Genomic DNA, 255,464 nt, shown 5'->3' on the forward strand with positions numbered 1-255,464 from the left:
TGCGGGTTGCTTGCCAGGATTATCTGGATAGATCTCACTTCATTTCCCTGCCGTGGCGGAGGTCTCAGGCACTGGTGCACCTCGGTCCCTCCCATGCTGTCTGCCTGCAGCACAGAATCGTCCTGTTTCCTGGGGGCTGTGCTACTTTGGTCTCATTTCGGTTGTTGGGTTAGTGTGCAGAGGCTGGGGAGGTTGGTGGCCTCTGCTATGCAGGAGGTCAGACTGGATGAGCAGTGGTCCCTTCTGGTCTTAAACTCTATGACTATCACATGACTGGAAACACCCGATCACGTGTCTGCAAAACAGCCTAGTTACAATGGTGGAGGAAGTGAGTTCTAGCACAGAAAAAAGGCTCTCCGACAAGGAAAGGTGTTAACAGTGTTTTACATGGGATTGTTATGGCAGGTGACACTTACGGTTGCCAGGAGTCCATTTTGACCGGAACACCCAGGACCCTGGCAGCTCTGGTCAGTACCCCAGACTGGGCCATTTAATGTCCGGTTGGCGGTGCAGCGGGGCTGGCAGGCTCCCTACCCAGCGCTGTGCGACTCCCAGAAGTGGCCGGCAGGTCTCTCCGGCTCCTAGGTGGAGGTGTGGCCATGCGCTGCCTCCCGCCCTGAGCACTGGCTCCGCAGCTCTCATTGGCCGGGAACCGCGGCCAATGGGAGCTGTGGGGGCGGCGTGTGCGAGTGGAGGAAGCACACAGAGTCCCCTGACTGCACCTCCACCTAGGAGCTGGAGAGACATGCCAGCCGCTTCCAGGAGCCACCTGAGGTAAGCGGTGCCTGGAGCCCGTGCCCCAACCCCCTGCCCCAGCCCCAGCCCTGAGCCCCCTCTCACACCAAACTCCCTCTGGGAGCCCACACCCACTGCTGCACCCCAACCCCCTGAGCTCCCTCCTGTACCCCAAACTCCTCATCCCTAGCTGCACCCCAGAGCCTGCACCCCCCGCCGCAACCCTCCTCCCCTCTCGCACCCCAATCCCTTGCCCCAGCCTGGATCCTCCTACCACACTCTGAACCCCTCATCCCCAGCTCCCATTGCCCGGGTACCAGGGCGGAGCCGGTGCTCGGGACGGGAGCACTGTGCAGAGCCCTGTGGCCCCCCCTGCCTAGAAGCCAGACCCGCTGCTGGCCGCTTCCGGGGCACAGCGCAGTGTCGGAGCAGGTAGGCACTAGCCTGCCTCAGCCAGGCAGCACCGCCGACGGGACTTTTAACATCCCAGTCAGCGGTGCTGACCTGAACCGCTAGGGTCCCTGGGTGCCGAGCAAGGCGTCCCAGGGCCTTATATGCCGTGACCCAGTACTGGGTCACAACCCGAACTTTGAAAAACGCTGTTCTAAGGAAACCTGTTACACAGAGGCTGTCTCGCCACTACAGCCCATGTAAGCGCCGGGGTGGAGGAGAGCTCTCTCCCGTCGGCTTTCAGCAGCTACGTTAGACATCTTACAGCAGCGCAGCTGCATTGGTGCAGTTGTGGTGCTGTAATCCCTCTACTGTAGCTGTGCCTAGACTGCATGGCTGTATGTAAATAAAACAAGTTACACAGAGACTATACCTAGCCTCTCCCATGGGGACGCTGACCAGCAAGCCCCCACAACTCACTAGGCGACCTAGGCGGTTGCCTAGGGCACTAACATTTGGGGGGCAGCGACCGCAGCAGTGGGACCTTCCGCCGCCTCTGTCGGGAGCTGCATTTCGGGGGCGGGACCTTCCGCCGCCTCTGTCGGGGGCTGCATTTCGGGGGCGGGACCTTCCACCGCCTCTGTTGGGGGCTGCATTTTGGGGGCGGGACCTTCCACTGCCTCTGTTGGGGGTGGCATTTTGGGGGCGGTACCTTCCGCCGCCTAGGGTGGCAAAAAAGCTGGCAGCGCTCCTGCCCAGAATATGGGCAGACATGTAGGGCCTGCACTAAGCCAAATCACTTTATAAACAGGTGCCTACGAAGCCGGGAAACACATGGCCTGAGGTGGCTTTTCCCAAAGGGGGCATGCAGGCTAGGTGGAAGTTTCTCCCATACCAGGCTAACAGCAGGGTTAACATGGGGAGGGCTGATGGTTTTCATTTCCCCGCGGGGGGGGGTCTCAGCTTGCTGAAGATTTTTCACCAGCTGTTCTCTGGGTACAGTGAGAAGAGATGATCAGAAAGCAAGAAAAGAAAGAAGCCACAAACTGCAATAAATAGTTAATAAAATGATGCCCAGATGAGCTGCAGGTGCCATACAGAACAGACCTCTGAGCACAAGCCCATCTGTAACAAGCGACTCGAAGTCGGGTGGCTCAGAGGAAGCAGACGGCTTGGACGTGAGCTGCGACTGAAATCTATTGAGGCGCAAACCCCAGGACTGGGGGAGGAAGCCGTCGCCGGGCCATGACGGCAAAACAAGGGTTTGCAGCAGTGCCCACAGGAAAGTCTCTGGCCAGCGTGTGTTCTGCGTGCACGGCCTTCTCGCGCCAAAGGGTTTGAATAGCAAATTCTGGTCAGAAACCCGACCCAGATGCAAATGGGTTAAATCACGTCCGAGGGAACTGCCTTTACAGGAAAGGGACATCGCCCAGAACACTGAGATGGTGTCACAGGAGCGCACGGGGTCTCTTACGTGCCTCAGCCGGGTGGGTCTACACATGTAGGAAGAGATTGGAGAAAGCGAGGGGCAGAAGATGGCAGTGGCGGATGTCGTATGGGTGGGACCGGCCCATGCCATAACTGGGAGAAGCAAGACTCGGACTTTGCCTGGCCTCCTGTGAGATGAACAAAAGACTTTTCCACTGACTCACGGGGAATGAAAACATTGGGGGCAGCCTCACGTACTCCACAGGGCACCGTGTCCTCTTTTAGGGCTGGTGAGGTCACTGAGCCTGCTACAGCCTTGGCTATGAGAGGCTCTTGCTTTTAGATGCAGGGGGGCCAGGTTCAGTTCCCCACCAAGAGGTTTGCCAAGGAGGCAAGAGCTAAAATCTTCAGCATCCGTCACTGAGGTTTGGCAGGTCCCGCAGGGTGTGGACTCAAAACTCAAAGGAAAAGACCCCAGAGAACACTGCTTTTCAGATCTCATGATTCCGGGGGGACCGACTCATGATTGAGTCGCCAGCAAGATGAGGGCCCCTTAAACGTATTGCGGTGACCTCACTCCTTGCCAAGGTGACCTCAAGCTACATGAAAATACAGCCCCACCGCTGCGTGGTGACATCACACCATGGCATCATGCACCGTCACTCTCCCAGACACGGGGACATCACTGGTGTGCAGTGAGGCAAGATGTAAGCACAAGAGCGCAGCGGGACATACATCAATGTGCTGGAGCAGCCTGAGGGCAGGGTGGACACATATAGAAGGAAGGCTTGGACGTGAGCTGCAACTGAAATCTTCTATTGAGGCGCAAACCCCAGGACTGGGGGAGGAAGCCTGTCTAGTGGCTAGAGCACTGGACTGAGACTCAGGAGACGATGGGTTCTGTCCCCAGGTGCTACTAATCTGCTGAGCGACCTCAGACAAGTTACTTCCCGCTCGGTGCCTCAGTTTCCCCATCTGTAAAACGGGGATGATGGGTATGTAAAGCACTATGAGAGCAATGGATGAAAAGTGCTAGATAAGAGCTCAGGATGATTATCACCACTGATTCAATAATGTTGCATCACAGCCCCTTTTACCCCCCACCCTCCACAACATCACCGTGATCTGCAGGCCCTGGAGAGGGGGCACACGCCAAGGCTGTCCAGCTCTTGAATTCATGGGGAGCCCAGAAACAGCAGAACAAAGCACTGGTGCCAGATCTGCAACACGCTGCGCCCCTGCCAGGGAAGACATTCCATTTGTAGATTTCAAGGTCAGACGGGACCATTGTGATCTTCCAGTGTGACCTGCACAGAGCAGGGAAACCCATCGGTGATTCCTGCATTGAGCCCATATCTTGTGGCCAAGCTCGAGCACAGCTTTCGGAAAGCCAGCCAGGCTCCCTTTAAAGACTCCAAGCAAAGCAGTTGCCCCCGTGCTGCCGGAATCCGTTCCAGTGGCTAATTCGCTTCATAGTTAAAAAGTCTCCACTTATTTCTAGTTCAACCTTTGGATTTTTCATTAGGCTGTTCAAGCCCCTCTTTCTGCAAACATCTGCTTTGCCTCAGGCCGTGGTGATGATCGTATAACATTGATACTGCGCACACAACCAGGACGGGCCCAGACTGGGAGTGCTTCGGGCTCTTTGTTCTGTGTCTGTGTAGCACCAAGAGGCCCCGAGCCAGGACTGGGGCATCTAGAGGCTACTGCAGTACAGATAATTAATAATAAATTTAAAACAGGTTTAAAACAAATACAAGGGAGTTCTTCACGCAGCGCACAGTCAACTTGTGGAACTCCTTGCCTGAGGAGGTTGTGAAGGCTGGGACTATAACAGGGTTTAAAAGAGAACTGGATAAATTCATGGAGGTTAAGTCTATTAGCCAGGATGGGTAAGGAACGGCGTCCCTAGACTCTGTCAGAGGGTGGAGATGGATGGCAGGAGAGAGATCACTTGATCAGTACCTGTTAGGTTCACTCCCTCTGGGGCACCTGGCATTGGCCACTGTCGATAGACAGGATATTGGGCTGGATGGACCTTTGGTCTGACCCAGTGTGGCCATTCTTATGTTCTTAATAATAAAGGTGACCTCTCTCTAGACAAAGACAGTCTAGCAATTACAGCAGAGGCCTGGAAGTTCTGGCCCTGGAACAGCCATACTAGGTCAGACCAATGGTCCATCTTGCCCAGTATCCTGTTTTCCAACAGTGGCCAGTGCCAGGTGCCCCAGAGGGAGTGAACAGAACAGGGCTATTATCGAGTGATCCACCCCAACGTCCAGTCTCAGCATCAGGCAGTCAGAGGTTAGGGACACCCACAACATGGGGTTACTTCCATGACCATCTTGGCTAATAGCCATTGATGGACCTACCCCCCATGAACTCATCTAATTCTTTTTTGATTCCACTTATACTTTTGGCCTTCACAACATCCCCTGGCAACGAATTCCACAGGCTGACCTGTGTGTTGTGTGCAGAAGTACTTCCTTTGGGTTGCTTTAAACCTGCTGCCTGTTAATTTCATCAGGTGACCCCGGGCTCTTGTGTTATGCAACGAGATAACACGTCCCCATTCACTTTCTCCGCACCACATATGATTTTATAGACCCCTATCCTAGCCCTCCTCAGTTGTCTCTCTTCTCAGCTGACCAGTCCCACTCTTCTTACGTAAGTTATTCCAGCCCCTAATCACGTTATTACCCTGCTGTGTCCTTTTTCCAATTCTAATAGATCTTTTTGGAGATGGGGCGGCCAGCGGTGCCCACAGTACGCCAGACAGGGGCGTACCACAGATTTATACAGTGGCATGACCCTGCCCTTTCTATATACTAGGGAGAATAAGTCTTTCCTGCCTCTGCCTTGGGCAGAGGGATGCTAGCCTGGTGAGACATAGGAGCTAGATCCAGGATCCCCAGGCTGCTTGCAAATTCCTCCTTCCCAACCAGCCCGGCTGAGGGCTCCAGTGACCCCCTCCCCAGCTCTATTTTCCACCCAAGGGGCCGAGGCCAATTTTATCTCCCAGGGCCCGGAGCTGTTCAGTGCCCAGCCTTTAATTAGAACTCGCCTTCAGCTCAATATCACCGAACAATCTTCCCTTTATGCTGCCTCGAAAGCAGCCGAGCACAGCGCCGGCCCCTTCTCTAAAGCCGAGTGGGCTCTCACAGGAGCCCAGCATGACACAGCACATCCCAGCACACAGGGGCCTGTTTGTGTCCCGGCCCTGCCTTTTGCCAGCAGGGGCCCAGCCAGCTTATCAGTGATCAGGTTTCCTTTGAAAGGCCCTTTTCCCAGGAGCTAGGAATGTGGAATCTGAGCAGGTCGGCTGAAAGCAGAGCTGGCCTGTGCTTGGGGTACTTGTGGGGGTGAGGCTGGAACCAATCTGCCCTGGCAAGGGGACTGCCCTCCCTCCATCGTTAACCACCCGAGCTGAGAAAGCCTGGTGAGCGTAGGGACGGTGGAGAGTTCTGCCCCCCTTTAAGTAAGGTGACCCCCTCCCACCCCCTGAAATAACGAGATCTTCTCCCAGAATTTCAGGTCCTTCCAGGACCCAGTAAGCCACCCAGACAGGGACAGAGCTACAGTAAGAGCACAGCAGTCCCTCCAGCCGTCTCCTCCACATGCAACATTGCCAAACCCCCAATGTTCAAAAATCCCGAGTCAGGCTCACCAAAAATCCCAAGATTATGCACAAATAATAGATGTAGGGTTCTTTGTATTTGCCTTCTGCTTTGGGGGCCTTTAGGGTGCACCGGGGGTCACATGTTGAAGCTTTCTCCACAGCCTCGAGGGCCAGAAAGTGACTTTTTCTTTAAGAATGAAGGCTGAAATCATCACGTCTCCACATGACTCCAGGAGCTGGGGCTTTAAGGAAGAATCATCATGAGATTCATGACAAAATCAAGAGAGTTGGCCACACTGCAAACGCAACAGCAGCAGCAAAGTTGAGGGTAAGCAAAGAACCTGCGGGTTTTCTCTAGCACCCATGGCTGGAGCATCCGGGCGCTCTGCCCCTCGGCTTCCCCTCTGTATCACAGTGATGCTGTCTCTCACTCTGGGCTCCTTGCATGACGTGCTGCCGTTCATTGATAGAGCGGAGGAGGGGCACAGTCGCGCTCTAACTTTGCTGTAGGCCCAGCAGAGTCACGGCCCAGCCAAGTGCTACAAAGGAGGATGCAACACACCAATTTTCTAGCGCACCTTCCAAGCCAGCTGCAGCGCGAGGACACTTCACGGAGTCGACAGGCAGCCGACGGAGAGGGAGCGAGGCGTCTGAAGAGAGCTGGCAGATCCAGGAGTTTACTGCCAGTGAAAGACTCCACAACGTCCCCTAGGCCGCCTGCGATTGTCCATTCCTAGCAGGGTGTTAGTCACCATCAGAGACCCCCCAGTTCTGGTGGTAGGCAGGGCTGGCACGTCAGCTTTGAGCCCAGCCAGCAGGGAGAAGAGGGAGTTATTTTGCTCCAATTCAGAAGCCAATTGTAGGATTCCAGATTTAGACCTGGCCTCAAAAGCTTTGTAGATGCAAGCTCCGAGTTCTGGGCTGCTCCCCGTCACACAGGGCTGAGCTCCATGGGAAAGATGCACAGGGCAAACCTCAAATGTGAATTTCAAAGGTTGGGGGCGGGGCCTCTTTCTGCATACGAGGGGCTTTATGTGGTTTAGCGGAATTCAGCTAGAAACAGGACTAGCTAAACTGATGTCCACGCAGCCCCTAGCACCAGGTACTAGATGGATTTGAAAGCATGTTCCCATTTATGCCCAGGCAGCTTCCTCCGACAGCCACACCCGTGGTCGTGTTAAAAAAGCGCCGGCTCGGATTTAGGGAGAAAAATCAGCCATTGGGGTTGGTGGGGTGTTTTATTTTAAAGCCACAGACGTGGGTGCTGGTTACGGGGTGGGGCTGGGACATTAGCTTGGGACGTCGGCGACCGGCGTTCAGTTCAGTTAACGCCACACAAAATGGCAGAGGAGGAGGGAGACCCCTGTTCAGATCCCCTCTCTTCTTCAGGCAGAGGGGGGAACTGAACTGCGCTCTGCCACATCCCAGGGGCGTCCCCTAACCCCTGGGCTAAAGCTTGTCAGGGAGCCGCTCCTCTTGCTCCATGGCGTGGTGTTAAGCAGGCACCTAACGCACGCTCGCAAGGAACAGCTCGGGGTGTTCTCGAGTGGGCGCATTCAGGAGTCACTTCGAGAGGGGCGGTTCTAGACCTTTAGTGAAACCCCTCAGGCTCCGGCAGATCCCTCTGGGCACAGGGCCTGGCCTGGGGGGTTGTTTAAGGCACAAGCTGGGCCACTCTTTTCCCCTGGCACAACATGTTCCAGAAGCAGAACATGAGCTAAGGGAGGGGGGAGGGTTCTTGCAGCCCCCCTCCCCCCATCCTGCCCTGCGAGGTTCCGATCACGGCTGCAGACAGAAACCGCTTCGGGCTGCGCTCGGGGCTATTGTGGGGGACGCAGGCAGAATAGGACAAAGAGGTAACTCAGGCTGCAGGAAGTGGGGGGGGGCAGGTGCACAGCTGGGAGGCTCCGCTATAGGCCTCAATCCCATTGGACAGGCACAGCCCAAGTAAGGCCGCCCCCCAGCTTTGCAGCCCCTATAAGACACCCGGAGCTCTGGCGCCGCTGGCTGAGTGCAAGAAGGGGTCTAGATCGCCTGGTTCCCCGGTGCTCCTGGGGAATGTCTGCTGAAGAGAAGAGCCCTGATTCCTGGCCAGCTGGACTGCAGCTGAAGAGCCCCCCATACGTAAGTGACGGATCAGGCGCTGGAGCGGGGGGTGACAAACTGATCCTTGGGGAGAGGAGTTTGGGGAGCACGGGGGCTCAATCCAACTCCTGGGATATGGCATCCAACTCACTAATGCACCTGTGGGGTGGTAGCTGCAGCTGGAAGGCGAGGCCAGGGACCGAGTGGGCCATGGAGCACGAACGGCCCTGTCCCAGAGACGGTCCCTCCAGGGCAGGAGAAGGCGCTTCTCCTCCTCCTGCTGCCAAAACAGAGCCAGGCTGGGCTACCACTGCAGCTGCATTTGGTCCTGGGAAGCCTGGTCCCTCCCATGCCCCAGCACCAACGTGCCCTCAGCTGGGTGGGGAAGAGGAGCAGAAAACAGGTGCCAGCCCCCTCCCGGGGGGCAGAGAAATATGAGGGGGATGGGAGATGCCCATGCACTGCGGGGGAGCATCAGCCGGGGGAGAAGTCAGGAGAAAGGGGTCAGGACCAGGGAGGGTAAAAGGTTAGAGCGGCTGGAGAAGGGACATACAGGGGGTGATGGGAAACCGGGAGAGGAGGGGGACGACCTCTGAACCTCCTTCCAAGCACCAGAGCCCACAGACTCGGAGCAAGAGGCAGGCTTGTTCCCCAGCCCCGCACGGAGGGGCCTATGCTGGGTGCCCGGCTCCATCCAGCCCAGGCTGCGGCTCCTTCGCCCCTTGGTTAGCGCAGAGAGGCGCCCAGCCAGCTTGCAGTTAAGCTGATGGCAGAGACGCCCAGAACGGCTTCACTCTCCTCTCCCTTTGCCACAGCAGCCCCTGGGTTCCTTCAGCATCCTCCTCCCAACAAAGGCCTGTGCCTTACGGAGGAGCTGGGTTACTCTGGGTGGGGCTGCTGTCCAGCACTCAGAACAGGGTGCTAGGACTCCTGGGTTCAATTCCTAGCCCGAGGAAAGGAGTATGGTCCAGTGGTTTGAGCAGAGAACTAGGCCTCAAGAAGCTTGGCTTCTGCTCCTGGCTCAAGGAGATGGTGCTCCAGGGATGAGCGCAGGGGCTTGGAGGCAGGACTCCTGGGTTCTCTTCGTAGCCTGAGGAGAGCAAGATGTAGTGGTTAGAGCAGGGACCGGAGATCTTGGCTTCTGTCCCTGGCTCTGCTGAAGTTTTGCTGAGAAGTGCTCTCAAAGTTCAGACTCCCTCTCCGGGGCGCAGTTGCCCCACCTCTCAGCAGCTCGGCAGCCCAGCGGGACCACTCTGGTTCCAGAGGAAATCAGATTAGTCTCAAGTGCCATGTTTAGGTTCCTTTAAACATCCTACGAAGCTCAGCCGACAAGAGCCGGCTGCAAGGGAAACAGGAGCCATGGCCTCACGCAGGAGAGAGAAATTGTCTGGAAACAAAGGGACAGTGAATTTCCACAGCAATTTGCATCCAGGCGGCTCCTGGCACTTTACCACCACCCCTTCTCTTAGCCTCACACTCGCCAGCAGGCAGGATTATCAGCCCCCATTCATAGGTGTTGAGGCGAGCAGAGCATGAATGGGGCAGAGACCATCTCTTTGTTCTGTTTGTACAGCACCTAGCACAGCGGGGGCCAGGGCCGCGGCTCTAGGCACCTCACAACAGGCAGAAGTAGGTTTGACATTAAAGACCCCTGCCCCCTTCCAACAGCCAGCTGGGAAGGGAGCTGTCATGGCCCCTCCAGTCCCCCAGCCCCTCTGCCTAGACGGGGTAATTGCCTGGGGTGGTTCCACACTGGGCTGAGACTTGCCACGTTCACTTCACACATGGGCCTCCGAGTGGCAGCAGCTTCCTGGGGCCATCACGCTAGGCCGGATGTTGAACTGGTGCCATGGCAGCAATGGGCTCTTCAGCCCAGGAAAGAGCGAAGTCCGGCCTCTGCCGAGGTTGGCTGGCAGCAGCAGGGAATCCGGCCTGCTGCAGAGTGAGCCTTTTGGACAAGATCGCTCCGGCCACGGGATCCTTCCAGCCTGCTCCCCAACACTCTCCCTCTTCCTCAGACCTTCCACTCCAGCCTGGAGATGCAGGGGCCTCCTCCCTCCAGCTGCAAGCTGGTGATCCTGACTGTGGGGGCGGTCGCGGTCCTCACCGTCAGCATCGTAGGGGTCCTCGTGGCGACGTATCTGGGGCGAGCTACCTGCATCCAGGTACAGCGAGGGGATAAGGGGGAGGGATGTGTTGGGCCTGGTTCCCTGTGCAGGAAGGAAGGGAAATCTGAAAGGAGAGGGAGGGCCAGGGGGTTCCTAGCTGATCAGATCAGCTTGCTCCAGGCTAGCAGGGGAGAACATGGAGGGGAGGGCGACTGGGAGGAATGGTGGCTAATGGGGATTTCTCGTGGTGACCAGTCAGTGGGGGCTGGCACATCCCCCTGTTCCCCCTAATCCAGTTTCCTTCCCTTTCCCTCCCTCTTCGCCCTGCTCAAGCGAGATGCCTACGGCTACCTGCCTACGCAGGTGAACGTCCAGAACGAAGCGTCGCTGCTCCTGGCTCTCAGCGAGCTGGGAGAACAGGGGGTCGCGCCAGGGATAACCTGCGACCTGAGAAACGTGAGTACAGTGGGTTTGGGGTGCTGGGGAAGATGTGGACGTCCAGCATGCATTGCAGGGGCCCCTTCCACACCAAGGCCCCTCTGCTTCGCTGACGGCCTACACAGGACTACCGCTGAGAGGCAGCCACCTCTGGGGTGGGACGCAGTGGAGGGCAAACAGCCCGCAACAATGCTACTTGAGAGCTGAGAACCAGGTGCGAGAGAAAGTCCCAGCTCTGATCGGGCTGCAGAATAGAATGATCCCAGCTAGGACTGGCTGCCTCCCACCCAGAATGCCAGGGGGGTCTAATGAACACAGTCCTTGCTCAGTGGTAAGTCTCCACAGCAGCCGCGGACAATGGGCGCAGCGGAGGCCAGCAGGACAGGCTCCATCGCCATCTCCTCCCCAATGCTTACGCTTCTCAGCTGCATCAGGGCCAGGCTAACGCCTGCCACGAGCACAGATCAGCAGGGCAAGTCCCATGTGCTCTGGCTCAGGGAGGAAGCACACAGGATACCAGCCTGTCTCCAGCTTGATCCAGCGCTGTGGGATTAAACACTTAACCTCCCCCGCTGCGCCACCCTAGCAGCACCCCAGCCGCGAAGCCCTGCCCAGAGGCTACCACGACAGGCTTTCACGGTGGGGTGCTCTCGCTTTCCCCCCTCCCAGCACCTGATGGTGTATCACGGGCAGCCAGAAGGGTGCGTGGCCCGGAAGATGGAACCCTCCGACCAGCTGCCATCCTGCCAGGAGCTGGAAAGCTACTTCCAGGCTGTATTGGTAAATAACTGCCCAAGAGATGCTGCAGCTCCCCACTACCACCCTCCCCCCCACCCGTCAGAGAGGACCCCTCAAATCCATCCGGCCTCTGAGGGGGGGTGCGGTGGGGGGACACTCCTACTCAGCGGGGCTCTGTAGGCCTCCACTGAGCCCGAGGCTGGAGCTCCAATGCAGCCATCATTCCCCTTCTCCTCTCCAGTGAGGAATGGCCAGGCTGGATCAGACCCAAGGTCCATCTAGCCCCCTATCCTGCCTCCCCCCAGGGACTCCAGGAGAAAAGCGAGACCCCTGCAGCAGGCAGCAGTGGGCTGGCCCCCATTAAGGGCTCACCCTGATCTCTACCAGAGCCTCACGAGTTCTAAAGCTTCAGGTTCTCTCCCACACACCCACCCTTTCCACGGTTCTAATGCTAACAGTCATCCAGATCCCACTCTCCAGCCAGCCGAGCAGGACAGGGCTGGAGTCCGGGATCTGGAGCCCTCCCCGAGTAGGAATGAGAGCACATGGGCCCCTTGGCTCAGGGAAAGGAGCCCAGTGGCCCAAACCTGGGTAGCTCTGCTCTCGGGCACAGGGGCCCATTGCAATTCCACTTACATGTGGCGGGAGGCGGCGCAGCTGGAGCCACTGCCTGCCAGAACCAGGAGTGATGCCAAAGCGGCCCAGGAATTGCTCCACAGATCGGCCATGAGGCAGTCAGGTGCTGAGGCTTAGACATGTCAGCCCTGCGGCACAGGCTAGAAAAATACCCCACTGGGCCGGAACGGGGCTGAACGGTGGCAATACTAGGCCCGGGTAGCCCCACCCCTACAGGCCTGCCGAGCATGCTCCAGTGCAGGTTAAAGGCGCTCAGAAGGGGGACACAGGCTGAAGGAAAGATGACTCCTTCTCCAGGAAGCCGGGCAGAAGGTTGAGCCCGAGAGGGGACCACAGCATGGATAAGGCTCCCAGGCAGAGCCTTTCCCTCATAAGAACCAGCAGATCCTACTCGTCTGGACTTTTCTTAAGCAATTGAGTGTTGGGATAGTGGCCATGCCCCCAAACTGAACGGAAGTGGCCCAGGGCAGCAGACTTAGATGCTCTGCAGGGAGGGCCTTGCTGGTATTGCTTCCCACAGGGCGCTGGGCTGGGACCTGATGAAGAGGGAGGGACCAGGTCCCTCTAGCACTGCCCCCCTCAAAGGGCTGTCACCCACATGCAGCTGGAAGCCAGAAGATTCCAAGCTAAGGGTCAGGAACTAGGTACCTCTACGGCCCGACAGACAGGCAAAGGGCTGGTCAGGTGCACTAACCACTAGACTGCCCAGCCCTCCAAATCCCCTCTCACACCCTTCCAAGGCGAGATTCTTTGGCTGATGTAGCAAAGCCTCCCACTCAACTGTCTGTGATCTCACTGCAGAGAAACGCCACCCTGGGGATTACCTCGGATGTTCAGAGCATGGGGACCGGCTCCCTGGGCAGCCTGACCACCCTGCTGTGCAGCAACAAACCCACGTATTTGATCACAGCCTTTGCACGTAAGTAGCACGATCTCAGGCTCAACGGGCCCCAGGGAAATGGCTGTGCACGTTAACCAGCGTGGGGTGGATGGGAAAGCCAAGTCTGCAGCCAGGACATTGACCCAGTTTTTCAAGACCAGACTATGCATGAGCAGCCTCTGAAGACTGATCCTGGCCCTGCTAGCCACAGGCTCCATCTTCCCTAAAAGGGGAGTTGCCAGAGCTATTTGGCCGGCTAGACCCAAAAAACGTTAATATAGGAGTCGCATCACAGCGAGCTGCAGCGTTTGCCTGACCAAGTCCTGGGCCCCTAGTTACACTGAAATATCCTGTAAGGGGGATCCTGGCCAGAGATGCAGAACTAGGTGTAGGCATAACGAGTTCTCATTACCGTGTTGTACACGCACGTCTACAAGTGCTGATTTGACAGCAGCAAAAGAATGGCAACCAATGCAAGCTCTGCTGGCATCAGCCGAAGGCTGTTATTGCGTGGTCCGGCTCAGACCTGCCCCATTTAATGCCTCTCTGCACAGTCCTACGCAGCAGCTCGGGGTTAGGAGAGGATTCCCAGCTCAATCACTTATTAGGACACATGAAAGGGGTGGTGGAACCCCCGTCTCTTGGACACTCTAGAACTAGGCTGGTCAGAGCTGTAGCGGGGCGACCGGGCACCGGCCGTGTTCCATCTCTTGTTTCTTTGCTAATCACTATGCAAACACCAAAACCCCTGTGACAGCAGCCTCTAAATGAAACCGGCCTATCACATTATGATGAGTGACACCCCCCCTTTGGTGGCAGAACAATCTGGGACATGCCCACTGGCTATTCAGGCATATCTAAGGGCAGAGGTAGCCGGAGCTGATCAGCCATTTATGGCCCATCAGGGCAGAGGGGGGCTATTGCTTACTAAAGCTCTCGATTTTGTGTCCACGCAGCTTCCCCCAGGCATCACATAAGCATGGCTGCTTAGCAAGCCCACAGCTCATGCAGGGAACACCAGACTGCAAATCCAGCTGTCCCGACTTACTGTATTAATTCCAGCTGCATCCATCTGGGATGGCCACGCACACGTCTAGGAGTTTCTAGCCTTGGGTTCTATATTTCGGGGGAGAACCGACAACTAACGAGCGTGGGATTCTGTATCACTGCTTTGCCCGAGATAATCAGTAGCAATAAAATACAGAGATGTGACAAGTTGCCGAGTTACCCGTAGCATCACCATGTATCGAACTAATCAACTCAGAAGCAAAAGCCAGTCTGCAGAGATTCTTCATTACGTTGTCATTCACATGGGTTTGGTGCCTCCTTAGCACCTTCTGTACAACAAGAAGCCCTCGGTGGGGATACGAGGAAGATATATTAATGACTGACACAGTGATCAATAAAGAGCACCACAAAACAGCCTGTGTCTCCGTGTGGATAATTTCCTGTGCTGATAATACTTCCTAGCAAGCACTCTGCTGCGCAGGAGCGAAGAGTTCCTGAGCAGAGCCTTTGGCTTTTAAATCTTTGAGACAAGGAGAGTCATCACTTGGGTATGTTCTCAGCAGCTGCGGAAACGGGGGTTCTGTTGTAGCGCACGGATTTTGGATGGGTGGGTTGAGGAGATTAAAGGGCTGTAGGGCCCAGTGTACTTTAAGACTACAGGTCAGGGCACTGGTGTCCTCACTGCTCCACAGCCGCAGCGAGGGAGGCCCCATGTATTCTGCACTGCTTCCCAGAGGCTGCCTGGTCTGAAAGCAGAGCTCAGATAAGGCCATAGAAACAAGATGGTGCCAGGCTGCCTCTTGGAACTGCTAACTTGGAAGTGCAGCCGTCCATTTGCACTTCAGGGATGGGTTTAAAGCCCCAGAACATCACAGCTGCAGAGACAGTCCAAGCTGTTTAGGCCTGTATATAACAACGAGCACCTACCTGGTACGGCTCAGCCGGACGACATTTTTGGTGGGCAAGTTCACATGGCTGGATGAAGTCCGACCAGGGAATTTCCAACACAGTTCTCATCCTGACCTGCAGGGCCATCTGCTGGTGCAGCCTTAGGCTTCCTTCCGAGCTCTGTTAACATACCCAACTCCCACCCTGCTATTCCATGGGAGGGGATTCCCGAGAAGGCTTGTAGGATTCTTACGTGCTGAGGTGCTTCTGGGCCTTGCTGAAAGCTAGGGAACTGCCTCCTGCTAGAAGGGTGATGGCTTTTAATAAAGAGACAATTACAGTTAAAATAAGGCCTCTCCTTCTGCCCCTTCCCCAATGCACAGACGAGAACAGCTCCAGGAGAAGCACACTAGCATCACTCCTGCCAGCAAACACTTACGTATGTACAGCAGCATTCTGGTCATTTAGTCTGAGCTCCCGCATAACACAGGGCAGAAAATTTAATCCAGTGATTCCTACAGGAAGCCCAATGACCTGAGCTGAAGGACCTGCTCAAGACAGACATCCCAGTCTTGATTGAAGGACTCTGAGAATTTACTCCATCCTAGTGATTCCGTTCTGTTGGGCAGTTTCTCTCACTGATAACAATTTGCGTCCCCCCCTCGTCTGAACCTTGCCAACTTCCACTTCCCACCACTGGCTCTTGTTAAGCCTTCGCTAGACTTAGGAGCACCAAGGTATCAGATTGATGCATAACTTTTCCATAGGCAGATAATCCTGTTTGCATCAATGGGGTTACTCCTGTGAGTAAAGTTACACACCTGATTAAGTGTTGCAGGATCTGGGCATAGTGGGGAAGGCTCTCAGGGGTTTATTTCCTTTACCCCAAAGGTCCCTATGTACCACAAAGCTGAGAAGGGAATATATTTAAGATCAGCAAGCCGGGGATGTTACTTGTAAGGTTGGATTTGGATTCAGTTCAGTTTAAGGCGGCTTAGGATACCATGGCCTCCTGCTCTAAGTTAGGGGACCTGCATGCTAGAGGGGCTGCAAACTATGCAACGCAGCTTTCCATGGCAGAAGCCCTGTCTACACACAAGTTGTACTGGTATAGTTAAAGCAGCACAACACCCCCACCATGACCCTGGGTACAGTTATATCTCCGTACAAAGGGTGCATCATACAAACACAGCTATTCCCACACAGGAAGGGGATGCACTACCCCAGTATAAGGCTCCTCTATCCCAGTATAACCAACTCCAGACATGGGGCTGTTCTGGTAGATCAGTAAAAAGAGAAGCATTCCCCTAACTGACAGCTGTATCAGTACAAAAGCTCTCTCTAAACCAGGCCTAAGAGATGCAAGGCATTCACTTGGACCCAACTAATCTGGTTTAAGTGAAGCCCTCTCCCACTCTGTAACCTCATGGGCCTAAGGGGGGCAGCTTTCCCTGGAGGTGGGTCACCCCACCACTGCAAGGATTCTTGCACCCTGCTCTGAAGCAGCTTGTTCTAGCCTGGAGTCAGGGCAAGGTGCACCCCTGCCAATATTCCTATGTGCCTCTAAAAAAAACCCATTAGCAGGTTCTATAGTTACTTTAGAAGGGAGATGGAAAAAAATTTAACGTTTTTATTAACTGTTACATCAAGAAAAAAAAATTCCTACCCTCGCCCTGTGATCGCTCCGCTGCTACCTGGAGAACAGTGATTAAGTAAATTGAAGTTATTAGGTTACATGGAACGGAACATGCAGGGCTGAGATTATCCCAATCGCTTGTCAGTGGCAGGGAGGCCAGTACCCCAGTGCCATCACTTCTTCTCCTCTTCCTTTTTGTCCTTGTTCTCCTTGGAGGCCTGCGAGGCCAAGGAACCCATGGCGTTGCGGATGGCCTCGTTGTTGGGGTCGACGCCAGGCAGGTTTTCAAGCACGCTCTGTAGGAACTCCGGATCCTGCATCACGTCGTAATCATCTTCTTCCTGCACATCCATGAAGAGAGAGTCACTCCCCATGGAGGAAGATATGCTAGGATCTAACAGGCTAGCACTGCTTACTTGAAACACTCCACTCCGTAAGCAGGTGCTGAGCATACTAGGGAAGGTTTAAGTAGATTCCAGGAACTCATTGAGCCTGGCAGCTCTTGATAAGGGAGATGGGAGTGGCTCTGTGGGGAAAGGGGGACCTAGGGTGCGAGCTGAGCAGTCCTGAGGGAAGAACCCCAGTAGCAGCCAATCCTACTGACAAGGCTTGAACTGAACTGTTATGTTAACCAAGTCTAAGGAGAGGGGGAGTTTGGACTCTGCATAGAGTGGATGTGAGAGACTGGGAAAAGGGTGGCTGGGAAGACCATCACCTTGGTAGGTTCTGATGTGTCCATGGCTGCACTGCTATCAACTTCTCCCGATTCAGCTTGGGCGAACTCTGAAGAGAGGAAAGAAATGTCTTGGCTACTGAATATTTGCCACCACCTTTACTGCAATAGTATTTATGCTGGGTTGTCAGCAGGGTGTGTACGTAAAGATATTGAAGGCGACCTGCCTGTGGCAGTTAGTGGGCCAGGAGTTTCACAGACCAGACATCCACAATTGCAGGCCTTCAGGTCAGGAGTCTGTCAGCATTTGATCCCATCCTCGCCTTACCCAGCACATGGCAAATCATTCCCACCCCACTGATCTGCTGCTCCCTGCTACAGACACCATATCAGTCAAGAGGTGCCTGGGATAATACTGATGGATGCAGCAGGAAGCCTCAAGGCAGAATAGTGAGGGTTGAGAAAGGAGATTCAGGCTTGAGGGCCTGACATGAAGGTTCTGACACCCCTCGCCCCCAGACAGGTAAGACATTCATGGGATTCAGGTCCACTCAGACAAGCACTCACTCATTTTGTGCATCTCAATTTCTGGGTGCCCAACCTCTGTCAGACGTTCACAGGTGTCGAGAACCAGCTGCTGTCACTGGGACAGCTCACTCAGCACAGGATTTGGCTTCAGGGATTAGCTGTGCTAAATTCTAGCCACTCACCTGGCCCTTGCAGAGACATCTGCATGGCATAAGCAATCTGCTCCTCTTCTGTCATGCTGCTAAGGTCGGGCAGGCCAGCTCTACCAAACTCCTGCTGGGTGATCGTCATCTTCAATAAGGCATCGTCCGAATCTAGCACAGGGATAAACACAGAACACGTTCCTAGAGCAATTCCCCAACAAATTCTATATTCAGAGAAGAATTCCTCCTCACCACTGAAGAGCAGCCACTTCTGGGGTGGGATGAGACAGCTGCACAAAGCGCACAGCAACAATGAGCAACAGTTCAGGACAGGAAAAAATACTGCATCCAACTGTAAGTGCAAGGACAGTTTTAGGGAAGGCAGACTGTAGCTACCCGAGTTGGCACTGGGCTGAGATCCTGGGGCTAACAGTATTCTTGTGGAAAGTGCCAGGGGATCTCTAGCCAGTGCATGTGATCAGGGATCTCAGATGAAGGGGAACACCACACTGGGGGGATGGAAGGAATTAACATGTTGAAAGGAAGTGCACCCCTCCCTAATGAATCCCCTGCAGCGCATAGGTGTCCATCCCATCCAAATGCAACCCGGGCCTGGCTTAGCACTGGAGGCTAGACACGATCTCAGTACAAATGATCTGGCTGCATCAGCAGACTCCCTCTCCCTGTTGCATCAGACTCGCTGCTTTACTCTGCTCATTCCTGCCCCTCCAACTGAAGAGGGATTAGATCCCCCATCTGGTTTCTTACCATCCCCACCAGTGGCTGTAATTCCTGCCTCAGCAGCAGAAGCAGCTGCAGCTCTCCTGGCCTCTTCCTCCTGCCGCTGCCTCTGCTCCTCCATGGACACACGCAGCGCCTGTGGAGCAGACAATGGGGTAAACTCAAAGCAACAGCATGTTCCTGAACAGTTCGGCTCCTTCAAAGCGATTCTTGGTTCCATCATCTCTTACCAGAGCCAGTTCTGGGTCCGCACTGGGATCCACTCCAAACTCAAAGTCGCTAGCGCCAAGGCCAAGCATGGCCCCGCCCTCCCCAGCCAAAATGGGGGAACTGATGAGGGCATCGGCAAGGCTAGGGCCAGGGGGCACAGTCACCAGGTGGGAACCAGTCCCATCCTTGCCGTTTAAGGTGTTAATGAAGGCAGTCAGCTTGTCTGTGTTGGCTTCCTAGGGGAGGGGAAGAGAGAGAGAAAGAGAGAGAGCTTAGAACCCAGGCTGACTTCCTCCCGTTGGCTTGGCTCAAAGGAGACGATCCTGGGCTGCCTTATGAGCTGTAATAACCCTGAAGTCCTCTTACCAACTGGTGTTCAGGAAGGGAACTCGTCTATAAATACAGAAGTACAGAAAACGGTGACCAGTAATGCACCAGGGGTATGGTTAGGGTATCACCCTGGCATCACTGATGCCACCCACACACTAACGATCAGGAAAGAACAGTCACAGAATCCTGTGAAGGCTGCTCCCTCCAAGCAAGTATGTCCCTGGAGATCTAGAAGTGGAGTAGGGATTACTGGGGAAGAGAAGGGTGACTAAAGCATGGAGAAACTAAGTTAAAAAAATATTAAAAGAAAGGATGTTCTTCAATACCTTCATTTATGGAAACAAAGAATTTTTAAAAATCCAAATTGGTTTCTTTTTGCCCTTCACTGACGGTGAGTCTAGACCAGTCAATTTCACTTTTAGTTAGAGTCAGTTTCACTGAAGCACTAGCAGAAGTGTGAAATGTTTGGGTAGGAAACACACCAGGGGAATATTTGAGAAGAGAGTCTCCTTTGGAATCTGCAAAACATTCATGGAAGGATTTCTGTTGTCTGAATAGATCAGCCTTAAAATCCCTGCTGAAGAGATTAAGATGGGGGAACTGCGATAGTATTCTTCACTGGTGTACCCAGATAGATAGGAGCCAAGTGTTTGAAAATGAGATGTAAACCCCTGGGTGGAGTTTGTATTTCAAAGACTCTTGGGAGATCAGTTTAAAAGCCTCACCTCTTCTCCAAAGTTGATAATGTCAACATTTACTTTCTCCTTTTTAAGGCGCTTTGCCAGTTTCACCAGCTGCAATAAAGAGAAAGGAGTGTTAGCCTTTCATCACTCCTCTTCAGCTCCTACATCTCCTCCACACAACAGAAAGCAGACAAAAGTGTGTGGGATTCGTTCATCAAAGCCAGATATAAAAGCATCTAATTTACAGGTGCCACAGTCTATACAAGCTTCAGAGTAAGAGATTATTTCTGTACAGTAAAATGTTCAAGAGGTTTCATTGTATGTACTTTGATTTAATTAAAAAGGCATCTATCTAAAATTCTTAATTTTTTTTAATAAAAAACCATCCAGACAAATACAATTAAGAGTTCAGATTTCTGACTGTTTGATGCTTGAAGGCTTTTTTAATACTGCAACCAGACATTAAGCATGATCTGATGCATGATCTGATTTAAATTCCCTCACCTACTGGGGGCAGATTTAAATTTTCACAGTTCAAGGGAAATTATGGGGCAGTGAGACAATTATTTAATCACAACAGACGTTGAGATTCAAAAAGTTAGAGATTTATAACTGTTAAAACACAAATTGTCAACATCACATCAAAATATACAAAGTAAATACCCTTAAATTAAACTCTAGGAAGTTCTCAAGCAGCGTTTTTAAATGGAAATATTTTTTCATAGGTTTGTATGTGTACAGTGAAATCAATGTTTACTGACATTTACCTACAGAAATCAAATCCTTCCAAGCCTATTTATAAAATAGGTTAAATGAGGCTCTATTTTGATAGAAACTTGTATTGCCTGAGAGAGGATCTGTTACACTAAGGCACTAGGCCTTCTCTGAGAGAGCCGAGTGAGTTTATTTGCATCATTCCTTCTTTTCCGTTTTCACCCCCACCCACTCCCTCCCTTTCAATAACTCACATTCTAGTAGCAGGGTTTAGCAGCTAAACAGTTGTCTCACTGGGACATAGGCTTTGAGCCTTACAGTTCCTGAGATTGCTGTAATATCAATGCTCATTAAGATTTCTTAGAACCGTGTTTTCTGGATATAAAGGCCTGGTCTACACTAGGGGGCGGGGTCGATGTAAGATACACAACTTCCGCTACGGGAATAGCGTAGCTGAAGTCGACGCATCTTATTTCCACTTACCTCCCATCCTCACTGCGCGGGATCGATGGCCGCGGCTCCCCGTGTCGACTCCGCTACCACCACTTGCCCTGGTGGAGTTCCGGAGTCGACGGGAGCGTGTTCAGGGATTGATATATTGCGTCTAGATGAGACGTGATACATCGATCCCCGATAAATCGATCGTGTAGACATACCCAAAGACTGACCAACATAGTCAGTTCAGAAAAACATTGAACAGTTCCAGTTTCAAGAAAGCAACAATTATTAGGTACTTGATATCAGGGTGATGAGAGCAGTATAAACACCTAGATAAAGAAATTGCTGTGAAAACTAAGGGCACGTCCACATTTAAAAGGCTGCACTGGCTCTCCCGTCAACACAGCGCTATCTACATGGGGGTTAGGTTGGTGTAACTACGTCGCTCAGAGGCGTGGATTTTTCACACCGAGTGAGAGTGACAGTTATACAATATAGGTCTGTAGTGTAAACCAGGCCTGAGGGTTCACCATCACAGATTAAATATACCCATGAACTTGCATCTAAGTGGTCATGCTTTACTCACATCTTTCTCATTATCTTCCACAGGGCTCCCAACAAAGGCAATGATGCGCATCTTGTGATTCTTGCCTTGACGATGTTTCAAAGCCAACTGGAAAATAAGAGTTGTCATCCAAGGTGAACATAAGAACGGCCATACTGGGTAAGACCAGTGGTCCATCTAGCCCAGTATCCTGTCTTCCAACAGTGGCCAGTGCCAGCTGCTTCAGAGGGAATGAATAGAACAGGGCCATTATTGAGTGATCCACCCCAACGTCCAGTCTCAGCATCAGGCAGTCAGAGGTTAGGGACACCCAGAGCATGGGGTTGCATCCATGACCATCTTGGCTAATAGCCATTGATGGACCTATCCTCCATGAATGTATCCAATTCTTTTTTGAGCCTACTTATACTTTTGGCCTTAACAACATCCCCGGCAACGAATTCCACAGGTTGACTGTGCATTGGGTGAAAAAGTACTTCCTTTAGTTTGTTTTAAACCTTCTGCCTATTCATTTCCCTGGGTGACCCCTAGTTCTTGTGTTATGTGAAGGGGTAAGTAACACTTCCCTATTCACTTTGTCCACCCTGTTCTTGATTTTATAGACCTCTATCATATTTGCCCACAGTCATCTCTTTTCCAAGCTGAACAATCACAGTCTTTTTAATCCTCAAAAGGAAGCTGATGCTGACTGATGTATCAAGAAAATGTAAATGCCCAGGAGGGAGAGGAGTTGCGTGGGATGGAAAAAATGGGATATTATACACACACTTTGGAACAACAGGCTGAACCTAAGCTAGATACCAGGAGGCACTTTTATGAAGCAAGATTAGCACTGGAATGGGTTCCCTAGGGAGGTGGTGGAATCTCCCTCCTTAGATGTTTTTAAGGTCAGGCTTGACAAAGCCCTGGCTGGGATGATTTAGTTGGGGACTGGTCCTGCTTTGAGCAGGGGGTTGGACTAGATGACCTCCTGAGGTCCCTTCCAACCCTGATATTCTATGATAAAATTCATTAGACAGAGGAGTATTTTCAAGATGATATAAGCTGTATTGTAATAAGCTGCTTTTAAGTGTCTGCTGCTTCCACAACATGCTTTAAAAGGAACTAGCACTAATAATGCCACTTCTCTATCAAAGGATCCCAGCACAACAAACATTAGTTTAGCTGCATTTGTGAGGCAGGTATTACGATCCCTATTTCGCACCCAAGGAAACTGAGGCAAAAGAGCACCATTAAGTGACTTACTCAGTGTCTACATGGCAACTCCACACTCGCGGCTAGCCCGTGCCAGGCGACTCAGCCTCGCGGGGCTCAGGCTGCGGGACTGTTTCACTGCTATGTTGATGTCTGGGGTCAGGCTCGAGCCCAGGCTCTAGGACACTGTGATACGGGAGGGTCCCGGAGCTGGGCCTGAGCCCAGAAATCTACACAGCAATGAACTAGCCCTGCAGCCCTAGCCAACTGGCATGGGCCAACGGTGGGTTTTTCTTTGCTGTGCAGACATAAGTAAATCTGTGGCAGAGCTGGCAATAGACCAGAAGGTCGGCCTCCAAGTCCTTTTCCTTAACTACAAGACCATCCTTCCCCCTCTAAACAGATATGAGTAATGGCTTTCCAGATGTACGCAGCAGAGGATGAGATGAGAAGCACATATACCAGTACAGAGCGAAAGAACAGGACAGAAGAGAGTGACTAAACCTTGAGACCTATTCCAGATGTTTAAGGGTAACAAAGGCACCTCTCCTTTGTGGGTGTGAATTGCCGGAATTTGGCCCCCTTAAGTTGGCTGCACATACATGAGATATATTGCAACTGTAACCCCGCAATTTGGTAGCAAATCAAAAGCTATTGCCACAGACTGAGATTCTCTCTAGTTTATAGTTCTCTTTCTTCCCCTTCACCAAACAGCCTCATTGATTTCCCCACACTCAACTTCTCAATAGAATTATTCACACGGTAGCAGACTGGATTACATTAAATCCCATGACCTGACTCAGTTCCAACACAGGTAGTTACAGGCCACTTGCCTAAATTCACCTCGCACTTTCAAATGAAGGTATTTAGTATCCTAAACTACGATGAGACGTTAGTACGATACCAAGCCCATATCTAGCACTTTTCATCCATAGATCTCAAAGCGCTTTACGAAAGAGGCCAGTATCACCATCCCTATTTTACAGATGGGGAAACTGAGGCACAGAGGTGGCATGAATTTCTCAAGGTCACCCAGCAGGGCAATGGCAGAACCAGAAATAGAAGCTAGGTCCCCTGAGACACAGTCCAGTGCTGTGCCTAGGAGGCCACACTAGCAATTAGCAGAATGCTTCAGGGTGAGCGGGGTTATAGAAATGCAAGACGACGACTCCTTTAAGAAAAGTCACGAACAAGGTGTCACTTACATGAGCAACTCGGATTCCTGTACAGAAGGTAATTTTCCCTTTGGGTTGCACCGTGTGTAATTTGGAAAGGATCCGTCCCGTGTCTGGGGTAAGCGTGGTCAACACTTCACAGTTACTAGAACAATATACATGGTTGCATTGTTATACAAAGTCCTTTCAAACCATTAATCAACCCTCCCAATACCCCTTGTAAGGTCGTATCCTTCTACAGGTGGGGAAACTGAGGCACGGGGTCTCCCACAGTCACATGGGGAAAACAGCAAGAGCCAGTTATTCCTAGATCTGTGCTCGATACACTAAATCAGTGTTTCTCAGCCTTTTCAGGTTGGCAACCCCTCATGCGAGGTCAAAAATGTTTCTAACTCCCTTACATTTACTATAAAAGAGTCAGAACTGCATCATTGATAAGCCTATGTAATTTGGGTTTTTTGAGAGGCTGGCAGAATACTTAACCTTGCAGGATCAAAGCGTGCAGGGAGCGGGATCTCTGTTGTAGATTGTATTATAATCCCCTCCCCTTATCCCCCACACTGCCTTTCATGACCCCTTTACCCACATGGGGGTTGCAACTCACGGGCTGGGAAATACTACATACTAGACCATGCCCATCACCTGGGTGGGAGAGCAGGAGACATTTTGATTTCTAGGAGGGGGAAACTCTACAGACGTACTTAGCTAAGGTAATGAGCCCCACGTTGTTCTCTGGGTTGCTACGGGTTTTCGAGTGGCACACAATGTTGACAGCATCTTGCTGGGCTTGCAGGCGAGTAGGTAAAAAGTCTCCATTTCTCATGTACTCACTGTTGTCGACACTGAAATACAAAATCAGATAAGGTCAGAACTATAAAACAGGCTTGTCTGGTTTTCACCCTAAGCTGGTTCATGAAAATGAAGCCTCAGGATCCTAGATCTGTGGTCAGCCAGCTAACAGCATACACGTCTCCTATCCTCGTCCTTGTCACTTCTTAAGGCAGAGAGAGAGAAAGAGAGAGAGAGAGAGAATCTTGAAATCAGATGCAAGAACCAATCCATTTTAAAGCCCTGGTTATAGTAGAACAATGCGGAGGCCTGTCCTTTGGGCCTATGGGACAGACTCAGAGCCCACAGTCCAGTCCATGAGTCCTAAACCTGGGCACACAGCACCCCCTCCCTGTAACTGCAAGCTGAAGAGCATTCAACATCAGCTGCATGTTCTAAGATTTGCAGGTGAACACAAAGAACAAGCAATTTCTCTTCATCCATCAGCAGTATTAGCCACGGCTGGAGACAGGATAAAGAATAGCTGGACCAATCTGATGGGGCAATACCCGTGTTCCTATCAGTATATATACGCAAGCATCTCTTAGGGTTATGAGCATTTATTTGACATTTTAAGAAGTAGCCTACAGCTTTTTGATATTATAGCAACTTAGCACCGCTATAGTGGTAGCTTCCGAAGTGCTTTGGAACAACTATCCATGCCCTCATTTTACAGAGAGGGAAACTGAGGCACAGACAGGGGAGACTTCCCCAAGGTCACACAGAGTCAATGAGAGCTGGGACTAGAACTGTTGTCTGGTGTGTCTCAGCCCCAGGCGCTAATGAACCATTTTGATACAGGCCAGGCTCCTGGCAAGCTGTCACCGGGGCTGTGTCCCAGAGTTCAAGCACCCCCGTTATACAGATTTGACTGTTTGGGATACTGTGATGTCTCGTGGTTAAAAGCGGAGACGGGGGAGCAGGGCTTCTGAGCTCTATTCTGGCCACTGCCACTAACTCACCGGGCGAGCTATGGGTGAGCCACCCCCTGCGCTTCAATTCCCGCGCCCTGTGTAAAATGGAGCTAATTCTCACTTGCTCTTTGCAAAGTGCATGCAGCTCCTTGGGTGAAAGGTGCTAAACATGTGCCTGGTATTATCAAGCAGGGAATTACCAGCTTTGTGGTTTCACTTCTGTTCCCAACAGAGAGAGATTAACATCCCAGCTCCCCCTCAGTTAACAGGAGCGGTTACATTGCAGTTGTGACCTGTTAGCTACACTGACCGGGTAAGTCGGATTCACACTCCACCCACTAGCCGGCTGACCCATTCCATGCAAGCTAGCACATCATCGACACTGATGGCTTGCTACGATAGTGCTTTCATTAATACTGCGATTGGCTGAACAAAGAGAGGCTCTCTGCCAGTGGTCTCCAACCTTTTTACGCACAAGATCACTTTTTGAATTTAAATGCAACCCAGGATCTACCGAGCCCCTTCCCCGAGCACCCCCCCCCACTCCATTCCCCCCGTCCCTCCCACCCTCACCCATTCTCATTCACTTTCACCGGACTGGGGCAGGTGGTTGGGGCTGAGGGGTTCGGAGTGTGGGAGGGGGTTCCGGGCTGAGCCTGGAGCAGGGGTGCAGGAGGGGTTATGGGGTGAAAGCTCTGTGAGGGAGTTTGGGCACAGGAGGGGGCTCTGGGCTGGGGCAGTGTTGGGGTGCAGGAGGAAGTACGGGGTGCAAGCTCTGTGAAGGAGTTTGGGTGCAGGAGGGGGCACAGGGCTGGGGTGTGGGCTCCTGCCAGTGGCGCTTACCTCAGGTGGCTCCCGGTCTGCGGCACAGCAGGGCTAAGGCAGGCTCCCTGCCTGCTCCAGCCCCACACAGCTCCTGGAAGCTGCCATCCCTACAGCCTGGCGGAGCGGGGAGGCACTTCCCCTGCAGCTCCCATTGGCCACAGTTCCCTGTTCCCAAACAAAGGGAGCTGCAGGTAGGAGCAGTGTGTGGAGACCCCCTGATCCTGCTCCCCTTCCAGGACTCAGCAGCGCGGGATCAGGGCAGGCAGCGAGCCTGCCTTAGCCCTGCTGTCCGCCAGACTATTAGCAGACGGAGATCACGAGGCTCCGGGATCTACCAGTTGGTGACCACTGCTCCACACTCAACTTGATGGCATGTCTGTCAATAACATGATAACTTTGGAATGCCAGAGCCGATCCATTCTAAAAATGTCAGCTAATGTTCAGTCTAGGCATTAATGCGCAGAACCCTATGGAATCTGGTGAAAAACAAAACTGGGAAGGGGGAGTCCCAGGCATCTAGTTAGCAGAGTTACCAGCTTCAACCAGTCTGTAGATCAAAGAACTAGTTGATGGGGCCACTGATGCTTTCCATGCCACCCACATCTCAGCTCTTCCCTTCTTCCCAACAGAGTTTAAAATGCTGAGCCCCTGGACGACATAACTCCCAGACAGAAGAAATAATGGAGGGCACATAGAGCCCCTGCCATGGGGCAATGAGGGGTTGCAGAGAGTTCCTGAAATAAGGCACACAAACAGCTTGTGGGGCAAACGGAGGGAGGCAAGGAGCCCCTGGTGTGTGCAATGAGCTCAGCAGACAGAAGCAACTACGCAGTAGTTTTGTGCCTGGGCAATTTTAAACCTTTCACATACAGAATGTCACAGCCCAGGAGCCAGTTTTAATCCTTGCTCTCCTGGCTGTAGCACCCAAAGCCACTTTCTCATGCCAGGAGGCATCAGTTTGTATTAAAATGCAAAACCCTGTCACACTGTGCGCTGCTGAACACAAATATTCTTTACTACAAAAAGCAGCCATCCATTGACACACAATGAACGGAAGTGGATGCGTGGCATATGGATTTTGAAGTGCTTTGCTAACATTAATTCTCACAACAACCCTGAGAAGCAAGTTAATAATTTTACGAGACACAGACGTCATGACTCCTCAAGGTGACACAGTACCAGTGGCATAACGTGGGCCAGAAACCAGGACTCATGAATCCCAGTGCCCTGGTCTAACCCACTACACGCACACCCATGGCCCAGCACTTCTTACCCTGCACCTTGTGGGGGAGGGATAGCTCAGTGCTTTGAGCACTGGCCAACTAAACCCAGGGTTGTGAGTTCAATCCTTGAGGGGGCCATTTGAAGGATCTGGGGCAAAAATCGATCCTGCTTTGAGCAGGGGGTTGGACTAGATGAACTTCTGAGGTCCCTTCCAACCCTGATATTCTATGATTGTCACCATGTGAACCTAGAATGAGGGTAAATATACTGCCAGACTAGAACGGTAGCCCATTCTACACTGGTGAAAGTGACCGTACAATGGACTGGGCTCACTAGATCTGGGATTTTGTACTCCAATTTCAGAACTCACTCCCCCAAAGTCATGACATCAACAGCTGCAAGAGAACAATAATTAAGCTGACACTGTCTCTTATTTGAATCTGACACAGTTACTTAGCAAATCAAGCTACTGTGATGTCTCTATCCAACTAACTGAAGAGCTATTTAGTTACCGATACAACCCACAATGGAAGTTTTGTGCAACTTATGAATCTCTGCTATTGTTACATTTGGTAATTAGACTACAGCAACTAACGGGTCTGAGGTATTGTAGTAGCCAGGATCTTTATTGTGCACCGAACAATAGTATGTTAATAGTAAGTTTAGTGATTTTTTTTGTGCATCTCTGAAGTATAAACTTATTTTCTATGCCTGGTTTTAGCTCTAGCTATCAGCTTGGTAATGCAGAAGCCAAAACTGACACCACCATTTTACTTTGCATCTGGTATTAAGCAACAGTGCAACACTAATACAGTAGGATTGCAGCTGCCCAGGATTTCATGCCAGCCCTGCATTAACCCACCTATACACACCAGTCACTGAAAGCATGGGGAGGGAGGAAGGGTGCGTGAGCTGGGGGGCTAAAAGGTTATTTATACTCTCCAGCTCTTGCAGGGGAGGTGAAAGGGGGCGGGGGGGAGAGAGGTCAGACACTGTAAAACGTGAACAGTCTCTATTGTCTGCTCTTGTAACAAGTTACTCTGGGCCACATCAAACTCTAACCAGCCTTGCTTGTGCTATGAGATAACATGTGGGGGGTGGACAGGGAGGAAGGTTGGGGGTTGAATCCACACCGGGCTAGAGGCGAGTTAACACAGAGAAGGCCCTCGATAGCTTTGTTGATGCAGTGTGAAGTGGATTTGAGTCCAGCTATGTCATATGCTCCCACTTCTCAGTCCCAACTGATCCTCCCAGAGTCCACCCCTCCCCATCCCCCAGAGTCTGCCCACCACACACTGCCCACTCTGCCCTGCAGCTTCTCCACAGGATCAAACCCTCCCCCACCAATGTCAAATATTTGCCTTATCCCACCTGACCCTAAAGTCACCACATCCCAGCACAGCCTGCCTCTGAATCTCCTGTCCCAGACTATCACCAACTGCCCACTAGACTAAAGCTCTCCATAGCCAAGGAGAAGCTCCAATCCAAACAACAGCCATCTCCATAGCCCACCCAGCCCAGCCCTCCATCCAAGCTAACAACTCTCCCTGCCCTTACCTCAGCTCCAAACCACCTTCCAGCCTGGAAGGGACAGCCAGCCCAGCCCCTCATCAACCCAGAAAAGGACAGCGATTCCCACCACCTTGTGATCACGCCCTGATCCCCTCACTCAATTACTGTGCCCCTCCTCACAGGGCAGTAATTGTGCCCCCCAGTGCAACCTAGAACTCAGTCACCCAACAGATCCCACTTCCCCCCACAACCTTGTACTGATGCTCCCCGTTCACCTTCTCCTACCCCATCCCCGGCCCAGAACTGGGATGGCCTCTACCTCTTCCATATCCCTGCTCCCAACCTGCCACTCATCTCCCACTCCCAGAAATCTCCCCAGCTGGGTCCTTCTTCACTCACCCCCTGCATGACTTTAACCCAGCCCTGCTCCAGACCCCATTTCCGCCATCAGCCCTCCCCAACTCCCTCTCACCTCAGCATTTTCCCCCCACTGAAATCTCCCCAGCTTGGGATTATTCCACACACACCCGCCCCCGCCTGATCCTAATCCAGCCCCCCTACCTGTCCTCCCCTCTCCTAGTTCTCCCCAACCCCATGAAGTCAGCCCTACGCCTCTTCCCTATCTCCTGAACCAGATTCCCATCCCTGATCCTGCTCCCACTTCCCCCACGAAGCCTCTCCAGCCTGACCCTGCACCACATCCCTCACAACTCAACCCCAACCCTTTCCTTGACACCTCCCATCCCTGCTCCTCTTCCCCACCCAGGCCTCACCCTCCCCTCAGCCTCACCCTGGCCCTGCCTCCAGAGTCACCCCAGCCTAGGGATATTCCACTTCCCCGGCACAGACTCTCACCTGCCCTCCTCCAGCCCCCCAGCTAGCCCTCCACCCCTCCGCCCAGGACCCTAAACGTATGTGACCCCTACTTAGTCCTGCCCCACCCCCCAGAGTCTCTCCAGCCTGACTCAGTGCCACATACCCCACTGCTCAACCCTATCTACTCCGACAGCCCTGCACTCACTGCAGTTCTCCTCACCCCAGCCTGGCCCTGCCTGCCGGAGTCTCCCCACCTGGGCATATTCCACCCCCTCACCTGCCCACTGCCCTCCCCCATCCCCCCATAGCCAGCGCTGAACCAGCCCCCAACTCCACATCTCCTCCAGGCCTGCTCCGCTCCACCCCAGGTGAGCCCCCCTGCCTGATCCTGTTCCCCCTCAGCCCAGCCCCCCCCCGACAGCCCCACTTTCCCCAACCCCGCCTGATCCTGCTCCCCTCAACCCTGCCCCACCCGCTCCCCCAGCCCTGATCCTCTCTACCCCAGTGAGTCCCCAGCCTGACCCTGCTCCCCTCAGCCCAGCCCCACCCTGACAGCCCCACTCCCCAACCCCCAGCCTGATCCTGTTCCCCTCAGCCCAGCCCCTGACAGCCCCACTCCCAACCCCCTGCCTGACCCTGTTCCCCTCAGCCCAGCCCCACCCTGACAGCCCCAACACCCCCAGCCTCCTTGCCTGACCCTGCTCCCCATAGCCCCCAACCCCCGCCTGACCCTGCTCCCCTCAGTCCCGCCCCTGACAGCCCCAACCCCGGCCTGACCCTGCTCCCCTCAGCCCAGCCCCACCCCGACAGCGCCCCCGGCCGGGCCTGGACAGCGGAGCAGGAGCCGGGATGACTCAGGGAAACCCCGCGGGGGCCCGGTCCCAAGTCCCCGGGCCCTGGCCCGGCCTATCCTCGGCTCCTCACCGGGGTCGCGGCCCGACCTCGCCCGTCTCGGCCCCCGCCCCAGCGTCCCGCGCCGCCCCGGCCCGGCCCCCGCCGCTCACCAGACCATAGTGCTCTCCAGCACCATCTTGCCTCCCTCCGAGACACCGGCCGGGCTAGGCCCAGCCAACAAGCCACCCTCGCACTGGCCCAGCCTCCAGCCAATCACCGGCGCCCATCTTAAAAGGTCGGCCGCAAGGGCCGCTGGGAGTTGTAGTTTCATCGCGCCTTCCCAAGGGACTACAGAAGGACAACTTCGTCCCCGGCCAGGGGGCGGGAGGCCTCTCGTTGGAGCTGGAACTCCCTCCCCCCGCCCTTGCAAGAAAAATGGGCGCAGGCAAATCCTCTCACGCAGGGAGATTAGTTGCGTTTTATTCCCTCAGCAGGAAAAGTTACTTGGCCCAGATGAATGGGCTTTTGCCCTGGAGCAATTGCCAGGTTTTTGCAAACAAAATTGCTTTGTAAATTTACTGGCCCTGATGCAGAATTCACTTGCCAGCCCTTTGTTGTGATAACAACGGGGGGAAAGAGAAATGAGTGAAATACAATTTAATGGGACTTATGGTGCTGGGAGGGAGGGCACTTGTACACTGTAGGTTTCAGGCATTATTTTGAGAAAGTTCTCTGGCCTGTGCTAGACAGGAGGTCAGCCTAGAGGGTCACAGTTGTCCATCCCTTCTGGCAGTTTAAAACTGGCCTTGCAGGAATGTGCAAGCACTTTATTTCCAATAAAAGCTTTGTAGATGTGCCATTGCTACAACAATTCCTAGTGTGGCTGCTGTCCACCACCGAGTGAGCGATTTGGAATGCGTGTACCCACAAGCCAAGTACATGGAAGAGTGCTGCAGCATCTGTTAATTGTTTGGGAGTGGTGCTGGGATGGTTTAAGGACATAAGAACGGCCAAACTGGGTCAGACCAAAGGCCCATCTAGCCCAGTATCCTGTCTTCTGACAGCAGCCAATGCCAGGTGCCCCAGAGGGAATGGACAGAACAGGGAATCATCGAGTGATCCATCCCCTGTCACCCATTCCCAGCTTCTGGCAAACAGAGGCTAGGGACACCATCTCTGCCCATCCTGGCTAATAGCCATTGATGGACTTTTCCTCCATGAATTTTTCTAGTTCTTTTTTGAGCCCTGTTATAGTCTTGGCCTTCACAACATCCCCTGGCAAGGAGTTCCACAGGGCCCCTGCACATTTCCTTGATCAGTATCACATTTAGCTTCAATCCACCCCATCCCTGCCCGTTAAAATTACCCAGGGGATGGTAGTCTTGGATTACTCGACTTGTGGTAACTGAAAACTCCCACATGTGCACCTATAGATCTTACAGTGTAAACAAAGATACCAGATTCTTTTGTTAATTGTTTTAAAAGCAGCTGGCGCAAGAGAAATGTCCTGACCACATTTGGCCATTGGGGGTCACTGTACTACCAGCTCAAGAGGACTGAACAGGTACTTGTGTTTCTCTGGAAGAAACATTTTTAAAGGTGGACTTGAGGTTTAGATGGTGAAATTCAAAGCTGGGACCATTATGCATTTTGATTCCTTCTGCATGAGTGGCTTGTGATGATCTCTCTGCCCCATGTTTAAAGTCAGCCCCAGTAACAAAACAATGAGCTTTGTTATTGTAACTTGCTTCATCCAGCTATAGTAAGGGAGTCAATGTGATCTAGTGGGTAGGGCACTAGATCAGGATTCTTCTATTCCTGGCTGTGAGGATGGGTGAATCACAGAATGTCAGGGTTGGAAAGGACCTGGGGGGATATCTAGTCCAACTCCCTGCTTAAAGCAGGGCCAATCCCCAGACAGATTTTTGTCCCAGATCCCTAAATACCCCCCTCAAGGACTGAACTCACAGCCCTGGGTTTAGTAGGCCAAAGCTCAAACCACTGAGTTATTCCCCCTATGAGTCAATGCTCCCTCTCTATTTCCTCTCCCATCCTTTGTCTGCCTTGTCTATTTAGTTTGCCTATGCTCCTTAGGGCAGGGACTGGCTCTTACTATGTCTAAGTCTACACTACAGAATTACTTCAGTATAACTACATCACTCAAATCCACACCCAAGTGAAGTAGTTATACCGATCTAAGCGCCGATGGAGACAGTGCTAGGTTGACAGGAGATATTTGCCCGCTGACGTAGCTACGACCTCTCTCCCGTCGGCATAGCATGTCTTCATGAAAGCACTGCAGCGGCGCAACTGCATTGGTTCAGCGTTTTAAGTGTAGACCCACTCTTAGTGTACGTACAGCACCTAGCGCAATGGGGCCCTGATGTCACGTAGGGCCTCTAGCCGCTATTGTAATATTAATAGTAAAATAATAGTGAGAGCTTTTTAATCAGGAGAGCTCCGAACGCTTTACCACGGAGGTCAGTATCCTTATCCCCATTTTACATGGGGAAACTGAGGCACAGAGAAGGGATGGGACTTGCCCAAGGTCACCCCACAGGCTAGAAGCAGAGCTAGAACTAGAACCCAGGTCTCCCAAGGCCCAGTTTAATGCTTTATCCACTCTGAGGCAACTGTGTACATGGTTATGAAATTGTATGTTATCTCATCACCATCCGCTGTCACATGTCTCAGGCTCTGGTCCTGCAGCGGGGGCTCTGCACAGACCCAGTTTCAGGATCTGGGCCTTGGTTTGTGAGCTGTTCAATGCAGCGAGCATGGCTTTGTCCAGCATGCAGCACAGTGGGGTCCTGACCCTGCTTGAGGCCTCTGGCTGTTACAGCAATATAAACAGTATAAGCCGGCTGGGTCACACACGTCAGAAGCCCCTCCCCCACCAATTTAAAAATGGTTCCCTGGCGGATGATTGTTGGTACATTCTGAAGGCACATGGGGGGAGCACAGAAACACCTTGATTTCATCAGGTACCCCCTTCCCAGGACCAGCTCTCTAATTCAGTAGGACATAGGCGGGACTGCCCGCAACCCTGAAAGCAAGAGAGCCAGTCCAGTCGGGCCCCCTCCTGGGTCTCTTTAGCTAATAAGCCAGCCAGGGCTTCTCTTAACGGAGTTGTGTGTCCCACTGGGGGTACAGGCGCTTGATACTCCATTCACGTCACAGCATATTTTTAAGAGGGTGGTATGTGAACCAAGGAAGGCTGGGAGCCGCTCTGCCAGACCGATAAAAAAATAATAGCTGGAGGGGAAATGTGAGCCAAACAGCCTGCATTCTGCTACCCTCAGCAGACAGCACAGCAAAGCAGGCACAGAGCATATCAAAACACAGCATGTTCTAGCTCGGCCAATTTGTTGTTCAGCAGAGTTCAGCTAAAGTTTGACCTCTCTTTTTCTCCTTCCTTACAGCTAAGCTTGGGCTTGACTCTTTCATCAAAGGTTTGCAATATGCCCTTGGCTGCAGAGGGGGGTGATTTTCCGAGGAGGGCACCGCTGTCTGTCTAGTTCTTAGCACAGAGCCCTGGGGTTGCATTCTGTCACCAGTTTGGCCACGGATTTTTGCATTGTGACCAAGAGCAGGTAACTCCAGCTCTCTAGGCGTCCATTTCTCCATCTGTAAAATAGACTTATGCTCAAGAACCAGCGCTAGGCACTGTACAAACGCCGAACAAAGAATCCCTGCCCCAAAAAGCTTCTAATCTAGGCACAAGACAAGAGAGAACAGCAGGATACAGAACAGCTGGAGGAGCACAAGGAAACAGGGAGGCCATATGCTCAGCAAGACAGGCTTTGCACACCAGCAGCCTAACTGTTGTCAATGTTTTTGTAGGCCTCACAGCAAAGGAGAGTTTTAAGGAGGATTAAAAATATAAGAATGGCCACACTGGGCCAGACCAATGGTCCATCTAGCCCAGTATCCCGTCTTATCACAGTGGGTGGTGCCAGATGTTTCAGTGGGAATGAACAGACCAGCGCAGTTATCGAGTGATCCATCCCGTCGTCCAGGCCCATCTTCTGGCAGTTGGCGAATTAGGGACACCCAGAGCGTGGGGTTGCATCCCTGACCATCTTGACTAATAGCCATTGATGGACCTATCCTCCAGGAAATACTCTAATTTGTGACCCAGGTATACTTTTGGCCTTCGCAACATCCCCTGACAAGTTCCCCAAGTTGAGTGCATTGCGTGAAGAAGTGCTTCTTATGTTTGATTTAAACCTGCTGCCTGTTACTTTCATTGGGTGACCCCTGGTTTGCATGTTATGTGAAGACTTCCCTATTCCCATTCTCCACACCATTCATGAATGTATAGACCTCTAGCCTCTCCCCCCTTAGTCATCTCTTTTCAAAGCTGAACAGGCCCCGTCTTTTTTTAATCTCGGCTCGTACGGAAGCTCGTCCACTCCCCCAATCATTTTGTTGTCCTGTCTGGAACATTTCCAATTCAAACAGATCTTTCTGAAGGAGGAGACTATTGTAGCTTTGCAACTGTTCACACGGTGCTTGGCCCAGGCGTGAGGGGCCGAGGGGAGAAGCACAAAGGTGTTTGAAAACGTAAGAAGTGGGTGATAGAAAGGTCGACTCCCATCTCCCATACAGAACGAGACATGATGGGGATAGACTGTGAAGGGCCTTGACTGTAAGCAACCTGCATCTCAGTGGGCTGTATAAACAGGGAAATCTCGAGTAGGAGCAGGGAGATTATTTTACTCCTGGATTTGGCGCTGGTGCAACTGCTGCTGGAATCCTGTGTCCAGTTCTGGTGCCCACAATTCACAAGAAGGATGCTGAAAAACTGGAGAGGGCCAGGAGAATGACTAAAGAATTAGAAAACATACCTTAGAGTAAGAGACTCAAAGACTCTATTAAGCTTAAAGAGAAGGTGAAGGGAAGACTTGATTACAGCCTATAATTATATACATGGGGAACAATATTTAATAATGGGCTCTTCAGTCTAGCAGAGAAAGGTCAAATACGATCTAATGTCTGGAAGTAGAAGCTAGACCATTTCAGACTGAAAATATTAACCATTGGAACAATTTACCAACCGTCATAATGGATTCTCCATCACTGAAGTTTTAAATAAAGATTGGATGTTTTTCTAAAAGACCTGCTCTTGGAATTACTTGGGTCAGGTCTCTGGCCTGTGTTGGACAGGTCAGACTAGGGGTACGTCTACACTAGGGATCCATCTATCAGGGAACAATTTATCACATCTAGTGTAGATGCGATAAATCGATCCCCGATCGCTCTGCCATCGACTCCTGTACTCCACCGTACTCATCAAGAGGTGGAAGTGGAGTTGGCGGGGATGCGGTGGCAGTCAACCCCGTGCCGTGAAGATGTGAGGTAAGTCGACCTAAGATACGTTGACTTCAGCGACGCTATTCTCATAGCTGAAGTTGCGTATCTTAGGTCGATCCCCCCCACTAGTGTAGACCAGGCCTTGATGAACACAGTGGTCCCTTGTGGTCTTGTAATCCAGGCACTTGCTTTGTTTGTGAACCTGCAGACAATAGTTTTGAGAGGTGTGAACTACGTAATCATGTAAATGGAATGTTGATTCTGAAACCTAATGACAACCGCGTGCAAATACTGTCCTCTGCATGGATGAAAGCATGAGTTCCATGTCGTATGTAAGGCACAGGAAGAAACTGTCTCACTGCACTCAGCTCTGGTGAGGCTTATGCTGAAGTAACAGATCTGGTCTGGGGCACCAGGCTTTAAGAAACATGCGGACAAACTGGAGAGTGCGCAAAGGAGAGCAACAAAAATGCTAAAATGTTTAGCAAACCTGACTTATGAAGATTGGGCATATTTAGTCTGGGGACCTGATAATCTTCAAACATGTTAAGGGCTGTTATAAGGATCAACTGTTCTCCCTGTCTGTTGTTGCCATTTAGATGGAATAGAGGGGCCCAAAGAGGCCTGCTTATACCATGGCAAACACACCATTCAAAATCACCAACTCTGCACTAAAACCATACAGACGGAAAATGTAAAGCTTTAAGTAAGGCTGTCATGTTAACACCCCTCGCTCCCTTTCCTGTGAGCTGGAGAGTTTTTTAAAGGACCCTCCTCCCAGCTCAGTTGAAGTGGCATTAAAGATGGTCAAAACTGTCCTTTTGGGAAAAAGGGACGCTAGTCGAAACGGGCTGGAGCTGGCGTTGTTGCTGTTAGTATTCGAGTCCAATCCTGCTTTCCAGAAAACCAAACAAGAGGAGCACTCGAGGGGAAAGGAAAGAACAGCAAAAGAGGGACAATGCAGCTGGCTCTCCCATGCAACCTAGCTGCTGAACAAACACACAGTCACCCACTGTGCTTATCAGCCACTCTGACACCTGGCAAACTTGTGCCAGCAGCGGGCATTTTAGAGCCCTTGCAATCGCAGGCTTACAGCATGGTTGCAAAATATGCAGTCTTGGCCAACCAAGCCAGCCTCTTCTTAGACCGAAGGAAAAGGGGACAGGGAGGCAGGGAAGAGAAGAAATAAGGTAGGGAAGGGAAAGGACGTACTGGGAGAAAGACTCCCATCCCAGGTGGTGTTTGGGATTTAGCTGGAGCTGGCAGAGGTGGTGCTGTCATCTGGGTCCCTCTCTCTGGCCTGGTCCCGTCAGGACCTTTCTCAGGATTAAGACAAAGAAGGTTCCAGATCCTGGGAAATAATGGGGTGGCAGCTGCAATAGTGAAACCTGTTCCTTTCCCTAAGCTTTTAGCCAGTGGTTGTATTCCCTCCTTTCAGTAGCCAGCTTCCCCCCGCCCACTTGTCTTTTTGAGGACCCCAAGGAGGAGTGATGGGTGGAATGGCTCCTCTCCCTCATTTTGTCCACCAATTATCCTTAATTTCTGACACCAATCTGAGTTAATTGATTTTCAGTCCCACACTCCTCTCGTTTCCTAGGCATGATCTTAACTTGGCCCTGGGATTGTATCAGTAGGACTTGGGCTTTGCACTAATTCAGTCTGTCTCCATTTTTATCTTCTCCCACCAACGCTTGTAAGAGGTTATCGTGACACTTTTAGGAACATTCAGTCGCTTTTCAGAATTGAGCTGACAATTAGGGCAAGGGTGTAGGCCCAATTATCACTGCACAGCCACTGAAAGTAGGACAAGTAGGAATGGGCTTCATCTGCAGCAAGGGAGCTTTAGGTTAGAGATTAGTAAAAACTTTTTAACTTATGGGTAGTAAACTAGGTTTCCAAGGGAGGTTATGGGATCCCTGTTGTTGGAGGTTTTTAAGAGTAGGTTGGACAAACCCGTCAGGGATGGTCTCGGTTTATTGGTCCTGCCACAGGGCAGGGGTCTGGACTTAATGACTTCTCGAGGTCCAGTAGTAACCCTGAGGAGGAGAAAATAGGTTGGAAAGAACCCAGGGAAACAGCAATAGTGTCGGAACTTAAGCAGACTGGTTGATGGGCACGGTCCCTGGTCTGGAATCTGGAGTAATGGACGACGGGGCCAGGTTCCCCTACCAGCCACAAGGGAAGTGGTATAGTCTTGGAGGTGAAGCAGAAGACCACCTGCGACTGCAGATAGTCAGTTTGTCCAGGGAGAGTTTGATACCCTAACAGGGCAGGGCTACAGTGACCTGTCTGGAGGCTGTCACAAAGAGCACGCCATGTCCAGAGCGTGTCTACAGGGCAAGCAACCGAATGTGGCTGCAAGGAAAAACCACACTGGCAAGGGAACCCCCGTCACAAGGACAAAACTAAGCACTCAGTGGGACACCTCTCAGGCCACGTCTACGCTACAAGCACAGCTGCAGCACTGTCACTGTAGTGTAGACACTTCCTCCACTGATGGAAGGAGTTTCTCTGGAGTTAACCCATCTCTCCAAGATGTGGTTAGCTAGGTCAGCAGAAGAATTATTGTTGACCTGGCTGCATCTACACTAGGGTTAGGTCAACTTAACCATGGCACTCACGGTGCAACGTTCTTCACAGCCCTGAGCAACTCTTAGGTTTATTTAACTTTTCATCTGTAGACTAGTGAACAGAGTGTTGCTAGAGCCACTGGAGACAACTCGCTCCAAGCCAACAAGCACCCCTCAGCACTCCACACTTCAACAGCAGTTCCCTGAACTTAGTCCTTACCATTGCAGACCCTTCCCAGCTCTCCTTGTCTCTCACATCTACCATCTCCATTGCTGCGTGCCGGGAGACAGTTGTATGAACGTTATGAAATGGATGAAGTATAGTTTTCAAGTTCCCTCAAGCAACCCCTCACCACCAAGAGGAAAAAAAAAAAATACACACCTTTCTGGGTTTGGTAACACACTGTGTATTGTAACGTCCCCTCACAGCAATATTATCCCCTGTGTAGGACAGGCTGCTAAGAGACAGCTTTTGTTTTTAATATTCAAATTAACAGCCAATGATGGCAAAAGTGTTACAAGGTTAAAATGACACTATTCACAACACGGCACAAGTTGTTTCATAAGGATGTATGCTCGACAGGTCAGCTCCTCCCTGCTGGACTGACGAAGAAGTAACAGATCCTGCCGTGTGGAATCAAAGCTGTCGGCGTAGACCGAGCAGGAAAGAGGTCCAGCCATCAGCAGCTCTTGATGCTTCTCCACGCATTCCAGTCCAACAATGGAGGGGTAAGGGTGGGGACGAGACGCTTAAACAGGGAGCCAGGATCAAGGGGGTTGAGCCCCCCTTCGCGGACCCAACTCTCTGAGCCGTTAGCCAGGTAACCAAACCCCGCGTGATGGAAATAACCGATCAAGTTTTAACACCTTAAACCAGTTACTCTGCCCCTTTTAGAATGCAAGAAGCCTTTGCTGTTATACCATTGCAAAGCAGAGGTCGATAATTATGATATATAAATGTCAACGCCCTCCCTCCCTCCCCCTTTGAGCTCCCTGCATACTGAGTAACTATTCCCAGAATAAAACATTTAAATACAAACTTTATAAATATTGAATCATGAAAAAAACCCAACTGAATTGGTTTCTTTCCTCCTGGTTAAAAAAAAAAAAGAATTTGAGTCAGGAGGGAAGATCAGAAAGAATGTGTGTCTAATATAGACTGTTCATCAGGGTGTGAAAAATAACCTGCTGAGTAGAAGGGAGAAAGAGGGAAATTGTACTCGAGCCATTTCTTGTTGTCACTACATTGATCTTCAAGGTACAGATCTCATCAGGACATCACTTGACGTTTAAAATCTAGATAAAGAGGTTCCAGAGCCCTTAGGAACCAGACAGACATCAATCAGAGACCATCGCTTTCCTGCTTGACTAAACTCCTTTGCGTTTGGACACCTGGCTGGCTCTCCGTGAGGAAGGCGGTTCTGCCTCATCTGCCTTTCAAAGATTTGTTTGTTTTTTTAAACTAACATCTTGAACTATATTCACTTTAAATGTGATTGGAAAAAAAAACAACCCAAACACTCAGCCCTGATACATCAACTAAAAAAACCCTTCTAAGCCGCTACATTTTTCGGCTTTATTAGCCACGACTGCTAATAGGCATACAAAACCCTTGCATGTGCAGGAGCAACAATTTCTTTATGTTTTAACCTATAAAAAGGAGGTGGGGGAGGGTCACTGCTTTTTGGGGAAAAAAGACTAAGATTCATTTAATTTTTAAAAAAAACTTTAGTGAAAATAAAAATCAGTACAACATATGCTCAGGTTTCTAGCCTTGTGTCTGCAGCTGGTAACTTGGTAAGGACTGCCACAGTCTTATGTACGGCAAATGGCGAAGATAAATACAGCAATGTGTCTTTTCAGCTGATTCTAATAAGCCGCAGCTTGGAATCAGAGTGCAACACACTTTTGTTGAGGCAAAAAACCCCAAAATCTGTTGCTCTGCAGAGACCCGGCAGTCATTTATATGGCGTGGCATTATAGGAATCTATTTGGATGCGGTCAGAGCACCGTGCACAAAAGGTAACCCTGATGCCAAGGGGTAAGACAGAAGCATAGCTATCAAAAGGGAATTTAGCTATTTAAAAAAAAAAAAATGCAGATTTTACAAGTTGTGTCCCAAGAAGGACACATAATACTGGGGAAAAAAAACCAAGCAGGATTGGTTTGGTCCATTTGCTTAAGAAACACTGAAGGCATAAAAATGCACCAGGCACCAAGATCTCCCAAAATCTCTGTTGCTTCTCATTCTGTGTGAGGATGAGAGACTAAAGGAGTAGTTTAAAACAGGACAAAGCAATGCAAAAACCTCTCTGACATCTTAAAAGTGTGGCCCATTCCAAATCCTTCAAGCACCAAGCCATGATAAAGCACCAAGTCTTGTGAGAGGGTCTGTTCCAGGTCACCGTCTCAGGATGATGATGATGCAATGTCATAAATGCATTAGACTGCTGCACTCAAAATTAGTTTATAGAAAAGACATCCATGATCAATACCTTTCATGTGTGACCAAAAAAAACAGTCGCTCCCCCTTCTGCGGGACATTTTTGGTGAAACACTGATGAAACTATTTTTAAAAAGAACAGATAATTGTTGCAGCCTAAAAGAAACAATATGACTGAATTCAAGAAACTTAAATTAATATAAAAACCAAACACCATGTTGAGCTGTTGCAAAAACTGTTCCAACAAGGCTCCAATGTCCATTACCCCCGGTGCTCTTCAGAGTTGACCATTGTTCTTGCAAGGTTTGTGAGGTCCTCAATCCTAGGTAACCAACTCCCCCAAAGCCAGCTCCTTTTCTCCAGAGGACTCTGGCCTGCATGGAGCAGCTCCTGCTCCTCCTTGGAGATGAGCAGCCTTGCTCCTGCCAGTCTTCGAAGAGAGGACAGCAGCAGAAAACAAACTAGATGCAACCAGCCACAGCTTGAGGGCTGTTTTTCAGAAGAGGAGGTTGCTCTGGGCTCAGCCACTGTTAATACTATGACACTAAGTATGTCCCAAGCCTTCCAGCTTCTATGGATTCTGTCCGGATAAGATTTCTAAGATCAGCCGCAGGGGCTGAATGTTTGTCAGACTCTACGGCCCACGCAGAGTAGAGAGAAATCTTCTGCTCACATCACAACTGTCCCTCTGTTATTTCACTGTAAAGAGAAAAATCAATAGGTAGACTATTCAGGAAGGTTTTCCAAGCAGTTTGAGTGAGTTTCTTCCTTGGTGAAAGGTGCTGGATTGCTAAATGGTTGTGGTGAGTAAGAGACAAGTCCAGTAGCAATGCAAAGCCTCACTGACATTTCAAAAGCTAGTCTCGGAACAGGCACAACTACTCTGTGCTAATGTGAGTGTCGTAAAGTGCTTCCTTCCTGTCCTTGAGTAGTCAGGGCAGTGGTTCTCAACCTACTTACCATTGTGGGCTGCATGCAATACTACCGCTGTGGCCCTGGGGATGTCACATGGGCCGCAGCTCTGTGCTGCAAGTTGAGAACCACTGATCTCGGGCTGAGCAATTCTTGGCCTCTCTGAGGCAGACACTGTATTAGAAGATGCTGTCTAGACAGGTCACAGGTTTGGTTTACACTTGATTGTGGTTTTATAGGTCCCAAATTATGCTGATGGGTCACTTTCAGCTTGGACAGTGAGATGAGCCTGGATAATTACACTTTGTGGCCCAGTGGCTCTGGCACTGAACTGGGACCCAGGAGCCCTGGTTCTATTCTCAACTTTTCCATAGACCTGCTTTGGACATGTTTGCTCTGTGCCTCAATTTCCCCTTCCACTCTATGTGATCTCTGGTGCAGAGTCTCACTAGATGTCTGTGTCGCATGCAGCACAATCAGGGGCCATTGGTATCAAAGAAACGAAGTAATCCATTGAGTTAGTCTGTTGCATTTTGTGATTCTCACACCCCAAGCACAGCATGCCTGCATTTGAATTAAAAGCCCAATTAAAATTTTTTTTTTTTTAAACTGCGACTAAAAGTGCCCGACAGAGCCCTCCTCAGACCTATGGAAATGCAGGTACTTACAAAGCTTATCTCGGTCTCTTGCACGTCTTCAAAATGTTCTGTCAGTTCTGAGGAGCGTTCTGTTACGGAAGGCCCTGCGGAGCCACTGGGGAAACAGAAAAGGGGCACCTATGAAGCTACTACTTCTAAATAAACCTTCAAAATTCGTGTCCCTTTGGGTTTCCTAATCTGCCCACAGTAATATCCAAGCAATGTATAAAGCATCTCTTAGCCACACGTGAGAGGTTCCTGACTCATTAGCCACCTTGGCACGTGTACTTGAAAAAATTGCACCAGGAAAAAAAATAAACCCCACCCCAAAGTGACTGTGCCAGTCTGGAATCCAGGTTTCTCCTCCCTGCCCCACAAGAGTGCTGTGATGTGTTACTGTCTCTCCGGAGCAGAATGCTCCTTTCCCACATTCCACATGGGTCCTGCAGAGATTTTTTTATTCAAACAAGAACTGCCCTCATCACAGACTCGAACTGAGGGGAGTTTCAGGCAAGCAGGTGGGGCCCACCGCTGGTGTTGACTCATTTAGGGAAACGCAAAGAGAGGCCAATTTCCGTCACATGTTTCCATTCTACAAAACATTCCATCCCTAGTGTTTACTCAGTTGGAGCAGTCACCTTCCCTTCCCTGGTTTTAATTGCTCTGTTTATTGTGTGAACGTGTATCTTAAACACTAGATGAGAATGCTTATGGTTCAGATAAACCAATGGATCCTCTTTACAAGCACAGTGGTTTTCAACCTTCTTTCATTTGTGGACCCCTAAAAAAAAAATTCAGAGGCACAAGCCCCTTTGGAAATCTTAGTCTGCAGATCCCTGGGGGTCTGCAGAGCACAGGTTGAAAAACCCTGCCCTAGCGCACTGCTGGTACATAAATAAATACTCCTAGCTGGAAGGCATTTCAAAGAGACGATAAAGTGACATAATGGGCTAGAGCAGTGTTTCTCGACCTTTTCAAAATGGAAATCCCTTATTCAAAAGGGAAAAATTTTCGTGATCCCCTAACATTTACAATAAAATAAGCAGTTGCACCAATGGTAGAGCTCTGATTTGCATGTGTGTTTTAAGAGGCTGACAAGACTGGACCTTGAAAAGGGTCAGGGTGCATGGGGAGAGGGGGAGGCGATGCACTGGTTTCCAAACTGGGCCTCCCCACGCCTCCCACCTAGCAATACAGGACAGGCAGTGTGGGCATGAGGTCCTGACTCCATTTCACGACCCAAAGGTTGAGAATCCATGAAGCAGATAAAGAGAAAGTTCAACCTGGTGAACAGAGATTTTACACAGTACTGTGTGTTACACAGGCCAGGAGACGCTAGTCACATTGCAGTCACTGTCTTAAAGAAAGAGTTGTGATTGCGTAAGGAAAGCCACATGCTTCTGAAATTGAAGGCACTTTGGTTTATGCTGCTAACGCACCCAGGGCTTGTTGTTTGCTTCCAGCAGGCTACACCATGTCATCTGGTGCTGCACGCATCATCGGCAGGGTACAAAATGCATCGAGCTGTCAAACCGCGCGGTGGAGGACAACGTTCGGTACATGAAAAGTGGTCACCGGGCAAAGCTAGGACCTCTTCTGTTCACTCCCATTCAGCAGACTGGAGACACTGGAGTCCTTGTGTTTGGACACAGAGGGTACCACACATCTTTCCTGCCTAGATTAAAAGCCTCACCTATTTGAGTGGTTACTCAGGGCTGAACTAGCTACATCCTCTGCTGAGCTTTCTGAGCTGTGAACTTCCAGTCCCACTGACCTACACAGAGATTAAAAGGAGAGAACCTCAGCTGGTGAATACAATGCCCCAGACACTGATTTTACAAAGCGGGGAAAGTCTGGTGATAATTTTAAAATGCAAATTTTATGTGGGTTAAGAAATGATATCCTAATTTTAAGGTCATTTATTTACTGCCACAGAATCCAGCAAAGGGATGACGAGAAATCCCCCACCTAAAGCCATGAGGAAGGTCAACCTATGGAACTCATTGCCACAGGATGCCAATGAAACACTACGGCTGAATAATGTATACTTTATTTAGCAGCACTGTTCGGGGATCTCAAAGTGCTTCACAAACAATATGAGAGTCAATGGCAGTGATGGGTCTAGAGACACAGGGGAGTCCTAACTCCCAGCCCCATTCTCTTCTGGACTGACCCCTCTTTTCATCTGAGGTTATACAGCATATAAACTGACCTCCACATCTCTCAGGGAGTCAGTCTCCTTCCCACCTGCACAGCACTACAGCTTGCTTTGAAGCATCAGGTATTGGTTACAGCAAAAGGCAGGACACCAGATTTAATGGCTCAGTGGCTTGATCCAGTGTGGCAAGCCTACTCTGTCATGAGTGTTGGCCCAGGGGCACTCCACACACAGAAGGCTGTGCAGGGACAGCCACACGTCAGTGGCAGGCACCCGGGTCTGGCTTTACCCCTCACAAAGGCAGGCAGGATTTGCTGCAAGCACACACCAACAGCGCGGTATTGCTTACGTTGCTCTGAGGGGTGCATCGTCCTCAGTGCAGACTGTGCACAGTTAGAGGCATATAGCAACACTCCACAGGAGGGGAAGTGGCTGTGCTGCAAGCCAGAGACTGGCGTAGTTCTTTCAACCTGATATTGCAAATTAGGGGGCCCATCCCCTTGTGTTTAGAACTTAAGTACAGAGCAAATTAGTGCCTGTCCGGTCTTGGTCTTCACCCTCACCTATTGGAGCGGAAGCTGAGAATTGTTCTAATTGTAGCGTTTTCAGACTTGTGAACTTGAACTCCCACTGACCTACACAGAGATTACAAAGGTGAAACGCCACACTGAGTAGTAAATACAAAGTCACAGGCTTGCTGACGCTATAGAGAAGGAGAAACTCTGGTTTAATTCCATGTAAACAATTACTGTAGTTACGAAACTACCTCAGTGCTAGTCCATTAATACAGTGCCGTGGGATCTGAACACAAGATCAAGACCCTTGCTCTAGCAATCTGTCCTCACTTGTATCTATGGGAGGTTACAGAAAAGTAATTGCATCTCATGATTGCTTGCAGAGGTCAGGAAGGAATTGCTTTATCCATGTGTAGTGTTGCCCCACTGGGCAAGCGTATTAATGGATGGGTGCGGGAGGGAAAGGTGTTTTCTTCCCTTAAAAATCAATAAATGTTCACAGGATTCCAGATTTGATGGACCAGTGGGATTAATCCAGCAAGGAAAATCCTATGGATGCTGGGAATATTATGTCATGCAAGGATGACACCATACCTTGAAGGCACTTATCGTTCCGCCTTCTGGTTTACAGCAACCTTGGGGCATTTGTAGCTTGGTGCAAGCACCCCCTGTGTTCCATGGTATTATATTACATATGATGAATTCCCTAGATGCAGACCACTTATAGCCTTTGAACAGTAAAGGGGCATATGGCAAGTTGGACAAGTGGTCCTACTGAAAACAGGCTACGAAGTACTTCATCTACAGACAGGAGAAGTCAAAATTCTGTTTAGAACTGAAGAGGTTTCAGGCAAAGCATGATCCTCGCCCTCACCTATTTGAGCAGATGGCAGGAGCTGTTCTAGCCAAATCCTTTGGAGAGGTTTCAGATTTGTGAACTTGCACTCCCACTGACCTAAGCAGAAATTAAAGGAGAGAGACCCTCAGTGGTGAGACAAGAAAAAGCCTCAGACATGCTGACTTGATTGAAAAGGAGAAGATCTGGTTTCAGATCCCTATAAAGAAGCATGTGGGAGAGGGGCAAATTATACATTTATAATCTTGTTCAAGACAGAACAAAAATCAGATGTTGGGCTGGGTTTGTGACATTCTGCAGTCAGACTATGATTAATGAGGACAGAATGTTTCTGATCATTTGTGATATGAGAAATTAGCATCAGAGCAGCTGTGCGCTTCCACGATCCAGACTGCCCCCCCTCTTACAGCCCCTTCTATTCTCTACCAATTTTACCCCTTTTGCAACAAACAAAAGATTCAAGGGGGTCCTTTCATTGCTGTGTCTGCACATTCATCTCCTAGCAGATGCACTTTTAAAACTCATTTTCAGAGGGGTTAGGCACCTATAATTCTACTGGAATCCATGAGAGCTGCAAGAGCTCAACACCTCTGGCGGCAGAAGAAAAAAAAATGAAGTAAATTCTGTCAACGCTGCTTGCTACTATGCTCATGTTCTCCTGCGTGTCTTCTTTTTCTAAGAGACATTTCACCAAAATCACCTACTGTAAAAGATTTCAAATGATGAAGTAAAAAAAAAAAAAAAAAAAAATCAAAGCTGCTACACAGTTCAAGCAAGGAGCTAGAAGGCCAACAAGACTCACCACCTTACAAAGCAGAGGATGCAACACTGCCTTGTCTGCAAACACAACACTGCATGTTAATGGTGTTACCATGACCCTTTGCGCTGATGGTACTGAACCTGTCTGGCATGGGACTCCTCCTCAAAAGACATGTAGTTTGACAAGCATGCCAAAAAATACACACTCCATGAAAGCAGCAGGCATCTGCCCTGTGACGGATGTGTTTGAAAGCAGAGTATCCCAGCCTGCAGGCAGCAGTGCCCTCCCATGCACTGTTGTGATTAATGGAGACGTACCTGTTGGCTGGAGAGTTAAGGCCTCCACTGCCCAACGAAGAAGTGGACAAGGTTGTTGCTATGGAATCACTGTTAGCTTCGTCTACTGGAGGAGTTCTGGGAAGGAGATCGGGGCGACCAAGATGAGAACCTGCGGGAAGAGCAGAACAGATAGCTTGGTCATCAACATAATGAATAGCATCCCCTGGCATGAGCAGCAATAACTAATCATTTGCCAAGATCTTGTGAAGCCAATGCTGCAACTACACAACAGGATGGTCCAGACCAGCATGTTTGGTATCCATTCTTAGTGAATCCAGCTCTTTGTGATACAGTCTCTGTACTAACATTTCCACTAACACACTGGCAGGGCATGATCCACAGGGAAGGAGATCAAAGCTCAAGACATCACTTAGGCCAATTACACAGGACTTACCATACTGGATCGGACCAGAGGTCCGATCAGTCCAGCGTCCTGTCTTTATACAGGCCAGTACTAGATGCTTCAGAGGATGGGGTAACAACGTTGCTGACATGGGATAATCCACCCCTGACCAGATGAGGTCTCCTCCTGACCTCTAAGAGTTAAAGATAGTCTGAAGCCTGAGGTTTAAAATCCCTTCCAGAATTTGTTAACGATAACAAGAATATCCAGTTGTAATTCATATAGATGTCCAATCCCTTTTTGCTTCTTGCTAAATTAAGTTCTTGATCTCATTCACTTCCTGTAGCAGTGAGTGCCACGGGCTAAATATACATCATGTGGAAAAAAAGGTCTCTTTACTGTTCCACCATTAATGCACCACAGTGTTGGCAGGTCCCCAGTGGGCTGAGAAACACATTTCATGAAAGTCTGACAACTCCTCTAAGCCTGCTGAAGACACCTCAGAATGCCACACCCCTTGAGCTACGCAATATATTAATGGCTGCATCTGAGTCCTGGTAGCTGTGATTAGATCTGTGATCCCAGGATAGTGCCCTAGCAAGCTTGCAGACTCAGACAGCGTGTACTGAATGTCCCCACAGTCTCATCAGTGGAGGTCTTTGATCACAAAAATCTGGGCTGAACCAAGCTTCTTTTGCTGTTCTTTTTTTAAAAGGAAAGCAATTCCTGTCATCTGGGTTTTCTAGCATTGGCACCAACCTTGCTCCACATCTGCTTCTGCCGTTACTTGCGCTTTAGTTTCACATGATGAATGCGATTGGTAAGGGGCTCCACCCTGACCCGGCCTCCGAGGAACAGTTGTGCCAGACCGGCTCTTTTTAGAAGGAGAAAGTTTTACTTGAAGACAAAAGCAAAGAAAGATCTTACTTAATATCACCTTTTTCAGAAGAGGAAACGGAGTCTTACATAGCAACATCCGTAACCTTCCCCATTATTTAATGGGGAAGTGTTGCACTCCGAAGAAAGCCGATGGATGAAAGACCCTCCCCTATGAGTTGTCAGTCACATTCTGCAGGGCAGGAAGATGTACCAGTAACCCTGACACAGCACAAGTTTCCTACTGATCAGACGCACCTCCATTCATTCTCTCCCCTGACTACAGCAGGAACCCACCTGTGAAGAGATACTTACACGGTATTTTCTTGAATGCAGTGTTGCACATGAATCGTTGAAACCTTTCTGCATAGAAGCTGGGCCTATGCACAGACACAGTGTCCTAAAAACATCCAAGGGGCAAAAGTTACACATGTAACTAGGGATAAGCAGAATTCTAAGACAACATGGGTTTCTTTTAGAGTAGGTTTACATTTGGAACAAGTATGGTCACATGATATTAAAGGCATCTTTATAAATGGTGTATAAAACTATTAATAAAGTGTTTAATAGCTGTTGAAATCATGAATAGTATGTGTTATAAACACATCAATAGAAGGCGTTATAGATGGTTATAAGCAAGCTATTAACTTGGACTAACCATCGACTATGCATTTATTAATCATTTGTTGATCTTTATAAAATGTACCTTTAATAAGGTGTGACCATAGATACTACTTTAATATATAGCTACACAAACAACTATCTGTTTGATGGGACACCTGGTTTTTAAATACTGCTATCAGGTAATTTAAGACCCCCAGGATGACATTCTTGCCACTTACCCCGTCATGTACCAATGCTTTCCATGAGTGCTCCAACTTCTTAACGAATCTGAGAAGTGAGATTTGAAAGCAATGAACAGACCACAGTAATTTTCAAATTTAGGCTTTGCAATCACTATTAGTAAATTACGTTCATTGCTGCAGTTTGGCTTATCATTGACAGATACAACAGAAATGCACCCTTTTCCTAAAGCCAAAGTAAATGTATAGATCTAGTTAAAATAATCTAAACATTCAGTAGCAGTTTTATTCTTCTGGGGGGAGATTTTAAGAGGCACTGATGGCAGTGAGATAACGCTCATTGACTTCCAATGATAAATGTTAAAAAGCTCTCCTTAATTTTTTATTTTTTATTTTAAAGTTAGCTAGAATTCCCAGCTAGCTGAAACTAGGGGTGTGGCAGCACCTCTGGGCTTGAAGTGGTTTCCATCATATTCAGGGTTTACAGTTTGGTTCAATGGCTCTTAGCACCCCCGCACCCTCCATCCCTCCCCCCCTCCCCCCACACACACTGTACAAACTGTCCCAGCACCCCAGGCTATGCACCAACTCGACACCAACGCTACAAACATCTAAGCAAAGTCGTAAAACTATTTTTCATTGCAGAGGGAAGAGGCGCGATGGTAATTTTAACCTACCACCTATTTTTCTCTGCCACTTCCTGCACACTCCCTTCAGCATAATCACCAAGTCTAAGAAAAACCTAGCCTCTAAGAGCAAGCCTGTACTCTGACACCGAATAAACGAGGGATGCAAGGTCCAGAGGAGCATGTGGGGATTTCAGCCTATGAAAAATGTCAAGGAAATGGGGCCATAAAACTAAAAACTGCTTGTAGTCGTCAGTAAACAAGCCATAGAGTCTCAGACTATTGCAACCAAACAGGGCCAATTTTATTACTGGAGGTTTATTTTATCCACTGTTGACAACATACAGGGGTCATGTAAAAAGCTCTTACCTGTAGGACTGTAGCACATCGATGATACCAATATATAAAAGCAGCCTTTCTCCCTTTGAATTCCGGGCTGGAATGCCTCCCATTCTAGAAAACAAAAACAGGAAGCATGAGATTTGCAGGCTTTACCCTGATCAAAACGCTTTCACTCTACACAACTCAGCCTTGCATGGGTTAAACGTTAAGTGGATTAACGAGTGGCAACATGCAGAGAACACCTACTGCTGAGCTGACAAACTCTAGTGAAGACAAATCAGAGCTAAATGCTAAGTCAGTAAGTTACCAAAACATAAGAGCTTATCCCTGTTTTCTGTACATTTGTCTATTTTACTGAAACTGGGGGCTGGTTAATTGATAACTGACCACTTTGGGAAGAATCCAAGAAACCCTGGAGTATCTGGTGCTGGCCACTGTTAGAGACAGAAGTTCAGGTCTGATCCGCTATAGCAATTCCTATGATCCGGAGGCGATACTTAATGTTTAGGTGTTTGAGTACAGCTTCCAGGTGTGGTACAGACACATTAATCCTCAAATATCCGTGTGAGGCTGGCAAGCATCCTGCTTTCACAGGTCAAGGAAGCAGAGGCACAAAGGACTTAAGTGACGTGCTCACAATAAGGAACTGAAAGCAGAACTCAGGAGTCCTGAATCCCAAGCCTCAGGCTCAGCCCTACATCATACTCCTGCCACAATGCTTTGGCTCTGTGATCCATATTTGGTACCTAAAAATCACACCTTCCTTATCAATTCTTGAATTTTACGCCATCTGCTCTAAGTATGACTTGGCCATGTTAATTTGAATGATCAAAGCAGACGTACTGGTCGTCAGTCTCTATGGTGCCGCCTCGCCGGGCCTCTCCTCGGATAGACTCCATAGCAGTGGAGTAGAGAGCTTTCTGGGTAGCTGGCCTCCGCGTGTCCGACTGGGACGTCCCATCCATTATCGCACGCTCTCTCAGTGCCTGATCAATGTTATGGACAGCCACAAGCAAACTATAATCCATGATTTTAAAACTCTGCAGAACCTGGACGGAAACAAAGTCAATATGGCATCATTTACGTTTTGCAAGCTACATGAATGGTTAAACTATTCCAGTTTTATGCATGCACGGACTATTTTTGCTTAGTGTTCTGAAAATACCAAGGGGACGGCCTCTATATAAACACTCAGTGATCTTCACCCACCGAGAACAATGAGCAGCTTTACAAAGAAAAGTAAAATATCAGTATCTTTCTTCTACAGACAGGGCAACTGGGAAAATGATTTGTGCAGGGCTGCACACCAGATCAGTTGCAGGCACAAAACTCAGGTCCTCTGACTCTCCATCCGGTGTCCTATCTGCTGGACCACACAACTGCTCTAAAATTAGGACTCCTCCTACTGTAAGGGTACGTCTATACTACCCGCCAGGTCGGCGGGTAGTGTTCGATGTATCGGGGATCCATTTATCACGTCTCGATCCCTGAATCGACGTCTGTTCTCCACCTCGGCAGGAGGAGTAAGCAGAGTCGATGGGGGAGCCGCAGCAGTCGACACCTGGCCGTCCTCACGGCAGCGAAAGTCAAACTAAGATATTTTGACTTTAGCTACGCAACTTTAGCTACACTATTTGCGTATCTTAGTTCCAACCCCACCCGCAATGTAGCCCAGGCCTTAAAGTAGTAAGACATTATTGGGTGGGGAGCATAAATCTGACTGCTCAGGGGGATGGGGGAGGGAAGACTGGCCCTTATCCCTCTAGATTACTGATTTGAATTTGAGGTGCCAAAGACTGAATGGATCACGATAGCGGAGTTCCCTGGGTCAGAATTGAGTTGTATGGGGAGGGCAATGTTTGGAGGGGGTGACTGCACTGCAGCTGCCTGGGCTGTGCCTTTCTGGGGGACAGAGGACTCAATTCTAGCACCTTTCACTTAAAAACTTCACTGCAGAATTATCCACCTGTAGACACACAAGGAAAAAAACAGGGCAAATGCCAGGCCTAAGCAGCTTTACAATGACCCTGGGGTACACGCATTTCAAAAAGGCATGAAGCTAATCCACAAAGAAGGGGGAAATCGGTCTCAGTTCAGCTCGTCTCACCCGTCACTCACCAAACAATCTCTCTGTAGTGTTTTGCATAAGGCATTGTACATATCAGAGTCTAGGAACAGGCCATCGGGGATGTCCTGCATAAAATCCAGGTCTTTGTATGTCGGGAAGACCTTCTCCCGCTCCTTCTGGGATGCTCGACGTTTATAGGTGGAGCCTTTCAAGTCATACTTGAGGTGCATTTTCACAGAGCGGGGCAGCAGGTTGTTCATCACTACGATGCGGATGTTCTTCCCTCCAGCCTGCACGCAGTACAGGCCATAGAACTTAGGCAGCAGTGTCCGAGGATTCTGATTCAAGTTCTAAATGCCCAAAGACAGAAGACATCACTTCAGAGTCCGGGTGACTCCCTACATTCAGAGTGGTTAGCTATTTGCTCTTTACCGGTGTATCTGAATCAAAACAACCCTATCTTGGATCCAAAGTGATGATCAGCAAAGCAACAAATCAGGGATGGATGAACCTGGGGCATAGATAGGTAACTCTAGGGTAAGAAATGTTTTCTCTCCAAAACTGAACGCATCCGATGCACCTTTTGCATCTTCATCCACACAATTATTTGCCAGAGCCCATCTGTGACAGCCAGCAGGGAAAAGGGGGATTTTTGTGCTTAGTCTTTTAGTTTGCCACTCCCTCTTCAAGCTAGGCTCTTGCCAGATCTAATGCTAAGCAGGATAGGGGTGGGTGCATACTGCAGTAAGAGACCCCTATAACTCTGGTGGTTGCAGAAACTAGCATTGGGCCAGTTTCCCAGCCTAGTAATATGGGCAAAGTGCTGGTGGAGTCATGGGTAGGTAAGCAGAGGTCTTAACCAATGCATGCATTAAGAATCCCATGGCACTTTTCTAAGCCAGGGACAAACTCCATTATCCTGGCCAAATTCCCACTCAGGGAGGCAGTTAGTAAAGCGCTCTGGGACCATCTGCCATCTCTAGTGGGATTATATATTGTATGTTAGGGCTGGATCTGATTTTGTTCTAGGACTAGCAGGGCCCATTGATCTATTTATAATCACATTTTTAGTCTCTTTAGACAGACACTCAGAGGCCCTGGAACACGGGCATGTTACATTTAAATAACAAAGTAGTGTTTGTTGGGCAGCACTGATGAAACAAAGAGAATGGTCCAGAAGGGGGGAAAAGGAAATAAGGAACTTTGCTAGTCTTTGCATATCATGAGTAGGAGCTTCTCGCACAAACACTGACTGAGCAGAGACACACTCAGCTATTCAACCACCAAGAATCTAGCAGTGCAAGCCTGAACGCTGGGTGGGTCCCTTTAAGGGACATAGGCACTCTTCAAAACAATCCAGACGGGAAGGTCTGGTGCAAACCTCCCGGTGCAGGCCCAAAGAGCTCCAACAGTCTCTCTCTGTCACATGCAGGAGGGTGTATCAGTATTAGCCAGCAGAGGCAAAATGGAGTTGACCCACCCAAAGGGCTCAGGTCCAGATTTTCAGAGGTGCTGAGCATCTGCCCCTGCAGCTAATCGGAGTGGAGTGTGCTCAACATCTCTGAAAATACGACCTTGAGACCAGATGTTAACCGGCCACACAGCCTGTGACCTGCCAGCTACGACGATATTCTCAAGTTTATGCCATCAGAGAAACATCAGTACAACCCACGCAGAAAGGTCACTTACCATATAGTAACCTGGCAGCAGCTTTTGCAAGAACTCTGCTTCTTTGTGCTGAACTGTTTTAATGATGAACTCGTCATCACTGGATACGTAGAAGAGGGAACCACTGGCCCCGGAGTTGGAGAGCTCAATGAGCGGCTCACTGCAGAGCGAGTACTGAAGGGGGGTAAATTAAAAAGCAAAGGCATAAGATAAAGTAACAAAGCACAGGCATCTTTATTGAAGTTACAGATAAAGGGCCAACTCGAGGGTCTGAGAACGTAGAGGGGGAGTCGTTACACATCCGCATACGTGCCCTTGCAAAGCACTTGGAGCCACCCCAGTGAACAGCAGCATCATATATTGCAATTCAGTATACAGATGGGTTACTAGCTCATTAAGTTAGATAAACTAGAGATGTTTTATGAGCACAGCAAGTCATGGCACAGCTTTTAGAGTTGGGGAAGCATCCAGCAGGACTGTGTCTCTGGAATCTGTGGCCCTCAGGTTAGTGCTTTTTCATGTCCATAACTTTGTGCTAGAACTTGTCTCGTTTGGAGAGATTACAGGTAGGCATGGAGATGTAGTTATAAACCTGTGATGTCTCAGCAGCTTTGCTCCCTCCCTCCCTTTGGGTTGTTCACCATTAGTAATTATTTGTATTAGCATAGCACCTAGGAGCTCTAGTCAAAGACCAGGACACCCCCTCCCCCCTCAAGTTAGTGCAGTTGCTTGCTATGTAAAGGAACAGTTTGGTTCCTTCCTGAAACTACTGACCCATTGACTGGCTACGGGCAACATATTCTGGCCAACCACGGGGCCCTATAAGCAAGGATCACACCTAATTTGTATAAAATAGAGTAAAACCTGCTGCATCCTGCTCTAATACAGTGGCTTAATTGCAGAGATCACTGGCCCAGTGAGCACAACTCCATTTTGATTCTAGTAGCCTGATCTCTGCATCAAAGATGGGAGCTGCACAATAGAATTCTGTGGGCTGCATGTGCCGCTTTGGCCACCCCTGGGTTAAAGCAGTGGTTTCAAGGGAGCCTACAGTGGGTCCAGGCTAGGAGAGTTTCATGTGACAGTGTCTGAGAAGCACAATCAGGACGGAATCAGTACTGGACTCTATATGGACATTCAGAATACGCTGCTGTGAATCTGACAGTCAGACCAGGCAGGTCTCATTAGCTCCACTCCAGAACATAAGCCAACAATCATCAGAAGGGTCAAGAGATCCCAACAAGGATAAATACTGATCTGCCCACACTGGGGAATTGGGGATCAGGCTGTTGGCTGTAAGTGAAGTCCTGGCCAAGGGCTTTTTCTTGGTAAACTTTAATAAATAAAGGCAAACCCCAAGAAGGGGGCGAAGCTGAGACAACATCCATTGGTGCGCACGGTGTTAAGAGTGGGACCGGATAGAGGCAAATTTACACTGGGGAAGAAGGGAAAAATCAAGTATGACAAATAACACTGGCTTCCCCAGTGACTTACCAGATAGTCATCTGGCCGTATTCCAAACAGTTCACGGAAGTAGCGAAATGCTACAGGAGCATAGGTTTTAAACCGGAAGTCATTGTAGTGATGGGCTGGGGTCAGGTTACTCCCTTCACTGTGGGGGTGGGGAACGGGTAGTTAGAAATACACACAGTACTTTTAAAGGCCTCTTTTAAAAATAAAGAAGGACCACCCCAAGGCAATTTTCTACAACCCCAAAAAGACAAAAACAGATGGCAAATTTCACACCTTGAATCAGTGATTCTCGACCTATTTACCATTGTGGGCCGCATCCAATACTACCTGTATGGCCCTGAGGATGTCACATAGGCCGCAGCTCTGTGCTGATTGGGCTGCAAGCGGTGGGCTGCAGGTTGAGAACAGCTGCCTTAAATTCTCTTTCATTAACCCCTCGCATGCCTCAGAGCTCCAGCAGGTATTTTTCTATCATATATAATGCAAGAACAGTAATTGTTGAATGCTTGCTCTAATGGAAAAGTTGAGGAATATCTAAAATTAGGGGCTGAGTTACATTCTGTTGTGTGGTTGCCATAACAACAAGTGCAGAACTAGCCACTATACTATTGAGTGCTTTAGAGACGCCTGTACATGTCTTAGGGAGCTTATTTGGAATCAGGGTTGCTTTCTTAACACCCTAACCTACAAGTAAAGTAACAGTACTAGCTCATAACCCACAGGAAGACTCATCTCAGAGTGGATAACTCTAAGTAAAAGCGTTTCACAGAGCAGCAAGAAAGCTCTCACCTTGGGAAGAAGATACTTTCTACTACATAGAAGTCTTGCATGAGAACATCTCGCTCCGGTTTGGTGCTCAAGCTTCCAACTGTGTGGGTGATGCCCAGCTGAATGGCACCTTTCAAGGCCGATGACGTAGTCTGGAGGGGAGAAGGAAACAGGAAGTCAAACATCTCTGACATGGAGCAGCAGATTCCGAATTGGAACAGAAGGGGTTAAATGGATGACTGTCTTCAAGCAAAAAAAGTCGGCTCCAATTTAAACTAGCACCCTTCCAGCAGGCACTGACTAGATAGTATTTTGTACCCAAAAATCCCAGTTTCCTTTTTTGCTTCTCTCTAGCTGGCTAATTTAGTCTTTGGCTGCTTTCTTTCATGTCAATCTGCTCTCTGGGAAAGATTCTCAACCTATTTACAACTTATCACCGAGCAGCAAGATCATCACATGGATCCTGTTTCCAGAATATTTAAGCTGCTGCCAGACTAAGGTGACAAGGGCTCCATATTCCACTCATCTGAAGCGCAGAGCATACAAGACTAGCTTCTGCCATATATTAGGGATGGGAATACCTCTACATCCCCAACAAAGCCCTAACAATCCTTCATCTCATTTTATCCCCATTCTGCAGCATTGCTACCCCAGAGGGCTTGCACTGTAGCTACCATCCACCTGGCCTTATGAAGCCTGGATTTTACCTCCTTCCAGGGTGTTCATTTCCACTCCTCACAATGACCAGAGTGGTGGCTATTGAACAGCAAAGTATTCTCTTTCCTCTGGGAAGCAGACAAGCACAGTATCTGTGCATCATCTCAATCTCCCGAGACTTAGGTTTGCATGATCAGAAGGCCGCGGCATAGACTCTGGTCTTCCTCAAGGCAATGCAGAGTCCCACCACGGAGCTAGCCCTCAGAATAACCTAACCCCACAGAATGCACACTTGTGGGTTGCAACCCTCTATTCTCACCCTCTTGCTAGGCTTGTGGCTCATAAGCAATAATAAGAGGCTTGGCAGAATTCATTGATGATTTTTTTCTTTAAACACAATATTGACTGTAATAACAATGTTTATTTTTAAGCATTTGTTAAGACTTGTATCTATTTAAAAATGGATAAAAATAGGGGGAAAGTGCTTAAAACCATCATTTTGCACAACTGCGAAAATTTAATGTTCACAGTTGCGGGAAATTGAGGGGATTATTTAATGACCGTAGATGTTGCGATTCAAAAAAGTTTAAGCTTTGCCAGTGTCAAAACACAAACTGTCACCATAGAGAAAGTGAATATCCTTAAAAACTCTAAGAAGTTCTCAAGCGGCATTTTTCTTTGCCTAGCTGGACTTTTGACCAGTGATGGAAATGTGTGTGTCAGTGTGTGCGTGTGTGTGTGCAGGGTGAAACTGAGGTTTGCCGATAAAAATCTGATCCTTCCAAGCCTAACTAACAGCTGGTCATTACAGTTTTAAAAACAAACTGTAGCTTTGCTGCTGTGGCCTCTGCATAAATTGTCCAAGAACAATGCAGTATTATATTCCTGTGGCAGCTATTTACAAACATCAAGAATCTGCTAGTCTGCTCATGTCTACAGAACACACAATTTTGTCTTAGGCCGTTAACACTTGCTTATATCCAGCTTGTTCTATGCGGTCATGAATCTTCAAGGATGACAGAGATAAGATCAAGGATGACACAGTAGACAACTACTGAAGTTACATGCTCTGTGTCAATTCCCTGTCTATACGACATAAGCCCACTGCAAAGGTTGTTAAAACTATGGCGGAACAGGTGCAAGTTGTTTACATACAAGGCAACTGAACCTAAAACAAAATCCTGAGCAGGTGACTCAGTAGGTGGTGTTCTTCTGACAGTCAGTATTGAACCAATACCCCAGCTAGGTGCCAAGGGACACTGTGCATCTAATAAGACGTCCTGATGACTTGGTCATTTAAGATCAAGGTACGTTGTGAAAGATAGAATTTAACCTTGATGACTAGGCCAGAGTCCAATTTGCACAAGTACATTTTGGCTTCCCTAGATTTCCCCTCCATTGCTTCTAAAACGAATGCTCTGGCTTTCATTTGAGTATCTACAAAATCTTTCAAAGATGAATAAACATATTCCTCATTTATTATTAATCATGTTTATTACAGTACCTAAGGGCCGACCAAGAATGAGGCCCCATTGCGCTAGGCACTGTACAAACTCAGAAATAAAGAGCTTATTATCTAAATAGACAAGACAGATGCAAGGTGGGGAAGTAGAAGCACACACCAGCAGAGTGGACAGCGTGATGGCAGCAAGCGGGTTAGTTCCATTATTATTATTTTTGGGAGTGGGTTTGGTTAGGAGAAGATCAGCTAATGGAAAGAAAAGGGAAGGGGGGTGAGCAGGACGGAGCAGAAGGTAAATGGAGATGGAGTAAGAGATCTGTCCAAGGTCACACAGTAAGTGACAGAACTGAGAACAGAATTTAGGTTTTTCTTGATTCCATCAGGTTTTAGACCACTTCATGGCATCCCTTCACTGGGATGTGCCCATGTGAGATTTATCACACGATCTGTCTAGGACGTTGGAACAGAGTTCTCCTAAATACCTTTCCTTCTTGCCTTTTAAAATTAGTATCACTGAAAAATCCATGCAAGCTCAGCACACCGTTCATACCGAAAAGGTAATTTCACTTTAAAGATAAAGAAACTATGAACACCAGCTTGGCATTGCTGCATTATCTGTGGGTGCAAAGAGCCACAATGAGGTTGCCATTAAGCTGTGTGCATTTTTCCCCCCCCTCATCATAAACTGAGCAGTCAGCTGCCTGTTTACAATTGTTTTAACAAAGGGCAGAGAGAGAATAAATTAATCAACATACTGCCTCAAGGAAAGGCGGGAGAGACCTAGCCACAGCAACAACTTAAGTGAGGAGAGCCTGTCAGTCATTTCCAGGTAATCCCATTAGTTGTTCCCCCCCGCACCCCCGGTTACTAGTTTCTGGGGTCCCTGCAAACATATTTAAGTGTCTCATCTAATTCCACTTTGGTTGCTGCCTTCTCCCAGCCAGTACTGCTACCTCCTCCTCCTCCCCCACTCAGCATTCTGGGATACTGGAGATCTGAACTGAGAACCCCCAAGCTTAAACATAGTCAATTATAGTAAATTAGAGAGACTAGATTCAACAGAAGTGCTGTTTAAGTTCTCTCCCACACATTCAATTCCCTTATTTTCCAGGTGATCTCTAGAAGTGAGCCCTGTCACCAAACAGTATGTGGATATTAAAGCATGGCTGGATTAGAGATTTCAAATGAGAAGCTTCCACTTACATGAAGCGAGAGCTGCTGAAACGCCTCGATCATGCCATTATCCATTTAATCCAGACACAGGAAACCACTCTTGTTGTAAAGCAAGTTGGCACATACTGATGAAGTCCAACGAAAGTTAGTAGCAGTGTCCAAAAATCCCCACATCCATAGGCTGGTTTAAGAAACCAACACACAATCTGCCCTTTGTAAAGCAAATTCCAGCAAAATCACAATCTGTAGCTGCTATTGTGTCCAGACAGCATAGAGCGCACTCAGTAAACGAGAAGGGTCCTAGGAAGTGTTACTAATGGGGTAAGGTTTAAAAAATAATCCTGTCTTTAAGAGGCAATGGCAGAGAAGCATAAATCCCCAAAGCATAAATTCAGCCCTTCAGCCTGACAGTCTTTGCTCCCACTAAGATGTTCTTTAATGTTTGTCACGCAAGTTACTCAACCTTTTATGCTAAATAGAATGAGTCAGAAAGCCTAATGCTCTGGGCAGCATTAATTTAGCGAATAGGGGAATGAAAACAAGCAGATTAATTAGGTGAGAGGCACCTACCTTTTTATATGTAGTCTCACCAGTGGAATCTACTCCTCTATGACCTTTCTTTATTGTCTGTGAGCCAGGCTGTCCAGAAGAACCAGACATCTAGGAGTATGGGCGAGGACAAGAACGAAGAAGTTTTAAAAACAAATATCTTAGGTGTATCTCCCCACCCAGAATCAAAACGCATAACTATAGAGGGCTACAGGGGCTCTCTCAAGGGTAAGCCTATGGAGCTGTATAATACATTTCTTTTCAACTTCTATCTTTAATACAAAGATGCAGCTTGCAGAAAATTACAGGTCCCAGCATGCAATGCCAGAAGCTGTTTGGATCAAGATGGAGCACCACACGCTGGGACCAGTAGTCTTCATGGGCTGCTTCTGCATATTAATGTGGAGGGGGACATTATATGGCCTAACTTCATCTTCAAAATAGCAGAGTGACATTAAAGAACCTTGGAGAGATACTAGCTTCCTGGGAGCTTCCTGTGTGATGCAGACTTGGAATCTAAATAAAGGGGTGGAGGGGACTGTCTTCGCAAAATGCAAGCTAGGGGAGGAATTTTGGTTCCTGTACAAGGAGAGTTTTCTCAGGTTGCTCTTAGAAGCCTTAATTTCCAGCAGACCTCAGGCTGCAATCAGTGTTCGCTTTCCTTTACTAGTACAACTCGTGCCCATGAAGGGTATGGCTATACTGCAATCGTGCAATAGGACTGCTGCTTGAGCAGACATATTCTAGCTAGCACGGGTATTGGGCTTGTACATCTCATGCTCAAGTGCACACGGCCACAACTTCACTGCTCCAGTATCCGAGCTAGCTAGATCAAAGCTAGTATGTGTGCTCAAGCTACAATTATATCCTGTGATTGCAGTACACACATACACTTCGAAGACTTGAGTCCTTTGAGGAAGTGAGCTAGGTTGGTGGTACAAGTTAATCTAGTTTCTCAGGCAGAGGTGGCAATTTTGGCTGCATCTTGTCTGCACTACTCTATGACCCCTTGGAAACTTGCCTGGGTCATTGTCTTCTGTGTAAACGGCCATTCTGTTGCTCTATAAACTTGAGCTCAGGCTCTGTGGCTTGACATTTATATAGTGTTTTGGTGGCATGGAATCACTTGAAATTCCAGGGCCATTAGGATATAAAAATGGACCCGATTCTCTTATGAGGAACAAAGGCCCACTGATTTCACAAGTGAATACACCAGCTCATTGCAGCCTTATAATTGCTTGTTCGGCTGTCGCCCGCTTTCCCTTCCAGATTCAAGCCATATACAGAGCTCAAAATGCCTAGTTTCACAGAAAGCACCCATTTATGACAGTGCTCAGGGAACAAAGCACACCAATTTCTCAAGAAGTAACTTACCTCTGAAGTGAATGATTTTTTGAAGGTTGCTGATCCTGTCAAGACAGAAATTTAAGAGATATTTAGCAAAGAAACAGGTTATTATATATTGTAGAAAAAGCCTGACATTCTGCTGTGATTTGAATGTTTTAGTGCATCTGAAAAAGCACTGACTCATGTTTGATTTTTTCTCAACTTCTCCTCTTGCTCACAGCACAGGGAAATTTTTCTCAGGCCACAAGGAAATGTCATTCTGCTTACCACACAGCCATCCCAACTTAACTTTGTTTATCTCTCATAGTGTAGCTATTTGCTAGTCTGATCTCTCCTGCTGAGCCAGATTCCAAGAATTTTTTAGCTGTGTATAGAAACTCAGGGCCAAATTCAGAAATGGTGTAAGATGATGCAACTTTATCAAATTCAGTTGAGTTACACCAAGACTTAATAAGGCTCTAACCAACCATTAATTAAAATCACTACATCAAAGACCCAATTTTCATAGTTCAAGCTTTGTGATGCTGCAGTGTCAGCACTTCCATTATAAACTTATTTCCAGGGGTTTTTACAATCACAACATAAATCCTTTGAGTCAAATGTCAAGGTTCAGACAATACTAGGGCTAAATGACAGTGAGGTGATTTACTACTTTTTCCACCTTTTGAGGCCAGGATTCCAGTCCTGTTTCTTGGATACGGGAACAGAAACTGACTCTGTGATCCTGCTCTTTTGTGGATGCTTGTCTAAGCCACAAAACCACCACACAGATCTGCAATAATACTTAGAAACAGCCCAGAACTGCAAAAGCAGAGATGCTGCCCGCACATGAAGTGAAGTCATGGGAAAAACTTGCATTTCTTCCTCTCGGATGGACGGACGCACACACCTACCTCCAGGGGGGTTGAGATAGCTCAGGGGTTTGAGCATTGGCCTGCTAAACCCAGGGTTGTGAGTTCAATCCTTGAGGGGGCCCACTTAGGGATCTGGGGCAAAATCAGTACTTGGTCCTGCTAGTGAAGGCAGGGGGCTGGACTCAATGCCCTTTCGGGGTCACTTCCAGCTCTATGAGATAGCACCATGGCAGCACATCCTCCCCAGGTGAGAGCCACAAATACAGTCTGATTAAGCTTATTTTTCAACCATGGCAACCTCAGTCATTCAAAACGGGGGCAAAGAAGAACTAAAGTGGTAAGAAAACTGCATTTTAGCAAAGGATACAAAGGCACTTAACAGTGAAACTGACCATCCTTCCAATCCATTTATCAAACAATCAAAGCTCCCATTTCAAGACAGACGAAACAGTGAGCAAAAATAATTCTGTGCCAAAAGCTTTTTACTAACCGAAGTGAGAGGACAGCGGCTGGCTTTTCCAACTTGTTTTCCACCCCCTCTGTTCTCCCCTTAAGGCAAGAAAGGTGTCATGACAAGTTCTAATTTTTATGCATAAAGTTCCACACATTCAGGAGCTAGTCCCTCCTCCTCCCAGTACATTCTGTGCTCTTCATAAAAGTGAGTAATGCACAGCTGTATTCATATGCACTGACTTGCAACTAGCTGTGCTATGCCAGGCCACAGACCAGTGGCTTACAACCTGTAGTCTGCGGACCCATGGACCATGTCTAAGATGTCTAAGATTTCCAAAGGGGTCTGTACTTCCATTCAAAAAATTGTAGGGGTCCTCAGAAAAGGCTGAAAACCATTGCCATGGACCAAAGGCGGTCAGGCTAGCAGGGCAGCCAATTCTGCACATCAGTTGGAGCCATTTGTCCTCGGACATAGATCCAAGGGCTCAAGCTTCTGCTGCCACTATTCAATTTGGCCAGCTGAACCGCTGTGGAGTCAAGGAGGCTCTCCGAGTTTCCATGGGCTTGAAGCCGGAGGAGCCTGCTAGGGTATCACTGTCTGACAGTCCAAGTTAACAGCTTTTGTTCTCCATCCCTGCCCCCAAGCAGGAAGTTCTGTCACTACAGAACAGAATGGATCTGAAACCAAACATATTCCCAGCTGGAAGCTTGTTTCTCTACACTTCAGTCCTGCTAACAGAAGCCACGCAGCCCTAACCCTGTTTTCCAGTATGCTGTTTTAATGAGAAAGAAAAAAACAAAAAAACAACCTGACAGCGCTCCACTCTGTCACCTTGCAGTACAGGTGACTGCTTTGAACAAGGCTTTCCAAACTGTCAATGTCTGGGACACAGTGGTGGAGGAAGCAACTCAGTCATTACAATGCAGCACCTGCGCAGCACCAATTGAGCCTGATTGCCTTTTCAAGTGAGCATTCTGTAAGCATGTAAATCAGATACTCTCTCTAAAGTCACACTGAACCAGCAGCACAGCTAGCCCCACCACCTTAGAGATTATTAACATAGCTAATCATCCATTCCAACCCTTACATTCTATGAGGATTTACCTAAAACTATTTATTCACAAGGGACAACAAATGAGCCTTTTTAATACCTTTTCAATTGCATCCAGGAAACATTAAGCAAAGGACCCCCACCCCCAAAACAAGAACTTTTCACTTGTGTAGCACTTCTCAACTGAAGATTTCAAAGTATTTCATATTCACTTGGCCTCTATACCAAGGGCGGCCAAGCTTACTGACCCAGCAAGCCGCATACAACAATCTTCAGAAGTTCGAGAACCGGGGCGCACCTGCTGGGGTTTCAGTTCTGCTCCTGCTGAAGCCCCGAGCCCTGGCAGGTGTGCCTCATGGGGCTGAAGCCCTGACACCCCTCTACCCGCTGAGCAGAAGTCCCTACCACACCACCCTGCTGCAAAGCAGAGGTCCTCACACACACCCCGAGTTTGGTAGGTGGAGAATGGGGAGGGGGCGCGCACCTGGGGGTGGCGGGGCTCCACCAGCAACAGTAACTGTAAAAGAGCCACATGCAGCTTGCGAGCCACGGTTTGACCACCCCTGCGCTATACCAGTGTGAGACAGGCACTCTCAATTTACAGAGCTTTAGAGTAATGTACAGTGATTTGCCTGAAGTCACACAGCAAATCAGCATCAGGACTGAGAAGAGAAACCAAGAAACTGGCTCTACATGGCACTGGTGAAGCCTCAGATGAATACTGTGTCCAGTTCCAGAGCCACACTTTAGGAAAGATGTGGACAAATTGGAGGAGTCCAGAAGAGAGCAACAAAAATGATGAAAGGTTTAGAAAATCTGATCTATGATGAAAGTTTAAAAAAACTGGGCAAGTTTAGTCTTGAGAAAAGACAATTGAGGGGGAGACCTGATGAGTCACCCAATACATTAAGGGCTGTTATAAAAGGGACAGTGATCAATTGTTCCTTATGTCCACTGAAGGCAGGACAAGCAGTAATTGAGTTAATCTGAAGCGAGAGGGATTTAGATTAGACATTAGGAAAAAACATCATAACTGTAAGGAAAGTTAAGCTCCGGAACAAGCTTTCAAGAGCGGTTGTAGAGTCCCCATCATGGAACTTTTAAAGAACAGTTCGACACACACCTGTCAGGGATGGTCTAGGTTTACTTGGTCGTGCACAGGAGGCTGGACTAGATGACCTCTCAAGGTCCCTTCCAGCCCTACATTTCTATGCATTCCTACTTCCCTGGTCTAACTGCTAGAGAGAACATAGTTTCCCATCATGTAATTCTAGTGAATGAGATCTGGAAATCAGATATACACATTATCTTCAAATCAAGCACCACTGTTTACAAAGAAAGATCACTAGTCAGCATAGGAAAGTTACCGTATGCTGTAACAAGGATCGGTAACCAACACACACACACACACCCTACCATGTGCAAGACGGGAAGCACTCCCTCCCTTTCTCTAGTTCCTTCATTTCCAAACAAATGTGCAATATCCGTTGATTGCGATATCTCCAACCGTCCCAGATGGGGAGGGTTCTGAGTTACTACAGAGATTCTTTCCCAGGTGTCTGGCTAGAGGGGCTCTCTCTCATGCTCAGGGTCTAACTGAACACCCTATTTGGGGTTGAGAAGGAATTTCCCCCCCCCAGGACAGATTGGCAGAGACCCTGGTGGTTTTTTGCTTCTCTGCAGTGTGGTATGGGGTCACTTGCTGGTTTGAACTAGAGTAAATGGTGGATTGTTTGTAACTTGAAGTTTTTAAATCAAGATTTGAGGACTTTAGTAACTCGGCCAGAGGTTACAGGCCTATTGCAGGAGTAGGTAGGTGAGGTTCTGTGTGCTGCGATGTGCAGGTGGTCAGACCAGATGATCATGATGGTCCCTTCTGGCCTTAAAGTCTATGAGATTGGGCAATAGGTTATTTCCCTTTGTCCACAATAAAGATAGTTAATTACACTTGAGAACTAGAATGAACATGCCGCAGGAGTCTGGTCTCCTAGGTAAAGGGGAGATGAATGTAAACAGGTGTGTGCAATTCCTGTAAATGTTGGGAGATGCCTGCAAACGCATAAGCTTCTGACAGAGCCAGAAGATTACCCAGAAGCCACCTACTACAGGACAGGTCCAACAAAGAAAACAACAGAATGCCACTAGCCATCACCTACAGCCCCCAACTAAAACCTCTCCAGCGCATCATCAAAGATCTACAACCTATCCTGAAAGATGATCCCTCACTCTCACAGATCTTGGGAGACAGGCCAGTCCTCGCTTACAAACAGCCTCCCAACCTGAAGCAAATACGCACCAGCAACCGCACACCATACAACATAAACACTAACTCAGGAACCTATCCTTGCAACAAAGCCCGATGCCAGCTCTGTCCACATATCTATTCAAGTGACACCATCATAGGACCTAATCACATCAGCCACGCCATCAGGGGCTCGTTCACCTGCACATCTACCAACGTGATATATGCCATCATGTGCCAGCAATGCCCCTCTGCCATGTACATTGGCCAAACTGGACAGTCTATGAAAAGAATTAAATGGACACAAATCTGACATCAGGAATCATAACATTCAAAAACCAGTGGGAGAACACTTCAACCTCTCTAACCACTCAGTGACAGACTTGAAGGTGGCAATTTTGCAACAAAAAAACCTTCAAAAACAGACTCCAAAGAAAGACTGCTGAACTCGACTTAATATGCAGATTAGATACAATTAACTTAGGTTTAAACAGAGACCGGGAATGGTTGGGTCATTACACTAATTGAATCTATTTCCCTATGTTAAGTTCTCCTAACACCTTCTATGGGTCATCTCGATTATCACTTCAAAGGGTTTTTTTCCTCCTGCTGATGATAGCTCATCTCAGTTGATTGGACTCTTACAGTTGGTATGGGTACTTCCACCTTTTCATGTTCTCTGTATGTATAAATATCTTCTGTCTGTGTGTTCCATTCTATGCATCCAAAGAAGTGAGCTGTAGCCCATGAAAGCTTATGCTGAAATAAATTTGTTAGTCTCTAAGGCCTGGTCTACACTGGGGGGGGGGGGGGGGCGGGGTCGAACTAAGGTATGCAACTTCAGCTACGCGAATAGCGTAGCTGAAGTCGAACTACCTTAGTTCGAGTTACTTACCCGTCCTCACGGCGCGGGATCGACGACCGTGGCTCCCCCGTCGACTCCACCACCGCCGTTCGTGGTGGTGGAGTTCCAGAGTCGACGGGAGTGCATTCGGAGTTCGATATATCGCGTCTAGATGAGATGCGATATATCGAACTCCGAGAATTCGATTGCTACCCGCCAATCCGGCGGGTAGTGAAGACGTACCCTTAGGTGCCATAAGTACTCCTGTTCTTTCTGCGGATACAGACTAACACGGCTGCTACTCTGAAATCAGTTAAAAGCGTTACTGGTTTTGGCCAGAGGGAGGCATCATACACAGAGCCAGGAAATAGTTAAAACTAAAAGACTTCCCATGCGAGGAAGTTAGAGGAGTTATTCTTTTTTTTAAAAATGACCATTTCTTCTGCGGTATGTGGAGAAACGAAGGAAGGGAAGCAGTGTTAGCCAACTCAATGAGCACATTTTCTACAAAACTGAACTGTTAGATAAAGCTTCGCTTGTGCCTGGGTGTTTCTGAAAATGTGTTATTTTTAAACCTATGTACCTCTTTTTTTCAAAAAACACTCATGAATTGAAGCAGATCTATCTCAAGTTTTAACTAAAATCAAGCAGGTGACTGACTAAACAGTTATGGTAACTATTTTGATATTCTTTGTGGTTTAACTTCCATGCCTGGCCTCTCTTTTGAGGGGATTACATAACTTAGACATTACCTATGCCCCCACCTCCTCCTCAAAAAAAAATTAACAAAAATAAAAATAAAAAAAAAAAGGAAAAAGGATGGATCATCATATATTTGTATCTTTTAACATCACACAACCAATCCCCAAGGAGAATTCAGATGGTCCATGGAGTTATTTATTGGAAGCTGAATCAGGAGAAGCAAACAGAAGTTGGCTGAAAACAGTACAAGCCCACCACAAGTAGTATACTTCTTACAGCACATCAAATAAATATCAGATTAAAAGCCATACTGAAGCTACTGCGGTGCTGAAAGGAGTATGCAACACAGAAATTCAGGTCAAATTCTCACCTCACTCATTCGTCCAATGCTAATTTGGGGTGGGCAGGATTCATAGCCACCAGTGTCTATATTTATGGAGCTGTTCTGACAAATTTCAGTTGCATCTCACGTTTTAGATAAAAATAAAAGTGAAAACATTACCACATCCAAACATATCATCAAGAGCTACACTCTTCAGGCTATGAAGCATCTTACAAGCTAAGCACCAGGGCCACATCAAACAAGCATGCATTGAAGCTGCTAGGAGCTCTTGTGAGGAAAGAGGACATCTCCATTTCCTCTCCCAATTTCAGGTTTCATCTCAACCCTGCCAGTAGGCAACTGGAGAAGGACATTAAAAAAAACAAACCAACAACCTCTTTTCTATTTAGGATGGCTTTCAAAGGTTCCTGCAGATGGAAGACAGCTGAGATGTTTTCAGAAAGGCATGTCAGGCAGGTATGAAAGCATAAAATGAACCTAACTAGAATAATCCTGGCACACACACAGCATAGATGTCAGGCAGTAGCTCATACTTTCATATAACATGCATTTAAAAAAAAAAAGCCATTTAAATTAAAATAGCAGCTTCCACTGAGCAAAGTTATAGCACCCATCTACTAAGCCTACAAAAGGCTTGATTCTGTATCACTTCTTAAAAGCCAAGACAGTTATGTAAGGTGGGCTGTTTGCTGCTAGTTATTGGACAGGAAGAAAACCCATGCTTCTGAAGCAGATATGCAACTTGTCTACCTCTTTGAGATGATACTGAGCAGCACAAAAAGCTGAAATCTATATGAGGAAAAACAAAGCAAAAGAATGCAAATTGAAACTTCAACCCTTAAAGAAATGGGAAACTTTTTTGTGGCTAAAGATACAGGAACAAATTTTATCAAGACCGAATACAATTTCTGTAAGGGAGGAAAGAGGACACCTCTCAAACTGTGTAAAAAAATAAAAAAAAATGTTGAGTTCTTAACAAGACACCCTCACCCTGTTGAGTTCACTCACAACAAAACTCTTTTGCAGCTCTAGAAGACGAGAATCTAAATATTTCATTTGCTTTTGGCAGAAGGCTCTTATGGACACTCCAGGAGCCTGGCTTGAACAAAAAGTCAAAACAACATTGATCATAGTAGTTGGAGATGGAAGAGATCCGTTAGATCATTCAGCCCACCCTCCGCCAGGGCAGAATACAGTCCTCTGAAAGAGGATATATAAACACTTGATTTTGGCTGGAAGGCCAAGCAGTGGGTGGCATTTTGAAGTTCTCTGCACCATGTCTCCCGCTTCTTCTACGCCCTGGAGAAAGAGAAGAGGAGCTAAGAAGCATGTCACCTGCCTTCTGGCAGAGGATGGCACCCCACCCTCATGGATCCAGAGGAGATATGCGGGACGGCTTGGGCCTTCTACGCAAGCCTGTTCTCCCTGGATCTGACCAATCCCGATGCTTGCAGAGTGCTCTGGGACGGACTCCTGATGGTCAGCGCTGGCGACCGGGGTGCTAGAGCTGCCTCTCACTCTGGCCGAGCTCTCAGAAGCCCTCCACCACATGCCCACGAATAAACCAATAGATCTATCCGACAACTTATGTTAAGAGCATTCCTAAATGTTTTTTATTTAAATTTGCTGTTAAAGAACCTCTGGATTAAGACTTGCTAAATTTCTTCACAAACTACTCATTCTTGCTACCACAATTCCATAGAATATTAGGGTTGGAAGGGATCTCAGGAGGTAATCTAGTCCAACCCCCTGCTCAAAGCAGGACCAATCTGCAGACAGATTTTTACCCCAGTTCCCTAAATGGCCCCCTCAGGGATTGAACTCACAACCCTGGGTTTAGCAGGCCAATGCTCAAACCACTGAGCTAATTTGCTAGCAGTCAGCAGAATTAACACATGCATGAATGACTTTTTGTTGCCCTGGATTAGTGCACAGCTGCTTCTCTCACTATTTCACTTGTACTATGAACTAATGGAGCAGAGCATGAGACAGGATATTTCTGAAGTTACTAGGATGCTGCTGACAATGATTAGGCTCACGGTGAGACCATAAAGTTTCCTGGGGAATAGCCCACAGGAAAACGCTAAACATTTTGCACCATGTTTTCATAGCAAGCGCCTCTTGTTCCTTTACAGGACAGGAATAAACTATTCCTCAGGGCTTAGATACTACAGCAACAGGCACTTTATAAATACCTAATACAGAGAGTTGAGCTCAGACATCAAGAAATAGAAGGAAACATAGTAAGCTCTGTGGACATTTACTCCATTATTGCACAGAGATTTGGCAAGTTGGGGTGGGGGGGGGGAAAACCCAACAGGTTTTCAAACTTCTCTCCCCATCTCCTTAAGGTTTGTGGGTGAAGTTCTGTGCTCATGTTAGTAAGTGAGCATTGTAAACCTACTGGAACACGGGAATTATAAACACGCTGTTGGAGATAGTTACAATAGCAAACCCAGGAACAGAGAGACTTAACGGCAACTAACTATTTTGGGTCCTGAACCAAAACTCACTAAGGTCAGTGGGAGTCTTTGCACTGATCTGATTGGGTTTAGGATCAGGCCCAGAGCTGTAACTAGGCATTTTTGCACATGGGGCAAACAAGCATATTTGCACCCACTAAAGGCAACGTGGCCGCGGCAGAGGGATAAGGGACACAGGATCACATTTCCCCCCCCCCCACCCCGCCCCGATTTCTGCCTTCAAATTAGCACCAAGTTTTCCAAAAGGCACACTCCAGTTTGAAAACTGTCACCTGCTGGCAGATCAGACGCTGATGGGAGCTGCCCAGCTCACCTCTCCGCCTTGCCCTGCTCCTCTAGCTGCACCACCTCTGCATGGCTGGGTACTCCCCAGCCAGGGCACACGGCACAGCTCCAAGATGCGCCCTGATGGGCTCTTGCCTCTCCCTCAAGAGTCCGGTGCCGGTTGGCGACGCCTCTTGCCCACTGAGCCTGCCCTGCCTGGGGAGCACCTGGCCATGCAGAGAGGGAGGGAGGGCTGCTGGGCAGCCAGTCAGTGCCCTGGCTTCTACAGTGCGAAGAGCTGGGGCCCGAGCAGCTTCCACCAGCTTCCAATCTGCTGGCTCCTGGCAGGAGGCTACGGTTTTCAAACTGTAGGACAAGCCCCACTAGGGAGGTGCACCCGACAGTTTGAAAACCACTACGCTAAATGGAAGGCAGAAATCTGGGGGGGATGTGACCCCACATGACCTCCCTCACTTTTCCACCCCCGCGGCTTTGCGCCCTGGGAAGCTGCCCCACCTTGGTTACGGCCCTGATCAGGCCTTTTGGGGGGGGGGGGGTGTTCTATAGAAACCTAACAGACTTTTCTTTTTTCTGATCACTGGCCCAGGAGCAATGCTTAGGGGAAAAAAAAAATCATTGTCCTCAAGTGCATTTATAGTGGCAAATAAAACTGTTTCTAGTTCCATGAGAACATTGCCCATTAAAAAGGACTTTCTGATGGACAGCTTGCTGTTTCCCTCAACACCACAAGCCCTTGCCCCGTTGCTGGTTTTAGCAGCTACGGTTTCATGAACAGCTAGAGTGGATGATTAATGTTTTCTACCACCAGTAAACCGGCACTGCAAACTTTGCTGAAATAAATTTGTTAGTTCCTAAGGTGCCACAAGTACCCCTGTTCTTTTTGTGGGGTTGTACAATGCATTTGTTGCTGGCTTTGGCTGTGCTCAAGATAGAAGTTAAGATCATTCTGCAGTGAAGTGGGAAAATCGGATGTTAATCAGAATTATGCAACTCCAACATCCCGTATCATGACTTGCCAAATAAATACAAGATTTATGCACGTGGCATTGTGGGGAGCACGCGAAGGACAGACAAGAGATATCAATGAATGGGTCACAGATGTGGAGCAGACAGCCTTTGTGCCTGAAGAAAGACAAAGGCGAGAGGACTGTCCCAAAGGACAAGGAGCTAAAAGCCACTGACTTCTGATCCTGGCTGATGCTGCGAAGGCCAAGACTATAACAGGGTTCAAAAAAGAACAAGATAAATTAATGGAGGATAGGTCCATCAGTGGCTATTAGTCAGGATGGAGTCCCTAGGCTCTGTTTGCCAGAAACTGGGAATGGGCGGCAGGATGATTGCCTGTTCTGTTCATTCCCTCTGGGTTACCTGGCATTGGCCACTGTTGGAAGACAAGATACTGGACTACCTTTGGTTTGACCCAGTGTGGCCGTTCTTTTGACTCTTACACACACTCCCCTGTAGTGAAGTGATTCGCCAATACCTCTCTGCCTCAGTTTCCCCACCTGCAAAGCAGGGATACCACCAAGCAGGCAGGAGGCTGGGTTTGGAGATTGTTTGGTAACAAGGATTATAATGTTTTGAAGATGAAGAGCATTATGTAAGTATGAAACAGTACAATTAAATCCTGGTAAGAGTCAACCTGAAAGTGCTGCAACAAAATGCTATTTAATTACAAAGGCTAGATGTGAAAGTAATGTAAATGTGTTGTTTCTAAAAGGAGAAAACAACCTTTCCATGGGAGATGGAATGTGATCTTGAGTTTCTTGGCTCCTCGAGACACAGTTGCAGACTTCAGTATCTGCAGAAGACAGTTCAGCCCTTCTGAAAGCACGAGCACTCCGACAGGAATGCTTTCTGGACTATTTTATGGGCTAAACATTAACTAATCCTCACAACACTTGCACATTTACTTCACAGAGCTGTTATTTCTATTCTACAGAAAAGGAATTTAGGCTGACAGGTTAAGTGACTCAACCAAGGCCATGGAGGGAGTTGGGATTAGAAATCAGCGGGTAGTCACTGGTCCCTTGTCATGTGTTCAGGCCATGTTTCCCCCCCCCACACACACACACACACTTTGGAGAGGCAAATTGTCATTTTTCAGCAGAATAGAATTTAGGCTACATCTAAAATGCCATTCTGTCTCCTGAGAGCTATGGCTTTTAGAACAAGGGAGAGTGAGTGGGGATTATAAAACACCGTAACAACATATTTAATGGTGTTATAATTGTGATATTACAAAGTAATCAACAAAAATCAAAGAACTACCTACAATGTCTGTGTCACATTTTCTGGTTTTCATTGGATCTAGTCTTTGTCAAAAATGAAACTGACAGCCCTAGAATGAAGCTCTGCATCACCAAAGAGATACTGCACAAGCAGCAGTGTCAATGTGCTTTGGTCCTGAGCTAGAGGGGCCCACATGAAAGGGCTCATCTACCCAGGGAGCTACTCCTGATTCATTCCACTCAGGCTCATCTACCCTATGAAATTAGGTCAGTATAACTGTGTTGCTCGGGAGTGTGAAAAATCCACAGCCCTGAGCGACACAGTTAAATTGACCTAACCCTGATGTAGACAGCGCTACATGAATGGGAGAATTCTTCTGTCAACCTAGCTACTGCCTCTTAGGGAGGTGGATTACACCTACGCCAGCAGGAGAACCCTTCTCGTTGGCATAGGTAACGTCTTCACTGAAGCGCTACACAGCACAGCTGTGTCACTGTCGCGGTTTATGTGCAGACAAGCCTTTATTCCAAAATAAGTGTGCCTTATTCCAAATTAGCTTAGTCCACATGATTAGACTAATTCAGAGAAGGCATGCTTATTCTGGAATAAGAGTGTTCAGATACAGGGTTAATCAGAAACAGATAATAATCCATTTTAAATTCCCACCCTACTTTATTCTGGATTTTCATGTGGCAAGAACACTAAGGGTAAGAGGAAAAAGCTTAGTTCTTGGCCTCTATTGCTGAAATTGTCAACGGTAGTGGGTAGATGCCTGTCTAGTGTGATCTGGACAAAGACAACCATACAGACAAAGCAGTAACAACTTTCAGTCCCTACTAACCTGAGTTGTAATTGAACCAGTCACCTAGAAATAAAAGGCTTAAGAGCCCATTATTTTCCAGGGGTGTGTGCAAGTGAGGGACTAGCTGGAGTGGCATGAAAGATGAAGAAGTTAAGATGGGTTGCCCTTTAACAACACATGCCAGCATTAAAGGCTGTGTTTTCCAAAAGGGGGCTTCAAGTTTAAGAAACTCAGGAAATGGTGCTATTGTTTATCACCAACCCCCACAAACCATCGTACAGTAAAAGCTGTGTTATCCAGCACTTTACCAACTGTAAAGCTCTAGAAACCAACATTTCTGATATCTCCATTAAAAGGCCGGTTGGCACAGGACTGGCAGGCTCCCTACCTGGCTCCACGTGGCTCCTCAGAAGTGGCGACATGTCCCTCCTGCTCCTAGGCGGAGGAACGGCCATGGGGGCTGCATGCACTGCCCCCGCCCTGCATGCTGGCTGCGCAGCTCCCATTGGCTGGGAACCACGGCCAATGGGGGCTGCGGGGACAGTTCCTGTGGACAGAGACAGCACACAGAGCCTCCTGGCCACACCTCCACCTAGGAGCAGCAGGGACATGTCGCTGTTTGCGGGGAGTTACCCTAGGTGAGCACTGCCCAGATCCAGCACCCTGAAACCTCTCCTGCACCCCAACGCCCTGCCACGAGCCCCCTCCCACACCCATACTCCCTCCCAGAGTCCATGCCCTGCACCCCACCTCCCCCGAACCCAAACTCCCTCCCTGGGTAAGTATAAAAACTCTTAGTTAACTGGAATTTTTGACTAACCGGCACCCCCCATTCCCCTACCATGCCAGATGATAAAACTTTTCCTGTATTTTCATGCTCTTCTTTCTAAAGAATCTTCCAAAGAAGAAACTTCCAGCTTGACAGACCTGTTTGTATTTTGCTTAGAAAAGCAAACACACTACTTTGTTCTTTTAAATCACCTGGTACCATCTCTCCTCTCTATCTTAAAGGACAAGGCAATTTGGCCAATGCCAGCACGTGTATTGCAAACATAAGCTCATTAAGTTTTTCTGCACTAGGTTTTTCTTCAGTTTCCCATCATTGTAGCTCCATTAATGGTAGCAAAAGTGAAAGTGCAAGTTTAGACCAGGGTGAGACAACAGTGTGCAGTTTACAAGAGCATTCAGAAGCTGGGAATGGGCGACAGGGGATGGATCACTGGATGATTCCCTGTTCTGTTCATTCCCTCTGGGGCACCTGGCACTGGCCACTGTCGGAAGACAGGATACTGGGCTAGATGGACCATTGGTCTGACCCAGTATGGCCGTTCTTATGTTCACATTGTTGACTACCCACTACAGATCATTTGATTTTGACAGGGTGGATACAAATCAATTTTGGGGGGGACAAAAAATAAAAGAACAAAAAAAACCCCACCAGATTATATAATTTAGATAAAATTAACAGTGTTTTTCTTTTTAAATATGAATCTGAATTTAATACATGTTAAGGTGAAAACCTATAATCTCTTAAAACATTTATCTAAAAAAAATATATGTTGAATCCATGAGCCCCTATCAAAACTTTTGAGTTAAAGACTCTTTATATAAAAAAAGCAATCAGGGCAAAAACATCTAACTTTGGAGGTCAAACTTTACAAATATGGCACAACAGATCATGTGCTGTGTTAAGGGCTTGTTTAAATAAAAATAAATTTGATATGTTGTTTTGTGTGTTTAATTAAATTCCAATTACCATCCTAATGCTGCTTGACACAAACCACAAGCAAAAAGTTAATTATCTAGAGCAATGTTTCCCAAACTTGGGACGCCACTCGTGTAGGGAAAGCCCCTGCTGGGCCAGGCTGGTTTGTTTAACTGCCACATCCGCAGGTGGATCGCAGCTCCCACTGGCTGCAGTTCGCTGCTCCATGCTAATGGGGGAGGCGGGAAGCGACAGCCAGCACATCCCTCGGCCTGCGCTGCTTCCAGCAGCTCCCATTGGCCTGGAGCAGCGAACTGCGGCAGCCAGTGGGAGCCACGATCGGCCGAACCTGTGGACGCAGCAGGTATGCAAACCGGCCCGGCCCGCCAGGGGCTTTCCTTACACAAGCGGCGTCCCAAGTTTGGGAAACACCGATCTAGTAAATAAGCAGTATGTCATTCACCTTCTCCTAAAAAGTTAAAAATGTAAAATTAATAAAAATCGTAAATATCAAACTATATATGACTGCTTAAATAAATGCATATATTTATAGCGTCCCTTCCTAGGTAGCAAAAAGATGTACCAAATCTAGTGTAAAGACTCTACTTAGTTGCAAAGCAACATGTTTTAGTTGTTACCTTTCTTAAGAAAATAACCAAAGTACAAATGGAAAAAGTTCCTTAACATTTATAAGTTAAATTGAGCTTTTCCACTTGGTGATTTAAATCAATCCACCCTGGGTTTTGAAGTTTAGCTCTGTGAGGAAAAGGGCAAGAGACTTTTTAAAATTGAGGCTTAGGACTCCAATAGTTAGGGTCCTCTCAAATTCATGGTCCACTTTGGTCAATTTCATGGCCACTGGTTCTTAAAAAAAAAAAAAAAAGGTCAATTTCATGATTTCAGATGTTTATATCTGAAATTTCATGGTGTTGTAACCCTGCGGGGTCCCGACCCAAATGTGGATCATGGGGGGATCCCAAAGCTGTTGTGTGGGGGGAGGGAGAGGTGGGGGTTGCAAGATTGCCATACTTCTGTTCTGCCTTGAGAGCCCAGCTCTGAAGGCAGCAGCTGTGGCGTTTACCATAATTCAGAACCCCCTTGTGCAATTAACTTCAAATCTGTCAGAAAAATTCTACCTCCACTCTCAAAATTAGGTTAGATTTGAAGCTATATTTCTTTGTTTGGGCCCAAACTCAAGGTTACAATGAAAACCAAGCATCTGAAGTCTCACACTGCTACTTTTGGCACTGTTCTCACACTTCAAAGTGAAAGCAACAAGATGTGATCCTCTTGGGTGTTTCCATACACAGTTAAAAAACAAACAAGGAGGGAACATCTCCATGTCCTGCAGAGAGGGTGGAGGAAACTCCGCATGACTGGATTTTAAGGAGGAAAGGGTGGTACAAGTTTCAGAAACAGTCATCCCCTTTATGTATGCAGAGAGAAGCCAGAGGGTAAATAGCAGCATTGCCACTCTGGAATGTGGATAGCCCCCTAATAACCATGCCAAGTCTTTAAGTGGTTTTAGTTGTATTGTGGGGAGGAAGGGAGGGAGCGCACTCTCCCACGTCCAAGTTAACAAACCATGTTTAACATCCAACTACTATGCTCATTCTGCCTAAGGAATGCTGTACTCTGCTTCCTCTGGAACCTAACAATGCTGCTCCTGAGGTGCCTGCAGGTGTTTATTGGAGAGAGAACCAAGATACCCTTAAACCCTTGAGGCGAGGCTTGCTGAATTCAGGACCATTTTGCATCCTTCTGTGGCACAGCAATAAGATCAAGAGATAAAGCAATTGTCATTTGAAACAGAGGGGACAATTACTGGTCTAAGCCAGCGTTTGCTAATTAGTCAAAGAATAGAAAATCTTAAAATCCACACTACAGGACAGTCAAAGGCTTAATGGCCATCACTTGTCCCAAAGGCTTTCTTGCTCAGGGGGGTGAAATAACACCCCCCTCAGCGCTGCAAGTTTCAGAGATGTAAAGTGGCAGTGTAGACTGTGCCACAGCACTGTAATAAAACCACCCCCATGAGGGGAGTAGCGATTACAGCGCTGGTGCAGCTCTTTCCCAGTGCTGGTGCCGCGACTACGCAGCCACGTTAAAGCACTGCCACGGCACCACTTTAACGTTGCTAGTGAAGACATTACCCAAAAAAAGTCTAATTTAGGGTAAAGTGGCAGCAACAGTAGGAGCACTAGTGTAGACAGCATTTTTACTGCTTTGTTAATGCTGCTTAGAACAGCTCTAGAGGACATTGTGACAAAGATGTTAGTGCCCTGTTTACACTAGAGCTTCCACCATTGCTTCCACTCTGGGAGATTTCCTAAAGTAGTTTAGTGAAGACAAATCCATAAGCGATGGGGAAGAGGAGAAGGTGGAAAGGTTATAAAGCCTGTGCAGTAAATGCTAAACAAAGGATACATCCGTCAACAGATCACAAAGGTTTGAGTGATTGTTTGGAATGTAAACTAAAGGCCTTTTAAAAAAGTTAACTTGCACTACAGCCACAGGCTATAGAGAGGTGTTTGGTTTGGCCTGTTATTAGGAGACCCAACCCAATTCCTGCAAAAAAGAGGATGGTGTTCAGTAACACCCCACCCAGTGATACTGCAAGAATTAGTGTCTGTGAAGTGCTCTGAAGATGCAACATGGAGAAGTGCTAAGTATCTGCCCCGTTGTCTCCCAGGGGTGACTAGCTGTCACAATCCCATTTTTGTAAAAGCAGCAAAGAATCCTGTGGCACCTTATAGACTAACATATAAGGTGCCACAGGATTCTTTGCTGCTTTTACAGAACCAGACTAACACGGCTACCTCTCTGATACTTAATCCCATTTTTGTTATTACTCACCTCCATCACCAGGTTTAGCAATGGCATTCAGAGCTCCTTCCAGCTCCTGTCAACACCATTTCTGGTTCAGCTCGAGTTAATGAGCAGAAGAGACCAGGACTGCCAGGGTGGGAAGGTGTTTCTCACTGCTGTTTGAACAGTGACAAACACCTTCACACCCTGGTAAACTGAGGCAGGACACGGGAATCTTTGCCTTGGCTTCCCAGGGGATGGAGCCTCTTCCTAAAACAAGCCTGATGATAATGTACACTCCGCCTGCAGGGTCCCAGAGCACCCCGACGAGCGGTCTGTGCACAGAGCCAGGCTACCCGCCCCCCCAGCACAGCACAGCGCAGCGCGGGGGACGCTGGAAGCATCACCCAGCACCTGCCCTCAGCACCAGAGCCCTGGGCATCCCCAGCCTGAGCCCCACAAGCGTTCGCAAACCCCCAGCCCCCGTTACAGAGGCGGCGGGTCACACCTCGGCCCCCCGGCTCTGGGAGCAGAGCCACGCGGGAGGGGGCGACTCGGCTCCCGCCCAGCTGCCGCGGCCCCCCAGCACCGCCCAGGTCTCCACACAGCGGGTCCCTCCTCCCTTCCCCCGCCCCTTTGGGGAGGTTACAGGCCCCCCCCGCCGGGCTCCCCCTTACCCGCGATGCCGGCGCTGCTGCTGCTGCTGCCCCCAGACTCGGGGCCGGCCGACGCCATCTTGGAGTTTCTCCCTGCTCCGCTGGCCGCCGGCAGCTCCTCCCTCCCCCCCGGGGGCCCCTCACTTGGTGCCGCCCGCCCCGCCCGCGGCTCAGGACCGCACCATTCGGGCTTAGACAGGTTGGGTCGCTCCCTCCGACTTGGACTCGCCCGGCCGGCCGGCTCCGGACCGAACCACTCCGCGCGGATGGGAGGGGGCGGTGAGGAGGTGCCGGGCTGCGGCCACCGCCTGTTATTGCTAAACTCGGGGAGCTGAGCGCCTCTTGGGCTGGCTGCAGCGCATGCGCACGGAGGGGGGGGCGATGAAGCCATAGTGGAGGCCGCCATGGGTCACATGACAGTGGAGGAGGCCACAAAAACAACGATAACCCCCTCCAGTATGATGTCAAGGGGTGGGCCTGGCACAGCATGGTGATACTGGGATGTTGCCATGGTAACATAACATGGCTTGTCATGACTTCATCTGTGTTGCCACGGTGCTTCGACCTCACCCCGTTGTCATGGCATCTTATGTCCTGACCTCATCCTCACATCATGTCCCTGTACCACCTCATCAGGTCATGGCACCACATGTCCTGACCTCATTGTGGCACCTCACTTCTCACCTCCCCGCGTTGCCACAACATATCATGCCCCACCTTTTCCATATCATCCCGGCCCCATACATCCTGACCTTATCCCGCTGTCACTGAGTGATGTGCTGACCTCACTGCATCATCATATCATGCCATGACCTCACCACCACATTGCCATGATGTCACGTTGCCTTGCGTGTTACATCCTAACCTCACCGTGTCACTTGCTGAGTTAAGAGATCTGGGATTTGCGGTTTATAAGAATGAATTTTCTACTTGGTAAGAGTCTAATCCTTATTTCATAGTGGGAGATACTAAATTCCCATGATTGGTGTATAATTTTTGGACCAAATTGTATGTTAAGTCAAGTTAAACAACAACAGTTTAATGGTTATTGCTATAGCCTGCCATTGGCCCTCCAAGTACAGCAAGTCAAAGGGAGGAGATTTCATATATTGTACTGCTCTAGATACAGAGTTGACCAAGAGTAATCAGAGACCCAGTAACCCCGACCAGTTTAAAACAAAGAGAGTAAATACCATTTAACCTAAAACCCTTCCTCTATTACATCCTCATCTATCACATTGCCATGGTAGGTCAAATCACCACATCACATCTAAACCTCTCCATGTTGCTGTGTCATGTCGTGTCTTTGCAACGTGTCACCAAATCATGTGCTGACCTCACTGGATCACATCATGACTAAGGGTAAGATTTTGTCATGGGGATTTTTAGTAAATGTCATGGACAGGACACGGATAATAAACAATAAATCATGGAAGGCCCAACCCTGCAGAGTGGAACTGGAGCCGAAGCCCAGCAGTGCGTGGCTGACAGCCGAAGCCCTGCCACGCGCGGGGCTGAAGCTGAAGTCAAAAAAGTCACAGAGCTCTGTTAATGTCACGGATACCCAGGGCTGGCGCTTCCATTTAGGCGCCCTAGGTGGTCGCCAGGATTTGGGGGGGCGGCATTTTGCCGCCCTCGGCAGCAATTCGGTGGCGGGGGGTCCTTCCGGGCTCCGGGTCTTCGGCGGCAATTCTGTGGCGGGTCCTTCACTTGCTCCAGGACCAGCCGCCAAAGTGCCCCGAAGACTGGGAGCGCAGAAGGACCCCCCCGCCGCAGAATTGCCGCCAACAACTGAGAGCACAGAAGGACCCCCGCCTAGGGCGCCAAAAACCCTGGCGCCGCTCCTGCGGATACCATGACCTCCGTGACCAAGTCAAATCCTTGTGATTGCAGCACCATTTTGCCACGAGAAACGTAACCATGTTGCATCTCTAGGCAAGCGCTTAACACATCTTGACACCACAACAGTACACCATGGATGTTTGGTTGATGCTGTCACGTGCTGACAAGAAACCACATCATGTTACATTGATAGGCAATGGCCCTTTGTCACATCAGGATAGCCTGATACCTAACCGTGGTCTTTTGGCCATGTCGCAACAAGGAATGACATCATATTGCATCACTGGCCAGTCTGACATGTTGTCATGCCAAGACAAGAGTGTTTATGCAGGGTATCATGCCATCTGCGTGACCACACCAGCTTGTCACAATACTACATGACAGCCCCTGTGGGTCAGTGCTGCTATGATGCAACACAGCAAGACATTGTAATGTTTGCAACACTAACTGCTTGTGTTTTAACACAAAATTGTCATGTCATATTATGGCAAGTCATCATGCCAGGATGCCATGTTAGTGTATTTTGGCCCAGTTTCATCATGGACCACAACTAGGAGATGGCCTCTAGAGTTCAATGTGGTTATGTTGCATTGTGGCCTGTCATCTTGCCGTGCAATTGTGGCATGTCACCGTTTGGTGCAAAGTTCTTCTTGGTGCATCATGCTGTCTCAGTGACTTGATGGTGTCTTGGTGCAATGTCAAGACCCTCAGGTTGCAGTGTCATCTCGCAATGCCAAGTGAAAGCATGCATGCAATGTCTGGATAGCATTGAAAATCTCTTGACTCAGAAGTAAGGGGGTCCTCCTGAGTAACTCTGAATGATTAAATTCTGCCTTCCTAAATCCTCACTGCAGTTTCACTTGGTTATGACATTCTTCTTCACTTCCTGTCATGTAGCATTGCTGTGAGCTGTTAAACAGCTGCTGCATTCCACCCCAGAGCTGGTTGCATTTAAATGATGATGGCAGTAATTCAAGATTGCAAAGAATTTGGGGATGAAAGATGCCTTGTAGGTGCAATAGATTATACAACACTATCTTTGACAGAGAGGCATACCTTAGTTATCTGAGCACAGAAGTAGCGGAACAGGAACTCCTGAGTTCTAGTTTCAGCTGTGACATTGATTCCATCTCTGGCCTTGGGCAAGTCACTTAACCTCTCTGCCTTACTCTCACTTATTGTAAAGTGTGGATAATAACACATACCTAACCCCTATACAGCATGGGCAGGAGGGAACTGTTAATTAGTGGACATTCATGAAGCACTATGGAGGTCAGAAATGCCATGCATTATTTGTAACTGAGTCAGTGTTATAAGGGAAACCCCATGTTCACATCGATAAGACCCTCTGCTGTGAAAATAGAATGAGACCTTTGCAGCTGCTAGGAGAGTCCTTGTTTTGAAAGCTCCCTGTCAAATGAAGCATCGCTTTATTTTAATGGGTGACTCAGATAGGCTACCAGCCTTGAAACAAAGCGTTGCGTTACACCCCTGTCCTTTCCAATCTGTCAGCTCCGTTAACCGATACGATCATTTCCCACATCAGGGTAATAATAGGTCTGTTTGGGATGACTCTGTGGGCAGGCATTAGAAAGCTTCTGCCACCTACAGGCAAAACATGAGAGCCGGCTCTCAGGGCTCCGCATCACAGAAGGAATGACAGCTGCTGTGGGGATTTCAGACAGATCCAATCTTCTCGTCTTTAGCAACAATCACAAAAGAAAGGGTAGCTTGGCCCAGTGTATTAAGGAGCATTTCTACTAATCTTGATTCCGTAAGAAGACTGCTTCGATGCGACGTAACAAGAATATAATCAGACTGTCGACGGGCCAGTCCTGTAACAGGTGATAATCAAACCATGGGGCATGTCAGTGATATTTCTATACTACAAAATCCAGACTCTGGGATGTTTTTCTGGTTGTTCCTTTCCACCTCTTCATCACTAATTTAAACCTGGTAAATCTCAGTTCATAGTAATTATGAGAAAATCAAATTCCACCTGCTGCCCGCAAGCAAATCAGGAGAAAACTCCTAGCTTGGACTACAATCTGCATTAGGGTGACCAGGTAGCAAGTGTGAAAAATCAGGACAGGGGGTGAGGGGTAAAGGACAAAGCCTATAAAGGACAAAGCCCTGAATACCAGGACTGTCCCTATAAATTTGGGACATCTGGTCACCCTAATCTGCATCCTGCAGGCAGCTCTATGCAGACAGGCTCCTGAGCTCTCAGGGAGCCCTTTGTCGTCAAGAGGCCCTGTGTAGGGGGCTTGCAGGCCTCGCACTGTCCTGACTGATGGCTGTTATTTTAAAATCAAGTTCATTTCCCCTTGTGAGCTGGTCATTCTAGCTGCCCTGTACACAGGTGGTGATGCCAGCTTCCCATTGGGGCTTTGCCTATGATATCAGGTCTATCTGGGAGGAGACTTCTCAGAAAGTAATAATTGTACTTTGACTTGATATGGACCAAGTACCGTGCAGACATTACTTCATTCACCTGGTTCATCCCCCTGGGAGGTGGAGCCTTACCATTATCCCCACATTGCCCATGTGAGTTCTAGTCCCATCTCTACCACAGACTCGCAGTGTAACTTTGGGCAAGTCATGGCTCCTGCTCTGGGCCTCAGTTTCCCTAGCTGTAAAATGCGGGGAATAATACTTACCTGACATTGGGGGCTGTCAGGGTTAATTCGAGATCATAAAATAATAGGAATTTGGGGCTGGAAGGGACCTTAAGACGCTATCTAACCCATCGCCCCCACCCTCTGCTGAGGCAGAGTTAAGTATACCTAGACCACCCTGAGAGGTGTTTGTCTAACCTGTTCTTAAAATCCTCCAATGACGGGGATTCCACAACCTCCCTTGGAAGCTAATTCCAGTGCTTAACTATCCTTAGAGTTCGAAAGTTTCCTGATATCTAACCTGAATCTCCCTTGTGCAAACTAAGAGGATTATTTCTCGTCCTACCCTCAGGGGACACGGCAAATGGCTGGAAGGTGGTATAGACATGCTAATGATCCTATTTATCTGACCTGGATTTCCAGGTAGGCTTCTGTTTACAGGCCTAGTGACCACCAAACGTCACCAAACTCCTTCTAATGAGGCAAACTCTCACTGCTACAACTGCACAGTGAACCACTCGATTTCCTGTTTTTGTCAAAGCATGTTTCATCCCATGGACTCTTGCTCTTAGTCACGTTAGTATTAAAAGGACCCTGACATTCTTTCCTGGTTTTTATTGTGTTCTTTAGATAGCCAAATATTGGCTTGTGAAATTTAAGAGGGGTCAGGATTTCACTGTTTCTGGAAACTGACTCATTCCCATGGTATCAAGCCTGACCTCCTTTACAAAATTACACCTGACACCAGTTATTTACCCATGAAAAGTCCCCTGATAATGCTATGTCTAGAACCCTCTCCCTGATGCGGTTAGCCATACTTCAATCCTTTCCTGAAATGTACATCTCCCAGACATGGGAACCGGTAACAGGAGGGCCAAAGATCGATTGCCTCATACTTTTTAAACAGGGGGGCCATGCCACTCACTTTTGAGAACCTGAACTTAGCAGCAGGGGTACATTGAGAGGGGTGAGCAGGCCCCCCCTTGACTTCTGACCAGAACTGGGTGGCATAAAGGCAGAATCCCTTCCCTTGGCCCAGACCAGCCATTCCGTCAGCATGACGGAGGGGTGGCTGGGACAAATGTGAGTGGCATTGAGACCCTGTGCCCTAGGTCACAACGCCACTCTCTCATATTTGGCTGTCCCTCCCTTCAACTTCTGCTGTCTTTCTGGTGCCATTGCTCTCAGCAGACCTATACCTCGAGTCTCCCCTGCAGATGGGCTAATGGATTCAGTGACTGAAACTTCAGCTACAAATAATACAAATTAAAAAATCCAGGCAGAAACCATGCAACCACCATGACTGGTGCTAAACATTTCCATTCCATAGGAACATAGGGATTCGTCAAATTGGATCAGACTTGAAGCCCACCTGTCCAGTAATGCCCAGCACCAGCTACTTCAGAGGAAGATGTAAGAACCCCACAGCAGCAGATGTGGGATAATGTGCCCCTCACAGTAGGTCTCATCCTGGTCTCTGTGGGTATGTCTACACTGCAAAAAAACAAAAACCAAACCCCAGAACCCAACCCTGGCAGTAAGTGGGTTTCAAATCCCAAGCAGGAAAATCCACAGAGCTGTTTTCAGCCCTGTAGACCAGGGCTCTGGGACTTGCTGCTGTGGGGTGGTTTTTGTTGTTTTTTTTCAGTGTATGCGTGCCCTGTTACTCAGAGATCAGCTTAAACACTGAAGCATGAGATGTAATATCCCTTCCAGAATTGTTGTTAGCAATAACTATGCCAATCCCTCTTTGAATCTTGCTAAGTTCTTGGCCTTAATGACTCCATGTAGCAGTGGGTTCCACTGTCTGCCTACGCACTGTGTGAAGAAGTATCTCCTTTGATCAGGTTTTAACTTGCCACCTATTCATTTAATTGACTATTCATTCCAGATCATGCTGCTTTTCGTCGTGTAGTTTCCTCTATTCTCCATTTGTACATTGTGTATTTAGATAGCAAATTCTTCAGGGCAAGGACTGAGTCTTCTTACAAGTTTTCACTATTGGTTTTGAAAATTTTATTAAAGTGAATGTTTGAAATGAAAGATACACAAGTTGAGAGGGAAGGTACTGTACATCTGGGGTCGGGCTTGGGTTATGGGGGGTTACAAATATTGTTTGCAAGGATGAAAAGATACATACATATCGCATAACCGGCATAGACCCATATTGGGGTGCAAGGGTTTTTAAAGGTGGATAAGTGGGCTTGGGTACGCCACCCATGGGATGAATAAGGAGTCCGAGTCGGTATCGGTGTAGCGGATAAGTACATGGGTGGGATGCATCCCTTGGTCCGTCAGGGAAGGAAGTGGGTTATTTCCCTGGTCGGCGGTCTCGGTTACTCGGTGTGGTATTGGTGGTGTCCGGTGATGTGTTCGGTATAAATGTCTCTGGACCACCTGATGGTGTCGGACACCATGAGCTGTCTCATGAGCCGGGCGTAGCGTCAACCCACTCCGCATGCTCTCAGAACCGGCTCGTTGCGTGGGTCCCACTACAGTGGTGAGTGCTCCAGAACACAAACTCTGATGATCCCAACTCCAATTATCTGAAATTTGGATTATCTGAGGTCTTGCCTACACTGCCACTTACACTGCTGAAACTTTCTTTGCTTAGGGGTGTGAAGAAACTCCCCCCCTCAGCGATGCAAGTTTCAGTGCTGTAAAGTGGCAGTGTAGACAGTGCTACATTGCTGGGAGCTGCGCTCCCAGTGCTGGTAGCTGTTCCCCTCACGGAGGGGAGCCCTCTCTCCCAGCGCTGGAGCTGTGACTCCACAGCCATGTTAGCTGTGTAGACATACTCTGAACTTTGGAAATGTTGTCCAAACCAGAATTTTCTTTTTTGAGAAGTGTGATTGAAATTGATTTGCTGAAATTACAGTTCTCGTTTGGATAGTCCAGGTTTCCCTGTAAATGATAGATAATGATTTTAGATTGCTATAGTTTTGTTCATTCAGAAGAGTCCCAAAGCCCTTTACAAATTACAGCAAGACTGTACAGGAGTCGCTTCTTCCACCATTCATATGCAGCCACCTCTGGGGTGGAACACAGCAGCTGTTTAACAGCACACAGCAACAGTGTGCACCAATTTAGAACAGGAAGCGATGATGTTATGGCTTAAATTGGAATTTGGCCAGGACACTTGGATTATGACCCCTGCTATTGTAGTGGGAGCATCAATGACCATAGAGTGTGCTGTACCTGTTCTGGAGATAGATGGTTTACAAACATTACAAACATCAATAACTTCTTGGATTGCATGGGGGACTTTTAAAACTAGACTAGACAAAGTATTTGAAAATGTACCATAGAGAACAAAGTTTCCCTGGTCTCAGGGAGATGGACTGGATAAACTAATAGGTCTTTTCCACCTCTGCTTCTGATGATTCAGATTCCCATTGACTTCAGTGGGCTTTGGATTAAGCTCCTAGAGGCAAGGGAGAAGAGACAGTTCCAGAGAGGGCTATATTTTTTGCAAACCTCATTGTGTTAAAAAAGCTTCATCTGGTAACAATCCAGAATTATGGCTAATCCATCACCGAGCCCCCAGCACATACCAAAAAGCTTACTGTTTAAGCCCTTAATGTGTTAGGACACTTTGTAAGCATTGTTACTGGACGGAGTCGCAATGCTAGAACATAATTTGGACCACATCCTCAGCTGCTGTAAATCAGCAGAGCTCCAGCCACTTGGTTTGTAAGAAGAGGGCCATACATCCTGGCTGGGACAAGCTGGTGATTTGAACAACGTAGAACAAGTCATTATCCTGCTCAGACCGCCCTGCTGATTTCAACAAGCCAGATCCTGAGACGTGCTGCACCTCCCATGAAACTAACATGAATTGTAGGGGCACAGCAGGATGCGTCCCATTCCTCAGGCACCCAGATACCATGATGACGGGCACCACCAGTATAAGATCCTACGCTACATGGACAGATATGTCTGTATGGAGTTACCTAGATAATTCTTGTGATTTATTTATTTTACATTCATCATCATCTTCGTTGAGAATCCCTTGAGGTTGAGGATGATTGTCTTTCATGGATTGTCTATTTCAAATTATCTGTAGGTCCGCTGATGGCTCATAAGGCCTATTCTGGAGCTGCACTCTCTGCCATGTAGCAGACGTGTTTCCGAGCAGGGCAGGTGAGCCTGGGATATTAGTTAGGGCCATAGCACGCCCTCTCTGTTGCTTCTGTTTTTCTGTTATATGTCGCCGCATCTGACTCTCAAAGTGCTGAATTCTCTGCCTCAAGCAGTTCCTCCATTGCTGTCTCTACTGGGTTATACATTCCCATGAATGCAACCAACCAAACACATGCACGCTCTGCACATAAGCTGCCTTGTGTCGACCTAGCTGTGGAAGTGTCTTCATTTAAATTCATGCTCTCTATGCCGATTTAGTAACACCACCTCCCTGAGCAGCGTCACGGTCGATGTAATTAGGTTGATGCAATGTTAGTGTAGACCAGGGGTAGGCAACCTATGGCACGTGTGCCGAAGGCGGCACGTAAGCTGATTTTCAGTGGCACTCACGCTGCCCGGGTCCTGGACACTGGTCCGGGGGGCTCTGCGTTTTAATTTAATTTTAAATTAAGCTTCTTAAACACTTTAAAAACCATATTTACTTTACATACAATAGTTTAGTTATATATTATAGACTTATAGAAGGAGACCTTCTAAAAACGTTAAAATGTATGACCGGCACGCAAAACCTTAAATTAGAGTGAATAAATGAAGACTCGGCACACCGCTTCTGAAAGGTTGCCGACCCCTGGTGTAGACACTGCGATACTTATGTCAACTGTTACTGGCTTTCACAATGCCCCACACTGGCAATACAATTGATACAAGCGCTCCTGGCAATGACGCACAGCACTGACACAAGGAGCCAAGTGCGCACACACACAAGCGCTTCAACAACTGCAGTGGCTGTATGCTAACATTAGGTCATCATAATTGTGTAGTGTAGACATGGCCACAGATGCCAAAGTTTTCTCTGCTTAACAGACCTTTAAAATGACCTTTTAGCAAAATGCCATGGAACTTCCGATGGTGTGAAAAAAACTGTAGGTTCCAAATTAAACTAAGCAGAAGGAGTTAGATTCTCAGTACATATTTTAGCAACAAAGCTGATCAGCTGATAATTTGTTAATCATCCATTTTCAGCTCAGTATTGTTAGTTTCTTCCAGGTATATTATAAATCTAGATTTATAACAAAGATGAGTTAATGATGTTAGGAGATGAGAAATGAATGCACCATAATAAAGTCATGCCTTGTGGAAAATTTTGAAAAACTTCCTCAGCAGAGACAATTCTGCTGAGATCTGAGATTTGGTTTATTTTTCTTTGTGGACCAAATTAATCTCTTGTGTTAGTGGATGCAACTGCTATTGACTTCAGTGGGATTGTGTATATTTACACCCAGGGTGAATTTGGCCTGTGGGTCTTAGTTCCTTAAATTGGGATACATCTGCCTGTTGGTCTTATTTCCCACAGGTGATCAGAAACCTGTTTGTGCCATCACAGTTGGGCTGCAGGGGAATTTTGATATCAGGAGAAGAAGATTGGTTTTGACATCACTTAAAATTTACCAAGGGTCATAGTGGATTTCCCATCACTGGCAACTTTTTAATCAAGATTGGATGTTTTTCTAAAAGATCTGCTCTAGGAATTATGTTGGGGAAGTTCTCGGGCTGTGTAATCCAGGATGATCACAAAGGTCCCCTCTGGCCTTGAAATATGAAGATGTGAAACCTGTTTTTGTGCCAAACATCAGACTCAAATCAGCTTCCTTGAAAGTTTCCCACAACCTTTTAGCAAGACTGAACTCAGATTAAAACAGCAACAACAACAAAAACAGAGGCTGATTCATGGTCCTGCATCCAAACTCAGTGGTTTGGGCTGAGGTTTGCTTTATTGGTTGGGTCCCCACAGCTGAGTTATCTCCTGGGAGTGGGGGGCTGAGATAATGAATTAATGTTTGTACAGTGTTTTGAGATCTTTAGATGGAAGGCACCATGGCAGGGCAAAGAATTCTCATGAATGATCCTGTTTCAATGCAAACAGCTTTAGCAACATTAAAACAAGAAAAAGGGAAAACGGGAAATATCAATCAGTGGAGCTGGTTCTAAACAGCTACTGTTTTGATTTCAGTCTTTATCCCCAAGATACAGTTTCAAAGCAAAAACCAGGAGCACCTCAGGGAAATCTAGTGAGGCAGGTCTAAACAATCAGTAACACTAACTGGTATCAGGTCACAACTGCTCTCAGAATAATTAGGCAACTTGCCAGATTGCTTCAACAGACCCTTTGAGATGATCTCTATGTCCTCTTGGCCCAGGTCTGAAGCAGAAGGCCAGGTTTGGTCAGTGGAGTTACACCTGCTCATTCCAGCTACCTGATTGTCTCAAGCTTTGCACCACATGTCACCATTGACACCTGTGCCAAGTGAGTGTGAAGTGCAATCAGATTGGGACAGCAGTGTTTTACGCTTACTTTGTACAGGTGTAACCGATGAGGCACAGTACGAGAGGGGGAGTTTTTGCTGTGTCTCTTTGTGCTCTGTTAATGATTTGTTGGATCATGAGGGGCCCTTATTTTGTATCATCCCACCAGCAGTGTTTCCAACTCTTGCCTTTATCTTTCTTGCTGCTGCACTGAGCTCAATGGTATTTTATGTCAAGCCTTGCAGCATCTGGGGTTTTTCTGAAAGCCCCACTGGCTGGAGTTATGTGATTACATAACAGAGAATCTCAGCTTTCTTTTTTTTTTAAAAAGGCCAGGGTTGCTCCTTTTGACCAAACTTGCTAGTCACCGCTTGGGGCCCTACGGGTGTTCCGGTAGGGAGTAGAAATTGGAGCTAGGTATTTCTGTGATGTTTATTTACAAGGAATGTACAAAGTCCTATGCCCCTGAATGCAGAGGGAATCAAACAGCAAGAAACAACTTCTGTTGCTCACAGCACCAAGCACATGCTTTTCAGCCTGCACACCTGACCCAAAAAACCTCTCCCCAGGTTTCTTCTGGGGTCAGCCATATGCTTTCAGCTGCTAGGAATTCAGATGTCCCAATTTTATAGGGACAGTCCCAATTTTTGGGTCCTTTTCTTATATAGGTTTCTATTACCCCCACCCCCCTGTTATGATTTTTCACACTTGCTGTCTGGTCACCCTATCAGCTGCTCATTCCTTCAGGTTAGCTTCTATTTCTCTTCTCTGTCTGGTCTCAGTTTCTGTGTGTTCTCTTCCCCCCAATACCCAGTTGAATTCAATAGGTGCTGCTAGTCTCTAGGCAGACTTTATTAGGCTTTGTTTTAAGCGTGTCCCCTTAACTGTCTCTTACAACTGGCTTAAATGGGCAACTTCTTCATCCTTTTGACTCCTCCCATAACAAAGTTTCACCTGCCCTAGCTCATTGCAGTAGGTTTCTAGCCCTCACGGCTGCAGAGAAAAGCTGGAAATCACAATGTCTTAAGTCTCAAAAACCAGACAGCCGATAATTGATCATTTTTATATTATCATGATTTTTAAGCTAGTCTTATGGTGTGTTTTGGGGGTGGAGCTGACCATGACTGTTGAGTGCTGGGGGCTGGCAATAGTGCCCCAGGTCTCCAGTCATTGTGGTGGCAGGAAGTCACTTGTCTCTGTGGTGAGAATTGCTAATGGCAGGGGACTGGTTTCCAGTGGGATTTCTTGCAGGGGCAAAAGTTGCTGCCCCCCCCCCCATGGGGGGCCTTGGGCTGGGTGCCTGGGTAACTCTCACAAGCTAAGTAGGGCTGCTCTGGGTCAGCATGTGGAGGGGAGACCCCCCCCCTCCCATAGAACCCTGTTGTAGGGGAGCTCAGGAGTAGCTGGGGTGGGGGGGTATTGTGACTGGGTGGGAAGGCTGGGACAGCCCTGATATAGGAAAGACAGGTGAGCAGCCCCTCCACAAGCCCCGCCCAGCTTCCATCGATCTCTCAGGGCTCGATCGTTCTTCCCTGGCCGCTTCTCTCGGCGCTCCCAGCCGGGAGGGGGGTGATTGCTCTCGGCGTGCGCTCGCTCTCCCCTGGGCCAGGCCGGAGCAGTCGCTCGCTGGCTCGGCGGCGGCGGAGCGGGATGAGCCTGGCGGGGGGCAGGGCGCCGCGCCGCACGGCGGGGAACCGGCTGGCGGGGCTGCTGACCGCCGAGGAGGATGAGTTCTACCAGACCACCTACGGGGGCTTCACGGAGGTGGGGGGGCAGTGACTGGGGATGGGAGCAGTGGGCGTGGGGGCTGTGAGGACCCTAAGAGGATAGTGGGGGCTTTGTGGGGAAATGGGCCTTGGGGGCAGAGTTGGGGCAGGGAGTGTGTAGCAAGGCCCTGTGGAGGCTGAGTTGGGGGATGGGCCACTTGGGGGACAACTGTGGTGGGGCCAGGGTGTGTTGGGGTGGGGGCGGCGGGGCCCATGGGGGGGAGCAAGCCTGGGGGAGCGGGACTCCCAAAGGGGCAGTGGGATCAGCTCAGCCGTGACTGTTGTTTGCCCCCCCTGCTCCCGGGCAGGAGTCGGGAGATGACGAGTACAAAGGCGACCAGTCGGACAGCGACGACGAAGTGGACTCGGACTTCGACATCGATGAGGGCGACGAGCCGGCCAGTGACCAGGACGATGACGAGCCCAAGAGGAAACGCAGGGTGGTCACCAAGGCTTACAAGGTGAGGACAAAGCAGCTGGTTGTGGTGGTGGGTTTGGGTCTGTATTGGGGTAGCACCTAAGAGCATCCACCAGTCATGGACCAGGACTCCAGTGTGCTGGGTGCTGTATGGACAGCGAAGAAAAAGATGGTCTCTGCCTCAAAGGGCATCCAGTTGAAGTACAAGACAGGAGACACCAGGTGGACACAGACGGAGGCGCACAAGGAAACAACAAGACAACCACAGTCAGCATGACGGGCAGTGGTCTTAACTCACCAGCTGTCTAACTGCTGTTTCCGATATAGTCGTGTTGGGCTGAGCGAGGGACCCACATGAAAGCTGCTCCCAAAACTCTCAGTACAACCAGATTGTAATCTAGTTTAGGGGGTAGCCGGGGAGTTGGCAGAAATTCCATTTATAGGGTTTTTCGTTTATGATCAACAGCAGAACCTTGAAAACATCTTCAATTACTGCCTTTCAGGAGTGGGAGTGCAGACTCCTGGGCAGGACTCCTGGGTTCTATTCCTGGCTCTTGGAGGGAATGATGTCTAGTGGTTAGAAACTGACCATACTAAACAGACTGCAGCAATGGTCAATGTAAATCAGAGGTTGAAAATGTTCTTTCTGTAATCAAAGGTGTAACTAGTAATATGGGCAAAGCACTTTTCTTTTTAAAGGTGTTTATGTTGTCAGGGGCCCTTCTCTCAAAAACAAGCTGCAAAATCCCTTGTGGCTCTTTATTTAAATAGGGTTGACATCTCCACAGCAGCATTTGGAGGAGAGATAGCTCAGTGGTTTGAGCATTGGCCTGCTAAACCCACAGTTGTGAGTTCAATCCTTGAGGAGGCCACTTAAGGATCTGGGGCAAAAATTGGTCCTGCTAGTGAAGGCAGGGGGCTGGACTCAGTGACCTTTCAAGGTCCCTTCCAGTTCTAGGAGATTGGTATATCTCCAATTATTACCTTTATTAAATAGCAAGCCCTCAGGAGGTTCTATCTTTCCTTGCATCACTTCTTTTCTGAACCCACTAGGAACCCATCAAAAGCCTGAGACCCAAGAAGCCCGATACAGCTGCTAGCAGCTCCCAGAAGACGCGAGAGGAGAAGTCTGCACCCCTGGAACTCCAGGATGAAGTGGGAGACAGTAAGTGTGTCTGACGCTCATTAGGATCAAATGTATTGCCTTTAGGTGAGCAGAAACCAGTTGTTTGTAAGGCTTTCTTGAAGCTGCTGCATCCATTTGCAGGGCAGAGGTTTGATTCAAGGTTATTCAAGTACAGCTGCTGGGCTGAGCTGTGATCCGCAGACAGGGAGGAATCATTGTGGGGCTGCTTTGCTGGTTTCTATGCTGTCTCTGCCTGCCTCACCCAATGTCCTGACTTTCCCTCCCACTCCTTGGGCCTACAGGCCGCAAGTACATGCGCCAGTCGACTACGGAGCACACGCGCCAGACCTTCCTGCGTGTCCAGGAGCGTCAGGTGCAGTCGAAGCGCAAGAAGGGGGGGCCGAACTGTGACAGGCCGCTGACGCAGGAGGAGCTGCTGGAGGAGGCCAAGATCACAGAGGAGATTAACCTGCGGTCTCTGGGTGAGTGAGATGGGTAGGAGGGCAAGAGGCTTGTGAGGTCTTCAGGCAGTAACCCTCCCCCCAGTGCAGTGGCAGAATTGAGCCAGACAAAGAAGAGACATGAGCGGTGTGGGGTCAGGGAGTGAAATGACTGGGGTTAGGGGCTTATGTAAGAATGGGGCTTAGAGCAGCTGAATGAGAGGCCCTGGGAAGCGCACAGGCTGGCAGCAGGACCCTGGCGCACCAGTCAGGGCTGTACTAGTCCACTGGAGACCACATGATCTGATAGAGCACAAGGTTGGGAATCGGAACGCCCAGGTTCGAGTGCCAGCTCTGGAAGGGTGTATTATCTAGTAGTAGAACAGGGGACCTGGAGTTAGGACTCCGGGGTACTGTTCCCAGTTCTTGAAGGAGAATGGAGTCTAGTGGTTAGAGCGGTGTGGGGGTGGAATCTGGACTCCAGGTTTTATTTCCATCTCTGCCATGGGCCATTCATTTCACCACTCTGTGCCTCGGTTTCCCCAACTGTAAGCGTGGATAATGCTACCCAAGCATTAGTTCTGTGGATGATATATAGATGTGCACCTCCACTCACCATCATGAATGGTTCAGAATTATAGGCATAATACAGGAGTTCTCTGGCTCATTCAGATACCAGCCACCCCTTATGGGAGCCCGTGTCCCCCTCCTTGGTTCTCAGACCGCAGGAAGGAGTTTGCAGACCGTTGGTGACCTGCAGCGTGAGAGCTGCTGATGTGGCACAAATCCTTCTGAAATGCTGGAGTCACACTCACAGTTAATGGCTCTTGCAGTGCTTCCATGTGGTACCTCCCAGTGTGAAGCAAAGAGCCCAGAGCTCTGAGGGCAGTCGAGAGGGCTCAGTAGCCGGATCGATGACTGGTGGTGTTTTCCAAGCTGCCCCATTGTTCTGAGCTCTGCTCCGTTCACCCTTGGTTCAATCGCCCTTGCAGAGACCTATGAGCGGCTGGAAGCTGACAAGAGGAAGCATGTGCAGAAGAAGCGGAAGTGCGTGGGGCCGGTGATCCGCTACTACTCGGGGACCATGCCGCTGATCACTGACCTCGGGGTGAAGGAGGAGAACGTGGATGTGGAAGGGTAGGTGTTGGGGATTGTATTCACTCCTCCCATCCCGCTAGCCCCTCGGGATGGGCTGCCAACTCCCTCCGAGGTCTCACTGTCCCTGCTGACTCCTGCACTCTGGCTGGCAGGTGCCAACCCCACTTCCTAGGGGATTCCCCTGAGCCAGCTTGTGGGAGACGTCAGCCCCGTCTTGCAGACCCCAGCCATTCAGTCAGTCCTGTTTGGCATCCCAGCCGTCAGCTGCTTCTCTGAACTGGATCCTGAGTCCCAACAGCCACCGATTTCTTTGTTGTTAGCAGCATGAGTGTGATCTGGATCCCCCCAGGCAACAGGTGTTTGGGCCCTGGTTAGTCTCTGGCTGAGGACGGGGGCCAGTTGTGGAATTCCCACCTGGACCTAGCTTGAGTTTCAAACACAGCTCAGGCCCATGCTGATCCCTAGCACCTCCCGTACTCCAAGGGTATCCCAGCTGGGGATGGTAGGATTAGAACTCAGGCTTGGATGAGGCAGGGCCATGCCTCCTTTTGCTAGAACCTGCTGCCTCAAGCTGGGATTTGTGTGGGGTTCGCACCCTGCCTTGTGCAGAGGTTGCCTGGAGAGCTTTACTGAGCACAAGTGCCTGGTACATCCTTTGTACCCCCTGCAACCTATCCAAAAGCCCTGTGTGTCCTTGTGCCCTCTCATCCCCAGAGCCCTGGATGTTCTTACTCCCGCTGTTGCATTTGAAGCTCAAGCTGATTCCTGTGTTTTCTCCCCACCCCCAGGTTGGATCAAGACATGCAGCAAACAGCAGAGGCTCCCCAGGCTGCTGCCTCCCCGGCTGGCAAATGCTCTCGCACCTTCATCACCTTCAGCGATGATGAGACCTTTGAGCGCTTCTTCCCTAAAGCCAAGCAGCCCAAGCTGCCCGTGAAGGAGATCTGCCCCGTCACCCACAAGCCGGCCGTTTACAGGGACCCCATCACCGACATCCCCTACTCCAACATCCGGGCCTTCAAAATCATCCGTGAGGCCTACAAGAAATACATCACTGCCCATGGGCTGCCCAACGCGGCGGCTTCTGCGGCCCTGGGGGCGGGGCCGCCCGCAATGGACCCAAATGTCCGGGCAACCAGGCAGAAAATCATCATCAAACAAACCGTCCCGGCCACATAAAGCCCAGGAGTGTCTGTTCCCTTTCCAGGAGGAAACTTCTTAAACGGACACAGGCACCTTTGGGAGGCTCAATATTGACCCACCCCTCCTCCGCCTTCCCTACGTATCTTTGTTTTTCAAACTCAAACGGGTGGTGATTCATTGCTCTTTATTTATTTCATTTTTTAATGAAAAAAGCAATGCCTGCAGCGGTCCTACCAGAACAAACCAGCCTGCACAGCCTCTCCCTCCTGGGAGACCCTATGGAAAACAAACCAGCCTGCACAGCCCGTCCCTCCTGGGAGACCCTACGAAAAACAAACCAGCGTGCACAGCCCGTTCCTCCTGGGAGACCCTATGAAAAACAAACCAGCCTGCACAGCCCGTCCCTCCTGGGAGACCCTACGAAAAACAAACCAGCGTGCACAGCCTATCCCTCCTGGGAGACCCTACGAAAAACAAACCAGCGTGCACAGCCCATCCCTCCTGGGAGACCCTACGAAAAACAAAACAGCGTGCACAGCCCATTCCTCCTGGGAGACCCTACGAAAAACAAACCAGTGTGCATAGCTCGTCCCTCCTGGGAGACCCTACGAAAAACAAACCAGCGTGCACAGCCTATCCCTCCTGGGAGACACTTCAAAAGACAAACCAGGGTGCACCAGCAGAGGCATGCAGTGGGTGAGATCACTTATTCTGTAAGGAGCAGGATGGTTTTTAAGCTCAGAAATGGTGCCTGTTGTTTATCCGTTTAGAAAGATAATAAAATGACAGGACAGACGCTGTCTGCGCTGTGTGGCTCATTGCAGGGAGGGGAGGAGCCGGTGAACGAGGCCGGATTCGGCTGCAGCCTAACATCCCCTTCTCACTGATCAGCTACAGCAGGGGCAGTGCCAGTGTACGACTGCCCTGCCCTGGAGAGCGTCAGGCACCAGGTGACATTCAGTTGGTTCTAGCTGAGACTGCAGGCAGCGTAAAACGCCCACTGCAGAAGCCAGAGGCGCAAGGAGCCGTTTGCGCTGAAACCCTGACGCGTGGCGCTGACGAGCCTGGGCAGGGCTTTAAGGTCCAGGCAGTTCCGGGTCTCAGACAGGTTAGTTGGTGTCTGCCTCCTGCTAGTGGGGCTTGGCCGGCCTGCAGGGCTCTGATAAGTGTCAGTTACGCCCCCGGGAGGTTCAGAGCGGCGTGTTATTCCTAGGGGTTGTCAGGCAGCATCGCCAGCCCGGCTGCTTCAGTAAGGAAAGAAGGGAAATAAAAGAACCCCCCATTCCAAAGGCGATTTCCTCAGTCGCCCTCCCTGCCCTGGCCCAGCCGATTTCCTGCCTATATCCACTGCCAGCTTGATCCCTGTCCCCTCTCTACCCCACTCTGGTTTTAAATGTCTCGGGCACTGGGGATTCTGCGCCTTGGGGGATGAGTCTGCTGCACTGGAGAGCTTGTTACGAAGCCATTCCTGAGCTTCAGCTTAAAATTCTCTCTCTCTCGCTCTTAGTTACTCCCCAAGCAATTCTTCCTCCTTGCAGCTGGCTATCATCGTCGTCCCCCCGCCCCATCCCCTGCCCACAGGGTACAGCTTAGTTCTGCCTGTCTAGCATCTTATCCAGCCCTGTCCCCAAAGTAGCTTAATGCTTTGCCCATGGTTGTGTATTGATCCTCCCAGGGATTTAGCATTATCCCCATTTTACAGATAGGGAAACTGAGGCACAAGGTCTCACACTAACACGGGGAGTCAGAGCTGGGAATTGAATCCAGATCTCTAGAGTCGCAGTCCAGGGCCTTAACTGCAAGCTCATCCTTTCCTTACCCCACACCTCCATTAAGCTGTCCTCATAAATCAGCCCCCCACCCCCTCACCTCCCTTCTGTTTCTCTTCTCTAATTCAGTTTAATAGATTACAGGCCAGAAGGGACCTTTATTAGGTGTATTATGGTAGCAGCTGGGACCCCCAGTCACGGACCAGCAGTCCACTGTGCTCGGTGCGGTACGAGCACATCAAAGAGATGATCCCTGCCTCACAGAGCTCTGTCTCATCCGCTCATCTGATCCAGGCCGTGTTTGATCCTGAGCTAAAGCCAGGATTCCCAGTGCGGTCACATGGGATCTGGAGTGAGAGGGGTCCTCTCTTCTCAGCTCTGCCAGGATGCCTGTGTGGCTGGCTCTGATCGGCGAGAGCCCTTCCTGCTGCTAAGGCCTCATCTCATGCCCACTCCACCTGCAAAGCAAAACGGGCAACCGAGAGCTGCCCCCTTCAAGTGGCAATTCTGACATTTGACCACTGGGGGTCTGCAGGGCTCTGGGAAAACCAGCTGGGCAGTTGGAGTGATTGATAACCAGCCTGTCTATGTGATCTCGCTCCCCCACCCTCCCCTTTGCCCAGCTGGAGCTAAAATAATAAAATGCTGATCTCACACACTTCGCTGGCGGTATCCCTTGCCTCAGCACTGCGCTGCTGCTACTTTCGCCCAGCCTGGAAAGGCAGCGTCCTGGACTGCCAGGGGAAGGTAAGCTGGAAGCCCTGCTCCCGGGCGGTAGATTTCTCCATGGGGCACGAGGCTGATCTAACCACAAAGGTAATATTCTAAGCGGCTCGCTGAAGGGGCACGGGGCTGGCTTGCCCTCTTCGGCCATTGCTCGTTGGGCTCTGGATTCTCACCTCCGGCTTGCGTTGGAGGGGCCGGGCTGCCCATGTGGGATCAGTGCCTGCTTTTCTGGGCTGTAGGGCAGGTGTTCCTCTTGTAGGTAGGTGAAGGCACCCTTCCCTGGTGCGGTGAGAGGCCTTCTCTGCCTGGGACATCTGCTGCTTGTACTTGACCCTTGGGGTAAACAGCTTTGTCTCCTATCATGGCTCCATGCACGATCCTGATGGAGGATGGGTTCCGGCTACTAGGCCTGCTTTTCCCCCACCAAAAGAATATAAAAAGCACGACAGGCTACAACATGGCTGCTCCTACAGTGCTTTGCAGCCCAGAGTGCTGTGTAAATGTTACAGACTCATACGGGTCGGTTCAACTAGTGCTCAAATGTGGCCACCTCTGGGGAGGGCTGCAGCAGCTGTTATAATCGTTCAGGACAGGGCCCGAGTACCGTAACTGCAGGAGGAATATTAGGTAGGCAACATCGCGATTCCCAGGCTGGAATTTGGCTGGGACTCGGGGGCTAACAAGCACTAGGGGATCTTTAGTGACGGGGGCTTGTGTGTGTTACACCTGCCACGCAGCCCTCCCTAGTGCCCCGTGCTGACCCTGTAAGGAGAGCGCCACCTATCGAATCCTCCAGCGCTGCTTCCTGCAGATCTGGGTGGAGGCCTCCAATCCAGCTTCCCAACCCAGCCTGCCCCTGCTCAGCCTCTGAAACCTGGCTGGACCCCAGCGACTGGTGGCACAACCGCAGACTGAATTGCTTGGAATAAAACAAGAGGACAGTCAGGTTTTGCCCTGGGGAAAGGCCAGAGGGCTATTGCCAGATTCCCAGAGCCCTCCAGGACATTGTGCCCTTGCTTTGTAGTCGGAAGCCAGCTTAACCCCGGTACGGCTGCGGCTACACGTGAGCACCTGGCCGCTGTGATCTCAGCAGAGCAAGGTCAGGCAGAGTCGGGAGCAGCATGGCCGCAGGGGCTGTTAGAAAGGCTTTTTCGACTGGAGCTGGTGTCTGGCTGCTGCTTTAGCGTGCTCCCGGGTACTAATATAAATAATTCCCTCTGCGGCAGGTACCCCTGGGTGGCTGGCTCTGGCCTGGGTTAGACAGGAGCTCAGACTAACCGATCAGAGCAACTCCGTCGGGCCTTAGGCTTGATTCTGAGGGCCCGTATGCTGGTAAATCGAGAGTAACTGCACTGAACACTATGGTGTGAGATCCGAATCCTTCCTTGTGGCTCTGTGGCCCTTTCTAACTCAACGTTATCCCTGTGCCCTGGCCGGTCCTGTTTGCTTATGTAGTCAGAGTGCCCATCACCGTGGGGGCTGGGCCCTGGGCCAATGAGCGTACAAGCAACAGGCGGCAGCGCGCGCGGCTTGAAGGGGGTGACGGTTCTGTAGACGCTCTCCTGACGCTGCCAGAGCTGGGTAAAAGGGCTGAGGGGTTGACTTTCCCAGTTCCCAGAGGGTGCTCGACCCCCCACTCTACCCCAGGCCCTGCCCTCACTCCACCCCTTCCCCACATCCCCCGCCTGACCTCTTCCCCCAAACCTCACCCCCCGCCTCTTCCTGCCCCCCCTTTCCCTCCCCCCCCGCACCTCCTGAATGTTGCTGAACAGCTGATCATGGTGGGCGGCAGGCACTGGGAGGGAGGGGGAGGAGCTGATTGGTGTGGCCACTGGCGGGTGGCAAGGATGGGCGGGGGAGGAGCTGATCCACGGGGCTGCCGGTGGGTGCTCAACACCGACTATTTTTTTCCCATGGGTGCTCCAGCCCCAGAGCACCCACAGAGTCGGCGCCGATGACTGAGGGTAAATGCGACTCAGGCCCATTCTTTAAGATGCTCCCCAGCTGAGGATCTCCAAGCACCTCCCATTGTACTGATGGGGGAAACTCTGAGGCTGTCTGCCCTTGGAGTTCATAGATTCCTAGATTCCAAGGCCAGAAGGGACCATGGTGATCATCTAGCATAGACCGCCTCTGTAACAGGCCAGACACCTGCCCCAAAGGAATTCCTAGAGCAGAGCTGTTAGAAAAACATCCAGCCTTGATTAAAAACTGGTGTCTGATGGAGAATCCACCATGACCCTTGGGAAATTGTTCCCAGTAGCTAATTACTCTCCTGGTTCAAAACGTGCACCTTATTTCCAGTCTGAATGTGGCTAGCTTCAATTGCCAGCCATTGGATCGTGTTCGGCCTTTCTCTGCTTGTGTAAGGAGCCTTTTATTCAATACTTGTTCCCCACGCCATGTGGGTACCCACAGACTGGGATCAAAACCCACCTTAGCCTCCTCTTGGTTAAGCTACATAGATTGAGCTCCTGGAGTCTCTCGCTGTAAAGCAGGTTTTCGAATCCTTTAATCCTCCTCACAGCTCTTCTCTGACTCAGCCCTGTGGGAGCCCCGAGAGAGCCTCGGAAAACCCACCGCACCGTGTAGCACTTTGCTCGGTGACTTTATTTAAGGCCCGTTTCTTTGCCCTGTTTCAGACCCCGCTCCAGCGGGGAGGGGCGTCTGTCCCACCTGTTCTACAGCTGCCAGCTGGCACCGCGCTCCGAACGAGCATCACGGGACTTGACACTGGGCGCCAGGCTGACCTGTGTCCAGCCAGGTTGGCAGATTCCTGGAGCAGCTGCCTTGGCAGTTTTGATCAGTCGAAGGGCGGATGGCGCTGGCTGTGTCACCCCTCCATCTGCCCTTTAGGTTCTGCCCCCAGTGCCCCTTCTGTGCCCAACACCCCCCTTCAATCCCTGGCCTACCCCCCTCACGCCTGGTGCCTCCTCCACCCCCAGCATGACACCCTCCATCCCCATTGTGCCCCGTCTGTCCGTCCGTCCCCAGGGCGTCCATTCCCTCTCCAGCTCCATCCTTATCTCAGGGCAGGTGCCATCCCTCTGTCACCCTTAGTCCAACACCACCTCCATCACCCTCCCTTCCAGCATGGACCGATGGCACCCAATGGACTCTCTGGTCCCCTCCAGGGGCACCCTCTGCATCCTCCCACCCTGCTCAGCGCGTCTGCTTCAGACTTGTTCCCTTATCGGCCGGTGCCGATGGCTGCGGGGCTGGGACGGGCCCTGGGTGGGACCGTGGGTCTCTGATAAGGACACTGAGCTACTGCAGCTGTTTGAAGACAGGGAGGGGCAGGATTAGGGGCTGATTTAACCATTCCTGTCACAGGGCCCTTGTGCTGAGGCTTTGGGGAGGGGATGGGAGATGAGGGCAGTTAATGCACCATCCCCTCGGGAGGGGCAGGAGGTTGGCTGGGCCTGGCTGCTGGATTCCTGCCCACTGCTACTCTGGACCCTACAGTGTCTTCAGACTGCCAGGGAATTCAATAATATCCACTGGCAGTGAGTTCCACAGGCTAACCTCACTAATACCCAGTGGCAAGGAGTCCCACAGGCTAACTTAATAAGCATCCAGTAGCTGGGAGTTCCATGGAGCAATCTCACTAACATCCAGTGGCAGGCAGTCCCGTGGGCTAACCTGATTAATATCCAATGACAGAGAGTTGCACTGTCCAGTCTCACTAACATTCAGTGGCAGGGAGTCCCGTGGGCTAATCTCACTAAAATCGAGTGGCAGGGAATTACACAGACTAACCTCACCAATACCCGGTAGCAGGGAGTTCCATGGGCTAACCTTGCTAATATCCCACATCAGGGAGTCCCACGGGCTGATCTCACTGATATCTTGTAGCAGGCAGTTCCAGAGGTCAACGTCAGTCCTGTCCCTCGGCAGTGACCCAGAGGTCTTGTGTGGCAGCATGGGGTCCCATGAGTGAACCGTATGAATGCCCCACTGCAGGGAGAGCCCACATCTGTTTGTATCCCCACCCAGGCTAAGTCTCTGCTCGGTTGTTGAGGAGGGGTTCCCTCCAACGCCGCTGAACCATGACGTCCTACCGGATGGAGCTGGAGAAGTACCGGGACATCGACGAGGAGAAGCTCCTGAGGGAACTTTCCCCCGAGGAGCTGGACCAGCTCGACCTAGAGCTGCAGGAAATGGATCCAGAGGTGAGGCCGCCCCCGGGCTGGCACAGGAAGGGGGTGACGCTGCGGCTTGGGGGCAGTTGCTGACCTCTGCGCTCCAGGCTTCGAAGCCTCAATCCCGTCCCCACCCCACCCCTGACCCTCACCTATAGCCATGACGGTCATAAAACTCTTCGGAGCTCAGACCAGTGTGGGTGGGAGGGGAGTGCAATTCAATGGTTAGAGCAGGGGGCTGGGAGCCAGGACTCCTGGGTTCTATTCCCAGCTCTGGCCCTAGCTCCCTGAGTAAACCACTCCCCTGCTGTGTGCCTCAGTTTCCCCACTGTAACATGGGGCATAGGCACCAGGCTTCATTCATTGCCACTTGCAAAGGGCTTCGTGCCCCTCCTCAGGGGCAGGGGGCATGTGATCTCTATGGGGGGCTTGTGCCGCCAGTGACCCCTTCCCGCCTCCCTCTTCCAGAACATGCTGCTCCCAGCTGGGCTGCGCCAGCGAGACCAGACCAAGAAGAGCCCGACGGGGCCGCTGGACCGGGACGCCCTCATGCAGCACCTGGAGAAGCAGGCGCTGGAGGCGAAGGAGCGTGAGGACCTGGTGCCATTCACCGGCGAGAAGAGAGGTACCACGGCAGCGTGTGTGCGGGGGTGTGCACGGGGGCTGGGCTCAGCCTGACCTGGCACTGGCACAAATGGTACAGTCTCTTGCACTGGCCTGATCGCCCCCCTGACTGGGGGAGACGGGCTCCCGGCCCCAGCTGCCAGGAGGTCCCTGGCCATGACATGGGGTCAGTGCCAGAGGATACGTGCCCCCCACCCCTGGGGCAGGGCTAGGTCTGAGTGGGGGTATGTGCCCTTGGCAGCTGCGGGGGTTCATTCCCCTTGGGGCCATGCTAGGGGGTACCCAGCCCCCATGCAGGGACAGTGCCGGGGGGGGGGGCAGGTGCAGCACCAGAGCAGGGGCAGCACCTGGAGACACCCCCCCTCCTGTGTCTCTGGGTGGCCAAGCCGTGGTGGGTCAGGCAGACCAGGCCAGGGAGAATGGCCCAGAGCCTATTGGGGGCACTGCCTTGGTCTTTGGGGGGTGGGCAGGGCCGTCCCTGGGTGCTGCTGGCCGAGTGTCTGCCGAGGTGCTGGGCTGCAGGGCCAGGACGGAAGGGATTCTACGTAGCTCAGCCCAGGAGCTGCGGCTGCTCCAAAATATCTTGGTGAGCAGCTCGGCTGCCCCGTCTGATCCAAGCTGGAGTCCCACCAGCCCAGGCACAGCAGCTCCTGGCCCTGGAACCCACACCTTGGCCTGGTCACTCCTCTCCCCATAACCCCGGGGAGCCAGCAGCGACTGGGGCAGGGGCAAGGGCAAAGCTGCTGAGGTTCTGTGGAGGCAGCAAGGGCTAGTGGGCACCGGGCTGGGCCTCAGGATACCTGGGTTCTATTCCCACTGGCCTATGGGGGGATCTTGGGGCAAGTCCCTGCCCTTCTCGGTGCCTCAGTTTCCCTTGTCTCCCAAGTCTGTCTGGTCTATTGAGACTGGGATCTTCAGGGCAGGGAGCGCCTCCCACTCTGGGTCTGTGCAGGGCCCCAATCTCAGCTGGGGCCTCTGGATGCCACCCTAAAGGGCCAATGCTCTATTCTCTGATCGGGAACCCCTCCTGTGAGGCTCCTCCCCCTGAGCCACCACCCACCGTGCTGCGCACTTCAGGGTCCATTCCCTGGCGTCACCACGGCCCCAGCCCAACGGCCTCCTGCCGCAACTGGCTTCCATTTCGGCTCGAAGGGCGGCCGGGGCCGGAAGTGACTCCCCTGCCCCATCCGCGGGGCCTGGGGTCCACCTGGTGACCCCAACACACCTGGGAGACTCGCCAGGGAGGCCCAGGAGGGAATGGGCCATGGAGGCTGAGCTGCTCTCTGGCCCCAGAGAGGTCCCCACGGGGGGCAGCATAGGAGAAAGCTGAGCCCAGGCTGCAATCAGGGGACAAATTATACCGAAAATCCTCCCGACCCCATGGAGATCGTGGCGCTAAAAGATCCGCCTGGGGCCCTGGACCAGCAAGGCGGGGCCCTGGGGCAGAGACAGAGTCTGTGGGAGATGCCGGGTCACCTGCCTGGCTCCTGAGCACCATTGAGCTTTAAATCTGCCTCTGGCTGCTAGGGAGCTGGAGTCGCTGGGAGCGTCAGGCTGGGCTGGGGGGCGTCTGGGAAGCAGGGCTCTGCGACGGCAGCCCGTGGGGAGGGGATCCTCCCGCCTCGCTCGGCTGGCAGGACAGGAGCCGCTCACCGGGGAACCCCCGTGACGCAGGTGGAGGCAGCAGGCCTGGTTCTGGTGCGTTCATGCCCCTCTTAGGGGTTTAGAGAGGGTCCCATATGAGGAAAGATTAAAGAGGCTAGGACTCTTCAGTTTGGAAAAAAGGAGACTAAGGGGGGACATGATAGAGGTATATAAAATCATGAGTGATGTTGAGAAAGTGGATAAGGAAAAGTTATTTACTTATTCCCATAATACAAGAACTAGGGGTCACCAAATGAAATTAATAGGCAGCAGGTTTAAAACAAATAAGAGGAAGTTCTTCTTCACGCAGCGCACAGTCAACTTGTGGAACTCCTTACCTGAGGAGGTTGTGAAGGCTAGGACTATAACAATGTTTAAAAGGGGACTGGATAAATTCATGGTGGCTAAGTCCATAAATGGCTATTAGCCAGGATGGGTAAGAATGGTGTCCCTAGCCTCTGTTCGTCAGAGCATGGAGATGGATGGCAGGAGAGAGATCACTTGATCATTGCCTGTTAGGTTCACTCCCTCAGGGGCACCTGGCATTGGCCACTGTCGGTAGACAGATACTGGGCTAGATGGACCTTTGGTCTGACCCGGTACGGCCTTTCTTATGTTCTTATGTTCTCTGTGCTGCTCTGGCCTGGATTTGGTTGGAAACGGTGCCCCTGAAAATCCTCCCTGTGCCGGGACCTCCCCAGCCAGTGTGCAGCTGGCACGAGGGCCCTGTGCCCACCTTGCTCCCAGCCCCGCTGCGGGGGGGTGTGGCTGTAGCACCCTGTGCTGCGGCCATTCTCGGCTCCCAAGGGTCCATACAGGGTGGGGCGGGTGTGCGGCCATGCTGCACTGTGCCTCTTCTTTTCTCCCTACGGCCCACTGGGACCCTGGGCCGCTCCACCTTACCCTGGGTGCCAGGCAGGGCCCTGCACCAACCCAGAATCCAGGGAGAGCAAAGGCGACTGAGCCACCCCGCCCCCCAATCCTGCTCCAAGCGCAGGCGCAGAGTGACTGGGATCAGCCCAGTGCATGGGCGCCACATGTCCTGTCCATAGCCCCTGGCCACCTGATGGCCCATGAACTCCCCGCTTCCCCCTCCGGAGCATGATCACAAGCAGGTGCTGGCAGGGACGTGCGGCATCAGAACATCGTGCTCCGGGAGATGGGCCCACCACGATGCACCCGTGAAATGAAACCCAGGCCAGGGTGACACTGCCCCCAGTGCCCCAGCTGGGCAGGAGGTGCCTGGAGCGGTTGCTGCTGCAGCATCCTGAAAATCAGGTGTCTGACAGTGGCTGGTTTCCCCTGAGGCTAAGAGCCCCGGGGCGCTTCCAGGCTGGTCACATCAGAAAAGCACTTTGCTCTGCTCCATCTCCCCCAACCTTCCTCTGGTCCCCGTCCAGTGCAGGACCTCCTAGTCTATGCAGTTTCCTGTCCCACCCTGTGACCATGGCCCGTGGGCACCTTCCAGGCGTGCATTAAGCCGCGTGACTGACCCTGCCATGTGTGGCTTGTTCTCTCGCCGGGGCGGGTGTTTTGGTGGTGTTGGAGAAGGGCCAGGCAGGGAAGCAGACCAGGGGGCGGGAGGGGTGGAAGGCTGGGAAGATCCAGTCCTGGGGGAATTCATGCCCCAGTCTGGGACCAGCCCCCGAGGAAGCCCTTTCTGCTGCACACATGGTAGAAAGCTCCCCTGGGCCTGAGGAGCTGGCAACCATGGGCCTCAGATTTTGGGTTTTCCAGAGCTGCTGGGCCACTGAGCTCTTTGCGGGTGAGGCCCGAGGCTCTTCCATGGGAAGGCAGCATCTGAGAGCGGCGTATCTGATCTAACTGATGTGGGATCTCACGCCGCTGCCGGCACCCATCCCAGCCCTCCCGGGTTCAATCCAGGGGGCTACCTTCTCTCCACCTCTGCGCTGATCAGGACCATCTGGCCCCTGGTGCTCCCCTGTCTGTCTTTCTGCACATGTTGTCTCTCGATTTAGACTGTCAGCTCCTTGGGGCAGGGGCCCTCGCCTTGCTGTGTGTGTGTGTAGTGGGGCTGGGACTCGGTGATACACACCCTGATAATCTCTAGCCCTGGGGGCTGGTATGTGCACCCGGCCGTGAAGGGGCTGGAGCGAATGAGTCACAGGAATTTTACAGAGCTGAGGCCAGAACTCCCTGTGGGGCTGTCAAAAAGATCGGCCGCACTCCTACATTCTGTCACTCAGCGCTGCCCCGGCCTTCAGTTGGATTCTCCTTTGCTTCCTGTCATGACCTCATGTGGCTGTTAAACAGCTACAGTGTTCTGCCCCAGAGGTGGCTGCATTTGTGTACCCCCCATCTGATCTGGGACGGCAATTCTTGCTCCGGTGCTGGGGGAAGCAGGCGTTCCAGGGCAGAAGGCACTGTGGGAATCGAAGATGCCGTCACCAGTCGATGGCTACCTGGCATCAACAGGCTGCTACTTATAACCTCGTGGAGGCAGGGGGGAATAGAAACCACATCTTCCTACTCCAAAAGTCCAGGCTCCTGCCACATAAGCGGCAGGAGAATCTTCACTAGTTGCTGGCAGTATAGGGCATATGACACACATGCCTGATTCCATGCAGCAGAGGGCAGCTGAGCGCATACACCACTATGTTTCGATTCAAACCTTCACTGCTCTCCAGCCCAGACGCTAACCCCAGTCTGTCTCTCTGCAGGGAAACCCTTTATCCCAAAGAACCCTCAGCGGGAGATCCCCAAGGAGGAGCAGATCACTCTGGAACCTGAGCTGGAGGAAGCCCTGGCCAATGCCACCGATGCAGAGATGTGCGACATTGCAGGTGAAGGGCATGGGGCCCTCAGGGCAGCAAACCCCGTCTGCTTTGGGGCCACGGCGGTGCGGGAGGCAGCAGTACCTTGCCTGCATGCTAGTGGTGAATGCCCGGGGCCCTGGCTCTGGCTTGACGTCGCTGCAGCTGGGCGACTGGCATTTCCGGGGTGGGTGTGTTGTGACTGGGGCTGAGCTAAGGTTGGCCGGGTCCTGGCTCTGGGGTGGGGGGATTCAGATGGAGCTAGTGAGATGCTGAGTCCCCCGGGTTGGGTCATAGGTTTAATCCCCACGGCCCAGAGACCTCTGGAGCATGAAGCACCAGCTCTGCGGCGGGAGCTGAAAGGTGAGGCTGTTGGCCAAGGCTGTAGCAGGCTCATCATCCGCCATGTGTGACTGCTCGAGGGGGTGGGAGACGCTGAGAGCAGGGAACAGGTGCCCGCCTACCCCACAGGGGGCCTGGACATCATCCTGGGGAGCCGGGGTGGGTACCAGGGCTTAGAGCTGGGGACGCAGGGTGTGGGATCGGTCAGGGGGAGCAAACGACAGGCCCGCGGGCACAGCCCCCGCTGAAATCAACGGGCATCTTGCCACCTTGACCCCTCAGAGTTCCTGTAATTAGCGAGTGTGTCATGTAACTGCGGTGGGGCTCGTGGTAGGGGAATGTGCTGCGGTTTGGGGTCTGCGGTGTGTGAAAATGCCTGCGCAGACGGGGCAGTCCTGTGCAGACCGAGCATGCCCGGGGAGCTTGGTGCACCAGGACAAACCACGCTGCCGTGTGCGTGCAGGCAGAGGTGGGTTTGTGCCTGTTGTGTGCACGTCCCTGTGTGACTGCACGCGTGGGAGTGTATGCATGCGTGTGTGGCTAGGCCCCGGTGTGTGCGTGCCCCCGTGGGAGTCCGTGCGTTGTGTGACTGCCTTTCCCAGTGCAGATGTCCGTATACATACCCGTGTGTCTGCATGGTTGTATGCCCCTGTGCGAATACATGCACCTATGTGACGCCACGTAGGTGTGAGCACATGTGCACGTGTGGCCTGGCGTGTGCATATACTCCTGGGTGTTTGTGCGCTCGCCTTCCTTCAGGGGCTCCCTGCAGCTCCTAGTACATTCCTGGCACGGATACATGGCAGCCCTCGTAGCTCCCCGGGTGGGGATGGGAGGGCGTAGGAGGACCAGGGGGTAAAGCGAGACCCAGGCTCAGCAGCACAAAGCTCGGCCTGCTCGAGCTCCGGGACCCAGCTTTGGTTCCCTGCCCCCACGCCGCCTCAGGGATGTTCCTGCTCCTGCCCATACAAGCCACGATGAGCTCCGATTCCCAGAGCTCAGCAGCGAGCGAGCTGGCCGGGAGCCAGCGGGTGGCTAAAACGAGCAAGGCAGGCTCCAGGGCTATCCGCTTACACCCGCCGGGGAGCTGCTAGGCCAATAAAAATACGTGGGGCATGTGGTGAGAGATGACATTTAGGGGCTTTTCCTATGGCCTCCCGCAGCCAGCCGCGGGCGGGTTGTGAGCGCGGCCGCAGGGCTGCTCCGTGGCCTGCCACAGTGATAGAGAAGTGCCCTCAATCCCCAGTGTCATGGGGCACCTTGGGAGCCCTGTGTGTACGGGAATTCCTTGCCCACCCACTGACATGCAGCCACCTCTGGGGTGGAACCTGGCAGCTTTTTATAAAAGGCATCGTCACCCGCTATGTGCATACCGCCATCTCTGGGGTGGAGGATTTTAGAGAGGGGGCACTCTCTCAGTGGTGAGACACAGCAGCTTCTGGCGTGGAATGTGGAAGCTGCTCGTACAGGGATCATCCCTTCCCCTGTGCTGAGATGCAGCCACCTCTGGGGTGCAAGGTGGTAACTGTTTAACAGCAAACAGCAACACTCCGACTGTCACTTTACTGCAGCTTAGTGAAACTGGGCAGTTCCCTTCTGCCAGGCAGGTGCAGGGTGAGCCCAGGAAAGCAGAGAGCTGCAGCGACTCCCATCCCCTACCTCTGCAGCTCAGACTCTCGCTGTTTGCTGTTCCCTCCCCAACAGCCATTCTGGGGATGTACACCCTGATGAGCAACAAGCAGTACTACGAAGCCCTCTGCAGCGGCAACATCACCAGCACCGAAGGCATCAACAGTGAGTGAGCTCCACCGGCCTGCGGGGCCGGAGGGTGGGGTTTGCGCTCATCCCACGCACCAGCTGACTCTGCTTAGTCTGTGGGAGAGCACAAGGCCTGGGTCCCTAGGTCTGGACTGTTCCCCCTGCGGGGCTGTGAACCCGCTCTCAGGAAACCAGCAGATCTGGGCTGAGAACGAAATGGGGTTTATAAATTCCTCTCTGTTTGGATCGTTATGAGTAACGCAGGGCAGGAGATGTCAGGAAACAGAGGGGGCCAAATTCTCCCAGCATTTACCCTGGCGTAAATCAGGAGTAGCCACAGCGAAGCATCTTTGGCTGATCGGCGGCATTGCTCTGGCTCCGAGGCCGGGTGATGCCAGCTGAGGTTTGGGCCCAGTGGAGCGGGAGAGGATCGGGTGGGTGAATCTCCCCCTGCCGACCTGGTGGTGCGCGTGTGTTTCCCACCAGGCGTGGTAAAGCCGGATAGGTACAAACCCGTCCCAGACGAGCCGCCGAACCCCACCAACGTGGAGGAGACCCTGAAAAAAATCCAGAGCAACGACAAGGACCTGGAGGAGGTCAACCTCAACAATATCAAGGTGAGCTTCCCCCAGGGCAGCCAGGGGCATGGGAGAGGGTGGGAGCCCCGAGCCGTGGGGGCATCTGACTGGGCAAAATCCTGGGGTGAAATACTGGTCCCACTAATGTCAATCATAGTGGGGCCATTGATTCATTGGGGTCAGGACCTCAGCCCCTTGGGGAATAGATATCCACCTCCCTCCATCTATCTACCCCTTCAATCCACCCACCCGATATCCACCTCCCTCCATCTATCCACCCCTTCGATCCACCCCTGATATCCACCTCCCTCCATCTATCTACCCCTTCGATCCACCCCTGATATCCATCTCCCTCCATCTATCTACCCCTTCGATCCACCCACCCGATATCCACCTCCCTCCATCTACCTACCCCTTCCATCCGCCCCTGATATCCACCTCCCTCCATCTATCTACCCCTTCGATCCACCCACCCGATATCCACCTCCCTCCATCTATCTACCCCTTCGATCCACCCACCCGATATCCACCTCCCTCCATCTATCTACCCCTTCCATCCACCCCTGATATCCACCTCCCTTCATCTATCTACCCCTTCCATCCACCCACCCGATATCCACCTCCCTCCATCTATCTACCCCTTCGATCCACCCCTGATATCCACCTCCCTCCATCTATCTACCCCTTCGATCCACCCACCCGATATCACCTCCCTCCATCTATCTACCCCTTTGATCCACCCACCTGATATCCACCTCCCTCCATCTATCTACCCCTTCCATCCACCCCTGATATCCACCTCCCTCCATCTATCTACCCCTTCGATCCACCCCTGATATCCACCTCCCTCCATCTATCTACCCCTTCGATCCACCCACCCGATATCCACCTCCCTCCATCTATCTACCCCTTCCATCCACCCACCCGATATCCACCTCCCTCCATCTATCTACCCCTTCCATCCACCCACCCGATATCCATCTCCCTCCATCTATCCACCGCTTCGATACACCCACCCGATATCCATTTACCTCCATCTGTTTAGCCCTTCCTTCCATCCATTCCTCGATCCATCTACATCCATCTACATGTTTACTACTTTGATCCACCCATCTACTCCATCACCTATCTACCCCTTTGTGACCCAGGGTGCCTGGGGCCGCCCTCACTGGAAATGCCAAGGTCAGGGCAGGCTGCAAACGGCAGAGCAGATACTCCCAGGACTGGTGGGTAACACTGAAGTTAAACTCCCCGACCAGTCACAGACTGTGCTTCGGATCCCCCACCACTGGTTATCAAGAAGCAACAAAAGACATCACCCAGCCCCCTTCATTGCATTCCCGTTCTCTGGCTCCCAGCCAGCCCCTGGGTCCAGCCAGGGAGAAGTGATTTAAAACCTCTGCTCACCTATAGAAAATGTTCTTCTGAGCCCAAGGGGTCAGCCAGCCACATTACCAGGTCAGTAGAGGTTTGGGTCTTACCCGGCACACCAAGCTGCCAGCCCGTGCTTTAGTACCTAACACTAAAGCCTTATTAAAGACAAAGAAAGAAGAAGAAGAGAGCTGCTAAATGGTAAAACAGTCACATACTTACAAAGACTTCAAAGTCCATTTATCACAGTGGTTCTCAAACGTTTGTCCTGGTGACCCCTTTCCCACAGCAAGCCTCTGAGTGCGACCCCCCCTTATACATTAAAACACTTCTTAGATATTTAACACCGTTAGAAATGCTGGAGGCAAAGCGGGGCTTGGGGTGGAAGATGACAGCTTGTGGCCCCTCCCCCCTGTTGTGGAAAATTAACCACAAATTCCCTATCACCCCCGAAATAACCTCATGACCCCCTGAGGGGTCCCGACCCCCAGCTTGAGAACCCCTGATATATTGGGTTCCTAGCAGTATTGGTGAGTTTGCTGGCTTGAAAGTTCCTCTGCTTGGATGGGTCATTCAGTCCATTGTCAGAGCTTCCTTTGTAGAAAGGTTCCTCCAGAGGTGAGAAGCAGGACTGAAGACAAAATGGAGAAGATGCAGCTGCCTTTTCTAGTCTTTTGCCATGTGGCCTGTGCTTCCTTCGTTTCCAACACAAGGTGCCCAACACAGAAGCCTTTTCTGTCCATGAGCCTGCCCCCGAATGCCTTGCTGAGTGATAAGGTGCATCCTCTGCCTTCTCTCAATGGGTCACTTGTGTAGCTCATGGTCCTGAATGGACCATCAAGCAGGCTAGCCAGTGCTGATGCCAAACTGCCTGGGGGTGTCACCCGGAGGAAGCAGAGCACAAGTTTGATATACAGACATACCTACATAGCTATAACTCATAATACAAGGGTGATCCAAACACAGAAATGAGATGATCACATTTGGCAACTTATACCTGACATATCTGCATATCTGGCATAACTCGTTACGATTTTACAATATTGATATTCCTAATATCCTAAAGTGTCCCCCCCAGATTCCATACAGCATCACATCCTTGGATCCATCCATCTACTTCATCATCTGTCTACCCCTTTGATCCATCCATCCATCTATTCCTTCATCCCCTCATCCATCTACCCCATTGATCCATCTCTCTACCTTATCCACCCCACCCTATCCCTCCCTCCATCCGCCCACCCATCTACCTCATCCACCTCATCCCTCCGTCCCCCATCCCATCAACCCACCCATCTACCTCATCCCTCTGGCCATCCCTCCGTTGTGATGCGGGACAAACCCAGGAAGACTCCCGTTTTCTCACTCTCTCCTCCGGCAGGACATTCCCATCCCGAAGCTGAAGGAAATCTGCGAAGCCATGAAAACCAACACCCACGTGAAGAAGCTGAGCTTGGTGGCAACTCGGAGCAATGACCCCGTGGCCAAGGTAAGCCCTGCAGCTCCCGACAGACGGAGCCGCTTGGAGTGTCTCCGTTTGCTGGTCCCCCCAAAGCTTTGACAAGCCATAGCTGGCACCGGAATCGCCGGGGAGTCTGACTCGCCCAGAGGGAAACAGCTTCCCCGAGGGGGAGAATTTTCCCTGGCTGGAGACCTAAGCCCCAGCTGGATTCAGCCAAGCACCGGGGTAGGTCCGGTTGAGCTCAGTAGGTACGTCTATACGGCAGTCTGGAGGTGTGACTTCAGCACGTGTAGACGTGCCCCAGCCGGTTGATCTAGCGAGCTCGAGTAACATAGTGGTGACGCTCCAGCAACCCAGGCAGGGGCAGGGGCTTGCTGCTTGGGCACATCCCTAGAGGCCTGGGTGGGCAGGTCTAGCCCAGGCAGCTTCTCTGCTGTTTTGACTTGCGCCGGCTTTGATCTAGCGAGAGCTCAGCTCCGTCGCCTCCCTGTCGCAGCGTAGACACAAGCAGGGGGGGCTTACGCTTGGGCTTCGGTGCCAGGGGCGGCTCTATGTTTTTGGCCGCCCCAAGCAGTCATGCGCGGGAGGCGCCCCGGAGCCGCGGGAGCAGCGGACCTCCCGCGGGCATGACTGCAGAGGGTCCGCTGGTCCCGCGTGGCTCGGCTGGACCTCCCGCGGCTGCGGACGGTTCGCGGGTCCGGCGGCTCCGCTTGAGCTGCCGCAGTCATGCCTGTGGGAGGTCCAGCCGAGCCGCGGGACGAGCGCCCCCTCCGCAGTCCTGCCTGCGGCAGGTCCGGTCCTCCCGGGGCTCCGGTGGACCTCCCGCAGGCATGACTGCGGCAGGTCCGCCGGCCCAGCCTGCCGCCCCCCCTGGCGGCAGGGAACGCCCCCTACATTTTGCCGCCCTAGGCACCAGCTTGTTTTGCTGGTGCCTAGAGCCGCCCCTGTTCGGTGCTCTGCTGAATGGGGTCTTCAGTCACAGCCCCTCAGCTTGTCAAGCAAAGAACCGCTCGGGACAGGACTGAGGCACGACGCTCTCTGGAGGGAGCCCAGGTGACCAGGCTGTGTAAGAACCAGACTAGAATACAAGCTACAGCTGAGGAGCAATTACCATTAGCTACCACTAGCGATCCCAGTGTGGTCCAGTGCGTAGGGCCCTGGCCTTGGAGTCCGGGGTTCTGTTGCCACTGGGTGATCTTGGCCATGTCACTTCACCGCCTTGCGACTCAGTTTCCCCATCTGTAAAATGAGGGCGATGATGCCTCCCTTTGGGGAGCGCTTTGAGATCCGTGGATGCAGCGCAATAGGGAAGAGCTCAGGGTTGTTATTACTGTGGGTTATTCCAAGGGCTCTGGTTTGCAGGTGAGGGTAATTAACGATTTGGAACAATTTCCCGAGGGTCTCAGTGGATTTCAAAGCCGATGGGGTGTTTCTCTCACAGATCTCTCAAGGCCTTGTTTTGGGGAGGTTCTCTGGGCTGTGTGAAGCCGGCCGGGCCAGATGGTCACAGTGGCGGCTGTGCTGACAGGCCCTGGGTAGACTTTTAGCTCAGAACCGAACCTCCCTTCTGCAATCTCAGCCTGGGGCTCCGGGACCATCCCGCGAACCTGGCTTGGCTGGAGCTCCGTGTACACGCGCGGTCCCTTAGCCAGCGAGAGCTGGGAGGGCGGCTGTGTCTCACGTCACTCAACAGCGACCCCGGTAACTACCAGCCTTGACTTCCATCCATCCACCTTGGAGGCCTTGATGTGGGGGCCAGTGACCTTTTAGCTTCGTGTTCTGTGCGGGGGGCACCTGGGGAGGGTATCACCACAGCAAACCCTGCTTGCAGGCTGAGAGAGGTCAATGCGACTGACTCTGGTCTGGGACTCCCACAGGCCGTGGCTGAGATGCTGAAGGAGAACAAGACTCTTCAGAGCCTCAACATCGAATCCAATTTCATCACCAATGCCGGGATGATGGCCGTCATCAAGGGCGTGCAGCAGAACACCTCGCTGGCTGAGCTCAAGGTGGACAACCAGGTACGGCCGTGCCCAGCCGCTAGGGAACACCGGGGCGGGGTGCGATACGCGGCCTGGTGGGGGCGTAGCACCGGAAGGGCAAGCGAGTCCAGGCGTCATCTGGCGGGTGGGCGGGAAGCGAGAGGTGGGGCGAATGGACCTTGGATGTCGTCGGTGGCTGGGATACAGACCTGTGTGCTGGGAACCCCTCAGTATTAGTCCCAGCTCAGCTTCTGTGGGCACATGGGGTTTCAAATCCTGGCCCCATTGACGTCAGCGGGAATTTGGCAATTGATTCTAATAGGAGTGTGACAGGGTGGGTACCTCTGCGTGCCCCCTTGTGGCCTGGGATGGCTCTGTAGCATCCCTGCCTCAGTTTCCCTTCACCCGAGTTTTTATGAGGTCCAGGTGTTTAGTTAGTTCTGCCCCCTCAGGCTAGGAGGCTGCTAATTATGACACGGGCAGGGCTGGCTCCATTTCTCCTTAAAGGATCCAGTCACCCTGTGACAAGGAAGCTGGCCATTCTGTGCCTCAGTTTCCCCCAGGTAAAACAGGCATCATGCAACCTGGATTTGTAAGGGGCATTGACCACCTTCCCTAGCCAAGGGCCAGGTATTGTTATAACACTCCCTTATCTTTCGGGGGGTTACGAGGGGTCACATTTGTAGACAGAGGTTAATTATTAATGATGATCTCTGCTGGCTGCATGTTGCTAATCGAGGGCCTGCTCCGGGGAGGGGCAGAGCTCGCCCTGCACCCCGTGGGTACATGGAGCAGAGGGGCGCAGCGCCTTGCAGCCACGGGCTGTGGGTGGGGTAAGGAGAGGCCCCCATGAAGTGAATGGAAAGGCTCTGGGTGACTCCAATAGGCCTCGGTTACTCAGGACAGCCAGATGCTTGGGCCGGGTATCTGCATCCAGAGCGAGGGATCGGTGGAGGGTGCAATTGGGACCAACCCGCCATCTGCCCAGAGCTGTCGGGCCTGGGGTGGGCCCCACGCTGGGCCACAGGCCCTGGAGAACCCCGACCCCGTTAGATCCCAGCGGCAGGGAGCTCGACAGGATGGACGGATGTTCTGTTCGCCTCGCCTGCCCCGGCATCGTGCTGCCCTGCGAACGCTGCCCTGGCCTGCCCAAAGCTGCTCCTGGCTCTGAACCCCACGGGCCTGATGACTGCTCAGCCTTCCCTGCACACACAGCGAGAGAAACAATGGCGGGATCCTTTTGCTCCAAGCTACCATCCTCGGGCCCCCTCTGCGAGAGACCAGGGAGCCAGTCCAGGCCCGGATCCCGGGCTAGCGCAGGTGCCAAGGCTGGGACGTGCCCTGGAGGCCTGGGCGCCTGGCGGGACCCTAAGCACCGCCTGTGCCCGAAATGCAGCCTCCACTTTCCTGACAAGGTCTCCTGGAGGCCGGTGTCCGTGCACAACAATCCCCGGTTTCCCGGGGGTGAGTAACAGGAGCCGAGGCCTCTCACCCTTGGGGCCGGCTCCGCTTTGTAGCCACCCCCCAGCAGCTGGTGTGAGATGAGTCTGGCGGCTGTCAGGCCAGCTCCCAGCCGCCTGGCAGTCTCTGCAGGAAGACCAAGGGTCGGCTGGGCCCTGGGGGCTATGGGTGGGGGGGTTGTTTCCAAGGCTACCCAGGCCTGCAGTCAGGTTCCCTGGCCCACACCAGGGCTGATGCAGCCCGTGTGGGGCTGGGCTGGAGGGGAGGTCGGTGCGCAGCCTGGGGGAAGGTGGGAGCAGAGCTCCCTGCCTCTGGGGCTAAGCTCAGCCGGGCGGTGGTATCCACCGAGGCTGCCGTTCCTCCCCCCACAGTCTCAGCGGCTGGGGGACTCGGTGGAGATGGAGATGGCCGCCATGCTGGAGAAGTGCCCCTCCATCATCCGCTTCGGGTACCACTTCACGCAGCAGGGACCAAGGGCCAGAGCCTCCATTGCCATCAGCAAGAACAACGAGCTCCGTAAGTAGCAGGCCGGCGAAGGGTGGGGAGGGGACAGACCGACTGCTCGACCTCCCTCCCTGGCCCCACTGCAGCGGCTCTGTGAGCCCGAGCCCCCTTGGATTTACAATAGGTCCCCTCGCCCCAGATTTACCCCCACTGATGCGGCTCTGTGGACGGCCTGAGGTCTGGTGCGCTCTGCTCTGGGGTGGAGCGCCTGGTTGACTGTACGATGCTGCTCCCCTCTAGCGGCTAGATCGGACAGAGCTGGTCCGAGGGTGGCGCTAATGGTGCCGGTTCTTTAGCTTAAGCAGCCCAGACCTGTGCATTTGGATGTGGAGGGTTATGGTTCAATTCCCCGCCCCCGGTGTCATTCCATGTGCTGCTGGTTAGGACAGGAAGTGAAGGCTCCTCCAGCCGGCTGAACCTGCAGTGGGGGTGTGAGAGGTCAGAATGGACTTCACCCAGGACAGGGGGATTAAGACCCCAGGAGCGGTAACACCCCCACGGACCATCCCACTGGGTGACCCGTTCCTGATGGATGTCAGCCTCTTCACTTCCTGTCCGAAACCGCCCAGCGGCATTTTCTTCCCTGCTCGTCTCCGGGATGGGCCGGAGCAGATCTGGGGAGTGGGGAGAAGGTTCAGGGAGGCTGGCACTGGCTGATTGACAGAGGGTGGGGTGGGGGCCTCTAGGCTCACTCTGCCCCATCGACCCCCTTGCTGTGTCTGCCCCACAGGTCGCAAGCAGAGGAAGACATAATGCCAGGGGCCGCCGCAAGCCAGCCTGTGTCGTTACCTTTCTCCGGGCCTCGAAGCCACGGTGCCCCGCGGCCAGGGCTCTGCCTCCAGCGCAAAGCAAAGCGGAGCTTTTTGTTCTTTTTGTAGGTTTCCTGGAGCCGGCGCTCAGCTGTCGGCCCCCCGCCCCTCTCCCGCCCCATCTAGCACTCGGAGTCCTCAGCTCAGGTTACTCGTTCCTAGGAAGAGAACTGAAGCGAGTATTTTGGTTCTCACTGTAAATAAAGAGCTCACCATGCGGACAGAGGGCCCAGGCTCGGGCACTGGGGTGGGGACCAGACGCCATAGGGCCGGGAGCCTCCTCCTCCCAGGGGCCAGTCCCAGCTGTGTCAGGCTGCAGCAGGGCCACCCCGTGCCCCGCGGGGCCAGCAGAGCTGAGCTCGCCAAGCCGCAGATCAGTCCATTTGCCCACTAGTCTCCCAGCTCCCCACTCCGGAGAGGGGCACCCTGCTCCTGGATTCACCCCCACCGCCTGCGCCTCCCTCCTTTGCCCCTGGAGCCCCCCCTCCCCTCTCTCCCCCCCACAGCCTCCGGCCATTACAGTCCTTATGGTGGTGCCTAGAGGCTGCCCGGGAGCCCTGGAACTGGCCAAGGGATGGGAGGGGAAACTGAGGTGCAGAGCCGGGAAGGGACTTACCCAAGTTCATCCCCAACTGGAACGGGGCTGAGACCTTGTGGTGCTAGTGGTGGGGCCCTACCCCTGGTGCGCTCTGCCTCAAGTGTGCCACTAACCTGACCCCCCCCCCCCGTTTCCTGCCGGGCTCCCCAGCGCTGCTTGTCCAGGGCCTAGTGCAACCTCAGCTCCAGCCGCCCCAGCTCGTGCCAGACCCTGTGGCTGGAAGGTCATTTCAAGGATGCCACCCCCCCGCCCTCCCCCCCCCGGTTCCTGCTGGCCTGTGCACACACCCTCCTCATCCTCCCCCCAGGCCCCGGCCCCCTCACACACCTGCCGCCTAGGGCAGCTCCTGGAGCAATGGAGGGGCCGAGACTCCAGAGGCACCTTGGTGGGTGGGGGGGGGGTCCCCCATGGGCACTCAGCCCTCCAACCTCACTCCTGCTGGTGCCCCTCAGGCCCTGGCTTCCCAGCCAGCCTAGCTCCTTACGGCCCCCTCCCCACTGCCCCACAGGGGCTGCCCCCTACTATAATGGCAGGGGGGAGGGGCATGGCCCTACACAGCCATTGTCACTCTGACTCCAGACGTGGGGAGCCCTGGGCACAGACACCCCTGGGGCAAAGGAGTTCGGAGGCAGGCTCCACAGCGGGGCCATCGCGGGGAGGGCCGATGTGCCCAGGCTGGCAGGGGGGAAGGCCCCAAGCCGGGCGCCGGCTGATGGGCTTATATGGTAACGGCGGCGCGCTGGCTCCCTCCCTGTCCCCGCAGCCGTCACGCCCCCGGGCTGATGGGGGCAGGTGGCATTAGTCAGCAAGCACGTTTGGGGCCATGCTAAGCCCTGCCTGGCCTGGGGCTGCCAGGCTCGTAAACAAGCGGCGCTGCTCCCACTCGGGCGTCGTACTCAGCATCAAAGGGCTGCGGCCCCGGGCCGCGAGGAGCAGGGATGACTGATGGGGTGGGGGGGGGGCTGGGCCTGGGCAGCTGGCAGGGCTCGCTCCAGGACACTCACGGGGCTGGGTCCCTGCCCAGGTGACCACAGGCAATTCCCTGCCAGCACCACCAGGGGGCAGCACTGCAGGGGGCTATGGAGCTGGGCTGGCTCCTGGCCCCTTTCTGGGTGGTGGCCACACCTGACCGCTGCCGAGCCCCAGCGGGAGGAGGGGGCTTTCAGCACAGGACGCCTGGGTTCCATTTGCGGGTCCCAGGAGTCCTGCCCCATGTAAGGGGCAAATCAGGGCGGAGGCTCAAAAGAGCTTTATAAATGGGAGGCAGCGTTGTCCAGTGGTTAGCTCAGAGGTGGGGGAGGAGTCAGGATGCCTGTGTTCTATTCCCCACTTTGCCACTGACTCCTTGTGTGACCCTGGGGCAAGGCCCCTCTGTGCCTCAGTTTCCCCCTCTGTAGTATGGGGCTGCTGAGCCTGCCCTGCCTCTATAACTTGCTTTGAGATTCTCGGAGGCAGGTCCTCTGAAAGCACAGTATCCCGTGGGCCGCTGGGGATCCAGCTCCACCCGGCCCTCTGGAGCAGTGACCCTGATGCAGCTGGCCCCCAGGGCAGGCTAAGTGGGGGTAGGTGGAGCAGGGGCCGTTGTGTCACAGCAGAGAGGAGGCGGGACGCCATCGGCTTTCGCTTTTGCTCGCGATCTGGTGGATGCTGGAGACAGAAGTGTGGGGACTTTGCAGCTGAACTCCGGGCTGTCCCCAAAGGCGCTGGGCACGGACTGAAGCCTGCAGCGTCCAGGGCTGGCATAGCTGCAAAGTGGCACTGCCCTGTGGCACCACCCTCCCCACTGAGCCCACCACTGCACGGACCCGGGCTGGCACCTGCCGGGGACCCAGTGGCTGAGCTCTGGCATGATAGGCTCCCGGAGCTGCCGCTGGGGGAATGGTCGCAGGCAGGCAGCGCCGCAGCCAAGCGCCCCGTGCCCTGGTGTATTTATACCCCTGGGATCAGGCCGTGAAACGGAGCGAGGGCGATCGGGTTACGGGACAGCGCGGACGTCACCCTCAAGGAGAGGAATGAGGCCAGCACAGTCCCCCATACCCAGTAATCGGGGTTGGACCCTATCTCCGCCAGTGGCACCCCCCTCCCACCACCTTCTCCTCTTCCTCAGCTACACGAAGGCTCCTGCGATCCTACCCACAATGCTCCCTTCCCTGCCAGGTGTCCCCTGGGCTGCCATCAGTCAAGTGTGTCGTGCTACCCCTCCCCCAAAGCCGGAAAGGTTTATAAGCTCTAAAATTTACACGTCTAGCAACTGGAAACAACTGATTAAAGCCAGCGGCTCAGCTGTCCTTGGGGACCCGAGCAGGGGGTGGGCGGCTGGGGGGTGTCTCACGTGGGATTAGCCAGATCATGCCAGCCTCACGCAGGGAGCGCCTGCTCCATAGCCGGGACGGCGGCCGCCTGCTCTCTCTGGGCAGTGACTCCCCCTGCCCGCAATCAGCTCCATTAAGCCCAGCAGGCCCCAAGCTCCCCAGCTCCGGCCGCACCCAGGGCCGGCCCCTCTCCCTGCACCTGGGCCCCTTTCACGCCCCATTGGCACCAGCACCTGGCCCCATGATCCTCCCCGGTCCTGGCTGCCAGAGCCCTTCGGTGCGATTCATCCCGGGAGCTCGCCCTCCCCCCGCTGGGACCCGGCGGGCACGGCAGCCCAACACCAACTGCCTATTTATAGGTAGGAGCCTGAACTACGGGCAGCCACAGCTGAGACCAGACTGGCCTGGCTCAGCTCAGCCTCCCCCCGAGCCCGGGAAATGGGGCAGAGCAGTGCCCACAAGGTGCCTGCAGGGGCAGAGCTGCTCCTGAACTGCCTCCAGGCAGACTAGAGGCAGGACCCCTCACCCCCCACCCAGCTTTGGCATCATGCCAAGCATCCCCCTCCCCTCCCAAGGGGCTCAGGGGCCACAGCCCCCTCGCCCTCACCGCTGAGGTTCACAGCATGAAGTTCTCCTCTAGGCCTATTCCACCCCCAAAGCCAAGGGCCACAGGGGCTGGGGATTCCCCTCCATGGCGTTGGACCCCCCCTGGGCAGGCCCCCCCCGCTCTGCCTGTATTCTGGGAGGGTGCATGTGGCCCATTCGTTCTCAGCAAGGCCATTTGGAGCTCAAATCAGCTGCTCCAAACTTGGGCCCTGCCGGTTGGGAGGAGGATCCAGCCAGTCAGCCCATGCCCGCTCACCAGGCTGGAGGCAGAGCGCCCAGGGGAGCAGCTCAGAAGCAGCACGTGCAGTGGAGCGGACGCTGCCAGGGAGGAAGTATTCAGATTTATCACTGTCCGACAGTGGTGGCTAGACTGGGGCTCGTTGCGCCAGGCACTGCAGACCCAGCCTTACAGAGCTCAAAGGCTGAATAGAGCAGACACACACAGGGAAACTGAGGCACAGGGAAGGCACGGGACTTGCCCATGGTCATGGAGCAGGTCAGTAGCAGAGCCAGGAAGAGAGCCCGGCTGTCCCGTGGCCCAGGCCTGCCCCGTCAGACCTCACTAGGAGTAGCAGTGGAGGGGGGAGCCGGCAGGCCGCCAGGCTGCTGCTGTGCCTCCCATTAACTAAGCTTACGGCGCCCTCTGGGAGGCTCTGAGAGCTGCACGGAAGAATACCTGGGCCAGGAGCTTCACAATCCTTTTTCCAAGCCAGGGGCCCTGCGGTGCCGATCCAGAGGCCCTACACCCGGTGCCAATCCGCACCCCCCTTCCCCAGCTGCCGTTCTCAGTAGCTCCTGGAAGCAGGAGGTGAACCAACTAGGTGTGCCTGAGGGGCCGCGAAAGGGCCTCATATGCCTCCCTCCTTGTTGAACTGACCAGCAGACCCGTCACAGGTGGGTCGAGGCCTTGGACTCCCACCCTTGACGAGGTCGCTTTAACGACCTGAGCCGACCCTCCACCTGCAAGTTCTGGGCCCCCAGCAGAAAGGCGGCTGGCCAGCTAGCCCCCCTGTGCTCATGCCTGGCAGCGTTCAAGCTGTATTAACGAGCGCTGGAAACTCAGCACAAGCACTGTAGCTGGGAACTTCCAGGATTCGAACAGCTGCGGTGGCCTGGGGCGAGCAGCTCCAGTGCCCTGAAGGCCCACGAGGCTCTGAGATCTGCCAGCACGCGCGGCAGCTAGAAAACTGAACAGGAGCCAGACATCTGGAGGGGCCAACCCCAAGGCGTTGCTGGGGCCTGAGAAGGGAGGATCCTGGGTCAGGGAGCAGGGAATGGGGATAGGAACGGGCCAGGGCGCAAACTGAGGGCTGACTGGACCCGGAAAGCTCAGCTGGGTCAGTGGGAACCTCTCACTCCCCCGGTGCAAATCAGGCGTGAAGTCAGTGGGGTTACCCCAGTCTGACCGCGGACTAGGAAGGAAGATGATCCGGCCTCTGCGTTTCTATCACTGGGTCTAAGGACGCACGAGGGCTACAGGAAAAAACCAGCTGGGAGACTGGGAGCTCTGGGCGGCAGGGACATCGGTCTGGTGTGTGTCTGTGCAGTGCCTAGCGCCATGGGGTCCTGGCCCATAGAGGGCACCTGAGCGCTACTGTAATACACCTAATACATAACTTCCAACACCTAGCGCCATTGGTTCCTGGTTCATGGCTAGGGCACCTGAGTGCTACTGTAATATACCTAATATGGGTTCCCGGTCATGGCTAGGGCTCCTGAGCACTACTGTAATACACCTAATACATAACATACAGCGCCTAGCACAAGAGGGTCCTGGTCCATTACCGAGGCTTTAAGGTGCTACTGTATTACACCTAATATGGGTACCTGATTCATGGCTAGGGTGCCTGAGCACTACCGGAATACATCTAATATATAACTTCCAACACCTAGCGCCATTGGTTCCTGGTTCATGGCTAGGGCACCTGAGCACTACCGTAATACACCTAATACATAACATACAGCGCCTAGCACAAGAGGGTCCTGGTCCATGACTGAGGCTTTAAGGTGCTACCGTAATACACCTAATAAATAATAGTATCAGGGGGTAGCCATGTTAGTCTGGATCTGTAAAAAGCAACAAAGAGTCCTGTGGCACCTTATAGACTAACAGACGTTTTGGAGCACATGCGTCTGATGAAGTGGGTATTCAGCCACGAAAGCTCATGCTCCAATACGTCTGTTAGTCTATAAGGTGCCACAGGACTCTTTGTTGATTTTTACTAGTAAATAATAATAATTTCAGCCCTCTGATCCAGCAAAGCACTTAAGCCTGTGCTTAACTTTAAGCCCTGATTTCAAATGGGACTGGTCCCATATTTACAATTAAGCACGTGCTCAGGCCCCAGAATGCCTCACAGAGACTGCCACCCTTCTCCTTGTTACTATGTGTGTCATTAACATACATATATTTTAAATGACACGTCAAATGTAATGCAAATAGGAAGGAGCCACCTCACCAGTGGGCTGCTGCAGAATAGGCCCCAGGAAGCAGTAGAACAGAAGACGTCTGTGGTGCTTTTTAATGGATCAAGCCACCCCCGCAGCACAGGGAGAAGCCAATTCGATTCTAAGATCAACTTTTTAAAAACAAACAAACCACAGGGGAAAAAATGGCCAGAGAATTGCCTGTTAGGCGAGAGCATTGTCCAGTGAGCTCGGGGGGGCAGGGAGCGTCTCTTTGTTCTGTATCTGTGCAGCACCCAGCACAATGGGGTCCCGATCCACGGCTGGGGTGCCTAGGTGCTACCGTAATACACCTAATAAAAGTGATCAGAACATAAGAGGGAGTCAGGACTCCTGAGTTCTAGCCTGACTTTTCCCACTAACTCATGTGGACGTTGCTGCCAGTCTGTGCCTCAGTTTCCTCACATGAAAGGGGCATGATACTTGCCTCCCTGCTTTATGATCCTGGGTTGAAAGATGCTAGATGAGCCCGAAGCACTGACTTCCTCCGGCACATCCCGCTTTTCTCTGTGTCCTGCCGAGACCCGCATCCCACCGTTGTGCTCATCCCCAGAGACAGAGCGGACCTCATGCTGGGAACCTGTGGCGGTGGCGACATGGCAGCTCCCACTGTGAGTGACCCCAGCAGTGTCCGTGGATACAGTGATGCAGCGATGGGGGTTTCTAGGAACTGTTTGGAAACATCCTTCTTCCCTGGTGATTTACATCCAAAATCAAAGCCATGGGGGCTGGATAGGAAGATGCAAACAGGCCATTCCTGCCCCTCTGCCAGCCCCATCCCAAGAGATGGTCAGCAAAGCTCAGTACCAGGCCCAGTTCCTGGAAGTATCCCACTAGCTGGAGAGGCTGAGACATCAGGATGGTGGCAGGATGGTGGCTCGTCCTCATCAGAGTCAAATTCTACATTCTCGTCTTTCACCCACTTGCCGGAAGGGTCCTGGATCCAGCCTGAGCTGAGGGAAGGACAGACAGACAGAGAGATACAAACACCAGGGCAGATGGATGCCAATTTCAGAAGACTGAAGGATGGTGCTAAGGAGATGGTTTCTCTACTGGCAAGGCACAGGACTCCTGGGTTCTATAACCAATTCTGTCAGTGCCAGTCACTCCATCCCACTCCCTGTGCCTCAGTTTCCCTCCACCTGTGAAGCCATCCCTTTGTAAAGCATTTGGAGATGGATGGGCGGGGAGCGCTGTGTGGGACTGCATGCATGAGAGCCCCAGAACCAGATGGGCAGAGCCATGGAGGAGAGATGGTAGGTTAAACCCCCGGGCTGGCCCCTCAGCAAGGGGCTGCATGGGACTTAGGGGGCTTTTCCCTTTGCTGAGTGTTGAGATGAGCTCCTACCACTCAGCCCCAGGGATCGGACCCCTCCAATGCACCCTGCTGCTCTGCGGGGAACAGGCAGAAGCCAGCTCACCTCCTGAGCAGGAGATAGTGCTCCAGGGCTTGGCGCTTCTCAGGGCTGATGGCTCCAGGCTGGGCAGACAAGGAGGATTTTCTTTTGCTGCTTCTCTTGATCCTCGCAGCAGGTTCCTTCTGCGAATCTAGAATGAGAAGAAAGGGACGAGATGAGGCCGTGAGGCCTTGGAAGGTCGGGATGGAGCATCGCTGCCCACTGGCACCTCCGCGGAGAGCTCATCACCTCTGTGGACACGTTTAGTTCCGAGCCAAACTGGCAGCTCATGGGAGGCTGAGATCAGGAAGCTCATGTGACGGGGTAATGGCGCTTTGCATTTCTACAGTGATCTGTAACGCCGCTCACAAACCTGAGTGACAATGACAAATGCCCCTCCTGCCCCCCAGGGAAACCAAGGCCTGGGGATTTGCTCCAACGCAACATAGCAAATCAATGGTAGGGAAAGTAAGAGAACCCAGGAGTCTGGACTCCCAGTTCCTCCCCACTGCCCACTCTAACCACTAGACCCTACTCCCCTCCCAGAGCTGGAAATAGAACCCAGGAGTCCTGACTCCCATCCCCATCCCCCACTCTAATGACCCCCTGGGATAGAACCCAGGAGCCCTGCCTCCCAGCCCCCCCACTCTAAGCAGCAGACAACAGCAATGAGATTTCCTAAAGATGGCAGAAACATACGAGCCGCTGCAGTGAGACAGGCGAACGGTCGATTTAATTGTCCCCAGGTGCCTCAGTGGAAGGGGAAGACCCCAGAGCCTCTCAGGCTGGTACCTGCTCGAGGGCTGGCGGGTCCAGGGAGCCGTGTGGAGTGGGGGGTGTCCGCAGTAGCACATCCCTCTTCATCTCTCGCCACGGAGCTTCCCGGATCTGCTGGCTGCTTCCCAATGGCACTCCCGAAGGCAGCGGGGGCAGCAGGCTCCGGCCTAGAAGAACTAATGCTCGAGCCGCTGCCATCGGGCCTAAAACAGACAGCAGGTCTCCTGAGACTACTGGCGACCACAGTGATTTCTGGACAGGGAGTAACCTGCACAACTCCCCACGTAAGGAAAGTAAATATTATCCTTGTGTTACAGATGGGGAAACTGAGGTACAGAGGGGAAATGACCAAGTCAGTGGCACAGCTGGGCACAGAACCCAGGAGTCCTGACCCCCAGTTCCCTGTTCTAACCACCAGACCCGCTCCCCTCCCAGATCTGGGAACAGAACCCAGGAGGCCTGACTGCCAGCCCCCCTGCTCTAACCAGCAGACTTCACTCCCCTCCCAGATTTGGGAAGAGAACCCACGCATCATCTCTCCTAGGCCTCTGCCCTAATCACCTAGGGCTGGGAACAGAACTCAGGTCCCCTGCTCTGACCATTAGACCACACTCTCTTCTCAAAGCTGCTGCCTTTACATGATATGCGTTTCACTGCTGAAGGCACAGAAGAGAATCACAATCCCCTGCTCTGAAACCATTCCCACTACACTCAGCGCCTGGCCCACCAGGAAAATGATCAGCTTAAGGATTCACGGCCAGATCCTCAGCTGGGGTAAATCAGCACCGTACCATGGACATCCACAAAGCTATGCTAACTGACACCCACTGGGCCAATGGCCCTTACAGAGGAACGGAGCAGAAAAGCCTGCTGCGGGCAGATGTCCAGCAGATGGTGGCGCTACCCTGCAACAAAGACCTTGCCAAGGCTGTGCCTGGCTCTCGTACCATCCTCCGACGCCATGGCGAACCCTCAACCCACGCTGGCAGGGAACGCATAGGTATTACCTGTTTCTTCGGCAGCAGCTGTTATAAGGAGAGGCTTTCAGCAAAGCATTCTGGGCAATCTTCCTGGTCTGAGCCAGCAAGGGTGCAGGGCACGCAAGATCCTAAGGAAAACACAGACAAGCTCAGCCGGGTAAAGGTCGTGGGAGGGGCTCCCATAGGGCGCACGTGCCAACCTGCGTGCCCGCCTCCTCTGCCCGCAGGAACTCCTGCTGCCGCCGCTTCTGCACCTCATTCTCGTGCGACCGCTTCTTTCCATAGAACGTCTGCAGGCCTGGGACACAGAGAGAGACAGACACAGGTAATCCAGGCAGCGAGAGTCTCGCCAGGCAGTCTGCCACCCAGCCGAGGTTACATTGCCAATGGGCTGCCCAAGTGGCTGTGGGTTTGGGGTGGCACGGACTGCTGTGTCTCAGGAGGGTGGATGGATGGCTTTGAGCAATCCAAGCAGTGTGAAGGTCCAAACCTCGCTGGGTCATCTCAGTCTGTCCTTTTCCCAAGACAGACAGACAACTCCAGGCACCTCTCTAAATGGCATCATGGGGCTCATGTCTATTGTCTGATGCTCCAGAGCGTAGGTTCTGGAGGGGATCAAGCCGGGCTTCAGCTGATCTCTAACTATTAGACACCAGGAAGAGACCTATGTGAGAGGCAGATTATCCCACAGCTGCTACTCACACCTGCCCCTGAAGCACCTGGCGCTGGCCACTGTCAGACTGAGGATACTGGCCGAGAAGGACCTTGGGTCTGATCCAGCCTAACAGTCCTGTTGGTGATAAGACAGTTCTTCTACCTCCCGGCATCATCAACTGCCCCTGAGCTTTGGGAGTGAAGCTGGACTCTTCCTTCCTCCTGCACCTGCTCCACTACCCAGGGTCTGCAGCTCCCTGAGCAACTGAGCCCTTAGGGCTGACTTACTAGCTACGTGTTTCTTGCCGGCCCTATGGACCGTCAGCATGTCAAGCGTGTCGAAGACCGGACGGTGGAAACATACTGTGCAGGCGTATCTGAGAGAGAGAGGAAAGACAGTCACATCAAGCCAGGAGCATCTCCCCCTCACGCACACCTACTAGGACAGATGGGCTCTGCCCCCAGCCATTCTTATCAGCGGCAAGAGACACAGCACACTTGTAACACTGACGGGGAAGAGACACTAGTTACATCCACTAGAATAAAGGACCATGATTCTCAGATTCGCCCAGCGCAGTGGGACCTCTATGAATGTCACTGGCCGAGGCTCTCAAAGCACAGGCAGCCAGGTTAAGAGTTACTATCCTCATCTTACCCATGGGGCAACTGAGTGATTTGCCCAATGAGTCAATGACAGAGCTGGGAAGAGAACCCAGTTGTCCTGACTCCCACTCCAGTGCTCTGGATGCTGGACCACACACCCTCTGTTCTGTTGTTCCCAGTTTGCAGTTTAGGAAACAGGTCAGGACAACTTAAGTGACAACCAAGGAGAGTCGAGAACTGAACCCAAAATTCCTGGCTCCGTGGCCACTGGACTGTGCCCATTCTCTGACAAACATCCGAAAGTCTGAATGCCGAGCCAACCGGTCTCAGTCTGTAATATTAGCTAGAGGGAGCGTGTGGGTCTTTTACATCTGAAGGGAAGTGGGAACTGCAAAGCCAAAATGAGAACTACAATAAAAAAAACCCAGATCAGCCTCAATATACAGCCCAGATCCCAGATCCTGGATCTGGGTCTAACTTTTATAGATTGTCCCTATTTTTATAATGGGCCTGAGCAAAACATTCCTGAATCCTGGGGTCTTGGAAATCCAGATCTTAATTTAATAACAAATAACAACCCCTAGCTAGCTCTTATCTAGTGCTTGTCATATGTAGAGCTTGATAAAGGAAGAGCAGTATTGTTATCCCCATTTTACAGATGGGAAAACTGAGGCACAGAGCGATGAAGGGATTTGCCCAAGGACACCTAGCAGGCCCGTAGCAGATCAGGGAAGAGAACCCAGGTGTCCTGATTCCCACTCCAATACTCTGGGCATTAGGCCACCCTGCCAATTTTGCAGCTTCAGTCCCCAGAATAAATAAATACACTAATTAATGAATTGAACTGATTCAAAGAATCATAGTTCAATGTGGGCTTTAGGCTGAGGTTGGATTTTATTTGACCTGATCCTTATGGCATACAGTCTTCTCAGAACCACGTCGCTTGCTGTTGAATGGATCTAACACACCTGCCGTTCCTTAGCAGCAGCGCCTCGTCCTCCGGGATGTAGTTTGCCAGCAGATCTGCAACTCTTCTTTTCTGAATAAACGACCAGGCCACGTTACAGAGGAATCAATCTCTCTGGTGTAGGCAGCAGAACAACTGGCATCAGTGTGGCCATAGATGAATAATAACAACAATCTCTAGCTCTTAACTAGCGCTTTTCATCCGTGGGTCTCTGAGCACGTTACAAAGGAGGCTAGTAGCATTATCACCATTTTACAGATGTGGAAACTGAGGCGCAGGGCAGTGACTTGCCCAAGGTCATCCAGCAGGCCAGTGGCAATGCTGGGAATAGAGCCCAGAGCAACAAGGATGAGGAGCAGGGGGGCAGGAGCCAGAGGCCGAGAAGTGTTGGGGTGGTTGGAGAGTGAGAGCATCAGGGGCTGAGGGGTGTTAGGAGATCACCCTGGGAATTGGGGAGTGGCAGGGTGTGTGTGTTGGGGGGAAGAGGGGAGTGACTTGGGGGTTGAGAGGGAAGCTTGGGGACTGCTCTGGGGCTGGGGGGCAGTGAAAGGGTTGGAAGCACCAGGGGGCAGGGAGTTGAGAGGATCGCTCTGGGGATGGGGGTTTGGGGAGAGCTGGGGAGAGGTTGCGGGAGCTGGGAGGATTGGGGGTCACTCTGGGGCTGCGGGGAGCAGGGGGCTGAGGAGTCGGGGTCACTCTGGGAATGGGGTTTGGGGAGAGCTGGGGAGGTGTCGCAGGAGCTGGGAGGATTGGGGGTCACTCTGGGGCTGTGGGGACTGAGGAGTCGGGGGTCACTCTGGGAATGGGGGTGTGGGGAGAGCTGGGGAGGTGTCGCGGGAGCTGGGAGGATTGGGGGGTCCCTCTGGGGCTGTGGGGGGACTGAGGAGTCGGGGGTCACTCTGGGAATGGGGGGCTGGGGTGACAGGCGGGATCGCTCTGGGGATGTGAGGATCCGGGGAGGGCGGGGAGCAGAGGGACTGTGGGGGGACTGAGTAGGAGCCGGGAGTCGGGGTCGCTCTGGGGATATGGGGAGTCGGGGGAGGAGACGTCGCTCTGGGCACCGGAAGCGCCCCGGGCCCAGGGCAGCCCTGCGGAGCCGGGGTGTCCGGCCCCGCTGCCCGGCCCGGCCCGGCCCGGCCGCTCACCTGCAGCACGTTCAGCTGGCCCGAATCATCCCCCTCCCGCTTGAAGGACATGGCAGCGCTCCGCGACCCCCGGCCGCGGTAACCATGGGAACTGGGGCCACCCAGCACTTCCGGTTTGGTTCTCTTACCGGACTACCCTTCCCAGCATGCCTCCGGGCGCTCCGCGCGGATAGGCTCCTTGGGCTAAAACTCCCATGATGCATTGCGAGGGTTAGCGGAGGCGGGGCATGCTGGGAAATGTAGTCCCGGACCCTGGCCCCTCTCCGCTTAGGCGAGGCTTGTGGCTGGGCTGGGCGGAATCTTCCCCGCTGTGCCACCTCTTTGGCTCCAGAGGGGCAGAGCATGATTATGGGGTTGGGGGAGCTGCCAGGGATCCTGCGGGGCAGGCAATAAGCCAGGGAGAGACTACATGTCCCAGAGGCCTTTGCGTGGGGCGGGACGGAAGGGGGCTGGCACCGCTCCGCTCAGCTGTTGGGGGCCAGCTGAGCGACGGAACCGGCTGCGGGCTGCGGACACTGGCTGCTCTGCAGGGGAGGGGCTGCTGGGGGGTGGCTGGGTCCGTGTGTGTGTGTGTGGGGGAATTTCCCCTTCCCCCAGTAAAGAAGGAGCTGGGGAGGGGGCAGAGAAGATGGAGGAGACCCCCCTGTATCCCTCTCTGGCGTAAGGGGTGGCAGGAAATTGGGGGACCCCCCTTTCATCCCCTCCCCCACCTGTGCAGAGTGGGTTTTGCTGTGTGGGGCGGAAATTGCCCCCCCCCCCGGCTGTGCCCTGGAGTAAAGGCTGAGGGGAGGGGAGAACAAGCAGGAAAGCAGAGAGACCTTTGTGGGGGGGCTCAGAGTGGGGGAGCCCCCTGGTCTGGCTGGGAGGCGCATTGTTTACTTTGCCCAAGGGGGGTCCTGCCATGAGCACCCCTCAGGAAAGCCCCTCCAGTGCCCAGGCTCCTCTGCTGCCCGCACTGGTGCCCCACTGACTGGGGGGGAGGGATGGCCTCCCCCTCCAGGCAGGGGTCCCCTGGAGGGGCTGGGCTTCTCTGCGGCAGCAAGACCCGGTCCTACGGCAGCCTCGTCAAGTCAATGTGCTCCCCGGTGAGGGAGAGGAGGGTGGAACATCGCCTGGAGCCGGGAGACACCTTGCAGGGGCTGGCGCTCAAGTATGGGGTCACGGTAGGTCTGCTCGGCAGCTTTCTATTGCAATCGGGGGGTGTAGGTAACCTGGCAGGAGGGACCCAGTGAGGTCCCACGGTTAGTGCAGGGGACAGCGTGCCAGGCTCCTGGCTTCTCTTCCTAGCTCTGCCAGGGGACTGGGATCTTGTGGATGGAGCAGGGAACTGGAAGCCAGGTCTCCTGGGTTCAGGGTGGATTTGATTTACATTAAATTGATTTAGATCATGATTTAAATTACTAGCCAGGAAGACTTGATTTAATCATGGATTTCTACCTAAAAGTGCATTCTTGTTGGTTGTTATAACCTTAATACATATTCTTCACAACTCCAAGGTAGATGTAGGTTTCATTTTGAGAAGGTGCACACTATACATTTTTAAAGTGATTTATTTTTAAAAAAAATTAGTTTTACAGCTGTGTCAGAGAATGAATGATTGTTTGGGTATTTCATTTACCAAAGGTAACTGAAGCAGATATTTATGAAGTCACTGGGAGGTGAACTATCTCCAGTTCAACAGGTTAATCATTAATATTTGGAGGATTTTCTTGCCATGCTGCATGAGGAGAAGAATATCACCAGACAGACATTTAAATTATTTTATTTAACTAAAACAATAATGTTATGTATTCTGGATTTTTTTCTTCAATAGCAAACATAATATTTTAACAAAACATATGAATTTTTGAATTTAGTTAAACATTCAAGTTTTTTTTTAATTAGGTTTATTTTTGTTAAAGTAGTTTTGAACTAAAATAGATAAATGAAATATTTAAAACAAACCAACCCAAAAATTAAATTGACTGTGTCAGCCAGGTCATTAGAAACTTAAAGTTTTGGCTTCTGCAGTTAACTCAGTTGTCTTCACCTTCATTTTCCTGTTTGTTCATAATCTGGAAAAGAGAAACAAGCTTTCCTGCTTTTTCAGGTACCAAACAATTTCTCAATTTGGAATGAATTAGTCCAAAGGAAGAAAATATTCTTTCTACACCAGCAGTCTCTGAATCCAAGTGCTTAAGTGACTTCCACCTGTTCACTGGTGTGACTTTCTTTAAAACATCAGCAGCAAACATATTTCCTGAATGGTTCTTATTCCCAAACTGGGTTTCTTTTACAGCCTGCTGCCATTATTGGTTTCCCTTCTAGTGAGCGAATGGTACGGTAGATCTCAAATCAATGAAGGCTACACACTCAGAAAGACCTCAAGACTTCTGGAATATGCTGCTCAAACAGTTTCACTTTTATTTATGCTCCCTGTTCCTCCCTTCTCACATTTATCTCCAAACTTCTCCTTGTCCAGATCTAGTCCGCCCCCAACAATCTTCTATTCATTGAACTTTTTTGAAACGTTGCACTTTGAGAGAGAGGTAAGGGATTGATACTGTGTACACACATTTGCAGAGGGACAATAGGGTTGAGGTCCGTTATTTCTCACCTCTCTATTTATTTATTTATTTATTTAAAAATATTTTTTGCTGTTAACAAGCATGTTATCTCTGGAGACACAAATCCACAGTTTGAAAACCGCAAAACTAAGCATCTCTGATGGTATCTTCTAGACTGAGCACTGAGTGCCATTGGGTAGATAGAAAGATTAACCTAAATAATCTATACAGAAGCCCCTGGAACCCCATAAAATTGGGTTCCTAATCCATGAACTATTGGAACTCATTTAAGAAAAGTTTTGTAAACATTACATGAATATAGCAGCAAAGAGTCCTGTGGCACCTTATAGACTAACAGACGTATTGGAGCACAGGGCTGCCCGGGGCGGGAAGTGGGGCAATTTGCCCCGGGCCCCGCAGGGGCCCCCATGAGAGTTTTTTGGGGCCCCTGGAGTGGGGTCCTTCACTTGCTCCAGGGACCCTGGAAAACTGTCGCTGGGCCCAGGCCCCCGGAGCTTCTTCCGCTCCAGGTCTTCGGCAGCAATTCGGTGGCGGGGGTTCCTTCCGCCCCGGGACCCGCCGCCGAAGTGCCAGGTCTTTGGCGGCAATTCAGCAGTGGCCCCCCCCACTGCCGAAGACCCCAGGCCCCCTGAATCCTCTGGGTGGCCCTGTTGGACCATGATCTTTCGTCGGATACATGCTTTTACAGATCCAGACTAACGCGGCTACCCCTCTGATGCTTGACTACATGACTGTATTGTCTCATACTGTCGAATTAGAATGTATAATCCCTATTCCATGACGAGATACCTTTGAGCTATGATGTATCTCAATAGGTTTTTTCCTCAAAAAGCATTTTATATTAAAAAAAAAAAATCCAATCTTTTTGATTTTTTTTTTTGGAAAATAATACAAGTAATTGATTTTTATCCACCCTGCTTGGGTTCTAGTCCCCGCTTTGGGCCTCAGTTTCTCTATTACAAAAAAACAAGCTCTTGCTACTGACCTGCCTTTGGTAAAGCACGAGCTTTGGGATTTCAAATCGCCCCGGGACTGGTGAGTGCTCTACAAGCAATTATATCTGTAGAGTGAATCCTTCCCCTGGGTTTCCCAACGCCTCCTGGCTTCCCTTCTTCCCCTGGTAGGCCCTGAGTCTGCAGCTTGGGCCCCGATTGGTTTCCACCCCATTTTGTACGGTGCTTGGTGTGTCCCGGACGAGGAGCTCTGGCGAAGCGCTTAGCGTTACTGGCAGGAGTCACCCCTCCAGGTCCAGGCACCTTTGATCCTCCTACAATGGGGACTCCTGGTTCTTGGCTGAGGCTACTGCAATACACATAATGGATCCTAATAATTGATGCAGCTCTAGAGCAGAGCCAGGGGCTTGGGTGCGAAATCAAAGACACGGTCCCCGCCCCTAGGACTCTACAATCCAGCACCCTGATTGTGGAACTCTGAGTGGGCACCCCACTGGGGTTCCTGGGCTGTGGGGGCATGGGTGGGGGCATGGGGAGCAGGGGCGGCTCTAGGAATTTTGCCGCCCCAAGCACGGCGGCACGCCGCGGGGGGTGCTCTGCCAGTCGCCGGTCCTACGGCTCCGGTAGACCTCCTGCAGACGTGCCTGCAGAGGGTCCGCTGGTCCCGCGGCTCCACCGAAGGCATGCCTGCGGGAGGTCCACCGAAGCTGCGGGACCAGCGGACCCTCTGCAGGCACGCCTGCGGGAGGTCCACCAGAGCTCTGGGACCAGCAGACCCTCCGCAGGCACGTCTGCGGGAGGTCCACCGGAGCCGCCTGCCGCCCTCCTGGTGACAGGCAGAGTGCCCCCCGCGGCATGCCGCCCCAAGCACGCGCTTGGCGCGCTGGGATCTGGAGCCAGCCCTGATGGAGAGGCTGAATGTCTGGAGTCTCATGCAGGGCCAGGGCTGAGGGCTCTGACCCTGCACTGGCTGTCTCCTCTTGGTCCCCCGTGTGTGTGTGTGTGCGCGTGTGTGTGTATGGCTGCCTCCCTGGTAATGTGCACACACAGTCACGCCCTTTCTCATTTCCTGTTTTTGCAGCTTTCTGTTCCTGTGACTTTCATGGGGGATCAGTTTCTGCTGCAGAAATCCCCCTGGTGGTTGCAGCCAAAGCCGTGTTACCTCCAGCCTGCACGTGTGGTCAGGCAGCAGACGGCTGTTGAGTGTCTCTGGGAGTGTAGCAGTTTGAATCTTGACAGGCCCCGCAGCCTGACAGCACCAGTTTAGTCTTCCCCACAACACATGCATGCTGCCCCCTGCTGGTGTGCTCCTGCCCTGCAGCTGGAGCGGCCAGGAAAGCGGGGAGCTGTCTCGGGGGCTGCCAGCCAGGGGGGCCAAGTGCAGGGGCAGTTCCAGGCGCCAGCAAGCCAAACGCGTGCTTGGGACGGCAAGCCACTGGGGGCACTCTGCCGGTCGCCGCGAGGGCGGCAGGCAGGCTTCCTTCGGCGGCATGCCTACGGAGGGTCGCCTGCGGGAGGTCCGCCGAAGCCGCGGGACCAGCGGACCCTCCGCAGGCATGCCACCGAAGGCAGCCTGCCTACCATGCTTGGAGCGGCAAAATGCCTAGAGCTGCCCCTGCCAGCTGTGTTTGTGTGACAGATGCTGAGAACATGCCAGCTCATTTTGCAAGGGCCCAACAAACCGCCAGTCAGGCAGAAGGGAGGATCTCTGGGCCGGAGTCGTGGCACGTGCCATGGTGATCAGCTCCCATCCTGTTTCCCTCATCCATCTCTGGCTGAGACACTGGCACACTTAACAATGGCACGTCTCTCTCCCTGCCAGTGGGACAGCACAATCCTTGCCTGGCTGCATTGAACATCATCCTCCAGGGGCTTGGTCAGTTTACCTCCCCTGGCATTAAAATTCCAGCAACTCCCTAACCCGTCTCCCTGCCAGCGTGAGCCCGGCACCCGCAGGCCAGATCACGTCACGCACACGCTTGCCCTCATTGCTCTATTTGCATACTGGTGTCCTCCACCCCAGAGGTGGCTGCATTTCAGTAGCGCCGTGATATGAGGTGTCCAGCCTGCAATGGAGCTTTAGGGAACAAGCCCCGGATCAGAGGCAGTTGTTCTCTTGGTATCTAGAGAAGGGGGTTGGTGACGTGTGTCCCAGGCCTGGAGGGGTTACAGGTGCTTGTGGTCTCTTCCCAGATGGAGCAGATCAAGCGGGTGAACCGGCTGTACACCAGCGACTCCATCTTCCTCAAGACGACGCTGCACATCCCCGTCCTGGTGGAGCCCAAGCAGATGGCGAATGGCTTAAACCTGGAGGAAGAGGAAGAGGAGGCGGAGGAAGGAGCCAGGCGACCCGCCACGGGAGAGGAGAAGCCGGTGCTGAAAAACGGTTCCATGACCGGCACAGGCACCACCCCCCGCCACGACCTCTCGGCCACGGATTTCTTAAGGAAGCTCGACTTGGAGATCAGCCTGTCCAAGAAGGCTGCGGTGAAGAAGCTGCGGGAGGGGGAGATCGCGTGAGTGCCCCCTGGAGGTTACTGTAGCGCTAAGTAACTAACGCGGTGCCCGGGCTGTATGGGCGGGGAATCGATCCCCAGACCTGCTGCTCCGGCTCGTGGGCCCCTGCCAGCTGCGCTAAAGGCAAATCTCTGCTGGCTTCCCTTGGGTTAGCGCTTATATCCTCTGTGGGGCTGCTACAGGGCGAGGTGACCCCACAACTGCCAGTGATGCCTGAGCGCCCCCAGCTCAGGTTTTACGAGCCCCTTGGTGGGGAGGGAGAAATTAAACCCCCATTGAATCGGGCGCTGTGCTCGTCAAACTAAAAGAGCCCAGCGCTGATGCCTGTGGGATCCTCCATGTCCTGCCCCATAGCCTGCTCCTCCCCCGCCCTCCAAGAAACACACTTACCCAGGAGTCCCCAAGGCTGATGGGTGGTGCCCTGGCAGGGGGCTGTAGGGCAGGGAGGTTGGCCGGTGGTGGGAGAGTGAGGGGCCGTTCATTGCTGATGGGGCAGAGGTGACGTACCCCCAGGCTTTGGCTCCCCCCCACGTGACCAGGTGAGTACAGGTGCCGTTGGCTCATGGCGACCAGGAGGGGGGAATAGAGACGCGTGTGCGGTGGGGAGTTCTCTGAAGGCGGCGAACACCCGCACACGGCAACGTGGACACACCCCGACACGTTTGCTTTGATGCTGTTTGTTCCCGGGGCCCCTCCCACCCCCTGCTTCATCTCCTAGCAGCGCTGTGCAGACGAGAGATAAGAGCCAGGAAATCGTGTCCTGCCGGGTGTGTGCCGCTCGCTGCGGGGCGGGAAGGAATTCACGGGGGGCCCTGGGATGTTTCCTGGGTTCCTCCAGGGAAACAGCCGTGGGTCGCTGCTGGGGGAGGGGGAGATGCTGGGTTGGATGGGGCCTGGGTCCGATCCAGGCTGTAAGCACCTGCCGCCCTGTGGATCGCAGGGCAGAGCTCCCTGTGCTGCTGGGAACAGGGATCGTTAGAAGCCGCTCGGTTACTTTCCTCCTTTCTGTGCCGTGCTGCAGGGGAGTTAAACAGCTGGCGCGTTAGCTCAGGGCGCAGCCAGAGGAGCCCGTGGCCACCGTCTGCCCCCAGTCGCCTGCTGTACAGGGAATGCCCGTCTCCTGGCATGGGCGTCTGACGCAACTGGGCCTCTGAGGACTGCGGCTGGGCTAAGGACCTGGCCGCTGCTTGCCATTGACTAGTCTCTGCGGCCACGAGAGGGCGCCATTGCCTGCATTGAAGCTCTCTGCAGTTCCTATCCCAGCCCTGGCCTCCCAGCTCGGGCAGTGCCCCTCAGTCCTGATCCACAGCCCAATCCTGGGCCCCGACTCCCCCCAGCTTGGCCAGTGCCCCTCAATCCTGACCCGCAGCCGCCTCCTACCCCAGCCCTGGGCCCCCGGCCCCCCAGCTTGGCTAGTGCCCCTCAATCCTGACCTGCAGCCCCCTCCTACCCCAATCCTGGGCCCCGACTCCCCCCAGCTTGGCCAGTGCCCCTCAATCCTGACCCGCAGCCGCCTCCTACCCCAGCCCTGGGCCCCCGGCCCCCCAGCTCGGGCAGTGCCCCATAATCCTGACCCGCAGCCCCCTCCTACCCCAATTCTGGGTCACCGGCCCCCAGCTTTGGCAGTGCCCCATAATCCTGACCCGCAGCCCCCTCCTACCCCAGCCCTGGGCTCATCCCCCAACCCTCAATCTCAGGCCACTGGCCCAGCAGCCCCAGCCCGTGGCATCCTCCCCCCAGCTCTGCTGATTCACTCCAGCCCTTCGAACAAAGATTCCCACAGGGATGACACAGGCCTCCCCGCGCCCTCCCCATCTGTACTGTCACCTCTGGTGTACTGCACCCCTGGGACCCCGCTCTCCGCCCTGGCCCCATGTGTCTAAAGGGGGCTCTTCCCTGGATCCTTCGCAGCCCCAGCAGAGGGCGCTGTGCCTGTTCAGCCACCCCCGAGCAGGGCACGGCGGGGGGGATCCCTGAGCAGGGCGCGTCCGCGGTGGCCACTCCCTGTCCGAGATCTAACCCCCTCCTGTCTCCCCGCAGAGTCGCCAGGGCCGAGCCAGGAGCCAGCAGCACCTTCTCCCATCAGAGCGAGCCCTCGCCTCCCGCTCAGCAGCGCGCCCTGCTGGGCCCCGTGCCGCTCACCAAAACCACTCGGGCCGTCACGCTGCGGGACCAGGAGGACGAGATCTTCAAGCTCTGATGGGCGGAGCTACCTTTTCCCCATGGACTCGCCTCTCCCCTCCTAGCCGGTGCGTCCAGCCCTGGGGGGCAGCACAGGGTCTGTGATGGCCCAGCCAGTGGGACCCGGACAGAGCTGAGACCCTGATCCCGGCAGGAGCCTCCGGCTGCCCCTGCCTTCGCACCAATCTGCAGAGGGCTGGGCTGGCTGCAGAGGGAGCGGTGCATGGAGGACGTTCTGCGGCTGGGGAGGGCGGTGCCCAGAGGTGTGTTATGGGGGTGAGTGGCAGAGCGCCCCCTTGGGGCGGGTGTGTCTCGGCGACACGCTTTAATGCACCAGCGTTTTCTGTGCTGCTCCTCGCTGGCCTTTCCCACTGCTGGGCCCTGAGCTCCCTGTCCCAGCGCGCCGGCCTCTCCCTGTCCCATCCTGTCGGGTCGCCGCGTTCGGCGACAGCCCCGTCGCCTACAACCCCCTTGGATCTCCTTGGCTCCCCCGCTGACACTTTAGGGAAAGGCCTCGGGATCAGGTCCTCAGCCCGGCCCCCCCAATCATCTACTGATGCCCCTCAATCCCGACCCGCAGCCCCCCTGCTCTTCCTGTTGTGGGGACTTGGCCTGGTTCTAAATGAAACAGGCGCCTTCACAAGCCTGACGTCCTGGGGGGTGTCAGGACCCTCGGCAGCTGATCCCATAGGACGCCTGGCAGGCAAGACTCAGCAAGGCCAATGAGCGTCGTTGCCTGCCGCTCCCACTGCCAGCGAGGCCACGTGGGGTCGGGCTCTCAGTGCCCAGCCCCCACACGGGCAGGGCTCAGCATCCGCTGTGCTGAAACGCAGCCCCTGGGCCTGAGCCGAAATCCACCCGAGTCTTTCCATTGACCTCCGGGGTGGGGCCTGGCTTGGGGGCCGAGGGGGTGAATTCCATATCCTGCTTGGCTTCCTCGCCCTGAAAGCGATGGGTACGACCCCTCTCACCCCTGCTCCCCATGGATCTGTCCCGTGTCTGCCAGAGCTACTCAACGACCTCTCACTGCTTAGGATTCCTCTTAGCCTGGCTCTGGGGCAGGGAGACAGGATCTGTCCCTATTAGCCCACCGGGGCCCGTCCAGCTCTGGGGGAGGGAACCAGGGTCTGTCCCTCCTTGTGTGCCATTAATCCAAGAGCTGACCAATCCTTTCTGCCCGTCTGGCCCCACTGGGGCTTTATGGGACCCCTGAGAGACTAGCGCTGATGATCGCCTGTTAATTTGTTACTGGGCGTGAGGTGTGAGAGGGAAAACACCCAGCTTGACTCTCAGCTCCCAAGCTGATGTTTCAGGCAGGGAACACCAGCTAGTGGCTTGTAACCGGTGTTTGTGGGCCAGGGGTGAATGGAGGAACTCCCAGAACAGCCCCTCCTTGGACGGCGTTAGCTGCTTGAGCCGAGCCAGAAGCCCCAGACTCCGTATGGGGCAGGTAAACCGGGCTCTGATTTCCCCGCTCGTCTGTTTCATTCAGCTGTATTGATTTGGAACCCATTGCTGTCCATCACGGCCCAGCTCTGGAGAGGGAAACAGAGTTAAAAATAAAACCCTCCCTTGGGTTCCTCTTTAAAGCTGCCTGGCAGCTCAGAGGCCCAGATCCTCTTTAAATAACTCTGCCAGGCACTTCTCAGGCACAAGATTGAGATCTGCCGAGATTGGCCCCCGGCCAGCGGCGAAGGGACCTGCAAATAAAAGTATTCCGTCCTGATTGCTCTTTGAACAAAACACGCAACACGGCTCGGTGGTAAATCATTTCTGTTCCTCCCCTTTATTTCCCTGGTGAGGCACAAAGCCTTTGTACAGCAGTGGTGGTCAGCGGGGAGGTGCTCCAAAAAGGGGTCAGATCCTGCTCCTTTGGAAGTCGCTGGACATTTGGCCCTCCGTTGCGGTGTGTGGCCGGTATTGGCTGATGTGTCATTTGTCTTAGGCTCTCGCTTGCAATGAGTAAGGCCCACATGACACCTGTGTAGCCCAGCGTGGGGATAGCGGCAGAGCTGTCTGGTGGGGGGGTGGGGGGACCAGGGCTGGGATAGCAGCAGGGGGGTGGGCTGTGCGTTGGGATTGAGGAGCAGTGGCAGAGTCTGAGCAGGGCTCCAGGCTGGGATAGCGGGGGCTGGGGTGCAGCGGAGCTGTGTGTGTGTGTGTGGGGGGGCAGAGCTGGTGAGGGGTGGGGTGTGCCCGGGGCCTGCTGATGCAGTGAGAAGGGGAGATTGAGCAATCGGGCTTGCAGGGATGGGAAAGCAGGACCAGCGCCTCCCCCTGGCTGAATCCTGAGGGGCTCTGGGCCTGTCCCACCGGCGGCTGCCTGCTGTGCCAGTGGGTCCCATTGCAGCGCCGTTCGCTTCGCTGCAGTGACCTGCCCGCGATGCTCCAGGCTGGCCTTGCCTGCACTCAGCCTCTCCCCGGAACTGGCCGAGTCCCGCGGGCGTCGCTGCCAGCAGAGCTGCTCTCCGGCCCTGGCCTCTGCCTTGTGCACCTGGCTTCCGCTAACCCGTGACGTTGCATCCCCGCCTGCGACAGGGCAACCGCAGGCTCCTCTGTCTGCTTCCTCCCTGCCTAGGTGGAGTGCGGGCTGGGTGCCGGGGCTGGGCTGACACCCTGGAGACCTCCGCATCCCTTGGGTGCCTGGGCAAACAGCCCTGCTCTGAAAAGCCCCCCCCACTTTCGTGCCATGGAGACCTGGGTGCTGCAAACCTGACACCCGTCAAACTCATTTCCCGCAGCCCAGTAACGGCTTTTAATCGTGAGGCTTTGGGGGCCACAGGCCCTCTAATGCCTGCAAGGAGCTGCCTTGAGAAAACCAGCACCTTTAGCAGCTCCCCACAGCGCACTGGGTTCAGGGCTGATGTGGCTGGAAGAGCGCCCCCTACTGACTCACCGGTGCAAGCTGCTGGAGCACCTGGGAGGTGCTCTATCAAACGCGGACCAGGTTGGGGCAGTACCTAAGCCTAATTACATTCCTCCTCTGATTAATTACCACCCGTCAGGCTGTAGTGGGACCCGCACAGATGCTCATCTGGAGGGAAGGTTTTACTTTGGGGGTCTAATATCTTCCGTAGAAGGCAGCTCCTGGGATGTGGAGAAGCCAGCAGCTCCCCCAGCTTGGGCAGCGGTGGGAATCGAACCTGTGACCCCCTCCACCAGCCAAATTAAAACAGACAGTCAGGGGTTCCTTCAGCGAGGGTTTAATTTCCGGGGGCCAGAAAGCGCTGGGCATGTGTTCCCCCAAATCCAGGTTTCTTAAGGGGTGGCCTGTGAGGGCTAAATGGGACAGGCACAGGGCCGTGTAGTAGCACCAATTCAGATATTTCTTCGGGGGTGTGTGTGAATTCTAGTCCCTGCATGGCAGGGACCCAGTTCCACTCTGCTTATGTCCCCCTTCTTCCCACAGGGAGCTGGATCCCATCGGCCATGGAGTCCCTCTTTTCTCTTACCCACGCCGTGCGGGAGCCGGTGTCGCCGAGGGGCAGGTTTCAGCAGCCTCCCCCGTGCTCCGCCATCCAGGGCCAGCCTCCCCGTGCCTCAGGTCGCAGTCCCCTTTGGCCTGGCTGCCCCGCGGAGTAGCCGGATCCAGGTTCGGCCCCGCAGCCGGAGCGATGCTCTGGATTGCGGTGGGAGCAGCCGCACTGAGTCAGTCCAGCGCCACTGATTAAAAGGGTTCAGGCCCTGGGTGCCCCCCTGCCCCAGCTCTGCAGCCTGCGGAACTTTGAGCAAGTGCAAAAACTTTGGGGAAGGGGGGGGCATTTGTTCCCCCCACTAATTGATGCCACCAGGGCACCAATCAGCCTCTTACCCCAACCATGAGGGGGAGACAAAGCCATATGCTGGGTTAGTGTGAGCCCAGCAGCTGAGTGCTGGAGAGGGGAACTCGGGGGTGTGTGGAGATCAGGCCAGGCTATCAAAGCGGGGAGGCAGGCAAGGGGTGACCTCGTGCCCCCCTTGGTGAGGGGCTGTTTTCCCAGGGAGCTCTGGCTCTGGTCTCCCCTTCCTACGCCGGGAGCTGTTTGACTTCGCAGGCCTGGGTTGTGCAATGTCCAGCCACGTTCTCGGTGAGCTGGCAGCATCCAGCGTGGCAGCAAACCGGGCAGGGGAGGGTGGCTCTGAGGGCTGCATGCCCACCCTTTAACTGTGCCCATGCCAGCCAAGGTAGCCTTGTCTGCTGGTCTGTTCCCAACACGCCCGCTCCGAGGCAGCTGCTGGGACCTTTGCTTGACCTCTGCAGCCCCTGGGTTGTAGTGGCAGGAGCCCAGCTGCTAAGGGGCCTCCTGGAGTCATGAGTCAGCGTCTCCCTCCGACAGGCCATGGGAAACCCACCGGCCTTCCAGCCCACCGTAGGCTGCCAAGGCATTGGCCATAAACTGGGATCACGGTGCTGGGGGGATGAGGGACTGGGGCAGGAGGGCAGAGTGGCCAGGGAAGGCATGGGGGGGACCCTACCATTTGCCTGCGGGACCTTTGACCGATACGGCGTTTCTGACCCGCGCGGGGTGCCCCCCATTCTCACCCTGCTCGTGGCCTCACCCGTGTCAGCGGCTGGGCTCGGGGAGGGAAAGTCGTGAACTCTGCATGGCTGAAGCTAAGCTCCTAAACCTGAGCTTGATGCGGGGGCAGAGCTCCACTGGGCGCAGCCCTGGGGACCTGACCTCACCGCTGGGGACCCCGGCGGCAAGGACAGGGGCTCACGCCGGTGGCTGGTCCCTTCCCCTGGGCGTTGCGTTTCTGTGCAATTGACGTAAAAGCTCAGAATCTGCCACCTCCCTCTGTTTTGGTGGCTCGGTGGAGCCTCGACTGATCACTTCGGCCACGGGCAACCCTGCAATGAGGAGTGTTTGGGGGGGGAATTGATCTGTTGCCTTCATCGGCCCAGCCCCCTAATGCCCTGCAGCGGGAGCTGAACCCAGCCCCACCTCCGCCGGCCTTACAGACTGTACCATCAAGGGGTAACTGCCCAGGCCGAACCTGGTGCCCCCCCACCCCGCCGCAGATCCCCCGCGCGACACGGCGAGGCAGGCGTGGCTTCTGCCCCATAAAGTGTTAGTAACGACGACAAGATGAGTGTGTACAAAAATAACCGCTCTGCAAGTGTCACTGACGGGGAGACAGAGTCGGGGGCCGGGGGTGGGGCCCAATCCGTGAGGGCGTGGAGAGGACTGGGGCGGATGCGGAGAGCACGGACGGTCCTGAGGGCAAGTGGGACCTGCCGCGTCTTGATTGTCCTGTGGGATCACCCAGTTCTCCATCCCCTATAAACCTGAACGTCCTTGCTCCTTGGCTAGGATTTCCATAGGTGCCTAAGGGAGTAAGGTGCTTCCAGGCCCCCACTGGATACAAGCCCCCCAACTCCCATAATCTTTTGCTGGCTGAGAAGGAGGCGAAAGGCAAGGCCCCCTCCCACCCCGCTCACAGCTTCCCCTCCTCTATCAGCTTGTTCAAGCCCTGGCAGATCTTCTGCAGGTGGGGCCGGTAGGGGTCCCCAGGGCTGTAGAGCTGGCTGAGCAGGTCGCCGTTGGCGAAGTGGTCGAAGACGTGGCGGATGCGGCCGTGGGACTTGGCCGTCAGGTGCTTCTCCACCAGCTGCAGCAGCATATCCCGGCAGTCCTGCAGCAGCTGGGTCAGCACGCCCGGCTCGAAGGTGAACTCCACCTCGTAGAAGCTGACGGCCGTCATGGCGCCCTGGTGCAGCTTGCGTTTGAACTCCTCCGCCAGGCCCAGCTCGCCGGCGCTGAAGCGGTTGTTGCGGTACAGCACGCTGATCTTAACCGCCACCTTGATGAGGTTCTTGATGACCTTCTGGGCCTCGGAGCGGTTCTGGCTGTGCAGCTTGGAGACCCGGTACAGCTCGTCCAGGATCTCGCTGCTGGTGTCGTCCAGGAATACGTTCGCCACCGACTTGCTGGCCATGTGGCTCAGGATCTTCTTCTCAGCCTGCATGGCCAGGTTCCTGGAGCTGAATGTCTCCATTGTGGCTGCAGGGGAGTAAAGAGATGCGGCTGTTACGGGGGGTGGGGATGGCAGAGGGCTGGGACTCAGCAGCGCTAGCTTGGAGTCCCAGCTGGGCCCTGGGCATCTTCCTGTATTTATATGAGGAACTTCAGAAGGGGTGTGGACAAATTGGAGAGAGTCCAGCGGAGGGCAACGAAAATGATGAGGGGGCTGGGGCACATGAGTTACGAGGGGAGGCTGAGGGAAGTGGAGTTATTTAGTCTGCAGAAGAGAAGAGTGAGGGGGGATTTGATAGTAGCCTTCAACTACCTGAAGGGGGTTCCAGAGAGGATGGAGCTCGGCTGTTCTCAGTGGTGGCAGATGACAGAACAAGGAGCAATAGTCTGAAGTTGCAGTGGGGGGAGGTCTAGGTTGGCTATTAAGAAACACTGTTTCCCTAGGAGGGTGGTGAAGCACTGGAATGGGTTACCGAGGGAGGTGGTGGAATCTCCTTCCTTACGGGTTTTTAAGGCCTGGCTTGACAAAGCCCTGGCTGGGATGATTTCGTTGGGGTTTGGTCCTGCTTTGGGCAGGGGGTTGGACTAGATACCTCCTGAGGTCTCTTCCAACCCTGATCTTCTCTGATTCTATGGGTGTAACGTGCTGTAGCGCTAATCTGGGGGTGTGATGCCCCTTCTTTCTACTGGCCTGAGCGACTCCTTGAGGGGCCGGCTTCTCTGCCCCAAGTGCTCTGGAGGGCTCCCCTCCATGGCCTCACCTGGCTTGCTGAGCATCAGAGCACTGACTGCACAGCCCCAAGGGAACATCAGCCCTAACTTTGTTCTCCTTACTGTGGACTAGGGGCTAATGACCTAGCCTGGCATACAGGAGACCTGAGTTCTATCCTATGCTGATCTGTGGGTGATTCTCGCCTTTCTCTGTGCCTCAGTTTCCCCATCTGTAAGATGGGGCTAATGCTGCTGCCGTCCTCTGTTAAGGGCTAGGGATTTTTTGTTACCATCATTCCTTCTCCAATGACCCCCCCCCATCACTCAGCAAACATCCAGGCTCTGTGTGTCTTGTGGACCCCTTTACAGATGGCGATTTGGGGTCACGGCAGACAGCCCCTCTCCTCTAGTGCCCTCCGCATCCCACCCCATTGCAGTTAGCAGCACCGTGTTCTTTTTCTGCCATTGCTCCGGAGCCGGCCATGTCCCAGATGGCGGGGGCTGGGGGGAGAGGGGATGGGGATCAAACCGTCCCAGGGCAGCCCCAGCGGAGGGCATGTCACTTGCAATTCTCACCTGGAGCTCGCGGACGTTTCTGACTCTTAGCAAAGCGCCGATGAGACATGGCCACCCCAGTGCAAAACTGCTCCAGGGAGAGGCTGTGCCACGTTCCCTGTGCACAGATGTCCTGCCTGGCTGCAGCTCCGTTAGCAGCAAATTTATTCCTGGCGAAACCAGAGGCCAGCGGGTGTTAATTCCCCTCGGTGCCAATTTACACCCGCTGGGGATCTGGCTCGAAGACAGAGCAGGGCACAGCTTGGGCAGACACAGGGCATGGTTCCCAGCCATGCTGGCCCTGCTCAAGTCCCACTGCCTTGTCTTGGAGCGGATGCCCTTGGAGCGTGAGCATTCAGTGGCTGGCTTGACCGGAGCGGGAGCAGTTCGGTGGGGTCCTCAAGGCTCAACGCTGCTAAACAGAGTTTTGCCCACTTCTCATTTTGGGGTTCATGGGGTTTACCCACTTCTCGTCTGGGGGCTGAAGCGCTGACTTGCTCCTCTGATAAGACCAGCTTGGCTGCACGTCCGCCCCACAGCTGACGTGCGTCTCTACCAGCTGGTCGTGCCCCGCAACAGACGAGGCACTGAAATCATGGCTTGCCGAAGTCCACAGTGAGCCAGCCAGGGCTCGGCACGTGTGGATTGACTGGAGACATCCGCCGGCCGTTACACCCTGTGTTTTATAAAACTTGGTGTAATTTGCTAGACTAAACCCATTCACCATCAGGGCATCTCTGCACCCCTTCGTGCCTCCGATGCCCCTGCGCGGCCTGGAACACCTAAAAGGTTCGTTTACCCACTTCTTTTTTTTTTAACCACTGGGGCAGTGAATGGCTGTGCTGGATGACAGAGGCTTCTGAGGTGAGGATTTGCCAGGAATTGGGCTGAGACCCACCAGCTTCTGTGGGTCTGAGACCCACATCTCCGCAGCAGCAGTGCCAGTCTAATCACGAGAGCTGCCCTGGATGTACAGGCCTTTGGGGGCGTCAGAGTCCCGGTGTTAAAGCCAGATCTCCCCCTCTGTGAGATGCAAACCACTAACCCCACGCTGTGCCCCAGAGTAGCCTCGGCACTCCGTTATCAAAGCGCTCTACAAAGGAAGGGCAGTGTGGTTATCCGTGTTTTAGAGCTAGGGAAACTGAGGCGGGTGGGGAAACTGAGGCAGATTGACTTGCTCCAGTTCATCCACCAGGCCACTGACTGAGTGGGAATGGAAACCAGGTCTTGTGTGTCCCAAACCAGTGCTCTGCCCACAGATCTACCCTCCGGTCAATGGTTAGACTGGTAATGACACGAACAACATCCTGGACTCTGCAGTGGAAACCTGCCTAGGTTTAAAGTTCCTCTTGGACCATATTTGGCATTAGGCCTGCAACGTACACTTAACGGCTGGAGCCGCTGGCGGGGCGGGAGGGCACTGGGCCCATAACCCAGAGGTGAATGGAGCAAACCATTCTCTGCTAGCCCCCTGCCTCCTTCTGAGATGAAGGATGGTCCAGTGACTAGGGCACTTTCTTAGTAGTCCTGGGTTCAAGTCCCTCCTCTGCTACAAACTTCCAGCATGAGCTTGGGCAAATCACCTAGCAGCTCACAGCCTCAGTTTCCCCATCAGCCCAATGGGGATAATTGCTCTGTGTCGTGGGGAAAAATACATTACAGGTGGTGAGGGGTTCAATAATAAAGTAAGGGGGCTAGCTAAGTCCATAGAAGACAGACAGAACACCTAACAAACATCTGCAAATGTACCAGGCAAATTCAAATGAACAGCCAGGATTTTCTGTATTGAAGATTTGGAGTTTCATTTCTGGGGGGCCTGTTTCTGAGAAAGCGCTGAACATGAGTCCCCCCCCAAATCCTGGTTCCTTAAGGGGTGACTTCAGCGCAAGTGTCGTGATATTTGGTATTTTTCTTCAAGCCCCAGCTCCCGGAATCCTGTGATTATACAAGAATCTCAGCTTTCGTTTAAAAACAAAGTAGGTTTCTAGCCCTTGTGGGGGCAGAGAAAAGCTGGATCCCCACCTCCAATGGCTCAAAACCCTGAAGATGAATAAAAAAGCTTCTTCCCCCAAAATGTATTATTTGTTTTAAAAATCTCATGAGTTTTCAGCCAATCAGGATGAAATACAATAGTGAGAAGTGTAAGGTTATGCATTTAGGGATGACTAACAAGAATTTTAGTTATAAGCTGGGGACGCACCAGTTGGAAGTAACGGAGGAGGAGAAGGACCTAGGAGTCCTGGTTGATTGTAGGATGACTATGAGTAGGCAATGTTATGTGGCCGCTAAAAAAGCTAATGCGGTCTTGGGATGCATTAGGCGAGGTATTTCTAGTAGAGATAAGGAGGTGCTAGTCCCGTTATATAAGGCGTTGGTGAGACCTCATTTGGAGTATTGTGTGCAGTTTTGGTCTCCCATGTTTAAGAAGGATGAATTCAAACTGGAACGGGTACAAAGAAGGGCCACTAGAATGATCCGAGGAATGGAAAGCCTGTCATATGAAAGGAGACTTGAGGAGCTCGGTTTGTTTTCCTTAACCAAAAGAAGGATAAGAGGAGATATGATTGCACTCTTTAAATATATCAGAGGGATAAATACCAGGGAAGGAGAGGAATTATTTCAGCTCAGTGCTAATGTGGACACGAGGACAAACGGATATAAATTGTCAGTCAGGAAATTTAGGCTTGAAATTAGACGAAGGTTTCTAACCATCAGAGGAGTGCAATTCTGGAACAGCCTACCGAGGGAAACAGTGGGGGCGAAGGACCTCCATGACTTTAAGATTAAGCTAGATAAGTTTATGGAGGGGATGGTATGATAGGATAACGGGTTTAGTCAATAGGTCAATAACGTGCCACAATGGTAATTAGTACAAAGGGTCAATGATAGGATATTGTTAGCCTTTTCCAGAGGGTCTGGCTGGAGAGTCTTGCCCACATGCTCGGGGTTCAGCTGATCGCCATATTTGGGGTCGGGAAGGAATTTTCCTCCAGGGTAGATTGGCAGTGGCCCTGGAGGTTTTTCGCCTTCCTCCGAAGCATGGGGCAGGGGTCGCTTGCTGGTGGATTATCTGCTACTAGAAGTCTTTAAATCATGATTTGGAGCATTCAACAGCAGAGTCAAGGGAGAGAATTATTTCAGGAGTGGGTGGATCGGCTTATGTGGCCTGCATCTTGCAGGAGGTCAGACTAGATGATCATAATGGTCCCTTCTGATCTTGAATTCTATGATTCTATGATTCTATGAATCTTGTGATTGGGGTGTGTGTGTGGAGGGGCTGTTTCATGACTTTTCAACTGCTCAGCTGGGTGCCCCAAAATCACTAGTCACCCTTCTAAGTCTTGGTCCCCGATATTTGCTTTCTGATGCTTCTCACCCCCAAAAGATTCCAGGCTGAAATGCAGCCACCTCTGGTTCTCAGCGCACAGCAATACTGAGCAACTTTAGGGTACGAAGCACCAAAAACTACATAGGGAATGGGGCTGAAATCGCAGGGGGTCAGTACATGGGGTCAGTACTAACGGTGAGGGGACAGTGCCCCCTATTGAGGCCAAAGAGCCTGGAGAAGGACATGCTGTGTGGAGGGACTGTGGTCTACTGGTTGGAGCAGGATGCTTGGCTTCTAGTCCCAGCTCTGGGAAGGGAGTGGGGCCTAATGGTTAGAGCTGGGGAGGGGGCTGGGAGTCAGGATTCCTGGGTTCTATACCTGCTCCCTGCAGCACAGCGCCCCCTAGCCCCGCATTGGGGTCAGCCGCTGACATCTCAGCCACACAGCTGTGGCCCTAGTGGTGCTCTGCCTGGATTGTGACATGGCTGAATCAATCGGGCCGGGGGGAGGAAGGGGAGGGTGGATTGGCTAGAGGAAGGCTCCCGATTAGTCTGCCTGAGGGGCCCTACTGGGGAAGGGATGGGGGACAGTGCCCTTGACAGTTTAATGGGGCCCGGGTGGATGGTATTGTTTGGATAATTGCAGCTTCCTCCTTGAGGGAATTTCCGCTCGGTATGAGGTCCCAGGCTGAGTCTGGCTGTCCCCAGCCGGAGCGGGGTCTGGGCAGCCAGGGTTCCCAAGTGTGGGAGTGGAAGGGGAGGAAAAACCAGCTGCTGGATGGAGGGGGCACATCCCATTATAAGCCGTGGGCCGGGCTGAAGCCAGAAAGGGCTGGAGACGAAAGCCCTGGCAGGGGAAGGGTGGGCTCGGCCTCTGCAGATCTTGGTTCTATTTCTGGGTCGGCCCCACTCTGCCGGGGTGGGCAAATCAGAGCATCTCTCTGTGCCTCAGTGCCCCGCCTGCAAAACGGGGCTCGGCGCCAGCTCTCATTTTGAAAGAGAACAGCGCCCCCTAGTGCCACACCGGGGTCCCCACCAACCGGGAAGGGAGGGCGCCCCCTACTGATCCCCCAGCCTGCTCCATGCAGCACAGCGCCCCCTACCATCACCCTGGGGCCAGCACTGACGGCAAAGGACCAGCGCCCCCTATTGTCCCCCCTGCTCCCTGCAGCACAGCACCTCCTAGTGCTGCACTGAGGTCAGCACCAACTACAAAAGGACAGCGCCCCCTATGGTCCCCCCTGCTCCCTGCACCTCCTCGTGCCACACAGGGGTCAGCAGTGACCCAAGAGGGAGAGTGCCCCCTACTGAGCCTCCCCCGCCCCGCCAGCTCCCTGCAGCACAGCGCCCCCTACCACTAGGGTCAGCACAAATGGACAGCGCCCCCTATCGAGTTCCCCCCTCTCTGCAGCACAGCGCCCCCTAGTGCTCGGGAGGATAAATGCAGCAACGACTGCGAGCAGGAGCGGGTGAAGGGAGCCTGAGGAAAGCAACCGGCCTAGCTCTGCAGACTCCAGCACATGTCGAATCCCACCTGGCCCCTTCTCCCCCACAACCACAATCGCAGCCCCCTCCCCTATATAGCTCCCCATGAAACAGCCCCCTCTCCAGTTTGGAGCCCTGATTCTCAGAGCTTCTTGGGTCACTGGGCACCTCTCTCCTGTAGGGTTCCTTGGGAGTTCGGTGCCTAAATATCTTTGAGACGCTGAGCCTCGATTCCTGCACTTGGGGCAGGGAGGCCTTTAATCCTCCTTTATGTTCCCCCAGGCGCAGGGCTGCCCAAGGCCCTTGTGAAGCAGGGCAGCCCCGGGAGAGCCCTGTCCTAATGCTAGGGGAGTGGGGAGCGACTGCCAGGGTGATGCAGAGTTGGGAGGCTTTGCAAAGGGGATAGTGCAGCGATGCAGGGGTGGGCTGGGCTAATGCAGGGGGTTGGGGGCAATGGCGCTGCAGGGCTGGAGCGTCGGTGTGGACGGCATTGCAGGGGGATGGTGCAGAATCAGGGGGCATTGCAGGGGATGGTGCAGCATTGCAGGGGGAGGGGTGGTGCAGAATCAGGGGGCTGGCGTTGCAGGGGGTGCTGCAGGGGGATGGTGCAGAGTTGCAGGGGAGGGTGGTGCAGAATCAGGGGCTGGCGTTGCAGGGGTGGTGCAGGGGATGGTGCAGTGTTGCAGGGGAGGGTGGTGCAGAATCAGGGGCTGGCATTGCAGGGGTGGTGCAGGGGATGGTGCAGCATTGCAGGGGAGGGTGGTGCAGAATCAGGGGCTGGCGTTGCAGGGAGGTGCAGGGGATGGTGCAGTGTTGCAGGTGGTGGTGGTGCAGAATCAGGGGCTGGCGTTGCAGGGGTGGTGCAGGGGATGGTGCAGAATTGCAGGGGAGGGATGGTGCAGAATCTGGGGCTGGCATTGCAGGGGTGGTACAGGGGATGGTGCAGAGTTGCAGGGTGGTGGTGGTGCAGAATCAGGGGGCTGGCGTTGTAGGGGGTGGTGCAGGGGGATGGTGCAGTATTGCAGGGGGAGGGGTGGTGCAGAATCAGGGGGCTGGCGTTGCAGGGGGTGATGCAGGGGGATGGTGCAGAGTTGCAGGGGATGGGTGATGCAGTATCAGGGGGGGCGGGGGATGGCACGCCAGTGCAGGTGGGGGAGGAGGCAGGGGGCAGGTTCTGCGTGCGTCTCAACAGGCCGTTTCAGCAGCGCTGCCCACGCAACCTGTGTCTTTAGGCCTCTGGCTCTCCTGGCTTTGGCAAGGAGGGAATTCCCAGCATGTGGCCGAGCTTGCAGAGAGGGAGCTGAGATTGTCACCCTGGCGCCCCGAGGCGTCTCCATTTGTGTCACCAGTGGCTACACTGGATCGATACCCTCCCTCGTGCTTCCGGGCCAGCCGGACAGAGGCTGTCCGCCCCACCTCCCTTACTGCAAAGCTGCCAGGAAGTGCCTCTTACCGCAGAAGATACAGTAGTTGCAAAAATGAGCTTGAAACAAACACTTTCTCTTCCCCTTTGTCTGAGCCTGGCCACCTCGCAAGGAACTGGGCAATCAGACTCTAGATTTCTAAGACAGCAGCACGGGAAGGCCCCAACCATCCTCCGGGCTTGGTGCTGCACAGGCACAGCGCGAGAGACACTCCCTTCCCTGAACGGCCGGCGATTGAAATAGACCAGACAGCCCTGTTAGCCGAGTGGGGAAACCGAGGCACAGAGCGATCCTGTGATAGGTCCCAGGGCAGAGCGAGGCCTTGCACCCTCTCGAGTGCTAGTGAGCGCACTACCGACACCGAGGCCAGCCTTCTGGGTGGGCTGGGAAGCTTAATTAATGTTGGCGAAGCTCTTTGAGATCCTTGGGTAGAGATTGTTAGAGATGAAAGTTTCTCTCTCTCTCGCTGTCTCACGTGCACACAGCTTTACTTCCTGTTTTTCGCCTTGCCTCTTAGCATAACATCTGTGTCTCTTCCTGAGCCCGGGTCTGGTGCTTCCCAGAGAGGCCGGATTTGTCCGACCCCTGTTCCACCTTCCCCATTGTCCGTTCGATTAAGACGATGTCATGGGAGTGTGAAGGGGGAGGATGAACATCTTAGCACAGATGAGACCCGGAAATGGGAATTCTGGTAGCAGGGGCCTTCCCTGGCTCTTGGCCAGGGTGGGGGCTATGAGCCTTTAGGTTCAAATGGCTCTTTGTTCATTTAGTTTTTATTTTATATTATTAGCCCAACTGAAAATGCTCAAAAGATTCGAGCGCAGTCAGCAGATTGAGGAGAAGATAGCGCTGAGATGCAACTCAGGCTCTGCCCATCAACCCCAAGCTCCTCCCACAAGCCTATGATCAGCGGTGAAATAGTTAATATTATACACCACCATCATCAGGATGCAGTTAGCAAGCCACTTAGATAATGGAAGTAGCTTAGACTCCACTGACCAACCCCAAACTCTTACCACAATTGCAAGGCAGCTGGATATTTTGGCTACAAATGTGACCACCAGTGAAATAATTAACCACCTTGACATTTATATGATAATCGTTAGGGTTAAGAGTTAACAAACCTATTGACATAAATGAGGTAGTTCAGACTCCACACACTAACCCCAGGGTAACTGGATGCTTCCCTTAAAAGGTGCTCAGCAGTGAAATAGTTACCCCTGGTGACACTAACGCTCTCATCATCATTATGGTTCAGAGTTAACAAAGTAATTTACACGAATGGGGGGGAGCTCAGGCCAGCTCCACCCACCAGTCCCAAGCTCCTCCTGCAACCCCAAGCTTAGCCCACAGAAAGCAACTGGAGTTTTGCTGGCTAAAAAAGCAAACAACCGTAGCATTTGCACCTGCATCATTAGGGTTCAGAGTCAACAGCCTGCCGAGCTAAAGGGCATCACTCATGCCCTCGTGCTCAACTATCAATTCGGGCTGCCCTGTCTGCAGACTCAGGAAGGCAGCACTGCCTAGGGTCACCCTGGGGATGTGATGAAATTCTGTGCCTTTGGCTGCAGAGATCTCCACAGCTGCTTGGCAGCAGCAGGATTCTCTGCGTGCCGAGTCAACCATCTGCCCCGGGGCTTGGATAACAGTAGCTTTCATTAGGCTGGCTGAGTGACTGCATCTCATCTGGGGAGACTGGCAGCCCTGCTGAGCCGATGAGGCGGAGTGGTGCAGCCAGCCGTCATGGCAAATCACAGCAGAAGGGCAGACACTTGCCGCGTGTCGCTCACCGGTGTAGCTGCCGGCGGCTGATCCGGTGAACCTGATCATTAAAGACAACTAGCTGTGTGCGCCGGGCTGCTGCCTGATTCCTCTGTTACTGGAGTCCTTTGTCCCATCTCCCACTCCGGCCCAGGCAAGGAATGGGGCCTCCCAGCTCTCAGCCAAAGAACCTGGAGAAGGACATGCTATGTGGAGGGAGTGTGGTCTAGTGATTGGAGCAGGATGCCTGGGTTCTAGCCCCAGCTCTGGGAAGGGAGTGGGGTCTAGTGGTTAGCGAAGTGGGCCTTAGGGGTCAGGACTCCTGGGTTCCATCCCTGGTTTGAGGAGGAGAATGGCGTCTACTGCTCCCAGCATAGGACCTGGGGTGTCAGGATGTCTGGGTTCTCTTCCCGGCTCTGCCACAGAGTGGCTGTGTGACCTCACACCAGTCACCGCCTTTCCGCTTGCCCTGGTTAAACTCCTGCCCCGTAGCACAGAAACTGCCCGGCAGCGCAGCCTGCTGAACTCATTCCTGCTGCCCGGTGATGCCTTCAGCAGATGCATCCTCTTCCCCCAGCCTCCAGAACCCCCTTCTGCTCCTGGAAGGACGCAGCCATTTGGGAGGAAGCTGGGCTAGCCAGACCAGGGGTCCTGGAGAAGTCATTTGTTCCGGCGGAGGGGAATGCTAGCCCTGCAGGCTGGCTTGAGCTAAGGTGGGGAGGGACTGGGGGATGGCTCCCATGTGGGGGATGAATGGCAGGCTCTGTAAGCGGGTTGTCCCAGCTTGGGGCTTTTCACATGGACGGTGGCAGTGGTGTCTAGTGGTTACAGCAAGGGACTTGGGAGTCAGGACTGCTGGATTCTGTCTGGAGGAGAGTGTTTCTAGTAGTTAGAGCAGGGGCAATTTGACATCAGGACTCTGGGGTTTTAGACCTCGCTCTGCCTTGCCCTGTGACCTTTGGCACATCACTGGGCCTCTGGGCCTCAGTTTCCCCATTTGTACAGTGGTGATAATCCTGACCCACAGAGCCTTTGCAAAGGTCCTAAGTGGCAGTGCAGACCTGGAAGCCACAACAATCCTCCTGAGCCCTTTGCAAACACAAACTCAGCCTGCTGCCAACCCCAGAGAGAAAGCCCAATTATCTCTGCTTTGCACCCAGGGAGCCTGAGCCATCCAGGTGAAATGACCTGCTCCAGGCCCCACGGTGAGTCAGTGCCGGAACTGGGATGAGATTCACAGCCTCCCACTGCCCCTCGGTCTGAGACTTCCTCCCAGGGCAGAGCCAGCAGTCACAGGTTAGTCACCCCCACGGGGGTCTGACAACTGACGGCCAGGACTAGTCCCAGCATGTGTCATCGCAGGGTAGGGCTGGGAACGGTGGCCCCTGTCCCTGTGCGAACAGTTTCTCACTGGGCTCCCACCGAAGCCAGACGGGTCTGCAAGGAAGTGACTCTCCTGATGGGGTGTTCCTGGGCCTCCGCCAGCCTGACTTGCTGCCACGCAGCCCTGAACCTGGGCGCAGGGCGGTGAACTGTAGCCTGCAGCCTCAGCGGCCTGGAGGCAAACGCTCGGAGGCAGCAGGAGAGTTCAGGCGAGGGAACAGCTGGGAAATGTCATTGTCCTGCCGGTCCCACCACCAGCAAACCCAGAGCAAACTGGAGTCTGGGTGTGCCACAGCTGCAGCACTGTCAAGTGGTCAACCCGGACTCCTGGGTTCTATTCCCAGATAGAGGAGAGAGTGTTAGCTAGTGGTTAGAGATGGAGAGTCAGGACTCCTGGGTTCTATTGCTGGCTCTGGGAGGGGAGCGAGGACTAGCGGTGAGAGTAGCGGACTGGGAGACAGGACTCCTGGGTTCTGTTGCTGGTTCTGGGAGGGGAGCGAGGACTAGCGGTGAGAGTAGCGGACTGGGAGACAGGACTCCTGGGTTCTGTTGCTGGTTCTGGGAGGGGAGCGAGGACTAGTGGTGAGAGTAGCGGACTGGGAGTCAGGACTCCTGGGTTCTGTTGCTGGTTCGGGGGGGGGCGAGGACTAGCGGTGAGAGTAGCGGACTGGGAGACAGGACTCCTGGGTTCTGTTGCTGGTTCTGGGAGGGGAGCGAGGACTAGTGGTGAGAGTAGCGGACTGGGAGTCAGGACTCCTGGGTTCTGTTGCTGGTTCTGGGGGGGTGGGGCGAGGACTAGTGGTGAGAGTAGCGGACTGGGAGACAGGACTCCTGGGTTCTGTTGCTGGTTCTGGGAGGGGAGCGAGGACTAGTGGTGAGAATAGGGGACTGGGAGTCAGGACTCCTGGGTTCTGTTGCTGGTTCTGGGAGGGGGGCGAGGACTAGCGGTGAGAGTAGCGGACTGGGAGACAGGACTCCTGGGTTCTGTTGCTGGTTCTGGGAGGGGAGCGAGGACTAGTGGTGAGAGTAGGGGACTGGGAGCCAGGACTCCTGGGTTCTGTTGCTGGCTCAAGGAGGGCAGTAGGGCCTAGTGATGAGGGCTGGGGCCAAGGAGCTAGGACTCCTGGGTTCTAGTCCTGCCTCAACCAATGACTTGCCTACAGCATTTTGTTCAAGTTATGCCTCAGTTTCCCCCAGGATAAAACGGGGACACTGATCATTCCAGGGCTTGTGAGGCATCTGGGTTTTCAGAACCCTGAAGCAAAGAGCCCCTGAAGTGTCAGACATGCTCTGACTCAGCCGCACGCCTGGCACAGGCCCAGCCAGCGGCTTTGCTAAGACCACACACACCTCTCCCCGCTGCTGGCACCACATACAGCCCAGGAGACCAAATTGCCTTCTCAGGATGGTTTAATTTAGTTGCCTGCCTATTAATATCCCTGACAAGCATCCGGCACAGCGCTCGGCCATCAGAAAGCTAATGGGCTTTCCCACGGGGATACCCTACGGGGGCAGAGAGCCAGAGCTCAGTAATAATCAGACCAAGCTTTTGCCGTCAGTAGCTCTCAAAGAATTTCCCCAGGAAGGTCAGTATCGTCACCCCCGTTACACAGATGGGGAAACTGAGGCACGGAGGTGGGACATCCCTTCCCCAAGGTCACCCCGCAGCAGAGCCTGGAATAGAACACAGGTCCCAGGCCAGTGCTCTAAGCACTAGGTAACACTGCCTCCCTGGGATGGGGAGCAGGACAGTCGCCCATCTTGGCTGACATGCTGGGAGTTGAAGCAGGGCTCTAGGCTGGGGGCTGTAACTCCACTGGCCGGTGGGCTACAATTATCTTAGCCAGGGCGAAGTCCTGTTAACCCCTCCTCCGCCGGCCACGGGGCGAGCAGTGCAGCCAGGCTCCTCTCTCTACTCTGCCAGCAACTGCCCGCCCCGCCCTCCCCACCGACGGCACCGACTCCAGCTACCTGCGCCATTGCTGGGCCCTGCCTCGGCCCAGCAAAGCGGCGTCTCGACAGGCCTGAAGCCCCACCACGATTGGGGTCTACTGCCCCCTATGGGCCAGCAAAGCCCTGACCCTCCCTGGCCCCACTAGCCTGTCACGGCTCCCTGTGCCCCCGCTTGGGGGGTGTGGGTCTCCGGTGCACCTCGTGATGCAGGGGAAGGAGGTGCTGTGATGCATTTATCCTGGGTCAGTGGGTTTGCTGAGATCTTCCTTCCCCCCGCCTCAGCTGCTCCTGCCGTAGGCGCATGGACCCAGTCCCAGCTGTGCACCGGGGACACTAGCCTCCTTCGTGCTCAGAGGATCTGGGGTGCCTGGGGTGGGCAGCCTCCATTCTCCCAGTACTTCAGCTCTAGGGCAGCAGGCAGAGTCTTTGCCCCGCCCGGGACAGGCCTGCTTTGCTGAGAGGAAGGCAGAGCTGCCTGTGGCGTGAGACACACGTGTCTGCTCAGAAGCCTCCTGGCCTCCCCCCCGCCCCCGCTTCTGGTCTCAACCTCAGCGGACAATGCAGCCTGGCCTGGAAATGGTTAAACCCTTCCCAGCTGGGTGCTCCCCACCCAGGAGTCCTGACTCTCAGCCCCCCACTCTAACCCACAGGGCCCCGCTCCTCACCCAAGCCAGGTCGAGAAGCCAGGAGTCCTGACTCCCAACCCCACTGCTCTAACCACTAGGCACCATGCCCAACCCAGAAATGAGACCAGAACCCAGGAGTCCTGATTCCCAGCCTCCTGGCTCTAACACACTGGGCCCCACTCCTCACCCAAGCCAGGACGAAAAGCCAGGAGTCCTGACTCCCAACCCCACTGCTCTAACCACTAGGCACCATTCCCCACCCAGAAATGAGACCAGAACCCAGGAGTCCTGACTCCCAGCCCCCTTCGCTCTAACTCACTGGACTCCATCCTTTCCCAGGGCTAGACGGAACCCAGGAGTCCTGCCTCCTGCCTCCGTCCCTGTACCACCCTTAGTAGGGCGCAGACCTCCCCTAGCCAGCATCCTCTCCATCTCTGGCGCTCCGAGGTGCATTTGGGGAGGAGGCAGGGCAGGAGTATCAGGGCGAGGAAGGAAGCGAGTGAGACGCCTAGCCCTGTTGCAGCACTAACCTGTGCCAGGATCCAGCCCCGTGTCCCAGCCTGATCTCCAACCGTCCCCCATTCCATCCTCGGTGACTCAGAGCCGCGGCCTGTCGCAACTCGTTACGGTGGAAACTGAACTGAAAACGACACCCCCCATCCGCTGCAAACAGCCCTCTTTCCTTCCCGACGCACCTCGTTCCCGACGGGATGGGATGCCCACGTGCCCACCAACCTGCCCCCCTCACCAGCGCAGAAGCCACTCACCGAGTCTCCGGCTGTCACCTGCCGGCTTCCCCTGCTCATACAGGCTCCCCTGGAGCAGACTTTGGCATGGAGGAAGACAAAAACCCGAATCGGCAGCACACTGACGAGATAACCTTAGTGAAACTTCCTTGAGGAACCGTCGCTGGGGCCCGCCCTCGTCAGCTGACGGAACTGACTTATTTCGGGGCTTGAACTGCTCCCTGCAGACACAACTAACAGCCGGCTGGCAGGCAGAGCGGGTCAGATACAGGGGAGATTTTTGTTTCCTCTCTAAACTTCCTGAGATCTTTATCTTGAGGCGCTTTGGCCTTGGTTCAGCCGGATCTCGCCAAGACGAGGAGCCTTCACCCATCTGCCTGATGATCACAACAGGGCTGCAAGGATCAGCCCCTTCCCACCATGGTGGTGCTTTTAATCTCCCTTCAGCAGGGGGGGAAACTGAGGCACAGAGAAGGGAAAGTGACTTAGGCCATACGATGAGTCACCAGAGCTGGGAACGCAACCTGGGTGTCCTGACTCCCAGTCCACTGTCTTACCCACTGGCCCACACAGCTGGCTTTAATCTTGTTAGTCTCGTTATATAGATTGGGAAACTGAGGCACGCAGCAGGGAAAGTCATTGCACAAGTCAGTGGCAGAGTCATGAATTCCATTCCCTCTTCCAAAGGACCAGGCCCTATGCTCCCTCCAATAATTGGGTCTAGAAGGCTGGAGTCCTCACTCCCAGCCCCCCAGTGCTCTAATCACTAGACCCCCCTCCCCTCCCCGAGCCAGGGATAGAACCCAGGAGTCCTGGCTCTAAGACCTCCCTGTTCTAATCACTAGACCCCATTCCCCTCCCACAGCTGGGAAGAGAACCCAGGAGTCCTGGCTCCCAGCCCACCTCCTCTAACCACAAGACAAGCTCCCCGCCTTTGCTGAGCAGCAGTGACTGGGCTTTGAAGAGCTGTTGCTAGCCAATCAGAGCCTTGTGCAGGGGTCGGATTCCCAGGGTGGGGTTGAGTCAGAGAAAAGCCCGCTGGGTTTGCAGGTGTGGGGCCTGTGGAGGGCAGCCCCCTTCTCCCCTATTTCTGCCTGGCCTCAGCTTGCATGCCCTGAATCAGAGGTGCTGGTTGCTTCTCGCTGGCCTGGCTATTCCGGAGAGGGACGGGAGTTCAGACACATGCTGCGGCCGGCTGTCTGGGATCCATGTGACCGCAGCCCTCTGCAAACATTGTGGGCAGCAGGCCATGGCAGCGAGCTCTGGTGCCCGGAAGACTGAGCGCCGTCAAGCCAAATGGCCACCCCGTGGGGTAATCCAGGGGGTAATGAGAAGGGACGCCATCCCCGGGCTGGAGCAGTGACCAGGCAATCGGGCCCTCCGGCACAGGGAGCTGCTGCTGAGTCCTGCCAGCCCCGATCGCCACCTGCTGCCAGGGCTGCCCGGGAGGAGGGGGGGGGGGGCAAGTGGGGCAATTTGCCCCAGCCCCAGGCCCTGCAGGGGCCCCCACGAGAGTTTTTCGGGGCCCCTGGAGCGGGGTCCTTCACTCGCTCCGGGGGCCTCGGAAAAGTCTCGCGGGGCCCAGGCCCCCGGAGCTTCTTCCGCTCCGGGTCTTCGGCGGCAATTCGGCGGCAGGGGGTCCTTCTGCCCCGGGACCCGCTGCCAAAGTGCCCCACTGAAGACCCCAGGCCCCTTGAATCCTCTGGGTGGCCCTGACTGCTGCCCGAGGCCCAGTAACCGATGTATCTGGAAAAGTGCGAGCAGGCCCCCCAGGCCTATGGCTGCTGCCTCCAAGGCCCAGAAAAACAGGACCTCCAGGGTGATCCTGCGCCCATAACCCCGGCCAGCTGCCTGTGTGCACATAAGAACGGCCAGACTGGGTCAGACCAAAGGTCCATCTAGCCCAGTGTCCTGTCTCCCGACAGCGGCCAATGCCAGGTGCCCCAGAGGGAATGAACAGAGCAGGGAATCATCCAGTGATCCATCCCCTGTCACCCATTCCCAGTGTCGCTCATTCCCAGACGGGTGCACTGAGCACCCGGACAGATTTCTTAAGACAGCTACCTCCAGAAAGGGACGATTGTGGGAAAACCAGGGCAGGGGGCAGCCCCAGCCAGGCCGGGGCTGGGGCAGCAAGGCTGAGAGAGGCTGGATGGGCTATGGGACTCGGGGAGGACAGGACACCGGTGCGAATCCTGCCTACAGGGTTGATCTCCATCATGGGCGGTTTGTAGAGCTGTGCTCTAGCTCCAGCAGGAGGCAGGTCTCTGGCCCGTGCCAGCCAGGATGATCACAGTGGTCCCATCTGGCCCTTCGACCCCAAAGCGCACCGGAGTCAATGGGTGTTTGCCTGTTGATCTCGGGAGGCTCTGCATCAGGCCCTAAACAGAGTGGGGCTGAAATACATTCCGCTGGCTGAAATGCAGAGGCTGTGCGAGTGGGTAGAGCGCTGGGCTGGGGTTCCGGACAGTTCACACTGGGAGCTCTCTGGGGCAAGGGGTCTCTTGCCCTTGTGCGTATGTGCAGCACCTAGCACCTCGGGGCCGTCCGATAATAACTGCAATGTACAAACTCATTTATCCCCCCCCGCCCAATTGACTTCCCCATGAAAATAAAAGTGCTGCTGGGGAAACAATCCCTCCTAGGGGTAGGCAGGGTGGCCTAGTGGCTCGAGCACTGGGCTGGGCTTGCAGAGATCCTGATTTCTATTCCTGGCTCTGCCACCGGGTGGCTGACACAGGTCACTTTGCCTCCCCGTGCCTCAGTTTCCTCATCTGTAAAACAGGGCTAATGAGCCTGCCCTGCCTTGGAAAGTGCTTTGGGATCTGGGGATGTGATTATTCCTTTTCAGGGAGTAGGATTCAGAGCAGCAGGGACCCAGTCCTGTCCCACATAGGCGCCTGGGGAGGCCCGAGGACGAGCTGCCATCTCGGGGTGGAGCCTCGGGGTGGAGCAGCACTATTTTGAGCCCCAGCCCTTAATCTGCAAGTCAGTGGAAAAAAAACCCCAAAGCAACACTTTCTGCCTTTGAAGCCTCTTCCTTTATCTGCCATCTGCCCTCCGCCTCCCCTACTTCCTCTCCGAGCGCTCGCACCGTGAGAGGCCAGCCCCGCTCTTCCTCTTGCAGTTCCTCCCGGGTGAGGTGCGGTTCTGGGGCTGCTCCGCCTGCCAGCTCCCCGGGGCAGCACCTCGGCCCTGGGGTCTGTGAAGGAGCCTGGCCGAGCTAGATGCCCCCAGCTCCCATTGACATTCCATGGGGCTTGGCAGCTCGGCTCTCCCAGCCTTGAACCCCCCGGGCCTCGGTTTCCCCATCTGTAAAATGGGGATAATAATAATTCTGCCTTTCTCCCACTCTGTGTCTGCCTAGAGTGGGAGCTTTTCTGGCCAGGAGCTGGCTCTCACTCTGAGTCTCAGCAGTGCCCAGAAAATGGGCCCTGATCTCGGTTGGGGTCTGGGCAGCACCTGCCATCTGGGTCAGGATCTGTGCTGGGGCTGGTGCATTGGGGGTCCTCATCTTGGTTGGTGTCTCGAGATGCTACTGTCCTATAGATAATAATAGATACGTTTGATGGGGCCTAAAATGGGGTGTCTCCAACTTTAGTGAGATCCTGAAGGCCCCCGAGCTGTGCAGGGGCAGAACCTGCCCTACTGAGAGGAACACGGGTCGGTGGGCAGAGGGGATGTCCCACCAGGATGGAGACTGCACCAGGTTTCAGTTGGGCGGTGAGATCTAGCCATACTATGGGCAGTAAACCCTCCTGCCCCCCCCCCCCCAAGGCTCCTCCTCCCCCAGCATCTTCTCATTCATTAAGAAAACAAAGCCTGGCCTGAGTAAAGGATGAATGGTTCCCCAGGCAACGGGGCGGTTTCCTGCCAGCTTCCTGTCTCATGTGATGGCATCTCGCAAAGAAGGCTCTGCTGAGCGCTTTGGCCTGAGCCGGGGGATTCAGCTGCAGCTGGGGCAATCCCTGGGGAGGCCGTGCTGTCTGGCACCTGCTCCCACCCGACCCTCTCAGCCTGGGAGCCACGACCCACCATGGCCATCCAAACAGGGTCGCGAGCACCCTCCCTTGTGTCCCTACCCCTGACGGTTGTGAGTTAAGCCTGAAAACGCCAAGCGATGCCTGCCTGAGTCTGCAGACAGCCTGGCACCGGAGCGCTAAGGCAGGGCTGCTTGCCAGGGGGCAGGGGTTGCCACCTCTCAGCAGGTGTCAGGGAGCCACCACCCTGTGTTATTAAGGCACAGCCCTGGGCTTCAGGGCACCTGGGTTCTAGCCCTGGCTCTGGGAGGGGAGTGTGGTCTAGTGGTTAGAGCAGGTGGGTTAAGACTCGGGACACCTGGCTTCTATCCCCAGCTCTGGAAGGGGAGTGGGGTCTAGTGGTTAGATCAGACAGGGCTGCAAGTCAGGATGCCTGGGTTCTAGTCCTGGCTGTGGAAGGGGAGTAGGGTTTAGTGGGTAGGGCAGAGAATCAGGACTCCTGGGTTCCATTCCTAGCCCTGGTAGGTTTTATTCTCTGCTCGGGTGGCAAAGAGGAGCCTGGTAGGGAGGCTGGGAAGCAGGACTCCTGGGTTCTCCTCCCAGTGCTCAGACGGAGCAGGGCTAATGGTAGAGCCAGCGAGTGGGAGTCAGGACTCCTGGTCCAATTCTCAACTCATTCATAGTGTGACCTTGGGGTAGCCATTTCCCTCTATTTGTTGTGCCTCAGTTTTCCCCTCTGTACAATGGGGTGTTAACCCCCCGCTGCCAGGGGAGTGAGGCTGAACTGAACTCTCTGAGGGGCTCTGTGATCCTGAGCGTGCTAGAGACAGGCAGTGGTGCATGTTTGCTGCAGGAATGAATTTCCTGTCCCGGGGGGCATGGGCCGAATCTGCCCCAATCTGGCACCACGCGTCTTCCCCCATGGCCCACAGTGATCCAGCTCATCATTAATACCAGCCCTCTGGCTGAGGTGCCAGGGCAAGTCGCAGGTGACGGCTGGTGGCCACTGGTTGCCTACAGCCCAAGCCCAGTAGCCAATGGGGCGTCACTGGCCAGCTATTTCAGCACCAAGGACAGGGGCTGCGGAGCACCTTGAGCTACCCCTCCGCTGCCCCGCCGAGCTCCCATCCTGGGTCTCCATGTCCTGCTATGGGAGGGGCCGGAGGGACAGGCCCAGGTGCACCCCAGAGAGCAAGTGGAGCCTGGGCAGAGGCAAGGCCAGCTGCCCCCACCATGCACACACTGCCCCCTGCAGGGCGAGAGAGGAGCTGAGCCTCCATCCGCCCTTGGCCTCTCTGCCGAGGGGCCGTCTGCAGCCAGGTGTACAGCTGTGACCAGCCTGCCAAGCCCTCTCCCAGGCTCCAGTCTGCACCTTCACCAGCACACATACAGGTAGGGACACACTCAGCTGCAGACACATACAGATACTGTGATCAGCTCTGCATGGGAAGGCTTCATCTAAGGAACTTCCCAGCCACTTAAGCACTGTCCTCCCCATCCTCCCCCCCCCCCCGCCCCGGAGTGTAAATCCAAAATTAAACTGTCTTGTGCTGCACAGGCAACCGTACAGCGTAAGCTCATGAAATTCGCCCCCTCCCTCAGTGTGGAGAGGACATATACAACATCTTTTTACCCCAAGTTATAACTTCCACACACTGGTTTGTGATAAAGCAAAAACAAATTTATTAACTACAAAAGAGAGATTTTAAGTGATTATAAGGGGTAGCAAACGGATCAAAGCAGGTTACCTAGCAAATAAACAAAAATGCAATCTAAGCTTCATAGACTAAAGAGATTGCATCTGAGTAGCAAATTCTCACCCTAAATGATGAATTAAACCGGCTGCAGACTCCTAAAGGGCAAGCAGCTTAAAACCCCAGGTATTCCTTTCACAGGCTAGAAATCCCTCTAAACTTGGCCCAGCCCTTCCCCCCAGTTCATCCTTGTTCCTCAGATGTTTCCAAGTGTCTCCGTTTCAGTGATATATTTACATGCCTTATGTTGCACCAAATACATCATAATTATGCCGTACTCATATCACAATAACATTACTATGAAGAAAGGGGCTGGGGAGGGATAACTCAGTGGTTTGAGCATTGGCCTGCTAAACCCAGGGTTGTGAGTTCAATCCTCATGGGGGGCATTTAGGGATCTGGGGCAAAACTCAGTCTGGGGATTGGTCCTGCTTTGAGCAGGGGATTAGACTAGATACCTCCTGAGGTCCCTTCCAACCCTGATATTCTCTGAATATGGGGCACTGGATCATCCAAAGGTGCTTGTTCTTTACATCAGAGCCAGCTGGCTCCATTCCCCCAGGTATCTTCTGGGTGGAAGCTGGGAGACTGGAGAGCTTCTCCAGCCACCCAGAAAGGTCAGCAGGATTCAAGGTGGGTGAAGGAGGTTAGCAGGAGCTTTCTTGTGCTGGTGCCATCTCCAGCCATCTGGCTGGAAGAGGGATGTTTGCAAGGAGTGGAAGCCAAGGCAACAGAACAGAGGCAGGCCACAGAGCCACTCTGTGCCTCAGTTTCCCCAGGCAGTGTTGTGAGGCTACATACCTACAAGAGTGGGAAGCACTTTGAGATCTACCAGGGAACTGCGCTATCTATGAGCTAGGTATTATTACATCCACATCTTCATGTGCATAAGCACCCATGCCCCCACTTACGCACACACTGAGCCAGGGAGGGCCATAGACAGTCTGGGCTGTGGTCGCTGTCGCTGCATCTGGGGAAGGGGAAAAGAGTGTGCTGGTCTCTGCCTGGACAGCACCTTCCACAGCTGAGGGCAGAGCCCTGTCCCTGGCACTGCCAGGGGACCCTGCTGTGCAAAGGCAGCCCAAAGGGCGTCGGGCTATCCCGGGGAGATGCTGTGAGTCAGTGCCCTGAGGATGTGATTGGCCAGAGAGGTTTAACCATTTCTTTGCCTTGTTCAGCCCGCTGGTCACGCACCCCTGCCTGCAGGGAGCAGGCAACTGTCTTTGAGCCTCAAAGCAGGAAGAGAAACTTGTGGTTCCTCCAGAGCTGGGCAAGAGGCTAAGAACAGAACCGAGCACTTCTCCATCTCACGGGGAGGGAACTCAGAGCCCTCGGCCCCCCCTTCACCACCAGGCCATGGGGCAGGGCCTCTTCCCATCCCTTCCCTGCCCCCATTCCAACCCCTTTCCTGAAGTCCCCACCCCAACTCCACCCCCTCCCTGCCCCCAGAGGGTGCATGAGGGGTGTGGCAGGGGCTCAGGGCAGGGGACTGGGGTGCAGAAGGGGTGTGGGATGCAGCAGGGGGCTCAGGGCAGGGGGTTGGGGTGTGGGGTGCAGGCAGGGGGCTCAGGGCAGGGGGTTGGGGTGTGGGGTGCAGGCAGGGGGTTCAGGGCAGGGAGTTGGGGTGTGTGGTGCAGGCAGGGGGCTCAGGGCAGGGAGTTGGGGGGTGGGGTGCAGGCAGGGGGTTCAGGGCAGGGAGTTGGGGGGTGGGGTTCAGGAGGGCTTCGGGCTCCGAGGTGGCAGCGGGGCACACAGGGGCCAGGGCAGGCTGCCGGCCCCAGCCCCACTCTGGCAAGTAGCTGGAACCATGTCCCTGAGGCCCCTGGGGAAGGGGGACGCAGGGCTCCGCACGCTGCTTGCTGCACCTCCAGGTACATCCCCTGAAGCTCCCATTGGCCGCGGTTCCCCGTTCCCAGCCAATGGGAGCTGCGGGGGGGCGGTGCCTGGAAGCTAGGTGTAGCAGGGTGGACCCCTGCTCCTGCCCTGAAGGGCTGAAAACAGCCCAGGAGAGGGCTGGGGCTGGGGCAAGAAGCCTGGGCTGATTGGGGGAAGCAGGCTCAGCTGTGGCCATGCCCCAATCAGGCCCAGCTGGCGCCTATAAGAGGCTGTGAGCCAGAAGCCCAAACAGTCTCTCTGTGTTTGTAGAGGGAGAAGGGCCTGGCTGCAGGGTACCTGAGTGAAGCAGGGCTGGGAAAAGGCAGAGGAGCTGGGGAGCTCCAGCCTGGAAAGCCCCAGGCTGCGGCCTAGCATTGGGCTAACAGGTACTGGGGGCTGCAGAGGGCAGCCCAGGGGTAGGCCAAGGCAGCAGGTCCAAACCCTCCTTTGCCTATGATGAGTGGGCTGATAGAGGAGGTTTTTGGAACAAATTGATAAATTGAACAGTAATAAGTCACCAGCACCAGATGGTATTCGCCCAAGAGTTCTGAGGGAACTCAAATATGACATAGCAGGACTAACTGTGGTATGTAACCTATCGCTTAAATCACCCTCTGTGCCAGATGGCTGGAGGCTAGCTAATGTGATGCCGATTTTTTAAAAAGGCTCCAGAGGTGATCCTGGCAATTACAGGCTGGTAAGCCCAATTTCAGTACTGGGCAAACTGGTTGAGACTGTAATAAAGAACAGAATTATCAGACACATTGCTAAGATAGGTTGGGGAAGAGTCAACACAGTGTTTTTAAAGGGAAATCATGCCTCACCAATCTATTAGAATTTGTTGATGGTGTCAACAAACACGTGGACAATGGTGATCCAGTGAATGTAGTGGACTTGGACTTTCAGAAAGCCTTTGACAAGGTCCCTCACCAAAGGCTCTTAAGCAATGTAAGCAGCCATGGGATAAGAGGGTAGGTTCTCTCATGGATCCGTAACAGCCTACAGGTTAAAAGATAGGAAACAAAGAGTAGGAATAAATGGTCAGTTTTCAGAATGCAGAGAGGTAAATAGTGGTGCCCTCCATGGATCTGTACTGGGACTAGTCTTATTCAATATATTCATAAATGATCTGGAAAAAGGGGTAACCAGTGAGGAGGCAAAATGTACAGATGGTATAAAATTACTCAAGATAGTAACGTCCATAGCTGACTTACAAAGCGATCTCACAAAACTGGGCAACAAAATGGCAGATGAAATTCCCTATTGATAAATGCAAAGTAATGCACATTGGAAAACAGAATCCCAACTCTACGTACAAAATGATGGGGTCTAAATGAGCTGTCACCACTCAAAAAAGAGATCTTGGAGTCACTGTGGCTAGTTCCCTGAAAACATCCGCTCAGTGTGCAGCGGCAGTCCAAAAAGCGAACAGAATGTTAGGAACCATTAGGAAAGAGATAGATAATAAGAGAGATAATATCGTAATGCCACTATATAAATCCATGCTACGCCAACACCGTGAATGCTGTGTGCAGTTCCAATCGCCCCATCTCAGAAAAGATATATTAGAATTGGAAAAATTGCAGAGAAAGGCAACAAAAATGATTAGGGAGATGGAACAGCTTCTGGATGAGGAGAGATTAAAAAGAATGGGATTGTTCAGCTTAGAAAAGAGACGACTATGGGGGGATGTGAGCTATGTCTATGAAATCATGAGTGGTGTGGAGAAAGTGACTAACGACTTGTTATTTATCCCTTCACATAACCAGGGGTCACCAAATGAAATTAACAGGCGGCAGGTTGAAACCGAACATAGGCAAGTATTTCTTCACACAATGCACAGTCAACCTGTGGAACTCCTTGCCAGGGGATGTTGTGAAGGCCAAAAGTATAACCAGATTCAAAAAAGAACGAGATAAGTTTATGGAGGACAGGGCTATTAGCCGAGATGGTCAGGGATGCAAGCCCATGCTCTGGGTGTCCCTAAGCCTCTGACAGAAGCTTGGACAGGACGACAGGGGATGTTCTGTTCTGTTCATTCCCTGTGAAGCATCTGGCACTTGGCCAGCGTCACAGACAGGCTCCCAGGCTAGATGGGTCATTGGGCTGACCCAGTGTTGGCCGTTCTTACATTCTCTCTAACCCTAGCCCACGTGCGAGAGGCAGGCGTCACTTCAGGCAGCCATAGGATTGCAGCAGAGGCTGGTGTTACTGTAGGCTGAAGGGAAGCAAACCCTTCTCAGAGGAGATTGCCCAGCTCCGCTGAGCAGTGAGGGGGCCAGGACCAGCCTCCCCCAGGGGGAAGGGTTGGGAATTGTCCATTGCTTGAGGCTGGACAAAGCTCTAGAAGACGCATGGTAGAGAACAATCCTACCCAGGACTCTGGGTAACTGACTAGGCAGGACGTATACGTGCCATATGCCCCATGTAGCCCAATCAGTGGGAGAGCTAACGAGGGTCATTTAGCTACTGATCCAGTAGGAACCTGCACCAGGAACCGCCAAGGCGTTAGAGAGGCCGTCGCTTGCTCTTTTCACCCGTCCAGGTTAGCCAATGTCTGTCTGTTCTGCTTCTCTGCCCAGGGGAAGTGTTTTGCAAGAGGGGACTTCTCCTTTTCAGCTGGGTTCCAGGAGAGACTCAGACAGCCCTCCCCACCCCCCGCTGTGCCTGGAACCCTGGAGTCCTGCCTCCCAGTCCCCTGCTCTAAGCACTAGATCCCCTTCCCTTCCCAGGATTTGGGACTAGAACCCTGGAGGCCTAGTTCCCAGGGCCCTGCTCTAACCATTAGACACCACTCCCTCCTTAAATGCCCATGTTGTCTCCATGCTACTCCCTGCTTCGCTCATTGTTCCTGTTTTCCTGGGGCTCTGTGACACCCAGGGCAGTGTTTCTCTGGGCTAGTGTTGCATTGCTCCGGCTCACCCCACCTGCAGACGGCTGCGGTGTACGCTGGGCAGTGCAGAGAGCTGCTGTGGCTCCATGTGGCCAGCAGGTGTCAGCGTAGCACCAGGTTAGCCATGGCCCCATGGGCTGCTGCAGGAGGCCAAATGCTGATAACCCATCCCTGCCCTGCCCTGCCCCAAGCTGGGGGCAGCCCTAGGAGACATGCCCACATCCCCGGCGGCAGCTGGGCGTCTGGCTCGGATAGCAGCAGCTGCAGCGACCAGGGCTGGCTTTGCAGTCACAGCGCGAGAGCCACGCAGCCATAGGTCGCTAGAGGCACGCTCAGAGCAACGGCCCACCCAGCCCTGCATCCTGCCTCTAATGGGGTAGACCACTGGCCCCTCGAGTGCAGTCTCCCACCTCGCGGCAGCAGGCCTGGCCTTGCCTGCACGGAGAGCTGCGACACGCCTGCCATGGTCAATGAACAGGTGGATGGCTGCACAACCGGCTGCATAAGGGACAAGATGATCTGGGCACCAAAGTCATCCGTCAGAATACAGTGGGGTTGCAGGGATGTGACTAAGGGCAGAATCTATCTATCTATCTATCTATCTATCTATCTATCTATCTATCTATCTATCTATCTATCTATCTATCTATCTATCTATCTATCTATCCCCCCACACCCCATCTATCTATCTATCTATCTATCTATCTCCATACACACCCATTATCTATCTATCTATCTATCTATCTATCTATCTATCTATCTATCTCCATACACACCCATTATCTATCTATCTATCTATCTATCTATCTATCTATCTATCTATCTATCTATCTATCTATCTATCTATCTATCTAATCTCCATACACACCCATTATCTATCTATCTATCTATCTATCTATCTAATCTCCATACACACCCATTATCTATCTATCTATCTATCTATCCCCCCACACCCCATCTATCTATCTATCTATCTATCCTCGCCAGCCACTCTGCCCCCAAGCTCTAGGGGGCAGTGTGCGTGAGACGCTCGCTGCTGCCACCTAGTGGAGAAAGGGAGAACTTTGGTGTCCAGGCCACCCTCTTGAACAGTCCTTGGAAAGAAAGGGTTAAACTGGGTTTGATCAGGTCTCGTCCGAGCCTAAGTTCCCTCTAAGCTTGCACAGGGGCTCAGAATTACTGCGGCCGGGAGAGAGGCGCCCCTCCCCACCGGCCCCAACATGGACCTGCCCCAGACTTGCCGTGGACAATGGAGAGGCGCCCCGGCCCCAGCGTGGACCTGCCCCGGATTTACCATGGCCGGGGGATAGGAGCCCCACACCTCAGCTCAGCCCAGCCCTGCCCCGCCGGAGCTGTCAAAGCTGGGGAGAGGCACCTTTCCCCCCACTCCGAGCTGCTGCAGTGAGAGAGGGCAGGGGGGAGTCCTCTGTCCCCACCGCAGCTCCTGGGCAGCCTGCACCCCAAACCCCTCATCCTCACCTCCCCCAGAGCCCACCCCCCCTCCTGCACCCCAACCCTCTGCCCCAGCTCTGAGCCCCCTCCCGCACTCTGAACCCCTCACCATATGAATTTTGTCACACAACACCTCCATATTGGTGCACATGATAAAATTCATTCCGCACATGGACACAAAAAATGAGAGGGACCGCTGAGCCCCCTGCATTTGGGACAGAGAGACTGGCCCGCTGCAGTGCTGCACTCTGGCCAGCCGCATCTGCCCACCCCCGCTACCCCATGGCATTCGCCCAACTGCAGCCATAACAGTAGCCAACGGGGAAAGGGGCATGTGATTCTGACCCCCCCCCGAACATCAAAGGCCCCTGGGCGCTGGGTTTCCCGTCATTGACAGAGCCCTCCCCCGAGCTGCAGGTGACTGCGGCTGCTCGCGGGCTCTGCCGGCTCAGCCGGTGGCAGAAGCGGGGTGACCGGAGACCAAAGCTCCCAAATACGGCACAGCCGGGAGTGGCAGCTTTCGGGACAGAGCTGAGATGGAAGATCAGACACAGTCGCCGCGATGGGAGGCTGCTCTGAGCTGCCTTTGACCCAAACTGGCTCTGATTAGGGATGGGCAAAGTGTCTCCCGGCAGGCGAGGGCTTGGGGAGCGGGGGGGGGGGGGGCTGTCGTGGGCTCCCCGCTGCTGCGTCAGGGCCTGAGGGTGTGTTGCCACGGGCTGGGACCGTGTTACGTGGCGACCCCATGTCAGGACGCCGTGTCCCGATCTCCCATGGGACTTTGTTTCGGGTCCCAGTCCTCTCTCAGGGTGGGTCTCTCGGGAGCCCCTGTCCACTGCAGAGAGCTGACCCTGGGGCGGCTCTGGCCTCGCAGGCCTCATGGCAGAGGAGCGGACTGAGGTGGTGCCCTCTCTCCCTCACAGGAGTGGTGGTGGCGGGGGGACTGAGCAGCAGGGAGAAGGGGGGTTCCCTGGAAAGGGGGGGCTGCCTGGAGCCGGGCTTCCCACTCGCTGTGGGCAGCGTGGCTGGGTTGGGTGCAGCTTGAGTCTGGGGTGTGTATGTGGGGGGAGGGGACGCCCACTGGGGGTCCAGCAAAGGGAGGTAGAGGGCGGTGGCTCTGCGTGGCTCCCACCAGTCGGGGAAGATCTTCTGGCTCCTACCGACCCAGGCAGGGGGCTCGGCTCCCGGCAGAGATGGGCCCAGCCAGGGGAGGTGACTCTGCCTCCCAGCTGGGACCAGCCTCCTGAGCCTCCCGCAGGGGAACTGGCTCCCAGCTGGCCGAAAGTGGGATTGTCTGTTAGCTGCACTGGTCCCAACTGTTCAGCGAGGGATGGGGGTGGGCTCCCCATCCCATCCCTCAGCACTGCCTGCAGATCAGCCCCCCACGTGCAGGGGGGCAAAGGCTCCAGGAAGGGGCAGGCGGCCGACCCTCTCGCTGGCCAGTCTGTTAACCTGCTCTCAGGCTGAGGGCTCCAGCTGGAGCTGCTCTCGTTACTTTAACGCAAAGGGGAGGAGAGGGGGATGAAGCAGGGGGATGGAGGGGACTCTTGGGTCTCAGGAGCCAGTCGAATGGGCTCGGCCTTGCCACTAACCCCCCTGCTGATTGGCCAGTGAGTGGGGAGGGGCATAACGATCACTGAGGCAACCCTGCCTCAGGCACCTGCCCCAGTGGTGTTATCATACTCCTCTGGGCAGCGTGGGAAACTGAGGCACGGGGAGGGGAAAGGACGGGCCCCAAAGTCTCACAGAACCTGGGAGCCTGGGCTCCGGGTCTCACCCTGCTCTAACCCCATAGCCACCACTCCCCTCCCAAGGCTGAGGATAGAACCCAGGAGTCCTGATGCCCAGGGCCCCTCCACTCTAACCACCTGACTCCACTTTCCTCCCAGAGCTGGAAATAGAACCCAGGAGTCCTGACACCCAGGGCCCCCCCACCTTGGCTCTAGCCATTAGACCATCCTATCAGTCCATGCCGTGTGCCCTGTTAATGAGGCAGGGCAGGTAGCCAGGCGTGGGCCCACCCGTATATCCCAGGCACCGGACTGAGCCAACCCCAAGGAATCAGCCGTCTGTTTCCAGTTCCAACTGCAGCTCCCCTGGCACCAGTACATGAGGTGGCCACTAGGTGTCCCCCTGACCTTTCCCTGCTCGATTCCTGCCCCTTCCCCAGGGGGAGTGATGGGAGCAGGTGGCTGGCTCAGAAGGCGGGTGTGTGTGGTGGGATCATGCCCTCAACTCCCCTTTCCCCAGGCCCGGGGGAAAGGCTAATGGCTGCCCCCTACCCGCTGCTCCGAGCGGGCTAAACCCTGCCCCGGGAGGCCTTTTAATGGGGGCTCTGTCCGCAGTGATCACATCATCTCTCCACCGCGGATCGAAGAGCCAAGCCGCACGCAGGGAGACATTGAAGCACAGGACGGGGGCCGGCTGTGGCTGAGACCGACTCTGCCGGCTGCTTGGTGTCTCTCCCTGTGTGTGTAACGTTCCCCAGAAGCCATCAGGCCTCGGACGAGCTGCGCCGCACGGCAGGCCTGTTGCCTGGAGTGTAGCTCGGGGAGTCAGGGCGCTGGGGTTTTCTGGGGCTCACCTCGGGGAGCGCTCTGGGTGTCGTTTCCCTGGAGGGTGAAATGAGGGGCAGAGCCCCCCCTTCTCTAGGGCGGGTAGAGGGCGAGGCAGTGGTTGTGCAGTGCTCTGCCGTCCCTGGCAGAAGGGGCAGAGAGCTGGGCTGTGGCAGGGCTTTCGTGGTGCCAAGGTTCCTGCTCCCAGCACCCAGGGAGATGCCACCCACTTACCTTGAAAGGCACCCGGAGCCTTCACTGCCACAGCTTCCCTCGCCGGCCCCGTGCGGTGACTCGCTGAGGACCCTGTGGCTGGGGGGTGCTTGGCACCCTCCCGCCCAGCGCCTGGTGCTGCCGTGCGGGAGCCGCAGGTCCTGACGACTCGGGTGCAGTACAGGGAGGGCAGGCTGAGCCCTGGGTTGGGTAGGTTACAATGGGAGGTGGCCTAGAGCAGGGGGGACTGGGTGTCAGGGCACCTGGGTTCTGTTCCCAGCTGTGAGAGGGGAGTGGGGTCTAATGGCTAGAGCTGGGTGGGGGTGCTGAGTATCAGGACTCCTGGGTTCTGCTGCCAGACCTGCCCCTGCCCTGAGCAAGCCCCTCAGGCTGTACACTATGCAAGCACCCCTGTGGGTCGGGCGGGTGGGGGCTCGTTAACTCTTCGCTAAGTACTTGGTGATGAGTGGGTGGATGGTGCTGGGACTAACCTGCTGGGTGTCAGTGTTTCTAACCAGTGTCTTCCTGTGGGCAGAATGGGGGTCAGCTCCCCACAGTGCTGGGTGACTGTGACCACCCAGGCACAGTGATCGGCTCCCCCCGGCGCTGGGTGACCGCCCGGGCCCAGCAATCGGTTCCCTGTGGCGCTGGGTGGCAGCTGGGCTCTGTGCTTCTTGCTGCCTCCTACTCCCCTGCTCCCATCCATACTCCCTCTCTTTAAGTGTCTCCTTCCCTTCCAGCTTTTTTATCCTATTAGGTGAAAAACTGCTGCTAATCCCCATAACCCTGAGAAGCAGGGCACTTAGCAGGCAGGCGGCCCCCTGACTCCCCTGACTGTGTTAGTGGAAGCCAGTGGGTCTGTCTGTCAATTACCTCCCTGTCTTCATCTGTGTGGCCAGTCACAGGGACAGTGGTCTTATGGTTGGGGTGTTAGTGGGTGATCTGGGTTCAAGTCCTTTCTCTGCCACAGCCGCCCTGCGTGACCTTGGGCAAGTCCGGTAGCTGCTCTGTGCCTCAATTTCCCTGCCTGGACCATGGGGATAACAGCCCAGCTCCTAGTGAAGCCACATCAGTGACACTCAGACTGAAACTTGGGAGCCGCAAGTGGCTCGTTAATGTGGTTCCTGTGGCTCTTTGCAGCTCATGATATTAAAACGCCACAGGAGTTAATGATTAACCAGTCAAAGTTATTAACCAATCAGGATGAGTTTACTATGTTAGTAACCAACGGCAGAATACTTGGTCAGTCATTTTGCCGGGAGAATAATCTCTCTAGATAAATAGTAAAGGATACAATGAATTCCCACTCTTGCGGCTCTTTGGGGTGATGCTGATGGCTAATTTAGCTCCTGAATCACCGAGGACTGAGTATCACTGAGCTAAATCCACGGAGATGCCCCAGGAATGGGCCCTGCATCCACGGCAGAATCCGCCCTTGACGTTGTCCCGCTTACTCTGGTTTCCCCCAGGCAGTTCCTAGCGGTCGGGTTTCCCCCATGGGCCCTGGATCTGCCTCTCCTCTCCCGCAGGCCAGGGCAATCAGGAGTACAGATCTCTGCCCAAGTCAGTGGGGTGAAGCTAGCGAGACGGGAACTTGCTCCGGTGAGGGTGGGGGAGGGACTCTGCCCCGTCGCCAAGAGCAGCCACAGCCCCTCTGCTGAGTGGAGAATTTTGGCCCAGAGGTGTAGGGTCAGGACCCCAAATGCCCAGCGCCCACAATGGGACCCCATTACGGGCCAGATTCCCCAGAGTGCCCAGCGCCCGGCGGTGGGAAATGAAGGGCCACGTTTTCCAGAGAATCCAACCTCTTTAGACAATCTCCATGGGAAGACCCTCTCCGTTTTCCGCCCTGGGCTTGTGGGACAGCCATCCCCCGAATCACCCTTCCCTAGGGGCGAGCGAAGCGGCTAGTTCTCAGCCAGGTTCCCGGTCGCGGGTGATTTGTGCAGGGACGTAGAATCACAGAGACGTCAGGCTGGAAGGGCCCTTGGGAGGTCACCACGTCCAGACCCCGGCACTGAGGCAGGACCAAATACACCTAGACCGTCCCTGCCAGATCCTATGAATTAGGAACATCCATCAATGCCAGGGCTTAACACTGCGGCTGCAACGGGCCAGCAGTGAAAGGAGGAGCCTGCCTTGGCAACGGCTTCTGTGATAGTTCGAAAGGGGCACAAGCAGCGTCTCACGAGAGCAAACCCGCGGTGGGACCGTGAGTCGATGAAAACACGAGTGCAAAGGGTGTGCAAAGCACCAGCTGAGCGGTATGGCAGCATTGCATGCTGGCTTTGCACTAGTGTAAGTGATTGCAGGAGGGGGCAGGGAGAGAACAGAATCAGGCCTGGTGTTTAGAGACAGTTTAATTTTGCGCGTCAGCCCAGCTTGTGTGTGTTTGTGTGAGGGGGGTGTAACTCAGCGGGGGCCATGCACAGGATGTGTGTGTGTGTGAAGCCAAGCAGGGGCAATGCATGGTGTGTATGTGTGTATGTGTATGTAGCCGAGCGGTGGCAATGCATGGATTGAGCGTGGGTGTGTAGCCGAGCAGTGGGAATGCATGGGTCTGTGTGTGTGGCGGGGGTGTGTGTAGCTGAGAGGGGGCAATGCATGGGTGTGTGTAGCTGAGAGGGGGCAATGCCCGGGTGTGTGTAGCTGAGAGGGGGCAATGCATGGGTGTGTGTGTGGGGGGGTGTAGCTGAGAGAAGCCAATGCATGGGGGTGTGGGGGTGTATAGGGGTGTGAGCAACTGAGAGGGGCAATGCCTGGGGTACAGGAGTGTGGGGCTGCATGGAGCCTGCCCACAGGTTTGCGCCTCCCTGTATCCACCTCCCTCCTCATTACCAAGGACCTGAAACACTCGGCCCCTGCAAGGGACAGCAGAGCAGGGTGAGCGGGGAGAGGGGGCAGCAGAGCAGGGCGAGGAGGGGAGGGAGGCAGTAGAGCAGGGTGGGGAGGGGCAGCAGATCGGGGCAAGGGGGGGCAGCAGTGCAGGGTGAGCGGGGAGAGGGGGCAGTAGAGCAGGGTGGGGGGAGGGGGCAGCAGTGCAGGGTGAGTGGGGAGAGGGGGCAGCAGCTGATCCGCGGGGGCTGTTTCTGCGCAGGCAGGCAGCGGCTCTGGGGTGCCCCTAACCTGGCTCGTTGCTCAGGCCTGAGCCTGCACGAATCCCCCAGCTCCGTGGTGTGCACAGTCCAGATTGGGGTGGGGGGGGTGGTAATGTACAAGCCCCACTTTACCCTGGGCAGGGGCCGGCGTATTGCCCAGCCCACATTAGGTGCAGTCAAATCCCCAGGCCTCACCCCTCTGATCATCAGGGCTGAGGAATGTGGGGAGCAGGAGCCGGTCCAGGAAATGCTGCCCCAGGAGAAAGCGATGAAGGGGGGGACAAGCTAATTGCAGCCCTCACTGCGCTGGATTCAAGGTGATTTCCACTGGCTCCAGGCAGCTGTGCTGGTGCACGGGGGGGGCAGCAGGCCTGCGAGGGGCTGTGCATGGGGGAGCCCTCCCTCCCCACAAGGCTGATTCATTGATGCCCTGAGGTGTGAGATTTCCATAACCGGGAAGACTGGGGGGATCCCAGGGGACAGCACTATTTCCAGCTCCTTGCCAGCCCGCGTTCTCGTTAGCAGCCCGGTGGCCGTGCCTGAGCCCGCACTGGGGGACAGAGCGGTATTTTTAGGCTGAGAAAAAAATCACATACACACAGTGCGTGGAGGGAAAGTGCTGACTCGGGCGAATGCAAATGCCAGGGACGCTGGGCTTGGGGAGGTTTTCTGTTTGCAATCAGCAGGGGAGCCGACTTCTTCACCGTGGGGCAACGGCAGGGCATGGTGCCTCTGGCATCAGCGGCCCTCTGCCAGCCCTGCAGAACCCTGCCCATGGCCCATGGGACAAGGTTTGCTCCATCAATCTACCCCCATAAACTCCCCATCATCATCATCTATCTATCTATCCCCATACACCCCATCTATCTATCTATCTATCTATCTATCTATCTACAGCAGGGTGGTCCCCTGCTCCTGCCCTGAAGGGCTGAAAACAGCCCAGGAGAGGGCAGTGGCTGGGGCAAGAAGCCTGGGCTGATTGGGGAAAGCAGGCTCAGCTGTGGCCATGCCCCAATCAGGCCCAGCTGGCCCCTATAAGAGGCTGTGAGCCAGGAGCCCAGTCAGTCTCCCTCTGCCTGTAGAGGGAGATGGGCCTGGCTGTAGGGAGCTAGAGACAGGGTACCTGAGTGGAGCAGGGCTGGGGAAAGGCAGAGGAGCTGGGGAGCTCCAGTCTGGAAAGCCCCAGGCTGCAGCCTAGCATTGGGCTAACAGGTACTGGGGGTTGCAGAGGGCAGCCCAGGGGTAGGCCAAGGCAGCAGGTCCAAGCCCCCCTTGCCAGTGATGAGTGGCTGATACTGCAGCCTGCCCCAGGGTGTGGGGCTAGACAATGACTGGCAGCCGCCTGATACTGAGGCGAGGTGGGAGTAGTGGGTGGGGGTTCCCTGGGGAGGGGAGACCCTAAGACTAAGGGGTTACTGCCAGGGGGCAGCACCCCAGGTAAAAGGGCACCAGGGTCCGGGGAGGGGCACGGGGGCCAGAGGACAGCTGGATCACCGGCCTGCAGAGGGTGCTCTGGAGCTGGAACGAGCTAATTCCTGGAAGTCACCAGGAGGAGGCGTCTCAGGGGTGAGTCCGCTTGTCTACTTTATCTCCAGACACCTTCATCTTTCTATCCACATACCCCCCTCATCACGTTCATCAGCTTTGAATCTCACAACACTTTGCAAGCATCAATTGCCCCCCATCCCCCTTGTAACGGGACATAGAGATCATGTCACCTACCAGTGAAATGTGACCACTTCTGGGGAGGACTAAGGTAGTAGTCTGGCCGCCCACAGCAACGCTATCTAGTTTGGGCCAGGAAGCCTGAAACCATGGGGCGGGTGGGGGAGCTTCTGGGAGGAAGAATGTAACTGGGAAGTGGGGGGCGGACGAGGGCCTGTGTCTGATGCCCCTGCTTGTGTGAAGAGTTCCCAAGCGCTCCACAGGGACCTCAGCTGTTGGCAGCTCACTGCTCATCTGCGGGCAGATGTCTGGGTGCCCTTTTTGCCTGGCTCTCATTATACCGGGTAAGATCTGCAGACGGAGTGAAGAAGGAGGGAAGAGGCCTGGGGAGTTGAGGTCAATTCTCCAGGGAGCTCAAATTCTCTCCCTCAATTTCTTTTTTTCTCAAAATTTCTCAGGTTTCTCAATTTTCTGCTTGCATCCGAAGAAGTGGGTATTCACCCACGAAAGCTCATGCTGCAAAACATCTGTTAGTCTATAAGGTGCCACAGGATTCTTTGCTGCTTCTACAGAACCAGACTAACATGGCTACCCCTCTGATACTCAATTTCTTTGTAGCTCCCTGCCTCTCCCTCGCTCTCTCTCTCAATCTCCCCGCTCAGCTCCCCAGCTCTCCTCCCACCTTCTCGGGCTCTTGGATTCAGCCAGCCTGTGCGATCACTCGGAGGAAATTACCTTCCTTTTTAATAACTCTGTCTCAGGCTTTGCTGCCGGGATCCTTCGTGGGCGGAAGGGGGGACGTTCGGAGTCAAAGCTGCAGGGCTGGCTGGCTTGGAATAGTTGCCAGGCGTAGGTTGGAGCGGGGGGCAGCCCCTTCTTAGATTAGCCCCAAGAGGCCTCCTGGCTTCTATTAATACCTCGCGCTGCAAGGGATTTTCTCATAATCATAAAAGCCCCGGCTGTGATCTTGGTGCTTTTGGAGCCCACTGAAACCCCCCAGCTGTTTCCCCTTTGCCCTCTCTGGGGCCAGAAAGTGCTCAGAGCAGGGCCCCAGGAAACCCCATTTCCCCTCCAGCTGCAGAATCCTCAGGCAGGGCCGTGAGACCGACTCACCCAGGGACCACTGGGAATTGCCTGCCCTGTGCAGGACTTGCTGGGCTCCCAGCAGGCTTGGAGCTTGGGCCAGGTTCCTGCACGACTCAGGGAACCAGTGAGCTGGGTTACAAGCCAACCTGGAAAGCTGCAGGGTCACCTCTGGCTGGCTTTCATGCACCTCTCACAGATCGGTGGCCAGCTGGAGCCACTTGCTTGTCATTAGGCTACCGATCATGGTCTCTTGGGTATTAGTAGCAGTGTGACGGGAACTCACATTGCCCTGCTCCAAATACTCGAACTCCAGCACCTGAGCTAAAGGAGAATCCCTACTGACCAGTAGCACTATAGAGCCTCTGACACAGAGTTAAGCTGTTCTGATCCCATCCTGTAGATGGGCAGTAGTCATTGATAACCCCCCTCCCCCGTCCTTCCCTGCCAGTTGATGATGCAACAGCACAGGTCATCCCAAAGCACTTTACAGACTGCATTTATCCCATCACTGAAATGCAGCCACCTCTGGAGCAGCACAGGGCAGCTGTTTTATTGAAGACACTGCACAGCCATTTTGCATAGGAAGTGAAGGAGAATCCTGTATCCCTCCTGCAGGGGGAGTTTATTAATCATCAAAATAACATATTAACAGCCCGGTGCTGTACATTTATTCAATGTCTTATGGTAGCACCTAGGAGCTCCAGCCATGAACTAGGACCCTGATTGTGCCAGGCTGTACTTTATTTATTAGGTATATTACGGTAGCACCTAAGTTCCCCAGTCACAGACCAGGACCCCAATGCGCCAGGTGCTGTACAAGCCCCTGGAACTGAGTGGCTAAGGGGCGATTTGCCAAAGGGCTCAGCTCCAATTCAGGCATGTGAGCATTTCAAGCCATAAGCGTCCCAGTGGCAGCGGCTGGGTGCTGAGCACTTGAAACTCTGGCCACTTATGCAGACTCACCCAGCCCCCTCAGGACTCCTGGGTTCTATCCCCGGCTCTGCCACCGAACCTGGGTATGTCCCTTCCCCTCTTGGTGCCTCAGTTTCCAGCCTCACCCTTTGCCTGTCTTGTCTGTCCAGATGGTGAGCTCTCCAGGGCAGGGCCTGGCTCTCACTCTGTGTCCATGCAGTGATGGGGCCCTGATCTTGGCTGGGGTTTCTAGTTGCTACTGTCCTATGAACGATTATGAATTAATCAATGTTCGTATTCTGGAAGGGCTGTTAAACCTCAGGCTTCAGGGCTGAAGCTGATCTCTGCCGATACAGGAGCTCTCATCCTGAGCCCGAAGGGGGCAGATGATCTCGTGTCTGCCTCTGGGGGGTTCTTACCCCTTCCTCTGAGGTGCAGGACACTGCCAGAGCCAGGATACTGGGCTGGATGGGCCTCCGGGCTGATCCAGGCTGGTGAGCCCTACGAATCAGAATCCTATTCCAAGACACTGCGGTTAATTAGCCTTCTCTGGCTAATTAGAGCCTGCTCTGCGTCCTGACCCAGCACAGGGGAAAGGACCCTCTTTCTCCCCCCAACCCCCTGAGTTATACAATCGCCTTGGTCCCTGGAGACCTACCTGCTGTGGGAAAAGCCACTTCGTTTCCCTGACACCTCGGTGTCTTTGCAGAATTGTTTGCAAAATATTATTTGGGTTGCTCCAGCCGGCCGTATGATAATAGACTTTCTAATGGGCCAATTTTTCCTACTCAGTTGCTTTCTTGCAACCTCAGCTGTCTCTGGAATGGCCACATTTTTCATGCGTTTGCTCTAGCTGGTGTTTTCTCGCCTGGTGCTTGGTAATATTCCATCAGCAGCCGTGCTGCCTTCCCCATGAAATGGATTAGGCAATAAAAATATAACCGGGGCAGAAAAATATATTAGGGAAAGGGGATTTTAATGGGAGGCCTGGAATGAGACTTGGATTGGAGTATGGCACCTGCTCGCCGTCTCCCAGTCAACAAGCCGCCTACCCTGTTCCGGGGGTGAACTGAGGATTGAATATTCGAGTGTTCTTGTGGAATGGATGGATCAGGAAGATGGCAACGGAGTGTGCAGCTGTGTTGCTGGATATCGTGCAGGTAGAAGGCACCTGCTGGATGTTCTAGGTGCATCCAGGTAGAACCCACCTGCTATACTGTTGGGTGTTCTAGGTATGTCTAGGTAGAATCCCCTTGCTGTACTGCTTGATATTCTAGGTACATCCAGGCAGAACCTACGTGTCATCCCGATGGATGTTGTATGTCCATGTAAAACCCACCTACCGTCTTGCTGGATGTTCTAGGTACATTCAGGTAGAATCCATCTGTCAAGTTGCTGGTTGTTCTAGGTATATCAAGCACATCCTAAAGCTCCATTGACTTCAGTGGACCACAGCAGCACATGGGGATGGAGTCAAGAACCCAGGTCTAAAAGTGTTGGGTGCAGCCTTTTTGGAGAGTGCCTGCGGCTCTCACCTCTACAGAGTGTCCGGTCTGGATAGTCCGGTTGTCCTGATATCCCAGGTTTGATCCCATACTCTCACGGTGAGGAAGAAGAAAGGACATTACCCCTGAACCTGCCAGATCCTGAGAGAGTCTTAACAAGCACCAGACCCTCTCCAGCCCATTTGCAGCCTGGCAGGGGGAGAGCAGAAGCCAGATAGGTACGTGGTGGAGTCCAGTGACCATCTCAGAGGCAGAGGGAGCTGTCTAGCAGGGGGCACCACAGCTGGGCTCTGACACTAGCCAAGGAGCAGCCATGAAAGCTGCTTGGAAAAACAGAGGGGCACGAGGGAGCAGCTTGGTGGAGAACTGGGGACAGAGGGAGCAGGTGGGAAAGCAAAGGTTCCCAGCTGGGGCTGCTAGAGATTAAACTGACCAGTCTCCATTCACTGTCGGATCCAAGGGAAAAGCCTGGATGGGACTGAGAGTGGAGGCCGGATTGTCTCCAGCCCTGTCAGTCCCACAGGGAAGGGCCCTTGTTTTTCCTGCAGACATTGGGCTGGATTCTCGGGGGTGCCAGGGTTGGCTTGCCGGGGCGTGGAGGTCAGAGGTTGCATGATGGCCCCACACTGGTCCTAGGACCAGCCAGGGAGTGAGTTGGGCCCTGGCACAGACAACGGTAGCCCTGTGCCCCCATCATGTTCCCAGATGGGCCCTTCCGCACTACTGGGGAATCTGCCGGTGACCGGGGCATCCCGCAGCTGTCTGAGGGCTCAAAAGAGGCCGATCTGGTCGTGTCAGGGAAGGATGTGGCCAGGACTCTGTGCATGGGGCACAGGAAGCACTGAGCGAGGGAACTAGGCCAGGCACAGACCGGGAGGATTTTCATTAATTGATTTAGGTCGTTAATTGCTCCGGGCAGGCACAGTCAATGGAGCTGTTAAAGCAGGTGAAATTGGGTCGTTTTGCTCCTCAAGCAGCGTGTGTGTGTGTGTGTATGTGGGGGGGATTGATGGTGCTGTGTGGAGTGTGTAGGTATGGCGGGGGGGCAGGGAGGGGGAGAGGATGTGTGTGAAGGGACATAAGTGTGTGCAGGTGTTTATATGTGCAGTTATGTATATGTGTTTGGGTGTGCATTCACACCCTGTACAGATATATACGCACACACCTGTATGTGCAGGATGAGTGTGTGTATACAGAGTTGTGTGTATAGTTGTTTGTGTATTTTCAGGGATGTGCGTATGTGCGTGCAGTGTGTGCATTCAAGTGTGTGTATATCTGTGTGCGCATGTGCAGGTGTGTATCTGTGTGCAGGGTGTGTGTACATGGAGGGGTGTGTGTATATGAATGCGTGTGTGCTGGTGTGTGTAATTACATGCAGCTGTGTGCATGTGTATCTGTATGTGTTTGCATGTGTGCGGGTATGTGTGCACGCAGGTGTGTGAATGTGTATCTGTGTGCTGGGGGTGTGTGTGTGTGTGTGCAGGAGTGTGTATATGCGTGCAGGTGAGTGCATACAAGTGTAGGCACGTATAGCTGAGTGAAGGAGTGTGTGTGCAGGCCTGCAGGTGTGTGTGCAGGTGCGTGCAGGCCTGCGGGTGTGTATGTGCATTCATAGTTCCCTACAGCAGCTGGACCCGGCCATATACTGAGCAGAAAACCAGACCGCGTTCCTGCCGCCTCTCACTGCCTCTGCAGCACCCAGGCCAGGGGGTCACATCAGTGGGCTCCTCAAGGAGGAAAATTCCATTTGAAGCCCCCACAGCCCTAGCTGTTTGGGTGCCATGGTTCGCCCTAGCGAGAGGCTCTGGACTGAGAGCCCAGCAGCCCCGTGCAATCTGTGCTGTGCCTGGGCAGCCTTCCCTGGCACCCTGGCCCTGCCACAGACCCTCCCCCCGACAGACCCCATGCTGGGGACCTGTCTCTGTGGCCCAGTCAGTCCCTGGCCCCTCTGCACGGGCTGCCACGGAGGGGGGTGGTTAGTGCCAGCTGTGGGGGTGGTTTTGTACCTCAGATGCTGGGAATCAGACTGAGACCCAGCTTGGTTCAAACAGCTGCAGGATGCCAGTAGGTTTCAGCTCCCACCAGCCAGGGCTAAAGTCATGCTGGTGACCTAGAGGCGAAAGGTTCAGTGCCTCCCTTCACACTCCTCTGGCATTTAAATGCCAGGCTGCCATTGCTAGTAGACTGTGGCCGGGCCGTTACGGAGCTCCCTCCTGGATTGCAGGACTGGAATAAGGGCCCAGGTCCTCCCTAGCGTCTAACGAAGCCCGGAAGGATGGCGTAGTGTATCGGACTTGGGTAGAGTCCCCAGAGCAATGATATGTCTGTGGAGCTCAGTCGGTCTGTTTCTATATAGTTAGTAAACACGGAGAGTTGGACCCCAACTCGGGCCATGTGGTTATCTCATTCTTCCCGGCGCGTCCCGAAAGCAGAGCCACAACAGATGGCCCAGCGATCAAGGCACTGGGATGGGAGCCTTGGCTTCACTTCCTAGCTCTGCCACCGACTCCACGTGTGACCTGGGGTGAGTTGCTACGTCTTTCCATGCCTCAGTTTCCCCCCAAGGAAGGATAATGATCCTTCCTTTGTCTCTTTAGTCCGTGAGCAGCAGCTGTCTCATTATGTGAGCCTAGGTCAAAAGGGCCCCGATCTGTACTATGCTGATGATGGCCGTTCGGTGGTCTGGGTGAAATGAGTTTGTTTGGGTCTCTGCTCCTAATAAATAGGCTTGTGTGTTACAAAGGTTACCTCTGGGACTCCTCATTCTCCTTAGCGGCAGTCCAGGTCAGGGGTGAGGCCCATTGGCAAGGCAGCGGCAAGCCTGGCCGCCTCTCACCAGTGCTGAAATCAATCAAGAAATGCAAGACTTCATCACAAGTTCGTTGCATCCTGGCAGGAATCTCCACTGGCTGCTTTCAGGAGGGTTGTCATATCTCTGGATCCTAGTCCAGAAGCAGAGAGCATGGCCTGCAAATCCAGCCTGCTGTCAGTGAACAATAATTCAAGCCTCAGTTGCTCTGTTCCAGGGGAAATGAATAGCTTGGAATTCTCTGCAGTGAGATTTGGCCGGTGCTGAAGCTGCTGCAGAGCACACTCAGCCAGAAACTTTCCAATTAATATTTGGCATAACCCTGCCTTCTCCCTGCAGTTAATACAGTGTGGCCAACTCTCGTGATATTCAGTCCCCAGCTCCTGGAGTCCTGTGATTACACGAGACTCTCAGCTGGCATTTAAAAAAGTCGGTTTCTAGCCCTTGTGGCTGCAGAGAAAAGCTTGAAAATGTGTCCCGAATGTGACCTAAAGGCTCAGAAGCCAGAAAGCAAAGAAAAAGAACACCAAATATAGTGCTGTTTTTAATCTCGTGATTCTTAAGCCAGTATCAGGACTTTTTGTGGCCAGACGCTGAGTTTCAAACATTTGAGGTGGGTGGGTGATAATATATGTAGTATGGTAGTGCCTATAGAATCCAAGTGAGTTCAGGGCTCCAGCATGCTGGGTGCTGCATGACACATAGCGAGAGACAGGACCTGCCTCCAAGGGCTTCCAGGCTAGACAAAGGGTGGGAGGGGAAACTGAGGCACAGAGAGGTGACGTGACTTGCCTAGTGTCAGGGGTGGAGCTGGCAAAGGAACATGGGGACCCCAGTCTAGAGCCCAGGCAGGCTGGCCGTGTTACCCTGTGTGCCCTGATCATGTGAGCATTTACAGCACTCCTGAGCTACTCCCCGACTGGCCACTAGGGGGTGCCCATCGCTGCGAGGCTGATGAGCCACTGCACCAATCAGCAGGATCAGGCCCTTTCTCCATGGTTCCCTTTATCCATGGTGTGTGCGCTCTGTGACATCACAGCGAATCGTCACGGAAGCCATTCTGATGTCACGGACGCAGGGCTGTGAGGTCATTGCTGAATGGGACAGGCATCATACTCTCCCCCACCCTGAAGGGACCCCATTTAGGACTCCGCCTCTGTCCCAGGTCTCATGTCTGAGGCCACCAGTGAGTGCAGCGCCTGCCAGCCGCACGGGGTGAGAGCTGGGTGCCCATTTGCCAACGGAAAACGCCCAATTGGCAAAATCGAAACATTTCTTTGGAACGTGTCAATTTCACGAAATATTTTGATGGCGAAGTAGCAGAACGTTTCATTTTTGACCTTATCGTTTCTAGTCTGTGACAGTCAAAGTGTGAGGCTCTTAGATGTATAGACCCCAAGGCGTGGTCATCTAGTCTGACCTCCTGTAGGACGCAGGCCCTAGGACATCCCTAACGAATTCCTGTCTGAACCAGAGAACATCTTTAGGAAAACATCTCACCTGATTTAAAAATTGCCTGGGGTGGAGAATCCACCCGAGCCCTTGAGAAGCTGGTTCATTCCTCACGCTGTTGAAAACTTGCACCTTATTTCCAGTCTGAATTTGTCCAACTTTGATACTCAACAATATTTTATTTAATGAGAAAACAGATTTTTGATTTCAGGATGAAATCAATGTTTGGAATTTCCCGCAGGATGGGAATTCTGGGGTTTGGCCAGCGCGTTAGGGCCTGGGGTGTAGGCACACTGGCCACTAGTGGTCACGGCTGAACATTACCACCTCCTGGCCACCCTTGACATGTGGACATCAGTGAGCTGGGATCAAAGCAAGCGCTGCTGCCAGCCAGGATCAATAGGCCAGAACAGGGCCGCCCAGGGAGGGGGGCAAGTGGGGCAATTTGCCCCGGGTCCTGCAGGGGCCCCCACCAGAATATAATATAATAATCTATAGTTTTGCAACTTTTTTCCCCTGAAATTGCTTTGCCCCAGGCCCCCTGAATCCTCTGGGCAGCCCTGGGCCAGAATCAGACTGAGATCGGAGATTGGAAAGCAAGGTGAGGTATGAAGTCACAGCCAGCCAGAAATCTGTGTGGTTGCCCAGACAAGTTGCTGGGGCACCCTTTGGGTTAAATAGTTAGCACGGGCCAATCAGAAGGCTGCAGGGTGCTGTCACTCTGGACCCTTTGGGCGGTACTTCCTGCAGTGCCTAGTCCCCACAGTGCTCCTTGGCTGGAGCTCTGCACGGCCTCCTGGTGGCGATGTCGGCTATCCCCAGGCTCTGTGACCCGAGTTCTAGTCCCACGGAGCCTTACAGGGATCTAGCTGGAGTTGTTTACAAAGGTGCAACTTACCCCCTTCAGAACTGGGTTGAGACACGGCAAACTCATCTCATGCAACAGCCCCCCAGCCCTCAGGCGATGACCAACTTCCCAGCCTTGGCTTAAATTGGAATCTTTGAGCTAGGGCCTCTTTTTCCACCCTACCGCCCCCAGCTGGTTCCCCCCACTGGGGCAGGGGGACGGGACACGTGTGTGTGTGTGAAAGATGCTTTGCGATCGGCAGAGATGGGGGAGGAGACATGGTGGAAACATCTGACACTTTAATGGGGATTTGGACACGGGCTCTTCGTTGGCAGGCACTGCTTGGTAGTGTCTAGACAGAGCAATATGTCACTGTCTCTCCCTTCACTCTGAGCCATCATTTTCCTCTGTCCCCTCAGGCAGATATCGGGCAAAGGGTAGCAGGGGCCACTGAGGGCGGGGATGGGGCGGGCGGGGTGGGGGAGCAGGAATTGCTGGCTCTCACTGCAGACTCTGCAGCGCCAACTTCTGAGCTAGCCGTGGATGGTGGGTGAAATTCACCAGTGCTGCCTGGGCCTCCTGTTAGCTCTCTGCTCAGGGGGGAATTTCATGCAGAGGCGTCGCTGAGCTGTTGCATTGTTGCGACCACGAGGGCAAGGTGCGGGACCCAGGAGGAGAGATTCTCTACAGGATGTCAAACCTGTGATCAGAACGGTGTTCGGCTGGCACTGAAAGCTACGAGATTCTCCCTCTTTTCCCCACCCCCCCATGCCAGCTGGTGTGTCCAAGCCCTGCCTCATCTAGGAGCAAGAGGGGAGATCTGCCCCTTTGCTGGGGCTGCCGATGACAGGGCTTCATTGTGCCAAAGTTGGACTCTGGGTGCCTGGATGGACACATAACCAGCCCTCAGGATGGGTGGGAGATGGAGATCTCTGAACTGACCGTTAGAGATGCAAGCCAGGCAGCCGGCAGATTCGAACACGCCTCCATGCGAGGAAGCGATTCCCCCACTCCCTGGGCTACAGTTTACCATGGTGCCGCTGACCCACCCCGCTGCTTAGAAATAGCGTCAGCTACACGGCTGCAGTCGGCCAAAGCAAAACAGGGCTGGTAGCCAGGGCTGGCTTGCTGCTGAGGCAGACACAAGGGGCATGTGCTGGAAACCCTGTCCCCACGGCTGTGGGCCATGGGGCTTTAATGTATGCAGATTATTAAGGATAATATTATGGTAATGCCTGGAGGTCACAACTGAGATTGGTACCAGCCGCTGCACAGACGCAAAGTAACCGAGATCATGGCCCTGTCGCGCCAGGCGCTGCACAGACGTAGAGTAACCGAGATCATGGCCCTGTTGTGCCGGGTGCTGCCCAGACGCAGAGTAAGACACAGTCCTCGCCCTGAAAGCTCACTGTCTGAATAGAGACAGTGTTGCCAACTCTTACGATTTTATTGTGAGTCCCATAGTATTGGGTGTGTTTAAAGTGCCAGCTCTGGGAGTCATGTGATTTCCTGAGACTCTCAGCTTTGCTTAAAAGAAGTGGGATGTTTCTAGCCCTTGTGGCTGGGAAAGAAAGCTTGGCATGTCCTGCAGCCTCCAAAACCAGGCGGAACCGATCAGAACCTGATATTTATTGTGGCTGTTAGAAGAGTCTCTTGTTTTTGAAGCTGATCTCATGATCGTAGGGCTGGCAACAAAGGGGGGATCGTGCCCCCCTTTTACAGATGGAGCAGCTATGTACTGTGGTCCCCATCACCACAGTAACCGAGCACCTCACAAGCTTTAATGTATTTAACCTCACAACCCCCGGTGGGGCACAGCTGTTACCACCATTGCACATGTGGGGAAACTGAGGCACAAAGTGACCAAGTGACTCAAACAAAGTCACAAAGGGAGGTTGTGGCAGAGCAGGGCCTTCACCCCAGGTCTCCTAAGAATCATAGATTATCAGGGTTGGACAGGACCTCAGGAGGTCTTCTAGTCCAACCCCTTGCTCAAAGCAGACCAATCCCCACCTAAATCATCCCAGCCAGGGCTTTGTCAAGCCTGGCCTTAAAAACCTCTAAGGAAGGAGATTCCACCACCTCCCTAGGTAACTCATCTCTACGCAAAAGAATAAATGGACACAAATCAGACGTCAAGAATTATAACATTCAAAACCAGTCGGAGAACACTTCAACCTCCCTGGTCACTCAATTACAGACTTAAAAGTCGCAATTCTCCAACAAAAAAACTTCAAAAACAGACTCCAACGAGAAACTGCAGAACTGGAATTTATTTCAGCATGAGCTTTCGTGAGCTAAAGCTCACTTCTTCTTCATTAAATTAGGCTTGAATAAAGACTGGGAGTGGATGGGTCATTACACAAAGTAAAAACTATTTCCCTGTGCTAATTTTCCCCCTACTGTTACTCATACCTTCTTGTCAACTGTTTGAAATGGGCCATCCTGATTATCACTACAAAAATTTTTTTTCTCCTGCTAATAGCCCACCTTAATTGATTTAGTCTCGTTAGAGTTGGTATAGCAACACCCATGTTTTCATGGGTGGGTGTGTGTGTGTGTGTGTAAAATCTTCCTACTTTGTTTTCCACTCCATGCATCTGATGAAGTGGGTTTTAGCCCACGAAAGCTTATGCCCAAATAAATTTGTTAGTCTGTAAAGTGCCACAAGGACTCCTCGTTCTTTTTGCTAGTCATTTTTGTTGCCCTTCACTGGACTCTTTTTCCCTCCCCAATTTTCCCACATCCTTCTTGTAATGTGGGGCCCAAAACTGGACACAGTACTCCAGATGAGGCCTCACCAGTGCCGAATAGAGGGGAATGATCTTGTCCCTCGATCTGCTGGTAACGCTCCTACTTATATAGGCCAAAATGCCGTTAGCCTTCTTGGCAACAAGGGCACACTGTTGACTCATATCCAGCTTCTCGTCCACTATAACCCCTAGGTCCTTTTCTGAGAACTGCTGCCTAGCCGCTCGGTCCCTAGTCTGTAGTGGTGCGTGGGATTCTTCCATCGTAAGTGCAGGACTCTGCACTTGTCCTTGTTGAACCTCATCAGATTTCTTTTGGCCCAGTCCTCTAATTTGTCTAGGTCCCTCTGTATCCTATCCCTATCCTCCAGCGTATCTAAGCCATTAGCACATGCCCAAACTACTCACATGAAGGCCAGAGCAAATCCCCAGCTGCTCACTGCCTTTACCAGAAGGGGTGTTTTTTCAGGGGGAAAAAAAATGGGGGAGGGGGCAAAGTTGTGTCAGCGTATAGACCATTATATGTGATACCCTGCAAAGTAAGGAGGGAGCAAAAAGTGGAGCACACAGAAAAGTTGGTCGGGGGGGGGGCAAGACCAAGGTCAGGGGAGCAACAGCCCCCTTGCCCCATAGAAACTGGTGCCCCTGTTTGCAGTTCTGAGTGTTTGCTCTCAGGCCTCAGGAGCTGCTTGGCATGGACGCTGGGCCCGTGCCACAAGCAGGGGCGGCTCTAGCCATTTCGCCGCCCCAAGCACGGCGGCACGCCGCAGGGGGCGCTCTGTCGGTCGCCGGTCCCGCGGATGTGCCTGCGGAGGGTCCGCTGGTCCCACGGCTCCAGTGGACCTCCCGCGGACGTGCCTGCAGATGCTCCACCAGAGCCGCGGGACCAGCGGACCCTCCGCAGGCACGCCTGCGAGAGGTCCACTGGAGCCGCCTGCCACCCTCCCGGGACCAGCAGAGCACTCCCCGCGGCAGGCCGCCCCAAGCGCGCACTTGGCATGCTGGGGTCTGGAGCCGCCCCTGGCCACAAGGCCTGGGAGCAAAGGCGCACAGGTAAACGCCCACACTGGGCCGGGCCTCTGCAGCTGTGTCAGCTCTGCCTCCCAGACACCCTCGCCATGGGGGAATCAGTGCTACCCTGGGGCCCTTGGAACCCAGGGGACACTGACCAATGCAGGTGGGGCTTGGGGAGGAAGCTGGGGACCCAGGGTAGAGTTTTCCCTGGTTTTGGGGAGGTCTGGGCCCCTGTCTGCTCAGGAGGCACGGTGCAGGTTGTAACTCCGAACGGTCATCCTTTGGGGGTCAGTGAGTTGCTAGGGCCGGCTTGTCTTTCATTTACCCCTCACTGGGTAACATGCCTGCTGCAAGCAAGAGGCAGGACTGCACTGTGGTTCGGGCACTAGCCATGGACTATCCCTGCTCTGCCACAGACTTCCTGTGTGACCCTTGGCCTGCCACGTGGTCTCTCTGTGCCTCAGTTCCCCACCTGGCTGGACTACATCTACTACGGTGCATCATGGGCTCCCTTCCAGTGCATCATGGGAGTTGAAGTTCTTGGTCCTCATGTCCCCCTTTACCTCAATATACCAGACTTTTTGGCTGAACTACATCTCCCATGATGCACCTCAGTATCCCTTGAGCCAGTGCAATGCATCATGGGAGATGTAGTTCTAGCCTTGAGGGGAGCATGGGGTCTAGGGTGACCAGACAGCAAGTGTGAAAAATCGGGGTGGGGTGGGGGGTAATAAGAGCCTATAGAAGAGAGAGACCCCCCAAACCAGGACTGTCCCTATGAAATCGGGACATCTGGTCACCCTAATGGGGCCCTGCACGACAGCTCCCAGGAGGCACCATTGCAGCTTAGGGAGAGACAGATTCATGTTGAGGTGGATGGAAATTCCTGCTCTAATGACTCTTCCCAGTGAGGCTGCTGCCAGGGCTAGTGAGACACACAGGCTCGTAGACCGTGAGGCCGGTAGGGGCTGCTGGGTCTTCTCGCCTGACCTGGATGCCAAGTGCTTGTGTCTTTGCTTGGCCTTCGCCTTGAGTCTGTTGCTCACAGCACTGGAGTCAAGGGGCCAGGCTCTGAGCCAACTCGTATGGTATAAAGCTGGAGCAATTTGGATCCAGGTCCGTGGGATTGGTACAGCAGGGCCTGAGGTCTGGATCCGGCCCCGGATGCGAATGGCTGCCCTAATCTCCCCGGGGTGTTCAGCTCTCTGTTCCACGCGGTTAAGGAGAAATGCACGGTGCTTGCACTTAAATAATCAACGCTTTGCAAATCCCAGCCAAGGATTGCACCACGCTCCACAAACGTTAATTAATTTAGACTCCTCCAGGGGAAGGAAGGCTCCTTATCACCATTTTACAGATGGGGAAACTGAGGCAGGTGGCATGGGCCTTGCCTGCTCCTCTGTGGTAAAACTGGGAATAGAACCCAGGAGTCCAGGCATTCCAGTCCCCTGCCTCAAGACTCTCTTCTGGCATTGGAATTATTTCAAGCTTCCCTTCAAATAGGATTGCTGAGCATGAAGCTAATGTCTCCACATGAGTTGCAGCCAGAGGTGTTGGAGATGGCGGGGAGGGGGTAGGTTCACTTCCCCCCCCGCAAAAAAAATAAACCTGGCTGGCAGGGAGCGTGCCGTGAGCTGGCCCAGTTGGCCGGCACCTGCGTCCGGCTCTGCTCTGCTCTGAGCCACATGCCGGCAGCCAGGCCCTCATCTGTTGGCTACCGAAACTGCAACAGAGGCTCCTCTTGGTGCTGGGGACCCGCCAGGTCTGGGAAGTGGGACTTTGGGCTGGTCAGCAGGGAGAGTAAGTTAAGGAGTGGGGGAAGGGGCTCTGGGAGGGTGGGGCTGGTGGGAAGTTGGGGGCTCTGGGAGTGTGGGATTGATGGGGCGGGGACAGAGGCTCCTGGAGGGGGTGTTGGTGGGGATTCCGGGAGGGTGGGGCTGGGAGGAGGGAAAGCAGGGGAGAGGGGAGGGGCTCTGGGAGAGTGGGGCTGGTGGGGGCAGGGGCTGTGGCAGGAGATACCGGTGGTGAAGGGGCAGAGGCTCTGGGGGTGCTGGTGGGAGGGGCAGGGGCTCTGGGAGGGTGGGGTGGTGTGGGGACAGGGGTTCAGGGGAACTGGTGGGACGAGGTGGGAGCTCTGGGTGCTGGCAGGAGGGGCTGGGGCTCTGGGAGAGACAGGCTGATGGGGGTGGATCCCCAGAAGGGGGGGGCTGGTGGGGAGGGAGGGGCTCTGGGAGGGTTGGGCTGTTGTGGGGGTGCTGGGAGAGTGGGGTTGGTGGGAGGGGCATGGGCTCTTGGAGGGGGTACTGGTGATAAGGGGGCAGAGGCTCTGGGGGGTGCTGGTGGGAGGGGCGAGAGCTCTGTGAGATTCAGGCTGATGGGGTGAGTGGGTCTCCAGAAGGGTGGGCTTGTGTGTGTACATGCAAATCAGAGTCTGTGGAGCTGTGTATAGGTCACAGTGTGCATATGTACAGGTGCATGTTTGTATGTAGGTGCATGTGTACATATGTGTGTATTGCCTGTGTATGTGTCAGCATGTGTGTTGGCACGTGTTCACGAGTGTATGTGTGCACAAGTGCATATGCGGCCACTTACATGTGTGGGTCAACTTGGGCATTTGCAGGTGTTCATGTGTGTCTGCATGTGTCTGTATATGCATTTGTATGTGTGCAGAGGCGCGTGTGCAGTCGTGTGCATGCATGCAAACTCTCAGGTAGGCTGTTTGCCATGCGGCCTGTGCCTGAGTGAACATTGGGGGTGGATAAAACCCCCCTCCCCTCCGCGCTGCTGAGTGTTTTGCAATGACAGAATTTATCAACCCGGCGAGATGTGACTGGCCTTAAAAATGTTTTGATGAACCTGGCGCTGGCCCCGTGCCGCCCTGGGGATTGATGGTCCCCGGGCACACGGGTGATGATGTCTTGGGAAGAGCGTTTGTGCGTCTGCTGATTTTTTTTTTTTTCAAGAAATTTCATTATGGAAACCGTTTGGGACCCATCCGATATTTCTCCTCTCTGAATGAGAATAACAGTGCGGGAGGGGGAGAGATCCTGGAGCTGCTGCATTTTTCATTCCAGAGTCTGTTTATTATTTGCAGGTAAGAATTGTCATGGCGCATCTTTTCTCCCCGGGCCGAGACTTCATGGTTGCAGCCGCAGGAGGGAGTTGGCCATTCTAGGATGGGGAAACTGAGGCAGCGAGCGATTAGGGGAATGACTTGTCCATGATCACATGAAGAATCATTGGCAGAGCTGGGAGTGGAACCCAGGAGTCCTGGCGCTCAGGACTTTTCTCTAAACACGTCCTCCCTTAGGCGAGCTGAGACAGGTGCGCTCCAGTATCTTGCTTCGGGGGGCGCTCTGGGTCCGGACGGAATCGTCCCTCCACCCCTGCCCCAGCCTCATGCCCTCTTCCCTGGCTGGCCGGCTGCAGGCCGAGGGAGCTGCGAGCCCCGAAGCACAGGTGTCCCCACCCCCGCTGGTGGCAGGATACGGGACTTGGGCCGGAGAAGCGACCTGGCACCGTCGCTCTGGCCTCGGGAAACCTGCTTCCTGTTTACGGTGCCTGTTGCCAAGTGCGGGGCCTGAGCCGGCCCCACTGAAATCCGACAGGAGTTTGGCCATTGACGCCCGGGGCAGCAGGATGAGGCCAGAAGGACATGATCTAGCTGGAGGGTACGTCTACACTGCGATAACAGCCCCGCAGTGCGGCTGGCTCAGACTCCCGGGGCTCGGGCTGCGGGGCTAAAAATGGCAGTGTCGGCGTTTGGCCTGGGGCTGGAGCCCGGGCTCTGAAACCCAGCGAAGAGGGAGCGTCCCAGAGCTCAGGTTCCAGCCTGAGCCTGACCATCCACACTGCTCCTTTTAGCCCCACAAGCCTCAGTTTACCCAGGCCCTGAGGCTCGGCGCTGCGGGTTGTTCATTGCAGTGTAGGCATCCCTGGGGGGGGCTGATCAGAGCGGGGGCCAGGCTGCGTTTTCCCCCACAGACTGCAGGTGAGTGTCAATCCACGAGACAGACGCTGCATTGTCTCTCGCTCTTCGTGTGTTTGGTTTTGCCTTCTTGGGACTTTTCCTGTGTCTCTGGGGAAAAGGTTGTTGGAGTGGTGAGTTCGCCCTGCTGAGAAACCGGCTGGTCCCTCTAAAGCAACCCCCCAACCTTGTTTAAACTGTTTACCTCGTTCCTAGACATCAATCTTAACCCCGTTGCCTCTTTGGCTCCCTTTATTCCCTGTAAATTAATACACCCTCTCTCGCTCCCCCCTCCCTGCTCTGCTGCTGCCCCTCAATCCTGACCCGTAGCCCCCTGCTAGCCCAGCCCCATAAAAAACGCTGCTGCTGCCCCTCAATCCCGACCCCGAGCTCCTCCTGAAATGCCAGTCCTGGGCTTCCCACACACACGGCTATTTCTGCCGAGGCCCTCAAGCTGTGTGATCTTTTACGAAGATTGTATTTTTCCTGAAAATATCATTAGCCATAAAGACCAAAGGAGGAATAAATATATATACACATCAGCTCCCTCCCCGTCTCTTAAGAGCAGCTTTTCAGAGCCATAATGTGGCATTTTTGAAGAGCTGTTTCATGACTCACAATATTGAGTAAGTCACGGATATTTCCAGTTATTTGTGGTTATTGGGTGAGTTTCCTAAATGAAAAAAGAAAATCTAGTTATTCAGCCGTCTTTTCCCAGACACGGCTGCTGCCCGGCCAGTCCGGGGGCCAGCGTGACCCTAGGAGGACAGATGGGTTTTTAACTGGTGTCGGAGTGAGTCACCACGGGTTAAAATCCTAGTGTAGACAAGGCAAGTTGGAATTCGACTTGGTTCTCTCTAGACCGGGGGGTGGCCGAACTGTGGCTCTGGAGCCACATGCGGCTCTTCAGAGGTTAATATGCGGCTCCTTGTACAGGCACCGACTCCAGGGCTGGAGCTACAGTCGCCAACTTTCCAATGTGCCAGGGGGTGCTCACTGCTCAACCCCTGGCTCTGCCACAGGCCCTGCCCCCACTCCACCCCTTCCCGCCCCCTCCCCTGAGCCTGCCGTGCCCTCGCTTCTCCCCCGCCCCTCCCCAGAGCCTCCTGCACGCCACAAAACAGCTGATCAGGGGGTGCAGGGAGGGAGAGGGAGGTGCTGATCAGTGGGGCTGCAGGTGGGTGAGAGGCGCTGGGAGTTGGGGTGGGGGACTTGGGGGGGGGGGGGCTGCAGACATATTCCTGTGGCTCTTTGGCAATGTACATTGGTAAATTCGGGCTCCTTCTCAGGCTCTGTGGATTCTTTCTGCAGAACAGCCCTGAGGTACGGCCTTGCCCATCCCCCACAGCTAAAACTCTGGTCCCGGGTATCGTCCTCTCACGGCTCCAGGAATGCAGCGTCTTTCTGCTTGGCCTTGACAAACGCAAGTTTACCTCACTCACCTCCATTCAGCAGGCTCCGCCTTGTGTATCTCGTCAAACGGGAGCTGCTCGTCTTCTCTTCCAAGGCCTTTCACAGCCTGTCCCTGCCCAACCCAGCGTCTCCCGCCTCGGAGCAGCCTCCGGCACCCGCTCGTTGAGTTTTCAAACTATCTCCCGTCCGCGCTTCCCCCAGGCTGCCCTTCACGCTGGCTCCCTACAAACATCCACCAAGTTATCTCCTTGTCCTCCTTAACTCTCCCCTCTGCTGTGAGGCCCACGCCAGGCAAAACACGCCCGTGTTCATAGGACGGCGCTGCGGGGAAGTGAAGCCGGCGCCGGATAGGCTGTGAATTGAAAGCACTAGAACAGTGGTCCCCAAACTTTTCAGGGTCAGGCCTCACCCCTTACCACTGTCTGTGCCCCCACCATCCCCTTTGGAGCCAGGACTGGGGCTTCAGCTCCTGTGTGTGGCGTGGCAGGGGGGCACGGACAGGGCTAAGGGGGCCAAGGCTGGGGTGACAGCTGGGGGCGGGTCTGGGGCCAGGGCCAGGAACAGAGCCACAGCCAGGGGCTGAGGCTGGGGGTGGGGCCAAGACTGGGTGTGGAGCCAAGGTTGGGGGGCCAGGAGCTGGGGCTGCGGCTGGGGCGGGGCCAGAGCAGAGCTGGGAGTGGAGTGGGGCTGGGTGGCGCTCCCTTCCTGCCCCCATGAGGGCTGGCCTGGCCCCCCCCAAAAGCTCCTCTGCACCCCACTAGGGGGGCACGCCCCACAGTTTGGCGACCTCTGCACAAGAACCAGGGCATCCACATGGGGCACTATTCTAGAGGGGTCTGGTCTGGTCAGTTTCCCCTCGAGAGATGCGAAGCCAAACTGATCCACAGTCAGGGGTCAGGTCCCATCAGAATCATGAAATCGGCTTAAAACCAGCCCCCTGTGGGGTCTGCGGCTTGGCCATGTGGGTTGGAGTCGCATTTTCCAGTTTTTCTCCGCAGCCCAGGGGTGACTGAGCTCCTGAGGCTTCAGAAATGGGGATTCGATAGCACCAGCTTTAGGTGAATCCCGCTGGCACCCAGCTGAGATCAGGGCCCCCCTGCACCAGGTGCTGCAGAGACACAGGGGAGAGAGGGTCCCTGCCCCAGTGAGCTCACGGGCTGGATGTACAAGGGGTGGGAGGGGAAACTGAGGCATGGAGATTTGCCCAGGGTCACACAACAGGTCAGTGGCAGAGCCAGGAATAGGAGCCAAAGTGTCCCGATGGCAGCCGAGTGTACTAGCCCCCAGGCTGGGCTGCCTCTTCTTAAAGGGCTGCTGCCTGCGTCAGCAGCACCCCCGGGTTTTACGCTCCTGTTCTCGGGAGCGGGGAACCCATTCTCTGCACGGAGGCCACGGACAGAACAGGCCACAGACACTGAGCTCCTTTCTCGGCCACGGGGGCTGCTCCGGGTCAGAGCTAAGGAACATTAGAGCTCCCCCTGAACCACACCTGATCCAGGCTTCTTCAGAAAGGTGCAGGGTTCCCATGATGCAGCTCAGAGAGTCAAGGGCCCCCAGCCTCCAAGCCTTCCAGCGACGCGCTGCCTGACCCTGGCCAAGTCATGCCGCTGCTCCCTGCCTCAGTTTCCCCATCCATAAAGCAGGACTCATTAGCAGCGGACGTCTCAGGCCTCTTGCATGGCGCCCCGACGTAGAGTCAGGCTTGCCCGACACCTGCACAAGGACACCCAGCGGCTCACTTGGCGCCATCCAGGAGCAGCGTGCAAATGTCTCCTGCAGGAAACAGCCAGTCGACCAATCAGAACCGGCCTCCTGCTGTTTCTTTTTTCCGCTGGCGTCTTTAAGCACGGGAAGAAAGAGCGAGAGAAAAAAGGTAAAATGCATCCAGATGGGAAAACGATTAAAAAACCAGATCTCTTTATTTTTAGCCTGTTTTTTTCTCCCCGTCTGGCATTTTCTGGGCCGTGTTGCTAGCTGGGAGATGGGCAAAAACAGCCTTAGAGGAGAAGGGATTGAAAAGCCAAATGCTTTTTTGCTTGAAGCCCTCGAGGAAAGAGAAACATAAACAACGCGGAGAGAGAATGGCTCTGTCGGCCTCCTCCTGGATCGGCCTCTTCGAGCCAAAGCAGCTGGGCCGAGATGTGGGGAGAGTATTCAGGGTGCTTCCCTCCTCTCCCCCCCGCAGAGACAGAGCAGGGAGTGAGGTGGGGGCTGCCTTTTAAGCTGTGTGGGGAGGGGGAGAGCTCATAGCTGGGTCAGTGGAAACAGCTCGGCTGGGAATTTGGGAGCAGCCTGTCAGGAGACTCGATTTTTGGAGCGGGGGAAACTGGTTTGAAAGAATTAAAATGGGCCAGATCCCAGCAGGTGTCAATTGGCCGTAGCTCCATTCGAGTGGATGGGGGCAGCTCCCCAGCTGGTGTGAATGGGCCGTAGTGCCATTGACTTCCGCTCACTCCGTTGACACCAGCGTGGGGTTTGGCCCTCGGGATTCAGTGCTAGTAGGGTTGCCAGGTGTCTGCTTTTCCACTGGAACGCCCGATCGAAAGGGACCCTGACGCCTCTGGTCACCACTGCCATTAAAAGTCCTGTCGGCAGCGCAGCGGGGCTAAGGCAGGCTCCCTGCCTGCTGTGGTTCCGCGCAGTTCCCGGAAGCAGCAGCATGTCCCCCCGCTCCAACTCCTAGGCGTAGGGACAGCCAAAGGGCTCCGCATGCTGCCCCTGCCCCAAGCATCGGCTCCGCAGCTCCCATTGGCCGGGAACCGCAGTCAATGGGTGCTTCGGGGACGGCGCCTGTGGACAGGGCAGTGCACAGAGCTGCCTGGCTGCGCTTCTGCGTAGGAGCCGGAGGCGGGACATGCCGCTGCTTCCGGGAGCCACCTGAGGTAAGTGCCGCCTGGAGCCTGCACCCCGCACCCGCTCCCGTGCCCCAACCCCCTGCCACAGCCCTGATCCCCCTCCTGCCCTCTGAACCTCTTGGTCCTAGCCCAGGGCACCCTCCTGCACCCCAAATCCCTCATCCCCAGGAGCACCCCAGAGCCTGCACCCCCAGGTGGAGCCTTCACCCCCTCTACCCCCCAACCCCCTGCCCCAGCCCGGAGCCCCCTCCCACACTCCAAACCCCTCTGCCCCAGCCCACCCTCCTGCACCCCAAATCCCTCATCCTCAGCCCCGCACCAGAGCCCACACCCCAACCCCCCGAGACAGTCCAGTGAAAATGACCGAGTGAGGGTGGGGAGAGCAAGCAACAGAGGGAGGGGGGATGGAGTCTCGAAAAAGGGGCAGAGGCCTCAGAAGATGGCAAGGCAGGGGTGGGGCAATGATGTTCAGTTTTGTGCAAGTAGAAAGTTGCTAGGGAGGGTGATGGCTTGGCATCCCCCCTGCCCAGCCTCGTCAGCAGGCACTTGGCTGCAAGCAGGGAATGTCAATGGGGCTGCTGGCATGTGCTATGGTTACCCACAGGCCCCAGCCCCTGACTGAGTGGGGCCTTCCCCTGGCACAGGCTGCCCAGCACCGGGGGCTCTGAATACTCCCCCCAACACAGGGCAGGGGACTTGTTTGTCTGACCCGTCTGGTCATCGGGCGGAGATAACGAAGGGAAACAAAGCCACCACCCTAGTGAGGCGAGAGAGCATCTCTCGCGGGGATCTGACCCACAAATAATAAGTAGCTGAATCAGCTGCTTGTAGACAATATGGCTATATTGGAAAAGCATAACAAGGAAGGTCTTTTATGACCGCTCGTGACCTACAGGTGATTAGTAGCCTTGTAACATGTCTGCACTAACACTGCCTGAGGAATCATGGATACTCACTGACACTGCGCTTTAAAGTCTGTGACCAAACAGGGAGAAACAGGTTTTCTGCCAGACAAGAGGAAAGGCAGCTGCTGTGAACCCTAGGCCAGGTCTACACTACGCACTTACTGCAGTATAACTATGTTGCGCTGGGGTGTGATAAATCCACCCCCCTGAGGGACGTAGTTACACCGACAACCCCCCGTGTAGACAGCGCTATGGGAGAGCGTCTCCTGCAGACATAGCTCCTGCCTCTCGCGGAGGCGGAGTTATTAAGCCGTCGGGAGAGGTCTACACTACACACCAAGGCAAGTCTGTGGTCTACCCGTGCCCTAAGCGAGGTGTGACCCAATCCAATGGGAGCCCAGTTATATACAAATCATCAGGAGGTGGGGAATCCCCAGGCAGGGGAGAACAGCAGGGCTCAGCCTGAGTCTGAGGATAAAGCAGGGAATTTAGGAAGATATACGAAGCCGTCAAGGTGTATCTCACTGGACAGGCGGAAGGAGCCAGAGCTCTTGCAAGCTGCGACAGATGGGTCCTTCAAGCAAAGGAGTTTGAAGTCCCTAGGCACTGAATATCATAGGTGCTGACTCCATGGGCACTCCAGGGCTGGAGCACCCATGGAAAAAAAATAGTGGGTGCCCAGCACTCACCAGCCGATCAGCTGTTCGGCAGTCCCTGCCAATCAGCTGTTTGGCAGTGGGCAGGAGGCGTTGGTGGGAGGGTGAGGAGCAGGACGAGGCGGAACAAGGGTGGGGCCTCGGGGGGAGGGGCAGAGCGGGGGTGGCTCAGACCCGGAAAGAAGAAAAGTCGGCACCTGTGCTGCTGACTGTAGGTGAGAAAACTGCCTAGGCAAAGATCGTTCAGCTGGGAAGACAAGGGAAACCAGCCCCTTGTGCTGGTGCAGAAGGGCCTGGCTGAAAGTCAGCAGTGGGTGGGAAGGAAAAGATTGGTTCAAAATATGCCTTGACCCAATCAGGAGGATGGTGGTGGTGGGGAGGAAGGATTGGATGCAGCAAAGCAGGAAAGGGGCTCGCGTCCCTGCATCCGCTGCAATTCCACCTCGGCCCCAGGAGCAGGCGCCACCTGCTTCCTCGCCGGTCATGCTGGCTCTGGGGAGCAGGGCAGGCGGCTGGTGCGGCATGGCATGGGGCCCCCTGTGCCGGCTGGGTGGGCACTTTGCCTTTATTCCAGATCTGGGAGGGGGCAAAGGGTTTCAAGCTGAATTTCAGGTTGATTTGCATTTTAATAAGCGAGTCCCCCTCCTCCTCCTTCCCCCCCCCGAGGGGCCCAGTGTGGAAAATGAAAGCGGGGCCTGACACAGGAATTTATCAAACGTCGCCTTATGAGAAATTATAGCTACTGGGGCTTTAATAGAGCAGCACGCGGCCTCCCCCGGGACTGAGTGCTTGGAGGGGGGAAAGGGGAGGAATAATGTGGGGGCTGAGGAAAGGGGCGGGTGAGGGTGAGACTTGGCGGGATCGATTCTCCACTCCCGCTGGGTTTACAGCTGTGCTGTTAATGGAATCAGCCCCAACTGACTCCCGCATGAGGGGAGGGGAGGGGCGGTGAAGTCCCAAAGGGACAAGGAGGGATATTGACTAGGAGATTCCTCCCCCTGGGGTCCCGATGGCTCCCATCAGCTGCAGCGTCTGGGGCACTTCGCGAATTTGAGGGTTTCTAGACGAGAAAAGCGACACACAGGGCAGTCGGGGCCGGAGCTGCGAGGAGATTCCAATTCCGGCCCCACACGGGGGTTCTCCTGACACACCAGGTCTCGGAGTCATGGGGTGGATCTCGGCTTCCATTCAAAGGAGAGGACGTCCATAGCCCCGGCATCTGGAAGAAAAGGTGGAGGAAGTGGCCTCTAAAGGCTCCGGACGCAGAGGGAGAATAGACAGAACCCAGCATTGATTGTTCAGTAAAATCTTGGGATTTTTGAAGAGTTGGGGTTGGCGATACCGCAAGAACCCAGGAGTCCTGACATCGAGTCCCCCTCACGCTAACCGCTAGTCAACACTGCTCTCCCAAAGGTAGGAATAGAAGCCAGGAGGCCTGACTTGCCAGGTCCCTTGCGCTAGCCACTAGACCCCACTGCCCTCCCTCTGCCAAGATTAGAATGCAGGAGTCCTGACACCCCTGCATTGAAACCACTGCTGGCCAGTTTTTCTGAAGTGATCAGCACCCCAATGAAAACAAAATACGTGCCTCAGTTTCCCCACCTATGCAATGGGGACGATGCTGTTTCCCTGGCTCACTACAGATGCTGTGCAGATAGAGGCATAATGATTGGTGGGGGCCTGGGACACTTCAGTGTGTGGACCGGTATAGGGGGGCTAGGTTGGCCCCCCAAAATCATTTCACTTGTGGGCCTGGGCACTGTGCTTGTGCAGGCCGGTTTGTTAAAGACCAGGAATCCCCAGCGGCACCTTGTTATGTCATTAAAAAACAGACAAACCTTCCCTCCCTCAGTGCTACGGCAGCCACCCAAAGAGTTCACAATCTAAACAGGCAAAGGCCTGGGAGGGGAAACTGAGGCACAGCACCTGGCCCAGGGGCAGAGCATCAGGGAAACGGAGGCACAGCAGCTTGCTCAAGGGCAGAACTGAGATGCAAACACAAAGCTGCTGACCCCAAATCTAGTGCCCTCCCCCCCGAACCATGGAGCACTGTTATTGAATTTCCCTGCCCCACTGGGACACCCTACATTTCCTCCCAGCCCCCCATTTCCAAGGCCATGTGGGTTGGGTATATGATTCTGCCATATACAGGGCTGGAGGGCGTCTCCAGAGGCCATCCAGTCCCCGCCCTCACGCTGCCGCGGGATTATGTATATCTAAGAATACCAGGCAGGCTAGTGATGTCTCTTCCTGTCCTGATCTTACGTGAGTGCCACAGGGCTTTGGCAAAGCTGGCCAAATGGACAGAGTCAATAACGCAGCGGCCCTGGCCCTGCGGCCACCCAGGCCCTAATCACCATTCTCCCCTCTCCGGCTTTTGATGAACTCCTTTCACAGCATCTCGAGGCGACTGATCTAATCTCCTGTAATTTCCCTACTGATCTCCCGGCTGCTCCCGCTTTCATGCAGCTGATCAGATGCTATAAGAAACCTCTTTCATTCCCATCCCTTCTTCCTTGGCAGATAAGGAAGCACATTGGCATTTAGTGCAAAGAGAGAATAAACAAGCCCTGGCCTGGAGCGTGCAGTGGTGCTGCGTCATTTGGTAACTTACTCGGGCCCTGGGAGCTGAGAGATCTATTTTTTATTTCCCATCTTCACTAAGAAGAAAAGGGGTTCTGGTTACACTGGCAGATAATAATGATGATGATTGATGATGATCATCATCATCATCATCCATAACACCTGCTTTATAAAATGGGGAAACTGAGGCACGGGGAGGGGAAAGCAACTTATCCAAGGCCAGAAGGGACCATTGTGATTATCTAGTCTGACCTCCTGTACAACACAGGCCGGAGAACTGCCCCAAAATAATTCCCAGAGCAGATCTTTTAGAAAACCGTCCAAGCTTGGTTTAAAAGTTGTTAGTGACGGAGAATCCACTTGCGCAAGGTCACCCAGCCAGTCGCAGAGCCAGGAATGGAACCCAGGTGTCCCCTGCTCTATCCACTTGACCGCACTGCCCCCACCAGGCAGAAGATCCAGAGGTTTCAAAGGCAGAAGGCCCATTTTCACAGCCCAGAACTCTTCCTTCACAGAGTCCTGTTGCTTGCAGTGGAACTCAGAGCATCAAGTTTCAGAGGAGACACCTGAGCTGCACTGTTAAAGTCTCCCAGTGAAGTAGGCTCCACCACATCTCATTTTACCAACCTCCAAATGCTCCAAAATTGTGAGGCAGATCCCCCAAAATCCTGACAGCCGCTTAGAAATCATGAGATTTTTAAAACCTAATATATCACAGGGCCCTTTTTAATTCACCTTCTGGCTTTTGAGGCTTTTGGGCATCACATTCTCAAACTTTTCTATGCAACAAGGTCTAGCAATTGAATTTGTTTTTTCCCCATGAAAGCTGTGAATCACGCGACTCCAGGAGCTGGGGCTTTAAACAAAAACATTCTGGATATCCCTCGGCAAGCAGTTCACAAGGTTAGTTCCCTTTGTTTGGTGGAAAGTACCACGTATGCCCAAAAGGGAGTGACCCACTTAGATGACTGGTAAGGGGGGCTCTGGAACCTTTCCTTTCTAGTTGACCAGTTCCAATTGTTATGCAGGGGGTTGGGCAGTTCTCCACACTTTTTTCTTTGATCTATGGACAGTCAAGCCACCCCCTGGAAGCTATTGGGTGTGATGATCAATTTCTTTCAGGCTAATGGAGGGGGGCAATTAAATACTCCTTTGTTTAGTGATAGCTGAAACAATGGAAAGCCACCACCCATGAACTAGAGCGCATGCAAGCCTGGGCAGTGGCTGGGACATGCCATCCAAGGAGTTCCCCAAGGGTCTGGTAAGAAATGCAGGGGAGAGGGATTGATTTGATTGCAGCTGTGCATGACAGAAGGAAATAGTGAGAGAAGGCAGTGGAAAGCCAAGGAGACAGCTGGATCAAGCATGATCCTGAGAAAAAGCTGAAAGAAAGAGAGAGAGCTTTTTGGGCAGAATGCTGGCCGAACAGAGACTAGGAATTGTGAGCAAGGAAATAATCTGCTATTGATTCTTCCTGTGCCCAGGGAACCAGGACTTTAGGTACATTCCTTGTATATAAAGAGGATGGCTTCAAAGAAATACCTGCCTCCATCATCAATTTCCCCTCCTAACCGAAAGGACCTGCAGGACCCTGAGAATGGGCTCACCTCCCACGCCGGAAGGGATAACACAGTCCAGTTCCGGCTGGTGGTACCTGTAAGTTGGGCCCATGTCTATTTATTGGTGGGTCTCAGTCCAGTTCCCAACAGGGCAGGTGCCTGCAACACGAACGGGCACTTCCTGCTTGAGAACTGACCAAGGACTGGCTGGACCATGGACACTGGAGTTGCTGCGCTGGGGGGGATTGTGTATCTGTGTGATGCTGCTGGACCTGTTCTTGGGGGATGAACAGAGGAGTCTGGTCTCAGGGTGGGGTGGGTGGTTTCCATCCGGCCTCTTTCACCAGCAATACATCCCCAAGTAGCCCAAACTCGGCAGCGGCAACGCAGCAAGTGGGGTCCTGGCCAGGACCAGCGTCTCAGCCCGCCTGCTGCCAGTCTGCAAGGCGGGGAGGCAAAGCTTGCTCGTGGCTCCAGATCTTCGCAGGAAGGGAGATGATTAGCGGCAGAGCCGAGCGCTTGCCCGGAGCCCCTTGAATTATTCAGTTATTCAAATTGGAGGGTTATTAAAACTCCGCCACGTGCGGCTTTTGTTTTATTATTTGGGAGAAGGGGAGTTCGCAGTGGAAGGGAAGAGACCGTGGTTCGGTTCAGAGCAGCGTGGGTTGCTTGCCAGGCCTGCGGTAGAGCTGAGTGAGGAACCCAGGAGTCCTGGCGGTTGAGAGCCAGCGCTTCACAGCTTGAAAGATCCCAAAGTGCTTAATCAACTAAGATCAAAGGTTGGCACCTAACCCAGGGGGCCAGCCCCACAGCTGCTACTGGGCAATACTCCCTTCCCAGAGCTGGGACCAGAGTCCAGGAGTAGTGACTCCCAGCACCCCTGCTCTAACCACTAGACCCCACTCCCTTCCCAGAGCTGCCACGAGAGCCCAGGAGTCCTGACTCCCAGCCTGCCCCCCCTGCTCTAACCACTAGTCCCCACTCTTCCTCACTCCTCGGTGTTGCAGCACATAGGAACCTGGTCACCATGTTGCAAAGCTGGGCCATCCACAACTGAACTGGCTGGTCCCTGCTGGAGTAAAGTAAAGCCCTTTACTCTTCTCCTGCAAGCCGGGGAGGGAGCCTGTAGGGGGCGCTGGTGTTAGCACTGATCCGTGCCGTGGGCTGCAGCCTAGAGGGAAGGTCTGGCACGAGTTATCGTTACCTGTATCTAGAGGCCTCACCTGAGAACCCGCCACGGTGCCCGGTGCTGTACGGACACACATAGGCCCTGCCTCCAAAGAGCTTGTGATTTAAATAAACCAGGGTGGGAGGGGAAACTGAGGCACAGAAACGGGGACAGGACTCGCCGAAGTTCAGCGGCAGAACTGGGAAAAAACCCAGCACTGCCTTCCAGTCCAGTGCTCTACCCATTACACGACACAGCCTCCCACGGGAACTGGCTGCTCGTGGCAGGGTGGACGGGGGAGTATTAGAGCATTTCCCTCCCGAATTTCCCACCCCCCACTACGGGGGGCACTGGAGAGGGATCATCCTGGGATGGTGAAGGGGACCTGGGCAGTCTGTGTAGGCCAGGGCGGCGGGACAGGGTCCATGCCGGGGGGCAGGGAGTGGGAGACGGTGATGCCAAGCCCTGAGTGACGTCGGCATTGTTCGCTGGCGGGTGGTAAGCGGCCTGGCCCTGGGCCAGCGCCTCCTGGAAGCCGCGGCTGCTATTGAGCGGGGAAGAGCAAGGAAATCTGACCTTCCCCCCACTGTAATTACATTTCGCAATGAGCTCTGGGAGGGGGAAGGAGATCAGAGCCCCTCCCCCATCTCTGCGGTTTGGCATTACATCACAGGCGGCAGCTGTTAGCCCCCCCCCGCCACAGACAGAGCTGGGCTGGACCCTCTCCTGGACCCGCTGTACAAATCAAAACCACCCCAGGGGTTATTAACTGGGGAGGAGGGGGTGTAACACTAGTCAGAGCAAACCACGGTGAGCCCGGACTCCTGGGTTCTCTTCCCAGCTCCAGGAGGGGAATGGCACCTGTGGTTAGAGCAGGAGGGGAGGCAGAATCAGGACTCCTGGGTTCTCTTCCCGAGTCTGGGAGGGGAGTGGGGTTTAGTGGCTCAGAGCTGGGCAGAGGGGTGATCTGGGAGTCAGGACTCCTGGCTGCATTTCAGGGTGGGAGGGGGTCTCTGGGGTCCCTTTTCACTTTAGCCTGTCTGTGCCTCGGTTTCCCCAGCGCCACAATGAGGATGATGCGCCTGCCCGAGGCTTAACTCTTGCAAAACAGTTCAGTTGTTGTGACTCCCAGGGACAGGCGCTCTGTGTGTGTGTGTGTGCGTGTGACTCCCAGGACCAGGCTGGGCATGTGTGTCTGTCTCCTTTCTAGGGCCAGAGTCTGTGTTTCTCCCAGAGCCAGATTGTGTGTGTGTGTATATACAGGTATTGTGTGTGTGTGTGTGTGTGTGTGTCCATGGGGAGGGGAAGAAAAAAACCCTTCCTTGGACCAGATGGTTCCCAATCAAAATAGCCCAGCAATTAAAGCTTTAAATACCCTGGAACAGCAAAGTAAGATGCTCAGAATAAAGATGTGCTTTCTGTGTGTCGAGTCTGACAAACAGCAGGCAAGGGGCCGAGGGCGCCCAGCCTCCCTTCACCTTCCAGGCGTTGGGCCTGATCCCCAGCTCAGGGCTGGCAGGAGGGGCTGTGGGTACAGGGGACAGAGAGGTGAGGTGCCAGCCCTGGGAAGGGAGTGGGGTCTAGTCCTCAGGGGAAGGGACTGGTAGGCAGGACTCCTGGGTTCTCAGCTGCAGAAGGAGAGTGGGGCAGGGTGAGTGGGGGATGGGACTGAGAGTCAGTTCACAGGGTCCAAGCTTTGTGATCATCTAGGCGAGGGGTGGGCAAACTACGGCCCGTGGGCCTTATCCGGCCTGCGGGACCATCCTGCCAGGCCCCCGAGCTCCTGGCCAGGGAGGCTACCCCCGGCCCCTCCCTGCTACCCCCCTGCCCTGCAGCCTCAGCTCGCTCACTCCGCGGCTGGCGCAAGGCTCTGGGAAGTGGAGCTGCGAGCTCCTGGGGCAGCGCAGCTGCAGAGCCCGGCCTGACCCGGTGCTCTGTGCTGCATGGTGGCAGCGTGGCCTGGCTCCAGCTGGGTGGCGTGGCTTAGTGCTGCCAGCTACCGGTGCTCCAGGCAGGGCGGTAAGGGGGCAGGGGAGTTCAGCGTGGTGGTCAGGGGGCGGGGGTGTGGATGGTGGTCGGGGGAGGAACAGGGGGTTGAATGGGGCAGGGGTCCCAGGGGGGCAGTCGGGGGAGGAGGGGGGGTTGGATGGGGTGGCAGGGGTCCCAGGGGGGCAGTCAGGGGACAGGGAGCAGGGTGGCTGGATGGGGTCGGGATCCCGGGGGGGCCATCAGGAATGAGAGGAGGGGTTGGATGGGGCGGCGGCGGTCCGGGGACAGGGAGCGGGTGTGTGTGGATGGGGCAGGGGTCCCAGAGGGGCCATCAGGCAATGGGGGGCAGGATTGGATGTGGCAGGAGTCCCGGGGGGGCAGATAGGAAGTGGGGGCTGGGCCACAACCCCCTCCCCTAACCAGCCCTCCATACAATTTACGAAACCTGATGCGGCCCTCAGGCCAAAAAGTTTGCCCGCCCCTGATGTAGACTGACCTCCTGGATAGCCCGGGCCAGAGACCTGCCCTGAAATAATTCCTAGAGTGGAGCTGTTAGAAAAACATCCTGTCTGGATCTAAACGTTGTCAGTGATGGAGAATCCACCACATCCCTTTTTAAGTTGTTCCAAAAGTTGATGGCTAAAATTTACACCTTATTTCCAGTCTGAATCGGTTCAACTTCAACTTCCAGCCACTGGATCCTGTTCGACTTTTCTCCGCTAGATCGAAGAGCCCATTACCAAATATTTGTAGGTACGTTTAGACTTGGTTTTCTTCCGGGTCATTAATAACAATGTTAAATAGTAGAGCCAAGAACCGACCACTGCGGGATCCCACTCGAAACACACTCGCTCGATGTTGACAATGACATTGTGCGACTTATCAGCTAGCCGGCTTTTCATCTAGTTATTCTGTGCCATGTTCATTTTGTATCTTTCCAGTTTTTTGTTAATGAAAATGTCTTGAGGTACCGAAATGAAGTGCCTTACAGAAATCCAAGTGGTTTATATCAACGTTATTTCCTCTCTCAACCAAATCTCATCTAAAAAGAGATCAAATTAGTTTGACAGGATCCATTTCCATAAACCCATGTTGATTGGCATTAATTGTATTACCCTTCTTTAATTATTTATTAATCAAGGCCCGTATCAGCGGCTCCATTATCTTGCCCGGGGTCAATGTCAGACTGACAGGTCTATAATTATCTGGGTCATCCTATTTACCCTTTCTAAATATTGGCACAAGAGTTTTCTTCCAGTCTTCTGGAACTTCTCCGGTCTTCCACGGCTTATGGAAAATGAAAATGAATAGCCCAGTGAGCTCATCAGCCAGCTCTTTTAAAACTCCTGGAGGCAAGTTATCCAGACCTGCTGATTAAAAAAAAAGGTCTAACTTGGGTAGCTGCTGTTTATCCTCCTGAAATACAAGTGGATTGGACAGAGTATCATACAATATAACTCCATCATCTGCTTTTCTCCAAAATATAGAATGGTAATATTTATTAAACACATCTGCCTTTTCCGTGTTATTACAGATGCTCCCTGACTTACGCAAGCATTCTGTTCCGCCTTGTGTAACTCGAATTTTGCGTAAGTTGGAAATGTATCTCCGACCATCAAGCAAAAAAACCAACCAACCAACCAAACAAACAAAAACCTCCTATTTCTAGCTTACAGAACTTTTTCCGTAAGTGCAGATTTGTGTAAATCGGGTCTTAGAATCATAGAATCATAGAGTCTCAGGGTTGGAAGGGACCTCAGGAGGTATCTAGTCCAACCCCCTGCTTAAAGCAGGACCAATTCCCAACTAAATCATCGCAGCCAGGGCTTTGTCAAGCCTGACCTTAAAAACCTCTAAGGAAGGAGAGTCCACCAGCTCTCTAGGTAACCCTTGCATAACCTGGGGAGCATCTGTATTCATAATTCAACCATTTCTATCTCATAATTAACCAATACATTGCAAGAATTATTTTTGTTCTTCATACACTTAAATAACTCCTTCTTATGGTCCTGAACTCTGCTTGCCTTTGAGTTCTCCTTGTGTCCCTTTGCTTCTCTTATCAGTTTTCTACAATTCCCAGCTTCCGATTTATATTCTGATCACTTTCCCCTTTCTGCCATTTGTTGTATATATATTTTTATTCTGAGAGGGGAGTGGAATCTAATGGTCAGAATAAGGGATAGGGAATCAGAACTCCTATTTCCAGCTGCAGAAATATGATGATATCTAGTGGTTAGAGTGCTGAGGGTGATGGAGAAATAGGAGTCAGGACTCCTGGGTTCTATTCTGAGCGGCAGAAGGAGAGTATGGTACTGGGTAGAGTATAAGGGGATGGGAGTCAGGATTCTTGGATTCTATTCCCAGCTCTGGGAGGGAAGTGGGCTCTAGTGGTTAGAGTAAAGGAGTGGGAGTTAGGACTCATGGCTTCTATTCTTGGCTGTGGAACAAGAAAGTAGGGTCTCATAGTTAGAGCACAGGGGCAGGGGAAGGCTGGGAGCCAGGATTCCTGCCACAGATTTGCTGAGTGACCTTTTCCATGCCTCAGTTTCCCCATCAGTACAAGGGGATAATGCTACCCTGCCTCACAGGGGGCTAGGAGGAACTAATCAGACCCTGTTTGCCAAGCTCCATAGAGATGCGGAGCACAACGGGATGGGCTCTGTCTGAGCCCATCAGCTCAAAGGGGGCTCCCTTGGGAGTGCCCCCGCCCCAGCCTCGTCCTCCCTCGCCAGCGCTGTGTGACCCATGCATTATTCATCCCCGTGGCTGCTTTTCCCGGCCCCAAGGGCAGGCTAAGCGAGTTACTCTGATCGCCAGTCATCTCCTGCCCTTGTGATGGATGGGTTCATATCCCGGCAATTACCTTCGCGGTGGCTGGCTGGGTCTCCTCGCTGCCTCGGCCCCAGCCCTGCATCACATCCATTTCCCCTGATACCCCTCCAGCCCAGAGTGGCTGAGACGTGCTGCCTGGGCACAGGGAAGGGGCTCCCAGCCCTGGCCACCCAGGTAAGCGTCTCACTCCTCTGGTGCCCTCTGTAAGGTCAGTGCTGAGGCGCCTGACAGAAGAGGCATTGCCACAGGGGGTCCTTAGGAGGCGCTCTCACCTCCAAGATGGAGCTAGCCCAGCCCTCAGGGGTGGCCAGAGGGGGCGCTGTGCTGCTGGACTTTCTACCCCAGAGACCCTGCCCGCCCGGGATCATTACAGACTCCGGTGCACTGTCAGGGCACTTAATCCCCCTGTTCCAGCCAACTTGCAACCTGGGAGGATCCCATTCTGCCTCCACAGGCCATTTCCCTTGCAGACTGTATTCTTCACAGTCCAGCTGCTCTCGTCTACCCCAGAGCTGGCTGCATTTTAGTGCTGGGAGAGCAATTCCTGTGCATCGTTGTGTGAGGCTGTTAATACCAAGTCACAGTGCATCCCTGACACTAACCCCCCACCCCGCTCCTCCCCAGGGTTTCTCAGCTGCAGTCGCATTCACCCCAGCAGCCCCTGCAATGTGGAGAGCTGGTTCCAGAGTATATCGGGGGCTGTCTGGGTGAAGCAGCAAACAGCTGGGGCTGGGGCATGTATTCATCCATCCAATTAGACAGCTGCAGGAGAAAGAGGGGGGCTGGGGTGGGGAGCTCCCCCCCAGCTCTCCGGGCGTATGACAAAGCATCTCTGACTGAGTCCTACCGCCCGCTGGGACTGGGATCCCTCCCCCAGGCCCCTTGATACCAGCCCCCTCCCGGGGGCAGCAGAGCAGGGCCCCTCGCAGGGAAGCACCTGCCTCTCAGTCACCAGCTGGCAGGGGAGGTGCCGTTTGGCAGCAGGCCGGCTGGCACGGAGCAGTCAGGAGCCCGGTGCCCCATGGCAGCTTCTTCCTGGCCCTGGGCTGGGGGAGATGGGCTGGAGGGCTGCTCTCCCCAGCTCCCCCCAGGGATGCGTGGGGAGGGGGGAAGGTTGGGAACAAAACTCCAGGGGCTGAGCTCTTGGTTTGTGACCCACGCTGGAAGCTGCTGCTGGGCGGTGCCCCATGCCCGGGCACTGTCCTCGTCTGGTCAGTCCAGTCCCCACGGGAAAGGGCACTAACTCAGCTCTGTCACTGGCCTGCAGCAAGTCACGGCCCCGCTCAGTGCCTCAGTTTCCTCTCCCACCCTGTGCCGGTGAGCTCTGGGGGCAGGGCCCCTCTCTCACCCTGTTAGTGCAGTGCCTGGCACAGCTAGGCCTGCGGGCGCTACCCTCGCACTGGGAAAGGCAGAGGTTAATCCCCTGGGCTGGGATTTGGCCCGGATCACAGGGTTCACAGCCTGGCAGCTGGGCAGCATGCCAAGGAGCTCTGTTTTGTGCCAGTGCTGGGTTCTGAACTGGTACATAAGAACGGCCAGACTGGGTCAGACCAAAGGTCCATCCAGCCCAGTATCCTGTCTCCGACAGTGGCCAATGCCAGGTGCCCCACAGGGAATGAACAGAACAAGGAATCACCAAGTGATCCACCCCCTGTCGCTCATTCCCAGCTTCTGGCAAACAGCGGCTAGGGACACCATCCCTGCCCATCCTGGCTAATAGCCATTGATGGACCTGTCCTCCGTGAACTTATCTAGTTCTTTTTTGAACCCTGTTATAGTCTTGGCCTTCACAACATCCCCTGGCGAGGAGTTCCACGGGTTGACTATGTGCTGTGTGAAGAAATACTTCCCTTTGCTTGTTTTAAACCTGCTGCCTATTCATGTCATTTGGTGACCCCTAGTTCTTGTGTTATGAGAAGGAGTAAATAACACTTCCCTATTCACTTTCTCCACACCAGTCATGATCATCCCCCCTTTGCCGTCTCTTTTCCAAGCTGAAAAATCCCAGTCTTATTAATCTCTCCTCATACGGCAGCCGTTCCATACCCCTCTTCATTTTTGGTTGCCCTTATCTGAGCCTTTTCCAATTCCAATAGATCTTTTTCGAGATGGGGCGACCCCCTCTGCCTGCAGTATTCCAGATGTGGGCGTACCAGGGATTTAGAGAGCGGCTGAAAGGGAAGAATCCCCTTCCCTGAACTCCCAGCCCCTGGCGCAGTACCGCACCATGATGCTTCCCTGGCTTTATTCACCCCCCTGTGCCCTGCTGGCTAATGCCCCCTGGCCCAGACACCCTGCCCCTCGTTGAGACCTTCAGCCCCCTGCTGGGACATCTCCCACCCCCTCACAGCTGCAGCCCAGAACAGCGGGTGTAACTGATACCCTCCAGCCAACGCAGCTGTGGGAACCCCCCCCCAGCCTGGTGGGGCACCCCATGGCATGAGTCTCTATAAACACCCCCCCTTCCCATGCCCAGCTTCCCCCCGCCCCCGGCCCCTCCTCTGGGCATGAAAGCTCAGCCGTGCCCTGGGAAATTGCTTCTTCTGTCAAGCAGGAAATCAGTTTGTTCATTGCACTGGCTAATGCAACATGGAGAAGGGGGGCACGTGGGGGGGGGGAACGTGAGGGGGGGAAGCACCATGCAGGTCCCTTCAGGTGGACCCGGCCTTTGCTTTAACCCCATGAGTGCCAGGCCTGCCCCTTCGCTGGGCACCCCACCGCATCGGGGCAGGCAGCCCCACTGATTGGGGGTGGCTTTAGGGTGCCCTCCCCACAGCCAAACCCTCATTAATGCGGTTGCATATCCAGTTAGCCCATTAGCGGGATTAACTCCCTGTCTGAAGCAAGGGCCTTGGGGACCGGGAGCCGTTCTGGGCGCTGAACGGGGGGTCCCAGAGTTCCTGTGGGCGGCTCAGCGGGGGAGGGGGTGGGGGCTTAGGGCCGGAGCAGCAGGAGGGTGATTTAGGGCTGGGGGGGGCCAGGCCCGGCCCCATCTCCCCAACCAGTCCTCACGCCACAGCCAGCACTGATTTCCCTGGCCCGTTTCAGTGGGAGACTCCACAGACCCACGGTCCTGAGCCTGCACTCTTGGATGCCCCTGGTTGCCAGCGAGGGCACGGTCCCGATCCTAAGTGCTCCCCTCCGGTGCCCAAGGATGGGTGAGCGTCTTTCACCGCAGGACCCAGAAGTGCCGCAGGGTGAGGGGCTGCGGGAGGGAGCGGGAGCAGGGCAGGAGGTCAGACCCGCTCCTCGGCTGGCAGTGATGTGCCCCCCAGCCCACCATTGTGCCAGCAGGCTCCCCACCGGGCGTCAGGCTTGGCACGGAGATGAAGGGCCTGGAGTGGGAAGAAAGGAGAGAGAAGAGCCTGGAGGGGGGGAGCACGTGACTCAGCGTCTGTCTGGCAGTCGAGGGGGGGAGATGGAGGAAAGGGGGGTGGGGGGGCCCTATTTGCTGTATGCCACCCCAGAGGGCAGGGACATATGGTGGAGGGTCCATGCGGCAGCCCTGGGAAGCCGAGCTTGCGGGGAGGAGAGGTCACAAGTGCAAGGAGTTTCTGGGGGTCTAAGCCTAGCCATGCCCCACAGAATGGGCCATGGGGCCTGAGACCCCCGATTGCCCCTCGGGGGGGGGGTCCCTGCAAGGCAGGCCAGGGCCAAGGCCCTTGGGGGAAGCTTGCGGCTACACAGCTGATCAGCGGAAAAGCCCAGGGCCCGTCCCCTAGCGCCAGTGACCCAGCCTCTGCCCCACCTCCTGCCGTGGTCGTGGGACGGGTCCCGGCTTGGGCAGCCGTGCAGGAATCCCGCCGGGGCAGGGGGAGGAATCCAGCCGATCCCACCCCAGAAAGAATCCCAGCCACCGTGGGGAAGAACGGCCTCTCTGTCATCTGCAGCCCACGCTGGGCACTGGGCTCCTGTTGGCAGAAAAAGAGCCATGGGGATCCTGCCCCTTGGTGCTGGCCCGGCCCTGAGGAACATGGGACCCCCCCCACCCCCGCTCGCTGGCCCATCACAGCAGAATCTGGACCCTGGGGAGCAGGCGTGGGGAGTGAGATCCCTCATGTGCTGATGGGGGAAGGAGGGGCAGGTTCGCTAGCACCCAAGCAAGTGTTGGGAGCCCAGATCAGGGAAGGGGGGTGCTTCCCCCACCACGTTCCAGGGACTGGCTTGTGCCACCGCCAAAGGTCTTTCTTTGTAGGCAGAGGCCAAATCCTGGCTCCGGAGCAGGGTGGGGGGCAGTCAGTGGCTATTGTGGAGCGGGCGCCTGTGCCCTAGGAACTAGGAACTAGGATGAGACCCCCAAAACTCAGCCCCCCCCAGGGGCCTCCGGGCGAGGGCGGGGGGGTCGGAACCCTGGGGGCTCAGCTCCCAGCCTCAGCTGGCCTTGACTGTCCACAGAGCCTGCAAAAAGGGGGAGGGTGGCTCAAGCAGGAGAGGGGGAATCTGGGAGTCAGGACTCCTGGGTTCCACCCAGCGCTGGGAGGGGAGTAGGGTCTAGTGGTTAGAGCAGAGGCTTGGGTGCCAGGATGCCTGGGTTCTCTTCCCAGAGTGAAACCCTGCAAACAGCAGTGACGGCTGCACCCACAGCACCAGGCCTGGCCCCCCCTGCCCGCTGCCCCAGCCGCATTCCTGCCCGCGTGTGCGTGGCCCTGGCCAGCCGCATGCCTGCCCTTCATTCCACAGCCCCCGCTGCATTCCCGCTGGGGGGGGCGGGGGGGTCAGCCAGAGCCCAGCTGAGCCACGCCCTCACTTGCACCCAGCCCATTGGCTGAGTCCCAGTGAGCCTGGATCCCCCTTCCCCCCATTGAGCCACCTGCCCCACCCGGGCACAGAGGGGCCCAGGGCTCTGGTAACGGTCCAGACGCTGCAGCAAACCAATGGTGTCCCTCTGCCTTCCACCACTGTGCCAGCCTCAGCCAACTCCCCGATGGACCCCCAGCAAATGAGCCCACCCATCCCATGCCCAGCTCTGCTGCTGCCCCTCAATCCCCTGCTAGCAGCCCCCTGCTAGCCCAGCCCTGCCCCCCGCACTCTGCCCATGCCCCTGAATCCCGACCCGCAGCCCCCTGCTAGCCCAGCCCTGCCCCCCCCACTCTGCCCATGCCCCTCAGTCCCGTCCCGCAGCCCCCTGCTAGCCCAGCCCTGCCCCCCCCACTCTGCCCATGCCCCTGAATCCCGACCCGCAGCCCCCTGCTAGCCCAGCCCTGCCCCCCACCTCTGCCCGTGCCCCTCAGTCCCGACCCGCAGCCCCCTGCTAGCCCAGCCCTGCCCCCCCCCACTCTGCCCATGCCCCTGAATCCCGACCCGCAGCCCGGCCTGTACAGGATTTAGGCCTCTCTCGCTGTGGGGTGCCACAGGAATGGGGGGATCCTGGCTTCAGGACTAGAGTGAGGCCCCCAAGTCCCATGGAGCAAGCGGGGGGGGGCCAGGTCCCAGCTAGCTTTGTGCCCATGTGACGAGTGGCGTTCAGCCCTGGTGGTACCAGCTCAGGGCTCCCCGGCTCAGCCCCACGGCGAGGGCAGCTAATGGGGAGCCCGAAGGCAGGAGGCTGAGCATCCACCCTCTGCGGGGCGGGGGGGCATTAGCTCTCCCCACACCCCCCTCCCCTGCATCTCCTAGGCTCTGGGACCCCCTCAGGCCTGGCAAGGACGGGTGGCTTTGGGGCGGCGGGTGCCCTGTCACTCCTGGGGGCAGCCTGGCCAGGAGCCCCCATGGTATGGGGCGGTGACCCTGCTGCCCATCACAGGGGGACCCCCAGCCCTCAGAGGGATCCCAGGAGTAGGTGCTGCAGAGGGGGAGGTTCTTGTGCTGTCAGGGGGCAGGGGAGGCTGGCGCTGGGGCAGCGAGAGGGGTGGGCAGCTCAGCCTAGGTAGGGGTTGGGGGAAAATGCCCTCTGCCCCTGTTGGTTGCGGGGGGGGGGGCAGGGAGGGGGCCCTGGGTGTATCAGGGGATCAATGGGGCAGCATTGAGCTGATCCAAGAAAGAGGGATCCCTGCTTCCTCGGGGGGGGGGTGACATTCCCCTGCCCCCCAACAATGATCCCTGGGGGGTATCAGCCCAAGAGCCCCCAGTGGTGACATGTAGCACTTTCATTAACTGCACCCAGCTGGGTTCCCAGGCCCTGCCGTGCGAATCCGTTGGGGGGGGGGACCCCCCAGTGCTGCCTGTGCCAAGAAGCCGTTAATCTCTGGGAGCCGAGGCCTCATCTGCCTTTGCAGCTCAGTGGCTGGTTTTAATTAAAGGGGCTTTAATCTGCATGGCTGTGGGGGAGGGGAGAGCAGGGCCTGCCAGGGAGAGAGTGACAGTGCTAGGAACAATGTGTGTGTGGGGAGGGGGGAATCTTGGGAGCTGTGCCCTCACAGATCCCTAAGACCCCCCCCCCCTCACGAGATTCCCAGGGCACTTTAACCAGGGATCAGATGACACTCCAGACAGTGGCTAAGTTTGCTGCTGATCTGTGAGAGCCGTGGTTCCAGGGGTCTGTGCCAAGCCCAACTAGATTGCCTGCCTCCTGGTCCTCTGACTGCTAGGTACTCCCCTCCTAGAGCTGGGATAGAACCCAGGCGTCCTGACTGCCAGCACCCCCCTGCTCTAACCACTAGGCACCACCACCCTCCCGGAGCTGGGGATAGAACCCAGGAGGCCTGGCTCCCAGGGCTTTGCTCCCCTCCCCCTCCCAGAGGTGGGAACAGAACCCCGCTTGACCCAAATGGATTTTGAATGCCCTAATTTTAAGAAAATCTTGGAAAAGGTCCTGTTTAAACCTGGGCAGCTAAACTGGAGGGGGGCTGAAATAGGAGGCAGGAGACTTTCAGCACTAGAGCCAGCCTAGCCCCACCCCAGGCTGGGTGGGGCCATCTGACGATCCCCCTCAAAATCATAAGACTGGCTGAAAAATCATGAGATTAAAAAAAAATTAAAATCAGTGCTGGGTTCTGTTTCACCAGTGCCTGGTCTTTGAGCCTTTTGGGGTCAGGTTTTCCACCACCACATGGGCTAGAAAATTCCCCCTTTATATTTTATTGGAAGCCGAGGTTCTCCTGAATTCCCATGACTCTGGGAGCTGGGGCTTTACAAAAAAGCAGGAGACTCATCAATATTATCTCTGGTACTTTTCTGGCTCCCATTACTGCATAGCTGAGCAGCTCCCAGTCCTTAATGTATTCATCCTCACGGCCCGTCCCAGGCACCAGGGCGGCTGCTTTTCTGGAACCTACTGGCTAGAGCACTGTCCTGGGACTCTGGAGACCAGGGGTCTCCTCCCAGCTCTGCCACTCTGGTGGGCGACCTTGGGAAAATCATTTCCCCTCGCCATGCCTCAGTTTCCCCACTTGTAAAATGGCGCTAATGATACTGGCCTCCTCCGTAAAGTGCCTGTACCCATCTCTGGTCTTCTCCTTGGACTGTCAGCACCTTGCGGCAGGGACTGTCCTGTTTTCTGTTCTGTGTCTGTGCCACGCGGAACTGCATGAATGGAGTGTCCAAGTGCTACCGTAATACACCTAAAAATGCCATCCAGCACCTAGCACAATGGGGTCCTGGTCAGGAGCAGCGCCAGGGTTTTTGGCGCCCTAGGCGGGGGTCCTTCCGCGCTCCCGGTCTGCGGTGCACTTCGGCAGCGGGTCCTGGAGTGAGTGAAGGACCCGCTGCAGAATTGCCGCCGAAGACCTGGTGCGCAGAAGGACCCCCCACCGCCGAATTGCCGCCCCCCCAAATCCTGGCACCCTAGGCGACCACCTAGGTTGCCTAAATGGAAGCGCCGGCCCTGGTCCTGGTCCATGAATGGAGTGTCTAAGTGCTACCGTAATACACCTAATAAATACCATCCAGGACCTAGAACAGTAGGGTTCTGGTCCATGAATGGAGGATCTAGGTGCTACCGTAATACACCTGATTAAATAACGGTCAGCGCCTGGCACGATGGGGTCTTACTCCGTGACTAGGAGCTGTTCTGATACAAATAATACCCATAATCTGGAGGAAAAGTGCTCAGGATCATTATTTTGCAGACGAGGAATTGGACTTGTCACCATTTCAGAGCTAACCCGAGCACTGCCCCTAACCAGAGTCCTGCCAACCCTCCCCCCACAATCTTCTCTTCGGGGCTCTAAGAGGCCACGGCTTGAGTTAACCCAACCCATCAACCACTAATGCACCCCCCACTCCGCCCCCGGCAGCTGGAGTGTTTTCGGGTGGCTGCTCTCACTCGAGCCCGGCTACCTTGAACACAGAGAACTCAGCAGGACCCCTACACTGCTGTAATACTGTAATGCTGGGGGGTGGGGGGGATTAATTTACCCCATTTTTATGCTGGCGAAGGCCGTGGCCTAGACACAGCAGCCAGGATGTCGTCTTTGGTCCCAGGAGCTGGTCTAAGCCCAGCTGGCTAAAGCAGGGTTGGGTGGTCTGGCCTAGTGGTCAGAGCTGAGCAGCAGGCCCACCCCTACTTTGCACAGACAGGTCCTGGAATGGTTTTAACTAGGCTGCATAGGCACCGACTCTGTGAGTGCTCTGGGGCTGGAGGGCCTACGGGGAAAAAAACAGTGGGTGCTCAGCACCCACCAGCCACCCGCCAATCAGCTGTTGGGTGGCAGGCGGGAGGCGCAACGCATTGGCAGAAAGAGGTGGGGCGAAGGTGGGGCCTTGTCGGAAAGGGCAGAGTGTGGGCGGGGCCTCGGTGGAGTGTGGGTGGAGCTACCACCTGAAAAAATGGAAGGCAGTGCCTATACCAATTGGGCCCCAAGGGGTGCTGTCAGTCCAGCCCTCCCAGCTGGTAACTCCCTCAGTACAGGGTCTATGCAGCACTGCATGGAGCTGGACACTATTAACCATCTCAGTCCCTTGCAGTGTCAATAAGGCCCCTATCCTCCAAGGGGCTGAGGTGCCTGACTAACTCACCTTGAAACCCATGGGAGGGAGGCACCTCTGTGCCTTTGGTAATCTGGGCCTAACCGAACAGGCCAAGGTCCCCCAGTGAGCATGTGCGGGGATTTGAACCTGGGTCTCCCACCCTGACCCCTGCACCAGCCTGCCTCTTACTGAAGGCTGCTTCTCTCATTCTGTCGGCAAACAGGCACCAGCCTGTCCCTGACCGGCAGAGAAGCCAAGGACTGACTGGGCCATGGAGCCCGAGGTGCCAGCCGAGAGAGAATCCCGCTGGCTCCGGGGACAGGCTCCGCTCTCCAGCCCCTTCCACCAGCTGGCTCAGAGCGGCGGGAGCCGGGGGGTTAGGAGAAGATTTAAGAGACAAACGAAGTGTCTCAGAAAAGCCGGGCGCCATAATCTTCCCGGCTTAAGGCCTTGATAGGTGCTGAAGCCGCATGGATCTCAGGGCTCTGCGGGATTCCCGTGCAGAGCCGCTCTCATGTCCACAGATGTGGCAGGGAAAATCACCCAAATCCCTATCTCGCCACTGGGGACTGGCCTCGATGAGGCCGGCTGACCAAGCCGGGAAGGTGCCTCAACAGGGGGCGCTCTGCCGCTTGCAGCATGCCCCAGGTTACGCTTAGCAGCAGCTGGCTTGGGTTCATCCAGGTGTGATGCTGAGGAACAGCACCGGGGGGCAGGGGCAGGGGTTAGAGTGCTGGGGTCAATTCCTTGCTCTGCCCCAGATCGCCTCTATGACCTGCGGCAGGTCACAGCCCCTGTCCATGCCTCAGTTTCCCCATCTGTAAAATGGGGCTCATGTCACTGCCCTCCTGGGGAACGAGCTTGGAGGGCTCAGGATGTCAGAGCGAGAGGTTATTGTCACACGAGGGGGGCTCCCCAGCGATGCAAGTGGACGAACAAAGGCCCCGTCGCCAGGGGCCAGGCTTTTACCCCGACCCCACTGCTGGGTGCTGTGGACAGAGCCTTGACGCACTCAGCTGGGGGGCGGCCGTTGCTGTGGCCAAGGGATAGAAAGGGGCTCGGACCTCTGCACTCTTCCCCTCTGTGCTGCTGCAGGAGCAGCCCGGATCTTTCCCTGCATGCTCTGCTTTCCTCCAGCCTTGGGGTAAATTGGGGGTAGGTCTGCCACAGCCTGATGGGCCACGCTGGGGGTAAGCTGGCGGGGGGGGGGCTGTGTCTGGGGGAGCAGCCAGCCTGTCTGCAGCTGGCTGCAGAGCTGGGGAGCCCCAGGCGCAGCAGAAGCAGGTGCAGGCCGAAGGGAGACGGCAGAGGGGAAGTGACACTCTGTGGCACCCAGGAGCAGCCCGGCTCCGAGAGGACGGACGGGCGGGTGGTGAACGCAACGGGCACGGATCTGGGCTCTAATCCTGGCTCTGCCACAGACTTCTTGGAGGAGTCACTTAATCTGTGCCTCAGTTTTCCCCAGTGTAAAATGAGCTAGTGAACCTCCCCTTGCCCGGTCGGACTGTGAGCTCCCTGGGGCAGGGATTGGGTGGGCCCTGCTCTAACTAGCAAGAGGAAAGGGAGTGTTTGGCGCAGGGTGACGGGACGTCAGGGGCATCCCGGGCGGGAGGTTTCGACACACGAGCGATTTCCCTGCCCAGCGTGAATCGGGGGCTGGAGGAGGGGGGTGTCTGGCAGGCCTCAGAGATGCTCTCATGTCATTGCGTGACATGGCGCTGGCAGGCGCCCCCTGGCGGCTGGGGCTTGTCTGTGCTGCCCCTGCTCTCAGGGTTTGCAACAGGGGTTAGCAGGCGGGAGCACACAATGAACACCCAGGAGCTCCCGGGTTTGCGTCCCAGCTGTGCTGCTCCCTTACTGGGTAGCCACCGTCCCGGTCCGTGCCTCAGTTTCCCCATCGTAAAAGGAGGGGCAGGGGATAGATATAGTGCTTCCGAAGGGAAAGTGTGAGGGGCATTATTGAATGGGGGGGCCGTACTGGTGGGATTTCAGGCTAGTGGGGGGATGACTCCATTTGGGGTCTCTGGAAGCCGTACTCCTCTAGGAACCCCCAGCCCCGCGCATGGCTCTGTGGGGGGGAGACTGGAGTGATATCGTGGCCCAGGCCCAGGCTGAGCTGCTCACTCGGTTCCTTTGTTTCTCCATCACAAAACAAGAGCCACCCCCCCCCCTTGGTGCAGCTTGCTTCCCGCTCGGAAACCCGCTTCCTGCAGCCGCTGCTGGCTCAGCAGGGGAGGGGGGAAGGAACCACAATCCATAACGCTGGCCCGGCCACCTGCAGGCGGAAACCCATGGGATTCACCCAGATTTAACCGGGAGGCAGGGCTCCTGGGTTCTGGTTCTGGCTACAGGCAGGCAGTGTGGTCCAGTGGTTAGAGCAGCGAGGGGCGGGAGGGAGTCAGAACACCTGGGTTCTGATTCTGGCTACAGGCAGGCAGTGTGGTCCAGTGGTTAGAGCAGTGGGGGCTGGTGAGAGTCAGGACTCCTGGGTTCTATTTCTGGCTACAGGCAGGCAGTGTGGTCCAGTGGTTAGAGCAGTGGGGGCGGGTGGGATTCAGGACACCTGGGTTCTGGTTCTGGCTGTGGAGGGGAGTGTGGTCTAGCAGTTAGAGGGGGAGAGGGGCGGTCTGACAGCCGGCGTACCTGGGCTTGCTCCTGACCTCTGGGAAGAGAGTCTGTTCTAATAGTCAGAGGTAGGTCCTGGAAACCAGGACTCCAGGGCCCTATTTCCAACAGTGGCTTGGAGCCTAGTGGTTAGAGCCGGGGAGGACACCTGGGTGCTGTGCCAGCTCTGCCAATCACATGCTGGGCGGCCGCGGACTGGTCACCCATTGGCTAACAAGGCCGAGATGACGGGCGCCATCGGCGCATGGGTGATCATTATGAATCACAAAGCCCTGCCAGCAATATGATGGCAACAGGTGGAAAAATCCCTTCTCCACATATCTGCCGCCTGGCTCCTTAGGGCGGTCACAGTGCCTCTGGTAGGTGTCTAGCCCTACGGCGGGGCCTGACGAGCCCTGGCTAGGGGGCAGCTGTCATGCAAAGAATCCCTTGCAGATGAATTCAATCCCAAAAGCCCAGATCCCAGGGCTGGGGCACGGAGACATCTCGAGGCCTGCACAGTGAGAGGAAGCCAAGCACCATCTGTGTTTTGGCTACCAGGCCTTTTGGCTTCAGCTCCCGTTGAAATCTTGTCAGCGACTCAGCACTCCGCCCCCAGCCGGGCCTGTTCTCCGAGACGCGGCGGCTGCATCCCGAAATGACAGCTCCTCCGGTCACGTCAGCCCGGGTAAAGGAACGCAGGACTCGGCAGAGCTCGGCAGACCCCAGGCTCTGACAGCACCAGATGGTTCAGAGGAAGGTGTCAGAGCCCCACAGTCCTATCTCCCCCCGTCACATCCTGACCCCCATAATCAGGGATCGGCTTAACCCCAGAAACAGGAAATTCTCCTCACCGATGCTCTTTTAGTCGGCATTATGCCATGCTAACCCCAGCTCGTCTTGTCAGCCACATAAACATCCAACCCTGGTCTGAACCATGCTGAGTTTGTGGCCTCAGCGGTGTCCTGTGGCGGTGAGTTCCGCCGGCTAATCCCCCGGGTGTGAAAAAGGCTCCTCTTTGACCAGCTCAGCAGGCCGCCTTCCATCCACCGCCCCCTTGTCCTGTTACGAGACAAGGACAGAAGCCCCCGTCCTCCCTTTGGCATTAATGAATTATGACCGGCATTATTGAGCTGTGTGGTGACAGCACGTAGCCGCCCCAGTCGCCGACCAAGTTCCCATTGTCCAGACCCAGAACAAAGAGCCAGCCCCTGCTTTAAAAACACATGGCCAGGTTGACAAAGTATTGAGGCGCCTAAAGCCGCAGAGAGGCACCTCCCAGATCCTCAAAGGCCTAATGCCAAGGGGAGTTAGGTGCCTAAATACCTTTATCAGCCTGGCCCTTACACAGGGCCGCCCAGAGGATTCAGGGGGCCTGGGGCAAAGCAATTTCAGGGGCCCCTTCCATAAAAAAAGTTGCAATACTATAGAATACTATATTCTCATGGGGGCCCCTGTGGGGTCTGGGGCAAGTTACCCCGCTTTCTCCTCCCCCCCGCCCCCCGGGCAGCACTGCCCTTTCATGCTTTACTGGCGCGAAGGATGGGTCAGGAAAAGGTCAGCTCAAATGCACAGGGGGGAAGAAGCCTGGGGCGGGGGGGGGGTGCATTGCGCTCAGGGAGGTGGGTTGCCTGCTAGTGTGTCTGAGCCGCGCGCGTGGCCCTGAATTCATTAGCATCCCTGACGCCCAGGGAGACGGATGCCTTCGCGAAGCCGAGCAGAGGCGAGGAATCAATGCAGTGGAAGCAACAGACATATGGAAGAATGATTCCTCGTTGCTGCTCTGGCAGCTTGGGGTGTGTGTGTGTGTGGGATGGTCTCTGCGCGCCGCGAGGGCTCCGTGAGGATGGAAGGCACTACAAAAAAATCCAATTAATAATATAAAAATGAATGATCCCAACCTGTGAATCGGGGGTAGGGTGGAGCTGAGGTCAGGCTGGGATGAGAGGATGCTTAAGTGAAGCAGCCGTAGGGCAGAAGACAGGCTAGGAGGTCTAGTGGTTAGAGCAGTGGGGCCTGGGAGTCGGGACTCCTGAGTTCTGTTGCTGGCGTTAAGAGGGGAGTGGGGTCTAGTGGTTAGAGCAGTGGGGCCTGGAAGTCGGGACTCCTGAGTTCTGTTGCTGGCGTTAAGAGGGGAGTGGGGTCCAGTGGTTAGAGCAGTGGGGCCTGGGAGTCAGGACTCCTGAGTTCTGTTGCTGGCGTTAAGAGGGGAGTGGGGTCTAGTGGTTAGAGCAGAATGGACTGGGTGTCAGGAGTTCTGTTGCTGGTGTTAAGATGGAAGTGGTGTCTAGTGGTTAGAGCAGAGGGGACTGGATGTCAGAACACCTGGGGTGGGGTTAGAGCAGGGGAGCTGCAGCTCAGGACACCTGGGTTCTATTCCTCAACTTGGCACATAGCCTGACTTTGGGCAAGTCACTGGACCTGCTTTAACCCAGCCTGTAAAGCGGATTTAATGACACCTCGCTCCCAGGAACACTGTGATCTCGAAGTGATTGTGAAGTGCTTTGAAATCCTCTGATGAAAAGCACTGCCCGAGAGCAAACTTTTATTATTACCCCTTACAAATATCCGGTTTGGAACATTCATTTTCATAATGTTTTTTTTTTCCGGGAGGCTCGTGGAACGTCGCCGGATAATGTTTCAGGGCTTTAAAGTGCGACAGAGATGAAAAATCCCACAAATGTCTGTTTTGCAAACAATTTTCGCAGTCAAATTAAACCATAACACTGAGCTGCTCGCAGTAACAATTCAATTACACTTGAACATTTGTTAGTACAGGAGAGCGAGCGAGCTGCCATTTCTGCTCCTTTTTGTCTTGTTCCGAGAAGTCACTAAAAGGTTCCCGTGAGTTTTTTTGAACTAGTTCACAGGGGAGGCCTTAATCTGTCGTCTCATGAATTCTCCAGGTCCAGGACAAGTGCAAAGAGCGACACGTAGCATCGAAAAATCAAAAGCGCCACTGCTGGGAATGGCTGGCGAGGCTGTCGGACCCCCACCCCCCTCAGTAATCATCAGGGGCACAGGAAGACCGAGCTCCTGCGGGGGTCAGGGCCGGGTGGAGGGAGAAAGGAAGACTGAGGCGGGACCTGAGAACAGTCTTCAGAGATGTTAAGGGCTGTTATGAAGATCAGTTGTTCTCCAGGTCCATTGAAGGTAGGACAAGAAGTAACGGGCTTCATCTGCAGGAAGGGAGATTTCGGACTAGGGGCCCAGCCAGGGCCCAGCGCCCTCTGGCGCTAGGTGCTGTACTAACACAGAGGAAAGGGATGGGCCCTGCCCCAGCCAGCTTCCAATCTAAGCCTAAGACAGAAGCCAAGAGGTGGCAATGGACTCACTGGCCAAAGGGGCAGCCCAAGGAAGCAGGGTTTTTTTTGGGGGGGGGGGGGTTAAAGGGACAGCCATGTGTTGAGCTGGCCGGAGGGTACAATGCAGAAGGCACCCTGACCCCCTTTTGGGGCACAGCGTGTTCCCCCGTCCCCTGGGGGGCGCAGGGCCAGGCAGGATACAGGGAGGGGTGAGGGTGAAAAGTCCTGGCTCCTGTTCTGCAAAGCCAATGTCCCAACGCGCCCCTGGCTCGGCGGGAGGAGAATTGGCGCTGGAGAAGGAGCCCGGGGGATGGGGGGGGAGTGATCTGTGAGTGCCACCCTTGTGGCCCTGCTCGCCCCCCACCCACTTGGGGTCCCCTCTCCCCGCACGCCTGGGTGCGTTAGAGGAACCCAAGCGCTGCAGACATGGGGGGAGGGAGAAGTGGTACGTCTGATTGTTATACACAGTGACACCCGCCCCCTGAGCTGGGGGCTCTGGGGGAAACCAGCCTGGGCTTCTCCAGCCCCTTCCATCCCAATGGATTAACCCTTATAACCCCCCCTCCCCTCGGAGCTGTGCTGGTACCATTAGCCCCACTCTTCAAAGGGGGAAACTGAGGCACGAGGCGGCAGGGCAGCAAGTCAGGGGCAGAGCTGGGAATGGAACCCAGGAGTCCTGAGTCCCAAACCCCACCCCCACTGCAATCACTAGACCCCCATGCCCCTTGCAGAATTTGAAATAGAACCCAGGAGTCCTGGCTCTCAACCCCACTGCTCAAACCACTAGGTCCCCCTCCCCTCCCGGAGAGCTGGGAACCGAACCCAGGAGTCCTGGGCCCAGTCCGGCCAGGCCGAGGCCGCAGCGCCCAGCTTCTGTGGGTCTGGCTAATGGAGCGCGTGTCTCAGTTTCTGCCAAGGAGATTGAAGGGATTTGGGGGTTTAAAGGCTTACGGAGCAGAGGGGCGAACGGCCCCAGGAGGCTGATGCAAGCCGCCCATATGGTCCCTCGTTAGCGCTGCCAGCCAAGCCAGCCGGAGGGGAGGGAGCAGGGCCTGTGCTCCGACCGCTGCGGGGGCCAGGAGGAGGCAGAGGATGCTGGGGAATCCTGCCCCCCCCGAACCCGCCCTTGCAGATCAGACCCCAGGCTGGGGCTCAGCGAGCGCGTTAGGATCAGCAGCTCCAGAACTGAAAGGGAGAGTGGGGGGGGGGATGGGGGGAGTCCCTGTATTATCTCAGCCCCCCCCTCCCCCCCCGGCTGTGCTGCATGGGGTCTGACCGGGAGGGGCAGGGAGCCACGCGAATGCAGCAAGGGAAGGGGCTGGGGGCTGCACAGCCTTGGCCGCTAACCTGCCCCCCTCCCCCCCGCTGAAGTCTTCCTTCAAATGATCAGAGGCCTCTGGACAACCCCCGCCCCCCCCCGCCAGCCAGTGAGCAAGGGGGACGCAGGTCCCCAGGAAAGAGGCAGTGGGCTCCCCTGGGGAGGGGTGGGGGGCAGCAGGTTCCCCGGGGAGGGGGGGCAGTGTGTTCCCCTGGGGAGGGGGTTGGGGGGAGCAGGTTCCCCTGGGGAGGGGGCAGTGGGCTCCCCTGGGGATGGAGGCGGGGGGACAGCGGGTTCCCCTGGGGACGGGGTGTGGGGCCAGTGGATTCCCCTGGGGAGGGGAGGCAGTGTGTTCCCTTGGGGAGGGGGAGGGGGCAGTGGGTTCCCCTGGGGAGGGTGGGGGCAGTGAGTTCCCCTGGGGATGGGGAGGGGAACAGCGGTTCCCCTGGGGAGGGGGTGGGGGGCAGCAGGTTCCCCTGGGGTGGGGGAGGGGGCAGTGGGTTCCCCTGGGAACGGGGGGCTGGGGGGCAGCAGGTTCCCCTGGGGCGGGGGCAGTGGGTTCCCCTGGGGCGGGGGCAGGGGGGGCAGTGTATTCCCCTGGGGACGGGGGAGGGGGAACAGCGGTTCCCCTGGGGAGGGGGTGGGGGGCAGCGGGTTCCCTGGGGATAGGGCAGCACCTTATGCTGGTCTGGCCAAGTGTTTCCTATAGATAGAACTTAAGCCCCATTAAAGAGATGATCCCACTTAGCCGGGCCATGGGCTGCTGTGCAGGGACACGCTGCCCCCTCCCCCCCTCGACAGGCCCCAGCGCTCGCACGCCAGCTCACCAGTGCCCCCGCCCCGTGTGCACACACACAGCAATACGCAGGCTTTTGTGTGCAGCCCCCCCCCCATCCTCCAGCAACACACAGGGGGGCACACCCAGAACCCGGCCTCGCGAACACAAACAGCAGTGGCTCGCTCCCCCCGCCCCCAGTGCAGACCTGCAGGATACACCCCAATCCACAGACATGCGCTGCCCACCAGTGCAGTTGGCCATGGGCTGGTAACACACAGACACCCCACTACACAATGCCCCCCATGCACAGGCACTTTCTCCAACTCTGAGGCTGGGATAGCAGGAGCTGTGGGTCGGGACTGAGGGGCACCGGCAGAGCTGTGGCGGGGGAAAGCCCACGGTTGAGATAGCAGGGGGCTGTGGGTCAGGATTGAGGGGCACTGGCAGAGCTGTGGCGGGGGAAAGCCCACGGCTGAGATAGCAGGGGGCTGTGGGTCAGGATTGAGGGGCACCGGCAGAGCTGTGGGGGGAGCACAGGGCTGGGCTAGCAGGGGGCTGTGGGTCAGGATTGAGGGGCACTGGCAGAGCTGAGATGGGCATTGGGGTCCCAGCACTGGAAGGATACAGTATAAGGACACTTCAAGGCAGGACTCAGGTGAGTTGGCAGAGCTGTGGGATGCGGATGGCCAGCTGGCCGGGGGCACTATGGGCTTCTGCCCCAGACTTGCTCCATGGCTCCCATATGGGGGAATTGAGCCTCCAGGGGTGGGGGTGGGGGACACAGAGGGAAATCCAAGATCCCTGGGCCACCTGAGGCTTAGCGCAGACCCTTTTATACAGGGCGGGGAGGAGGGCGGGGCCAAGGGGCCTGGCCCCACCCAGAACACAGAGCCCCGCCTCCTCACCGCATAAAAGGCCCTATCCAGGACAAGGCTTTGGGTGCAGGGTTGGGCTGTTGGTGGAGCAGCTCCCAGGGCTGGATGGTGCAAAGAAGGGGATCGCTAGGGGAGGGGAACCTGATCCCCCCAGGCCATCTGCTGATATCGGTGAAGGGGCGCAGAGTATGGATGGATCTTGACTGATCCTGGGCCCTCCAGAGTCAGCTGCCCTGGGGCACCCTCCCCCCAAGGTGGTGTGTCTCCCATCAAGGCTCTGCCCATCTATCCCTCCCCCTGTCCATGCCAGCAGGTGACTTTCAGCTGCCCCCTCACAATGCGTATTTAATGCATCATGATGGTTTTTCCCACCTTCCTTTCCACCGGGCCCCTGCGCAGCCTGTTTTCTCTCTGGTTCCTGTAAGTGTCTCGGCAGCGTAATATTAATAGATGAGCGTAATATAGCCAAGCCATACATAGCGCTGCAGCTGTTTATTGCCGGAGTGCTAATTGCTTCTGCATTTAATTGTTTTAGCATGATGGATGGGGAGACTGACACCTGGAGCGGGAGGGCCCGGCATGGTTTTGTTCTTGGCGGCGCTGGCGAAAAGGAAACCCTGTTTCCAGGCTGAAGCTGGCGGTTTCCTGCCCCCTTTCCCCCGGCGGATCCCGCTTGGTCGGGATGCTGGGGCTGGGAATGGGAGCCGGCCCTGGCTGGCACCGGCCGGAGCGCTTGTTCGCTGGCCCTGGCGGGAGCTGAGTTTGGAGGGGCTCTGCCCGGTGTCCACATTGCAAAAGCCGCCACCACAATTGGCATTGTCGGTGCCTCGAGCAGGGACCCCCAAGGGCCGAGCGGGGCCGCAGACTCTAGAGGCTGAGTTTGTTGTGTTAGCATGGAGGCAAGGTGTGAGTGAGCAAGTGTGTGTGTGTGTGTAGGGCAGTGCACAGGTGTCCGTGCAGAGGGTGCTACATGGGGACACGTATGCATGTCCGTGTGCATGGGTGTAAGCACATGGGGTGATACATGTGTTCATGGGGGCAGGGACATGTGTGTTGAAGTGCATCCGTCTGGTGCATGGGCGTGTGTGCGTTCACGGGGGCGTGTGCACGGGGGGGATGTGTGTGCATGTGTTTAAGGGCATGGAGTGCTGGATTTAAGCAGTGGCACAGGAACCAAACAGCCATGTCCCAGCATAGCTGGCAGCTCTGGTCAGGCACTCTCGCCCGTGGCGGCTAGAAGGAATTAAGGGTTGGGGGTGCAGTAACGCCACCCAGCCTTTCCCATATTGCTGAATGGTCGGGGGCTTCCCAGCTCCACCTGGACTCAGTGGCAGGGGTCACGGTACAGAAAAGGTACAGAAAAGGGCCGCCAGCCAGTGAGCTAAGTCAAATGGTGCTGGAAATGGTGCGGATTCCGCTCCACCGCCTGGAACGCTGCCCCCTGCTGGGATCAGAGCTGCTCCAGCATGTGTCATAAGCCCTATACTGCTAATGGAACCAGAGCAACCCCCACCTCCCTAATTGAAATGGCTAAACCCTCACAGCCCTGCCCCAAAGCCATCCAGTGTGCCAGGCAGCAAAGCTGTGGAGTCCACTTAGCTCGGAGATTAATCCAGCTGGTCTTCCCTTTGCTCCCGCAGAGAGTTTAAACAATCTAATTAGGTTCCTGGAAACAGGATTAGCTGGGGCTGGTAATTCAATTCCACCCCCAAGCCCATTCCAACTTAATCTCATTGCCGTCCCCTCTGCTCCAGCGCTGCCTGTGCTGCCAGGTTTCCTTTGCGTCCTGCCAGCCGGGCTCCTGGAGCTGCACTGTGTCTATTCCAGGCCCAGCTCATGGCGTGGTCTCTAGTTAAGGTTGCCTGACAAGACCTTGGTTGAAGTTGCTTATAACTTTGCCAAACGTCAGCTGTTCGGCCAGAGGTTTCCCACGCTGGGTGTCTGCTTCAGGGTACATTTTTGGGGAACGTTTCAGCCGTTTCCCAGAACGAGACTAGCAAAAACAACACGTCGTTTTGGTCCATCTTACATATGTTTCACTGAGAAGCTTCAGCCCCTCACCCTCCCGGCCCTGGGGCCAGGGATGTGCCTTTTGCTCTCCCTATGAAAATGTACCCCAAGGAAATCTCAGTTTGCGCGCGCTCAGTGCAGATGCTGGAAAAGTTTGGCAGCGAAATTCACCCTAGGCTCCATCCAGGCGCCCTCCCCACAGAATTACCGGCAACCTTAATTCTGCCGTTTCCCAACATTTGGGGGCTTGATTTTGCCATGGCAACACTCCGCGCACGTAGCCTTTGTGTGCAAGGTGCATGCGTGGGCGGATGTTGTATTTACATATATATTTGTCCCCTTTAAAATAGTTCCCCATCTAGGTCAATTACAGTGTCACTGGAATTATCGCACCATGGGAGGAAGCTCGTAAATCACTCGGGGCCAGGCTGTTTATGATCCATTTATCTTCCCAAGATGCTAATGAACTCCCGTAATGCACCCTCCGTCTCCACGGCCCCCCGCTGCCGAAATCCTCCACGGTGGCTGCTAAGCGGAGCCGGGGGACCGGCAGACAGAGATGGCCCTTGGCTACCCAGCCTCGGGAGTGGAGGAGAGGAGGGCAGGGCAGGGGCAAAGCGGGTGTCTGTGCCTCTCTGGAGACATGGGGACACCTTCACCCCAGCCTGCAAACCGTGCTGCCCAGTTTGCTTTACTCGTCCCCTCCCATCACCGCCGACCCGCCCGCTCAGACACGCTGCCCACGGAGCAATCAGCATCGGGGGATTTTTCACAGCGAAAAATGATCGGCGATGGCGGCTCGTCAGCGCGGAACGGGGTCTTGACAGGCGGACAAATGGAGGCAATTGAGGAGCCTGCCGCGAAGGGCCGTGCAGGGCTGCTGCTGAGCGGATTGTTTGCTGAGTGATTGCTCGCTGGGCCTCGGGCGCCAGATCCATTTAAAGGGACACGGGCCATCTCTGGAGGTGTGATCCCTCCCCTGCCCGCTCTCGCCGCCCTCCCCTCGCCAGTCTACTGCAGGGCTCTGGGCCCACATCTGGAGTCAGAGAGATTTCGGCGTCTCGCTCCAGGTTAAAATCTGTTCTCCCGGGATGTGGGAGTGCCGGGTGCAGGGCACTGCTCATGCAGACTCCCTGCGTGACCTTGCCGGGCTCACTAAGGGCCACATTTCCATATCTATGGGAGTTAGGCACCGAAATACCTTTGAGAGCCTGAGGCAGGGACCATGTGGTTCTTACCATGGCCTCCATCATTGTAATACCAGAGCAGCGCCTAGTCTTTAAAGTAATTATCCTCACAGCGCCACTGAGAGGTCAGGCAGGCCATTATCCCCATTGCACAGGTAGGGAAACTGAGGCAGGGAGCGACGGTGGGCCGGACCGTTACAGGTATTTAGCCCCCTAGCTCTGGTTGATGTAAAAAATCTGTCTCTAAGTGACTCGTTCAGTGTCACACAGAGGTTTGAACCCATGTCTAATGCGTAGGGCCCTACCAAATTCACAGCCATGAAAAACGCATCACGGACCGTGAACTCTGGTCTCCCCCTGTGAACTCTGGTCTTTTGTGTGCTTTTACTCTATACTGTACAGATTTCACGGGGGAGACCAGCGTTTCTCAAATTGCGGATCCTGATCCAAAAGGGAGTTGCAGGAGGATCACAAGGTTATTTCAGGGGATGGCGGTACTGCCACCCTTACTTCTGCGCTGCTGCCTTCAGAGCTGGGCGGCCAGAGAATGGCGGCTGCTGGCTGAGAGCTCAGCTCTGCAGGCAGCAGCGCAGAAATAAGGGTGGCAATACCCTACCATGCCGTCCTTACCTCTGCGCTGCTGGTGGCGGTGACTCTGCCTTCAGAGCTGGGCTCCCGGCCTGCAGCCGCCGCTCTCCAGCTGCCCTGCTCTGAAGGCAGTGCCGCTGCCAGCAGCAGCGCAGAAGTACGGGTAGCAGAACCGCAATCCCCCCTACAATAACTTTGCGACTCCCCCCCCACACACAAAACTCCTTTTTGGGTCAGGACCCCAACAATTACAACACTCTGAAATTTCAGATTTAAATAGCTGAAATCATGAAACGAATGATTTTTAAAATCCTATGACCATGAAATTGACCCTGAATTTGGCAGGGCCCTACTAATACCCTAGACACTGGCCAGCAGCCTTCTACCCGCCTTCTGATGACTGATTCCCTCTCACAGCTCTCTGGAATCTGGGCTTCCCTCTCTGGTCTATTTAAAGGGACACAGTCGGGGTTTTTTTTACTCCCCACACCACCCCCCTTGTGCAGCTGCAGGCCAGAGCTATCATTAAGGCCCGACTGTGTTGGTAAATAGTGCCCCGCCTGACGCCTGGCAGGTGTCACTTCAATCTGAGAAGGAGGATGGAAAGGGCTTTCCCAATTCCCCATCCCATTTCTACCCATGCCAAGCGGGAGCTAATGCACGACTGGAGCATCTTGCACCCGCGTTTGCACGGGTGCCAAACCGTTGCACGCCGGAGAAGCAGACCCTGGAGCTCCTGGGGGGGGCATACCTGCCACCCTGCACGACGCCGGCATTGCGGCCTAGTGGACAGAACACTAAACAGGCACGTAAGAGACCTGCTTTCTATTTCTGGCTCTGCAGCTGGCCGACCTGGGGCTGCCCTTTCTGGGCCTCAGTTTCTCCATCCGTGAACCCCTTTGTCACGAGCGTGGTGCGATTTACTACTGAAAAGCCCTGGCTAAGAGCAAGGCCGTGGTATTATCACCTTGTTTAAAAGCCCGTCCATGCTGCAGGAGAGGTGAAATATGCAGAATGAGGGAGTTGTACCAGCCAAGGACAGTAGTTTGTAGATTTGCTGGAGTGTTGTTAATTTCACAAGGCTAAACGCCCATTAATCTCCAATATTGGACTTATTTACACATCTCCACTGGCCCGGAGCGTCATCGACGAAAATTAAAGGGAATATATTTCGTCTGGAACCCCCTGCTGCTGCTTCCATTTCCTCTCGCAAGTACCTTCGTCGGGGACAATTAATTCCTATGGGAAGGGATCCAACATTTAATTATCTACATCAAAGAGATCCCCTTGTAAACAAACAGCCCCCTTACTTTCTAGCCAGCGGGGCTCCTTTGCCTTCAGCTGGGCTCAGAGTAGTTTCACGTTTGCCATGAAATGTCTGAGTCAAAAAATAATGGGGGAAGGAGGGGGAAAATCTGCCCATCAGCGTCTTCAGAAGTTAATATCCTGCCGGGTCTTAAAGGGACCCTGGGTTGGTTGCGTCAAATGCTGTAGTGTCTAAGGCCGACTTCGCATCCTTTTGTGCGTGTCCCTTGTGTGGCTTAAGCTTCACTGGAAGGTGCCTGTTTAACAAGCCCTGGGGTTGGTGTGGGCTCATGGACTGGGAGCCAGGACTCCTGGGTTCCTAGCTTCAGCTCCGGATGGAGCATGGACTGGGAGCCAGGACTCCTGGGTTCCTAGCCTCAGCTCCAGATGGAGCATGGACTGGGAGCCAGGACTCCTGGGTTCCTAGCCTCAGCTCCGGATGGAGCATGGACTGGGAGCCAGGACTCCTGGGTTCCTAGCCTCAGCTCCAGACGGAGCATGGATGGAGAGCCAGGACTCCTGGGTTCTGAGTATGAACTCTATGTGAGTGTGGATCGGGAGTGTGGACTGGGAGCTAGGACTCCTGGGTTTCTAGTCTCAGGTCTGGATGGAGAACAGACTGGAGCTTGGACTCCTGGGTTCCCAGTCCCAACTCCGCATGGGCTAGTGGTTAGAGCAGGGAACTACTTATAAGTTCTATACTCAGCTCAACCACTGTTTTGCTATGTGGCCTTGAGCAAGTCATGTCCCTGCTCGGTGCCTCGGTTTCCCCCTCTGAAATAACAGGATGCTAAATTCCTCCCTCCAAGAACTGTGAGATCTCAGAATGAAGGAAGCTAAACAGGAGCAGCTTGTGACTTAAGAATTCCCAGAGGGAAGGTCCTGGACTCCAGGCTGTAGGTGCCCTCCCCAACGGACCACACCCTCAGCTCTGAGCTCCCTGAGCTAAAGGGGAATCTCCATGAGCAGTATTGGGGTCTATGACACATAGAGGAGAAATTATGGTTCCCTCCAGCAGAGGGCAGTGGCAATGCACATGCACCAGCCAGGAGTAAGCGCTGGCTTCCATTCAGAGCCCTGCAGCTCCTGGCACACGTCCCTCATCTGTGACTCACTCTGCCCAGCTCACCTGTGCTCCCTCCCCTGGGACGTGCCTGCCTCCAGCAAAGTATATTGGGAAGTGAAAGGCGTGTTGCTGGAGCAGCAGCCCCAGGTCCCTGCAGTGTAGGATGTTGAACACTCAGCACCTATTCATGTTTCCGTTGGGTGCGCCCAGCCCAGATCCAGCCGTCACTGAGACAGGCTGGGTTCGTCCCGCGGTGAGCTGCTCAGTCTGCATGGCTGGATTGCTCCCGGCTCAGCAGCGGGGAACCATGAAGCCCCAACCACAGGCCAGTGGATTCCCATCACAAGCCAGTGCCCCTGGGTATCCTCCATGCTCACGGGGGGGGGGCAGCTGGAATCCTCTCTGACGCCATCAGGGCAACGCGCCAGCGCGTCTGGGGAGCAGCTGATTTCCTCCCCCTCACGTTTCGTGTTGGATCTTGATCCAGGCAGGCTGGAAAAACCCACAGGGCCAGAGCCTGTCACCAAAGCTCCACTGCCGTCGCTGGAGCTGAACTGGTTTACAGCAGCAGAGGAGACTCTGGCCCCGCCTCGTGGCCCTCCGCCCTTGGTGGTTTTATTATTTACATTCCAGTAGCATCTAGCTGAGATCAGGGCCCCATTTTACTGGGTGTGGAAGAGACCCCGACTGAGATCAGGGCCCTGTTGTGCCAGGCACTGCACAGACCTCAGCTAAGATCAGGGCCTCATTGTGCCTGGCGCTGCACAGACCCCAACCGAGCTGAGGGCCCCGTTGTGCCGGGTGTTTCAGACACAGGGTGAGAGACTGTCCCTGCCTCCAAGAGCTCACGGTCCAAACAGACAAGGCAAGGAAAGGAGGATTATCCCCATGTTGCAGATAGGGAAACTGAGGCACGGGAAAATGCCGTGACTTACCCAAGGTCACCCAGGCGTCTGCGGCAAAGCCAGGAACGGCACCCAGAACTCCTGAGTCCAATGGCTTAACGACAAGGTCATCCTGGAGAAATGGCCAATCTCGTGACGAAACTGCATCAATGTTAGAAGAAGGTTGTTTAGGTGGCAAAGCCCTCGAGAGGTAGGAAAGGTGAGAGTTAGGGTTGTCTGGGCGCCACTTCGGCCCCCTTTGCGTGGCCACCCTGAGCTTGGTGCAGAAAACCCAGCGCGGACGCTGCAGTGAAATACTGCCCGGTAATGCACACGCACCAGAGGTGCTTCAGCAATTGTAAATCTGGCATCCCCTGGCTCTCGAGTACTTGGCTTCGCCACATAAATAATGGACCTTTTCTAGACAGGCTTTTGTATTAAGGGAAAACACAAACGTTCTCGTGTGCAAGGGCGAGCGCCCCTCCCCCCATGCCCTGTGTCCCCTGGAGCAGTGTTTCTCAGCCTTTTCGATGCCAGGGACTGGCTTGCTGGCGCTGCCTTCCTACACGGTGCCAGGCAGATCTCAGGGACCGGAGCCAGACCACCAGAAACATTGATCTGGAGGATCTGAACCCTTAGCTTTCACCACAGGCTGCTTCCACCTGAGCCCCAGCACTTCTGGCAGCTAGCAGCAGGAGAAAGCTATTATCCCAGCGGGGGCCCGATGCCAGATCTGTCTCTCTTTATACCCCCACCCGCCCTGCTACAGCTCCTTGTATCTGTTCTCAGTGCTTTGGCGTCGACGCCAACCCAGCCTTAGAACGGGTCGTTATTTTGCCAGGCTGCCAACCTGCGCCCTGAGAGAGGCAAGCACGGGAGGGTGCCGGTGATTTCTGACCCTTTTAGATCTCAGCCAAAGCTGAGAAGGGAATTGCATGGGACAAAGAAAAGGCACTTCCTTGGCCCCAGGATGTCCCTGGAGCCAGCTCTCAAAGGAACACTGGAGCTGGGAGTGGTTCCTAAACGCGTTTGTAATGGGACAAGTTAGACAACCTAGATCACCGCCCGCTCCCCCTCTAATAATCAGCTCTGATGCCCCCTGCCAGGCTTCTCCGCTCTCCCAAGCCCAAACATAACCTGAACCAACCGGACATGGATATTGCATCATGTCAGTGGGATTTTACACCTCTGAGGAGAGACCACGCCCAAGTCACCCAATCAGCACCTGACTTTCCCAGCCTGTCTGGCCTAGCTGTAAACTCCTTGGGGCAGGGGGGCTGTTTCCTGCCCTCCGGGATCAGCACAATGGAGCACTCAGAAAACACTAATGACTAATTAGAGCCTGGGGGGAGCACGGTGGGGAGGGCAGGCACGTCGCATCTGTCCAGAGCCAGAGCCTCCGGGAAGCCCTGACCCTCTGTGACGTTCCCCTCTGGTGTTATCCAGCCCCGTGATCTGCTAGGTCACTCCAATCCGGGACTCCGGGAGCCTGCCTGACCCCGCTCTGCTGTGAGAACCCCCACGCCTGGGCTCTTCACGCACAGCCTCCGGCATGTCCGCTGCTCCTTGGATTGTGCAACCGAATGACACCAGCCAATATCTCCGGTCCCAGGCCCAGCCCTAGGAACCTCCGTCTTGCAGTGTCCAGTTATACCCGCTGGATGCTTGGTGGTGGTGTCTGCAGGTGGAGGTGGGAGAGGAAGAGCCTGGCAAACGTCTCTCCCTTTTATCCTGTCCTTTGCCCCCCACCCGCCCCATCGCAGTCCCAAACTGACCAAAGGAAGGGGGGTGACTCCCCCGAGAGTCCAACAGAGCCTTTGTTCCTGCCTAGCCCAGCGTCCTTCGTTCCTGTGAGGCTGGGCTGGGTTTGTCTCACACATGCCCTGATGAGGTGTGAACTGCCCCTCTGTTCATGGAGAAGTTTTGCCTGGGCTTATTTTAAGCCACGAAGACACATTTTCAGCCTCAGAACTGTACAGATGAAACTCTACCCTATAACTTTACTGTAAGAACAATGACTCTAACGTCACTATGACAACAATGCTCAGTGCATCACGAGCCTTCCGAAGACACCCCGCACGGCAAACTTTGCATTGGAGACCACACAATCATTTTATAAGGGTGACCATGGGCGTGGAGAGTGTTCCCACGTGGTACAGAACGTCACACCCTGCCTGTGCCCACAGACTGAGATTAGAAATACTCCCACCGAGGCGGCTCTCTTCTCCTACGGCCCCGTTCTCCGCTGCCTGATTCACCCTCCGCCTACCCCATGTACAGCCATCGGCCCCCGTGCAAAGTGGGCGTGAAATGCTACCCGTGCCGCTGTGCAAAGCTTGGGATGGTGGCGAATCAGCTTTTCCACACTGACTGGGAGCCCCCCCGCCCAGCTCTTGCCAGGGAAAAGCCCAAGGATCTTTCCAACCCGCGCGGACCTGGGTACGTCCCATCAGCTCCCAATGACTCCAGCGAATCTGTGCACGGAGTCAGCCAAGTTCCCGAGGCCCGTCCATCACCTGCAAGGCTCTAATGCTGTTTGATGGGCAGCCTGCCGCGTACGGGTTGTCGATGGATGGGCTTTGGCAGCAGGGATGAGAGTGGCTTGCAGACATGTCCAGAAACACATGTTTCCCTTCAGCTCCAGATTAGAAACGAGAGGCCTGGAAAGCCACCAGTCCCTGCTAGTCAAATCCTCCCGTCAGCCATTTGCGCTGCAGCAATACATCCTCCCCAGGCCACTTCAGTCGCTGCCCCGTCCTGCGCACTGGCAGATGGAGCCGCTTGGCCGGGCAGACGCGCGGGAGCAAATTGCTCCTTGGCTAACCTGCGTCATTCCCGTTGATGCCAACGGAGCTAGGCCAGGCGATGCCAGCCCAGGAACTGGGCCCCATAGGAGGCAATCGAGCAGCTGGGGCCAGGCCTGGGATTGTTCTGTGCAGGGCAAATCTTCAGCCGGTGCCAAGCAGCAGGTGCCAGCGGTGACCCGATGCCGGTGCAATTCAATGTGTTAGCCCCCCCGGTGGCCCGATCCACAGGTGCTGTGATTCCATCCTAGCTCCCTGCTGGGGTGGTTGGTCGTGGTGAAGCTCCCACTAGCAGTGGTTTGAGCATTAGCCTGCTAAACTCAGGGCTGTGAGTTCAATTCCTTGAGGGGGCCATTTAGGGGTATGGGGCAAAAATTGGTTGGGTGATTTAATGGGGGAGTGATCCTGCTTTGAGTAGCAGGTTGGCCTAGATGACCTCCTGAGGTCCCTTCCTGCCCTGATATTCTATGAAATAAGCAGAGAGGCCTGGAGATACGGTACGTTAATATCAGCCTTGTCAGTGTCACTGCTGGTCCTGCTTTAAGGCCAGGTTGCTTGTTCCCCTGTCCCTTGGGCAGTTAGTTACGCCAGTGCAAGTCGGGAGTACACGACTTCCTGATCTGCTTCTTCAGCCCCCTGGGGGCTTTTGCTCAGGACCTTCCCCCCTCCACACACACACATCAGTGGGAATCTGGATTGAGAAAGGCTCCCGGGATCTGGGAATGGAACCCAGGCACCCGAGTCCTAGTCCCCACCTGCGACAATAAGACCGAGTGCCTCTAAACAGTAATAACGACACTCAGCACTTACGCGTTCAAAGCGCTGCACAAACATCAACTAATTAATGCTCACAACCCCCGTGGGAGGGAGGTGAGAGCATCTTTTCATCTTCAAAGCACTTTACCGACTTCAGCTAATCCCCGCACACTCCGGGGAAGTTGGCTAGTAGTGTAAGTGTCATTGTTGTCACTAGCCTTCTTTTGCAGATGGGGGGGAATCTGAGGCTCGGAGCAGTGACTGGCCCAAGATCACCCAGCCCACTGAGCACAGAGCTAGGAACGGGACCCTGGAATGCTGGCGGCTACTGTCGAATATGGGGATGCAGCTCTTTATAAGTACGTCGGTGTTAAACAGTCAGCGTTTGCCTGCTGGTTACAGAACGGGGCAGGGAATTTCACAGCAGCCCATTGGGGAAAAGGGACTGCTGGTCGGGCAGCTCTTCCCTGGTTACCACTTAGCAGGCTGAGGCTGTCAGGCAGCATGCACTAGTGGTTAAATCAGTGGGCTGGGAGACAGGACTCCGGGGTTCTTCTGCCAGCAGCTGATCTTAAACAAGTCCGTGCCTCAGTTTCCCCCAATGCTGACATTCCTTTCTTGCAAGGGGGTCTTCACAGTTAATGAGCCATGGACTGCAAAGCGCGGTGAGGTCCCCCACTCAAAGCTGCTTTCAAAATGCAAATAGCTACAGGGTCTTTTCCCTTCCCAGCTTACTGTGTTAAACGCCAGAGCTTGCTGGTGCTGCTTTACAACGGGGAAGAAAAGCCCTGTGAACGCGCCCGTCCGTCACACATGGCAGCCGCTCAGCTGGCCAGCAGCCTGGCTTGAACCAGCACCAGAGCCGAATGTTCAGGGCTTGAGCTAAGGTGCCAGCCACTCTCAATCCGCCAACAGTGACAGGGATCTGGCGGCAGGGACCACGTAACGTATCTCAGAATGACCCGTGGGTTGCACGCCCTGCGCGATCAGCTTCTGCTCCCTGGTGTAAAGCCAAAGGAATCTGGAGTGACTGTCACAGAGTCCCCGGGCGATGCTCTGGAACTGCTCCCCACAAAGCCAGTCAGGACTTCGGGGAGCCTCCTCTCCCTTGGACCAGACTGTCTGCAGGGCAAGAAGCTCCCACGGCTTCACCTTCCTGGGTCTGACGTTGGAGCATTCAGCATATGCCCCTCCGTGTGCTTCCCACAGCGAGTCCGCCCAGGCGGGGTCCTGGGGAAGCCACAGGGTCCTGCACCCCCAACTTCGCAGTCAGACATGACTCTTAGCCTGCCAGTAAAGCAGAGGTTTATTAGATGACAGGAACACGGTCTAAACAGAGCTTGTAGGTACAGAGAACGGGACCCCCTCAGCCGGGTCCATTCTGGGGCCCAGCGAGCCAGACAACCCTGTCTGCCCTCACTTCCCATCCCCAGCCAGCTCCAAACTGAAACCCCCTCCAGCCCCTCCTCTCTGGCCTTTGTCTCTTTCCCGGGCCAGGAGGTCACCTGATCTCTTTGTTCACCTTTAGCCATCCCCTTGCAGGAGACAGAGTGTCGGCCATTTATGCACACTGGAGACTTAAGAAATGCAGAGGGGAAACTGAGGCACGCACACAGTATTCAGAGGAAACATTAAGAACAGTCCCACTTCGTCACAGTGACACCACTGACTCCTCGTTTACACCAGTGTAACTGAGATGACGCTGGCCCTTCTGCGTTAGCGAGAGCGTAGACTCCCCGTCCCAGAAGTGGAAAACGCAGTAACCTCACCGAGTGGCCCCTCCAGATTCACATCAGTGTAATCCCCCTCTGAGGAGTGTGGACAAACCCCCTTGAGTGCGGTGACACCACCAGGGTGAGCCAACAGGCCTGGCTCGACTCCCTGCCACTCGCAGGCCCCGGCATTAAGAAAAAACTCCGGCTCTGGAGTCTCAAGGGGACAGGAAGCCAGAACAAAGGGGCAGGAAGTGGGTTTAATTAAAAAATAAAAAGCAGCCCTCCACAATCCAGCTTTTGTGTGCTCAGCCCGCAGACTGGGCATGCGGCTCCCAGGACAGGCCCCGAGTCCGCCTTTGGAGGGGGTTAGTATTATGCGAGTTACGGGAGAATCTCAAGGCCCCACTCAAGAGCCAGGGCCGCAGAGCGCTGCAGGGACGCAGCCGTGTGTTCCAGGCTAGGATTTAGGGTAACTCACAGGGTTCAAAAGTCGAGTGTAGACGCGGTGATGCTCCTTTAATGCGTGCTAGGCAGCCTTTCCTCGCGGCTGGAGTACTGCGGGGGCAGTCTGGGGATATGGGCTCTATTCCTGGCTCTGTCACCTGGCTTGCTGGGTGACCTGGAGCAAGTCCCTTCCCCGTCCCGTGCCTCAGTTTCCCCATCTCTAAACTGGTGATAATGGCACTGGCCTTCTCTGTAAAGTGCTTTGCGATCTGCTGATGATAAGAGCTGGGACCATTAAAATGGTTGAGCTAAAGTCATGGGCAGAGCCTAGCTTAGCCTATGTTTAGGGTCCTACCAAGTTCACGGTTCATTTTGATCAATTTTACAGCCAGAGGATTTTAAAATTGGTCAATTTCACGGTTTCCAATGTTTACATCTGACATTTCATGGCGTTTAACCATGGGGGTCCCGACCCAAAAGGGGATCGTGTGTGTGTGTGTGGGGGGGGGTTTGCAAAGCTGATGTAGGGGGTTTGCCCCCCTCACTTCTGGAGTCTGAAGGCAGCACAGCCACAGAGCTTCCTGCAGCTGGGGAGGTACCTGGAGGTGGGTCTGATCTTCCCCCAAAGTTGGCTGCGCAGAGGAAGAGGAAATCCAGTCCCTCCCCAGGCGACTAGCAGCTGGAGCCTGGTGAACGGTAGGCGCTCCCGGCGGGGGCGCCCCCAGCTCTGCCCCTCCCCCGCCCCTCCGATAGCTAGATTTCACAGAGGAAGGTCTGATTTCATGGTCCGTGACATGTTTTTCACGGCTGTGAATGCGGTAGGGCCATACCTGTATTACAGGCAATTGGCTTGGCTCCACTGGACGGTTAAAACACATTGGTAACAGCCCTTTAATCCTTGTCTAGACAAAGCCCTGGTGACAGACGGCCTGTGGGCCCACAGAGTTTGCAATACGACGGAGAAGAACTCTCACCTGCCTTTTACAAGGGGAGAAACTGAGGCACAGCTCAGATAAACCATGTGCCCCGTGTCACACAGAGCATATGTGGCAGAGCCACAATTCGCACTCATGTCTCTTAAACGCCAGCCCTGTGCTTTAACCACTAGACCAGACAACCCTACTGGCAGAATGCTACCTGGTGGCAGAGCCACCGCCAGCCCTGTGCTTTAACCACTAGACCAGACAACCCTACTGGCAGAATGCTACCTGTGTGGAGCCCAAGGACACTGGTGTCCGCACCGACTGAGCTGATCCGGAGCAGGCGGTAAAGCCAGATACTTCCCTCAGCTCCCAGCCTGTGCAACCACTGAACGGAGGCTGCTCCCAAGTGGTGCCCCCCCCTTCAGATGTAAATGAGCTCCTTGCGTTCATTCCCCTGCTCTGTAAGCAGACGTGTGGTGTCCAGATCAATTAGCTCCTCCGACAATCCCAATCAGCCGGGCCCGCGGTGTCAGCCAAGGGACCCAGCTGGGGGCCACTCGTGTGCCAATCCAGCCACAAACCACCGAGCTGGGGGATAAGCCGGGTGAGGAGCGCGGCCGCGCTGCCGAAAGGCTGATTAGCGATCAAGAGCCGGTACAAACCCTCCTTCGTTACGCTAGCCGCACGCAGCGAGCTTCAAAGACCCAGGCCCTCGGATCCGGGGCCGTTCATTTCATTTCCTTGCCCCTCCCCCCATTCCATGTGGTTCTCCCGGATCAGTTCTAGGCAGGGGATACGGAGCAGCTCCCCAGCCAGTGTCAATGGGCCTGGCGCCCTCAAGGTCAAAGGACCCGATCCCCAGCTGGTGTGAATGGGCCCAGCTCCACCGGCGTCAATGGGCCCGATCCCCAGCTGGTGTGAATGGGCCCCGCTCTACCGGAGTCAATGGGCCCGATTCCCAGCTGGTGTGAATGGGCCCAGCTCCACCGGCGTCAATGGGCCCAATCCTGAGCTGGTGTGAATGGGCCCCGCTCTACCGGAGTCAATGGGCCCGATCCCCAGCTGGTGTGAATGGGCCCCGCCCTATTGGAGTCAATGGGCCCAATCCCCAGCTGGTGTGAATGGGCCCCACTCTATCGGCATCAACGGGCCCAATGCCCAGCTGGTGTGAATGGGCACCGCTCTATCAGCATCAATGGATTCAATCCCCAGCTGGTGTGAATGGGCACCGCTCTACCAGTGTCAACAGGCCAGATCCCCAGCTGGTGTGAATGGGCACCGCTCTATCGGTGTCAACGGGCCAGATCCCCAGCTGGTGTGAATGGGCACCGCTCTATCGGTGTCAACGGGCCAGATCCCCAGCTGGTGTGAATGGGCACCGCTCTATCGGAGTCAATGGGCCAGATCCCCAGCTGGTGGGAATGGGCACCGCTCTATCGGAGTCAATGGGCCAGATCCCCAGCTGGTGGGAATGGGCACCGCTCTATCGGAGTCAATGGGCCAGATCCCCAGCTGGTGGGAATGGGCCCCAGTAGCAGAGTGGTCCCCTGCTCCTGCCCTGACGGGTTAAAAACAGCCCTGGGAGGGGGCTGTGGCTGGAGAAAGCAGCTTTTAGGCTGGGCTGATTGGGGGAAGTGGCTGCAGCTTGGGCCACGCCCCAAACTGAGCAACAGGGCCTTATAAGAAGGCCGGGGAAGCCAAAGGCAAACAGTCTCTCTCTGTTTGTGAGGGAGATGGGTCTGGCTGCAGGGAGCTAGTGACAAAGTACCTGAGTGGAGCAGGGCTGGGGAAAGGCTGAGGAGCTGGGGAGCTCCAGCCTGGAAAGCCCCAGGCTGCGGCCTAGCATTGGGCTAACAGGTACTGGGGGTTGCAGAAGGCAGCCCAGGGGTAGGCCAAGGCAGCAGGTCCAAGCCCCTCTTGCCAGTGCTGAGTGGCTGATACTGCAGCCTGCCCCAGGGTGTGGGGCTAGACGATGACTGGCAGTAGCCATTATAATCTGAGGTGAGGTGGGAGTAGTGGGTGAGGGTTCCCCAGGGAGGGGAGACCCTAAGACTGAGGGGTTACTGCTAAGGAGCAGCACCCTAGCTAACAGGGCACCGGAGTCCTGGGAGGGACACGGGGGCCAGAGGACAGGCGGATCACCAGCCTGCAGAGGGCGCTCCAGAGCTGGAATGAGCTAATTCCCAGGAGTTACCAGCAGGAGGCGCCGCAGGGGTGAGTCCACTCATCTACAGCCCCACTCTGTCGGCGTCAACGGGCCCGATCCCCAGCTGGTGCGAATGGGCACCGCTCTACCGGCGTCAATGGGCCAGATTGCTGCATGCGACACTGAAGTCAGAAGGATCTAGCCCTGCCTATGTCACAGCGTGGGGACAGTAACTTCTCGGGTGCTTCAAGTCTGCAAGAACCACCCCCCCAGCCAAAAATCTGTCGGTGCTTTAAGAAGAGCAGCGATATAATCCGCTTAAAGGACTTGCATTTGTATTCCCAGCGTTGCTGAGATCCATACTGGACAGACAAGACAAGACAGAGAGATACAGAGCAGGAGTGAGATAATGGTGGAGGGACGGGAGAGATCAGCCTTTGGTGGGAGAGGCAAATAATGACTAGATATATAGATAATGGACAGAGAGATAATGGGGGGAGGGGGGCTGGCTAGGTGGAGAGGTAGCGAATGAATGGAGAGGTAATAATGTGGAGCTAGCAGATGGATGTGGGCTGGGTATTGATCTGACAGTTTAATTCATTTCAGGTCACCGCAATGGAAGGTCACGGTGGAGCCTGAGCGTGGGAGAGCAGCCGTGTTTCCCAAACAGACCAGGGCTCCTCTCTGAGTCCGGGATGGAGATAATTGGGTTCAAACCTTCCCCGGGGATGGGCTGTGGGGGGAGGGGTGGTGGTCAAATGTAAATTACGCCCATCAGTGGCCGTGTCTTGTGCTGAGCCAGGATTGCTGGAGCACACGGAGGGAGGCTCTGGGCGGGTCTCCCTCCCCAGGCCCGCACACAGCCTCTGCATGGGAGAGGAAGGAGGGTGCTGTGGTTAAGGCACTGGGCCAGGACCCCGGAGACTGGTTCTCAGTTCCCAGCCCCATGAGCGAGTCACTCCAGATCCCTGGGCCGTGTCACAGGGGGAGCATGGTCTGGTCCCCCCGCTCTGGGGGTGTGGGGCAGCCGGCAGGATGGGGCTAGGCCTGCTGGGGGCTGCCATAACACATGGAATAGTGACACCCTTGCTCCTGGGCTGGAAGGGGGTGATGGAGAACGTCGCTCTTCCCCTGGGTCAGGGGAACCCCCCACCTGCCCAGTATCTGGGGGGTTACAGCCTGTCCCCTGGCCGGGGCTCTGAGCACAGGGTATGTGGGGAGCCCCGTCTGTAGCCGATTACACAGCAGACCTGAACAGAGGCCATGGGGAGTGCTGAGCTCCCCTCCTAGCTTTCGCAGAGCAAGGAGCTGGCAGCCAGGACTCCTGGGTCCTAGTCTCAGCTGTGGCGTCCAGAGGTTAGAGCAGGGGTTCTGTGAGTCAGGGCTCCTGGGCTCTATCCCCATCTCAGGAGAGGAATGGCATCTTGTGAGTAAAGCGGGGTTTCAGGTGGCCTGGGAGTCAGGACTCCTGGGTCCTATTCTCAGCTGTGGGAGGGGAGTGGAGTCTACCGGTCAGAGCAGAGGGGTCTGGGTCTCAGGAGACTTGGTGTCTATTCCTTGCTCTGCCTGTGATCAACCATCTGACCTTGGGCAAGTCTCTGCCCCCTCGGTGCCTCAGTTTCCCTCCCCAGTCCAATGAGCCTAGTGCCACTTGGCGTCTCTGGGGAGCTGCGAGGCTCAGCAAGTTTGTAGCAGCCTGGCACAGGGGGAACGCGCCCTGCCAGCACGCAGTGATCGAGTCCTGGAAACAGCCCCGGGGTGACCGCGCGGCTCCGAGAGGAACGTGAGGGCAGCTGTTTTAGACTCTTTCCCATCCCGCCGCACAGCCCGGCCTTAGTTCTAGAGCTGAGGGGATTCTCCTGCCGGATGGAGATTAACTTTTCCACCGCCGGGTTTATTAACGACTCCAAGCTGCCAGCGCACCACTCCCCCCATCACACGCCGACACAGGTAAGTGCCAACTGCCTGGCACGCCGGCTCCCTCCTTGCCACTTTTAAATGCCAGCTGCAAACCCTTTCGCTGCAGCTGCCGGGTGCTCCAAGCCAGGCCACTCGCCACTGACGTCCAGCCCAGGCTGTAAATCAAGTTGGAAGGGAAACGTGCCTCTCCTTGGAATCGCCTGGCGTCAAGCTCAGGCTGCCGCCACCGCCGGCCACGGGACAGGGAAGGGCACGGAGACAAAGCCTGGAGTCTGCCTGTGCGAGGCCAAGACGCCGCTGATGGCAGGGGCAGGTCACCGGATTGGCGCCAGCCCCGGAGAGCAGTGGCAGTGCAGCAAGGCACAATTGCGGTTAGCACTGGGGCTGCTAGAGGATTCCCCTCTCTGCACCGGTGTAGCCACACGGATGGCTGCAACCCGGGGCAAACCCTCCGCTCAGGCAAGGCCTGAATGCAGCTCTTTGAGTAGTGAGTTTGTGGGTTCTTGGCCCAGATCCTAGCCAGTTGGCATCCAAGTCACAGATGCCATCGGTGGGGCCACCTCCCCTTATCGGCAGTGGGAAGGGCTGTTGCCTCTTTGATCCCAGCAGTTTGCCACTATCTGGAGTCTGGCTGAGCTGTTTCCAGTCGGAGGAGAATTGGAGGCTATGAGCAGAGAGAGTCTTTGGTGCAATCTGGGTTACTTACAGAAGGTGGCCACAGAATCCTGTCCCCCTGAACGCAGGAGAAACAAACAACAGCAGAGAGTCTCCTCGTCCTGAAGTCCCCACGTCTGCTCCTCTGGCAGCTCTGTGCCCAAGAAACCAGCCTCTCTGCTTCCTCTCCAGGTCACGCAACTGCTTCCCCAGGCTTATAGCAGCCAACACACACCGGCTGCGTCCCACCTCCTAACCCCCGGCCTCTGGAAACCCTTCAGCCTGCATGGCTCAGCTCTGACCTACCATGTCCCTTGGGCGCTGCCTCCATTGTGTAGAGTTCTTGCTCCTACCCGCCATTGGCAGCCTAGCCAAATGTGAGCCCAGCTCCCTGGGCTTTATCTATGTTCTTATGGCAAAGTGTGTGTAGTTGGATGGAGCTACACGCTACAACAGGGAATAAGTCTGTACCGAGGCACCTGGCCGGGCCAGCAATGCGTGGTCTGAGGACACACAGGAAAGTGTCTGAGGGCTTTGTGTGTGACGTGCGGGGGGGGGGTTGGGCTTAAACACATCTCAGTGCCTACAGCAGACCTCCAGTGTAGACATACCCAAAGGGGCTTAGTTCTTCCTTCCTTTGAGTGTGAAAGAGAGTCTGGGGTTGCCTTTGGATCAGAGAGTCCCCTGGTGGGGCAGCCCTCAGCACCTTTCAGCATAACAAGAGCCTAGAATGGATTGGACCACAGGGACTGAACACCACTCTCAGTCCCAGAGCAGACGGGGTGTGTGTGTGTGTGTGGTGTTGCACTGCTACAGAGCCAGGCACCTGAACCCCACTGAAATGCATTTAGGTGCCTAATTCCTCTGGGCTGCTTTAAACATTCCAACCTAACCAATAACAAGGCATTAAACCCTCAAGCTTCAGGGCATGACCCCACCTCTGACTGCTGGGGTCAGGAGGGGACGGTCCCTGGGGGCAAGTTTGCCCCTCGCTGCAGGGATTCTTACATGTCCCTTTGCAGCAGCTGCTGTCAGGGAGACAGGCTCCCCAGCTAGACCGGCCCACGGGTCTCATCTGGTGTGTTAGGTTGGGGGATATGGAGCTAGATGGATCCTTTGGTTTGATTCTGGCTATTCCTGTGACTGTGAGATGGAGCTGCTGAGATTTCTTCCCGTCAGAAAAGCTTTTTCAAGCAAGGCAAAGCCGCTTTTCAAAGGGGACAGACGTATACTGGGGGAAAGTTCCATTCTTCATCAAAATGAAACGTTTCCAGTTGATTTGAATCACAATGGGAAATGTTCAGGGGTTGGTTTGTTTGGATTTTTTCGGAGGATCTGTCCCATTTCTTCCTTTCCCTCCTCCTTTTTTCCAGTGTGGGCGGAGGAGAAGGAGAGCGAGGGATGGGTGGGGACCCGTCTGTCCCCAAAAGAAGAAAATATTTCATTTTGATTTGACAAAAAATTGAAAATTCCCAGGGAAAGATTTTTAAAAAACGATTTTTTCCCCCATATCCCAAGATACATTGGAATTTGAAACGGTTCAGAAAAGGGCAACAAAAATGATTAGGATTATGGAACAGCTTCTGTATGAGAAGAGATTAATAAGACTGGGACTTTCCAGCTTGGAAAAGAGACGGCTAAGGGGAGATGTGATTGAGGTCTATAAAATCATGACGGGTGTGGAGAAAGTAGATAAGGAAGTGTTGTTTAGTACTTCTCATAACACAAGAACCAGGGGTCACCAAATTAAATTAATAGGCAGCAGGTTTAAAACAAATAAAAGGAAGTATTTCTCACACAACGCTCAGTCAACCTGTGGAACTCCTTGCCAGAGGATGTTGTGTAGGCCAAGACCATAACAGGGTTAAAAAAAAACAAACTAGATAAGTTCACGGAGGATAGGTCCATCAATGGCTGTTAGCCAGGATGGGCAGGGATGGTGTCCCTAGCCTCTGTTTGCCAGAAGTTGGGAATGGGCGATAGGGGATGGATCACTTGATGATTCCCTGTTCTGTTCATCCCCTCTGGCACTGGCCACTGTCAGAAGACAGGATACTGAGCTGGATGACTCAGTAGGGCCAGTCTTATGTTCTTATCTTTTTTGAATTTTTTCCCCAGCAAATATTTTCCAGCCAGCCCTTCAGTAAGCACAAATGGCAACACCAAAATTGACGAGTCAGGACCCCACATCATGAGATTGGCTCAAAAATCGTGAGATTCTTTATATATATATATATATATATATATATATATATATATATATATATATATATATATATATATATATATATATATATGAACACTGGAGAGACAATGTAGGTGAGATACTATCTTTTCTTGGATCAACCTCACCTACCTGGTCTCCCTCTCATATCCTGTGACTAACACAGCTACAGCAACACTGCACACCTATACATACTGGGTTATTTTTTTATTTGCCCTCTCATTTCTGAGCCTTGTGGTCACACCCAAGGCATGTTTTCAAGATCTTCTCTGCCCCCACAAGAGCTGGAGACTTGGATTTTTAAAAAACTAGTTTAGTGTCCCAGCCCCATGCCTCAGTTTCCCCATGTGACGAGTGGAACCAATGATACCAACTTCCTTATAAAGTGCTTTGAGCTCAATGGGTGAAGCACACTAGGGATTAGCATTAGACTGGCCCTTGTCACCATAGTACGGGAGCGCAAAGGAAAGCTGGGGTTCCCACCTGCCTCTGGGTACTGGGGGCTTCGGAAACACTCTGCAAATCACGAGACTTGGCAATGCTGAGCCAGGCTGCGGGGGGCAAAGAGCTGGCTGGCACCAGCAACATTCGAGTGTCTCTGTTGTTCCAAAGGCCTCGGAGCCGCTGGAGGAATTGAAGGGAAGTGGCTCATATTGCGAGCCACCCCCCCACACACACACCCTAGATCCTGCAGTGTCACCCCCTCCCTCGCAGTTAAGCAACCAGGCCTGCCCCCAGCAACCCGCCATGAGTTGGGAGAGCTGCGAGTTTTCCTGGGCAGGGATGTCTCCAGCAAGCCCAGGCTTGGGAATGACACATCCACCCCCCTCCGACCCACACTCTCACCCCTGCCTGCCCTCCGCCTTAACCTCCTTGCTCAACTTGTTGACACAGAACTGGGTAATAATTACAAGAGCCCAGGGGCTGGGCGGGAGGAATAACAGCAGCCTGCTAGCCACAGCCTGGCAGAACAGGGTGGGCTGGCTCAGGATCCCGACGGAAATGAGGCCGGATTGCACACTCGGGCTGCTGGCTAAGCCGGCTTGCTGTGCTGTTCGGTGCACTGCACCTCTGTCATGTGTCTCTGGTTGTCTCATTCGCTGTGGCAGAAGGGGTGAGCGGCTGGGGGTTGACAACTACTCCGTACATGGTAAACGCCGCACTGGCTCGGTGGTGCGTATTTATACAGCGTCTGGCACAATGCTCCATGACTGAAGCGCCTAGGCACTACCGTAATACATCTAATAAATATGTACAGCACCTGACACAATGAGGGCCAGGTCTGCGGCCACAGTTCCCGGATGCTACCGTAATACACCTAATAACTAATACACAGCACCTGACACAATGGGGGCCAGGTCTGCGGCCACAGCTCCCGGATGCTACCGTAATACACCTAATTTTAGTATATGTGCTGCTAACTAATACACAGCGCCTAGCACAATGGGGTTCTGGTCCATGGCTGGAGCTCTGAGGCACTATCCTCATATCAGAGGCACTGACTTTGGGATTTATCCCAGGGGTGCTGGGCCCCTGCTGCACCCCAGACCCCGCCCCACTCCACCCTTTCCCCCAAGCCTCCTGCCCCACCTCTTCCCACCCCACCTCTTCCTGCCCCCTCTGCCTTCCAGCCCCGGAGCACCCCCGGAGTCAGCGCCTATGCATAATACACCTGAGTCATGCGGTTCTGTTTCTGCTCCTTCGCTGGGTGACTAAGAATTTTTTTTAAATTAAGATTCCAAAAGTGGTTCTTATATGGCCTCCCGATCACCATGGTATCTGGGTGGCGCCTCCCACGTGGGAATGAAAACATACGGTGGGCAAACTCTCCTCTCAGTGCTCCCTGGGAGGGTCATTTTACATCCCTTTTACAGTGGGGGAAACTGAGGCACAGACCTGTCACCTTGCCACGGCCCTGAGCTTTGCAGAGCCGTTTGCACCCATGGAACATGCTGCCCTTCTGATTGGCAGCATTTCACCCCCGCTGTGCACTAGGGGATGCAAGCAAAAGGGAACCAGGTCCGAGATTCAGGCAACGGGGAATCGAGCCCAGAGACGTGAGCATTAGATTTCCAAGGGATCTCAGGGTCCCAGACCTTCAAGGCTTAACAGCCCTAGTGAGGCCAGATTTTCCATAGTGTCCAGCAGCTCCCACAGGAACAGCTGTAACGTGAAGAACCCAACCCCAGACATCACACGTTCCTCTGAACAGCGGGTCACTCACATCGATGCCTATGTGACTGGATGTTTTGCTATAAGATCTGCTCCTGGAATTACCTTGGGGGCAGTTCTGTTATCCAGGAGGACAGATGAGTCAACCTGTGGAACTCCTTGCCAGGGGATGTTGTAAAGGCCAAGACTATAACAGGGTTCAAAAAAGAACTAGATAGATTCATGGGGGATGGGTCCATCAATGGCTATTAGCAAGGATGGGCAAGGATGGTGTCCATAGCCGCTGTTTGCCAGAAGCTGGGAATGGGTGACATGGGATGATGGATCACGTGGTGATTCCCTGTTCTGTTCATTCCCTCTGGGGCACCCGGCACCGGCCACTGTCGGAAGACAGGATACTGGGCTAGAGGGACTTTTTGGCCTGTCCCAGTAGGGCCGTTCTTATGATCACAGTGGTCCCTTCTGGCCTTCAAATCTATGACCCTATGAGTACGGCAGCTGAGCTCTGCAGAAAGTCTGGCCCTAAGTGACTTGCCCAGTGTCGGGTTGGGGAGGCTGTAGCTTTGTTGTCTCCTTCTGCTCCCTTGTCTAGCTGTTTGCAGTGTTGTTGGAGCCAGGTTGGGCCCAGGGTCTGAGAGAGACGAGGTGGGTTGGACCAACTTCTGTTGGTGAGAGAGACGAGCTTTCGGGCTCCACAGCTCTTCTCCAGGGCTGGGAGAGGTACTCTGAGCGCCCGAGCTAAATACGAGGTGGAACAGAGTGTTAAGCGTAAGCAGTTAACACACGTTGCAAGAGACCAATCAAGGCACCATGTGCAATTGGCATCTCTGCCGTTGGAGGCCAAAGGCGGGTCAGCGGGTTACAGATTGTTGGACTGAGACGTGACTCTGCCCAGTCCAGGATTTTTAGTGGTTAGCACCATTGTGAGTTTGAGCTCCCCGGCTCATCGGTCCGTGCCCGCCTGGTGTCTCTTATCTTAGCCTTGGGAAGCTCTTTGAGGCAGGGGCTGTGTTTGGTCTGTGCTGGTCCCCGCTCTCCTGAGTCACCGCCCAGCATCAAGACCCTCCCTCCTCTTCCCAGCCGGCCCATCCAGCTCCTCTACGGGGGCACAGGGCCAAGGAAAACCCAGGGTGAAGGGCAGGGGGAGCTGCCCAGCAGTGAGATCTCAGCATTGCCAGCTGAGGGGCGGCTGTGGCAGCCGCCTTCACGCCAGACGTCGTCCTGTATTGCAGCGGAGGGAGGTACCAGCTGTTCAAATAGATCTTCCTATGCTGACCCCAAGATCAGAGGCGGGACCTTGTCTTCCCAGAGCTCCCCATCCACGTGTCCTCAAGGGGGCTGGAGAATTTTTTTTGGGGGGGGGGGGAGGAGGAGGAGAGAAGATCAAGGAAATCAACACCCAAGGAGTCGTCCCCAAAGCCCGGCTCGGCGCCCACCCCCCATCCCATCCCGCTTTGAGCTCATTAGTTCCGGCTGGCGCTTCCATTAGCGCTGCTGGTAATTAGCGTGCCAGGGAAATCATGTGTGGCAGGCGCTGGATCCCACCGGGACCCCCGCGTCCTAATCAACACAAAGTTTTTCTGAGTCAATAAATAAATAAGGCAGGCGGATTATGATGCAGGCAGGCCCTGGGGGGGATGGGGTCTGAGCTGCTGGGGAGGGGGGGCGTGGTGTGGAGTTGGGGGGTCTGAGCAACTTGGGGGTCATGGTGTGGAGTTGAGGGGTCTGAGCAGCTGGAGGAGGAGCATGGGAGGGAGTTGGGTGGGATCTGAGCGGCTGCGGGGTGATGGTGGGGAGTTGTGGAGGTGTGAGCAGCTGGAAGAGGAGCATGGGAGGGAGTTGGGTGGGATCTGAGCGGCTGAGGGGTGATGATGGGGAGTTGGGGGGTCTGAGCAGCTGGAAGAGGAGCATGGGAGGGAGTTGGGTGGGATCTGAGCGGCTCGGGGGTGATGGTGGGGAGTTGTGGAGGTGTGAGCGGCTGGAAGAGGAGCATGGGAGGGAGTTGGGTGGGATCTGAGTGGCTGGGGGGTGATGGTGGGGAGTTGTGGAGGTGTGAGCGGCCGGAAGAGGAGCATGGAAGGGAGTGGGGGGGGTGTCTCAGCAGCTGGTGGGGGGGGGAGGGGAGTGTCAGGCCGATCCAGTCCCTTTGCCTTGTTATGTGAGTTCTTGACCCTCTCCCACCAGCCACCCAGGCGGGGCAGGGTCACATATCTCCTTCCTCCCGGCCTGTTCCAGATCCCAGAGGGGGTTGCTCAGTCCTGGGCTGTGAGGTTCCTCCCCCTGCCCCAGGCAGGACATGAGGCCCCAAGGGGCAGTCAGGAGACGGATCTCTTCTGCCAGCTGCAATCCAGGTGAGCTGCCCTCGGAGATGGGGTCTGCAGAGATCATGGGGGCTTCCCACAGCTGCCTTCCTGCCAGTGATCTTCCCCATCTCTGCTGGCCTGGAACGTGGCTAACCGGGATTTGTCTTTCTGATGGGCCCATCACCATAGTGTCTGGGCATCACATGAGCATGGGCCTGGCACTCCCACATGGCAGGGATTGAGAAGCTAATAGCTGAGAAAGAGTCACCAGAAAGACCTTGGGGGTGGGATCTAGTGGTTAGAACAGAGGAGATAGGAGTCAGGACGCCTGGGTTCTATCCCAAGTTCTGGTAGGGAGTGGGGTGTAGTGATTAGGAAGTGGGGCGAGAAGGATGGTGGAGTCAGGCCGCCTGGGTTCTATCCCAAGCTCTGGTAGGGAGTGGGGTGTAGTGATTAGAGGTGTGGGGTAAGAAGGATGGTGGAGTCAGGACGCTTGGGTTCTAGCCCAGGCTCTGGTAGGGAGTAGGGTGTAGTGATTAGGGTGTGGGGTGAGGAGGGACGATGGAGTCAGGACTCCTGGGCTCTATCCCCAGCTATAGAAAGGGAGTGTGATTTAGCTGTTATAGGAGGGGACAGAGAGCCAGGACTCCTGGGTTCTATTCCTGACTCTGGGTAGGCAGTGCAGTCTAGTGGTTAGAGAGGGTGGGGGGTTGGGAACCAGGACTCCTGGGTTCTATTCTGGGCTCTGGGTAGGCAGTGCAGTCTAGTGGTTAGAGAGGGTGGGGGGTTGGGAACAGGACTCCTGGGTTCTATCCGCAGCTCCGGGTGAGCAGTGTGGTCTAGCTGTCAGAGCAAGGAGCAGGAAGCCCGGACGCTTGGGTTCTATGGCCATATCCGGCCGGCCCTGACTCACTGTGGAAATCTCTCCCCTTCTCCATGCTTCGCCTCCCCTTTGGTAAAAGGAGGAGAACAACGCTGCTCTCCTGGGGCTGGCGGAGGGAGCGCCACTGATCGGCATGAGCCCGCAGGCCGAGCGTTATGTTACCCGGTCCGGTGCCACCAGCCACTGCAGCTACTTCTGATCTCATGCCCACCAGCAGAGAGTGCCCCTGGCAGGGGAGGGAGAAGGGGGGGTGTCTCAGGTCATGGAGCAGAGGCAACACGGGGGTGAGGGAAGGGGGCGAGAGGGTCGCCATCCCTGCAGCAGCCCTGTTCTCTAATCAGCGCTTTGCCGAGCTAACGAACAAACGCTAATTGCTGGAATTAGAGGAGCCCTTTGCCTGGGAGGTTGCAGGGAACAGCAGCTTCATTTAAGAGGAGCATGTCTTGTTCCACCGGGCCTTTCTGTCCTTTAACAGATGAGCCTGGGGTGCTCATTTGCATCTCAATACCCAGAATGCCATGCTCTTCCTGCAGGCTCCTCCTGGTGCAGGGCTGCTCTGGAGAGAGGTGGCCTTCTGGTGGGAATCGAGTTATTGAACAACCAGCTACAGCTCCATTCAGCCAGGGATCTCAAAGCACAGTGAGCATTGATTTACAGTGCCTGGCTGTGTGGTAGGCGTCTTACTGAGGCCACTTAATGGGTGGGGAAACTGAGGCACGGGAGGAGCGTGTTTTGCCCGAGGTGCCACTGTAAATTGGAGGCCAGGCTGGAGGATACAATCCTGGCGTCCTGACTCCAGTCTGCCCATTCCTATGTTCAAAAGCAGCCTCTAATTACTAGGGCCTCCGTTTTGGGGCACCCAGCTGGGGACCCCCAAAGGCCTGCAGCGCTCGGTGGGAAGCTTGAGGCCAGAGTCTCACGGGCACTTGGCATCGGCTATGCCACTGTTCGGAGCCCTGGGCCCAAGTCCCTGCAGCTCCCACTGACTTTGCTTGGAAGCGGGGTAACCCGGCATCCCCACTCCCTGACGCAGGCCGCTCATGCCAGCAAGGCCTGGTTAGTATTTCGATCAATACAACTTGTTTCATTTCTTCCGAACCAAAATTGTTGGGTCTAAAGCGCCAGGCTGCGGCTACAGGTCAGTAGCTGGGCTTCCCAAGGCTTCGCTCCCAGCTCGGTGCCCTTTCTCTGGTCTCCTGGACAGAAAGACACAACTAATTATGATGGGGCCGGGGGAGGAGCGCACACAACCCCTGGCATGGGAGTGGGGGGAAGCGAATGGGAGCTGCTGGTATGGTGGGGCACAGAGAAGCTGCTATAGAGGGTGGCACATGCAGGAGATGGAGGGATGCAGGGGGGCCCCTGTGTATGCAGCAATCTCAGTGAAAAGACGCTAGAAAGCGTGTCCACCCC

The 255,464-nt window shown here is 54.2% G+C and overlaps 7 protein-coding genes and 2 long non-coding RNA genes across 20 annotated transcripts; 4 read left to right on the top strand and 5 right to left on the bottom strand.

The window, feature by feature from the left end:
* Nucleotides 1–16,568: 16,568 nt before the first annotated feature.
* On the bottom strand, nt 16,569–31,262 carry PSMD4 (proteasome 26S subunit, non-ATPase 4). Its single transcript, XM_039513288.1, has 10 exons — nt 31,107–31,262; nt 24,685–24,825; nt 24,014–24,128; nt 21,636–21,722; nt 19,940–20,008; nt 18,905–19,120; nt 18,702–18,810; nt 17,973–18,104; nt 17,305–17,372; nt 16,569–16,930 (listed from the first exon to the last, which is right to left on the bottom strand). The coding sequence occupies exons 1-10, from the start codon at nt 31,130–31,132 to the stop codon at nt 16,763–16,765; spliced, it is 1,131 nt and encodes a 376-aa protein (XP_039369222.1). The 5' UTR covers nt 31,133–31,262; the 3' UTR covers nt 16,569–16,762.
* Nucleotides 31,263–39,213: 7,951 nt separating this feature from the next.
* Nucleotides 39,214–79,389, bottom strand: PIP5K1A (phosphatidylinositol-4-phosphate 5-kinase type 1 alpha). Of its 5 annotated transcripts, none has more exons than XM_039512939.1 (18): nt 79,080–79,389; nt 61,625–61,659; nt 60,272–60,361; nt 56,431–56,561; nt 55,663–55,780; nt 54,190–54,342; nt 52,551–52,850; nt 51,276–51,481; nt 50,460–50,543; nt 49,504–49,552; nt 48,977–49,061; nt 48,545–48,682; nt 47,422–47,551; nt 46,363–46,443; nt 45,537–45,608; nt 44,509–44,589; nt 42,846–42,930; nt 39,214–41,964 (listed from the first exon to the last, which is right to left on the bottom strand). In XM_039512939.1, exons 1-18 carry the CDS (start codon nt 79,135–79,137, stop codon nt 41,962–41,964), a joined length of 1,899 nt encoding a protein of 632 aa, XP_039368873.1. In that variant the 5' UTR covers nt 79,138–79,389; the 3' UTR covers nt 39,214–41,961. The 5 variants fall into 5 exon arrangements, with proteins under 5 accessions (XP_039368873.1, XP_039368874.1, XP_039368877.1 ...); XM_039512940.1 differs by lacking the exon at nt 79,080–79,389 and adding an exon at nt 68,115–68,158; XM_039512943.1 differs by lacking the exons at nt 44,509–44,589; nt 45,537–45,608 and having other exon boundaries at nt 79,080–79,387.
* A 471-nt stretch (nt 79,390–79,860) lies between these two features.
* On the top strand, nt 79,861–84,121 carry LOC120390035. The gene is made up of 2 exons (XR_005591017.1): nt 79,861–79,991; nt 83,871–84,121. It is a non-coding gene; the product is annotated as an uncharacterized LOC120390035 (long non-coding RNA).
* A 6,919-nt stretch (nt 84,122–91,040) lies between these two features.
* On the top strand, nt 91,041–96,752 carry VPS72 (vacuolar protein sorting 72 homolog). 2 transcript variants are annotated; one of them, XM_039512321.1, is made up of 6 exons: nt 91,041–91,166; nt 92,040–92,192; nt 93,203–93,314; nt 93,578–93,757; nt 94,708–94,852; nt 95,602–96,752. In XM_039512321.1, exons 1-6 carry the CDS (start codon nt 91,086–91,088, stop codon nt 95,990–95,992), a joined length of 1,062 nt encoding a protein of 353 aa, XP_039368255.1. In that variant the 5' UTR covers nt 91,041–91,085; the 3' UTR covers nt 95,993–96,752. The 2 variants fall into 2 exon arrangements, with proteins under 2 accessions (XP_039368255.1, XP_039368256.1); XM_039512322.1 differs by lacking the exon at nt 91,041–91,166 and adding an exon at nt 91,476–91,729.
* A 120-nt stretch (nt 96,753–96,872) lies between these two features.
* On the top strand, nt 96,873–118,117 carry TMOD4 (tropomodulin 4). 4 transcript variants are annotated; one of them, XM_039512325.1, is made up of 10 exons: nt 96,873–97,064; nt 102,448–102,623; nt 103,062–103,218; nt 107,543–107,665; nt 109,682–109,771; nt 110,222–110,352; nt 113,066–113,173; nt 115,024–115,167; nt 116,961–117,105; nt 117,824–118,117. In XM_039512325.1, exons 2-10 carry the CDS (start codon nt 102,501–102,503, stop codon nt 117,844–117,846), a joined length of 1,044 nt encoding a protein of 347 aa, XP_039368259.1. In that variant the 5' UTR covers nt 96,873–97,064; nt 102,448–102,500; the 3' UTR covers nt 117,847–118,117. The 4 variants fall into 4 exon arrangements, with proteins under 4 accessions (XP_039368259.1, XP_039368260.1, XP_039368258.1 ...); XM_039512326.1 differs by lacking the exon at nt 96,873–97,064 and adding an exon at nt 97,949–98,472 and having other exon boundaries at nt 113,084–113,173; XM_039512324.1 differs by lacking the exon at nt 96,873–97,064 and adding an exon at nt 97,952–98,541.
* Nucleotides 118,118–123,915: 5,798 nt separating this feature from the next.
* Nucleotides 123,916–130,534, bottom strand: SCNM1 (sodium channel modifier 1). 4 transcript variants are annotated; one of them, XM_039512328.1, is made up of 8 exons: nt 130,408–130,534; nt 129,264–129,334; nt 127,981–128,069; nt 127,239–127,336; nt 127,066–127,166; nt 126,074–126,225; nt 125,306–125,432; nt 123,916–124,837 (listed from the first exon to the last, which is right to left on the bottom strand). In XM_039512328.1, exons 1-8 carry the CDS (start codon nt 130,456–130,458, stop codon nt 124,675–124,677), a joined length of 852 nt encoding a protein of 283 aa, XP_039368262.1. In that variant the 5' UTR covers nt 130,459–130,534; the 3' UTR covers nt 123,916–124,674. The 4 variants fall into 4 exon arrangements, with proteins under 4 accessions (XP_039368262.1, XP_039368263.1, XP_039368261.1 ...); XM_039512329.1 differs by having other exon boundaries at nt 123,916–124,832; nt 126,074–126,261; XM_039512327.1 differs by having other exon boundaries at nt 126,074–126,261.
* A 134-nt stretch (nt 130,535–130,668) lies between these two features.
* Nucleotides 130,669–140,395, top strand: LYSMD1 (LysM domain containing 1). The gene is made up of 3 exons (XM_039512332.1): nt 130,669–131,570; nt 136,121–136,443; nt 138,485–140,395. Exons 1-3 carry the CDS (start codon nt 131,391–131,393, stop codon nt 138,642–138,644), a joined length of 663 nt encoding a protein of 220 aa, XP_039368266.1. The 5' UTR covers nt 130,669–131,390; the 3' UTR covers nt 138,645–140,395.
* TNFAIP8L2 (TNF alpha induced protein 8 like 2) lies at nt 140,394–158,707 on the bottom strand. Its single transcript, XM_039512333.1, has 2 exons — nt 158,575–158,707; nt 140,394–144,609 (listed from the first exon to the last, which is right to left on the bottom strand). Exon 2 carries the CDS (start codon nt 144,602–144,604, stop codon nt 144,044–144,046), a length of 561 nt encoding a protein of 186 aa, XP_039368267.1. The 5' UTR covers nt 144,605–144,609; nt 158,575–158,707; the 3' UTR covers nt 140,394–144,043.
* Nucleotides 158,708–232,897: 74,190 nt separating this feature from the next.
* LOC120390666 lies at nt 232,898–237,077 on the bottom strand. Its single transcript, XR_005591109.1, has 3 exons — nt 236,883–237,077; nt 235,159–235,310; nt 232,898–233,091 (listed from the first exon to the last, which is right to left on the bottom strand). It is a non-coding gene; the product is annotated as an uncharacterized LOC120390666 (long non-coding RNA).
* Nucleotides 237,078–255,464: the final 18,387 nt, after the last annotated feature.

This window comes from Mauremys reevesii, linkage group 24 (genome assembly GCF_016161935.1).
Source record: "Mauremys reevesii isolate NIE-2019 linkage group 24, ASM1616193v1, whole genome shotgun sequence".
In the NCBI taxonomy this organism is placed as follows: domain Eukaryota; kingdom Metazoa; phylum Chordata; order Testudines; family Geoemydidae; genus Mauremys; species Mauremys reevesii.

Excerpts from the sequence above, each read along its gene's own strand:
- PSMD4 (XM_039513288.1), bottom strand. The coding sequence starts at position 31,132 with ATGGTGCTGGAGAGCACTATGGTCTG. Across the intron at positions 19,121-19,939 it reads TTATCAACTTTGGAGAAGAG|GAAGCCAACACAGACAAGCT; the intron begins GTGAGGCTTTTA and ends CCCCTCCCCTAG. Across the intron at positions 16,931-17,304 it reads ACACATCAGAACCTACCAAG|GAAGAAGATGATTACGACGT; the intron begins GTGATGGTCTTC and ends ATGGATGTGCAG.
- PIP5K1A (XM_039512939.1), bottom strand. The coding sequence starts at position 79,137 with ATGGCGTCGGCCGGCCCCGAGTCTGGGGGCAGCAGCAGCAGCAGCGCC. Across the intron at positions 54,343-55,662 it reads TACGGCCAGATGACTATCTG|TACTCGCTCTGCAGTGAGCC; the intron begins GTAAGTCACTGG and ends ACCCCCCTTCAG. Across the intron at positions 44,590-45,536 it reads CTCAGCTTCCGCTCCAATAG|GTCAGTGGGACTGGAAGTTC; the intron begins GTGAGGGTGAAG and ends ATCTCTGTGTAG.
- VPS72 (XM_039512322.1), top strand. The coding sequence starts at position 91,616 with ATGAGCCTGGCGGGGGGCAGGGCGCCGCGCCGCACGGCGGGGAACCGG. Across the intron at positions 91,730-92,039 it reads CCTACGGGGGCTTCACGGAG|GAGTCGGGAGATGACGAGTA; the intron begins GTGGGGGGGCAG and ends GCTCCCGGGCAG. Across the intron at positions 93,315-93,577 it reads CCAGGATGAAGTGGGAGACA|GCCGCAAGTACATGCGCCAG; the intron begins GTAAGTGTGTCT and ends TTGGGCCTACAG.
- TMOD4 (XM_039512325.1), top strand. The coding sequence starts at position 102,501 with ATGACGTCCTACCGGATGGAGCTGGAGAAGTACCGGGACATCGACGAG. Across the intron at positions 103,219-107,542 it reads ATTCACCGGCGAGAAGAGAG|GGAAACCCTTTATCCCAAAG; the intron begins GTACCACGGCAG and ends GTCTCTCTGCAG. Across the intron at positions 110,353-113,065 it reads TCAACCTCAACAATATCAAG|GACATTCCCATCCCGAAGCT; the intron begins GTGAGCTTCCCC and ends CTCCTCCGGCAG.
- SCNM1 (XM_039512327.1), bottom strand. The coding sequence starts at position 130,458 with ATGTCCTTCAAGCGGGAGGGGGATGATTCGGGCCAGCTGAACGTGCTG. Across the intron at positions 128,070-129,263 it reads CTGCTGCTAAGGAACGGCAG|ATACGCCTGCACAGTATGTT; the intron begins GTGTGTTAGATC and ends TCTCTCTCTCAG. Across the intron at positions 127,167-127,238 it reads CAGAGGAGGCGGGCACGCAG|GATCTTGCGTGCCCTGCACC; the intron begins GTTGGCACGTGC and ends TGTTTTCCTTAG.
- LYSMD1 (XM_039512332.1), top strand. The coding sequence starts at position 131,391 with ATGGCCTCCCCCTCCAGGCAGGGGTCCCCTGGAGGGGCTGGGCTTCTC. Across the intron at positions 131,571-136,120 it reads CGCTCAAGTATGGGGTCACG|ATGGAGCAGATCAAGCGGGT; the intron begins GTAGGTCTGCTC and ends GTCTCTTCCCAG. Across the intron at positions 136,444-138,484 it reads CTGCGGGAGGGGGAGATCGC|AGTCGCCAGGGCCGAGCCAG; the intron begins GTGAGTGCCCCC and ends GTCTCCCCGCAG.
- TNFAIP8L2 (XM_039512333.1), bottom strand. The coding sequence starts at position 144,604 with ATGGAGACATTCAGCTCCAGGAACCTGGCCATGCAGGCTGAGAAGAAG.